General features: G+C 44.4%; 2 protein-coding genes across 3 annotated transcripts; one reads left to right on the top strand and one right to left on the bottom strand.

The window, feature by feature from the left end:
* Window positions 1-51,185: 51,185 nt before the first annotated feature.
* ATRN (attractin) lies at window positions 51,186-206,125 on the top strand. 2 transcript variants are annotated; one of them, XM_030041414.2, is made up of 29 exons: window positions 51,187-51,659; window positions 86,196-86,279; window positions 90,266-90,379; window positions 99,632-99,760; window positions 101,802-102,007; window positions 103,833-104,001; window positions 105,361-105,451; window positions 107,533-107,776; window positions 109,296-109,479; window positions 111,484-111,638; window positions 116,217-116,301; window positions 117,928-118,148; window positions 119,311-119,432; window positions 119,962-120,100; window positions 121,505-121,686; window positions 123,932-124,148; window positions 125,425-125,610; window positions 127,444-127,677; window positions 128,404-128,541; window positions 134,182-134,275; window positions 135,184-135,236; window positions 136,816-136,910; window positions 137,448-137,526; window positions 137,928-138,085; window positions 162,322-162,383; window positions 173,628-173,706; window positions 185,861-185,968; window positions 199,248-199,362; window positions 200,430-206,125. In XM_030041414.2, exons 1-29 carry the CDS (start codon window positions 51,235-51,237, stop codon window positions 200,552-200,554), a joined length of 4,293 nt encoding a protein of 1,430 aa, XP_029897274.1. In that variant the 5' UTR covers window positions 51,187-51,234; the 3' UTR covers window positions 200,555-206,125. The 2 variants fall into 2 exon arrangements, with proteins under 2 accessions (XP_040981996.1, XP_029897274.1); XM_041126062.1 differs by lacking the exons at window positions 173,628-173,706; window positions 185,861-185,968; window positions 199,248-199,362; window positions 200,430-206,125 and adding an exon at window positions 146,442-146,632 and having other exon boundaries at window positions 51,186-51,659.
* Window positions 206,126-211,042: 4,917 nt separating this feature from the next.
* GFRA4 (GDNF family receptor alpha 4) lies at window positions 211,043-288,144 on the bottom strand. Its single transcript, XM_030023409.1, has 8 exons — window positions 287,589-288,144; window positions 228,919-229,197; window positions 226,134-226,214; window positions 222,301-222,646; window positions 219,073-219,182; window positions 217,982-218,116; window positions 217,571-217,728; window positions 211,043-215,427 (listed from the first exon to the last, which is right to left on the bottom strand). The coding sequence occupies exons 1-8, from the start codon at window positions 287,626-287,628 to the stop codon at window positions 215,281-215,283; spliced, it is 1,296 nt and encodes a 431-aa protein (XP_029879269.1). The 5' UTR covers window positions 287,629-288,144; the 3' UTR covers window positions 211,043-215,280.
* Window positions 288,145-288,358: the final 214 nt, after the last annotated feature.

Below are 288,358 nucleotides of genomic sequence, written 5' to 3'. Positions count from 1 at the left end.
TATGTCTACTTTCAGTGCAAATCACAGCATTTTTTCCCTTCCATTAAAACTATGACAACATCTTGGAAATCTGTGTTGAAATTTTAGCTCACTACAAAACCCCAACAGCTCAAAACTTGCTATGAAACTAAAAGCCCGCAAAATGTACCTTCAGATAATAGCTTGGGAAAGAGGACATTTCATGAAAATATTTTCTTTTTTAACACATCCCTTACACTTACCTCTGCAGCATCTCCACGGGCAGTAAGCGTGCGCTATGTGTCATCCAAAGTCTCCTTGTGACAGCTAGACCCAAGCAGGCTTTACTTAGAATCATAGAATCATTTAGGTTGGAAAAGACCTTTAAGATCGAGTCCAACCATCAACCCAACACCACCGTGCCCACTAAACCATGTCCTGAAGTGCCTTGTCTATGCTTTTGGTTTTTTAACACTTCCAGAGATGGTGACACCACCACTTCCCTGGGCAGCCTGTTCCAATGCCTGACAACCCTTTCAGTAAAGAAATTTTTTTCTAATATTCAATCTAAACCTCCCCTGCTGCAACCTGAAGCCATTTCCTCTCGTCCATGTCATTCCTCTCAACCATGTCATTGCAACTGACCTTCTCCATGAAGAAGAAGGCACAGCGTCCATGTCTCCAGGAGAGCTTTAGGACGAGCTAGTTAGAGCAAGTGAGGTCACTTGGTGTAAAAGCATCCACTGACTTAGGAAACCCTTTGAGTTTCTAAAGCCTGGAGCTTTGCCTTTGCTGTGCCATCTGGAAGAAGCCTTTGCCAGAGTTGGTCAAGTTATCTTTGCTATCATGGACTTAAGAGATGAACCAGAAATATAAAATGAATGGTTTCATTGAATCATAGAATCACAGAATAGTTTGGGTTGGAAGGGACCTTTAAAGATGATCCAGTTCAACCCTCCTACAATGAGCAGGGACATCTTCAACTCGATCAGGTTGCTCAGAGCCCCGTCCAGCCTGACCTTGAGTGTTTCCAGGGATGGGGCATCGACCACCTCTCTGGGCAACCTGTGCCAGTGCCTCACCACCCTCACTGTTAAACATTTCTTCCTTTTATCTAGTCTTTCTAGTTTCATATTGGAAGATCTCACTGCTAACATCTTGTTTCAGGGAAAATACCACGAAATCGCCATACCTCACTTATGCCATCATAAAATGCAAAGAAGACGCACCAGCCTTTGTAAAGCTCTTGATGCAGATGAGGTAAAACTGTCGAAGGGCACGTTGCTAGCATTGCAATTGCATTGTAAACCTTCCCACAATCAAACAGCCACAAAGAGCATCCCCCAGTTCCTCCCAGTATTCAAAAGCAGTTAGAGAACTTTCCTTGGATTTGGGGAAAAAAAAAAAAAAAAAGAAGAAAAGAGGAAAAAATGTGTAATACATGTAAAGATTTTTTTAGGAAGAAGTCCCAAGAGAAAACCATGAACCATCTCCTGGCCACAGAGAGGATTACGGCAGTGAGAGGTGAGGACAACCCCGTGGCATGATGGGGCTTTGGAGAGCGGACACAGAGGATGTGAGGGGGCTTCAGGAGCAGATTACACCGGGCTGGCTGTTCCTCCATTTAACAGGAGGCAAAATTTCTTTTCTCTCTGAATTTATATTTTCCATTCTGCAGTGCATTAAGTTTCTCTGTTAACGCTGCTGCAACACGACCCGACGAGTCGGCGCCCGTCCGCAGAGCCACGCGCTGCTCCGCTTGAGCACGGATATAAATGTCAAGCACAAAAACCACACCGCTGGGGATGCGCCTTTTAAATATCAGGAGCTTTGAAGCTGGTGACCGGTCATTTCTTGACCATGTTTGTAATCTGAAGAAGACTCAGCCAAAGCATAGGGAAGGGCAGACGACGAGTCAGCGGGATGAGACTCGAGTGCCCATTGCATGCGCAAAACCCTCACTTGAGCTGGGTATGTTTTCTCCCTAGGTGGGCTACAAAAGGTTTCTGGAATTAACATTCTTACTAACGTAAATATATCACATTGTTATTAACTTAAAGAACACCTCAGCAATATTTACACACTGGAGAGAACTTTGCTTATGTAGGAAATTCTCTGCACCAGGAAGGTTTTTACCTCCCTCTACCTGAATTTATAAAAAAATCCTTTCTCTTTAGGTGTACCCATATGTGCATAGGTGGGTAAGCCCCCACTTAGATAAGAGCATCAACATTGGAGGCTGGCCCAAATGTGCTATCAAAAAGCATAAAATATTTGAGCCTGGATGTGCGTTGGGTCATGAACTGATGTTTCCACATCTCCAGCGGCTTTGTGCCTCTCGCCTTTGCTGCTGTGGTGCCAGAACTGCCTGTGCAGAGAAATCCTGCTCCGGCTCCTTGCTTTGCAGGCACCAGGAGGCAGCAAATACACAATAAAGGTAAAAAGCCAAAGAGAAAATATATCCTGGCTGGTGCTTTGCCTCCTACGACTGTTGCTTTTCATCCTATCGCTGTTGCTTAGCTGGGAAAGTAGCAAAATGTACCACCATGTTCCTGTTTTTAATTGCAGCAGCTTCTTCCTTCTGGGTCTGCAGACTTTTGCTGGCTCACGCCGTCCCTTTCCTTCACCTCCAGGCAAAACCTGACATTTGCTTTCACCCGCAGCGTGGGATGAAGGCAGATCCTGTAAAGAGCCCTACGCCACAGTGCCAGGGCTGGAAACTCTGCAGAAAATAATTGCCCTCCTGGCTTCTGCATGGACACGGAGCTTGCTTCTGGGGGTACAAAATACAGTGGCTCTTGTGTCACTCAGTACCTTAAAATTCAGTTATTTGGTGTAACATGGGATCTGTGATTTACTCTTAGGAAGGCACGAATGGTTGCACTGGACCAGGGGCTGATCCTGTTAGCTGGTGCCGGTCTCTGCAACAGGCACACGCAAAGTGCCTTTTCTCCAAAGCCTCCCATGAGTGGGAGCTTGGAAACTGGCTGAAGAGTTCTTTCTGGACTGAGCAGACAAATATTGATGCCATCCTCAAAAATACCAGAGGGGCCCATCACAGATGGGAAGCTCCCAAATTAAGTCAAGGGATGAGGAGTCTGTGCGAAGGAATCACCACCGCCAGCAAAATACAGGTGCAGCAGGAGAGGCCCCTGGGGTGAAATCACCCTCCCGTGATGGCTGCATCCTCAAAGCAACACATGGTCATTTCTGGAGGACGGCGACATCGGGGCCTCGCAGCAGACGGTGAGCATTCAGTGATTAATTCTTTCTGCTACATGTGAAAAGCATTTTTCCTTCCTCCACCCCATGCCAAAAAATCACCCAGTTGCAGTGAAAAGGCAAAAGGGTGAATCTAACCCCGGATGGCAAAACGGGATTCCTGAGAGATTGCCTTGGAGAAGAGCATGCCCATCTACAGCAGAATGAACTCACATCACCAGATTATTTTCTTCAAACCTTCCTCAGAAGGTATATAAATTTTGGTATGGCAGACATAGCCACTGCAGAAACGCTGCATTGGATTAGACGTACGAATTACCTGTGCAGCAGATCTTTGCTATTACATAGCTCTTCCATATGCCAGAGAAAGATATAACCAACACCCGATAGTCAGAAGCTAACGAAGCAATATTTATATGGGAAATAAAAAGGGCTTTTAACATATTTTTTAAATGGAAAAGGCGATTCACTACCTGAACAGGTTGCTGAGGGGTGGGTGGGGATATTGCAGCACTGGCTCTGTTCATTGAGATGCCTCCAACCATACGTGCTCTGGTTCCACTACAAGTCACTGCACCTGGTGGAGGGCTCTCACCTCCAGGTCTGGTGCAGAAGGTCACCGAGGTAGGCACTGTGCTTCCAGCCTCTTCCCTGTTATCCAAGAAAACCCACTGTGGATATTTTGCGGCTTGGCTGGATTTGAAAGCGATGCAGCAAAGCAGCTGTGACCCCTGAAACCTCGCAATAAATCAGCTTATCTATGTTTTTATCGCTTCTGCAATGTCCCTGTATTGTGTCATACCCTTTTGGACAGACCTCTGAGGTGTTGGGGTTGACAAGGTTGAGACAGATTCTCTAGGGCACTCCTCTGGCACACAGTTAGACTAAGTCCTAAAATTTGGTGCTGGAATAGATATAACTAAGCCATTCCACTTGCACAGCAAAATTCAGCATCACGACATGGTGACCATCCTCTCCAGAAATGGTCACAGTGACTTGGTATGAGTGAGCAGACCATCTAGAGGAATGCAGACATACGCATTTCAGCCAGATGTCTAGAAACATGGTACTGGGTGGACATGATCTCATGCTTGCCGTATTTCTGGGTAGGAAACACCTTGTCATTGGTAAAGCAAAGAAATAAATGTGAAAGCCAATGGCTCACCTCCCTAAATTTGTAGGCAGACATCACCGTAAGGTCAGGTTGACTCTCAAGGTTGTTTCTGAACCACTGGTGAAATCTAGGACTTACAAAAGGAGGTGGCTACACTGAGTTTGGTTCTTGTGTTTATTTTGAGGTGCATATTTAAGGAGGCTTTCTCCTGGGGAAGGGCTGACCGTGCGGCAGAAGCCGTTCAGTGACGCTTTGTGCCACGTCTTGCCGGCAACACGAACTCTCGTGCTCCAGGTCCAGGTGCTGGGCTGGGATCCTTGGGCTCGGATCCCTGGGGAGCGATCACGACATTTGCGACGGGGGTCTCCACCTGCATGGAGAAAAGGCGTTTCCAGCCGAGACGGGGAGTCACGAACCTGGAGGAGAAGCTGCAAGTGCAGTTTCTAGTGAGAAGCAACCATGGTGGCCCGTGGGACCGCTCCTTCACACGGCTCTCAGTACCGACAGGCAGGTCGAATTAAATCACTGGTGATCCACGGAGCATCGACCTGGCCGTTTCTTTTTCCTGCAGGAGGCCCTAGCTCAGGTCCCGGGGCCCCTCTCTGAAACATATACAGAAAATACACACCCGAAATCTCTGGGCATTTGCAGCTCATAGCGCTGGGAGGTTTGCTCTGAGCAGAGGATCAAGCTCTTTCTCCATTTCTCTCTCTCAGGAGGTACCTTAACAGCTATCGACTCGGTAAAGCACAAAATGAACTAAACGGCAGTGCTGTGACATATTGGTTATTCCTCTATTTACTGTTTGGTCTCACTGTGGACCTTGAGCGATGCCAGCTGCAAACAGCAGGATTGAAATAACGTTCGCTCGCTCCCCTAAGCTCCCTGCAGCATGTGCAAAAGCCCTGAGGAGCCAATCCTATTTTTTTTCCTGATTTATATTAGGAAAAAATTATATTTCCTCCTCCCCATGAAAATTATTATCCTTCCAGCCAAGAGCTGAGCACAGCTCTAGGGATGCCTTCAGGATGGCTGAGTCCGTGGCCAGAGTTAAGTGGGATGGAAATGCACAAACTCTTTAGGATTCTGCCTGAATTCTCCCGCCGTGTAATTCAGCTTGTCGGCACAGGGTAATATGAGTTTCACTAACTTGATGAATGTCTTAGATCATCTGCAGACTAAACAGATGCTGTGCTGAATAAATACACCTATAACTTATTCATTTTAGTGTGCTGAATGGCATCCTTAGTGCAGCTAGGGAGGAGGAAAGTGGAGACACTTACTGTAACACACTGCTTGAAGAGGACTGCCCTAATATTGATGCTGGATATTGCATCTAGAAAAAAAAGTTAATATGCACCTAAGCTTCTAGGCCCATTACTTTTTTTTTTTTTAGTATTTCAGCCTTATTTCCAAAGCACAACACCCCCCTGGAATAAATCACTGCAGGAGGCAGGACTGAAAACTAAAGGTGCAGTGAAAAGCAACTCGTATTTATGACTCCTTCTGATATTGCTGAGGTCCTTTTAAGGTGCTAGATTCGTCTTCCCAACACAGATGTGGTAGAGATGCTGTCATCCCCACCTTACAGAGTTGGCTCAAAGGTGTTTGAAACAAATACCAAATTTATTTAAGCTTCAAGCTCTCATGGATTCCCTTAGAAATTAGCGCTGAGTGGCCTGCTGCAGCTGGGTGGGAACTGAGCTTTCATTGCTAGACTGGTTGGAGGCTAAAATCATCTCTGCTGGAGCCATACCTCTGCAGGAGCTTTGCAGGGATTGAAAATCCAATTTCAAGTTATTCAACCATTATGAAGCCTTTAATGCTTGCAAAATTCAAGGTAAAAAAGAAAAAAAGAAAGAAAGAAAAAGAAACAAGGACAACACACCACCAGCTTCTCTACTGCTGTGACAGGATAAACAAACCCAACAAGGTAAAGTAATCAGGTATGTGTCTGCCAGGCCACAGGGCACAGCACATCAAATACAGTCAGCAACTCACTTTTGGCATTGATCTCCTACAACTCCCTCGGGATTAGAGAAGCTTTTCCCCATCCTTGAATCACGAGCAGTGGCACAGACACGCTTGCAGGGTGCAGAGGCGGTGGGAATGCATTTTGCTGCAGGACAGAATAGCCCATGCTGTAAGACTGGACACGGATTTCAGTTTTGCGGGATAGATTTTCAGCTGCAGGAGCAAAGCCGAGCAGTAATGACTCATTGTGCCCAAGAGCCACGGCAAACGCCGTGGGCTGGGCCAGAAGAGACGTGACCCAGGGGAGTCAGTTTGGGCTATCCAGCCAGTAAGTGGTTGGGCTGGTTGGAAATATCATGGGCTTGCTTTTGAAAAACCCTGGTTCACCTGCATGATTTGTTCAGCTTTGCATCTGACACCCATAGTGAGTCTACCTCGAAGCTAAGGATGACGTTTCTGCACGGTGAGACCAGGGTTTTTGGAAGAGTTTATGAGCAGCCGCCAAGTCTAGGGGCTTCTAGCTTTCCCAGGGAGAGGAAGGGGGAAGCGGTTTCTGGTTTGCAATGAAAACTCCAAAAAAAAAAAAGTTCATCTTGCATCTCTTCTTCTCTCTGCCACGTGGGACTGGACCTCCGCGGTGGCTGATCTGAGCCATCCTGGTGACTCCTGCACATCCATCTCCAGTTCACATCAAGAAGGACACCATTCTCTTGAAGCAGGAGAGTCTGAGCTGCATCCCTCCACTTGGGAATGAATTTCTGATGGGTTGTGCCGTACAACAGAATGACAATGTAGAAGACGGTTGTTCTCCGCTTTGGTTCATTCAGTTTGAAGACGATTTGTTACAGCTATTCCTGCAAAACAGCATGCACGCACCTTGTCTGTACCTTCAGGTACCCAGCCAGGAGGGACAACCTGGCTATGCCTTGTGCCACAGCATCCCACAGATCACGATGAACCCTTTCATTCCCACCAAGACTTGTAAAGGCCTTGTACAGCCTGGGAAGATGGGGGAAGTTCCTTTTACATACAGGTTAAGTAATTCAGGATTTGGTTCTGACGCTCTGCTTTTAACAGGACGTTGGATTCTTGCCTCGTTTGCACCGGAGTTAGCAGCGTTGGCATGGATAATTCACAGTCCTGCTGTGTTGGCTGGTTGTCACCTCTACACGTTTCTCATAGACGCTTCGCCTTCCACTCCAGCCCTCTGCACTGCCTGGCTGTGAGGAAAGGGGGATGTTGGTTTGGGGTTCAAATCACCCGATCCTGAGGACATCCCACGAGCATTGAGGTTTATTCTTTCTCCTTGAGTTCAGCTCCCTTTCGGGGCCATCTTTCTGCAGAGATTCGCTGTCTCTCAGCCCTAAACTACTTCCCTACAATGACGGTCCTGCAGAGAGCCCTGGGCTGATTGCAAAGGTGAGGAGAACGCGGAGCAGCTCTGCTTTGAGTGGACAAGTTCAGACCGGAGCTTCTGAGGTTCAGATCTGCTCCTGTCTCTGCTAACCGCACTAACCGAGGCTTTGCCAGGAAGCACGAGCGCCCGAGCGGCAAACGATCCATCACTGCGTGGCAAATGCTTGGCTGGGATCTTCAGTTTGATTTTGGATACCTGAAGGTAGAAACCAAAAACACGATGCAATGTCCGTCGAGCCCATCCTGCACCACCGCGAGCCGGGTCCATGTCCCAACCTGCAAGTCTTTTTAGCCTCGTCACCGTGGTTAATGAAGACAACCATCCTGGCTAGGTTGCCTCTTGTATACTCCTCAGGCATCTCTGATTCCTATCTCACCACCTGGACGTTTGACAAATCCTCATGCGCTCTTTGAAGTTCGATGGTAGGCTTGTGCAGAAATCTCAGCCGTATTTTCAACTTCTGCTGGCGATACCTGGATCCTGAAGAAAGATTTGGTCTCCGTTGGACCTGCAGAGAAGGGATTCACCGTAACCGTTTCATCCTGCAGGCTCAGACAGTTTTTCTGCTTGGCTTTTGTCATCTGTCCATGCATCTCCCTTCTCCTCTGCTGCCAGGATCTGTACACCCAGGCTGCTGTAGGCAGTGTTCATAACTGCCAAAACCAACTCAGGCTTCCTCTAGGAAAACAAAAGTCATTAAAATTAATAATAACCTGCCAGGAACTCATGATACAGTGAATCAGCACTTAAACTCAGATCTCGCTAGGCCTACTGCCTGGCCTCACAGGGCTTGGAAGTTGGAAGAAACAAGTTTCAAATAATTGTGTGTTCATGCCTGGATTTTAATTATATCCACATGCAGACACCATCTGACCTTTTATGAGCACCTCTCTTAAAGGCATGAGTTTGGGATAACAACAAAATCCAAGGGAGGCAGTGAGTGAATTATTTACTTTACTCCATCCATCCATCCATCCATCCATCCGTCCATCCATCCATCCACATACAAATTATGTTCGAATGTGATTTCAAGACCCTGTCTCTATCTTTATTAGAGCCAGCTCACCCCAGCCTAGTAAATCCTATATAAAGGCAACGGGAGGAAAGCCAGCCCTGAACTGCAAGGTCTGTAACAAGCTCCCAGACAGCTGCTCTGTAAATCAGGGGACTTGCATGATCCTATAAATCACGACCGTGATTAGGGTCAGAGGCTGCATGTGCTAGACAAAGTAATGCCCAGGACTGCTCGGATCGCTGGGCTCCCGCGGGAAGAAAGCCAGCGTTTCTCTCCACAGCAAATTGCAAATTACTGGGCTCTGCAAAGTCCTTGTCTCAGAGGAGTCCAGCACCAAACAAAATAAATCCTGGTCTTTTAGGGATTCTGCTCTCACTTGATCGAGATGTCTGTCTCTAGAGGAGGAAGAAAAAGAGTTGAAAAAGAGTTGCGTTGCCAGATTTAATATCGTATAATGGCTCCACTTGGAAGCTGCTCAGGGCTTTGCAATATAACTAGCAATCCTGGTGAAGATGGATTAGAAGTCAGAGTGCAGGTGAAGGGGGTGAGCCATGCAAAAGAAAAGTAGTTTATCCACATTTCTGAGGCCCAATAACTACACAGAGCCATAAATTATAATAGCTTCCACGCTAGTATCAGCCACCCAAGAGTCTCAGCATGCTTGACACGCAGCAAATCACTGACACGTGGCCCTCTTGTCTGTCAGATAAAAATCACTTGGTTCATTTGAAGCCAAGGAAATAGGAATACTACAAGATTAAGCCAACTTCAGTCATGTTCTCATCTGCTCAGCAAATAAACATGGCATCGTTTTCATGTCACTGTTTCTCCTTAAGGCACCGAACTCATCTGTGAACATCACCCACCCGAAGGCGCAGGATGGGTGCCAGGCACAGCCCGAGAGGACACAGACAACCAGAGATGCTGGATATTCCAGAGAAGACGGGAATATGCAGTGGGACTTGATTTATTTGCACAAATACTGAGCAGGCACAGCTGGCCCAGGTGTGTTTCTGGTTATACTCATCTGCAGGGTTATCCTTGGGCCAGGCTTCATAGGCTATATGGAAACCAGAAACGTGCTGCCTGTTTATTATCTTTACTTTCGTGTTTGTTCAACACTCTACCAGGAAGAGCTGCAATTCTCTGCATTTAATGTTGGGCAGGTTACGTCCTCCAGTGTAATTTCATTAGCTTCTCTGGGTACTTGGAGCATGAATTTGATCGGTTCAAAGCTGTACTGGGTTCGCCAACCGGATAAACAAGGAGGGAAAAATTGATCCATAAAGGTAGCAGTGAATTTGCTGCAGCTGAATGCAAACTAACACAAACAGCCTTTTAATTAGCTAGAGAGATAATGAAATCACTCGGTCATGGAAGCATGCACACGTACACACACAGACATATACACAAGTCCTCTTTTGGAAGGTCTACCCAGGGTCACCAGTGAAAAACACGGGGTATCCTGCAGATCTGCTCTATAGGGTGCTAATAATTTTGGAGGAAGGAAGATCCATAGGTGCCCCAGATGGAGTTTAACCCCTTCCAGTGCTTCCTAGGAGCAATCACTGATGCTCTGATCTATACTGAGCATGTGAGACCAAGCTGGAGATTTGCAGAGGACCTGAGAGCAGCAGGAACTTCATCCAGAGTATCAGGACCTGCCTTGCTTGCATGCTACCCTCCCTCCACAGGCTTTCATTTTTTCCTGCTTGTAGTTTAGGATCTGCAGCCTCATGAGGCAGCGCCGTGTCCCTGCACATCTGAGCTGTAACCTGGTCGGTCCCATCTTGCCATCTGTCTCTCCTCTCAACCAGTCTCTCTCTCCCAGCCATGCCCATCTGGCAGCAGTGTAAGCTGTTAGCTGGTGGAGACAGCTCTGGCCCGTACCCTCTAACCACTGCCCAGCAGCTTTTATATTGACATACACGACAGTATATTTACGTGTCAGCTCTAAAATGAAAGCTGAAATCCCCTACAACTGCGTGGGTCAATCCCACAGGTCCAGCTTTCAGCCTTTTCACACCCAACTCTTGTAAAACACACTCCACCACCCCAGCAGCGTGGCTCAATGCAGCGGTGCGTGAACAGTGCAGATGATGACCTGAGCAGATGTTTCGCTTCAGAAAAGCTTTGCAAAGCCAGCAGGCACCTTACACCGCTCCCCATCCGCGGGGCTGGACTGGGAAAGGCTGGGCTGCTCCCTCTGGGAATGGGGACATCCCATGCCAGGTCCTGCTCGCACAGAAGTTGTCCCATACTGATGCACGACTCTTGGGTCTGTTTGTTGGGGGAGGCTGTTGAACCCTACAAATGTAATCAGTCCTGGAGAACAAGCAGAAATTCCTGACGTTTTGCCATGGACAATATATGCATTTTCTAATTAAGGTTAAGCATTGGAAAAAATGGACTCATGGATGGATGTTTGCCTGGCAGATGAGAAGGCAGGGCAGAAGCAGTGATAGGGATGTTATTCTTAATTTAATCTGTTGCATAAAGAGTGACCACACATGACAACATAGTGGCATCACACAGTAGTAATCTCTTGTGACAGACATTGCAGAGTGTTATATTATGGCATTAAGAAGGGACTAGGTGACTGAAAAGAAGAGACAATGGGGCTTTCAGCTCCATTTTGCCACTTCGGAGCTCACTGGTGAGAAAATGAGAAAAGCGATGGCTGCACAAGGCTTTAAAAGCAGGGAAACACCCGGGCGAGCTCATCACACCCCGTAACTCCTGGGGCGAAACTCCTACCATAGCACCAAGCTTGTCCAGTTAGTCCGTCACCTCCTGCATGGCTCACCCTGTACCTGCTCCGTTCTGCCCCATTCGAATGTCCTGTTTAGGGGAGTTAAAATCATCACACTTTTAATTTTCTCCTGCCAATCTCAAGAAACTCTTGATCTGGGCAATGAAGACTCCTCATTTATGATCACAATGAGCTCAGATGTTCCCAGCTGCAACAGGACGTCTGCCTACGGCCAGAAAAAATCAAGGGATAGAGGAGCTGCTGCAGCAGCCCAGGTCCATGGCTGTCGCTGTCAGTACTTCTGTCGGATGCTTCACAAGAACAGACAAGGTGCTTCTGCCGGAAGGTTTGTTTGGTGGTAAGCCAGGAGTTTTTACATCATCCTCCTTCTTGCTCAGCTTTGTGGAGCACCTAATCATCGGACATCTTCGGAAGGGAGACCAAATCCTGGAAGGACAGATCAGTGGTGATGACAAGCTGAGCCTAAGGAAAGCTCCCTATTAAAAGCCCTTCTTGTCTTGAGGAACTTTAGCGATGTCCCTCATGGCATTCCACCAGAAGGGAATCCCAAAGCACAGTAGAAATGACCACCACGTAGGAATCCGCTCCACCACCAGTGTTTTCAAAACTGCCTCCCTAAATCGTGAAAATGCAACCTCCTCCTGGGAAAGGCAGAATTTGATAACCAGCCCAAAAACCTGTTACACTGTCATTCATAGTCACGATGAAGAGAACTGTGTCCAAATGAAGCCACAAATGCAATTCATATCAAAGGTTTTCAGGATCTGAAGTCTAAATTCAACACCTGAAATCAGTAAATTGGAGTCCCTGTGGTTTTCCAGGCCAAGATCTGGTATTTCTCACCAACCTCAGCCAGACTCAGGTTATTCCAACGTGGACAGTGCTAACGACGAGGGCTGTGTTGCCGGGGGTGAGAGGAGGAGGAAGGATGGTGGTACACAAACTGCTTCCCAGGAGGACGAGGCATCACTCATTGCAAATGCTTCGCTACAGATGTTGATAGCACAGTCAAGCGGATGGGTGGGTTTACAAGACGAGAATTGCACGACAGGAAAAAACAGCATAAATGAGCAATTTTTAAGGAGAAGGTTTTTAGCGGGGTTTGTGGATGAAGCAGGAGTGGGTGCATGCACAATCTATGTGATCCAAGCAGAGAAAGGACGGTGTGCGGTCCAGAACCCTTGGAGGTAGCCAGCTATTAAAAACATCAGTAGTCCCCAAGGTTTCAGGTGATGGGATGCCTTCAGATCCCTCTGATATTACTCACAGCCCGGGTTTTGGCATCCCACAGCTACTTGCTTCTTTAGGCAGAAAGGGAACAAACTGTGATGGGCTGCTCTTCATCCCTGCCGGTGGGAACAGTTGTTAGACCTGATCTAAAAGGGGATGGAGGAAAAGAACAGACGAGGGAGGCGGTTTTGGAGGACCTGCCTCTTTCCCAAAAGCACCACAGGACTATAGAAGAAATAAAAGAAATCAAATGTCCCTGCAAGGCTGGAGAAGTTTTTTCAAACTTACTGTTTGGAGAGGGGAAAAACATATATTGTTTGGTTTGACTCACGCCAGGACCATCTGGGATCTGAGCACGCCGCCCCGAACCACCACGCACGTCGCATCGCCAGTGCCTACGGCTTTGCGAGATGCTCCGGTAACTTTGGAGACAGGTTGTTCCCGTGAGGCTCAAAGCGCTGGTAAACTGGGACAGCAGCTGAGCAGCCTGCACCTATGCTTCAGAGCAAAAAATAATCCAAAACAGGCACAGTCCTAGCAGGGGATGGGAGAGGGAGACAAAAAGGGAAAAAGACTTTTCCAGGCACAGAAAGCAAATGGAGGTGGGCAGCACACTGCTTTCCCAAAGGATGCTTGAAAAGATCTTGCGCACGACACCTACTCTCCTGCAGGGTTATTTCTCATCAATTTAAAATAAAAACTCCTCCTCGACACCTTTTTTCCTCCCTTTGCTCCTTCCCATCCCTCAAAGCCCCTGTGCAATTTTGCTGGATTTGCAGCATCTTGTTCACTGCGGTCCAAGGAGGTTTGAGTGAGCGTGCAGTTCCTGGGCAGATTTAGTAAAGACCAGCTATTTATCATTCTCCTGGCTCTTAGGAAATGCAGACAAATCCACCCTCCAGTCAGGCTTATTTGTGGCCTTTTATGTTGCATTTTGGAACATGTTATTCTGTGTATTTTTGCAGGAACAAGAACAATCTTAAAGAAGCATCAAATAATGAATTGCCCTAAATAACAGCTTTGCTGATACTACTAATGACTAGAAATCCCATCATCTTTGGTTAGAAGTACAATAATACATAGTTTACTTGTGGATGTTTTAAGTACGCATCAGCAAAACATCTGGCAGTTTAAGTTAGTGATTAAATAAACTGCTGTGCATCTTTTAGGGTGATAGTTTTAAAGAGTTACTGTTTTGGTAAATAACCCACAGACACAAAATAACGTTACATAAATAAACATACTTAATCTTTCATCTTCCATTTTTTTATGCCTCTTCACTAGCTGGCATCTGCAAAAGCAAAAGTGCATTTTTTTATTCTCCCATTAATAACAGAGCATAAAACATAAAGGAAAAATAGCTCCAGTACCAGCTGGGTACAGAGGGACTGATGCCAGTGTGGAATCTGGGTTGATTTACGTATACTGAGACTTTTCAAGTGACAGATTAATTAGCTTGATAATAATTCACTGAAAGCAGGGAGAGCTGGAGATGTCACACTCCCCATACTCCTCCCTCTACACGTGAGAGCCAAGGGTTATTCTGCTTACTTTGCTCGGATGCTTTCTGGGGTTGTCCCACCAGCTTTGGAAAAATGAGGGGGGGGTTTATCACCTTCTGAGCACAGACCGCCTGGTTTCTCCCCAAGCCGGTTAGATTCAGGAGTGCTGGTGCCTTCAACAGCAAGGCCCCTTCCAAATTTCAGAGAATAAATGATGGTTGCAATTACAAAAAGAAAACAGCACAAGAAGCCAGTGAAGGAACTGTGAAATGAAAGTCAGTTTTATTTTTTTGATTTACATTTGCACAGGCCAAAAAAGGATCGTGTCTGGTTAAGAACGTGTAAGCGAAGATCCATCACGGAGCTACCGTCATTAACTTGTGATGTTGAAATGCAGTTCGGATGATGACGGTAGCAAGATAAGTGGAACATAAATAATGATGTGCCCTATAAATAATCCACAGGAAGCCCTGCTTCCCCACCTCCACGGGAGCTGCAGAGAGGAGATCTGCGCCGTAAGCATTAATCAAACCAAAGAACCAGGGAGGCTGGTCTGGCTGGTGGAGACATTGGCTTGTGGTCCAGCGGATGCCAACCCTAGCCATGGTCCAAAGCAGATTTGGATGGAAGGTGGATTTGGGCGAGCAGGGCATGGACGGGAGGTACGGGGGTGAGGTCTACAGCCCCCATGGCTCCTCTTCCCCATCCTGAGTAAATCACGGGGTGTCCCTTGCAGACAGTCTGGTGGCTTTTATGGAAAACAAGTGCTGACAGCTTCCCAATGTAGCGTGACTTGCAACCACATTGATGGGGAACCACAGGAAAAATAAAAGAAATCAAGAGTTTCTGGACTTCCAAGTTAGTGTCTGGGATCTTCAGTTAGTTCAAGCGAAATGGGGTGGGGTTTTCTTCAGGTCCCTTGGTTTTGGCTGAGTCTCTGATTTCTTTTTATGGTGGAGCTCTACCGCATTTGCCTTCTGCTTCTCCGAGGGTGCTGGAGGAAAGGGGTGAGAGGACTGGTCCCAGTAGAGCTTAGGGGTGAGCCCTTAGCTGGGCCCTCCAAGGACCTCCGAGGACCTTCGAGGACCTCCAAGGAGGGGAGGCAGAAAGGCGCACACAAGTCATGGGCAATTCTGCTGCTGCAATGCCTGTAGATATTAACCCTTAAGCACCACTTAGCTGAAAATTTCCAGTCTTCATTGCATTGTCTCCAATGTATTCAGTCTTTACTGCATGGGGTTTTTTAGTCCATGTGGAGCAACATCTTCTTCAATTCCTTTCTTTGACCTTTAGATACCGGAGAACCCTGACAACCTTCCCAGCCCCATTTCTGAGATGCCTCCCCACAACTGATTTTCCCATGACCATCATGATGAGAGATCCCTGGCCTTCTGTCGTGGTTTAACCCCAGCCAGCAACTGAGCACCACGCAGCCGCTCACTCATTCCCCCCACCCAGTGGGATCAGGGAGAGAACCGGGAAGGAAAAAAAAAAGTAAAACTCATGGATTGAGATAAGAAGAGTTTAATAGGACAGAAAGGAAAAAAATAATAACGGTAATGATAAAAATAATAAAATGACAGTAATAATAATAAAAGAATTGGAATATACAAAACAAGTGATGCACAATGCAATTGCTCACCGCTTGCCGACCGATGCCCAGTTAGTTCCCGAGCAGCGATCCCCTCTGGCCAACTCCCCCCAGTTTATATACTGGGCATGACATCACTTGGTATGGAATACCCCTTTGGCCAGTTTGGGTCAGCTGCCCTGGCTGTGTCTCCTCCCAACTTCTTGTGCCCCTCCAGCCTTCTCGCTGGCTGGGCATGAGAAGCTAAAAAATCCTTGACTTGGTATAAACACGACTTAGCAACAACTGAAAACTTCCGTGTGTTATCAATGTTCTTCTCGTACTAAATCCAAGACATAACACTATACCAGCTACTAGAAAGAAAATTAACTCTGTCCCAGCCAAAACCAGGACACCTTCTTCCCCATGCAATCATGCCTCCAAAAAAATCAACCCATTTTTTTAATTTCCTTTGGCACCAGCTCCACAGATTTCATTTTCTCTGAGAGATCAATATCCAAATGTCTTTGTGATTATTGCAGCTTCATGAGTCTACAGCTGGAGGTCACCTCCAGGCTTGTTCATAAATAAATCATAAAATGATATTATTTGTATAGTGTCAACAGTGTGACAAGTGCAACATAAGGCAAATTCGCTGTGGCAGCCAACTTCCAATCTGTTTTCTTCCTGCAGATTTCTGATCCAGCTAAACGGAGTGCTCTCTGTGCAATTGCTCAGCTCCTCCGAGAAGCGAGATTTAACCTCCTTGCAGTCAGTGGGGTCTCGCCATTGATTTCCAGCCCATCCGAGATTCACCCCTTGTGTCTCATCTCCCATGTGAACGTGTCGGGAACACCTTTGCAATCTCATTTTCCCCGCTTCAACCATCCAGCCTGAGGACTGACGTCTACGATCGTGGCATCGGCTGATGGTCAATTTGCCTGGCTGATAAACAACCATGCCGCAGCCGTGAAGATGTGTCAGTGATGGGAATGAGGGTTAGAAATAGCTTGAGGTTTTCCATTTCTCACCAATCTGCCAAGAAACGAAGGCTGCAGCTTCTTGCCTCTAGCATCGTATGGGAGTGCCCAGACCCTCTGAGCCTGCACAGGCAAGGGAGCAACCCTGGAGAGCCAGGATTCAAAAGAGCATTTTGCTCCCACTGCATCACAAATGGCAGGGCAAATAGAGGCTCCAATTAGGCAGAGCCTCAGCTGGCCAATTAGACAGACACTTCCAAGGAGTTTTTCCCACTGAATAAGTTATTTCTGCTGCTAGGACAGTCTCCTGTGAGAGAGAACAGCGGCAGATTGCTTATTTTAATTGCTTCATTTAGTCCGTGTAAATATTATCACAAAGTGACCTTTAGCATCTACCAGCATGGTGTGAAATCCTTCCCTGCCCAAAAAACTGTTTCACAGAGCATCTGAACCGTTTACCTTATATTTAAATCACCCAGGAGCTATTTCACTCTGAAAGGGCAAGCTGGGCACTTTGAAATAACTCGTAAGCAAACATGCAATTTAGCTAGAGAGCCGGCCGTGCTTCTCCTCCGTGACGGGTTTGCACCAAGAACGGATGAACCCAAAAAAGGGCTGTAGCCCGAATTTCACAACTCCGGCATCCCCCACAAGCAGATTTCTCAAATAGCCCAGCCGACCACATGCTTCAGCTCCCAGTCGACTAATATTAATTGAGAGCCGCTCCTCCTCCGTGGCTGCTGGCGTACGGCTCCGCTTGTCCCCTTATATTTGAAGGCAGCAAGCTCTGATCTGAAGGCACCCGGACTTGTAAGCTCCAGCCAGATGAGAGCATCTCCGGAGCAGAACTTGCTTTGGTCCTGTTGGCTTTGGAGGAAGGACGGGTCTGTGCAGAGAAACTCTGTCTGCAGTGGCCTTGCCTTCAATTTGGGGGAATAAAAAAGCAGGCTATATCTGCAGGATACGAGGCAAATCCTTCAGATCCATATTTTCTCCAGGTAGTAGTTCTTAGTGGACCAGGTTGAAAAACTGGCTGAGGCAAATCAAAGAGGTACATTTCCCTGAGACTGAAGATTTAATTAAAATCCAGCTTGTAAAAAAAATCTAAAAAGCTCACAGTGTTTTAAAGGTATCAAAACAGAACATTTTAACATTTGAGAGTGAAGCCTTTTCATTTTTCGTTTCAGAAGGGCTTTCTATTTCAGTGTCTTACGCACTGAAAAAGAAAACAGTCAAAATAGAAACAGAACATTTTGATTGACCAGAAGGTTTGGGGGATTTTCAGTGGTACTCTCCAGGAGAGGTTGCAATGTTTTCTCTGACTCAGAGCAAGAACCTGATTTGGAAGTGTGGCATTTTTTCATGCTGAAATTGTGTCCTCTCTGTAACCCACCGGCGATTAGAGATGATTTACATACTGGGCTTGAGTGAAACGCAGTGGAGGAACACCACCCAGTCATTTAGGGCAGGAAAAAAAGAATATTTTATCTAATCAAGACAATGATGGGCTGGGAAGTGGCCTGGAAAATTGGGCTTCTCATCTCCAGCTTTCGGAAACAATGCAGAGATCTGTCAGCACCGTCACGCCATCGAGTCCTCAGCTTCATCCAAAAGCAGTGCATCCCGCCACATCCCCCAACGCGACGCCGAAGCGATGTCCTGTACGGGCTCGGGGGACACGGCGCAGAAAATCTGCTGTCCCAGACTGGGTTAATGGGGACACACCTGGAGCAACCAGTTCCCTCCCCTCTTCTCTCCATCCACAGTGTCCCAGGGCTGTTGGCAGCCACGAGATGGTCCCTATGTATTTTCTTCCTATAAGACTGAGCTAGAAAGAAAAACAATTCTACAGCCCTGACTTTTTTTTTTTTTTTTTTTAACAATCTCGATGCTACCTGCATTGCAGTTCTGCAAGTTAATCTTGTGGATGCTTGCACACACACGGAGTCAGTATCGGTACAGTCTGCACATGAAAACAAACCCGCCGCGCTGACGGCCTGACTCACTGCTGGTAGGAAGGGAGGCTCAAGAGAGGGAAAAAAAAAACCGCCAGAGAGATCGATAGGCTTGAGTCGGTGTATCAAAAGCACTGGAGAGAATCCCATCAGTGAGATATAAATCAACCCACAAAACACCTTTACCTCCCTCCCTCCTCAAACATTTGATCAGTCAATATAAAAGTACACAAAGGTGACGGGAAGAAAAGCAGCCGTAAAAGGTGGTGGGCATCTCTGTGGTTGTTAACAGGAAAGAGGAGAAGCAGAGAAAACAGCGGTGTGGGAAGAAAAGAGGGATGTCAAAGGGCCTTCGGATAAAAGAGAACCTCGTCGGCATCCTTGATAACGAAGGACTACAGTTCACGCTTGCAGGGACCTATACCTATGGATGTGAGCAGGCACCTTCATCGCTTGTGCTTCAGCGTTGTGTCTCCCGTTCACTGGGGACGCGATCTTTCCAAAATGTGGGGTGCCACAAAGGGGCCACAAACCTTAGGGTCGTGAACTGCGAGGGGGACAGGGAAGGAGAAAGCAAGAGGTCTGTTTTCTGGGCTAAAGGAGAGTAAGTGAGCATTTGTACAACCTCCTCATCTCCATCACCCAAAAGAGAACGGCTGGGTTGAAATCTGCCCGTCGAATTTGCCCTGCCTCCGGAGATGATTACAGCCGATACGAATTAAAATCCAATTACTTTCCGTTGTTGATGCTGCTCATCTGCTGCTTGGCATGTAGTTCAGCAGGGACAGTGAAAAGACACGAGAGTTTTTGAGCCTTGTTGCCTCTGCATCAGTGCTACCAGGAGGTTTTCAGCTATGGGCATGACTCTGGATTAGATTTAATGTGGAGGAGAGCCCCTGGACATCGCAAACAATATTCATGTTGACCGAGACTGGAAGAGGAATGATCTGAGGAGTGACAGGCAGCAAAGGAGTCCTGAAAGATGAAGAAGAAATATCAAAAGTGATAAACAAAGAAGTAAAAAGCTGATGAGCTGGGTGACATATCTGGGTGAAAACCACAGCAACAATCCCTGTCTCTATGTCAGGCATCAGACACTCTCTAGGTAAGAAAAAAGGGATCGAAATGGAATTTGAACTAATTGCATATTTTATCTCATGTTTTCAGCCTTGTTAGTTCAAAAAGAAAAAAACACCAAAAGGCAACAACAACCTCCTTTGTCTTACCATGCTAAGTATTTTGCCTTCCCAAATCAATGAAAATGAAATTCCTCTTTCTCCCTCAGTTCTCTACGAGTTATTTTGTCTCTTGTGCAAGAAAGGGCTGTGAATACATTAACATATAGATGCACCTGATCACTGCCTGAGTTAAAGACAAGGAGCTTTCTCTGGAGTAGACTGCATGGTGCAGCTGGAGCAATTAGCACATCACCAATCTTGGAGACAGTAAAATTGGTCTGGGACATAAAAAAAGGAGAAGGAAAAAAAGAAATTCGTGTCTTCTATTCAGCTAGGTGATGGCTCTCAATTAACACAGAATAAAGGTTTCTTGCGATTTCAGCTTTATCCTGCACCCCTCTCCAACGCAGAGAGTGAGCAGATCAGAAGAGAGAAATTCAAGACACACACTTCTTGTTGTCCAGATGGTTTTTGTTCCTCTTCGATGCTTGGGACTGGGGTATTTTTTTACCCAGGTAGTTAAACGAGAACATCTCAGGTTTGGTTGCATTTCATACAAAGATGTCTCCTATTTGTGGTAGGTTGCTCTTTTCCCCAGTGGACTGTTATGGTTGGACCATGGTTACATCAGTATCACAGATGCTACACCAAGAAGGAGCGATGCTATGGCTGTTTGGGCACTGCTCCAGCAGCTGGGCCCAAGGTTGGAGCCAGTAGCCCATAAAGCAGATTTAATGACGAGCTAATGATCGCATGTGCAAAGGAACGGACTTGGGCTGCAAAGTCAAGCACACAGGAACGAAACCACCTTTAACATCATCCCCTTGTGCATCCTGCCTGGATGTTGAACGAGGACATTACCAGGTAGAATAGCTCTTTTTGCAAGATCCCTGTGCATTTTCTATTTGTTTGTTCTTTTTTTTTGTTTCGAATGAATATGGGGAGTTGTACTAGGTGAGAAAAACCCACTGCCTTCTTGCAGCCCTTGATGTCTGCAGGCTGCATGGTTGCTTTAGCGTGGGGGCAAGGCTTACCGCAGGGTCTCTGGTCCATCTGAGATGTTCATCCCTAACTCAGGCACCAGCCTGGCTGTTTAAAGGCAGCACAGATGAAGCTCCCTCCCTTCCCCTCTTTGGGGGAATCTGGCAGCCCGGGAGGGATGCTAACAGCAGTATCTGTCACTGACTCATTGTTTATATCACTTAAAAGCCAATAAAGCTGCTACGCGGAGGGAAAGCCACCCCACGCACTGTCGGTGCCACGCGGCTCCTCAGCCGCATCCAGAGCCACAGCTGACGGTGCATCCCTGCTCCTGGGGTCGGGGCCAGAGGAGCTGGGATGCCGTGGGGACCTTGTCCTGTCCCCCTGTCCCTGCTCCATCCCTTCCCCTCCTTGGGCCAGGAGGGCTTCTTCCATGGCCAGTGGTCCTGAGATGCTCCAGCATCCTCCTCGTGTCCTTGCTGGATGGGGGATTCAGCTTGCAGCCCACACTAGGGGTTTTCAAGAGAGGAAAATCAGGAAAACTATGAAAATAAGCAAGCAATGGTATTTTTACCTGTCCTATAGCAGCACAGTTAATGCTAAGGGAGTTTGCAGATCTGGACAAAAAGAGGGAGCTTTAAAGAAAGACTGAGCAGGAACAACCTCTGTTTTAATGAAAAGGCTTCAGAGATGCCGCAGAATTAGACTAATTAATCAAATTAATTAAATGACTGCAAGATAGACTAGTAGCATGGCTCAGTGAAAGGAAGGGGAAGAGAAGAGAGACGGGAAATTGTGTGTCCTCTTTCTAGAAAGATACTGAATTTAGTTTCCCATGCCTTGGTTCAGCCAGGCAGGTTTTAAATGTGACCTGCTCAGACCCGATCAGAAATCCTTGTTGTCGTATAGACAGAGCAGCCTATCTCTATTTACCCAGGAATTTCTGTAATGCACAAAGTCTTTGGGCAAACCCTTCTTTAGGATTTAAGCTTTATTTTTAATGGGCTTTTGAATGCAGGCTGGAGAGATATCACCCTGACTTTTCCCTTCCTTTGTGGAAACAAGCAAGGCCGTGTGTCATAAATTAGTTCATTTTCCTTCACAAAGAGGACATTTACTATTAACTGTCCCTGTTAATATCTTTCACTGCCTGGTAATGAAATATTTAATGCCAAGGTCTTTATGCCGCCCTCCGACTCACCAAGACCGTGAGGATGTGAATGAGGATATTAATTGCAGCAGAAGAAAGAAAAGGCCTGGAGAGGTTAGGGAAGCATCTCAGGAGGAGCCCAAATTGTGTTCATCACAAAACATTTGTGATGAACGTGTTATTTCCATGGAAATGAGGCAGCCCACAGGAACAGTGAGCAGTTTCATTGCCCGGCTTTACCGGCAAGCACCAGCCTTGCCGGGGAGGGGGGATGCGCTGAGACCTGGGGAGCCCATCTGTCCCTGGGGGGTGTGGGGGAGACACCTCCACAATCAGCTCAATGGTGCCAGTTGATGCTCAATGCCAATTTGGCCACTTTTTTTTTTTTTTTCCCAAATCCCTCTACGTGGCAGTGTGGGGCTCCAAGGCAGTTTTTCCTGGCTTAGAAGGTAGAGCAGCCAAGTGAAGGGATGACTTCTCGGTCTTGCTCTGTCTCCCAGCACTTAGAGCATCAGCTTGGACAAGGCTACGCTTAAACCTGTTGATATGTAGGTGCAAAGTATAAGGACTGCTTTTCCTATAGGTTTCTGCCCACGGAAGGAATGCTATTAATTTTTTTTCCATTGATCTAATCCGTCTGGTTTTCCCCTCAGTCAGCTGAGCTCGTGAGTCACTTGTAACTCAGCAAAGGCGGTCATGGCAAGTCATGCCAACCCAAGCCCAGCTTCAAAATGAACCTGACCCAACCCTCCTCCCAGAGCCTTCATCCTCCCTTCATTAAGAGAAGCCTTGCTCTTTGCCTCTTCCACTGTCAAGTGGGATTGGAGAAAAAAAATAATCTTTTCCCTCTAGTTTCATAAATTATTCATATAATTTCTGGCTTCTCTGAGCTGAAGCAGGCTCAATTTAAAGCAGTTATTATTCTCTGTGGGCCAGATCTTCAACAGATAAAAGAATGGTTCTTGTCGGCTTTATTCACAGATTTTGAGGCTGAAAGGGATCATTGTGTTTGTGTAATTGGACCCCCAGAATAATTCAAGCCATGGGATTTGGCTGAACTAATTTGCATTTCAAACGTGGAGGTTTCAGAATGGAAGATCCTGGTTGACGAGAAGCTCAACATGACCCTGCAACGTGTGCTCGCATTCCAGAAAGCCAACTGTATCCTGGGCTGCAACCAAAGCAGTGTGGCCAGCAGGTCGAGGGAGGGGATTCTGCCCCTCTGCTCCATTTTCGTGAGACCCCCCCTGCAGTGCTGCGTCCAGCTCTGGGGTCCTCAGCACAGGAGAGACAGGGACCTGTTGGAGCGGGTCCAGAAGAGGGACACGAAGATGATCAGAGGGCTGGAACACCTCTGCTGTGAGGACAGGCTGAGAGAGTTGGGGTTGTTCAGCCTGGAGAAGAGAAGGCTCTGGGGAGACCTTACAGCAGCCTTCCAGTACCTAAAGGGGGTCTACAGGAAAGTTGGAGACGGACTTTCTATAAGGGCATGTAGTGATAGGACAAGCGGTAATGGCTTTAAACTGCAAGAGGGTAGATTTACATTAGATATTAGGAAGAAATTCTTCCCTGTGAGGGTGGTCAGGCACTGGACCAGGTTGCGCGGTGAGGTTGTGGCTGCCCCATCCCTGGCAGTGTTCAAGGCCAGGTTGGATGGGGCTTTGACCAACCTGGACTAGTGGAAGGTGTCCCTGCCCATGGCAGGGGGGTTGGAACTAGGTGATCTTTAAGGTCCCTTCCAACCCAAACCATTCTGTGATTCTATGGTTTTATGAAATGGCCATAGTGGATCAACCTAAAGCTTCCCTTAGCCCCAGATCCTGGCTGCCCCTGGCTAATAGCAGAGTATTGCAGCAAGCGCAGAGCGGTCCTTCCCCAGCCTGCAGCTCTCCATGGCTCAGAGGATGACAGGGACAAACCGGATGGTCCTGTGTTTAAAAGAGTTGGCCGGTTGCTTTCTGAACCCATGGAAAGTGGTGGCTTCCACATTAACCTACAGAAACCAGTTGCACTGGTTAACCCTCCTCTGTGCTGGTTTTGAAGCAGCCAACCTATAACCTCCCTTGATGCCCCCAAACTGTTGCACCACAACAGCATGGTTGGCCTTCACACCCCTTCCTGCTTCTCATTAGCTTTAATTTCGTTAATTTTCTCCTAAAAAGAGAAGGGCAAAAGATCCCGTTTCCCTGACCAGCCCCACTCTGCACCTGCTTCTCCCAAGGGCAATCACAGACATCGAACAGGACTTCACCAAACCACTGGTGCCCCAACAAAACCCCGTCTGCAGATCCCCTGTACGATGAGCACCGTTGCAGCATCACCAGCTAAGCCAGGACGACCGCTTACCCCAGGCACATTGGGGCCGAGTTCATTTCTTCACAGCAATATCCTGCTCTCCACTTTATAATCAGGATAATATTTTTGAAGGAAATGCCTCCAAACATAATAAAACACAAAATGCAAATGGAAGGTGCTCTAGGCTTGCTCGGAGGACGCTTCTCTTTTTCTCCCCATATTTTCAACCCAGTGTCTTCCCCTTCCACTCCTCCATCCTTCTAGGAAAGCTTTTCTTGTCTTTTTTGGCTGATCACCAGGTTTATGGCTGTAAGTTAACAGGATCGTATTGAAACCAAGGCAGGATTTGCCTGTAAGGCACTGACATCCAAAGGGATAACCCCAGACAGATGTCCATCCTTCTCAGTGCCAAAGCACGTGGGGCTCTGTAGCAGCACCCTGCAGCGCTGCACCGTGCAGCGTTTTGGGCTCTATTTCAGGAAATCACTTATGTACATGATTAATTTTAAAGACATACTTAACTCCTTCCCCTGAGCAGGTTTTCTTTCCCCAGCGAGAGCCGAGGCCAACACCATCTTCAATTTCCAGGGTATTCCTCTGGAATTTTTCATGAGCCCTGAACTCGGTACAAGTGCTTTTAATTTCTTACCAGCAAACAAGTTTCTTTGGTTAATAAAATATGACTCCACCTAGAAGGATTCAAGGCATCCTTTGATTTGCACTCCTTGAGCGGGAATCGAGTTGCCTTGAGTCGTCCTTGAAGCGGAGCAGTGGAAGGGGACAGAATAACTTTATACAGCTGCTGGCAATAAATTATTAAAACCTTTATGAATACAACATATTATCTGTCTCAGTGCCTTCAGGCATTTTCTGTTCCTTTTGTGCTTTCAAAGCAATTAATCTTGCAACTGCTCATCACTTTCCGAGCCAGTCTTACAAGTCTGGAGAATGTGTGAAAATCGAAGAAATTGCAGACAGCAAGCGGCGGATGAGCTCAGGCGGCCGCCCTGCCCACTAGTGTGGGTTTGCAGGATGGGACCGTCCTCAGCGGGATGTTTTCTGGGGTTGTGCCTATTGGAAACTGTAAGTTCCCCGTGCTGGGACTCTCATTCCTTTCTTGGAGAGCTGCTCCTGGCTGTTAGAAAATGCATCCTCCTCGCCAGCCTGTTCCTCCTTCTTGTATTAATCACGTTACTCCCAGCTCTCTCATCTGTGTGACCCCTGAATCACTTATTTCTTGTTGGCAGTCCTTGTCTACTTCCTAAGTGCCAAACAGAAAATTGCACTGGTTTTTTATTTCTTGTCATAACCCAGAAAAATCAAAATCTTCATTTATTTCTACACTTGTCAGGAATGTTTCACTTGACATAAAACCACATGGGCCCTATAGAGCACACAAAGAAAAAGCTCAGTTCTTTGTAGCCTCCCTGCTTATGCAGTATCTCCCAGTGGGAGACAGGGACCAGGGTGCTGCTCTAGAGCCCCATCCAGGGAGATCCCAGGCTCCCAGGCAGAGGTCGGAGCTGAGGGATGCTCTTCGCCACCTCTCTGCTGACATTGGGCAATTTTGTGTCAGTAATGAAAGAGAAAAGAGAAGGATGTTTCAATTTTCTCTTTCCTGGGAGAATGTCCTGCGCTATCAGCTAGAGCTGTTCCCAGCATCACCTTGGCGAGTACTTAAGTGCTTCACACTCGGCTGAACAGCTCAATCAGGACAGACCACGAGAGAGCCCTGACCCATGTCAAGAAACCAGCTAGCCTTGGTTGTTACGGCAAGGGAGAAGGGGTTTAAATTTAAGCACTGCTGCATGGATTGTAGGGACCCTAAGACTGCCCCTTTAGGCTGTAGCATGGGGTTGAAGGCATCCTATAGACTCGTAGGATCAGTCCCAGGGGCAGGTTGGTGCAGCCGCCACTGACTTTACCAGTAAAACAGGGCTTCACCAGTCTCTCCAGCAACCTCTCTGCCCAGATTCTGCAGGGGTTTTGCCTGCCAAAAATAATTTGGCTTGAATTCGTAAATAGTCAGAGATCCTAATTTTGGCAAATTTATCCTCGCTGGGAAAGCTTCTGCTGGCTACAGTACAGTTTGTGGAAGCTGGTCTTCTCCAAACGCTGTCATGGTAGGTGGCAAAGCCTGCTCTCAGGGGCACGGGAGGAGAGCCCACGGCTCAGGCAGGGCTTCTCCCCAGGGGGAGGTTGGACCTGTCAGCCAAATCCCCTGGAAAGCTGAAGATGGGCTTAGCTGGAAGGTGCTGCAGATCCAACCTGACGGTGAAGTACAGGGTAATTATATCCAGCTCCGAAAGGAAGGTCAGAAGGGGATGAGATGGAGCCGCTCCGTTTGCAACAGGAGCACAAACCCCTGGCAATTGGGATGTGATTCAACAGCTTTTTAGGAAAAGGACAGGCTGGAAAACACGGCTGCATGGAGAAGTGTCCGGGAGGGAGTGGAGAAAGTGGTGGTGGTGGCAGTGCCTGTCTGGCTGGTGCTGTCCTTGCTGGGATCCAGACTGTGCACAGCAGCAGGGCTGGGGGTACTGGGGTTTGCAGAGCAGCCAGGAGATGGAGCCCACATACAAGGCACCAGGGATGGAGCCTGATCTCACCCCTGTTAGACCTGGGTGAATGGAGACCAGCAGCCTGGCGTGGGGATGCTCCGGTGAGAGGTGGCCCTGGGCATCCTCCTACAAGGGGGCTTGCAGGATGGCTTATGCCACCTCCCCATCTTCTCAAGGGTCCCCCCAGGTACAAGCAAAGAGCCACCGATGGCCTCTTCTTGTTGATGGTCTCACGCCAGGTCATGGATGGGCTCAGCCTGTACGTCCCAGTAAAAGGACAGATGCACAGCTCTCGTGTCAAAATAGAGGGTCCCCCACTGCGTGGCCACGTGCCACTCATCTTGTGACAAGAGGGCTGGCATTGGGGTAGACCTTGTCACGAAACCAAGGGAAGAAGGAGGAAGAGCACCGTTCCCCAGAGCCCCGATGGGGTTTGGGGCCTCACCCTGCAAGGTTTGTGGTCCAGCACAGCTGGAAGGTCCCGAGCTGCTGTCATCTCCATCGAATATACCCAGGGTTGGCACTGGCCTGATTTCCCTTCCTGGTAGCCAAGTAGAAGGAGTTTCTCTGCCTCTGCTCTGAGTCTGTCTGCAGCAGCAGAAGTCCTGGCTGTGGCTGCCAGGTAAACCGACCTCCTCCTCCTCCTGAAAGGCTTGTTTGCTCGCACCACTGACAAGGTGATGCGTCATTCTGGTGTGACAAGCACACGGACAGGATTCGGGAGCTTCCACGTCATTACCTCCTGGCTCAACGAGACACTCCGAGATATGGAGACAGAAAAACAGCCCTGACTTTTACACCATCCTTCCTGAGGATTTTCTTGGTCTGAGACATCTGACCAGTGCTGCTCAGATGTCCCGCAGCAGAGCAGCCCAGGACCCAAACTCCTTCACCCCTATTTCAGCCATTTCATGGTCATACCGTGATGGGTTTCAGTGAAACTGTTCACATCGGATGGCCTACATCGATTGCTCAGCTTCACAAACAGCTTCTCCATTGACTGGGAGGATGTTCCGAACAGGGAGGTGGGAGCAATGGTCCCATCGCCAGCACATGGGAGCCTGGGTCCAGACCAGCTCCAGTATAAAACATCTCCTGGAGATTCCTGCTTCCCGCAGCTCCCTCTAGGGAGGACCGCCCCGGCACATCCCTCCCACCCGTGGGGCCCCCCGCTCATAATGCCCTTTTATAAGGCTTCACAAAGCCCTTCTTGGTTCATATCCAGGCTGCTAAGAAAGGTTGCCAAGGGTGTCTCTGCAAACAATAAGGGGCCTCTGTTTGTAAGGCGGCTGTGGTCACAAGTGCTTTTTTTGTGACCTCCAAATGAAAATAGCTTCTTCTTTCCCAGCAGATCTCCTTCTTCTGTGTCTTCAAGTCACATCTGAATGCTGAAGCACACAAGGGCCTTTCTGCTACCAGTGTGGCAGCAACGATGCTGCTCAGGGGAAGCGAGCTCTCGCCCTTTGCTAACACCCTTGCCAGCTGAGTCCTTGCTGCAAGCATTTTTATTGCTTGTGGAGTCCAAGAGCCTCAAAGCACAGTTGGCATCACCTGGCAATGCTCTTCGCAATGTAATTCTGTCAAGCGATTCAGCAAGCTAGACGGAAATCCTGCTAGACTCCTTGTGATGTGTGTCCTCCCCAAGCATGCCACCAGACCGGGCTGCTTGTGTGCCAGGAGACATCCCAGTTAAAGGCTCTCAGAAGGTCCTCGAATAAATCTCCCCGGTGAGGCCACCGCTGCACAGGCACATGGCACGCTGCATTTCTGCTCGGTGCAGCTCCTAAAACCATTAAGGCACTCAACTGCGGCAAATCGATGCCACCAAAAGGATACTGGGTGTCCAAGCTTCTGGCAGTGCTGGGAGGTGTCAGAAGGGCCTTGCAAGGAGAGGATTTACTATGCAAATGAATTCTAATGATATTCAATAAATGAAAGATTTACTATGAAATTCTTCACTATGAGTGTGATGAGGCACTGGACCAGGTTGCCCGGTGAGGTTGTGGCTGCCCCATCCCTGGAAGTGTTCAAGGTCAGGTTGGACGGGGTTTTGAGCAACCTGGTCTAGTGAAGGATGTCCCTGCCCATGGCAGAGGGGTTGGAACTAGATGATCTTTGAAGGTCCCTTCCAACCCAAACCATTCTATGCTTTTATGATTTCATGAGCTCTGTCTCTCAGAGGCCAGTAGAAAAAGGGTCTTATGAAAATCACATTTCTCCTTGCACCTCAAGCAGCTATGTGTGCAGCAAATTCTGAAAACTCACCATTATTTATTTTTTTATCTTAAAAAGCCCAAAGACAGTTTTGGGGTGGGGCAGGAGGAGATTTGATGTTGGAGTAGACTTAAAAACCCTCACCATCACAGGCAGGCCACTTTAAGCGCACAGAGAGCCAGGGCGAAGCCTGCACAGATGCAGATTCCTCTCTAACCACAGCCTGCGCAGAGACTTTTGTGCCTAATCACTGCCCTGTTTAGAAGGTGGTTGTTAGCATCTATTAAGCACCTTCATGAAAGCAGGTCGCTGAAACAATAGCTCTTTCCAAAGCTCAAAGCACGCAGGCATGTGTCCCTTTGAAGTGAAGGTCTACATGTGTCCACCAAGGAGGTGGTAGAGAAGAATTTGCTGGAGCGGTCTGGGGCAGGGGCAGGCAGAAATATGAGGGATATATGTGTCCATCGAGGACCTGAAGGACATGGGGACAGTTTGTGTGCCCCAACATGGTGTCAAGGCTACGCTAATGCCTGCTGAGTATAACCCATCTTGTGCATCCTCAGGCTGGAGGGAGAAGGGCACGGAGCGGTCCAGGCAGAGCATAGGCAGCTCATTCACACAAAGCATGCTCTGGCTTCCCAGACCTGCAGGATCCCAAATAAACCCCACAGCCTGAAGGTGACAGAGCAGAGAAACGGGCCTCAATACATGAAATTAATTTAAATAAAACTAGTTGCAAGATGGTTGCTATAGAATAAAACAATCCCATCAAAGGCTATATAGATGGAGAGCTCCTCAGGACAAACTTGCCCCTCTTCTGTGCTACTTACCAGGAGCCAGCTAAGCTCTGCTCTTTCCCCAGTCATTCCTACACGGCCAGTGCATGAAATCCTTATTTTCAGATCTCCAGATTGAAGATGGTCTTAGGATAACAATGATAGTTTAGAGATGTCTAGAACTGGCCACGTACAAATAAATTTTAATGGGATCCTGTGAATTCTCCTACTATCTTGGCGCTGGGGAGAATGACAGAGAAGACAGACTGAGACAGACTTCCTAGAGATGCACAGCAAAGGGACAAGGTGCAAGTTGCAGGAAAAAGAAATCCAACTGGATGTAAGGAAGAAAAAATGCGCCATGAGGGTGACTAAGCACATGAACAGGAGCACAACAAGGTGCAATCAACCATCTTCATGCTCAAAATCCTAACCCTGAGCAACCTGATATGGCTTGGAAGTTGGCTCTGCTTTGAGCCGGGGTTAGACTGGAGACCTCAGAGGCACCTTCCAGCCTCAGTTATTTTATGATTCTGTGTAACGAGGTGAAACCACTGATCAGTGGTTTCAAGGTAGGTGCATTGAAGGCTCAACCCACCCTAATCAAGAGCTTGTCTTTAGTTGTTCTTTGTACTGCACCGATGGCCTGAATCTGGCCATATTACAACATGTCTGATCATCAGAACAGCAGATAAAAGCTTGACCAGTCTCTATGCAGCCTTCTTGAAGCCACCTGCAGCTAGTGCAGCACTTTTTGTTAATTTGCTAAATGGCTCCCCACAACGTCTCTAGATAAGGCTGTAATTTCCTGGCTGGTTTTAGGGGACTGTCCCATCAGGGTCTCTTCTCTGAGTTGCCCTGTGGTCCATCAGAGGACATTTCAGAGGACAGCACCGCAACCTCTGGTGTGTGGGAAGTGTGGAGATGGCAGATAGTCCCCCGACCCCAACAGATGAATCATGCTGTCAAAATCCCAGCTCTGCAGCAGGGATGTGTTTCCTGGGAAGAGGGAAGAGTTTCACTTGGGCTTTGAGGGAAGGGTATCGAGGCTGCTCAGACATGGAAAAAGTGCGGCTTGGAGCAGGAACATGTGCAGCTTTCTGCTACTCTGCAGCATCAACTTTCTGCCAGCACGCAGACTTACACGGAGGATTTGAGATAAACTCAGGCTTTGGTTTCCTTGGTTGAACTGCTAAAGCCCGGGAGACTTGAGAACACCACTTTGCAGGCAGAGAGATCTGGGGATGTAAAATTATGAGCACATGTTACTGCACACTCATCTGACAGATACTTCTCAACCCGATGTGTGTTTTCCCCGTTTCGCTCCCTTAAGAGCAACATGATCTATTAATTAACCTAAATGGCTGAACACATGCTTTCCCCTTAGTGAATGATAAACAAAACCAGATGACCTGTGAATGAAAAATAAGGTAGTGACACGCTCTGAGCAACACTGTTCCATGAAAAAGAGATACCGTCACGGTAGGATGGATTGTCCTATGATAAAAAAACAGGCCCAGGAGTGATGGACTTGGCTTGCAGACCTAGCTCTTGAGCAACCCTGATATGGCCTTAAATAAATCACTGCAAGAAATCATCAGGGCTGAGAATGGACCAGAATCCACAATGGTTGGGCAGCGACCGAGCATCATTCCCACCAGGTGACCATTAGCTTGGTGTGATGAGTTTAGTGGCCTCCCTAGACTGGACAGGCTGCTTCAGCAAAGCTGTAGTGAGTAACTGTCTCCTTTCCTGGTAATATTGGGAGGGTTTGGTGATAGAGACTGAACCCCTCCCTCCCCATAAAGTGCAGAGCCATGTTAGAAAGGTCAGGTGTGGGACGAACTGCTCGGACAGAGACTTGTTCTGCTGGCAAGTCCTTCAGGGACTCGTCTCTATATAATATAAACTCATTTATCTTGGGAATATTCCTTCCTGACCCACAGTGAGGGGTGAATGGTTTTCGGCATGGAGAAGAGCACTGAGGCACAGCAGCCCCTGGCACTTTGTGCCAACCCTGGGAGCTCAGATGTGCCATGAATTCATAACCCTCTACCTCAAGCTGGCCTGGCATGGAGAACTTGCAGAGGAATTGGAAAGATTTGTCTTCAGATCATGCTGAATCCATCATTTTACTCCCATTACTTTGTTAATTGCTGTACCTGAAGATTGTGGAGGAAAAAGGGGCAACCGCGTAAGGATTTACACTCCAGCACTGCTTGCAGACATGCCAGTCCTTTCCTCTCTGCTCTCCATAGTTACTTGAAATATGAATATTTTGCTTAGGGTTCATGATATGCCTTTGACATATAGTCAGCAGGAGAGAGACCGGGATGATGTGACTGCTGGTGCTAAACTTTGAGCCATCTCTGACTCAGGCGGGGAGGTCGTGGCTGCCCGCAGTGACCCAAAATGTGCAGCTTGCCTTATCAGCCCCCGTGCGACAGCCCCACGGGAGGGACTACCCTCTTCAGAGCCGCACAGCCAGCCCGTCCTCTGTGGTCGTAGCTTTGGATGCTGCTGCAAAGCCAGTTAATGTTATTATTACTATTACTAATAACTAGTAAGTGAGATCAAGCTGCCCTCTCAGAGAGAAATATCTTCTTCCAGGCTAAGTATCCTCCTCCAGGGTAAATTACAACTATTTGCTTTCATGCCGACAGTCCTCTCTGGCCACCTCGCTAGCGGGGGGGGCTTTACCAACCCCCTGAAAATCTCAGCCCCTGACTTCTGCATTATTCTTTGCAGCCTTGTCCTAAATCTGGGCTCATCAGCTAGAGGCCTGACAGTCTGTGCAGCTCAAGTGGGAGGCAGGATAAATACCCCCTCATTTTTATCACATTTCAGAGCCCCCAAGGCTGAGATTGGGCTGTTAGGAGACAATGTCTGGAGATAGGAAGCAAGAGGAAAAATTGCTGCCTCGGGTAATGAGGGAAAATAGTGATACAGCTGAGGTGTCTGCAACACAGGGTCCTGCCGGCATTGTCAGTCTAAACGTAGGCACAGATAACAGCCCTGTACATGCTGGAGATAAATCCACATCTGTGGGCTGCGTGGATGTGAGACTGGATGTGGGACATGGGTGTAAGGGCAGAAGCCAGGAACTGTATCCTTTTAGCTGTGCTGGGACATTGGGCTAAACCTGATGTCAAGAACATTTCCAGTGAGAGGTTGTAGGAGATCCCTCATCAGGGACAATCCCTGGTATCATCTACCACCATCTGCTTTCAAACCAAAAGCCTGGTTTTTGTGCTTTGAAAGGTCTATCAATATTTGTTCCCAGACACCGGGAAGGATGCTTTCTTCTGCGCAGCTCAGCGAGCCATAGGTGCCATCATCACTACGTGGGTCTCCATCACGGGTCACTACACAGAATCACCTTCGGGCATTTCAGGCTCCATCCATCACTGGTGGCCCCCAGAAGGGACACCTTGACACTGCCCCTTGCAAGACCTCCAGAACAACTGTGGGACACCCCATGGTAACTGCTGCTGCTCCGTGGAGAAGAATCTCAGCCTGTGCTGTCATTGGGACAAATATTCCAGAAACCCATGACTTTCCCACCAGTTTTCTTTGGCCAAATGCACGTGAAATACAGGCAACTCTGATGGTCAAGGATGCCAAGGGCGGTGTGGGTGCTGGAGATGGGGAGGAGGATGGAGTCACCAGCACTTGCAGACACTCAGGGTTGGGAGAAATACATAAAGAAGATCTCCAAGAAAAGGAATTAAAAACACAAATGCACAGGTCTTGTATTAATCCTGCAGTTAAGCTTTGGAAATTCCCGACTCTATGGTAGGAGAGGGTTAAAAGAAAGCTCTGAGCCAGGCTTGTGCTCTCTGACTACATGGGATGCTCTGAAGGACGAGCTGAAATCTCCCTGAAAAGCCTCCTACCCTTTTGATCAGGCTTAAGAGAGAATGTCTCTCATCATAAAAGTCAATTCTTCCAGGATGGCAAGGAGGGGCATTTTCATGGCTGATTAGCTGTGTAAAGCTCAGGCCAATTCAGCTGTTATGGGGAGATACATTGTGCTCCTGCTTCGCAGTAGCCAGCCCGTTTGCCGGAGCAGTGCGATGTAGGGAGCAGGAGCCACTGCACCAAAAATACTGCACTGTGGACTGAAGAACATAAGAAAGCTTCAAAGCCAGATTTAAAGCCCTGAATTTCCTTGCTTGTTTTCCTGGCCGCGGTTGCATGTTAGATATCTACGTTCAACTAAATCTGAGGCCAGAGCCGGGGCGAATGAGCGTGGGGCAGAGAAGTGAGGTACTAAGATGCTGTGCTCTGGAAAGCAAATTATGATTTCAGTAAGCTTTTCCTTTTCATTTCCCTTCTTTTCCTCTTCCTTCCGGCTATGCCAGAAGGGAACCAAATCCCATACCACAAATTTCCACCTGCCCCCCCTATAGCATGTCCCATTCAGAAGCAGCTGAACTGCGTTTTGGGAGAGACAACGGCTCTGCCAGATGCTGGGAGGCTGAGAAGGCGATGGGAGCCGATGCCTTCTCGAGGGTATTTCCTGATGCAAAAGGCTTTGTTCCCAGTTACTCATGCACTTGATTTAAATGCTGCACGAAAATCCCCTCCTCTGGCCGATGCAGAGAAACTGCTTGAACTTCTCTGCGGCTGGGGTCAGCTGGGGAAGGTTCAGTGCGAGGCACAGAGGGACAGCCTCCTGTGTGCAAAACGGGGGGATTTCTGGCTACCTGAGATGCTGTACCCTTGCTTTAGGAAGCTGGAAAGGAGAGGCTGTCGCCGGGGCTGTGGGCAGCCAGTGCAACCTGGAGTGGATTTCAGCGTGCTCCCACTGGCATCCGGGAACTGGGATGCATCGAGAGTAATTAGGAGGAGATGGGAAAGCACAGGGCTTTATCCTGTCTCCGCAAGACCTCTTTCATCTTAGAGTCAGACGCCAAAAATAGGTTTATAAGAAATCCCATGGGACTGCAACCCACGAGCCGCTGTACCAACGGCAAGTGAGCTGCGGCATTCCTGGAAAAGCTACTTGTGGGATTGATCCAGGCACTCGGTACAGAAACAGAGCGATGCTGGTGGGATGGACAAGTCCTCTGGGTAATTACAGAAGATGTGAGGGACACAGAAGATGCCAGGGAGTCATTTGTGAATGCTGGGTGCAGGCAGAGCCGCCGGGATGCTCTCCGTGTAACTGCTCACACATAGCTTGGTTTAACTCAGCCGTGAAGAAGCTGGAAAGCAGAGAACTTCACAGGCCAATTTCTGGCCATCTGGATGTTCTTGGTCCCGATTCTGTCACCCTGTAGTGGAGACAGGCCAAAGTGATGGTGACCTGAACTGTGTCTGGGCTGAACTACCCCAGCTCACTGGCCTGTGTACAATGGCTTAAGGTAGCAAAAACACAAGTCAGGGCATCCCAGGCTGAGGATCTCAAGACTCACGTATTAGAAACAGGTCCTCTACTCTCCACAGAGAAACAGGTCCACAGGCACTGTGAAGAGCTTTTCCAGTCCACACTTTGAGCCTTCCCAACAAGCAGTTGTCAACCCTGCGCCTGGTCATCTCCAGTGACGTTGCTTTGGTGGCTTCTCCACCCATTTGATATCAGATCTTCATTATCCTGACCATGCCCTAAGAAATACTCCTCCACTGACTAACTTGAGTCTCATTTGTTTTGATTAAAGTCTGCGTTTGTCCTGCTGACAGGGGCATGGAGGACAGTTTCTCTCTCGGGACAAGAGGTGGCCAATGATCCATGAAATCCCATGGCTTCTCACCCCAGGGACCTTGTCTCCTAAGCAGAGTTTGGGCTCATGTTAACAGAACTAAGTCCTGAATGACAGAGATTAAAGTAAGTTCATTATCTCAGTGCCTACAAAGAGAGTTAATTTCCCTGAGAGCACCTGGCTGTTGAGTCACCCTCAGCCAACCTCCTGCCTTGCCCCTTTATCAGCCATCAGCACTTTCTAGGTAGACCGGTGACTTTTACAGCATCGTCTCATAAAAGGCAAATCCTCTAAAAAGTCAGCGGAGCATTTAATCACCATCTCCAAAGCGATACTCATCCAAACACAAGACGAGCTCCCCTCCCTAACCCTTTTTAATCCTTATGCCTCTAATGTGAGATACCAGGCTGAGGAAAATAACATCAGCAGTCCCAATGCTTGGATAAGGTGTTCCCCAGCAGCTTCTGAAACTTTTCTAACCATCAACCAGGAGTTCGGCATGCTCCGTGGACTTGTGCAGAAAAAGAAGGTATTTTCACACCAGGAGAAAAAGAATATAGAAATGGGAACAATATATTAATGTCCCTCACAGAACAGCTCTCCAGGAACTAACCACTCTCCAGGGCAGAGGACTCCCTAAAACGATGTCAGACATGCATTGATCCCAGTGGTACACGTGGGCAAATTAAGGAGTTTGGGGTGTTAAAGCTATGGCAGAAGATGTGCAAAAGAGGTTTGTACCTGGGTATTTTCTGTAAAATACTTCCCCTTCACCTTTATTCTGACATTTTTATAAGACAATGTAAAAATTTTTATATTCAACAATGCCATTTGCTGTTTGTTTAAGTAATAACAATCGAGCTTGCAGGCATTTCCTGGAGACAACCTTCTGGCAAGGAGCTTTCGTGTTTTAACTGCTCATTAATCCCCCAGTGAATATCCTGGTTTGACACCATTATCGAGACTGCTATATGTTCACTGTTCAGACTATAATGCGATCACTTAATGGTAGGTTGTTATTTTTCAGCACTTAATTATAGCGGGGTGCTTGTTGTATGTCATTAAAATTACTCCACCGTAAAAATCCCCGTTCTTAACCCCACGTTCCTGCTCATAACTCCCTGTGTCACCAGCTGAGTTATTTCCCCCTTGTGCTCCTCACTCCTTAGCTTGAGATCTGAGTACAGGTGAATCATCTATTTTTTTGCTATTTTTGCCCCAAAGGTAATCCATTCATTTCTGAGCAAAGGGAGAGTGAAAAAGATAATAAAAATAAAAATAATTCATGGACCTCATTATGAAAAAGAGCCACTTTACATGGTCATGAGGTTTCTGAGCAAGCTGAAGGGATGAAAGCTGGCCTGAGGGGTAGGGTTATTGATGGCACCTCTCCAGGAGCATGTTGGGACTCCTCCATAAAGCATTGCTGCTGAGATCGTCTTCCCAGCTCATTCCTCAACCACATTGCCCTTGTGACTCCAGCCTTCCACCGCCTCACAGTCCGAGCCTGCACCAAACAACGGCTCCTTCTTTTTGACTTTAACTCCTTTCTCCATGTAGCTGTACCCTTTTGCACCCTCCACACTTTGACATTTTTGTCTGCTTTTTCCTTAAGTCTCTCCCCAATCTTGCCTGTGGAACTCCCCTCCAATGCCTGGAAGGCCACCTCTTGCTGAAGTCTGCAAAACACAGGCTGAAATTCATAGCTTTTCAATTTTATGCCATCATCCTGCTCACCTCCTTTGCTTGGCTCCTCCATTTGCTGAGTCCTGCTTGCCACTCGATTATGAGCTTTCCGCAGAAGAGATGTTTTGCTTTGCTTAACATCCCATGCACCAAACCTCTAATCCTCACCCGAGGTCCTGACGACACATACATTATTTAATTGACACAGGAAAATAATTTAGATTTACCATCAAAATGGAAGTAAAGAGGAAGCAGTGTGAAAATTTTGAAATACCTGTATGGAAATATGGAAAAACCACTAGAAATTCACCACATATTATGTCCTTGGTGCAGGGAACGCTGACGCACGGGAGCATTTTGGCCACCAGGTGTATGCATAAATCATGCTTGATAATGGAAAAAATTGAATACTCTGTTTACCAATACACTCCCACCAGAAACATGTTGATCTTTTTTAAAACTAATGAAAAGTACATATTCTCATTATGAGATGTGACTCAATACTATTTTAAAGAAAACATGTGATCATTAGTCAGTGAAAGTTACACAGGACCATCTGAAGATATGCCAGGCTGGCAGACCCTGGTAGGGCACCTTCCTGTGTGGGTGCTTCAGGCCAGTACCAGGACTGGTCGTAAGCATATGGAGCATGTGGTAGACTATAATATTCACGTATGTAAGCTTGGAACCTGCTGAAGTGCAACGGTAGGCTCCAGGCCTGAGAGACCACCGCCACTGCATGCTGGCATGGCAGCTCTAGGGTCTCCCAGACCTTCTTCTCAAGAGCAGCAGTTGAGCCCCCTTCCCTAGCTCCACACAGGCACGTGCAAGCTCTTACAAGCTACCTTTGGCTTCTGTATGACCAACCTGGGCTCACCTCCAGCTCACAGAGCAGGCAATGTTTGCTTTTGGAGACCAGTAACTGAGCAGACTGATGTGTCCCAGGTTTGTAACAGTGCAACAGCCTTGCTGTGGGACAGAGGATGCGCTAGAGACCTCCCAAGGCCCCTTACAGCCATACGATTTTAAGATTGCGTCTTGGAATTGCTTAGGAGCGTACGTAGATCTACAGCAGTGATGGTGCTTTATAGGTAGAAACCTGTATTGGAGACAGCATGCTCAAGAAAGCGTTCCTCAGAGTCCCCTGTTGCACAGGCAGAAGCTCCCAACGCCGCAGCGGTGGGACGTTGCATGGCTAAAGCACCCGACCAACCTAATCTGAGCCCAAACCCACCGGAGTTTGCAGCAACCGCTTTGAGGACTGCAGAGGGCATGGTCCTCCAGCGAAGAGGACTCGTTACCAGCAGCCCGAGACACTGTAGCGCTGAGACCTGAATCTGGAGCTCTGGAGCTTGGGCTGTGCCGTGGGGCAGATGTTACAGGTTGCCCTCGCGCAGGAATGAGTGTTTCCGTACGAAAGCAAAACTCTGCCATGCTTCGGGCTGCAGATGACTGTGAGCGGGATCCAGGTATCTGTCATGTTTAGACAGTCCTTACAGTCCCAGGAGAGAGTACATGCCACAGGGCTGCAATGTAGACATCCGTGTAATGCGGCTCGAGAAAATCCCATGCTGAAATGTCTACAGTTCTCTACTGACTACAGAGAAAACCTCTGGGACTAGCTCGGATGGAGACATCTGTGCTGTCAATGTCTTGGGCCAGCTGAGATGAGTCCCACCCTTTGAGACAGAGGCAGTGCTATTGAAAAAATATCAAATAACCTGGAGCCGATGCAGCACTTCTGGGCTGGAGCAAGCACAGCGTTCATGGCTTTGCAAAGGCCATCCCCGCCTACTCATCGCTGGAACACACTTCAGCCAAGGAATGCATTTTCTTGGCTCTCCCTGACTGTTCAGGGCTTAACCACAACTTCTTAACGCTGATCTCTGTATGCCGCTAGCAAACGTGCTGGTCATATCGATTGCCTGAGTCTCAAAGCTGTTCCTTCGAGATGGGTATTATTCTATGTGCTTAAATAGCATATTTATCTCCCAGTACCAAACATAAGCTGACTCACAGATCCCCAGATAACGCCTCTATCGAATGTTGTTTCTAAAACAATACTGCTATAAAGACAAACTCTTGGGAGCGTCTTGTTGCTGAAGAGCCCGCTCTGTTTTCCACCTGCATTCTCAAACACAACCTCAGCTGCAGCTACCTTTGTGTGCGCAGAGCAGATCCTTTTAGCAAACAGCTGCTGCACAAGACAGTTCCACTCTTTCCAAACCAACATTTCTTCTTTTGGCAGGTGTCTCTTCACCTCCCAATAGTCTTGAACCTGCACTTGTACTTCGGGGGAATGGGGTGGCCATAAGCCACATCCGAGCCTGCTGCATTTGCTGGCAGAGCATCTCTGCAGCATCCCTGTGCAGGGATGTGCAACAAGTAATGTGCTGAACGGGGGTTGTTTTTATCCCATTCCTCTGGCCCCTACCTTTCCTCCTCTGCTGCCTTTGCTCAGACTGGACACTCACACAATAATGATGCCGAGGAGAGCTCAAAGCAGTGGAAGAAAAGCTGAAAAGCCTTTTTATATTTCTTTTATAAATCACAGCACATTGTATATTTTAGTACTATTAACTTAAAGTTGAAAAAAAATAAAACCAAACCCAGCCCCCTAGACCTTTTTGGATTATAATGAGACACTGCTTCCTCCCAAGAAGCCCAAGGGATTACATAGCAATATTCTTCTTGAGCCAAACGTTACGCTTCCTTGAACAGCTGCAGAGGGCTCAAATTGCAGTGGCAATCACCCTGAATTGTGCCACAGAGCTGAGCTTTTGCAGCAGCACCTGGGAGCACAGAGATGCGAGACCCTCTGGGGCTGCAGATGGAGCGGGAGTACAATTTGGACCTCGGGCAGGGGCAACAGGATGGAACCAAATAGCCGTGGATGCGGGAAGCCAGCCTCGATGATCTAAAGGTCCCTCCTTGCCTCCGATTCCATGAACTGTATTCCATAAATCCTACACAAAACAGAGCCCTGCGGTTCCATCTGTTTCCTTTTCTTTTCGCCTTCCCTCTCCCTTCCCGTGCAACCCCTCCACCCTCGCACCCCAGGTCTTATGACGACTCACCCGGCTGAGCAAAAGGTGTTTCAGGTCTGCTCCCAGCAGCTTATTCCTCCTCCCCATGCCTCCCAAAAACCATGCCCTGGTGATACTCCTCTTGATGGAATTATACCGATTTAAACAGGTGAGGAGCGAGCATTCTTCCTTCCCAGTTTCTTTCACTCCTAAAATTGGTTTAATCCTTCGTTAAGCCCTATAATACGTAGGTATCTGCAGCTGTACTGGAGTTAAGTAGCATGAAACTATTAATCTTGCTTTAGTGGTCAGAGGTGTTGACTAGCCATTTATTTTCAAGCCCCAAACGTTGCTCCGAGGTGGTTTGAGCTGCTTAGAGGAAGGGGGGAGGGTTGGACCAGGAAATTTCTTCCAACCTAAACTTTTCTGTGATTCCACATTTCTCCTTGCTCTGTCCATAAGACAATTCATGTGTCCTGAGTTAAGCTGGGCTTAAAGCACGACATCATCCCTGTATTTTGTGTGTGCTCTGTATGTAATTGTGCATCCTCCTCTTTTAGGCATTTCCTACTCTCTAGTGCTGTTCATGCAACCTCTAGCAAAATACCTGCTCCAATGCTGTTATTATCCTGGGCTTTATTATCCTGGGCTTTATTATCCCAATTATACTTTGCACAACTACTTTGCGCTGAGGTGCAAGAAGCATTTGGAGAACTGGTTTCAATTTAAAATCAGTAACTCCTTGCTGGTTTGGCCTGTCACGATAGGAGGAAGCAAAACATGTTGATGTAATCTAGAAACCAAGTCCCTTATGTGCTGTTTCAACAGGGCATGGGCAAGCCCATGGGGAAGTTTCACTCTCGTTAAGCTGCAGGCACAAGTTTAACTACACGTCCAGCCACTCCCACGGAAGTCAGCCGGACCATTCACCCTCTTAATTACAAGTCCATATGTAAAAGTTTGGATAAAGTAGTTTAATAACCTTTGTATAAATGCTAGGCTCCGGATCCCAGAGGACCTATGTTTGCTGAAACCAAATTAGCCTGAGGTGGCTGAACAACAGGGTTTACATCTGTTCTGCAAACACAGTCCCCAGCCAATTATTAAGTTGATTTAAACCAGCATAATTTCACCCAGGGAAGCCAGCAGCCTAGCCCATGTCATACTTAGCACTGAATGCCGCAGCCTCAGTTCTCTTTTTGTTTATACTATGAAAATGGAGAAGCTCTCCCATAGCTGATGGTGTTAGACTGGTGTGAAACAGGAGCTGCCTTCAGGCAGGCTCTTCCAAAGCTGGGCAGGCAATGCTCTCACGCCTGGAGCCTCACCTGTGCTGGTGTGCTGTGCAGTTTGCAAGGCTTCTCAAGGATGGGACCTATGAAACCCAAGACAACATAATTTAACACATCATTTAACTCCATTCCTCAGCCATGAACATATAGATCCAGTGCACTTCTGCTACAACAGCCTCCAGTGTAAATCTGGCTGAGAGTAAGCAAGGTGTAAGAAAATTCAGGGGCATTACCACCAAGGGGGTAGTATTAAAAAAAGATAATAAAGCTTTGAGAAGAAAGGTGCTACTGATGGAGAAGAGCCCAAATGCTAGACTCATGAGTTTCTCTTCTCGTAAAAGTCAGGATGAGGGCGTTTGTGCTTTCAGAGACTTTATTTTTTTAATGGTCTCCCCTTTCTCCAGCATGAAGCCAAGTTCCTAATAGCTACTACCAGCCCTGTGTGAGAGCTAACGGAGAGCTTGTGGACCAGCAGCCCAGCGCGGCACAGAAAGGTCACTGGACCGAACGTGGCAGAGCCGGAGATGTGGAGCCCTGGAGCTGTTTTTGTCAGGAATACCGAAGAGTCAGCTGTGGGAAGGACTTTGCACTGGCTGGCTTTTTAGCAGCATGTTTTCTTGTACAGCCACATCAGGTCTTCAGCAGGAGTGGCTCTCCTGAGAGCTGCTAATGAACATGCGGGATCGTTAGCCTCAGCCAAAGGGCAGGTGCTTAAACAACTGCAGACAGCCCTGCTCTGTCCCCTGGGGAGCTCTGGCAAGGAGAAGTGAGTGTGCGAGAGATGTACACTCCAGCTGTGATTTTGGTCAGGGGGTCCCCAAAACAGCCCTGAAGCCCAAGGCTGGTGTCTCCTGCCACTGCTGCTTTCCCGGTCATAGCCAGGGAAGGTGGTTAAGGCTTCAAGCAGCTGAGAAAATGGAGATTAGCATCTTCTCCCAGATGGTGAATAACATAAGTCGTCTTTCCCAAGATCTAGAAGGAGTCAGCTTGATGTGTGAGCCAGAGGGAGGAAGAGGGAGAACTGATAGCAGAGCTACAAGACAGAAATAAAGCTAACTGGTGTCTATGAGTATGTTTATCATAGAATCACAGAATGGTGTGGTTTGGAAGCGACCTTAAAGATCATCTAGTTCCAACCCCCCTGCCACGGGCAGGGACACCTTCCACTAGTCCAGGTTGGTCAAAGCCCCATCCAACCTGGCCTTGAACACTGCCAGGGATGGGGCAGCCACAACCTCTCCGGGCAACCTGGTCCAGTGCCTGACCACCCCCATTGTGAAGAATTTCTTCCTAATATCTAATGTAAATCTATCCTCTTTCAGTTTAAAGCCATTACTCGTTGTCCTATCGCTACATGCCCTTGTAGAAAGTCCCTCTCCAGCTTTCTTGTAGGCCCTCTTTATGCTTCAATCCCTCGGTTAACTACTGCCCGTTGGTGGAATTGCACCCAGCAGAGGTTGGGTACCGCACAGGGTCTGTCCGTGCAGCAGCCAGAAACGCACCTGCATCCCTGGAGCGGTGCCTGACCTCCCCGTAATCCCTGTGACAGGGTGACTCCGGTTCCCGGGTGGTAAAAGCTGCCATGGGGACGGCAGTGCCGGGGGCTGATTAGGAAAGGTGTTTCCATCCCAGGTACATGAGTCAGCCAGAGCCAGGCTGCACGTCAAAGGGCAGCAGTCGCGTTTCCTTGTAGCAGGGTCGACGAGGGTTGGGCAGCACCGTTCGACTCCTTCCAGAAAGGGCAAAAGCAAGGAAGCGGTGCGCTTGCAAGAGCCTCTACAAACGCGCTGGGGAAGAGGAGAGGATGGGGATGCACGCAAGCGATCGCATCTCCTTCCCTCCCTCCTCTTCCTCGCCGATCTGATCTCTGTACAGGAGGCGAGACCTCCTCAAACACTCCCAGCACCATCTGCCTGCCTATCTGCCGATGCGCCCTTGAGATGGTGTTTCTAGCAGGGTACGAGTCTGGCACCCATCGCAGGGCTGCCGAGGCACTCGCTCTACCAAGCCACCAACGGGCACCAGCTGCTCCGGCGTTCAGAGGCGAGAGTCGCCGAGGTCAGACATAACAGAGATGCTTCTCTGCGAGAAATGCGGAGCGTCTGGCGCGGCCCCGAACAATATGCAGCCTGTCTTTGCTGTTTTGTTCGGGTTTTTGTTTTGGACACACAAGACTGCCTTGCCTCCCTTTATTCCTCCCAAGAATACCCCGCATAATGACGGCAGCTCCTCTCTTTTCAGCCCCTTCCCTCCAGCTGAATGTGCGGAGGGGTCACATTATACCGGGCTTCGGCGGCGGCTCTGAATGCCTTTCGTTATCTTCCTCTCGCTGGGCTCCATTTCGGAAGGAAGGAGGGAAGACAGAGCTATTTTTACAGCATCTAGGCTCTCCCCAGACTGCATCTAACTTGCTATTGTTGGTCAATGATCTTTCAGTTACTTGCTACGCTTGGGACTTTGCTCTGTTCTTGCAAAAAAGGGCTGATGTATTCAACACGCTCTTTCCAAAGAGCAGGCTAGAATCGGACGATTAGGCTACACAGAAGAGTTGCTCGCAAATAAAGCCTTTCCTTTTATAAATATCAGAGTTCGAAAGTGCAGTAGGTTTTTTTTTTTCTGCAGCAAATTTACCATTCTAGGGTAGTTTTCAAAAAATATCTGTCAGAGATGGCACGCTGAAGTGATTTTTCTGTCCCAAGAAGCGCAAGTTACTTTCTTTTGACTTTTTTTTCCTTTTTCCTCCTTACTCTTTATACAATACTCTGATTTTCGTTATGAAGCTGGAGGTTATCTCAAAATACGCCAGGATTTCAGAGGAGTGGCTTTGCAGAGATTATGGCTCTGGGCTGCGAGCCACACTTTCCGGGTTTGGACCTAACTTTAGTCCCTTGTCAATACAAATTGACATTTTCCCAAACAGACACTCTGTTTTCATAGTTACCCAACTTGAGGCAAACAGATGCCGGTCTTCAGAGCCTGCACATCTTCCCGCTAAAATCAGATGGAGATACACGGGTCAAATCTTTCCATAAAGCTCTTTCAAGACACGACCTGAAAATAGAAAAATCTACAAGAAAAACAGAAGCAGAGCAGATATACTGCGAGTAACTCCGCCACTGCGATGCTTTTTGCTGAACCTGGATCGATCCAGCAGCCTTTGTGGTGCTACAGAATTGTACAGTATGAAATACTGTTTCTTTTGAATGAGATACAAAACCAAGGTCCTAACATTTGTGATCACTAGACTTCTTACGGGGCTCTGCACAGAGACGGGTGATATAACTCAGGTCCATGTAGGGCTGTTACCGTCTCGCTAACCACCATTTCCACAACAGCTTTGGAAAGGTTCAATGTTCTTCATTTTCTCTCCTAATTTCTGCAGTTCAGTAAAGTTTTATTACTAGTTTGCCCCTACCCTTAAAAACTGAAAGATCTAAAGCAAGTGTGCAGATGGTATTTTTCAGCTATTCATCATTACTGTGCCTGCAAATCTATCAGACCTTTGTTCCCGGCAGCACTTTAGTTACTATATTTCATTCCATATTAAGTGTATTTTCAAAGGACCTTTGGTCATTACATCCACATCTAAATGAAGAAAAAAAGAGAGGTCAAACTAGACCTCTAGCAAACTCTGAGTTTATGCCTAAATGTGCTTAATAATTGGATGCCTGTTGTCAAACTTGCTCACAGCAGGATTTCCAGGTGGGTGGGTAGAAAATAGAGGGTTTCTGTGCTTACTCTTGCTGTTCGACACCTGTATCAGCTGGGGAACTTCGATGGAAAAGCTCCTGATTTGCTTGAGAGAAGGAGGACTTGTGCCAGTGTGAGGTCTGGGCCACGATCACAGAAACCAAAAGAATACAAGAGTTGTTTGGAGGAAGTCTGAATTGTGGAGAGGAAAAAAAAAAATCAAAACCTGAAGCAAGCCCTGCAAACAACACAGAGAGTGTTCTGAAGGAAGATCATGTGGGAGTTGCTAAGTGTAGGGTTGGCCCACACACCTCCCCAGACAGTGACGGAGCATCTCAAGCGAATATATTTTGGTCTGGGCCCGATCCTGTTCAGACTTAGACTTCACCGGCGCTGCAGAGGTGAAGCACCAAGGGGAGAGGAGCTTTGGGGAGAATGGGGTTTTGTTTTGAGTCATCTCGGTTGCTTGGCCTGAAGTTGCATTTAATGAGACAGGCTTTAGAGCTACGTGTGAGCTGCTTCTTGCAATAGCAGGAATTTCTTTCTTGCTGTTTTCTTCAGCCTGGGAAGGCGAGGAATTTCTGGTGGGGTGCAAGGGATGATCTCAGTGCTGGATGGCAGGACATCCTTTTCCTTTCTCCCGCTGTTTGCAGAGCAATGAGGATGTTTTGGATAGGGAGAAAGGACACGCTGCTGGAGCCAGGCTGCCTTGTGTCACCTGGATACAAGCAAGGCAGCTGGAAGGACCTTCAACAGAAGGGACAGGGCTGGGAGATGCTGAGGACTTGGGAACGTGGGCAGAGGCTGCAATGGGTGGAAACAGCAGGTTGGGTGAGGAACAGAAAAACTGGCGACGCTGGGTTATGAGCTAATTGGAAATAGCTGGTTCCAGGCCCTTGGGAAGGGAGTTATTTCTGGAGTTTAGGGCTCCTGTGAAACAGCTCATCTCAACAGAAGTAAAAAAGCATGCACAATGCAACATTATGGTTATGGCTTCATGTGATTTTTGACCCCAGATATCACCATGACTTGATCAATTTTTGAGTTGCGCAGATAAACAGACCAAGCAACCAGCTTCCCAGGGCAGCGCCATTGTTTACACATCCGTGATATCCAGCTCAGCCGTGACTCAGCCATCAGCAATGATGTTCTGACCTTATTAATATCAATGGGAGTCTTCTTAACGAGGACATAATTTCACCCCAGAGGCCAATTCATTAATTAGCATCTCCGGCTATCCTGTCATTGGGCATATAAAGAGGGTAGTAAATTGACTTATATACAGAGCAAGTATGTGCTGAGTAAATACGCATTCAATCGCACGTATAACGACGACATACAGGGTCATAAAAGTTTGGCAGCAAGAGTGAACATAGGCAAGTGTAGCTCCTCACTCCAAACATAATTCAGTGCTGGTGGTACTTGCTCGTTGTAGTCTTGTCTAAAATCAATGTCCAAGGAAATGCTTGGTTAATTAGCTGTTAATTTCACATGTTGCATGGAGTTGTGCAAGAGTCACTCAAGTGCTGGTCTGATTATTTTTTTTTAGCCATGATACCCGGGACTTTTCCATCCCTCAGTGCAATACCCTCACTATGTGTGGTTTGCAAAAACACCATTGTCCTGCTGCACCCGTTGCCAGGAAAGGGTGTTTTAATCATTCTAGTACGTCTATTATGAAATATTTCTGTTTTCCGAAATAAAAATAGCCTAGCCTGCACTCTGGGCTAACCTAACTCCTCCCCTTCCAAACCGTGTTTTCATGTTGGAAAGTTGCCTGCCAATAAAAAAAAAAAAAAAAAAAAAAAAAAAAAAAGCAGCATTTTTGAACATTGTTTGCATGTTAAAATTGAACGGCTTAAACTTAATTTAACAATAATGGTCTCCCACAGTTAATGTTTCAGGCAGACGGCAACAGGGCACAGTGTGACCACTAACAAGGTCAGGAAAGGACTTCTTCTATTGTGCAACATTCACGGATGTTAGTCTTCTCTGAAGTATTTGAGATTGGCCACTGGCAGCTGATGAATGCTCTATTAGCTGGACTATTGGCTTGTCATGATGTGAGAACTCTCTCTCCCTACTTTCATTTGCTGGATGATCTCTCTTAACTCTTCATTTAAGAGAGTTAAAGTTTGCTTGATAAAAAACAACCATCAACCACTGCACAAATCTGATTATTTTAGTTATTTGGTAGAAAACCTTTTGGTTTACCAATTTTAAGGAACTACTGTCGGAAAAAGGGTGTGGAGAGATATAAGGAGAGATGGCATCTTGTGTTTTTCTACCTAGCTGGAAAAAAAAAAACAAACCACAAATTGTTGAGCACATAAGCAGTTCTTCAAGTCTGACACCGATGCAGAGAAGTTCGACTGAAGTCCAAGATGGCAACAATTCCTCCAAGTTTATTCTCACCATGTTAACCAATGTTTTTCCTTTCAATCTCTCGTGCAACAGCTAGCTATGTTTGGCAAGAAAGCGGGGAGCAGGTGCTGTGAAAATATAAGTATTGTTATCTCTGGTAACTGCAAGCGAATACAAACAGACGTGGGGAGAGACAAAGTAGAGGATGGAAGCGATATCTGACAGCAGATGCCAACCCCAGGCCTGAGCTGGTAATATCTAACTAACGCACGCGGTGCCAGATAACTTTCCACTGGTGGGAACCCTTTGGCTTCAGTTGGTGGGAGCAATTTGCGCTGGCAGCACCTGTGTGACTGTATTGGGTTTGCGTGGCAAGGTTTTGGTAGCGGGGGGGCTACGGGGGTGGATTCTGTGAGAAGCTGCTAGAAGCTTCCCCCATGTCCAACAGAGCCGATGCCAGCCGGCTCCAAGACGGACCTGCCGCTGGCCAAGGCCAAGCCCATCAGTGATGGTGGTAGTGCCTCTGGGAGAACAGATTTAAGAAGGGGGAAAAAACAACTGTGCAACAGTAACAGCGGCTGGAGAGAGGAGTGAGAATACGTGAGAGGAACAGCCCTGCAGCCCCCCAGGTCAGTGCAGAAGGAGGGGAGGAGATGCTCCAGGCGCCGGAGCAGAGATTCCCCTGCAGCCCGTGGGGAAGACCCTGGTGAGGCAGGCTGTCCCCCTGCAGCCCAGGGAGGTCCACAGGGGAGCAGATCTCCACCTGCAGCCCGGGGAGGAGCCCACGCCGGAGCAGGGGGATGCCCGAAGGAGGCCGGGACCCCGTGGGAAGCCCGCGCTGGAGCAGGCTCCCGGCAGGACCTGTGGCCCCGTGGAGAGAGGAGCCCACGCTGGAGCAGGTTTGCTGGCCAGGACTTGTGACCCTGCGGGGGACCCACGCTGGAGCAGGCTGTGCCTGAAGGACTGCAGCCCGTGGAAGGGCCCCACGCAGGAGCAGTTCGTGGAGGACTGCAGCCCGTGGGAAGGACCCCACGCTGGAGCAAGGGACGAATGAGGACTCCTGCCCCTGAGGAGGAAGGAGCAGCAGAGACAACGTGTGATGAACTGACCACAACCCCCATTCCCCGTCCCCCTGCGCCGCTGTGGGGGAGGAGGTGGAGAAAATGGGGAGTGAAGCTGTGCCCGGGAAGAAGGGAGGGGTGGGGGGAAGGTGTTTTAAGATTTAGTTTTATTTCTCATTACCATACTCTGATTTGATTGATAGTAAATTAATTTTCCCCAAGTCAAGCCTGTTTTGCCCGTGACCGTAATTGCTGAGTGATCTCTCCTTGTCCTTATCTCGACCCACGAGCCTTTCATTATATTTTCTCTCCCCTGTCCAGTTGAGGAAGGGAGTCATGGATCGGCTTTGGTGGGCACCTGGCATCCAGCCAGGGTCAACCCACCACAGTGACACAGAGAGGACAATTCAGAGAGCAGCGTCATGCGCTGGCTATATCCTGAGCTGGGTGAGTCTCGGAGTCAGACTGGCTTTTGCTGGCAGCACCTTGGCAGAGGATGGTATCTGAATCTGCAGATTCAGGGCATGCTGGCACTCGTTTGTGTCCCAGAAACATATATGTATATAGAAATACCCTCTCTGTGCCTCCACCTCTGTATAGCCTAGAAGGTATTCGTAACCTATTTCTCATCCCTCACATCTTTTTGGTTTTCCCAGCACAGCATGTTTAAACCGAACCCAAATTTCATTCTCCTTCCTGGGGCCTCAAGCAGAAAAGCCAAAATATATGAACAGTGGTTTTGTTAGACAGATGCTTGACTGACAAGAAGACACAAACTGGTCTTTAGACTGTTTTCTTTCCTATCTGCTCAACACCCTTCATTATCCCTGGTAACTCACTCAGAAATCACTGACGCTCCCACTGAGGAACCTCCTTCAGCTCAGACAGGTAACTAATATTTTGATTTCTAAATACAAATTAACTATTTAAATATGGCAAGTGAGTTGGCTATTTCCATCCAGTCTGTTGTCTGTCTTTGCACTGCTGTACCTAAACCCCGGCCATCCTTTCTTACGGGGAAAAATGTGAATAGTATCTTTGCCTTTCATTTAGAAAAAAAAAAAATTCTCAGCTGTTGACATCTTTCCACATTTGAAACAAGGTATTAAATTGACTACTTGAGTAACTCCGGACACAAGCAGATTAATGGAAGCAGACCAAAGGCAACCTTTACCAAAGAACTCCAATTGTCAACTTTCTCACTCCTTCACCAGCTCGCTGAAAACGAAAGGTCTGAAAATTTCGAATAGCATCTGTGTTTCTGCTCCACCCTTCCTGCTGCAAATGGCATCCCTGCTAGCGTGTACAGAAAAGAGTCTGCTGCTTTGCCCATGAACTCGGAAGAGGATCAGAGATTTTAACTGCTTTACTTCTTCCTCAGTCCTTCGCTGTTACGAATTGAGGCCTAGAAGTCCTTGAAGAGCATTAGCTTAGCTTGTTTTCCAGGGTAGGAACGTATCCCTTTTTGTATCCCTATAAGTCCCTGCGTAGAACGTATCCCTGTTTTCTTGCTTACACAATTAAATGGTAAGACAGATGCACCTCCCCAGTTTTAAACGGGAAACCTTTACTACCGAGCGAAGACGAACTTGAGCTTGTTTTTTTTTGCGCCGCTGTAATTCTTGCGTGAACAGCGGACTGCTGACTGTGCTTAAGCCGGACCTGCCGATGGCGGCCGTCAGCGCTAACCAAACGCGTCGCTTGGAAAACCCCAAAGCATAACCCGAACGTGAACGACTCCAGCTTTTAACTGCTCCCGCTCCCCACCGCCCCAATCCCCGCGGCAAACCAAGCCTCGCCGCCCCGTAAATTTGGCGGCCCCCTCTCCCGGGCGGGGGGCAGCCGCCGCCTCAGCCGTCCGTGGAGATCCCGGTGGATGGCGAACCCCTCTCCTCACGGAAAACCCCCCCAGGTGTGAGGAGCTGGCAGCGCTTGCAGACACCCCCACGGCTACAGGTGGAAGACCCTGCAGCAAACGAAGCGAGAGCGAGAATTTAAACTAAAACTCGGCTTTTTGTTTTGGGTTTTTTCCCTTCCTTCCCCTTCAGCCTCGAGGCCTCCCACACGCCTCAATGCCACCCTCACCGGGGTCTCCCCGCTCCCCACGGCTGATTTAGAATTTTTTTTTTTTTTTGGGGGGGGGGGGATAGCAGGCCCTGGGGGTTGGGGTTCAACCCCCCCTCTGTGGACCCCATTGCCCCGTGGGGGGGGGGGGGGGTGTGTAATTAAAAAAAAACAAAAAAACCCCAAAAAACAAACAACCTCCCCACTCTATGCTCCTGGGGTGCTAGAGTCGCCCGCCGTGGGGCCGCTCTACCCCTCCCCTCCCCCCAACTCGTTGGCAGGAGGGAAGAGGGGAAAACCCCGCCGCCAGTGGCTGGGCTTGCGGGTGACGTCACGGCCCGCCCCGCCCTCCTCCCCGTTCTCCCCGCCGCTCCGCCACCTTCGCGGCCACCGTAGCGGGAGCAGCGGAAACCGCCCGCCCCTCCTCTCCCTCCCTCCCTCCGCCTCGCCGGCCATCGTTCCCGGGAGGCGGCCGCGGCGGATGGTCCGCGTTGTCCCGCCGCTGCTCCTGCTGCCGCCGCCGCCGCCGCCCCCCGCCCGCCCCTCACGGAGTCGTCGTCGTCGTCGGCGGCGTCGGCGGCAGATGGCGCGGCGGGGAGCGGGTTGGCGGGGTGGAAGGCCGTCACCGCCGACACCACCACCGCCACCGCCGCCGCCATCATCACCGCCGCCGCCGCGGCGGTTACTTTTGGCTTTATTGCTGTTGTTGATGCCGGCTTTACCGGGGTTGGGGCCCGCAGCCGCCGCTGCCGCCGCCGCCGCCGCCGCCGCCGCCGAGGAGGTGGCGGCGAAGGAATGCGACAAGCCGTGCGCTAACGGCGGGCGGTGCCAGCCGGCCAGCGGGCAGTGCGAGTGCCAGCCCGGCTGGGTGGGCGACCAGTGCCAGCACTGCGGGGGGCGATTCCGGTAAGTCCTCCTCCCGGGGGCGGGGGGGACACACACACGGGGGCTGTGGGTGTCCCCGGTCGGGGCTGGGGGGGGGGGGACACACACGTTTAGGGACAATATGGCCGCGGGGGTGAGGGGCCAGGCCGGGGGGGGGGGGGGGACATAGGACAAGAGGGGTTTGGTGGCCCTGGTTCAAGGTGCCCAAAGGGATATTTTGGGGGTAATTGGGGGGGGGGGACGTGGGTGCGAGGGGTAGAGGCAGGTGAGGGGTGTTAAGGGGGGGGGTTGGAGCGTCTCGGGCGGGTAAAAGGGGGGTTTGGGTGTCACTGTGTAGCGGCAAGTTTGAGGGCAAAGAGGGGTGTGAGGGGCTGATCCCGGAGGGGGGGGGGGTGTCTGGGTGGGAGCCGGGTTGGGGGGGACAGCAGGGGTTTGGGTGCAGGGGGGGGGGAGGTCTAGGGGATTGTGGTTTTAAGGGCGGTGGGCTTGAGGGGTGACAGAAGGGGACAGGAGCGTGGGTGTGATGGGCTGAGAGCCCCCAAGGGCAGGTCTGGGGGGGGGGGGGGGGGGGGTCCGCAGGGGATGTAAGGGGGTTGGGGGGGGGGGGGGGGCTGCGTGGGAATAACGGGACGTGGGTGCCCCGGCGAGCAGCGGTTGGCGTGGAAGGAGCGGTGGGTGAGTACGGGGTGTTGACGCTGCCAAGAGGTGCCTCTGAGGGGACAGCTTTTGGGTTGCTGGGGTCGTGCAGGGGGTAACTGGGGGCCGCTGGTGGCTCTTAAGGGGCCGTGGCTGCGTAGGAGCGGAGGGGGGGGTCGGGGGGGTGCGTGGGGCGCTGGGTAAATGCGGGTGCAAGGGACTGTGCAGGGCAGAGCCTGGGAGGTGATGGGGTGTGAAGGCGAGTAACTGGGTTTACGTCGTAGTAGGTCTGGAGAGAAAGGAAAGCTTTGGGGGGGGGGGGGGTAGGAGAACGTATTGGGGGCAGCAGGGGTGGGTTTGGGGGCTGTACAAGTAGAAGTCAGAAGGACGGCGGGTGAACGGGGGCTGGTTTTGTGCGTGGAGGCGGCTGGCACCGGAGGCAGGTGGGAGCTGTGAGAAAGCGGGTTCCGCGGGCTGGAGGACAGCGTGGGTGGGGGGCCAAGCTCGTGGGTGGGGGGCAGACACGGGAGAAGGTCTGACGTGCAGATGGGGGACTGGGTCTGGCTGGGAGCAGGTTGGAGTGGAAGAGGGAGGGCGGGCAAGCAGGTGTTAGGGCTGGGTGGAGGCAGTAGGGGTGTTTGGGGGGGTTTAAGCAAGCTCATCTTGGCAGGTAGCGTAAGCAGGTGTTGGTTTTGGTGGAGGGTGAATTCGGGAGAGGTGTGCGTGGGGTTGAGAAGCAGCGTCTTAAAGGGGTTAGCTGGCACGTGGGGAGGCTCAGCTTTTGGGGCGCAGGAGTGCGTGCAGGAGTGGTTGCTGGCTCTTGGGGAGGGATGGTGGGAATAACAGCCTGGTCGAAGGAAGCTCTGGGTTTGCTGGGGGACAAGGCCAGACAGAGCTGGGCAGCTGGAGGGGCAGGGTCTTTTTTTTCAAAAAAAAAAAAAAGGGGGGGGGGGGGTAAAGGGTGGTTCTGGGGGGGGGGATGGAGACCCCCCAGCTTTGCACTTGTCCAGGCCATGCGCTTATGTGCGGGGATGACGGGTGTCTGCATAGGGGGAAGGTCATCTTTGGGCTGTGCGATACTGGAAAGCGCATTGCCTGGAGTGCCCAGGCCAGTTCTGGTGGCGATGGGAGACTCAGTTGGGTTGTGCATCTAAAGTCTATCCCATAGGATGAGAAATTGGAAATCTTCGTAGGAATAGGCCGGAAAATGCACCGCGGCTTCTCTGTATGTATGTACGTGTTCAGTGGAAGGGGTTTCTGTAAGATGGTTATCTGCTTTGGTTTTATCAGCTGTGGCAGTGAGAGAGCTAGCGTGTGTGTCTGTGTGTGTTAGGTGAATTCCCTGGGCAGAGCTGATTCTTGGAAAAGAAGGAAGTGAAAAAAAGAATGATTATTCTAGGCAGCGATTGCATTCTTGGGGAGCTCGTTACGGAGGGTACCAACCACCCTTTGATGGTGCTTGCCGTAGATTTGGGGGAAGGGGAGCTGTCTGTATAAGCCAAACTCATGGAGGAACAGCACTTTGTGTGGTTTAGGAGTTGAGGTTTCTATTTTCTTGTTTGTATTTTTTGACAGTCTGTAGATGGGTGTGTGTTACAGCTAATTTGAAAGGGGTTTTGTGTGGTAATGATGCCAGGCTAGGCAAGCCCTGGAAGTCGAAAGCTTCCTTTTTTATGTTTTTTGCCACTGTCATGGTAAGAATTTTCTTCTAGTTGAGAAAGGGCATTGTGAAATAACTCACTTACCTGTTACTTTCCTCAAGCGGTTTAGGATATTGGTCATTTTAAGGGGGCTAAATTTGAATAAAGCCAGAGCCTTCTTTTCTAAATGGCAAAACTGGTGCTGCTGAGTGAAAAAAGAATTGGTATATATCCACTGCTAATGGCTGCTTTTTTTTTTTTTTTTAAGCCCCTTATCTGTTTTGATAAGGCTTCATGTTTCTTTTTCACGTATAGTTCCAGTCTAAAATTTTAACTGAAAATATAATGCATGTTTTTCCTCTTTAGGTGTTTTATTTAGCTGTTTGTTTCCTTATTTGTTAGTGAGTTGAAGTTTCCAGTAATGTTTTTAAACTTTGAGCTCTGAGAAAAGTGCAAACAAGTGTTTTTAGCAGTGTTTAGAGCTTTGCAGTCACAGCTTTAACATGCCTTGAGTTTATGCGTGTCTACTGTCAGAAATGGCACTGCAGGGTTGTTTTTTTGTTTTTTTTTTTTTTTTTTTTTTGGTGCATGGCTGTCAAGAGCTTGTCTTTAAAAGACTTGACGTGTTATTAGATGCTGTAGGTACAAATGGAAAGTAGAAGGGCAGGGGAAAATTATTTTGTAAGTGTGGTATATTCCACATGCTTATCGGCCTGACTGAGAGATGTAATTAAATTTGGCATGTTAATCTTCCTGTCCTTATCTAGATGTATATGATGACTATATTTGTGGCCTTGACGTTTTTGTTTACGTTGAGCACTGGGGTTGTCATGATACAACTTGTGCTTCACTGACCTACTAATCCCTCGCGCCTTCCTGTGTTAGCAGCACAGAACAAACGTCGCAGCTTCGTGTTGCAGTCCGCTAATATTCTATTTGCCTTCTTCATTGGGAAAGTCTGTTTATTTAGACTGCAGTTAGACATATAGGTAACAAACCTGGGGTGGACCATTTTCTTTCTTGTTTCACCCAAACCTCAAAAGGGAGATTGTGTGCAGCGTGTTACTGTTCTAATGCGGATGTGTGGTTTTTGTTTTTTTTTTTTTTTTTTTTTAAGCATGTGTGCTGTGACCTCTTAAAAAGAAAAAGGCGTAGCAGAAGTGTACCTGCATGTGATTTTGTTAGTGATTGTTCCTGGTTGTGGGAATGGCTTCTGAGAAAACAGGGATCTCTGCACAGATCTGTCACGCTCTTGGTGGGGGGGAGGTCGTAGAAGATTGAGTTACGAAGGACTTCAGGTGACTTCCTTTTTTTAAGATGTGGAACCAGCCACTTGAGTTCTTCAAAGACCAAGATCTTGGTTTTAAAGGAAGCTGAAATAGAAAATATAGGACGTGCCTGATGCGCTTGTGTTTTCTATTTCTGTACAAACCTCTAGCGGGCTTCTGTGCTGGCTGGAGTCTGCTGCAGGCCAGTGGCTTCGAGCTGCCTTAATCCGGGCAGGAGAGGACTACTGCTCTCAGGCTGTCTGCTGGGGAGGGTGAGAAATCTCCCGGTTGCAGAACGGCAGCAGCATGCTGGAGGTAACGTTTTCGAGCGGCGGGAGCTCAGGAGCGCCAAACTCGAGAGCCAACTTGCCAGCGTTGGGTGTTGTACGACCAAAAGGGTGCTGCAAGCTTTGAGACCACAGACTCTTTAAAGCGCTTTCCGTAGCTTGGTGACACAACCTCTTGTCCTGCTTGAACTGAATTGTTTCAGCTGGCTGCCTGACAAGGGCTGCCGAGGTAAAGCACAGGTTAAGAAATGACCGCTGTTTTACATAGATTTATTCGTCAGAGATGGTAGAGGAGTGGACTAACAAATTCAGGATAGCGCTTGGCTTCTGGGACAGTAATTGTATGTGAATTGTGTATATAGGCACACTGATGGGCAGTCTGATGTGTGATTGTAGCTGAAAATATGAACAGACTATTTTTTTGACTGTATAATGAAATACCAAATGATTACAGAAAACTGGTTTTTGTGTGTAAAGGCACTGGTTCTCCTATCATGGTAATACTTTTTTTTTTTTTTTTTTTAGAGGTGGGAGATTGAAAATGCTAAGCAGTGCTTAACAATGCAACGTGACAGTTGGAGGGGAAAAAAAAAGATTAGAGTGTATCTTTTAAACTACCTTTTTATTAATTTAATGGAGGCACTTATGGGCTGCTGATTGAACGTTATTAAGGAGTCAGTGGTAATACAGTGTCCTTGGCCAAAGAATATTACGGTGAAGAGGAATTTTATCTCTAGAAGATTTGGGTAAATCATAACCTGAGAGAGTTGCTAGCTGGCAAAGAACTATCACAGTTCCTGTTCTTAAATAACCGGGAACTTTTGGTCAAAAGCTAGTATACAAAACCATTGTCTTTAAAAAGCTACCTCGGGCAGTTAAAAGCTTTAGGAAAGTCAGGAAACTACTTAATGTATCTAAGGATGTTGGCCATTTGAATCAAATCAGTTTAAGTGCTCAAATTAGATTTGGGTGCTGCATTTGTGCCTGATCCCCATTCTGCTTCTCTCTTTTCATTAGTACATTATCGTGCTTTAAAATGATTTTCTCTTCCATGTTGCTGTGTGAAAGGCTTGTTCAAGTGTTGTGCCCTGGTAATGAAAGAATAAGCTATTCAAGTAGGAAATACTTAAGCATTATCAATTTTGAAGAAGACACTGGGGAAAAAGAACCTTTGTATGCTTTTATTTAGTTCTTGGAGGCATTATTTCCAACTCTGGATTTACAATTTTGCTAGGAGGTGTGTGTGTATATCTCTCTAGATATGCATATCTGTGTTTCTATGTGTGTTTAAATGGTCTGTTAATTAAGAGTGAATCTCACAGCTAATATTTCACCTGGATTCTCGCTATTTTATTGTTACTCTCGCTGTTTTATTTGACAGTCTGATATTTTACTAGGGCTCTCAAGAACAAAAATTAATCTGGGAAATAATTCAACATTTTTGAAATATCTGAGATGTTCTACACCTTTTCCCTTGCACTGAACGGCCAGCATAAATATTTGACTTGAGTGAGGTTTTGTTACTGTTTGCAATAAGCTCACTTCTTATCATTACTTTTCAGTCTGCTTTATAGCAAGGAGTCAATAGCTGAAAATTCAGAACAGTAAGACAATGCAGTGCTCGCTAGATCCTTCCTGTCGTGTCTGCTTCATGCACTTCAAATGTCTTCACCGTTGGAGCATTAGTTATTGGAATTATTGAACAGCTCACGGCTTCAACCTGTGAGAGAGAGGAGTAAGTAGCGTGTAGCTGCTGTCTTCCCGCTAAGCACGTCTGAGCGTCGAGACCTCCGGGAACGGTGCAGGCAGAGGACAACGTTCCTCTGCCTGCCGATTCCAGGAACATACCACTGCCTCAGACTTGATTGCAATCGCCTCCTTTTCTGCAGTGGTCAACATGAAAGACATTCCTGTTTCATTTCTCTATGTCTGTTTGAATATTGGGGAGTAGCTGCCTGAGTCAGCTTAGCAGAAGTTGTCTGACACTGCTCTAGATTTTTCCGTTATTTCACAGCCTCAATTGCTTCTTCCGTTAGGGATCCGAAATAAGCTCATGTCCAACCGGGTGTTCGTTACCATCTTAGTCAATTTACATTTAACATAAATGGCTTCTATTGAAATATCAACAAATGACTGAGGTTAGCACTGTTTTCACAGAAACAGCTGCTTTTTTTTTTAAGCTTTCAAAAGAACTAGGACCAGCAATGCTTTTATCGTGTGTCCTGATAAAGTTAAATAACATTTGGAATGCATGTGACGGATTTCACTTTCCTGGCTTGTTCCTCTGAAGCTTTCGTGAGCAATCAGATTTAAAACCATGAGCTTACTGTGCCTAATGTAAGTGTCTATGAAGATCCATGCTGAAAATCCTCTCTATATTGAGATAATGCTGCTGCTGACCAAACTGTTGTATTATTGCATTAATTTATGATACCCTTGGGTGCTCTTTGCTTAAACAGCCGGTTTCCTTGAAGAATTTTTTTCCAATTTAAAGTTCCAAGCACAGCGCTTGGAATTAGCTTCTTGATCTGGTAGAGCTTTGCTTTTTTGCCTGCACTCAAAATGTTCTCAGCAAGTAGTTCTTTAGGAGCTCTTAAGTCACATCTTCTAAAGCATAGTGAAAAGATGTAGTAAAAAATGCAGAAGATGGGACTGAGAATTATGGGATTTTGTAGGTAAAGTGGTTTTGGTGGAGGAGTGGGCTGCTACAAACTGGAATTCACCCTAAGAAGGACCTCAACAATTTTACTACAGTACTTTGTTCTTGTATAGCCATGTGCTAACATCTGCCTGTGTAACCACTGCAGTGTCTTGAAAGCAGGGCTGGAAAATTTGATAATCAATTTTACAGCACAGAACAGAGATGATAATTTGCTTTTGTGCATGGCTTCGAATGAAATACTCATTTAGTCACTGAAACACTGAACAGTAATGATGTTTGCTTTTTGTTTCCTGCTTTTGTTCCCTTGCTTTGTTTGTGGCTGATCCACATGGAATTCCTTTGGAGTCTACTTGAGACTGTCACTAATGCCCTTCCCTCCCTTTGCTTAAAATAAATATTTATTTCATAGAGGCGCAGGTTGCTGCGAAGGTTTTGGTGGATGTGCTGCGTGCATACAGTTCAGGGCACGGTTTTGGCTTGTAGAACCTGAAATCCTTGGGATTCTTTCTCGAAATGGAAGGGCTCTGTCCTGATTGCGGACTCGTGAAGTTGTTAGGGTTGGTAAGAGACCTTAATTGCACACAGAACAGTCTTCATGTGAAAATCTGATAGGCTAAATTTGGTACATCAGAATAGTGGGGGATATTTAGAATAATGTTTTAAAGAAAACGGAGTCAGTGTTTTGGGCTGAGAATAGCCTCAGTGCATCTTGCATGATGAAGAAGAGCTTAAATGTTTTACTGATTGGCTGAGCAATATTCCTGCTATAGAAGGGCAGGTAATCTCTAAATCATGTTGTATGAAATATTTCTAGGATACCCCAGGATCTAGTTAAGGTTCCTGTTGCTGGTTGTGGCTTAATTTGGTAAAACAGGTTTCTTGCAGTATAATCAGATACAGAATTTTCAGTTCTCTGAAAATGCAGAAGCCCACTTAAGCTGGTTTAAGGGAGGTCATGCTAGCGGAGGTGGTCTGGTCATTTGAACCAAGGGTTTTCCAACGTGTAAACTACCTTTTTTTCCCTGCCGTGCCTGCAGAGCTTGTAGCTGCAGAAGAAATAGCATTGTTGTACACAGCACTTATCTCGGGCGTGCTTATTGCGTGTCGCAAAAACTCAAATAGGGGTTGTTGCTTTGTGTGGTTACAGAGTGTTACGTGTCCTGTTTTGGGTGAAAATTATCTGTAATGTCTTTTACCATTAGCTAGTGCCACTCAGCTTTCCGTAGAGATTAATGCAGGATGAACGAACACAGCTGTGAAGATCCCAATTTTCTGTTATTTGTCTTCTCTTTCTATTTCCTGTTTTTCAGAAACCTTGGTTTTTTTCTTTGCTAGTTTCTGTAATCTGAAAGGATGCAAAATAAGGAAGGCTACATTAGGAAAACTCTGTTTTGAAGACTTTCGTATTAGTCAGTGTTTGTATTGCATGAAAATTTAATACCCATCTCCGAGGTGGTGCTTGTCTGCTCAAAGTATAAGAAGCTTGGCACAGATCAATTAGCATGTTTTTGTAAACTCCTTTTATGAACTCAAATACAGAAGATGAGAACTATTTTTCCGTTCAGAAAATTTACATTGGGTTTAATATTATTTCATTGTGAAGTGAAAGAACAACTGTGTCTTCAATTACTCTGCTTTTAAAGCTGTGGTAGTTTTCATCCCAGCTGTTTTTCCATTATTAGTATTGCTGTGAAAAAAGAAATTACACCTTCAGTGGATTTAGCTTTGGTGAGTTGCTGCTGGTATAATGTATAGCTGTGTATTGAGTGGGTTTTGGTTTTTTTTTCCCCAGTGTCTTTGTGCATGTGTCATTATATCCTTCCTTTCACAGTTTTGTAATGGTCTAAGTGTTGATAATGTAGCACTGTTGTGAGATATTTCTCATGTAATTGCCTTATCTGGAGAAAATCTATGATTGAGGTTCACCCTGTGCACAATTTTTGAATTGCGTTGCTTGTTACGATTGAGAATATGTTTGAGTTCTTAAAAAATAAACTTTTCAAGATGGCTTTGTGAAGGTTTTTTATAGCCATGTGCAGCATGTTTCCTGCCAAAGTTGTGCACCTGCCTGTTTAATGATTAATTTGCACGACCGATACCCTATTAATGCAGAGTGGAGAGCGTCACATGAATTTTATAGCTATTTCAGAGCTTAGTATCTCCAACGTCTGCTTTTGTTGCATACTTTGATCTTGTGTGGAATCAGCAAAGGTGATGCCAAGAAAAAAATTTCTGGCCATTGCAGGACCTGAGATGCAAAGTTGTGTGGGACTGAAATGCTGACTGGGCAGGTCAGTGTTACAAGAAAAAAAAAATCAGGGAGAACTCCTGTGTTATTTCCCATCAATGACTTCTGTGCTGCTAGAAGAAAATATTCTACTGTATCCAAATTGTGAGCAGACATCAAAGTTGCTGGTCCACTGGAACAAAAGTATTGAATTCCAAGTAATATACTGGGAAATAAGTACTGTTGAGGTCACTGGTCCTGTGATCCCCCCCCCCCCCCCCAAATGAAGATTAGGAACAGGCATAATTGTACAGTCAGTTGCTTTTATTTTTGTTGAAAAATTTGGGACTAAATCTGTTGTTATACAAGATACACTCTGTATTTCCAGATGCATTTATTTATAGTTGCTGCCTGCTTGCTTGAAGGTATGTTAGTGCACTTTTGTTAACTGATTGATTTATTGCATTCAAACACACAACAGGCAGATCTTTAAATTTGGGTCAGTCGGTGTCTGTTTCTCACAAGCACAGGTTGCAGCGATTCTTTAAAGTCAGTGTTTTTCATTTCAGGAATGGTAATGGGTGTTTAAATATGCCCTTGTTCAACTTTTGGAGTATGAATCATTTTGAGGAGGTGTTGAAGTGGTTCAAAGTCAAAAACAGAACTTGACTTCCCGCCTATGCACATTTTTTCTAAAACATCCATTCTAATGTTGTTGGAAATATATATATATATATTTTTTTTTTTCTGGTGTATATTGCTGATATTTGATTAACTTGTGTTATATGAATTTATATGCTGAGCCCAAAGAAAACTGAGAGCTATGTAAAACATAATGATGTTAAAATAGTAATTCTTGGATCATTTGCAGCTATTCACAGTAACCTGAACTGTTGAAGATTTCTGGGACAGCAGGCAAATGTTGTCTCAATATGCGCATAATTCCCTAATGCGAATGGCATAATAATTGTTTCGGTGCAGGTTTGGTGTTTGAATGTGAAAGGATGGGGATTTGGATTTCTGGTGGTAAACAGGAATGTGTGATCCAGCTGGAAAAGCTGTAGTGACTTTATAGCCTGTACCTTTTCTAATGGCACTGAAGAATAGGAAGGGGATAAGGGCACTTCAGTCCCGAAAAGGCGAAGGGAATGAACAAATGAAGAACTGCCCAAGGTTGGCACGCTGGTTGGTTTTATAAAGCGTGCAAGTCATTTCTTCTGAAACGTTCCTGAAGTTGAGACCGAGGCGGGTTGGTTTCTGTTCTCCGGTTCTATTTTTGAGACCCGTCGCTGGGTGGCTGCGTGCATCCTCGGCTGGCAGACACGGCACATCGGGACTTAGGGTTTGAACCAGAGCTAAATGGGAGAGGGAGATCTGTAAGGGTGTGCTTGTGCCAGCCTGGGGGTTGAGGGATGGTGGATGGCTGCACAAATTGAAAATCTCTGCAGGGCTTTGGTTACCGTGAACTGTAACAAGGCTTATGGCTAAGAAAATGTGGGTTTGCCTTGCTTAATGCTAGCTGGAAGGGAGTTGTGATGTGTTCTGGTAGCATGGAGGTAGAGAGCAGCTTTTCTTTTTTGTCCACGTTTCCCGTTAATGTCTTTTTAAGCAAAGATACTCAGGTTTTATATTGCTATAAGTTGTGGGAGTGTCTCCACTGCAAGAAAAGGATGGTATCACAGCCAGCGTTGCTTCCCCCCCCCCCACTTCAGTTCTGCCAAAACTCTTAAGTGCCACCATATCGGTTTATTTTGTGTTTTACTTTGAAAAAGTTTGGGGTGTAGCTTTAGCATTCATCGGGCGTGATTCCCTTGAGAATAAATAACCACACAACTTCAGGAATCAAATGGAAGTACAGTTCATCATCTCATCTTCTTGGTTCAGTTTCCTTATCTATGAAACAAGGACAAGTTATTTATGTGTTTTAAAGAAGTTCTGATGATGACACTCTTTACATAGGAATTTGGAGGTTTAGAAGTATATTTTAATGCCAGTTTTGCGAGGCAACTGGTATCCAGCTTGACTATTCTGAGAATAATACTGTCCTACAGAAGAAATGTGGTTAATGTTACTATAAATATGCCTAAATCATCTTCAGTGAGGCTTATGAAAAACGATATTGTGTGTTAAAAGTGATGAAGTTTAAATGTGATCTTAATTTCTCTATTCAGTGCTGACAGGAGCTTGTCACGTGGAATTGAAAGGAAAAAAAAATCTCTATGTGAAAATTGTGTTGTCTGATCAAAGCTGGTCAAGGCATCAGAATATCTTTTGTACCTGAGGTTTGCTCATTTTCAATACGAGATGGGTATGTATGGGAGTATGCATGAGATGAGACATCGTGCTGAAGAAGACATCCTTTGTTGTACTCCCGGCCTCCTAAAACCCACTGATCTTTCAGCATCTCAAGGCAGCTAGGACAGAAACGTGGTGAAACGTGAGTGCAGACATGGAGATGTAGTGGCTTACCCTATAAAATTATACACTTGGTCTCCTCAAGCAGTGAACCATGGTAAGCCGTATTTTACCACGAGGTTCACCAGAGCTGGTGAGATCTTGCAGGAGGCGGACTGCTGGTGATGCTGGCCAGCAGACCTGCTGTGCTGGAGAACAAGCAGCGTCTTCCAGAGCAAGTCATTATGTCTGGGCTGGAGGTTCTCCCAGGGAAGGTGGAGGGAGGTTTTCCCTTTTTTTTGTAGGTTGATGTAACTTCATGCGTCTTGTTCTGGGGCAAAAACACAGGCTGTGCGGTGGGACTAGGGGCATACACAACTGCTGTGATCCAAATACTTTTGCTGTTCCCATCTTCTTCTTTGTGTTCCTTCTCAGTCCCTAGATCTTTCTCCACGTGCAGGCTTTATGCAGCCTTCCAGGAAGGAGCTGTGTTCCTGTAGTCTCCTGAAGAAGGATTTGAGATCTTCTCTTCACACCATGTGTGAGGAGGAGGGAAGGATGCTCTGCCCTGTTGCTTTGCAGACTCACTGCAGTTTGGAAATGGTAGTTTGGAGTGAGCTTCCCCCTCTTCTCCACAGACCCTGATTCTGTGGCATTACCTGAAAAAGAGATTTATTTTTTTCCTCTATTGAGGCTGGAGAACAGGAGAAGGTAGCTCTTGGAAAGGGATTCCTCGCTTTTACCTGTGGATTTGAAGAAGAAATTCTGTAGGAGACAACTGTTACGTGTCCACTGACTCCTGTTTACGCTTTAATTTTTTATATGTTTTCTATTGATTTAAATTTATGATGGACTCATGGACATCAGCAAATTTGCAAAAGCCTGAGCACTTCACGGCTAGGCTTTGTGGGGTCCTCTTTGGGCATCAAGGCTGTCTTGCTTTTCTGTAGCAAAATCAAATAATAGGTGAACTCCTGTCATGCACTGAAGGAAACCTAACTACTCAGGTTTAGGAAGACTTATAGGATGCTGTAGACACAACTGGAATTGCCGATTCCTGTAGTGTCTTACAGCGTAACTATTTTGTGAGTGGTGTGGCCAGAAGCAACAAATTCACACTGAAAATTTAAGAGTAGGTGGATTAAGGCCACTATGCATCAATATGGGAGGAGATAAACCACTATGAGTGGTTTCTGTGGTATCTTTATCATATCTGACGAAGAAAACCCACTCATTTCGAGATGAGAAAGTATTGTGGAAAATTTTTAAGTTCTCCTAATTTACACATGCGATAAGAGTAGTACAAGGTTCCCTGCCTAATGAATAGCCTGAGTGTCAGACACCCTTTGGGAGTCTGGGCTGTTGATGGGCTAAAGATTAACTGCAGGTCAGGACTGTGATTTGGCACGAGATGCTTTCCCTATAATCTCCAATTAAATAAACCCCCCCTGATAGCTATAATTTTAATGGGGTTAAATACATGTACACAAACATATATATCTTTCTCTACAGTGACTGTCTGGCATTTTGACAGAGGTTCTCCTTTCTGCTAATGACATAGAGTGGAAATCACTCTGTAGCTAAGAGCGTTCTTGTACAACCAAGGAAAAAGCTTACATGTTCATCGTTAGCTCTTGAATATACAGACAAAATCTTTAAAAACAAGCTCTGGAAAAAATTGGCCCTAATTAGTTTTGTGTTGCTGTAACTTCTGTGTGCAGTGAAAATAGTAGGAGTGGTAAGTTTCTAAGTTTTCTTGTTGGGGTGTTCTTATGGCAGTTACATCTGTGCTTCTCATGTGTAAAACACTTGTTGTGTAGGTAAAGCTGTACAATTACCTAGGTGTGGAATTAAAATAATTATTGTGCAGGTCACTTGGTGTTCGTTAATATGTAACATCCTGCTTAAGTGACGGAGCTAAGGAGGAAGGAAGACCAGGTCAGCCATGTGAAATAGTTGTCCAAAGTAGTTTTGATATATATTATGTGAGGTATATTATGTATTATCTCATCCTAATCTTGTTAGCAAAGGTCTTACTGATTATACAATAAAATATCTTGCAGACACATTTTCTGGCACTGATACTGTTTGAAACATTCACTTACATGTAAACTAAACCCAAATTGTGTGGTATTTTGAAATTAAACCCTGCTTGGCATCTAAAAATGTAAGTAAAATGTTGTTATGAGTTGTCTTTTGAGGAACACTATCCATAGACTGCATGGGAGATAACTATGCTAACATAGGCACCGAGTATTTTAGGTGACTAGAATTAGGTACAGAGTATTTTAGGTGACTAGAGTTAGGTGATGTCAATATGGCACCTTCAGCCTTATTCCAGGTCGTCTCCAGAAATATTTCTGCAGGAGCTTAGCACGTGCAGATGAATCCAAAGAGAGTACAGCATGCTTCTCTGCCATCTTTGCTTCCCGGTGATATCAATAGCAAACTCATGGCAGCAAATTGCAACAGGATTTAAAATTGGGAAAGGAAATCGCTGTGGATCACTTGGTCTGTTTGGGTTGGTGTTTTTTTGTTGTTTTGTTTTTTGTTTGTTTGTTTTCACAGTCGTGGTTTATACCTTGATTTCTTCCTTGTGTTTTCGGTGAAGTTTCAGTTCAGAAGGGTGTACCACTCTTCCCTCTCCAAGTGAATTAACGCAGGATAGAATTACAGGATTGATTCATGAACTGGTTAAGTGCTTTGATGCCTAATTGGTTCAGTACAAGTAGGTACTTTGCAGCCCTTGTAGGCTGAGGCTGGGGTGTTGTCAGACTTCTGATGCCAATCAGAGTCTCGGCTGTCAATCTAAAACTGGTCTTAGAGAGCTGTTTTCCACACCGGTGTTCTGGAGAATGGAGAGTCCTTTCCCAAGCTGACTGTTAAACTGCAGAGCTCATCATGAGCGCTGGAAATGAGAGCATGGTACATATGGATACATATCGTATTACTTATTTGTACTGAGGGAGTATGTAGGAGTCCTAGTCATAACATTTGGATTGTGTTCCCCTTAAAATAGTCCATGTTGTACGTTGTCTTGATTATTTGTACCGATGGGATTCATGTTCACTGGTTCAAATAAAATTTTCTGCCTTTTTCATTGCTGCTCTTTTTATCTTAACGCTTTGGTTAGGTTTTTGGAAGTTGTGTTATATCCTTTATATCCTTAATTCACTTTTAAAATCTCTTCTCCATGTAATTATAATTGAATTCTGCCCTTGGGCAGGTGTACTCATAATCTTTTAAGAGCAGTTTTAAAAATAGTGAGGGTGAAGAGCTGGTCATAGAAAGTAACATTAGTTGAGTCTTTGGACTGTGGAATAGTGATGTGCAGTGTCTATTTCAAAAAAAAAAAAAAAAAAAAAGTCGTGGGAAAGATGATCTGTATAGCTACAGACCCATCAATCTGACCTTGAGAGCAAATGAGGCTTTAGAGCATGTTAAAGGAAATAATCATTGGAGACAGACAGAAATTGCCAGGTAGGTTTGCCGTTTGTAAGTGATGCTATTTTAAACAAAATGCATCTTTGGCAAGAGTGCTAATTACATATGTGTGTGGGGGGATGTCTTTAAGCATCGTTTAGGATGAAGGCATCTGTAACAGATAGTATTTATCTGGACTTTGGAAGCCCGTTTGATCCAATGTCACCCGGAATAGTATTGAAATAGAGAAGCTGGGCTACACTACGTGATATATGAAGAACTTTTCACCTTTGGTGTGGTAGCCAGGAAAACCGGACTAAGCTGACAACCAAGTTGATCTTCCGTTCTGTCATTTCTATTGACATAAAATTAATTGGGCTCCTCAAATGATAGGTATCAAAGGGCAGTAGTTGAGGAGGTGTTAAACAGGTAGGGGTTTAAGAGGGGAGTATTTGGTAAGAAGTTGGAGCTGGAACCTGATTTAATATTTTCATTCATGACCTGGGTAGAGTGCACAGATGTGCACTGGTTACATCACTTACGATGTCACTGGGGAGCCTGGATACAGAGATCACACTATCATCCTGGAAAAGCAGGGTGAGTAAAATGACAGAATGGGGATGAAACAGCATTGTGCAATGTGGCGGTATGCTCGAGGTGATTTACAGAAAAAGCCTGTTAAGATGAAGTTCTACAAAAAAGACCCAGAAACAGTAATTGGTCTTTGAATGGTTGTTATTTGTCAGCATGATGCGTTTCAAAAGACAAAGTAAAAAGGCAGTGAGGAGAAGGAGGGAAAATGATATTATGGTTCAAAGCACTGATAAGAGCATCTCCTGGGTAATATCATCACCCTGTGATCAGATGTTTTTTCTTTTAATCACCTGTTAGTGAAGAGGATTCTTCTGCTCTTATTTTTAGGGGCTCTGGTTGTCATTTATGCTTAAGTTCTTTATGTCTATTGATTAGCAAACGCTCTTGCCTGCAGCTATTTCTTATCAGCATAAGAAATGGGTAGTTTTCATTCAACAATGCTTCACGGGTGCTAAACATAAACTATTATTTCAATTACCAAAGGTGCACTTTGCCAGGCGTCTTAACGCTCCTCCCGCAATTTGGAAAAATGGAACAAATAATGTTTTTTGAAACGAAACAAGTCCAGATGTTTAATCCGGAGGGTTTGATCGTTCACTTCAGCACCAGTCATTCGATGATCCTGTGCATCGCTCGCTGTACAACCCAGTGATATCTACTCGGATGCATTACAAACTGGAAGCCAATAATTGCAGAACACTTCGTCGTGCAGTCTTCCCTTTTAAAACCTATTAAACTGTATTAAAAGTCTTTTTTTTTTTTTTCTTTTTATTCTCCCCCCCCCTTCCCCTGCCTTGCTCCCCAGCCTACAGCTTCCACTGGGAACAGATACAGATACTTTGTTTCCTGATCGTTACTATGTCAGTGTTTTCCCAAATGGAAAAAATATTTGTATATTAAAATTTAACTATGTGAAAAGTTGTGTGAAGGCCTGTAACACTCTTAATATAGAACAACAGCCTTGAATGGAAACAATGAAAGCAAAATAACATGTTTATGTTATCGCTCAGCATTGTTCGGCATGGTGAACTTCTGACAGTAGAGCAGGCTGGGTGTTCTCACCCTGTGCTTTTTGTCCGGAGCTGAAGCTAACCCCAAAACCACTGTTTGAGGAAGCCTGACCTTTCGGGGGCTCACGAGAGGTCTCAGGTGCTCTTCTCTGTATAAAATTCATTTGCAGGAAGTCCAGTTTTTTCATTGCTTGCAACATTGTTATGTTTAGGCTTGTTGTGTGGGTTTTTTTTGTTTGTTTTGTGTTTGTTTTTGTTTTGAAGTGCAAGGTTTTGTTTACAGCTTTCTGCTGGAAATCATGTTCTCCCAGTTTTAGTTGCTTGTGTCATGGACCCAACGGTACATGGAGTCACTGTTCATGTGATAAAGTTTATGTGCTTAAGTGCTCATAGGATTGAAACATTAACTTCATTTTAGCTTTTAATGATTTGGAAAATTCAACTAAAACCTCATGTGGGAAGTTATATTATTGGTGAGGAATGGTGGAACCTGTGCAACAGCAATTATATATGTTTTTATGTAAAACTTCAGCAAGGCATATTTGGAAATTAATTTTTTTTTTTTCCTCCCTAGATTTGTTTACATAAATGATTTTTCATTTGTTGCAACCTTCCTCATTGGGTCAAAAAAGTGATTATTTATAATAGAAATCTGTAATGATATTGTTAGTAACCTTGCAAAGGTTTTGCACTAGCACGTAATTTTTATGTAACTCTTCACTACGCCAAGACTTTCATAAAAAACTCCTCTTGCCAATGCACCCGTGTTTGGCAAATGTGGAAATGTGACCAGGGTAGGCAGTATACTAAATGCTGTGGAGCAAATTAGTGGCTGGATGAGGTTTTTGGAGTATTAAGGCTCGTTTGGCAGAGCAGTATATGCTTGTTGACAAGTCCCTGCACTGCTCATGTAGAAATAATTCTGTCTCCAGAGAAAAGAGGACAAAGAGCCATGGGAAAAGGTCTGCTTTTCAGTTCAGTATAGAGCGGTGAGGATCACAGGCAAAAGACAGCTCTGAACCAAACCTGTAATAAATGAATCAGCTGTGACTTTCATTACTCGCTCTCTGTGCATGAATTACTTATTGATCATTATGTCAAACAACCTTAACCGTGTGAAATCCTCTGTCTCACTGAGGTAATAAACCGGTCATGCAAATAGTAACTAAATTCATTTGGGTTTGGAAGCAACAGCAAACTCTGCTACGTTTAAGTCACAAATTTTGTATGAGCTCTGTAAAAAATGTCCTGTTTGCTCTCTGATGTTAAAACGAGCTGTTGTGAAAGGTCCCATCCCGCGTTGGATAGTTTAGTTTAATGATTGTCTTTGGCCGAAGAGCCCTGTCTGCCTTCAAGGATTTTGTATGTTTGCTGTTCATGAAACACTTTTGGGTTCTGCATTAAAACTGTTGACCACACATAGCAGAAAATGGTGGCTCAAGTTAAGCTTTTAAATTAATGGCGCAGCTCATAAAATTGCTGAGCGTTCAATATTTACCAGTTTTTGCGTTTTCTGCCTTTAAAATAGCTGCCCTTTCAGACAGTCGTTTAGGAGAGGGGGGAAGAAAAAGAAAATCATTATGTAATTTGTTATGTAGTTGATGGCAGGGGTTTAAATGCTGCTGATCCTTACTGGTTTTGTGGTGTTATTGCCCATTAACCTTCATTTGAAATGGGTGGCAGTGCTAGGGCATGCTGTACCTAGGGCAGCTGTTGCTTTCTCACCTGTAATATTTAACTAATGGTGAGCAGTTAATGTGCTTTAATTTTACAGCTAAAATTTAAGTCGACTTGTTTCCTGGGGAATGCCATTTCATGGTTTGAGAATTGTCGGATGCTTCAAACTCTGCTCGTTAAGCTTGCTGAGATGAAAAATGCAACCCCTAAGCAAAGAGGTATGCAGCTGGAGAGTCTAACTGAATACTTCCACTTTCTCTAAAATAGGGATTGTAATTAGTGGAACAATTTGACTACGAGCCAGTTTGAGCAGCCTGGCTTAATCTAAATAAAACCCAAATGCTTTGAGCAAGTTTTGTCTCCCTTTTCCCGAACTAGGCGTTAATAAGTAAATTAAATAACGAGATGAAAAAAGCTCAAAATAGTACCGCAGAGCTCTTGGCAGGCAAGAAAGCATCTGTTTCTGCAGGCGGGATGAAGGGGAAAAACAAGTTGGGTCTCCATCCTTGTCTGCCATGACAGCTCTCCTTCATCCCAGAGCTCATCCCGGCCGGTGATGCTCCTGAGAGCTGGGTACCACCTTTCTCTCTGCTTTCCTGTGAATCACGTTCGCTTTTTGAGATTGCAGCCGTGTGTATTCAAGTAGAAAAGGGCTCTGACATAACCTGGGCTGTGGGAACCCCACACACTCAAGTGCTCTGTGGTTTTGGTACTTGGGATGCTTGAACGGGCTCTGAAATTGGATGTGTGTTTTAAGATTTCTGAGGAAACATTGTACAACTGTCATTTTTACGTTTTTTTTGTCTTTGAAACTGCTGCATGCGAATCTTTTGAAGCTCAGAGTTAAAAGAAGTCCGTAGAGTCCACTATGAAACTTCTCCACTGTGTCAGCAGTGGCTGAAAGTCTATTCAATGTGTCTGGCTGCCTTTAAACTGAAAAAGACACCAGCAGCACGAGTTTTTATTTATACCTTTGCATAGAGAATTTTAGCATAAGAACAAAATGGTTCCTGAAAACTGTTGTCCAGTGACTGGTACCTTTGTATTTTTCATGTGTCAAAGAGGAATTTATTACCATCATTGCTTCACTTCTTATTCCTTGTTCTATAAATTTTCTCTGACAGATTAATTTAAAGCACAGGAGATGAGAGGAAGTTACTGACCTTGTGATGCATTGATAAGTCTGTGGTTAGGTCTGGGAAGCATTCGGCTTGAAATTTCCTCCTATTAATAACCTGAAGTTTGGTATTTATTGTGTTAAATAGCAGAAATGAGTACTAAGACACTAAGATTGCCCTCAATGCTGTGGCCGTGCGCATTCATCAGCCCGACGGCATGGCAGAGAGCTGCTTTGGGCCGGGAATAAAAGTACAGTCAAGAGGAAAACAGCCTTGTTAGATGCACAAGTCACATCAACACCTTCAAATCCTTCCCACGAAGGCAGAGCGCGGCTGGGCGGACAATGCAGCAGTGTTTGAACGTGCTGGAGGGAAGCACTCGACGTTGAAGTGGGTTATTGCTTTCTGCTCAGGAGGACTCCGCATAAGTGGTTCTGCTAATCCTTCCTGATAGGGTGCATCGAAGTATCACATCTTAGTTTCAGCAATTTTAAAGCAGGAATGAACTTCTTATAGGGCTTAAGGGTGCTTACCGTAGGTGGTCGGTGTTTCTCTTGTAAGTAATGTTTTAAGAGATCTCGTTTATGAATAGAGATAACTAAATGAAAGCGTAAGAAGTGAACTGGGAAACTGGAACGAAGCAAAATATTTTCCTTTCCTCCTTTTCTTAATAAACTAATGTGAATTTTGTGCAAAATTCCTTTAGTGCAAACATGCTTTTCCTATGGATGTTACTGGAGTGAGGAAGGAATTCATGATGACTGAATCCTGAATAAGAAGGTGGGATTTTTTTTTAGAGACGGTTAGTTGAGAGGTGGCCTGTAAATCATGCTCATATTGGTAGTGAAGTGAGGGGTTATATCAAAACTTTGCATAAGTAATGTTGAGCCTCTGTCTTTGTTTTTGTTGTTAGAAATCTGTTGGGAGCAGATGGAATTTCGTTTTTTTCCCTGCTACTGTCCAAGAATAACTCCTTTCTAAGTCATTTCGGAGGCAATGGGAAAGGTGCATATGGCAAACGTGGAGATGGAAGCGATGATTTTTGCAGCTACGCCTTCTCTCGTGGAGTTTGGCCCTTTGCTGGATGGCTGCAAGCTCTGCAGACGTGCCCCTCTGGAGTGCCCACCCCAACTCCACCCCACTGTTGGTTAAATAGTTTCTGTTGGATTTCTGTTGTGGTTTTGGGTTTTGGTTTGTTGGTTGTTTTTTTAAGGGAGGATTTCTTTGCTCTGCAGTGATTATCAAGGGAGCTGTGCGTTAGATGCTGCCTTACTACAAGAAAAGAGAAAAAACCAACATGTATGCATACCCACTTCTGCAACTGAGAAATCAGTAGGCTGGCGGTTGTGACCTTCCCTGCACTGCCGAGCTATTTCATAGACAAACACTCAAGAGCTACTTATTGTATAAAGAAATGTTAACAGATCTTGGATTATAAAGATATTGTAGCGAGTCTGTTGCTACGGCTGCTTTGACACAAACCATAGATTCTGTATTATGTGCCAATGAATGCATTGTTTCCAAATTTTCAACACTTATTCCAAAAATAAAATGGTTTCTCATAGTCTTTGCTTGATTAAAATGCACTTAAGTCTATTGTTTGCAAGCATTTATTTTTTTTTAAAGTGAGTTTTCTTGCTGCTTCTTCCATCCCAGTAAGGAATCAAGGCTTGGTGTTTTAATAGCCAAGAATCGGTCTTGGTGGGTTAGGAAATATGTGATACGGATTGTAAATTTTATTATACAGATGCATTTAATAAAGCATAGCAGTTTATAGTGTCTAAAACCACTCCTTTTCCTAAGGGATTTATACTTGCTGGTTGCAGCGAGGCTGACAAACACGCTCCGGTATTTGAAAATCACTGCAACTCTTCACCTCCTTGACTTCAGAGCTGTTGAGTTACTGGATGTCTTTCACATTTGGTTTATTTTCTCAGGCTCTTAAGTAAACATTGTGGTGGTTGGAATGGCGTGTGTTTATTTCATTCTTGCAAGAAGCTGGTGGAAAAGCTTAGGCTAGCTAGTGGAGTAAGCTGAGTGTAGTTGAACTGATCTGTGCCAGCAGTAGAAAGTTTTCATTTAGAGGATTAAGATGATTTAATCAAATCTATGTGAAGTCTGGCTTTTTTTCCATTCGCTAAGCTAGGATAATGGCTGCGTATGTGGGTGTAAACTGGTACAGGTGATTTCTCATCTCATAGGCGCGAACAGCATTGTATCAAAAACTGTATTTCTTTATGGCGGCAACTAAATGAGGGATTTGCAGAGCATTCATGGAGTTAACCAAATTTGTTGACTCTTTCAGAGGAATTTTCACCAGCCCTTTAACTTCCCCTAATAGAAGTCTGTGCACTGGAGGGTTTGCATAGGTGGATTTTTATGCTCACCAAACATATGGCTGTATTGCAATGACCTTCTTAAGCATCAGCATTTCTGGTGCTGACTCGAACATACAGGTTGGTGTTAATATATAGATGTGCTAGAGTTGTGTTTGATAGCAAATTAATTCTTGAGGAACCTTAGAGTTCAATATACTTCTTCCCCCCCCCCCCCCGATTACCATCTTAATGCTAGATACTTTCATGTTGGTACGTAACCTATTTCGGTAGCAGTGTGACTGTGTTTGGGGGCGTATCGAGTAGATGAACCCAACATACTGCTGCAGCAGAAGCACAAGAGGAGTGAGAACACGTAGCCGTACGAGCGCTCGGTATTTGCATTTTTAGTATGTAAATGTAGTCCTGCTTAAATTCGAGTCATCTGGATTATTCTTTATTTTTGAGTTTTGTTCTGCTTAACAAAGGGACACTTCTCAAGGAAGCTAACTGTGTACATCTGCCTTGATTAAATACTTGAAGTATTCAATATTTAGCTCCTTTTTTTTTTCCTACTTGGTGTGAAATTGCTTTCATTAAAAATGAGTCATTTGGGGAAAATACCACTCGTGCTTTTCTGTAAGGGTTACAAATCATTCTTTTTCTCACTGCGATTAAGAATTTAGCACAACAGTCCATGGGATAGAGGAACAGCTGGCTTGAACTGGAAAATGTAAGGGGGGGGGGAAGAAGGACTGATATACTAAATGTTTATGGAAGGTGATGACAATTCTGTACCAGTATGTATGTGGAAATGAGAAGTCCCTGTAAAACGAGAAATTAGAAGAGAGTGCTTTTTGTTCCCATCTTTCTTTCTCTTGGATATTGGCAATCTTAAGATAAGTGTTGCTTATTGGTGTTATGGAGGTAGGTGTTCATCTCCAGTTGCTTCTGCAGGTGCTGAAAGATGTTCGGTGGGAAGGGAATAGAACTGGAAACAAAACTAGGCTCTGCGGTCAAGAATCAATGATGAGCTGGGTTCATCTCCGTAAGCCAGCGGTCGTAGTCCCCGGTTGAATGACTGTTCATAATCTTTTAGGTGTACATGCTGGAGTGGCTATTAGGGAAGGGAGCTCATGTGGCTGGAGAAAAATATGTCTGGGAGCAGAATTCACTGAAATGAGGCAAAAAATGGAATATTTTAATCAGATTTTAGAAGACTGTACTGATGGAAAAGATTGGGTTATTTTTATTATTGGTGCTCTGTGGACTTCTCCATCTCCCCTCAGTTGATTTCTTCTCTGTCCCCTGCTTAAAGCCAAGTAATATTTACATGCCTTTCATTCTTTACAGTAATACACGTGAGGAGAAGGACTTTTTTTGGGGCAGACAGGATATTCTTGTATGATATAAACATACATACTTTATTTCTAGGGGACCACACTTTCTTCATTCTCTCAAGTTTAATATTCGATGCTTACAAGGGCTGCTATGGATGTTGTATTAATTGTACTACTTGTGGCATCCTTGAGAACAGTTTCCTTATTAGCATGTTTATCAAGGTATAATTAATTACTATCATGTCTGAAAATTTGTTTCATTAATAAATATAATATTTTCTTCCAAGTTGTTTTTTGGGTGCTTAGTTGTCACATGCTACAGGGGTATGTCACTCGTGTCAAGAAGCAGAAGAAAAAAACTGTGCCACATGTTGCATTTTATTGGGTGCAGGAGCTCTTGTGAATATTCAGTAAAAACTGTTGCAGCAACAGATCGATGTAAACAAACCCAGGCTGCCCCAAACACATGTTCCAGCCTGGATTCCTCTTTGACTATTGATTCCCTGCTCTTTGCATGACCTTCTCCGTGTCGCTTCAGCTAGAAACCTGCTTTAAAATGTTAGAGACTGTCATTCTGTAGGTTCACAAAACCCTATCTGGATCTTAGGACGTATTTTTACTGTTTTAGTGATCTACATCTGAGGATCTGCGTCAAAATCCTTTTTTCAGGACAGAACCAAATCGAAGTTAACCTTCACACTAAGCTGTTTTCTAACTTGTTTTTTTTTTTTTCTTTCTTTTTTTTTTTTTTAAGGGAACAATTTTCCCAGCAGGTAACACTGATACGTAGTAGCTTAGAAATTTTTGAATGTCAGACAGGAAATAAAAGAAATTATTTCTATCCCTGTTAGGAAAGTGGGTCAAGCTGTGATATTTATTTATAGGATGTCTCAATATTTTGATTTTCCTTTTTTTGCTTCAAAACTGATTGATCTTGGGCTTGAGCTTTTCTGTAAATGCTGCTACCAGGTACTATGCTCTGCATTTGGCCTAGAAATCAGCAGTGGTGGAGGGGGCCAGGCTTGCAGCTAGAACAGGCTTTAAACTTGCTTCTTGAGCGTTCAGATGGAGTATTTTGGGGTGCATTGGTTAGGAAGAACTGGGCAGCGGCTTCATGCGTAGCTTTGGAAAGGGGAAAGGATTGCTGCTGCTGATTTTATTTTTGTTGTAGAGACTTGGGGTTTTGCATATGTCCTAGTAAAGTGCAGCAGGATGATTGTCCTCCACTCCATGGGGATGACCTTCAACTCCATTTATTTCTGATTTCTGCTGGCTGGAAGGTTAAGTCAGCGGCTCAGCTCCATTTCATTTGCAATACAACACACGTCCCACCAACGAATGCTTTTTGCCTGGGTTTAAATGTAGGACTGGTAACTTGAAAGCTTATCAAAGTAAAGTGCTCTTCAACTGGAGGAGAGTATTGACGTGTCTGTCAATTCTGAGCATGTGCTTTAAAAATTTTGATTATGACGCCTTATTTACAAGGTACACAGGTGTGGTGTACTGCGGTTTAAATGCTTGTACATGTACTTAAGATACATTTTTGACTAATTGAATATTTCTAATTTTGGGAAGGTGCTGAAAAATCATCTGACAAACCTTGTGTGCTATTTGCAACTGAGTGTGAATCACAATTAACTTTTGAAACAAAAGGGAGGGCAGAATAACGAGTGAAAAGATGTTGACTGCTAGAAAAATGGATTCAAATTGGTAGAATCAGAAGTGCCTCTTGAAATGGTCTAAAATAGCTCATTTGTAAAAAAAATATTTCTTTGGTAGATTATTAAGCCTTTGAGCTAGCAAGATCTTGAAGAAATTTGTCTAGCTATGTGTTAAGTTCTGCTTAGACCAAATATGTGTAGACTCTTTTCTGTTAAAATTACACTGATTGTATTTTACCCTAATATGAGTTGGGAAATCTTGCATGTATGAATACAGATGATACAAGCAGGAATTGTTAAACTAGAATCTTGCATAGAATTTGTTATATTTTTAATTCCTAACCAGAATTTAAGTAGTGCAACACATTATTTTTTAAAAAGGGAATCTGTAACCTTCCAGAGTGGGATGATGAATTTAGATAATAAAGGATTCTGCCCTCACCCCTTCTAGAAAACTAAACAAAAACATAATGATTGGAGATAAAGTTTGATAAATGCAAACTGGAATTTGGACACGGATTAAGGAAAAAAAATTAAATGACATAGTTTTTTTTTTTTTTTTAATCCTTATGCATATATTTAGAACCATCATCTTTTTTTCTAGAAGATATACTTTATTTAAACATAGGTTATAGTGTTTGTTTTATATATTACCTGAAGTCAGGCTGGATCATCTAATGCAATGAATTTTTTTTTGCTTTTCCAGTGGTAGTCCTTGATGGGACCTGTCTGGCTCTGGAGATCTTTCATCATTAGCCTTTAATGATTCTCTTTGACGATCACAATGATGTGTTTTCTCCTTACTTTCATCTTGCAGGTTGTTGAGTTTTGGGTGATGCTGAGGCAATTTGCGCGGGGTAAGACTGTTTGCAAGGGCTCTTGGCCAAAAGTTGTAAGGATTCATTGTGTGCGAGGGAAAGAGAGGGTTTGATATATTCCTTTTTCTGCTGCAAAGTTAGATGGTTTATGATGTGCGAGCTTTATTTGCTTCTGCTCTGCGCTGTTGTCTCCTCCTGCCTGGCGTGAAGCAGACGACTTACTGCTATAAACTCCAGGAGCATTTCAGGACCACCAGCAAAGGATGAGAGTCGAGTTTTTTCTAGACGTTACAAACACTTGCAGCTAAATTATCTTTATTTCAGAGAACTAGGCCAAGATCCAATAAATGGATTTGTGAACAGATGGGGAAAGCATAGTGCAACTGTTATATCAGCTTAATAGACAACTGCTGTAGCGTCCACCATCTGCGTGGCCGTTGTCTCAGGTACGAGTGTTGGATAAAGGTGGGCTTGAAGGGGATGTCGTGAAGTGGCCTTTTATCATGGTAACACTTCTGCATGTAATACAGGCATTGGGGAATGTGTTTTGAAGGAAAAAAAAAAAAGACTGATAATCAAGATTGGAGTTGTTGCGGTATGGAGGCGGAGATCAATGGTAATACAGAGATAGTAGAGCAAAGCCACAGAAATCTGCGCTTACAAAATACTGTTTCTGTGAATACCGCTCTTGTGGTGTATTGATAATAATATCTTCTATTCTTTGTTTTCCCCAGTAAATTTGAATGGGGGGGAAGAATTTGCAGTAGTCAAGGTACACAATCATGTTTACATTTACACCGCAGCTTGGATGTTTAGTTTGACAGAGATAAAGCTGAGGTTATGCATTGAACGATGCTGTTTTGTAGTCTCTGAGATGGGGTTGGAAATAAAGCAAGAGTAGGATAGACAGGGATCTAAATTTGAGATATTTTCAGTTTGAATTGAATAGCTGGAGAAACTTAGAAGCAAGAACGTCAGGTGGAGCTACAGCATGTTTCTGGTGGGTTCAGATGCAGATGTTTTGATTACAAGGCAGGGTCTCTAACTGGTGGCTGTGAAACTGGTGAAATGTCTGTGTCTTTTGGGATCCAGCACGCATATTTTTTTTTTTTTTTTTTTTTTTTTTCCCCAGTGCCTCTGACATGAGGAAATGGGGTTGGAGGAGGGAGACAGCTTTTCCGTTATTGTTTCTGTTGTCCGAGTGTTGAGGTTGGGTAACTTAGTGTCTTGTCGAATGATTTCTCCCTGGATATAATTTGCTTACATATTATTACAACTTTTGGGTTTGTAGGGTAAGAGAGAAGGCAAGCTTCTTCCATAAAGAGGAGCTGAAGTGCATTCTTAGATTAAATGTCTTCGAAATTCCTCTCCTTCCCCAGCAGGAGAGCTGGTTGGGCAAGCAAAACTTTAAAGGAATGACTAGACAACTGGGACAAGCTCCAGGTGTGGCTCAGTTTATTTAAGCCGAGGAGGGGATGCGTTTCAAGGTCGGCGCTGCTGATGATGCTGAAAGCAGCTGGCAGCGCCGGTGGGATAATGGCAGAGGCACCAGCCAGCCCCGAAAGAGATGACTTCGATGGCATTCATTTTCAGTGACAGCAGAAGAGCAGGAGCTGGGATGGTGTGTCAAGATTGGGAGTGTGACGGAGATACTGGTGGCCAACTGGAGAGGAGCAGTGTTAAAAAATAGTTGGTTTCTAGCTTGTTGACTTAATGATTTTTAAGACTGTAGCAGCATTTGTTCCTTCTGATCTCTCTCAGGCTGTCCACAGTCATTCAGTCGTCTTTGGAGTGCAGCAGCTTGTCAGATCAAGGCATATCTTTCAGGAGCAAAGAGGGATTTAGCAGGTTTGCAAGTATCAGTGCTGCACGTTGTGACTCAGACGGGAGAGGCTGTGTTGATAGGTTTTACCTGCTGCAGTTTCTCTGAGCATCCTTTCTCAGACCTCGAAGGGCTTTCCAGGCTCTGCCCTTATCTCTGATCAGCAGCCAGGAAATCACTTTCCATATTTTTACATATCTCACACAGAAGAGCAAAGCTAATCTCTTCCTTTGAAGAAACAGTGTTTCCCATATCAAATTAACTGTGTCAGTCATTCAATTTTTTTTTTTTCTTTTCCCCTGAAGCAAGACAGCTCTTAAGCATCAATTCAACTGTCCCATGGAAAGTGGGATGAAAACAGAAGCTACTAAACATAGAGGGTGATCATCACTCCCCTCTGACCTCTTTCCCATGGTGAGATTGGCAGAATGGTGCAGAGTGACCTTGAAATACCTGATCCTCTTTGGGAGGAAAATCCTGATGAAGGCAATGCAGAGAATGGTTTTGTAAGCATTGGAATAGCAGCTTGTTGCTGTGAGAATGGTTGAAGATGCTCTTTGCTTGCAAAGCCATCAGATTTTGTAGGGATTTCATGGCGGTGTGCCTCTCAGTCACAGAGTATAGCAGTTAATGGCATTATGGTGGGAGTTTTGAGCTCTCACTTTTCAAATTGAGTGTTCAGGTCGGCCGGGGTTGTAGCAAACTACTGGGAGGCACCTTCACTCCCACTTTGTGCAGCTTGTGGCTTGATGGGAATTGCTTGAGTACTCTTTGCTGGAACCGTTGAGGAACGTCCCCCTTGAGGTTGGGATCTTTCTTCAGATCCCGTGTCAACCCGCCAGCACCCGAGGAGGAGGAGGAGATGAGTTGGGGGGTAGCACCATCCACAAGCTCTTACTTCAGAGTTTTGGAAATGACAGGGTAGAGCTGTCTCCAAGCCGATGCAGAAACTGGTGCGATAGCTCCATGGAGGAGTAACTGAAAAAGCGTTAGGGTGAACAAGCAGTGACTTTGCACCCTTAATTGTGGAGTTAAGGTGATCAGATATGACATTTCAGGGGTTACGGTGACAGCAGTGACTTTTGCGTGAGTTTACACATCTTAAAGAGGACTCAGTTATTATGGTTGCAGTGGGGTGGGGGCTTTGGATGTGGGAGGGAGTCTCTATGTACACCCAGAGTAGTTCGTAGTCTTTGGTTAGGTACCTATTGCTGCATAGCCTAAATCCTTATCAAATTTGATTTTGCAGTAATGTCATTAGCTTCATCGGTGTGAGACCTGGCATGTAATTAATTGTATCTTCCTAGCTGTACCTGTGGTGTGGCACCTAGCTGACAGAAGAGGGGATTTAGCTGTTACACGTTAGAAATTCATGAAATAGATGCATAGATTTTGTTTATCTGCTTCTGTCATCCCCTATGTGGCTGATCACTATTCCATGCCTATAAATCAGGGCATTTGCTTATAGCAAACCCTAGAAGGATATATTTTTTAACCTCAGTGCGTTTATTGAGAAAAGGAACAAAGCTAAATTGTTAATCGATTTAGGGTAGTATGCCATTGTTCTGGTAATAGGCTGTAACAGCCCTTTCTTTATTGGCTTCAACTGCAAATTTACCCGAAACAATGCCTTTTAATTGTGGTGTGCTTGAGGCAGCACAGCAACACTTGGGAAGGAAAGGGGAGAGAGAAGGAAGACTCATTGTTTGCATCAGTCTCTAGATTTAGCAACTTCAAAATTAGGCTGAGCAACTGGGTTTTGGGTTTGTTTGGGTTTTTTTTTCTTTCCTTTTTTGTATTTTTTTTTAGTGGAAAGGCTGTCTCTAGACAATATGCTGATAAGTTTTCTGTGGCGTTAAAAGTGTCACTGCAGTCTTACCGAGGGCAAAACAAACCAATTTTGAGACCCGTTGATGACCTCTTGGAGGTTAAGGTTTAATGTATTTTATAAACCAAACCAGCCTGCTCACCTTTTCTGGTGAGTAATGAAGAAAAGGCAATCTGGATTTTCTCTTTTGTACTTCTTCTGATGAAAATAAACATATTCAATACCCCATTGCCAGCATGTAGTGTACCTTTAATTTTGCAGTGCTTTGGAAGTAATTGCTGCAAAATGATTTAGTCCTAAGTTATAAGCTACTCTCGACTTTGTGACTTTTTTGTACTCTGCTATTGGCAAGAGGATTGCTTTAGATTTATTAGATGGTAATTAGATAACAGCTTTGAGTCTTTGCCTAGTTGTGCAGTTCATGTCTCTGTAGGAACTTTGTCAGTGTATACTAATTTGTATTTGAAAAATATACACTGCTAGTATTACTCGTGTTGTTATTAAAAACACATGGATTTATCTGGTAGTTTCCAGTACTCGGATTTTGCTTTTTACCCAGGAGATACCATTGCTTGCTGTCTGATTTTCTTGCATTAGCGTTGTGCTTTTCAGGGGCTCCCAGAACTAGCAGGGAGTAGCTAAATACACAGAATTCTTTTACATAAAATATTTCTCTTTGAAGCTCTCTGTTGTGAGATCTTCATCCTTTTCATTGCTTCCCTTTCGTCTTTGTCTTAGAAAAAGCTGAAATAGGCAGCACTCAGAGTTTGAGCCCTTTGAATACGTGTGCTGTAGATTCAGCTCCCTAACTCTCTTTTTTCCCTTTTGATTCTTAAATATTGCAGTCCACTTGAAAATCAGTGAAAAATTTACACCAGCTGTACATAACATTGTTGCCACCTGGTAATGTTTGAAACAAGGCCTAAGTAGGGTGTGTATGCACATAAGTATATATAATCAATGTGTAAGTATATATTTTTAAATCTGAGTTTTGTAAACAGATCCTTGAAATAGTTTTTCCACCCTGGAGGTTTTAAAGTCATTACTGTAGCTTTGTAGGTGCTAAATGCGTTACCTATGCTTTGTGTATGTTTTTCCACCTGTGTGTATGTGTGTTTATTCATCAGAGATAATAACTAAATGACCTTGCTTTTTTATTTTCTTAGGGTGTAGCAACTGCTCCTTGCAGAGTAGTAGCTGTAACACCCAAGTAGTACAGAAGTGCTTCTTGTAGAGTAGCATCAGGTACTACCAATTTAACAAAGACAAATGGGAATCGATACCTTTCCATACTTTCTGGTGTCTGATTTTTTGCATCTGAGTGATAAAATTATCAGTATGCACAAAGCATGAGGGCAAAAGACCTCAGAGCCTGGTGGCATTGGTAGCAGGTTACCTGGAGGTCGGAGATTTTTGGTGTACCTCGTGAGAGCAGTCCTGAATTATAGCCCCGTGTATGTTAGGAAAATGTCCCGTGTTGAAGTACTTCGTTCCTGGAGTGTTTTTCCTCCTCGAGTTTCTCATGTATTCCCTTCCTGAGCCTTTGCTCACAGACAAAGCCAAAAGATTGTGTAGAAGTTGTCCTAGTTATCAGCGCCCACCAGTCCCACTGTCACGTATAGCGCAAACAGAACCGAGTCGGAAGGGACAAGGGCTTTTGTTTGCTTCTTTTACTAGAGCTGGGAGATCAGTTTAGCTTTCTGTATTGAATGTAAGGATAAAATTCCAGCTTCAGTTTGCTTTTAGTGCTTAGTATTTATTTCTGTCTGTCTTGGAGCATGTCTCTGGGAGAGCGTGTATAGAGTAACGCGGACCTGCTAATGCCCTGCTCGTGCCAGGCAGGACGTGGGATACAAACTTAGTTCCTATTTCTTTTGCTTTCAGAGACATCAACTCTGATTTTTTTTTTTTTTTTTTTTTTAATATCCTGTATTTGTTCGTAATGGCAGCACCTTCTAAAGCTTAGTAAGGAATCTGAGTAACTTATCTCTAAGTACTTAACTAATAGCATATCAAAGAAATTTGACTTTGGTTATTTTTTTAAACCTAAATCCCATGTTTTGTTTTTGCATTGCTGAAATATGATTAAATTATGTTGATGTTGAAATGCCTCCCCCCCCCCCCCCCCCCCCCCCCCCCCCCCAAGATGTGGCATGGCTGGGGCTACAGTACTAAGGGGATTAATTTCCACCCCCTCCCCGTCATTCTTGGTAGCATTTCTGTGGTGAATGATTTAGTAATTTTTTTCCAACGAAAATTGTTCAGAGAGTTTTATGAGCAGAGGCTCTTTGAGAGCTTGACAGATTGCATAAGTTTGTTTTTAGCTTGTGAGACTTGCTCAGGTTTCCAGAGTCTGCTTACTCTTGGTTGCATGCAAAGTGCTGTCAGTGTTGAAGTGTTGATACAGTTTGATTCCTAGCTTTTCCATAGCTATTATTTTCAAAAGGATGAATTTTTAGACAAAACGTCTAGATGTTCTTGCCTACCACTTGGAATTTGCATCTGTTTTTGCAAGGTTCTGGTCAGTAGATGAGTAATTTGAATTTTCAAAGATGTTGAAGCCTTAAAATATATAAATATATATGTGTGTGTGTGTTTATTTATCTACATCTATATTTACATCTACATCTATCTGTATCTCCAGAGAAAATACAAATGCTTCCTGTGCTTCTGAAAATTGGAGTTGTTTCTTTGCTTGCTTAAGTATAGATCTCCCACAGAACTTTAGTAACTGGCTTTTAAAAATGTCAAGCTACATTTCTGAGGTTGAAAAGTATTATAATAAATTAATATGGAGGAAGAGGAAGGGGGTTTCCAAAATCTGTGGCGTTTGCCTTTTTTAATTTGGATCAGAGATGAACCTTAAAAGTGTTCTGTGGAAAAGATTCTGGAAAAGCATTTTGAGTCAGTCAAAATATTTAAAAGGGATTAGATGATAACATTAACAGATCACTAGGAAAAGACACAGCAAAAGGTTCCAAGATACTGTTTTTGGGAACTTCTGATCTTGCTTCCTTCTCTTTTCTGCCAAATTTGATTTTGCAGAGTGTTTTTGTTTTACTAAAACTGTGTTTAAAGTAGGACGATTTAATTTTGCCAGAAGGCTGTGATTTGCTCCAGCCATGTGCTGAAGATGGAGTTTATAACCTCTCTAGGTAGGAATCCTGTTTCAGATGCCAGTATGTGTTCTGCCAGAACGTGGTGTTTGGGCATTTCAGATACTGCTTCCATTTGATGTCATCCTTCCCTGGTAATTTATTTTCAACTGTTTCTGCTATGCTTCAGGTATTTGTTAAAACCAATCTGGAATATTTTGACTAATGCATATGAGATGGGAGTGTGCATCCGAACGGTCCGGCTCTTGGTTTTGTCTTCAGCCCATGCGTGCTTCTACCAGTCTCTATGCTAAAGCAGAGGATGCAGAATCTCAATATCGGGTTATTTTTTGGGAGCCAAAGTGATGTATCAGATCTGCTGCCCCAAACTCCTGCTAGATCTGTCTCCCTCAGCCTTGATGAAGTGAGTTTGTCTTCTCTGTTGTCCATGGTCTTTGAAGAAAACATACCTTGTTAAAATCTATGGAAGGAGGAGTTACAGCTGCAGCCAGTAGATTGCTACCTTCATTTTGTCTTATAGCGTGAATGTGTTTGGTTGTCACATTTTGTGTAGGAGTAATAGAAATGTGAAAGTAGGTTTTGCACAGCTTTGCTCACTCTTTCCAGTACCTGTATTCATGCTCATTACAAGTAATGAGCATTGCAGGTAATGAGCATGAATATCAATTTCCTTCGTACCACAACAAAGGGTTAAGCATAGTTCTGAAATCTGTTCTGAACTTTTCATCAAAACACCCTTCTGAGCTCCAGACTGGGTTTCACAGAATCATAGAATCACAGAATGGTTTGCGTTGGAAGGGACCTTTTAAAGGTCATCTTGTTCCAACTCCCCTGCTGTGGGCAGGGACATGTTCAGCTAGACCAGGTTGCTCAAAGCCCCATCCAACCTGGCCTTGAACACTGCCAGGGATGGGGCAGCCACAACCTCTCTGGGCAACCTGGTCCAGTGCCTCACCACCCTCACAGGGAAGAATTTCTTCCTAATATCTAATGTAAATCTACCCTCTTGCAGTTTAAAGCCATTACCGCTTGTCCTATCACTACATGCCCTTATAGAAAGTCCGTCTCCAACTTTCCTGTAGGCCACCTTTAGGTACTGGCAGGCTGCTGTAAGGTCTCCCCAGAGCCTTCTCTTCTCCAGGCTGAACAACCCCAACTCTCTCAGCCTGTCCTCACAGCAGAGGTGTTCCAGCCCTCTGATCATCTTCGTGTCCCTCCTCTGGACCCGCTCCAACAGGTCCCTGTCTCTCCTGTGCTGAGGACCCCAGAGCTGGAGGCAGTACTGCAGGGGGGGTCTCACGAAAATGGAGCAGAGGGGCAGAATCCTCTCCCTCGACCTGCTGGCCACCCTGCTTTGGTTGCAGCCCAGGATACGGTTGGCTTTCTGGGATGCAAGCGCATGTTGCCAGCTCATGTCCAGTTTTTCATCCACCAGTAACCAAGTCCTTCTCCACAGGGCTGCTCTCAATCCACTCATCGCCCAGCCTGTATTTGTGCTTGGGATTGCCCCGACCCACGCGCAGGACCTTGCGCTTTAGCCTTGTTGAACTTCATGAGGTTTGCACTGGCCCACCTCTAAAGCCTGTCGAGGTCCCTCAGGATGGCATCCCTTCCCTCCAGCATGTCGGACCACACCACACGGGTTGGTGTCTTCAGCAAATTTGCTGAAGGTACACTCCACCTCCCTGTCTACTGTTTGCTGTTGCTTGTTTGGACATCCCTGCAAGCAGTGTCTAGACAAATGCAGTTGTCTAGAATTTGCGCCGTACAATGTTTTGCAGATGTTGACAATAATAAGTCCTTCGCTGGCTTTTTTCCCTTCTCTCTTTCAGTGGCATCTTGAAATTTTAATGGTTTTAAATACTGGCGTTCATTGAGTGTCGTGGGATGAACGATTCCAGCTGTACTTTCTGCTTTTAGATCCTTCTCCAAAGTCTTTTGCTACCGTCAAGTTGTCACCTCCTGTTCATAGGCGCAGAGGGGAAGGGATGTTCGTAGGGTAGTCCTGGCACTGTCCTGGCGGTGGGGACCACTCGGCTTTTTGACTTCAGTGACTTAATATGGGATGACGTGGGGATGGGAACATGCTACCGAAGGTCGGGGATGCCTGGAACTGCCATGCTCTGACATTGTTCTGAGTTATGCAGCCCTTGATGCCTGAGGAATTAAGGTCTTATTTTGCACTAGAGGGTTATGGGGATCAGTCCTCCGTTTGGGAGGTCATCAAGGACCTTGTGAAGAGTCAAATGCAGAATGGGCAAGAGGTTGTGCCATGGACTTCATCTGAACTTCTTGCAAGAATTGCGTAGTTTGTCTAAATAAATGTGTTAGGAGTAACTTTAGCTTTTCTGTTGGGGAATTCCTTTTGCTGGCTGGCTGGTATTTGTCTGTGTATTAGTCTTTGTTTGTGGAGGAAGGTCTTTTTTTTTCCCCTAGGGTGCTGATTTGAAACAATACCATCAGTCTGATGAGAAACCATCACTCTCGACTGTCATTCTTTAAGGACAATCATCAGAAAGCATGTACAGAGAGTTTTAACAGGAGAATCCCAATTGCCCCATTGTTTTGTGTTGCATTGTTGTTGGTTTGTTTGTAGTGCCTCTTAAGTAAATGAAGATCTAATGATGGATCTTCTAAATTTAGGAAATCATTTATGAATATTTAATATCATTGGAGACTAATGCTTGTCTGTGGTTTGTTTTTTTTTTTTTTTTTTTACAGACTCACTGGCCCTTCAGGGTATGTAACGGATGGGCCTGGAAATTACAAATACAAAACAAAATGCACCTGGCTCATTGAAGGAAGGTAAGTGTAGTAAACATCTTGGTTTTTAGTGTTGCTTATTGTAACTTTTAGGTGACGTTTATCTGCATTGAGTATTTTTTGATCTCATGGTTCTTTTTTTGCTATTCTTAAAACTAGATAGGGCAGCACTTAGGTATTTTTGGTAAATAAGAGGTTGTTTTTTTTTTTTTTTCTGCAACTAAGCCTTCCAAACTGACTTCTGAATTTGAGGTTTGCTGTGTAAAATACCCTTCACATTGAAACTGCACATGGAAAATGAGAATAAATGCAGTTGTGTAAATAAATAAAGAAATAAAAATATTTAATTGTTATCGTAGTGGGCTATTCAATGTTTGGGATTCATTATGTATGGGACTTTTGGCAGTATGAAAAAAGTAGAGGAAGCTCTATTATAGCCCTTATTCATGAAGAATCACTTTCTGTAATGATGCTCTTCAGATACGTATTTGCTCGCTAGGCCATGAGGACATCAGAGGGACCATTGACCTTTTTTGGCAAAGGTCTTCTGAGCTGCGAGAAGTCCCTTAGACATCTTCCTCTCATTTCCCTATTCTTCCTGTATTTGATCTTTATATTGCTTATAGTGATTTCTTGCAGAGATTTTAGGAGTAGCCCATTTAGTACATGTCTTCTGACTGTCACCTCGTTGATGCTACAGCAGTTCAGAGACTCTGACTTGTTGAAATACGTTTTCATAGTACCAAGCTGTTGCCAGGACTGTAAAATGAATTTGTTTAGTCTCTAAAACTTTGTGTGGTCAGTTATGATGCTGTGTGTTAACAGCTGTGCATTAAGCCACATTCTATACTGTTCCCTGAATCTGGAAGTATAGAGGTTTGTGGATAGGAACAAGTCATGTGAGAGCATGCATGATTTCACTTGCATTGAACGCTTTTAAGCTTGAGGTCTCTTGGCATCTTGGAGGATCAGAACTTACTAAAAGGCCAGGGTATACTTTCTTCTTTAGTCTTCTCTCTATGTTTGGGAGGTCTGATGGGTGGGGGGAATTGGTATTCACTTCATCTACTTCAGATGTTTATTTTGGATGAGTAATTCAAATACCTAAGCTCCCAAGATGTTCAAAGGTGAGGACTAAGCTGTTCCAGAGAGCCATGTAGATCGCTGAAATTGGGAGCCTACCACTCACTATTAACTATATAAGGAGCCCAGTTCTTTAATGTGGTTAAGATCAAAAGTTAGATGCTGTAAGTAGCAACACCTCTTAATTTTTGTGGGTAATAAAAATACAACTGCAGCCAGTTCAGAACTACAAATAATTAAAAAAATGTTTTGCAAGGATGTCATTACAGACAAACCACCCTCAGCAATTCTAGTACAGTCAGCTTAACCTTCATAGCTTTTTTTCCTAAAGGATAACGTGACTCATGTTTTTATCAGAAGTGAAGTGCTGCTCATGGGTCCCCGATAACGTCACCGTGACTGCTCTTTCAGCCTTTGCTAGTACTGAGAGGCTTCCTAGGGAACTACCACTTCATGGGGTTTGAAGTGAGATCTTACTTGCTGTAAAGAGGTGTACAAAAATGTTCCTACTTTCATAGCCAGGCACTTAAGTTGATGTCTTTTTCCTGCTTCTGATTGTTTGTACCCTGCTGTCAGAGGATGGTGGTAAACAGAAAGGAGAGAATCATGCTGATTAAAACAGCTGAAATATGCACCCTTGTGAAAATAGCCCAAGCTCTCTGCCAAATGTGAAATTCCCAGAGAGATCTGGACTTGGCAAACAGCGTCTGCAAAGCTGTTAAATTCTGCTGAGTGCCCTCACCTCGTTGCTAGCATATCGGTATGTGGACGGCTTTTGAGGTTAGCAAGTAAAGGTACAATCCAAATGTGCAGTTGAAGACGCTAGATAAATTCAGATGTAAAATAAGCCGTGTGTTCCCTACTGTGCTCATTTCCTTTTTGCATCGTTCCTGACTCTTCTTGGCTGGTGTCTGTTCTGTGTCCTCATCATGGGGGTGTCCTTTTTACTTTTCCCCAGGAACATGAGACAAGGCAGATGAGATCCATCCAGCCTGGGGATGCCCATGTGAGGCAGAACCTGTAACCATGTGCCTTGCAATTCTGCAAATGAGTGCTGTCTGTTAATGAATTGTTAGCTGTAGCAAAGATAGTATCTTTCTTTTTGTTCTTGGTCTAAAGCTTTTATTGATTAAGTGTTTCTTTCTGCTCTACAGCTGTCAGTCAGTTAAAATAGAAGCAAGCCCCCTACAAATTAATAGGCTGCTCAGTTTTGAAACAATGAGTGCTCTTTGTACCTTTTCTTTAAGCAAGACATTATCCTTGAGTTACACCTGCTGCTCTTTTTGCAAAGGTCTGGAGTAGATCATTCTGCCTATCAAAAATTATTCTTTTGCAGAATAACTCCCTAAAGAATTCCCCTTCTGTGGGAAGGAAGGAAGGAAGGACTCTATGGCAAGCTGACATTTTATTAATTTATTTGATTAGGATGAACAAGGATTTCATCTGAACCCAAGGGCAATGCTGTTGAAGAGATCCTAATCACTTGCATCTCTTATTTCAACAGCTAAAGCTGTGGGTAGGAAAAAGCAGTGCTACTATAGATTCACTTTCTTTTTATCTCGGGTCCAAGCATAATGTTAGTGGTGTTTTCACCCTCGTTGAGCTGAGCCCTAAATTAGGTGTCTGCTGTGGCTTCTGTGTGATTCTCTTTAGATGCATCTTTGCATATTAGCCATGAAACTAATGGTATCTAAATGCATGTTATTTGGTTATGGCTTAGTGGGCATCTTTTGTGTATGGAGGGGAAGAAATACTGATGTGTTTTGGTGTCTGAACTACTGTTTCCATCCCCACATGAATGAAATAAAACCTTTTTCCTGCTGATACATCTCAGAAGATCAGACCCCTTGCTGGTCTTCTCTTGACTTAGTAAGTCAACAGAGTAGACTCTTCTTGACCGGCAGTGTTAACATGGGGCTATGCTGGTCCCGCTACATCCAGGGGGAAGGCAGCAAGTCTCTTCACAGGATTTCAGCTCTTTCATTCTCAACTGGTACCGGTATTGTTTGTAACACATCTCCAGTAGAAAGTCAAGCAACCTGGTTAGCATTTGTAAGAAATGAGGAATAGCGAGTGGTTACTACATCTTGAGAGTCCAAATAATAACCAAAGACCTGCCTTCTGGCAAAAAGTAAAGCCCCGGGGCCTCCCGTCCTGTAGAAGATGGGTCTCTTCTGCATTCTCTTGACCTGTTTTCTCCAGCTCCCAGAAGGTGGTGAGCAAGGCTGAGAATTTCTTTAGTTAGCATCCACTGAGGCATAATCCCAGTTTCCAGTTTGGAGGGGCTTCCCGCAGGAGGGCCATCCTGCAGTACTGCGCAAGTCATAAAGTAACAGAAGAAGGATTTCTGCCAGCTTTTGGGCAAGTCAATAATCTCAGGCCATCGCAATCAAATCAATGTGCAGAAAATCCCTTGAACAAGAAAAATAGCTCTGGTTAGTTCCCTGATGGTGGCTGTGATTCTTCATAAAATCGTAGAATCATTTTGGTTGGAAAAGACCTTTAAGATCATGGAGTCCAACTGTAAACCTGATGGCTGCCAAGTCCACCACTAAACCATGTCCCAAAGTGCCACATCTGCATGTGAATGTATTGTCCATGTAGATTTTCCATGCTTACCCCTGCAAAGCCCTGTCATTAGGGGAGTCAGTACTGGTAAAGAGCAGAGGGCTGACAGTGCTTGCTCTTCAATTTCTGCCATTGGTGGTGGGGAAAGGTTTAAGGACACAGTTTTTCTGACCATAAAGAATCTGTTGCTTAATACCAGGGGAACGTGCACACCAAAAAAGAAAGCCACAGCATGTTGGATGCATCTCCGGTTACAGTGAGTTGCTCAGTTTCAGTCTTGTGAGGAGCTTCGCGCTGGAGGAGTGAGTTGGAGGGACTTTGCCATGCGTGTCGAGTGGCTAATTACAAATCTTTTATTTATTGTAATTTTTTTACAGGCCAAACACAATCCTCAGGCTTCGATTCAATCACTTTGCGACAGAGTGCAGTTGGGACCACTTGTATGTGTATGATGGAGATTCAATTTACGCTCCCTTACTGGCAGCTTTTAGGTAAGTTCCCCTTGGTAAGAGTCTAACTGTACACAATGATGTTTCTTCAGCTTGGACCCCGAATCAAATGTGGCTTCTAGCAGTATAAATATGTTCCAGTAGTCTAAAGATGTAATACTGCCAATACAGCACATATAGCAAGTGTCCTTTTGTGCAGTCATCGTCAGCATAAACAATTAAGGAGTTGTTTTTGCTTTTACAATGAACAGATCATGTTACTACACTGTAGCATGTAAGTATTATGTTTTCATTTCCAAATCCTGATTATCTGAGAGACAAAAAAATTATTGTCATCTGGTTGAGCTTGAGATGATTTGGTATGCAGGCTCTTTCTAAAGTAGAATACTGCCCCATTTATCAGGTTTGAACATGACTTAAGTTTAACTCATAGCATGTCAATGCTGACAGAAGGCAAAAGCCAATTAATCAACATTGCAGACATACAGGTCTCGTAGAACTATGTATATCCTGAAACTTTAAAATTTTAAACTTTGGAACGCATTCAGAAACAACAACGATGGGTCAGACAACCTTGTAAAAACATGTGTAAAAATATCTGTTCTTCTGATGGATGACTGGTATTTGGCTCATCTGTCTGTGGTGAGAGACTAATTTGTGGATGCTGGTTAACAGTCGACATTTCACGAAGAGACATAAATATAACTTGTGCATTTATGTACTTTAGTCTTGCAGTGACAAGCACCACCTTATGTTTTCTATTCTTTTAGCTGAAATTAGAAAAATAATCCCAAGTTGGGTGTGAAAAAAATAATGGTTCCCTTTGGACTCTGCTTGTTCCAAGTGGCTGATTAACTATTTCCAGAATTAACCTTCTGCTGTGCTTCATTTCATTTGTGAAATGAAGTTCTAAAAATACTTCATGTTTGTTCTAAAAAATCCTTGTAATCTCTGTGAGAGGAGATCGGCATAGGAACAAAAAGTTGATGATAAAAATTAAAAACATCACAAGTTTTCTTTGGTCTTCAGCTGAAAAAGCAGACTTGTTTTGTAGTGAAAGAATGCTTCCTGTAAACCTTCAGACTAACCTGAGGTCAAAACAGGACACACAAATGAATAATTATGTTATTCTCACCACATCTGAGGAAGAAGAAGAAACCTCTCTTCTAAAAACCTCCAAAACCTGGAAGTGCTCTCGTGAATTGATATGCAGGAAGAGGAAGAAGTGTCATCTTGACTCATAGTCATTTTGCTCTAATCGAGCTAATTTTTAGTATGCTGTTGAAAAGGTGAAATGATCATGATTTGTGCCTGCAGTTTCTTGTGTGTTTTCCAAAAATTAATAGGCTTTTTAAATTGAGGTTATAAGTAGTTCACAGCATTAACAATTATGGTTCAGACTTTAAAATCATCTGTAAATCACTAGGAAGTCTGTGCCTGAGGACAAGCAAGCGTGAGCTTAATACAATAACATTTTTGAGGTAGGAAAAAATTCAATTATTTTTTTAATTGCTTCTTTAGATGACATTTGAATTTCATCTTCATTAGTAATGAGCTGTGTTGTTCAGTAAACCAAGTTCAGGAAATAGCAGATGCTTCTAATTTTGATGAAGTGCAAAAAAGCATCTGTTGAAAAATACCTTTCCATGACACCAAAATAAATGCACTAGAATTTTTCAAGAGCAGTGTTCATATTTTATCTCTTTTCTTGGGTTATGTTAAATTTTAATATTAACCGTAACCCTATTGCACTCTTCACTATTTTTGCACTGTGCCAGTGGATTTGCAAGATTGAGCTTTGTACAGTTGGAGACTGTAAACTTTCAGAGTTTGTTGATAAACACTGTAAATTCCTCCCTCTCTAAAGCTGTTTTTTTGTTACCTCCCTGACTTTTTACATCAGTTGCCTGAGCCCTCACTTCCTTCCCTGCTCTCATCTTGTTTTCTTGACCTTCTGATGCTCGCTTATGTTTGTTCACAATACGGTATTTACTCTGAATATAAGATGATCTTGGAAACCCTCAGCACTGGACTTTAAATTGAACTTTAAATTGGTTTTATCAATTTTTAACTGCAATAAATATTTGCATAATGCAAACATTTACACAGTGCAAGTTTCTGCATAAACAGTTTACTAAACTTCTCATAGCCTGAGTGCCCTCTGGGCAGTCTGGTCCTGTACATTAAGCTTTTTTTCTAATGAGCAGGTTTACAAATATTTTTGCCGGTTTCTATTTGTGATCATAGGCAACATGAGACTGTGTAAATGTGCTGCTTGAAAAATGCAATAAAAGAACATGGAGGAAACAGAAACCCAGAGTGTCTGTCTGCAGAGAATTAAGAAATCTGAAGCAGATAAATACACTCATCATCTGTGAACTTTGTTGGCTTTGTTTTTAACTTTACTCCACGTTAAACATTTACTGGAGCTGCTTTTGCACCTTTATTTTCATTTTCCGCCGGCCGGCGGGGGCTGTTTTCCTCTTCAAAACCAATCGTTCTTGCGCAAGACCTTTGGCCGCGGCTCTGCTCTCGGCGTTGGGAGGGTGAGAGGGCTCAAACAACCTCCCAGTTGCTATCAGGTGCCAGATGGATGGTTGCACTGGTATTGCTGACAGATGTCAGCGGCTGCCCCACGGCCACTCGCTGAGCTGGTGCCTCCACGTGAGCTCTCGTACCCTCGGAAAACAAGAGCAGCTCACCTTCCTTTCGTTACCCGCGGGCGAGTACGGCGCTTGTACACCCAAATTTGAGTCTAGGCACAGAACGTGGGGTGAGGTGGGTTGGAAGGGACCCTGGTGTGATCCATCGCTCAAAGTAGGGCCAGATTCAGGGTGGGATCAGGCCCTTGCTCAAGACTTTGCCCAGTCAAGTTGTGAGTTTCTCTTAAGGGTAGAGATCTTGTTGATCCTCTGGGCCAGTGGTCAAGTGTTTGGCCACCCTCGTGTTAAATAATAATAATAATAAAAAGTGAATCTTGTATCTAATCAGAATTTCCTTTGCTGCAACGTGTGTCTGTTGCCTCATGTCCTTCTTCTGTGAACTTCTGGTGCTATCTCCTCTGTAATCTCTCCTTAGGTAGTCGAAGGCGGCGATTAGATTTCACCCCATTTTCTGCCGTCTCTCCTCCAGGCTAAACAAACCTCGCTGCTTCTGCCTCTCCTCGTATGTCGTATGGTTGTCCCCTTCTATTTTTTTCCTTCTATTCCCTCATTTTTTTTGCCAGAAATCGTAACCCACGTTGCTGCCGTGGACACACGCAAAAGCTCGCTCTTTTTCTTCTGCGTTGTCCTCAGTGCCCTTCCTGAACTAACCTGCAAACCCTGCTTTTACCCCTCATCATTGACTTGTCTTATATTGCTTAGAGGAAATGATCAGCTGATAACAGCAGGGGGCTTGCTAATGAGGATTAATTATACTGGGAAAGGTACAAACCATGTTGAGTCGGTACTATTTGTGCTACGAGAGTATCCAGAGGAGCTAATCAACTTAGAGCTGATGTTACACGGACTTAGAGGAAGAAGCGGTACTCGCCATAGGCAGAGAATAAACTGCGGGTGTACGTGCTCTGCGTAAAGACGACGAAGGGACTGTTAATACTTAAGTTTTATTGCTCTGTTTGCTTCAAAGCATGAGTTGGATGTCCTTTGCTCGTGTGCGTAACCAGGTTTTTCCTTATCGATGTTCTCGCCCTCCTCTGATGGAGCTGGCACTCGGCACATCATCAACCATCACCTCCCAAATCAGTTTTTATTCTGCTTCCTAAGATAGGGGATATATTATATTACAACCCTGTGCTGGACTGTGTTGCAATACAGTCATCATGCACACGCTCAGTTCATAGAGCAGACCAGTTGACTTTTTGTCCTAGCAGCCTGTCCTCTAAGTATTTATTATTTTTCTGTATTTGTTTTCTTTGCATCCACAGTAACTTCTAGAGTATTGATTGGAAAAAAAGAAAAAAAAAATTGGCGTAAAGTGAGGAGCAAATATATTTGGGATTTTGCTAGAAATGTATCTGCTGAATGATGTTCCCTTGTTCACATTTACTCTGTGAGCCCATCAGCGAGCCAGCTGATCCTTGGGTTGCGTGAGAATTGATTAATCAAAATGTCTTTGTGGTAGAAAGTCAAATTTCTTAGAGAAATGTAAATGCATTGTATCAAAATTGCTTTTGTTCACTAAACCTGTAAACTCCTTCAAAAACACCAAATCAATTTGACAAGATGGACAAAGAGTTTCTATTTTAGGGTTTTGAAAAGTGTAATCCTCTGAGTTAAATCAAGGTCTATAAAGGAAGTTTAGAGCAGAAAGTTTCTTCAGTTCATCGCTTTCTTGGTTCTTTTTCCTTAAACTGTTTCTGATGGACTGAAGAATGTAATTTTTTTTCTTTCCATGAATTCAAGTATCCTTTAAAACTCACTTACTTAAGCTGAACAACTAATATTTCTCAACATCCTGTCCCCGAGCTTCATGGGTGTTGAATGATAACAACAGTGTTGAGGTTTTAAAAAAGGGAAAGGCATTTGCACCATGGCTGATAGCATGGTCTGTCTTTCCAGGACTAGATACTAAAATAATTTTTTAACTTTTAAAGTACTTCTTCACTGTAACGGCAAAAAAGGTGTTATTTCTGTTGAGGCTTCTCAGTCTGTGTTCTCTCGAAATATGGCTTTTAGAGTCACACTCACCGCTGACATAATCATTAAAAATTACTGAATGGCTCGTGAGACACATTTTAATATGCTTGTGGTTTGTCCTTAAGTTCTGCCGTCTCCAGAAGGAAGAGCTGAGGAGGTTTTGGGGCAAGTCCCCTTGATCCGGAGGGCTCTGCGGGCAGGCAGGCTTGCCCCGTCCTGGTGCTGCAGCAGCTGGGTCTGTCTGTAGTGCAAGATGGTTTCAAGAAAAATTGTACTTTGGGGTGTTGCCAGCTCTCAGTAATAAGTTTTTTTGTTTTTTTTTTGTTTTTTTTTTTTAACTGTCATTGTAATTGCTTTTTCTTCAAAAGCCCATGTTTGGGATTCATCTTGTTGTACAAGAGTTGTAGCTTTTCCTTCAAGTAAAGAAATCGGAGATGTCTCCTTATTTTCTCTCCCCCTTTTTTTATTTTTTGGCACAGATTCATTTTTAGTCTTTTGTAATTTCTGGTTTTGGTTTGTTTGTTTCTACTCTTGTAGTTGTGAGTATAGGTGAGGTGCATGGACTGTTTTTTAATAAGGGAGAAATGGTGTCATTTTGCATACATGTGTGTCCAGGTGGATCAAAGCATTTAAAAATTAGAAGAGAATTGTTTTGCATTGCATTTCGATACATTGAGAAGCCAACGTACTACTGATTTTTCAGTATCACCTTTGTCCTTTCACTTCTCTGTGATCTGTACTCTCTCTTTTCACCCTTTCGTGGCTCCTGTCTTCTTCCTTTTTGTCTTGTTTTCTGCTCAGTAGAGCTTCTTACGCTTTTGATCTCTGCCACGCTGGCAGGTTGTGTCTCAGGAGAAAAGCATCACCATGATGCTTGCACAGCAAATCAAGGAAAAGTAATAGAGGAGATGCCCTCTGTTTTGAACAATTCCCATTTTTCTGTGGTGTAGGGGAGAGAGCAAGGCAGGCGGTGTGTGCAGGGCAATAGAGAAGTTGGGTCTCCTGGATATTGTTTTTCACTCTGCCACTGACTCTACAAATCCAGCGCACAGAAAATAGAAGTTCTTTCAGGGCAAAACAGAGGGTTGCCTTTCAAGGTCTAAGAAACAGTGTCATTGGACAGCTTAGCTGAGTAGGAGTATTTATTTGCTTTGGAGTAGTGATGATTGTGAAATGTTTTGAAACCTTATTTAAAAAAAAAAAATAGAAACGGCACATTGTAAAATAGGCTAATCTTGGCCAGAGTTGAGTCTCTGAGAGATTTTGGATTGTAGTTTATAGGAAGTTTTGCACAATCCTTTATCATTCTCATTCTATTGGATTTTTTTTTTTTTTTTCATGGCAGGTAATGTAAATTCTGGTTGTGGTGGTTTATTCAAAATGATGCTGTGCACACAGTAATTTATTCTCGGCTTTCAAGGTTCAACCTTTCAAGGACCTGATTGTTTTTGTTCTGTTGTGTTCTCTTCGTGGCTTTCTCTGAAAGAAATGACTATCTATTAAGTTTCATCAGGCTGTTTTAAACTTCTGTAGGTGGGATAATGTCCTCTTTAGTGTATTTACATAAGAGTCTTCAGAAAAAGATGGAAAGAAAGGAGCAAACGGGAGATGTGGTGAGAGCATCCGCTATGGAGGTGCCAGCGTTCTTCCCAAACAAATCCCCAAATCAAGATTTCTAAGCGAAAACAAATAATTGTCCTGTGCTAGTCCTTTTATTAGGAAAGGCTATTGGGGGGGATTTTTGTCTTCTCTCACTACCACTATTCACTCTGTACTTTTATTCTTTGCTGCTGTTATTCTCCCCTCTAAAGGGTCTTCCTGTTAGGTTGCCTTGTAATACTAATGTTAAGTGCTGCAAGAATAAGACTGAAGAAGAATAAACCAGAGCAAAGGAATTTTCTCTTGTCCCTGGGCTGTAGTTTGCCTTACCCTGAATTACATTCAGATGCCTGTTTTCCTGTGGCAGAGACATACTGTCCTACAGTTTGCATTACAAAGGAGAACTATGAACCAAATATCAAGGAGAAGTTTATTAGACCTTTTTGTTCTTTGGTGTTGTGGGAGACGGTCTTTTGGGAGAGATGATCTTCAGATCAGAAGTCTCAAATTTTGGAATGAAACAGGCACCTCTTAGACATGGAGAAAAAGGCAGCGAATTTTGTCTTTTGATCCCATATCCTTGAGATCGGAAAGAGGAAAAAATAATTGGCTTTCTCACAAGGAACTATTTATCGAGCTAGATATCTGCAAATGTGCTGGAGCTGTTTAGCCAAAACATGGGATCAGGTTACTGCCTTATTATGGCATGTTGCTAAAATGAACGATAGCTTTTTATCCACAATAAGACCTGTTGTGCAAGAAGGGCCATTGTACGGTTCCCAGACTTACTCCGCTGTAGGTAACATGTTCATCTGTTACTTCTAGTGTAAACAGCCCCAACTTCTATAGCAAAAGTTTTTGGAAAGACTCACTGGGTGTCTGTGTTCTTCTTCGACCACACCAGTGTCTTGTATTGCGGGGACAGAAAAATTCAGGTCACAAAAAAGTGCTTTACAGTCGATGTGAATAGGTTGCTGTGGATAGCTGTGAGTGTTTTCCTTGGGTCTAGAAGCTCATTTATGCTGTCCTAGGGAACTCTCTTCAACTGCATTTGCTTTCTGTTCTGCATAGATCTGAAAAGAGGAAAAGTAAGTTCTTTTCAGGGGGAAAAATTCTTTTCATTGTTGCTTTTTAGTCGATGGTGCCCTTGGATATTCAGAAGTCGCAGGGCACGAAATCAGGCTCGGCTGCTTTCCCAGGAGAGCTGCCGCCTGCCTGCAGCCCCGGAGCGGCCGGAGCTGCCTTCGGTTCCCTTCCCGACACGCTCTGCTCTGGGCTTTGGAGTCTCTCCTCATCAAAAAGCTGCGACTTAGCCTTTGAAAATAGGGCTGAGGCTGGGGGAAAGATGGTTCTGTACAAGAAAATAACAGCTGCCTATGAATAGGTGGTGGCAGACAATGCGCTTTGGTTAGATAGAGGCTTTTAAAAAAATAAATTCAATAGACTTCAAATTTATGCTTGCTCTTATGTCTTTTGTATGAGGGAGGAATTGACTTTTGTTTTGTTGTTGTCAGGCTTCTGTTAAAAGAACAATAAACATTCTCTTTCAGATACAAACTATTTTGTGCAATAGGTAAATAGGTAGTAGTTACTCTTTTCGCGAGACATTTAGTCTCCTCATCAGCTTACTCCAATTATTTTGGCAAACCATTCTATAAATCTATACTGTGTCCAGTCTCGAATACTGTAAATAGTCTTGTCCACCATCCTCGCTTCTCTCTGCTAACCCTAGAAAACTAAAAGGCTGGAGGATCTTGCAGAACATGGAAGGGTGTAGAGAAACAGCCAGAGGCGACCAGAAGTGCAAACCAATGAATGAGGTGGGAATAGTGAGTGTGACAGCCTTTTAGGACAAAAAAGACGACAAATGCGGATGTGGTAAGTCAGGTGGAATTTTATAAAAGAGTGGATGGCAGGAAGACGGTGAGTAAGGGTGATTGTACTTATTTCTCAAAGAGGAAAAGCCCAGCAGGCAGCGGTGGATGATCAGGCAGCAGATGTAAAGCGAGCGTACAAAGTCCTTTCTCTACCATTGCAGAGTTAAATTGTTGTCCTCCCTGCTGCGGATTTTCCAGGTGAAAAGGGTATAAATGGTTGAGAAAGGAATTGGATAGGATAGAAGCATGGATGAATGGTTTATTTAAATGTGCTGACTTGGGTGCGTTCTCCAGGTCAAAGCACCTGAACCGTGGGCTTCTGGAAGCAGGATAATACGTCGCCAAGATGCTCTGTACTTGCTTTAGTTGTCACAGTCTTTCCCAAGCATTTGCTGTCGCCCATAGTCAGGAGGAGATACGGGGCTTGGCAGACCTTTAGTTTGGCTTGGTACAGCAGGTTTTACGCTTTTTGGGACACACTAATTTCTGTTTTCAAATATGCCACCTCCTTTTAGGAATGGGTCCTGTTTAAATCATGGCAGAATTATAAGAGAGGAAAAGTAGGTTTTTGGTAATAATAACTGGAATTCTAGACAGCATCAGGTTTACTCGGGTTAAACACTTATAATATACATTTATCTTTCCAAAGAGCCAAGTTGATTACTTCAGGATTTTCTATTTGCCTTCCTTTCTGCCACCGTTCCTTCTTGTAGACAGAAGTCATGCATATTGAGGGCAGCGGTAACGCTACTCTCGATAGACTCAGTATCCTGATTTGTCTGCACTTCTTGGTCAGTAACATGGACAGTGTATGCAGATAATTAAGCCAAGCAAGAGGGCTTAATAAACTGGTCCCTGAAGAGTGTGGTTTTATATTTCTGAGAGGGTCTTGAGGGTTCTTACGCCTTTGAGAATGGGGTTGTTCTGAGGTTTGGTTGAGTGTGCATACTCACCATGTTGAGACATTTTCTTTTGAATATTTAAGGAGTTCTGTTGAAGAAAAACAATCTGATAACGTTGCTCTGTGAATATTGTTACTTTATGCAAATTCATTATACTTCAAATAAATGCAAATGAATGCCTTGATTTTCAATTGTTTTATTAATACTGATGCATTTACTGTTATTGTTTTACTCCCTTTTAACTGCTAACAATGTTTTGGTTTTTTTCTTTTCCAGTGGTCTTATTGTTCCTGAGAAAGATAGCAATGAAACTGTACCAGAAGTTGTAGCTACTTCTGGATATGCCCTTCTGCATTTCTTCAGCGATGCTGCCTATAATTTAACAGGGTTTAACATCACATATAAGTAAGTAGTACCACTCCAAAGTGATGTTGCAGGTTGAGCAAAAGGAGGTTTCCTCTTTTCTCAGTTTTGTCTTGAAAAAAGCAATTGCCATTAAGCATGTAATTATGAGTAGATACTTGAATTTAGATTTTTATCTTTATTATACCCTTGCAACAGCTAATAACTGTAATGTGCTCAACATTTAACTTCAGTTGTCAATTGTAAGCGTGGGCAAATATTTGCTCAAAAAGACATCATGTTATTTATTTTTATGTTACTAGATTTATTTGATCATATTCAGTCAACCAGAATTGATGTATTTTGTGCATGTGTGTGCTCTTATGCATTCTGTAGAGATACTTCTGCACAAACACACTTTTGCATAAGCACACTCGTTTCACTTTGGACACTGGCCTGTACCTACTGTTGAGGATCCTCAAGCAGTTTTCTTTGGGATGCTCGCTCTTATTCAGTCCTGGGATTGAATTGCTTAATCTGGGTCCTTTATACTCTGGAATGGTTTTATTGTGTTCTTTCATTTGTATTTTAAATATTATAAGCGGGTGCTTTCTGTTCACTAACGGATATTTAGCCCTCATTGGTAAGATTTTAAAAATAATTCTAGGGTACTCCCTAATTCATCGACTGTTTTTTAGAAAGGTTTTGTTTTGATGTAAACGATCTCAATGTGGACGTACTAGCAGATATGAAATTTCTTGCTTCTGGTAGGGATCATGGGCTTTGAATTTTTTGCTCCTACAGATAGAAATTATGTTTGTGCTGCACTGGGAGATTTTAATTTGGGTGTACCTTGCAGAAGTTTTCATCTCTCTCAAAAAAAAATCAGCTGAAAATCCTTTGTCACAACTGACTTTTTGCAAAAATCGAATTTTCCTTAAAATGAGGTGCTTAGTTTTTGAATACCAGTCTTGGTGCTTTCATCCTTATTAAGCACTTAAATATGCAGTGGATTCTTTGAAAAACGCGGAAAATGCAGCACTCCTTGAAAGCTCCAGAAGAAAATGAGGAGCCTTTGCGAAGTTACTTGAAACATAGCAGCTGAGGCAGTAGCATTTTGAAAGTCTGGCTGATACCATAAACCATGACACCATCTACCGCCAGCTGTCTGTATTGCACCATTGCAATACAACGGAGACCCGCTCTTAAAGAATAACCTGCTGTTTTTAAGTTCCTTTGAGATATTTTAATATTTCTGTAACTCTTCACTTTCTTGATCATTTCAAACGGTTTTCAAGTACTGGTTTGTGTTTTGTTTCTTCTGTGTGTTCTGGTCTTTAGGTTTCCTCCTAACATTTTTGCAGAGAGTAGATAAAAGGGTGTATTTATTTCTTTTCAGTTTATCAGTCTTTATAGTTACTACTGGACATAGATACTCGACAAACCCTTGAGAAATTACGGTCTCGGAGGCAGTGACTCCTCCTGTCGCATGACAGGGAGAATATTGGGTAGTAATGCCCATCTGTGAGTTATACTGGTTGATACACTGGCAAAAACTGGAATTTGGAAATGAATAGGGTCTCCGAATTAGGATCTTCACCAAGGATGTATCTGGTTTTGCCTCAGCTATGTTGCAGATATTATAAAATCAGAACTTATTCAAAACAGGCACATCTTTGGCTTGGGATTCATCTCAAGTGTGTTCCTTTGGTAAGCAGATCCCAGAATAGCCCATAATTGTGAGTAGTTTAAGTATAAATTGCACAGACACCACAAAAGCTTTAAGCACTGATTAAATTCTTCACTTACTGTTGGGCGTTTAAAGGCAATTCATTTGCATTACAAATGGCTAAAAACCATACTGATAATTTTTCAGAGGAGTTCTAAGTTTAACTCATTAAGTGAGGCAGCTCTGTAGATAGTAGGCAACAAATCTCTACAGGTCTGTCACATCAGATTCTAGATGAGCAGCTCTTGTTGGTTTGTATGTTAACAAACAGCTGTATTAACTTTTGTTCAAAATTACTCTTGAATTCCTTAGTAAGAGGTATGGCTTGAGAATCTGTTTCATGACTGACGAACATTCTTTCCCTGATGTTTGCAGTTTCAATATGTGTCCCAATAATTGCTCCGGCCGAGGAGAGTGCAAACTCAATAACAGCAGCAATGCTCTTGAATGTGAATGTGCCAAATATTGGAAGGGAGAAGCCTGTGATATTCCGTACTGCACAGATGATTGTGGGGCACCCGAGAGAGGACACTGCAACTTTAATGATACTAAGGCATGTGTGTGCTCTGCAGGCTGGCAAGGTAAGTCTCCTGATTAATACAGAGAAGCTCTTGGATGCCTTTTCTATGTATGGCTCTTGCAGTTTAATTGGGAGTATTTGAGAATGTTCTCCATGACAAGCATTGGCATTTTGACTAGGAACGGAATATCTGCCTTTTTATATCAAAAGATCACACTGCATTTGTAACAAATGCTTTTAAAAGCAACTATGCTACCATACAAAGCAGTACCCATCTCTTGTCTGCAGGCATCAGATAAAAACTTTAAGCATCGTTCCCGTGCACTTAAAGCAAATTTGAGCCTCGTGGCAGTCGTTAACCTGTTTGAACACACACAATGCCTTGTTCTCCTGTCCAGCTGTGCTGGTCAGCCATGTCAGGCTTAGCAACAGTTTGGACCAAACATACCTGTTTCCTTTACAAAGATACACTGGCGTGGAAGAATGAGTCTCATGAAATACAGCCAGCTACAGCACTGGCAGCACTTGCTACCACTACTTAGCTATGCTGCAAAACCAGACGGTATGTTAGGCACTGTGGAAAGAATCCAAAATGAGTATCCCAAGGAGAACGCACCCAGTACTGAGGTTAGCACGTCTGCTTCTCGGATAGAAAACCAGCCACAGGTAATATGCTTCAGGGCTGGAAGACCATATCCCCTTATGCAGCGCAGTCTGGTTGTACACTGACAGCAAAGGTGGGCTTATGGTTGCTCAATTTTTAGCCTACCCCTGTTTTTTCCCCGTCTTTCATTTCTGTAGCAGGTTAGTGTGTAAGGGGAAGAAAAAAACCCAAACCAAAACAACCCAGCAAAAAAAAAAAAGCCCTAAAACAAACCATAGCAGAATGAGATGCAAGCTGCTCTCCCCTTTCTTATTCTGAAGCTTTTTTACATCTGGAAATGGTCACTCTACCTCAGAAACCAGGAGTTTTTCAAGGGCAGTAAGTCTGCTTTCCTGAACTGGAGATTATTACTGGTAGAAACTCGGCAAGAATGAGCAGATGCTGTCTCTTACAGTCAAAACCACAACTCTGTTACATGGTGATTCACTTCTGTGAGTGCCTAAAGGCTGTCCTGCTAAACCCCTTCCATTTTCAAGGCCTGAGCCTTTCAGGAGGTTCTGTGCTCTCTGCTGTCTGTAGTAACTGTGTGCGGGGTGGATGGCTGTCACTGAGAAGAAGGGAGAGCATCCATGCGGCGGCTGACTTTGCTGAGACCTTGCTGCTCCTCTTCTGCCATGCCATGGGGAACTGCAAAGAGAAGGCTGGCAGTGAAGAAGTTGGTTTAAGAGCAGCAGAAATATAGAAAAAAAACAAGTGAACAATTGGCAAAAATGTATCGCTGGGAAGGAGAGGACTGAAGAGAGGGAAAGATAGCCATAGACCCTTGATTTTTTTTTTTTTTTTTTTTTTTAAATGGCATGCTGCTGAGCAGGTCTCCTGAAGCTTTCATTGTGTTAGGGCTTCTGTGGGCACATGGTAGCTAGAGAAGTGCTGGAAGACACCCTCTTAGTGTGGAGTGGGAGGGGGTCTGCGCCATGCCCCCCTGTAATCACAGTGGGGGAGAGCAGAGCAGTGTCTGCTTTGCATCACTGATTCGTCTAGTCTAGAACTGCTTTTTAGTTCTGAAAACAATTTTAGATTTGAAGTATGTTGTTACAGTTGGGAGATCACATACCAGGTCCATCACAGATTGCTGGTGTGGGCAAGGAAATGAGGATCACAGCTTTCACCTGTTACCTGGCCGTGCACCATCTTTGTCACCTGTGGTGCAGGGTATTGACCTCTAGCTGAAATACAGGCTTTGGAAACAATTAAGTTAATTTTTAAACCTTATTTTTCCCAGGTCCTGGCTGTTCAATTCCTGCTCCTGCAAACCAGTCGTTTTGGACCCGGGAGGAATACTCTTTTCCAAAACTTCCTAGAGCATCTCACAAAACCGTAATCCATGACAATAAAATGTGGATCATTGGAGGCTATGTCTTCAATCATTCTGACTCTCAGAAGGTTTTAGCGTGAGTATAAACCTAGATAATGAAGTCCAAGTAGAGGAACTTAGTTTTGAGAATTATTTTTAGAAAATGCCATCCGACATGCTGTGCTTTGACCTACGCTCCATCTCCGGGGGAAAACAGCAGTAATAAAAATCTAGACTCATGTTTGAGAGGTGGGAAAACACTGCTAAGGGGTGCTAATTTTTGAGAAGAAAAAGCGAAAGGTTCCTGGTGTTCAGTGAGGTTTTGATTCATCTGCTTCTGACAGCATTTAACTATTCACTATATATTTCTAGGCTAGCTTTGAAGTTATATCTGACCTCGTATTCAAAGAGGGTAGTTTTGCTTCTGTGTTATTAGCCCTTCCTTGTATCTGTGTGACTTCAGAGTGTTTGGCTTCTTAATTAATACGTACTGATCACTGTACATGTTTATGCATAGTGGATGGGATACTAGACAGGGAGTGGCATTTAGGATGATGACATTTATGCAGTTAGTTGAGAAGATATAATAGTAACTAAGATATCAAATAGTAATTGTGTACCTCATGGAAATCCCCCATAAAAAACATGTCAGGCCTCCTTTTGAGCTTGATAGTATTTGGGCAGATTTAGGTAAAAACTGGATTTCTTCCCAGGGATACCTGCATACCTCACTTTCATGGACCTAAGCAAGAGCTGTGTGCTCTGCCTGCACATCCAGAGGTAATAGTTCTTGTAGGGGAAGTTAGAGAGGAGCTGAAAATACACTTAGTTGTCGAATAGTTGCTGATTACATCCACAATTTAGTCTTTCAAAGTCATGCCTGATTTTTCAACAGATACCCTGTGGCTTCATGGAACACTTTCTCAGAGATTGTTTTATCTTAGAAGGCTGTAAGCCTGGCAAGTATAGTTCATTCTTTTATCTAAAAAGCTACAGGCCATCTTCAGGGCTAAGGGTTTATTTTGTTTCAAGTTCACAGAAAAAACATGCTTGAATGACAAAGACATAATTAAAAAATGCCTTTTAAACACTGGCAGGTTTTGGGGTTTTTTTTCATCAAGTAGTTGGAACTTAGCGTAAAGTTTTTCTGCTCTTTTGGGTGGATCGTGTGGTGTAAGTTGTCATAGCTTAATAGACAATGCATTAGCTCTTGGTTTTGCATGGAAAAGATGACTCATGGTAAAGCAAATCAATATGTGGACATTAAGTAACAGAGCAGGCTTGACTGGATTTTTTTAATCCATAAGTAGTCTGAGAGTGCTTTGTGCATGCTCAAATCTTGGTAGGACTTTTGTTAAATAAAGTAATTTCCCACAAATCCTGGAAAGGATGAGCAATAATTTTCTTGACTGTATTATCTACTTCTCAGATAATTAATTCAATTTTTGTTATACAGGTATGATCTTATTTCTGAAGAGTGGCTTCCACTGGACAACACTGTGAACTCCGTAGAGATGAGATATGGTCATTCGTTGGCATTACATAAGGTAAGTTCAGTGCTGCAGACTCACCTCCTGCTGATTTCCCCTTCTCACCCACCCCCCCACGCCTTTTCACAGATCGGTCTTGTTTTGGGAGAAGCATTTCTCCTTCAAAGGCTTGTCCATGGTTAGCCGAGTCTGTGTACTTGTGCTCCAGGGAGTTCTTGGACTGGTATCCTAGGAAGTCTGTAGTGTTCCTTCTTTGCCCTTTTCTCAGAGAGTTTTAAGGCTGACTGAGGTCAGTGAGTCCATTATTTCCTTCTTACTGTCTGCGATTGCAAAACGTGCCTGATGGCTAGAGTTTGCTGGAGTTCAGCTGGTTCCCCAGCTGCCTTTTGTGTAGACCACATAAATATTTTCATGACCTCTGTTGTCCAAGACTGGAAAGCAGAGCTGGTGAATTAGGGATTTTTGGAGCCTGCTCTGCTTCTGCAGTAGACCCATGATTCTATTCTTCCAGCATCTGAAACGGCAAGCAGATTTGACTTTTTCTGAACTCATTTCTCACCTGGATGCCTTGCTGTGGGTGCAGGCCACGTTAGAGCAGAATGGCAAAGTCTTTGAAAAGGAAATGAGCTAATCCTTTACTGACCTTTGGTTTTGGAATGTTAATTAGCTCATCACAGTGCAAGCCTGTATAAAGCATAATTATAAACACTCAAAAAACTCCACACAGCACTGTTCACAAACAGAACACTTGAAGAACCTGAGAAGGATGGAAGTTCCTGCCCATGAGGGCTCCATGCACATTCTGCAAATAACTGTTCAGAAGTAGGGTGTGATCCAAAAGAAGGATCGCATCCAGAGAAGGGCAACGAAGCTGATGAAGGGTCTAGAGCACATGTCTCATGAGGAGCAGCTGAGGGAACTCAACTGAGGGGTTGTTTAGTCTGGAGAAAAAAAGGAGGCTGAGGGGAGACCTTATCGCTCTCTACAACTACCTGAAAGGAGGTTGTCGCGAGGTGGGGGTCGGTCTCTTCTCCCAAGTAACAAGTGATAGGACGAGAGGAAAAGGCCTCAAGTTGCACCAGGGGAGGCTTACATTGGATATTAAGAAAAATTTCTTCACTGAAAGGGTTGTTAAGCATTGGAACAGGCTGCCCAGGGAAGTGGTGGAGTCACCATCCCTGGAGGTATTTAAAAGACATGTAGATGTGGTGCTTAGGGACAGGGTTTAGTGGTGGGCTTGGCATTGTTAGGTTAATGGTTGGACTTGATGATCTTAAGGGTCTTTTCCAACCTAAACGATTCTCTGATTCTGTGATAAATGGGTTTACATCAGTGATGGGCAGTGGTTCTGCCCGAGAAGCACCAGCTATAGTAGAGAATTTCCCTTTCCAAGGTTACCACCTTGTCAGTAGGGAAACAGGGCTCCACTGCACACTTTGGTCAATTCATGACTGACTCCGAGGTCCTCATTTTTTGTCAGTACATTAACTTGGAAGACAAAGCTTTTGGTGTACAGACACAGAGGAGTTTCCATCATAGCTGCCTTTCTTCCCAGCTATCTTTTGCTGATTGCATTTGTAAGCTATGGGAGGGATTCAGCTTGCTTATTAAGTCACCTGACTTCAGGTGCCTAACTTTGGGTGCTTTTGGGAGCCTCTCAGCTTTGTTTATAGTGAAAACAGACCTAGTCAGTACAGGTAGTGAAATCTCGAGAGCAAGTCAGCTCACCCAAAAGTAGGCACAAATTCTCTCCTTTTGATCAGTTGAATTATTCTCCAGGCTCTGCTATATTTTGCGTATATATACTTAGACACTCAGCTAGCATACAGGCACCTAAATTTTGATGTCTGTCATCTGAAGGTCAGTCCTGCCCCACGCACCCCTTCCCCTCTGTACCTTGGTGTAGGATGAACTGTGTGTGTTGAAGGTATTCTGACATTACAGGCTTGGGTACAAACCTTGCCAGTCGTGTTTGCTTTCATATCAAATGTGACTGGTGAAGGAGATATGTTTCTCCTTGAGAGAGGAGAAAAACTTAGGCTGCGAGAAGATAAAATATAACAACTTCGTCGCTTACATATTGGCTGTTTCCTAAATGCCAAACTCGTTAGCGTCATTTTAAATCTAACTTCTTTCAGGACGATATATACATGTATGGTGGAAAAATAGATGCGACGGGGAACGTGACCAGCCAGCTGTGGGTGTTCCACATTCCCACCCAGACCTGGGCTCAAGTGACGCCGAAAGCCAAGGAGCAGTACGCTGTTGTTGGCCACTCGGCACACATCGTCACCCTGCAAGACGACAGTGCCGTCATGCTCGTCATCTTTGGGCACTGCCCTCTTTATGGGTACATCAGCAACGTCCAGGAATACAACCTGGGTGAGTGGGGCCCTACCTACCATTTGCTTCAATTTTAACAGTTGGTTGGAAAATTATTTAAGTGATTCATATTCAGATAGCAAAATCAAGACGGATCTATTCTCCTTCTGTTTGTATTTATGAGAAGTTCAATCTAACTTCCAGTGTTTGTGTAACACAAACAGTGAGCAGGCAGCCACGTGCCTCCAGCTTTGTACAGCTTGTTAGGTCCCAAAGACAAAAAAGCTGTAATTGAGAGACAAAGCGTGATAACTGTGGGACAATTTAGATTAATTTTCCTCTCTCCCTCTGACAAAGGAAACACTTTTGAAATTATTTTTGTATCCTGCAAATACGAGAATGGCTGTAACAATTCAGACCAAGTATCTGCTTAACCTGATAGCGATGTTTGCAGTAGCGAATGCTTAGGGGAACAGGCAGTGACTTTCTGGACTCCTGTATCTCTGATATGATCTGATCCCCATATCTCCGGGAATAGTCCAAACTCTGATTTTAGGATCCAGAGATATCTAGTATCACCAGTGGAGAAGCGTAGGAAGCTCTCCAGATGAACCGAACTTCTACCTCAGTTAGCTGCTCTGAAACGGCTCTCTGGAGGCATGTCCCTTGCTCCGCTGACAAGGTAGAGAACGTAGTTAAGCACAGGAAGTTCACAACGTGAATGTGCTGGTTATTGTCAGAAATAGTGATCCTGTCTGCACGTTCAACCTGTTATCCTCGTGCTTCAGTCGTCCTGATCCAGAGGACCTACTGGAGCCTGCCCTGGTTTGCTGGTGTCCACAGGAGCGAGCTTTCTTCCTCTAGGAGAAAGCTAAAGAAAACCGGGATGTGTGGGGCAGTGATTTGTTTTCCTGCTGTTCTATTTCTCTCACGTGTGATCTGGCAGACTATACAGTTCCTTTGCCTTTTGTGTACCTGATTTGCCCTGGAGTTAGGAAGCCTGTGTAGGGTTTCATTCTGCACTTGCTACAGGGAATTGGTGTGTAATTTGGCATTTTTGTTTCAGTTGCCATTATATTATGTCTAGAGTGCTTCAAACCAATGTTTTTTTAGCGAGTGAGATATAGGACCATTAATCGCATATTATTTTTTAACTGCAATGTTCTTCACAGTCGTACTTAACTTGGCTTCAGTGCTGTCTGATTTGAGATAGAGATATATATATATATAAAATAAAAGTGCTCTTGGGTACCATTCCAAATCAAGTCATGGTGCTGGCATTTTCATGTCATTGAAATGCAATATATTATTTCTGTACTTTTTTATCTTTCACTTAGCTTGTCTGCAAAATGTAATAAATGACTGTAGAAGGGATATTTCTGGTCTAATTAAAAATACTTGACAATACTTCTTGACAATAAACTCCTTGAAGGAGAATATTTTTGAATATGAAGTCATAGAGACAGTGTCTAGATCTGAGTCAAGGCAAACCCAATTTGTTTCACCACCAGATTTATTGATAAGTTATTAATGGAGATAAATTAACCATGTTCTCTCACTCACATTTTTCATTTCTCAGCCACAAATACATGGAACATTTTACAGACGAGTGGAGCTTTGGTGCAAGGAGGGTATGGTCACAGTAGTGTTTATGATCCAAATACAAGATCAATTTATATCCATGGAGGTTATAAAGCATTCAGTGCCAACAAATACAGGCTAGCAGATGACTTGTACAAATATGAAGTTAATTCCCGTATGTGGTAAGTAGTCTTCTTCCTCTATAACACCCCGTCATTTTTGTTTGTATTGGACAAGGGGATGGGGTATTTTGTAAGGCTACAGTAGGACATAGTTACCTGCGTTCAGGATAGATAGTATGCTCTTGTATCTGTTATTTTTATGTCCATTTATGAATGGAGAATCATATAATCACAGATAATCAAGCCTGTGAACGAGCCAAGAAATCCATTTTAATCTATTGTTGTATTAAAGCTGAAAAGAAAAATATTTGATGGGTTTTTCTTGCCAGCAGTACAGACTGTGCATATGAGTGCAGTTACTGCAGTCAAGTGAGTGATAATTCATTCTGCAGTTAAGACTGCAAAAGAATTTCTATTACAACCCCATTTTCTTCTGGCTCTGTAACTGCTTGAAACGTTCATTTCTGAAGCTGAAATCTTCTGTGATTTGTTTCTGCCCAAAGGTGACTTTTATTAAAAAGCTATAGCAAAACTTCACAACTTTGAGCTATAGAGCTGAAACACATTTTCCTCAATTTTTTGTTTCTTAAAGTTGTTTTTAAAGGCTCCTGACAAAAAAGACTGATCTTTTGAATTAACACATGTAAATTTGAGTCACCGTATCTCTTTTTTTGAGAGTTTAAAATAGCTTGTATTTCTGCAACAACTGTTTATGAGTCTATATTCACGAGTAACGTTAACTCGTGACTAATTTCCAAAAACCTTCCTTCCTGCTCTGTTGTACATGCAGTCATAACCACGCTTCCTTTCTCAGTTTATTTGATCCTCCACTTCAGCCATGGAGTGGGCAAATCCGGCTGAATAGGCAGAAAATGTCACCAATGTGACAATATTCTTCCAAACTGCTGCAGCACCAACTTCCTTGCGTCGCGTTTATTTTGTCAGTCTCAAGAGGACTCTCAGAACAGGCGAGCAGTCACCTTGCTGCGAGGCGTGTAGGAGTGTCTGCGCCTCTTTATCTAGACTTTTTTTTGGTGTCATTGACTCCTTTTTTTAATTCTTCAGTAATTTAGGCCCTCTCTCCCTCTTGTGACTTCATGGAGGGGCAAAAGAGCAGTCCCCTGGTCTTTATTTTTGGCAAGTGTGTTTCTCCCCATGTTCCCTCCGGTGTTTCGACTGGCAGCTTCAGTCTGACCCTGTAGCTGTGGCAGGGACAGAGAAATGCTCAGAAAACCCGTGTGCTGCGATACCACTGCTCGGGCATTAGGAGCAGGTCCCTGGTCCAGGTCCTTGATATACCATTTGCTGAATATTTCCTTGTGAAAGTCTGGGCTTCGGCGCAAAGCTGCGTTCGGGATGCTGCCGTTCGCGCAGATGTGGCTTCATCGGGATTTTCCTGCCATCCCATCCTCTCAAAATAGGGGAATTCTACAAAGGGTGGCCCTTTGTGTTCAGTGCCGTTAATCGTGCTGATTAAAGGTGAGGTCAGTGGCGAGTTTGATTAATGCTTCCCATGATTTAGTCATGGATGAGGCATTGGGTTTGGCAGGCATTAAGCTGCAGAGCAGCTGCATGGATTTCTTTAAAATAGATTTGTTAGTTTTGAGCAAGAGGTGATGCCCACTTTGAAAGAATTCTTTAGGTTACTCAAAGTTACTATAAAAGCAGAGTTACTATAAAATATTGGAGTCCTCCCAGGCAGTGTCCATATAAGCAGGTTTAGCTGACTATGCTCAAAAGACCGGTTAGTGTGAAAATTTGATAATCCCTAGGGAAGGAATTGATGATTTTAAGATCCATAGCTTTGGAAAGAGGCTTTAATAGATATATTTCTCCTATAAATTGGCAAGCAGATGGGAAGATGAGAGGATGAAATTACAGGAGGAATTGAACAGTCTGGAAAGGAAGTTGTTAAATATCTCATTAGGAAAAGTAGTTAAACTAAATACTATCCCCCCCTCCTCCCTGCACCCCCTAAAGCTCCTTCCACTTGGATTTATGGATTGTTTTGTCTTTGTCAGGTGCTAATCGGTTTCATTAATACATATATTTTTATTTCTGAAGGACTATTCTTAAAGACAGTAAATTTTTTCGCTATTTGCACACGGCTGTGATAATGAGTGGAACCATGCTGGTGTTTGGAGGAAACACGCACAATGACACCTCCATGAGCCACGGCGCAAAGTGCTTTTCTTCAGATTTCATGGCGTATGATATTGGTAAGTTCTTGCAGAAATAATAATAAATTCTTGGATGTTCAAAAAGAGCTGTCTTCAAGAAGACTAATTTACATGCTGGGTGTATTATACCAAATGCTACTAAGCATACTGCAGAAGAATGTGTAATCAGGAGAGGCTCATTTAGCTTGCTACACATTACCAAGCAAATGAGCTGGTGCAGTGATTTCTAGGCAAATACAGCAGCAGTTATTTGGTCAACAGCTTACATGCAACCTTGGGTGTTAAAAATTATTTCTTAAACAGAAAGCATTTTGTTCTACCATCTCAGCCATAAAGCTATCCTGATATTTTGAGTGTGTTTTAATGTATGATTTATCAAAAATGCAGGCTGTTGGGACAGTTACAAGCACTGGACCCTGCTGAAGCTCAACTTGTACATTGCATGCTCTTGTTTTAACTGCAGGCTGGCTGACTTGTTTGGCTGTGCTGTTTGTAATGTCAGTTTGTTTATATGTATGCTTTATAAGCATAAATATCCCCATAAGCACTATTTAACAATGAAGCCAAATGATTCGATTTTATTTGGAAGGATTGGATTTTGATGAGTTTGAGTAGCCAGAAGAGGGCAGCATTTATTTGTGAATTCGGAGTCGAGAGACATGCATTTAAGAAGAAGAAAAGAAAAAGAGATGAAATTATATAAAAGAAGGTGCTTGCACATCCAGATAATTCACACTGGCGAAAAACACCATTTTGTACTCATATCACATTCTGCCTTCTGCTCTCGGAATTCCTTCAATGTGGGCTTTTGTGATTGATTCCCTGGAATAATCATGTAAACCTGAATTCTCGGAGTGACTGTCCGCTGAGATGTCACTCCTGGTTTGTGAAAGGAATATGCAAGCAAATGAATTACTTTCAGCAGCAGGGTTTGGTATCCTTGTGCCATTTTGCAGTCTGTTACAGGGATCGTTCCCTTTTGCTTCCTGCAATTTCAAGTCTTATCCCTGTGGAATTTATTGTGTATTCCTAACTTTATTTTGAGTTTTTTCTTGAAGAATTAAAATGAGGTATTTCAACAGTCACAAACAGAGTAAATTTTTTTTAAACTTTGATAGCAATAATGACAGATTTTTCTTGCTACATTTTGCTATCTTCTTGACCCGTTGAACTATTAGGCATAAAACACAAATTTCATTACTTTGACAAAACATGCCAATAATTATATTCATTTTGATTCAGTTTAGTTAACAGGCAGGTTCCTGCTACGTGAAATAAGTGTTTTAGTCAACTTGCCCAGTCCTTACCCATTTTACACTGAAAATTAGAGCTTGCATTGATTGTCCTTCACATGACAGGGCTGAGAGGTGTTCTGGTGCTCTTGGGTACCCTCATTCCTTAGGGCAGAGACTCTAAGCCTGGAAAGAGCAGGCTTTTTTTTTTTTTTTTTTTTTTTTCTCCCAGAAAAAAGACCACTTTTTCCATTCTTTTCATGGCAGGACACCTTATGCACAATTTGCCTTATCCGGTTGGACCAGGAGCACTACCAGGAATACATTAGGGTGCTGGCTGATCATTAGTGTCACAGCAGAAACACCTACTTGCTGGTTCTTCATGCATGATCTCTGCAGTAATTATATTGATCATGTTCATGTAGGTCTCCATGGGAGTAAGCCCTTATACTGTGGGGAAGCATTATAAGTGTCAAAGACCATTGTGGCTGTGCCACCATAGATGGATATGGCTATCACATCTTTAATATTTACACACTTATCTTGTTATCTACCCCTGGATGCTCCCAAGGCTCAAGCTATCCAGGAGAAAACCAAGCAGCAAGGTCAATTGATACTGAGTGCCTTTGGAGGAGAGGCTTAGTAGTTGGCTGTCTTACTCCCTACTTTTATAGTATGGGGTCAGGCTGATTTGCTCTTTTTTAATATGTTGTTGTTGAAGGCAATATCTTGGTGATCATAGTGATGGTTGGAAGACTGGAGAAAACTGAAATTAAAATGCAGTCTAAAATAAAGGCTTCAAAAACAGGTCTTCTCTTTAACCTTTGCCATTAAAACTTATTTCTGCAGTAACTCATTTTATTTACCTTGTCAAATTTTTCTGGTTTTCTCCTCAAATTTCTAAGTAATCAGACCACATGCATTGAGTGTTGTGAGGACGTATTATCTTATTTGTGTTTGTGTGTGTGTGTGATGCAAACAGGTGTCACTGAGGTGTGTGCTGAGATTTAACAGATAAGGTAGATCTGAGAATGCATTAATGCTTCTTATCCTTTTATCCTCCGCTTGACCAGGTTGGGGCATATTCAATCCAAATTGTCCAGGTAATGGCCAGTTTTGGAAGGTTTTGGGATAGCAATCCAGCTGTCTGTGTGCATGTGCATTTCTTATTGCTTCTCAGGACGAGCTTTCAGATTGTGTTGACGTTCAGGTTGGGTGAGCACTTGGGTAGAGCAGTCTCACAGTATTTTTCCGATGTTCTGCACACCGCGACGGCTGGTTAGCACTTCCTATCCCCAAAATTGGTGTCTCTGGCTTCTGTGGAAGAGTCTCCTGCTCTGCAGCAGTTTTGTCTCTGGGTGGACAAATGCCTTGCTTAATCCTCTACCTTCTCCTGTCGACAATTCATAGCGGCAAAGGAGCCGAGACAGAGTTGCAGCCCTTCCATCGCTGCACGTTCATCTCCAGGAGGGAAAAAGCAAGGGTTGTGCTTTCCGAAGGGTCACCTCCCTTGCATATGGGATATGTCTAAAACAAGAATAGAAACTTCGCAGGCAGATTGTCTCAAAATGCGGTAACTGTCGGTTAACTAACTGTTCTTTTTCATTTCTATATCAGCTTTAACTTTACTTTTTTTTAAAAGCATGAAATATTCATATAAAGGCTGTACTCGTGTAATGATCTTTTCTCCCCACAGAAAAGAAATTAAAACTCTTCTGTTTACCCCATCAAAAATTCAGTTCTGATAACAGACATAGAAGGGGACTGGATGTTTTCATAGCATTTGTGTTCTATTTGAATCGTATATTTAATAAATCTTTTGCATTGTAAGTTTTAGGCTTGGCTTAACTCATAAGTCAAGGAGAGGATTCTTTGTAGTTTCAGAATTATTCGTTTTTTCCAATACTTGATCTTCAGTTAAAGATGGGGAAGAAGCTTAGAAAGCAAAACATTCCAGGCCTTCTATTAATCTAGAAAAATATATTTCTTGGCCTCACATAACTCACAACTTGATGGATAAAAAAATTGCAAATTGCTGCCCAATTTTGCTGAAGTCTCCTGGTAAAAATTGGAACCATGCATGCTTGTTTCAGCAGTGATGCTGAGCTAGGTTAAATTCTTTGAAAATCAAGCAAATGACATTTAAAAATAAACTTCAGAATCACAATTTATCAAAGTATTAAATCCAACCAGCTGGATCCTATGTCTTTTATATATCGGCACTCTTGAGCAAAAATTTCAGCTCAAGCAGACATTAAGGTCAATTGTTTTACGCAACAACTCTCCAAATTTAGTAAAAAATTAATAAGGTTGTTTTTCTTTGCCCTCTCAGTTGATCTACATCCTAGTTTGGGTTTGTGGGCTTTTTTTTTTTGGTTGGTTTTTTTTTTGTTTGTTTCTTTGTTTTTCAGAGGTTCAGTCCATGGCACAACAGTTTTATCTTGTTATTAAAGAATCTTCGAGTATTTGAGGGCCCTGTAGATCTTTACAGCAGATTGACTTTTCTGTCTTAATTGCATAAATTGCCTACAACTGCCTCTGGGACGTTAGCCCCCATGGTGATCCCATTCACTTTATGAAGTTTAAGTGATATGAGTTGGACTGACTTTTCCTGGTTTTGTTCCTTTGACTGCTCAGTGGGTTATATGTTTCTTAGGTTGTTTTTTTTCATGCTGCCTAAAGGAAGAAATTACCTGAGAAACAGAGTAAAAAATGAAGCAGAACTTAAAAATGTTATGCTAATAGAAAAAGATGGAATAATCTCACATTATATTAGAAGTGAAAAACAACCACAAATCCTTAAGCTACGATGAGTGAAAAATATTTTTACAAACATGGATATCTACCCTCTAGGAACATAATTGCAATGGGGAAGAAGAAAAAAAAAGATAAGTGTCTGTTCTCAGTGATACTGGTTTGGGGCAAAACTGCAAATAATTCACATATAAACAGATAAAAACTGAACTTCTTACACAGTGAAAAATTCCACTAGTAAAGGAGAAAAAGCAACTCAAGCCACCGCCGTTTAATTACATGTGATTGCCAAAAAGCTAATAACACCTTTCACACAAGGCTGTGAAACTTTCCTTTTTCATGAGCTGTTTAGGTGATGGAGCAGAGCCATTACATCCGTCCTTTCCCTTTCTGTCATACCTTGGCAGCTGGGGGGTGAAAACTAAGTCTTAAATCTCGCGAAAGAAGATAACGCAGCCTTTTTGTAAACTGTCCTGTTTCACTCAAGAGATTTGCATTTTGGTGGTGGGTGGAACGCTATCTCTATAGTTATTGAACTACTTTGGGATCTTTCAGGAAACTGTGTGCTACGTAAGCTGAGTTATTAATTATATTGAGAAACTTTTCTGAAATGAGCTTTCTTTAATCCTAGCTTGCGATCGGTGGTCTGTTCTTCCTCGCCCGGGTCTCCATCACGATGTGAACAGGTTTGGACATTCTGCCGTGCTGTACAACAGGTAAGGTTACAAACAAGCTGGGGGGTGTTGACGTTTTTCATACCTCAATAAACGCATACATGTAGATCAGTAATACTGGGACCAGAGGGTCGAGGATCTGTTGCAGACCTCTCAAACTTCGTAGATCTTCACTCTGTAATGTCTGCAGTATCCACCTGTCCCTATCAGCCCTTCTTCTTCATGGGACTAAACTGTTTTGGCTCACTTAATTCTTTCAAAAATTTGGTTTTTTTCATATTTCTATTCCTTTTTCATATATATATTTTTTTTCTATTTATCTTATTTCATAATTTTGTAGTTTCATTTATTTTATATTTCTATTTCTTCTTTAGCTGAAGTGACAACTTTTATCTCCAAGTCATACTTTCCCTCATGGTTTCTAAATTTGTCCATGTTTCAGTTTATATAGCTTATCCTGTGTGGCTCTTCTTTACCAGTCACATGATGTATGGTATTTAAGTGAAGTCATAGGTGAGATTTCTGCTGTTAAACATTGTATCACTATAATGATATCTGTGCTCTCAGGTGAACATCTGTTATTGTATTTGAGTCTGTGGATCCAAGTTTGAGAAATGGTATTTCTTAGGAGTCTTTCATTCTGGTTCCTTTATCCTTTGAGATACTTTCTGTAAATCAGTAATGTTATTTAAAGCTCAGTTTAAGCCAGGCAGATAACTGTCACTGCCTTGAAAAGAAAGGTGTGCTTCTAGATACTCTTTTTGTCTCTAAAATCTCACTCACTATCTGTTTCAGCATATAGTGAATACCAGGGGTGCATTTGCTCCCATGAAGGACAGTTAAGCCTATGCTGTAGTTCTTTCCTAAGATAGGATGAAAATCATATTGAAAATACTTACTATTCAACCAAAACGTTTATTCGGTTGCATTGACTCTTCTGCGCTGTTTTTTTAAATGTGCATTTACAAACATGGATGCGCAGGGGTGGGTTGGGTGACATTTTTGGGTAACTAGTGAAATTTGATCTTTTGCCTGAAGCAGATGCGATACTAAGCACAGTTTAAAACCCCCACCTTTTTCTCTTCTCCCCGCCCCCAATATTACTTTGTTTTGGGTTGGGTTTTTTTGTTTGTTTGTTTTTCTAGTTGACACAATGACTCCTTGCTCAGTTGCCAACAGCCATGAAAATAACTATGGTTTTGTCACAGCGGTGTAGCAAGATGTGACAGGGCTGAATTGTTTTGTCACAGTTTCCGAGTGCTGGTTTAATGCTGTGATGCCATCTCCCCGGTTTCTAGCCTTCCTTCCTCTCTTGCCGCTGTCCTTTACGGGAGAATCCTGCATTTCTGCGGCATTTCACGTATAGGCGCGTTGATCAGGTGTCACCCAGAGATTTGGCTGAAGGGGAAGGTCAGTCCAAGACCGTGGATAGGTTTGGCTCTGTCTCAACACCCATGTGTTGGGATTCTCTGGCTTCTCTGAAACAGTGGAGCTTGACCGACCTTTTTCTTTAGCGCCTTCCTTAACCAAGAGCTCTTTATTTGGATTTATATACGCTGGAATGAAATACAGCAATTTGCTCGCACCTTGAATCACATTGACTTGCAGCAGTTCGTGGTTTATAAACACCGGCACAAATGTTTCTCTCTTTACTTCCATTTTGTCTAGCACCATGTATGTATTTGGAGGCTTCAACAGCCTCCTCCTGAGTGACATCCTGAAGTACACACCCGAGAGATGTGAAGCTTTTGACAACGAAACGGCCTGCTTGCGAGCAGGTCCTGGCATCAGATGCGTGTGGGCTACCAGCCCTCCTCGCTGCGTGCCCTGGGAAATGGCGACGGTAGAGCAGCAGCAAAAAGTCTTCGAAGACTGTCCTCCCAAGCCAGGTACGTGTCACGTTCTTTCCGTTTCCCTTTCCAAAAGGCACGTAGGGTCTTTTGCTTTTCCAAAGTCTGTCTTGCGTTAGTTGTATGCCGTTATCAGAACAAGGTTAAGATGGGGGGGCTGTACTTGTGCTTCCATACATGCCCTGGGAGACCTTCCTCCGAGCAAGTGGCTGCAGCGATGTGGAGATGTTTCCATCTCTCACTCCCCCTGAAGCTGCTTGCTCGCGAGATTTTTTCATTTTTAGTTTTCCTACCGCACTGCTTGTACTTACTTTCCCATCCTAAACAGACGGCATCAGTCAGGAATCAGGCCTGGACCATTGCTCTGTAGGTGTTTGCTCCAAGAACTGACCTTGTGAGAGCCGGCAATTCGCTGATGAGCACCACAGGGCAAGGGAGGGTCCTGCGGTGTCATCCTGTGCTCTTCAAGAGAGACAACAGGAATAGTCTTTTAAGAAAAGTTACTGTATTTTTCCTTCTACAGTATTCTATGGCTAGGGGTGTACAAAAAGAACATTTGTTTTAAGGTCCGATTCCTGTGTTGTCTCTTAGGATAATTTTTAAACAACTTTTCAACGCTTTATCCTGATGCATTCATTGCTCTGAATCTAATTACACGAGCCTTGATTCTGTAATAGGTGGCAGCCTTTAATTATTTAAAAGAAATTGATGTAAAGGGACATTGCTTTGACGGGCTCTCAATGTACAATAAATTTTCACAAAACACAGGCCATAAGCAATTGGAAAGATGAAGTGGAAAGTTCAAGCTTTGCATGAAAATGCTCCACGTAACTAAAGGCCAGACTTGCAGCAAAATGGGCCTGTGGTGGGAGATGTTCACCGTCCTTGTGAAATGTCCTCTGGCATCATTTGCATGAGCGTTGACTGACCACGCATGCCCTTTCATGCGCTTTCATGTCTTGGCACGTTTTCTGGTGGTGTGTTTTACAGCTCCTTGGGCGCGAAAAATGATCGATGCTGCAAATGAATGCAATTTTCTATCAGTTCAATCGCATGAAAGTATCTGATTTACTAAGTAGTCGATAACGGAAAATCTACAGGCACTACTGTTTGGTTATATCTTTTGCTATATATAATCAAGTTCTTAGAGCTCTGTCAGGAAATGCCTGTTTTTGGTCATGCAGGTTTTTTTCTTTAATAGCTGTAGACAATGAAAAATGTGATCAGATTACAGACTGCTATAGCTGTACAGCAAATACAAACCACTGTCAATGGTGCACTGACCAGTGTATCTCAATGCATAACAACTGCACAGAGGAACAGGTAAAGTCTCTCTAATACTTCTGTAGTTTAAATTTAGCCTTTGAAATATCAAATGTCCAGATGCCTTCATCTGTCAGTATTATGACCCCTGTTGTTTTCGTTATTTCCAGTGCATGTCTAGCTCTTAACTGCTAACATGCTTGAATTTTTTTCAAGTTGGTCCAAGGGCTTTTCATGGGACTCTCCACTTAAGTTAGGAGGATGGCTCTGGGCCGGGGAAGAAGTGGAGGTTTCACGATGGTGTGATTATTCAGTAAGGCACATAGCCACTTGGGTTTGCCATCAATAGAGCCTTCCCTAGGAAAAAAACCCTAACCCTTTTGTAAAAGCTCTAGTAAGGAACGTGTGTCAGATGGTGGCTTGGGGGAATATCTTGAATAGACAGTACAGGCTGTGTCCGGTGTCACAGCTTTTGAATATGTAGGTCGCTTTGTAGGTCTGAACTGTGAAGTTTTGTGTGGTAGTCACGGCTGCTATAAACCAACATTGGTTGGATGGGAGCGAGCCTCATCTGTGCTATTTATTTTAGGTTCCTATTACTCTGTATGACAGTTGTCCTAAAGATAACCCTGCCTATTACTGTAACAAAAAGACAAGTTGTAAAAGCTGTGCCATGGATCAAAACTGTCAGTGGGAACCTAGGAACCAGGAGTGCATCGCTTTACCAGGTAGGTATTGGTTGTATTTGTGGAAGAAAAAAACCCCCAAATTCACACAGTCCAAAAGTTGTAGGGGTTCTTTCGTTTGGTTTTGGTTTTTTTACCCCCAAACCTGTAATCTTTTAGTGTTAAGCTGGAGTAAATAATGTTGTTTAATCATACCAGTTTTGGTAAGAAATTTTTTTTCTAGTAAATTCAGAAAGTCTGATGGAATATTTTTCAGTCCCAATTGTCTGGAGTATGATCATTTGTATAATTATTAGGCTGTATTTCATCTCTCTTTTCATTTGATAAAAGCAGTACTGTTGATATAATAGGCTTCTGCAAGATATTAGATTTAATAATGCATGCTATTTAATTTTAGAAACTAGAATTGTGCAAAAGCGTAATGGCACATACTGGACGAATTAGGCAAATAACACCTAAAGTGTATAAGGAAAATTCTTTTAGAGTTTCCAGTGGGGGCTTGCAGGAGTTGATTATAAGTCCCCCTGTAGTAACATATATATTTTTTTTCCCCAGTGACTGGGAGAGAAATATAGCATCTTCAGTGATTAACATTTGCAGTTAATAAAATACAGAGAAAGGGGAAAAAAACCCAACCCAGACAGGACCTTTTAATGGGCATGGAAAGCCTTTCCCTAGTAACTCTGATAGGTGTGCACGTGTCCAGGTCTGGTGTTTGCTAGTCTTGGAGAATGAAATATGAAGAGACTTAGGAGAAAAGCAATGAGAAGGAGAAAAACATCTTTTAATGAGATAGATAAAGAGCTTGGTCTGTTTAATTTGTTGTTAAAAAGGGGGTGACTTGATCATATGTGTAAAAAGCCCATCTGAAAGATTGACACTTGAGAGCTTTTCAATCTGTTAGATAAACCCAGACCAAGATGTTGGAGCTAGATGTCAGCTCTGCAGAAATTCACACTGAAAATGTCCATCAGGTTTTTTTATAAGGGAAATAATTAACCACAAAGTATAGGGAGTTCTTCAGTAGTGGGCATGGCTTTGCTCAAGATGAAGCAGGGATTGATCCTGGAAGTTCGGTGCTGTTGACAGGATTAGCACAGCAACCACCTTCTGTCGAAAGGTATCCTAACAACTGTGGCTTTAAGCCATCACCAAAATACTTACTTGCTCTTTCTTCTACAATGATTTTACTATTCGATGTTGTAGTAAGTGCTTTGACTACCTCCTGCAGGTAACTAAATGCTGATGTTGCACTTCAGTTCCCCTAAACAGCTTTCCTTTTCCTCCCGAATTATTATACATTGGTACTTCCGAACACGCTGATAAGTCATGCTAGTTTGGGATGGGGCTGTAGGTTTTATTTTGGTGGAAGGGCTCTTTCACTACTTTGAATGTTGTGAAGGTCACTTGCATCTCTGGGTTTACTTTCTTCCCCCCCCCCCCCAGAAAATATTTGCGGAACAAACTGGCATTTGGTCGGCAACTCTTGCTTGAAAATTACAAACGCCAAGGAGAACTATGATCATGCCAAACTGTCCTGCAGATCCAACGGTGCTTTGCTGGCTTCTCTCACGACCCAGAAAAAGGTAGAATTTGTTCTAAAGGAGCTGCAGAAGATGCAGTCTTCGGTGAGTGCTTCTCTTTTATGTCCCCTGAGTAATTAAGCTCTGACTGTGGAAGAGTCCTTGCTGTGGTATTGTATGCTCTGTACAGAATAGACATGCCTCTTAACTGAAAAGGACTGATTTTTCTTTTGAAATTCAACATACCCTATGGGTGCTTTTGAACTGAAATTGTAGAGAATGTAAATGGGAAAGATAAATATAAACATACATGGTGCCTCAAAGGTATCGCTTTCTATAATGAAATCACACGCGCATTTCTCTTGTGGGATACATGACTGCAGCAGGAGTCCTCTCGTGACTTGTACACAATATTTTATAAATAAAGGTCCCTTTGGGGCACCGGAGGTGTTTAATGTAAAGCATTTAAAGTTATTTATTCTGCTCAGAAAAGCGGCTGTTTAAAATGTCAGCTTCTTACTCAGCAGAGCTGCTTGGCTTATTTGGAGTTATTTATGTTTGATTTAGTGGCAGGTGCTTTTCTGTCGGAGCCAGTGAGAAGTGAATTGGAATCTGTCCCTCTTCATGCATCAATAAAATAAATACATATTTTTTTCCACTCCCTGGCAGAAGCGCGGAGGTATTCAGGGCAGGTTGTGTAGGTGGTGCTAAAGCCCTAACAAAGAACAATGCTGTGCAGCTTTGCTGAAATCCTGGTTTAGGCTGCAGAGCTGCTGTGGCTTGACGGCACATCAGAGTAACTCCTCTTGGGTCCCAGAGGCCACTGTGGGCAGGGCTGGCAACCGGGAAGAGTTTTATATAGGAAAAATGAGACTGGAGGCAGTAGGATTGCTGCTTTTCAGAGGAGAATGTACTTCAGTACTGAAGTGAAATATTCCCGTGTTGAAATGAGAATATTTCCTGCTTTGATTCCCTTTGTAATTTTAAAATGGCATTTCAACAATTATAGGGTTTTAGAGAGGATTCAATTTGGCCAAGAAAAAGGTAAGATGCAATTCAAGCAAGATTGTTTGTTAAGTCTTTTGTGAAGAGGGGAAGCCAAGCCTGGGATGTTGCAGAAGTACGTGGTTCTAACAGCTGCAGGTGTTCTGGATATCCCAGTGGTTAAGTGTCGGGTAAATTCCTGAAGACACATGGCAACCCTTCCCTAAGAGTGTTTGAACCCTTACACCGGGCAGAAAAAAATTGTTAATTTATGGGGTTTTTTTTTCATCTACAGTATCATTTAAAAAATGAACCTTAGAAATCTAAAGAGACTATTACCCTTTTAGTGGATATTAGTATTGAGTGCTTCTAATGTGGGAAAATACCTTTGCTAAAAAGCCAACCTGTATCTGGTAATTGAACTTCTACCATTCGATGGCATGCTGCTGCTGTGCTGGAGGAGGCTGTATTTTGCAGTTACTCCATTTTCAAGTAAGCTGCTTATAGATGCTTTGTAATAATAAGAAAACGTGTCGGTGTTGGCACATAGTGCTCTGTAACCCTGTTGCTGTTAGGAGTTGCAGCTCTAAGGTTTAAGACTGCATAAAATCAGTTTAAAGTAGGTGGTGGTTATGCATAGCAGTAAGGGAAGACGTATGGTCTAAAGCCTTCCTAGGACAGCTGTCCCACCGAAGCGCTTTGATGGAGAAAAGATTTTAACAGTAAAATAACATATTGTACCAATACGGTTAAAATGCTTCTCCCCAAAATAAAAGTGTGCCAAAAATTAAACTGCCAGTAGAAATAATGGTATTATGGGTTCTTCATATTGAGAATTTTATTGCCAGCAATACTAATTTAGATTTGACCTGCTCTGTCTCTCTACCCATCCATATAAACACAGTCGTAAACAGCAGAGGTCTGCTAGTCAGGCTGTAGAGTAGGTAGATTGTATCATTTAAATTGTGTAGGGGACTGCTAGTTTTCTTCCTCACGTCAAAGTGAAGCTCCAGAAATTTTTCTCCTGTGTCTCGCCATTCATAGGAGTCACAAACATATAAAGAGCAACTTCAGTTAATTTCATAGTGAGCCAGTGTGAACGTTTGACTTGTTCTCCTCCTGGCTTAGATAACTAGAAATGTAGTTTGAAAAAAAAAAAAAAAAAATTGGCATTTCCTGAAGGATTTCTCTATCTCTGTGGCATTTAATTCTGATAGCACAGAGAAACAAATATTTCCCTTATTACATTTTTGGAACACCTAACCTGGCAAAGTTGTTATGAGCGTTATATGGCGATGTGTATTTTCTTTTAATACCTAAAGTAATAAAACTGGGTATTATGTCTACCGTTTTCTTTTATTTCTAGCCCAAAACTTTGACTCCATGGGTTGGACTGAGGAAAATCAACGTGTCGTATTGGTGCTGGGAAGACATGTCTCCCTTCACCAACACCCTGCTCCAGTGGCTCCCCGATGAACCAAGCGATGCTGGATTTTGTGGTTATTTAGCCGAGCCTTTCCAGCAGGGACTGAAGGCAGCAACGTGTATCAACGAAGTCAACGGCAGTGTCTGCGAAAGGCCAGGTAACAATATCTAACTTGTGCGTCTCATGGGGAGCAGGTTCACTAATATGTATTTATATATCCTAGAGAGTAAAGAGGATCCCATTCCTTACGTTTAAAACTAGCCGCATCATGACTTTACCAAAGAAAAGTAGTTCTGAAAAAGTGCCTTGTGTAGGTATTTCATACAGGAATTGGAGATTTTAAAAACAGGTCTACATTTATGCTGTTAACTGTAAAATGCTTGAATTGCATTATGGTTTAATTATTTTGCTCTAAATTGCATACCTGAATGTGACATTTAGGTTAATTATGGTAGGGAGCAATCTCCCCTTTGAAAAAAATAAAAAATAAAAGCTACTTTGCAATTGAACTCCTCTTTCTCCCCTCCTCTGCTCCGTAGCCAGAGGAGAATTTTATCAAAGTTTGAAATTAATTGGGCAAGACACTTTGGAGATATGAGAACTTTGAAAAAGAACCTATTTGCTTTTGGGAAAAGTCTTCTAGCTTTGTTGGAACTGCGTATCTTTTAAAATGGCTTGGTCTGTTAACTCTCCATTATAGCTGATTATTTCTGAATACCAATTAGTGCCTCTTCAAGTTTTAAGAAAGTTGGCTGATTACATAAAATTTCTAAGTAAGCTACACTATATCGTTCTTTGCGGAAGTGCAGGATGCAAGTCATGCACGTGGAACCCGAACTCAAAATTTTGTATATTTTAACTTGCAGCACTTTGAATTGGTTTAAGCTTTAACTTGGTTTTTATGGTCTGAGAACAGCCACTTGAAACAGATGATAAAGCATTTGCTCACACCAGAAACTCCTGAGTTAATTCTGCTTTCAATACTCATTTTATGTGTGGAACTGATCAAATAACTTAAAACACGTCCCAGTGTGCTCACATAAAACGTGGGGTTTCTTCCCAGCGCTTCGTTTGGGAGAATAGCTAAGGAGCACATCAACAGACCTGCAGAGAGAGAAAGATCTCATTCATAACACTGTTTAAAGAGTTTTTAAGGTGAATACCTTAAAAAGCATTAGCGCTCATGAAGGCTACGTAATAAGAGAAATTATTTTGGAGTACTTGCTGCATTTCTCCTGTTCACCGTGAGAGCGGCTATCGCCAGCTCCGTCCAGCCACACCGCACCACAAACGAAGTGTTCCAAGTCCGTGACACCCAACTATTTCTCAGCCTGAATAATAGACGGGGCTTTTTATCCTCGTGTCTTTCCATCTCGGGGCTCGTGACCTGTTTCTTTCCGCAAGAAATCTGACCGTGGTCCTCCCTCCCGCAGCGAACCACAGCGCCAAGCAGTGCCGCACGCCCTGCGCCCTGCGGACGGTGTGCGGGGAGTGCACGAGCGGCAGCTCCGAGTGCATGTGGTGCAGCAACATGAAGCAGTGCGTGGACTCCAACGCCTACGTGGCCTCTTTCCCCTACGGGCAGTGCATGGAGTGGTACACCATGAGCAGTTGTCCGCGTGAGTAACTTGCTTCTGCGTCTCGGGTGGGCTGGAGTCGCGTATTTGGTGACGTTGGCTAGCGCGAGTCATCGAACGCTGCGCGTCGGTCGTGCCGAAAAATCCTCCGGACGAAGGTAACGAGTACCCGAGCCCGGGAGCTTTTAGCGTGCGCGGTTCGGTCCCGCGTCGTGTAAAGCGTTCAGCGGAATTAGGTCCCGGTTACGGGAACCGTCAGTTAAACTCAGTGGCAGATAGTGAAGGCTTTCAAGTGAGATGATGAAATCGCCGCTTCTGTTTCCGATGGAGAAGTACTTGTTTCATCATTTGAATTCCTATCCTTCAAATTAATTGTTACATAATTTCATGTGATGAACTTCTTTTTGTGTCTCTCCTGTATCACTTTTATTCATATGTGGGGCCATGTAATTTAATGTTAGATTATCTGTATCAAATCCCAATTAGGGTTTACGTGACTGTTTTATTCTGAAGTATTGTCTGCGTATAGCCCACAGTAGGAATTTCTAACTTACTTTAAATAAATGATTTAATTTTTTTCCCCTTTTAGGTAGATGTGAGCAAACTGCAGAAGATTTATGATGCTAGGGAATATTGCTTTCTGTTTTCAAAATTGTGGGGAGATAGTCCAGAAATTTAAAAAGGGGTCAAACAGTTTTAGGAATTATTTTTATTTATGCTGAATTCTTTAGGAGCTGAGCATGAGCAGGGGAGTCAGGAAAGCCGGGGCTCTTGGGGTAGCAGAGGGAGAGGAGTGCCTGTGTTCCCCAGGAGGGAAATTGGGCAGTTTGAGTTGCTGCAATTGCTCCAGGAACTTTTGGAAGTTGACGAGAATAAGCTGGGTAGCTTATGGCTAAAAATATGCTGGGTAGCTCATTCTTGCAAAATAAGAGATCGAGAAAATTAGTTTCAGGTAACTGTCAAACATGAGAGTGTGAACTTCCCCTATTGCCAGAGGTCAAAATTTGGAGGAGGCATCAGGCAGGAGATGAGTAGGCTGAAATAATGGAAAAAACATGTTTTTCTACTACTTTTTGGGGTTTTTTGAAAGGCAAATATTATCAATTTAAACATCAAGATAGAAAGTCTGCTCATCTTAGAACTCGAAGAATCTACAAAATATTTTTTGAGACGGTGTGGGGAAAGGAATAGAAAAACTTTACTATATGAAACGAGTTTGTCGGCCCTGAAATACAATCCCACTTGAGAAAGGAACAGTTAAAGGGTGGCCATGGTTTTTCCCTGATTTATTTGATTGATGGGCCCAGGGCATCTGCATGTGGCACTCTGAGCATCCGAAGAAGACAAATTCTATTCTGTATTTGTATTCTGTGCTTTTTGGCTCAGATAAATATTTGAAATAGTAGTGTATGATATTAACATGTGTGGTAAGAAGAGACGCAAAGCAATTAAACAAACTGGGTTTTAGCCTTTGCTTCCAGATGGCTCATTTTATCATCTGATCCATTGTAAATCAATCGGAGATCTTTTGTAGTTGGGAACATTAATCTCTGGTTTTAGTGGGTGGCGTGTAATGGTTAGAAAAACCTTATGTGTGTATTGCGTTGTTTCATCACTCAATGATTAATGTTAATAGTCATCTTAGCTTCTAGAATAAATATGCTGATAGGAATGAACATATGTATGCGTGTTACTGTGAATATCAGAAGAAATATTTACAGATTTGGTGAGATAAAAACTTAAGGTCACAGAAGACATACAAGAGTTTCTGTGTTCATTGTCATCTGTGTTTTGAGACAGGGATTGATTCCACAATCTGATGTTTGTTTTTTTGGTTTTTTTTGTTTGGGGTTTTTTTTTTTTTTTTTTTTATAGCTGAAAACTGTTCAGGCTACTGCACGTGTGCTCACTGTTTGGAGCAGCCCGGCTGCGGGTGGTGCACCGATCCGAGCAACACCGGCAAGGGCAAGTGCATCGAAGGCTCTTACAGAGGTCCGGTCAAGATGCCAGCCCCATCCGCAACAGGGAAACACAGCTTGGAGCCCGTCCTTAATGTCAGCATGTGTCCTGTGGAGAACAACTATAATTGGTCTTTTATTCAGTGTCCAGGTAAATGAGCAGCGTTTAATTGTTGAAACATTTCAGCCATAGCAACAATTAAATGCAAGGGGAGAGACTTCTTAAGGCTGTAGTGATGTCTGTGTTCCCTCCTGTTAATGGAGGGAGGAAAAGAACTTGGAAGACAAACAAGAAATAACACATTTTGAGATGGAAGGAGCCGTGCAGCTATCTGCAGGTGAGCTGCAGAGGTTTGCTATGTGAAGACTTATCTATGCATTACTCCAGTGAAATTTTTCTTTTCCCTACAAGCCTTTACCAAGTTTTTTAACTTTTGTTTGTTTATTCGCTTTAGGGTTGTTTGAAAGAAAGGCAATTCTTTCTCTGAAGGTTGATTTAACTCTTAGTAATGCTCAGGGTGATTCTGAAATAATATTTTTGACACCAAACTTATAGAATAAAATTACCTGGACTGCTGCTACACCCTTTCTTCTCCATTCCTCCTTGTAAATCCATCCCACCAGCTGCTTCCAGTCCCATCTGTCCAATATGCACATAGTGTTTTGGAGTTCAGTTTTCTATGTGTTGTTTTAAATTTCAGGTTTTCAATACACACTTTTCTCTTTTGAGTTCACATATCGCTAGCAAGACTGCAAGAGCCTCTTTGGAAGGTGCATGAAATGCTTTCATTCAGCCTCTGTGGAACACAGACTTCTGAGGCTCTATGTGAAGCGCTGTATTTGAGCATAAATACTCACCTTTTTCTGTTTTCTTCAGCCTGCCAGTGTAATGGGCACAGTAAGTGTGTAAATGAAAGCATCTGTGAGAAGTGTGAAAATCTGACAACTGGCAAACACTGTGAAACTTGTATCTCAGGCTACTACGGCGATCCTACTAACGGAGGAACATGTCAGCGTAAGTGATGCCTTAAGTCGTCTTGTGCTCAAGCCTTTGATGTTTTTCGCTCTTTACTCATTCCTTTGGTATCTTAACCGAAATTATATCCTGCTAATACACTTTTTCTTTCCTGCAAGCAAGGCACAATCCTTGTTTCTTCAAATCAAAGATATGGAAACTGCTTGATGAAATTCTTTGACTTTCATTGCACAAGATAAAGATGATTTTTTTTCCCTCTTTTGTAAACTTTAAATGACCATAGTGAAAAATGTGTGCATTTTAGTGTTTGACGATCCTGTTTTGAAAAGAAACAGTGTTAATCCCGATGTCTTGCACAAATTTCTGCTTATCTAAATTCCACCTTCTATTATATTCGGTTAGTGTGTTGTGCATTTATTGTTGTAATTGTCTGCTTCATAAAAGGCTTGCTATATTTCACTGAGGTGAGGAGTTGGCTGGATTTCAGTTGAGGATTAGGTGATCCCTGTTAAAGTTGCATTTTAAGTTTGTAAAGTGCTTTGGAACTCTTTGGCACAAAGAACTTTTTTCAGTTGTAGAAGATCCAGTTAACAAACTGGGGAAAAAATCTTTCTTGAAGGACCAATACGGGTAATACTGAGAAATGAACATGTAAGATTTGAGGTTTTGCACTAGAACCTTGCAACATTATTCTGAATTACTGTGAATTTTGTAGCGTTGTAGCATGGGGAGACCAGTTGTAAACTAGAATCCAGCCGTGGTAAGTGATATGCAGATGTAAGGGAAGGCGCTTCTTGCTCTGAGGAGCTTTAATGGAGTTTAGTTAGGTGGAGTGATATAATTAGATACAGTTATGGAAAAGCTAGAACAGAAATAACATTGTATGGTGTCAGAGTGGTCTCGGTACTTCCATTGAATGAGTGTGGGTGGTTTGGAGGCATCCCAGAAGAAATAAGTGAAGGTAATTAATGAGGGGACATTGAAGACTTTGAGTTGCTCTTTCCAAGTGTAGAGACAATCCAGTAGAAAATACTTGGAAATACATTTAGTATGCTTACTGGAAGTAGCGTCGACCTTTTGGATGAAGATGAGAGTCAGTAGCTGGAGCGTGAACGTCCTGTTTCCTAAAGCAAGAGCAAGTTGGTGATGTTTGAGGCTATGAGGAAGAACCTCCCAGCGGACAGATTTGAGGAGGAGGTGACAAGATCACAGACAGGGTCAAGGCCGCCTTGCTTAGAGAAAAGGGTGTTGCGGTAGCCAGGATATGAAATTACGATAGACAGCACAATGGCACGGGTACAAAGGAGAAGGAGCATCTCTGACATTTCAGAACATTATCTGCGAGATTAAATACTGCTGATATTTGTAAACTCATTTCATGTGAAGATAATTGAAGTGCAGGAAAGAATAAATTGAGACTGAGTTGGTGTCCTGGTTTTAGCTGGGATAGAGTTAATTTTCTTCCTAGTAGCTGGTATAGTGCTGTGTTTTGGATTTAGTATGAGATGAAGGTTGATAACACACTGATGTCTGCAGTTGTTGCTAAGTCGTGTTTATACTAAGTCAAGGATTTTTCAGCTTCTCATGCCCAGCCAGCAAGAAGGCTGGAGGAGCACAAGAAGTTGGGAGGGGACACAGCCAGGGCAGCTGACCCAAACTGGCCAATGGGGTATTCCATAAACTGTGACGTCATGCCCAGTATACAAACTGGGGGGAGTTGGCCTGGGGGGATCGCTGCTCGGGAACTAACTGAGCATCGGTCAGCGAGTGGTGAGCAATTGCATTGTGCATCACTTGTTTTGTATATTCCAATTATTTCATTATTATTGTCATTTTATTATTATTTTCATTTTTATTATTTTCTTCCTTTCTGTCCTATTAAACTGTTCTTAGCTCAACCCACGAGTTTTACTTTTTTCCGATTCTCTCCCCCATCCCACTGGGTGGGGGGTGTAAGTGGGTGGCTGCGTGGTGCTTAGTTGCCAGCTGGGGTTAAACCGCAACAGTTGGCTTGAGAAAATATTTAATTTAACTCTGAGCGTTCAGGTTTAATCATTGGATCACAAACATGCCTTTTGATATTTGTTGCTTTTCTATGCGTGTGGAAATTGAGAGTAAGTTACTTTGGACTCTTTTCGCATGAGGATTGTCCAAAAATAGTTTGTTGTTGAGATAATGAATGATAGACTGAAGTCATCCACGTGCCTGAAAAAGAAATTAGAAAATGTGTTGGGAGACTGTGGAGCAGCATTCATTCGTTATCTGATGAAACTAGTAGCTCATGTCAAAAGTGCTTTGCTCTCAAGTGCTTTGGGCCCAGGTTTTTAATTTGCTGTGATTTAATGCTCTTTACTGTGAAAGCGAAAGAATAAGGGAAGCAGGAAACTGGGCAGAAAGACCGAGGTGGATCAAAAGAGGGAAAGGGAGAGGAAATCATCTGATGTGGTACAGCCAGAGCAACTGCTGGCCATTAGTAATTTTTGCTCGGTGAAAAGGTTTCCAGAGGGGACTTCTTCAGATCAGGAATGGCTGATGGGCAACAGAGCCAACTCCTGCTTTTTCCCTCCTCTGAGCCGTGGTTCCTCCTTCCTTTCCCATTGATGATGTGCTGATGCCACTCTTTTTGTGCATTTCTGTGCCGTGTTGTGTGCCGCTCCGTTTTTAGAGCCCGCGGTGACATCCGTGCTGGAGATGGTTGTTGGTACACTCCATCCTGATGCACAAGCATCCGTGCGTTTGCACACTTAGTGTGAGTCCTTGTACTTTGAGGTGCAGATCTGCAGCGTTAGCCCAATGCTCCCAGCAGCATGGGGACCATAAATATCCTCAAAACGGTAAATATTCAGTGCTGGAAAAAGTGTTGGTGCTTGGTATTTCCCATTCTGCTGAGCCATCAGGAATTTGAGCGACACTGTTGGGATAGCAATATCCTTTCAAACAGGTATGGCTCTGCAGAGCTGGAACTGGTAGCGATGGGATTCAAAAGCCAGGGTGGAATAAGAAGAGTGGACGGAATAAGGCGCCTTTTCCTGCTGCTCTGTGCCACCAGGGCAGGTGAACACTGCTATATTGCTTGTGTTGTCAAATTTTTTTCAAACTGCAGTTATTTCTCTGAAAGAGTTGTTTGCATATCATCATAGGTATTGGTGTTTGCGGAGCTGGGCAGATAATAACTAAATGGTAGGTAAATCACTCCTCAGCGGTTGCTTTTAGGAAGTGTCCAATGTAGAGAAGTGTTAATCGTGAAGGGCAGTAAATGCAGCACATCAAATGTAAAAATAGCTGCAAGGTGCTTTCTCTGCATTCAGGGTTTTTTGAATTTTCTGATTAAAGTTTCACATGAAAATATGCTAGCGGTAGATAAGAAAGTTATTTGCAAGAAAACGGAAGGCCCTATTATACCTGAAATCAGATGGCTGCTGCGGCAGCGCTTCTGAACGCCTCCGTGGAGCGTTTGCTGGTGGCCCACGATGAGCTGCTGGTGCCGTGGTCCTGCCCGCTCCCTCCTCCCAGGGCTGCACGGGGGCTTTGGGGGACGGCTAAAGCACGCGGCGTGGAAAAACGGTGTCGGGCAAGTGAGTTGAGGCAGTTGCCGTTGGTACGTTGGACCGTCACAAATGCAGGAAGAGGAGCAGCGATCCCCGTGACCGTTTCTGAATGAGTCTGTGACCCGTGGCTTGCTAAGGAGGTGGAAGGACGCTCGCTGTAATGGTTTCGTCGTCAGACCATTACCACGCCTCACGGTCAAGAAGCCATTTCCATTAATTTTGGCTTTCTGCTCTAGCATCAGACTCGGGAGGGAAATTTTCATTTTTAGACTCCAGCGAGGGTGTCTAGAACCTTTCGTCAATAGTTCATTTCCCAACTTTGTGGTTGTTTGAAAAGCCACGAGAAAATTTCTCTTTGTGCGTATGCCAGTCCTTTAGTGAATGATCTCCAGTTAAGGGCCTCATAGGAAAATGGATAAATAAATAGACTCTGTTTTAAATAGAGATATTTGAGTGTTCAGTCTTCTTGATAAGCTTGTGGCTAAAGAGCAAGGTGAGGAAGCGTTAATGTTAGTGCTCAGGATACTGTGATCTGTGTCTAAACAACATAAAAATTAGGAGAAATTTCAAATTTCATGTATGTTAATGAATATTGATCAAATTTCACTTTGCTTACCATTTGGAAAGCATAAGGAAGGAAGTACAAGACATTCTCAATTGTATTAAGAATTTTTTTTTTAAAGTGCCACTAATGAGAGGTGTGTTTGCTTCACAGATTACAATTATTTTGTCAAATCTTCATACAGTCTACTTCTTCCAACAATAGGCCTTTGTGCTGCTTCATATTTTGTTCCGTGTTGCTGCTAGGATACCACTCATCCACATCTAAGAAGCACAATTAAGTGTCCCAGATACAGTATAGCTTCTGTTACGTGCCAATATAAAGAAGACATCAAAAGGATTCATAAAATAAGGTCCAAGGCTTGCAAGGATGTTCTGGATGGGGACTTCATGTCTAAGAATCTGCTGGTACATTGAGTGGCACATGTCTTCTTAATGAGAAGGCATATGTCTTCCTAACGAGAAGGCACCAGCCGTTAAAGCATACGACTTCCAGCAAGCTCAGGGACCGCAAATGAGGGATCTTCTCTTTGTGTACTTTTTCCTTTCTTACATTGTACACTCTCCCATGCACAGCTCCAGATGAACGCACCTTCCCATTCATTGGTAGAACGACTTCTAAAAGGCACCTACCTTCTGGGGAAAGTTATTATATCCATTCTTCTAGTTATAGTGAACGTTATATCAAAGACAACTGCCTGTGTTGGTTTTGGTTTTGTTTGTTATTTTGGTTTCAGGGTTTTTTTACATTTTCCTTCTCTACTTCGTTATGCGTAAAGGTCTAAAAGTATGTCAACGTTAGCATTTTAATTTGAATCGGGAGCATTCTTTTGAAGCAAACCTCCCGTACATCCCCGCTGTCATACCTCGGTTTGCATCTCGAGCAGGCTCACCGTATATGAGCTGGTCTATTCTGGGCATGCCACAAATCTGATGTAGTCTAGGGGCGCGCTGATTTGGTTCACCACGACTCGGTGGCGTTCAGCTCGTGAGACCAAGCTAAAGCTATTTTAAAATATATTGGGGCATGTGCCCCTGACCACTTACCATCATATTCTTAGCACCAGCCGTTTTCCACTGTGGATGCACTGACATTGTTGATAATGACATTATTTTCTCAAAGGGTATTTATTTCTAGAAGCAGCCCTAAAAGCACCATGAGCTTTGTTTTCCTTGCAAAAAGTCTTCTCTCAGGAGTTTTGAGTTTGACTGGAATGTGTTAGCAAGCCCCGAAGTATCCCAAATACTGTGTTTTTCTTACCAGTTACGATATCCCAATGCTGTCTAACAACAAGAGAGGAAGTTAAATTTTTGAGGCTAAAAAGCACAGTCTGATCATGATTTCATACAAAACACCAGTCCCGGAGCCTGCACTCACTCCATTTCGATGCACGATTCTATTTTTGGCTGCCTTCTGTATCACAAAGAAACCAAAGAGCACCAAATGGGTTTTCATATGCACTTTAATTGTTGATGTATCGCAGTTTGGCAACTAAAGGACTTAATTGCTGTCAAATCTGTTTCTCTTGCTTCATTCAACATTGCATCTTTTTCCCCCTCTGCTCAACAGCTTGCAAGTGCAATGGCCACGCGTCTGTCTGTAACACAAATACAGGGAAATGTTTCTGCACCACCAAGGGAATAAAAGGAGACGAGTGTCAACTGTGAGTTTCTTTCACTTTGTTTTTTGAAATCAAAAGGCTGTGCACATACCGGCATGGAACCCCTACATTTTTTAATGATTGTATTTATGACGTCTCTGCTCATCTCTTCCTGCTGACGGTTGACTAACTTCATTGACGGTGCAGCCAGCCGTGCTTCCCCTGGGGGATAACATGAACAAAATGATTTCCTGAAGATTTCCTTTTTTAAGAATATTTCAACTGGGAATGTCATGCAGAAGGGATGGGATATGAAAAAATAATGCCCCCACCCCCAAACTATACATACCACTTTGTTTTATCCCTCAATAGTTTCTTTTTAATTGGTAGATTTTTACTGTCTGTGCATTCTGATGCTGTTCTGGGGGAGTGTAAATATATCTGAAATAAGACTTTGACATTCAAGCATTTTAATGGAGCATTTTCAGAGCAACAAATTTGCTGGAGGTTTCTCTGTAACATAACAGAAATGCTTTTAGTGTAATGTTAGTGGAAATAATTTCATTCCAAATAATTTCATTGCCAGGTCCATTTTTAAAGTGTTGCTCACATGGGTAAACATTTATAGGACTACATCCTGGAATAGCCGTAAAAGTAAATGGAAACTTTAGGTTTTGACTGTAGTAATCCAGTTCCTTGCATTGTGAAGAGCTAATAAATACATTTCAAGTGAAGTGGATGCAAAGGTTAATATCCAGAATTTTATATTTCATTTTTACTGTGTACTAGTTTGACTTGCAGGGATCGTGGACTTTCTTCAGCAGCCCAGTATAGCTCAGGCATCCATCTGGTTTTTTTTAATTGCGTACCATTATCGGCACAGGTGGTGTTTTCTGATTTTTAGTGGCTGGGAATAAACGGAGCTGAAAAAAACAAATCCATTTATTAAAAAAAATACGTGTTCTTTTTAGGTGTGAAGTCGAAAACAGATATCAGGGAAATCCACTTAAAGGAACGTGTTACTGTGAGTACTCTTGGGATTTTGTTTGGAGATAAAAAATGTGTTTGAAGTTTAAAATACCTTATTTAAAACTAGTTTTGGTTGTCTCAACACCTGTTTAAAACACAGGGGATTAGGGGAAGGACTAAAAAGTTTTAAAAAACTTCAGTTTTCACAAAAGTATTGTTTAAAGAGAATGAAAATACTTTTCTTGATAAGGTCTGTGTGATGATTGGACCTTTCAGAACAAACTTCTGAACGTTTTTTCGCAAGACTGAAATATAATCTGGTCTTCTGGAGAACACTCTAAAATATATACCTAATAAGTCAAAACCAAAGCATCTCTTTAGAATTTTTGTAAGTGCAAAATACTATTTTTCTTAAAATTCTTTTCCATGTTAGAATGGCTCAGGTTTCAAAATTGCCACATTTCCTCTGAAATGAACAGTTGGATTCCCGTGCAATTCAAGAAGATACTTTGCCAAGATTCAGATTACTTAATGGAAACTCTCCAGCTTCTATTTGCAAATATTAGCAATCAGCACACTGGCAGGCACGGATAGATGTAATCTTAAATTACATAAAGATGCGAGTCTCAAATAGTATTTTTGTGCAACACAGAAATTATCAACATGCTGTATTTAGCAAATTTGATTTCTGCTTGCTTAGCCAGCCAAGGGCACTGATGGCTTCTCGTGACAGTCTCTTTGCAAGGATGACCTAATTCATTGCTGCCAATGACAGGAGTGGTCAAGTGGGCAAAAAGGGGAAAAAGACAGAACTTTACAACTCTTACAGAAACAACCTCGTGCTATACAGATTCAGTCTCACTTGGTTTTCTTCCTTGAAAATTTCTGTCTTGCTGCTTCATAGGAGTTGTGGGTAGATGTCAGAAGGTTCTCTAGCTCGTGTCTATCCAACAGGGCATCTCCAGGAGGCAGTAAGAGAAAAACAACACCTGGCGTATAGCTTCATATTTATTCTTGCTTGGAATATCTCTGCGTGGGCTCGGGAATACGTACAAGTCATAATGCTGCGTTTTAATAAAAGGATACTGGGACTGGTGGATGTATGCCCAAAACTGGCTGGGCACTCTTGATTAACAGAGGGGTGATAGCCCAGCCCTAGGCAGACGAGAGCGTAGGAGGGCATACAGGCAGGCCAAAAACTGGTCCTGGCATGCCTGGACATGATGTGACCCAGAGTAGGATGGCAGCTGGGTCCATGAGCAAGTAGCTGCTCCGTAGAAATCCTCCCTGTACAGTCCACTGATGTACAGAAACTTTGCGTGCGTGGAACTGAGTCCCCTCCCAAGTGGGGATTATACAGTCTATTTTGTTTTGCTAGTATTCCCTTAGCATGTGGAGGTATTGCAGTATGGAAACAGTAAATGTCTTGGCATGTTTTTTACAATTTATAGGTATGAACAGTCATTTAGAATAAGGCTGGAGGCTATTGCTTGGAAAATGTAAGCAGACTCTCTTTCCCCTTTAGACTCAAAAAGCGTTTTTTGTCCCTTTTGTGGGGGATCATCGTGCCTTGCTTTGCAGAAGTTTGTTCTGTTCCAAGACATGGGATAACTTTCTCCGTGCATTCCTTACAGATACTCTTCTCATTGACTATCAGTTCACCTTCAGTCTTTCTCAAGAGGATGATCGCTATTACACAGCAATCAACTTTGTAGCAACACCCGAAGAGGTAAGTTTTCTACTTTCCCTTTAAACTTCATCCTTGGGATATACGTTTGTCATGTCTTGACCGTGGAGGTGATGAACTGTTACAGTTCTGCAAGTCTCCAGATGTAGTCTCTTAACATAACATGTACGTCGAGCTCCACAGAGCAACCAGAGCTTTTTGAGCTTGGCTTGGCCATGCAGTTTCAAATCTTCATGGTAAAATTTCATAAGGAACCACAGCTGAGTCTTCACGGTTGTTTGAACTACTTCCGAGCAACTCTAGTTTTGCTTGTTGTTCACCCAATACATTATGTCTCTATTCTTCCTGTTTTATTCTATGCACGTGACTTGTTTTATTCTTTATTATGCTTTCCTTGGGGAAGAGAATGCTGCTTTCAGAAAACGTAAATAGCTTTATGTTTGATGTATTTGTTTCATGTAAATAACAAATTCCAAGATTATTTTATTTTTCAGTGAAGATTTGCTAGGAAAATTTTTACAGTACAGTAAAATTGTTATCGTAAAAATGGGTTTTATTTTTTTTTTTTCCCCCCCCAAGCAAAACAGAGACCTGGACATGTTTATCAATGCATCTAAAAACTTCAACCTCAACATTACTTGGTCCACAAGTTTTGCAGGTAAAATGAGCATGATCTGAGTTTCTTGGTAGCTTGTTTCCGTTAGCAGTTTTCAACAAATGCAAATTTAATTGGGGCAACTTTTTTTTTAGCCTATGAACTTGTTCTGTAATGTTTTTAAATGTGAGGCCTGGGGGGCAGAAGTAAAATATTAAAAAGAACTATGTTTTTCTATCATAATAGTGTATTTTGGAAACATAGAAGGTGCAAATTTGATTCTTAGTAATGCAATATTTTGGCATACAGTGATTTCGATAATGCAATGCTGCTTAAAATAGTAGCGTTCAGATGAATAGTTAATTTTGTAACATAAAAATTCAGAAGGCTTCGCCCTTTTTGTTTGCCACTTAAAATGTGCATTGAAACATCTTTTCTTGCTACTTTTCAACGTTCGAAAACAGCTGGCACGCAGGCTGGGGAGGAAATTCCAGTTGTTTCAAGAACCAATATAAAAGAATACAAGGACAGTTTCTCCAATGAGAAATTTGATTTCCGCAACAATCCAAACATCACTTTCTTCGTTTATGTCAGCAATTTCACCTGGCCGATAAAAATACAGGTAGGAGCTGTTAACGTGTGTATAATTATTTAAAAGTACGTTTTTTGTTTCGCTCAAGCAATGTGGCAGCTGAGTGCTTTGTGTTGTCCAAGCTGAACCGGCTCTCAATATAATCCTGCAGCAGACAAAGGGTTTGAGGTTCCTGATTAAGAGCAAAAAGGTGCGTCATCTTCTGATGTTGCCTCAGCCCAGTGGATCTAAAAATGTGCAGTGAAATAAAGTGGGTTGTTCGCTTATTAACAGGGCTATGTTCTAATGAGGTCTCTGACTTTAAATGCGCAGATAGCGATGTTGAAGAAAACAAACACTCATATAGCCAAAAACCAAGCCCGGAGTGAGAAAACAGAAATGGTCTTTGTGTTTCTTTTTAATGTCTAGTTCTCAAAAGGCACAGCTCGAGGGCCATCCCTCTTTCTCCTTGCGCTGCCCAAGACCGGTGGTACCTGCAGAATAAGATGAAGCTCATTCTTTCCCTTAATTCAGTGCAGTCAGTTAACACACACGTTGCCTCAGGTGTCAGACTGACTATGATGACAAGGCTAGTGCTGAAGAAGCAGTGGATGAAGCTTGGTGGGTCATGAAAACGCTCATAGATCACAGACTGCAATCACAGACACTCTGCAACTGCTGTGGCAGCTAATAATTCAGAGAAGCCTTGGCCACCTTCTGGCTGTGGGCTAAGTCAACTATCAACCCACAGTGTACTCAGAGTGACACAGGTGCCCGTTGAAGGACAAAAGTACTTCTAGGTGTGGAACAGAGATCTCAAACAAGGCTCTGTATATTTGAATTCTGCCTTGTTTAAGAAGCTTGGTCAAATGTGGGAACCCCGATTCTTCCATCTTCACCTTTATTCAACCAATTATTATGTGAAAGCTGACAACTTCACATTAATTTACTTGATATTTGAGACATATCAGTCACACAAACTCACCGTAGGGGTCACTTCCAACAAAGATAACCCGCATGATAATATCGAGCAAGGAAATGAGGTCCACCTGGAAAAAAGGTCCTTAAGGTATAGTGATATTTTTCAAGGTATTTCCTGAACTTGTAAAAAAATATTATGAATAATTGTGAGATGTCTGCATCACCTTTTGGTAAAGATGGTGCGTTTTAAGTACTCGGGGAAACTTTGTCTTGTTGATTGCAGACTGGTAGATTTGATAGGCTGACTTTGGACTGCATTTTGGTTCTTTTTAATATCGCTTACAATATTGGTAATCATTTTCCATCTGGAGAGTTTTTACTTTACAAATTGGTAAAGTCTTAGTTCATTGTGGAGTCCTAACTATTAGATATGGAGGAGTTTGCAAGAGCTGTAAGGTGAAACCTTTTTGTCATTGGATGCTCAAGCAGCAGGTACTAAGCCTCATTGTTTTCATTTAAGAAAAGTACTGCTTTCAGTAGAGAAAGAAACATCCTGCGTACAAAGGTGGGCACTTCTGTAATGGTTTATTTAAATATTCAGGCTTCTCTTTTATCAAATTGGTAATCACGGGAGTCAGGAAAAAAAAAGTATTTTATTTAACTTACAGGTTATGTTGGCTGATAGTTTACTTGCCATAATCAGTGCTGCACTGTACCTTACCTTGATTTATTTATTTGCTATTTCTTGATGTAGAACTGTGTGTTAGGACTTTGTAGATGTTTAAGAACAGTGCCGTCTCCTGTTTCTTAAGCTCTCCTGTGTTTACTCCGGTCTCCACCCTACCTGCACTTGTGGTGAATTTCTGCTAGCTTTCCCTATGCCGATGTTGTCCTTGAGCTTAAATGTCCCCTCCATCTTCTTTGGCAGCTGGTTCTCCTGCTTTCCCTGGATGAATTTGGACAGGTCACATCCTCTTTCAGCCTTTAGTGTTTGTTTGTTGGCTTAAGCAAGACAAACCCTTATCATCTTGTCCTGTGAAACAGGTTATTCAGGTTCAGTTGTCTCATTTGTTTTTCCTCTGCACTCCCTTGTCTTCATCTTACTTGCACAGTTTTGGTCAGCCATGGGTAAGGTCATGGAGATCAGGTCTCACCATTGCTATGTACAGCAGTATCTCTAGGTTCTTTATGGACGTTTCTAGGTCCTTTTATGGCAGTATTTTGCTTTCCTCATTCTCATGGCTGCAGCAATTAATAGTCCTTATTCATTTTAATATGGACTAATACACCCTGTTCTTTCACAGCATTGGTTTCCAACTGATGAGCTCCCAGTCTTGATAACAAACATTCTTCTCGGTCCCTAATAGCATCGTGAAATGTTATCCCGCTGCTGTTACTGGATAACGTTGCCGGTCCTGAAGATCATCTAGTTGTTCTTCTGTGTGGTTCTTTTCCATATTTTTATTGATGATCCCCTTCAACTTTGTCAGCAGATTGTGACATTAGCACACTTTCTTTTTGGGTCTGTGTCACTAATGAATATATCAGTCAAAGTCTGTCCAAATGCCATCCTTGAACTAACTTCTGTCCTCTTTAACCACTATGATGTTTGAAATAATCTTCACCACCTTTATCTCGCCCAGGAATTTCCAGTGTATTGATATCCATAATGAAATTTGGATTAGCTCAGCTGTACTGCTTAGGTCTATACAACTAATTGTTTTTACAGACAGAAAATAGTGGGCTGGCATAGCACAGATTACTTTTGTCAGCTCTACTGCTTGTTGATTTCAGTTTTTCATTTACTACTTAAGTTCTTTTATTCAAAACTTGTCCTGAAACTTTGCATGCTATTGAGGTTTTGGAAGCGTGAATGTCTAGATTGTCCCTCCTCCTCTAAATCCATTTTAAATTTTCCATAGTGCCATGCTCGGCTGGTAGATTGCTTTAACAGCCTTGCTACCAGAGGTGTTATTTCATGTGCCATTTCTTTTGGAGTGCTGGAATGCACGCTGTCTGCTTTCAGTGACTTTGAACACGTTGAAACATTGGAGTTTTTCTCCACCTTGGTTGTGTATCTTTTTAGAACCTTGTTCCCATTAGACACCTTGCCTTGCACCTATGTTCAGTGTCCTTGTCCTTAATGAAAACTCTAATTTAGTTTTAGGGATGTAGCTGATTGGTTTTAATCTCTTGCCTATCCTTAAGCATACCCTCTTCCCTTTCCCTTTCTGGTCTCCGTTACTTGTATGGCTGAAACATCTCTTGCTATTGTGTTTAATGTTTGCTGGGGTCTAGCACAGCTTGACATTTGGCAGTTCTTATTTTATCTCTGTACTACTTGCTGGCTTCTAAGATGTTGCTAATGAATCCTTTCCTCTCCATAATATGTAGACTCTTTAATTGTTCCTAATGTCCTTTTTGAGGTTAGTTCTGAGGATACGGCTTTCAAATAGTTTTGCATCTTTGACCTGAGAGAAATACTTAGATGGCTGCTTTCCCATTCCTTACTTCCTTAGTCCACTTGATTTTACTGTCTTACTCAATTTCTCATCGTTAAAAAGAGTGAACTTTGATTCTCCTACACTTGCCTCGTTTTATCCTTAATTTAATATGAATGTGCTTGTGTGCACTCAATCCAAGGTAATTATATATCACCAACTCTTCTTAATGTCCTTGTTACTCACCAAAACAAAGTCTAAAATAGCATCAGCTCTTATTGGTTGAGAGACTTTTGTGAAGAAGTCTGGCAGCGATACTGCATCCAGGAATATGTGGTCCTTACTATTTCAATTAGCATGTTCTTCAGTTCATATCTACGGAACTTTTTTCCCCAAACTGATGTTTTTCTGTCACCTTTCTCCGAATACCTATTGGTGTTGAACGTCTCAGTCCTTTCTCATGCTTGCAATAGCAGTTCTTCGTTACTTTGTCGTGGCTTTGTCATCGTTCTCCAATAAGCCCACCTGCACCTCCTTTTGCTGGAGTTCTCATCGTAGCTCAACACAGCATTCCTCCCTCCTTTCTCCCAGCAACCCAGCAGCATTGCTCATCTGAGTGTGAGATAAAACCAGTTTTCTTCTGCATCCTTTAACAACCGTTGGAGAGTCAAGTCTGCATTTTGCATTTTTTTAATTTGACAAAGAGCATGGTCTTCTTCACCGAATCCCAGAGTGGTTGAGATTGCAAGGAACCTCTGGAGGCCATCTGGTCCAACCTCCTGCTCAAACAGGGTCACCTAGAGCTGGCTGCCAAGGTCCATGTCCAGGCAGCTTTTGAATATCTCCAAGGATGAAGACTCCACAACCTCCCTGGACAGCCTGTGCCAGTGCTCAGTCACCCTCACACTCAAAATCTGTTTCCTGAGGTTCAGAGGGACCCTCCTGTGTTTCAGTGTGTGCCCACTGCCCCTTGTCCCGTCACTGGGCACACTGGGAAGAGCCTGGCTCTGTCCTCTTTGCATCCTCCCTTCAGGTATTTATAGACATTGATGAGACCCCCCTGAGCCTTCTCTTCTCCACGCTGAACAGTCCCAGCTCTCTCAGCCTTTCCTCCCAGCAGAGATGTTCCAGTCCCTTTGCTGGACTTTCTCCAGTATGTCCACATCTCTCTTGTACTGGGGAGCCCAGCGCTGCACACAGTGCTCCAAGTATGGCCTCACCAGTGCTGAGTAGATGGGGAAGGATCACCTTTCTCGACCTGCTGGCAATATTTTGTCTAACGCAGCCGTTGCATGGTAAGCAAATACCATTGGTGGTCTTTGTGGCAAGGGCACGTTTCTGGCTCACGTTCAGTTTGGTGTCCACCAGGACCCCCAGGGCCTTTCCTGCCAAGCTGTTTTCCAGCTGACTGGCCCCCAGTACATACTGGTGCCTGGGGTTGTTCCTCCCCAGGGGCAGGACTTTGCACTTCTCCCTGTTGAACTTCATGAGGTTCCTGTTGGCCCATTTCTCCAGCGTGGTGAGGTCCCTCTGGATGGCAGCACGACCCTCTGGAGTATCAGCCACTCCTCCCTGTTTGACATTGCCTGCAAACTTGCTGGGGGTACACTCTGCTGCATCATCCAGATCATTAATGAAAATAGGATCAGACCCAATATTGACCCCTGGGATATACCACTAGTTACTGGCTTCCAACTAGACGTCATGCCACTGGTCACCACTCCCTGGGCCCAACCATTTGACCGGTTTTCAATCCACCTCACTCTGTCCTCGTCTTAGCCCATATTTGCTAGGTTTAGCCTTGTGAGGGATGTCATGTCTCCTTCATAAAGAGCCTGTAGCCATGTAGATCTGCTTTTGCCTGGTATCACACTGTACTTTCAGTCCATTCACCATCTGGTGTGACTGTGCTGTCAAATTTGATGCCACATGAAAGCTTTTCCACACTGGATGCTAAGACACTCGTACGGTTTGACACTACGCTTCTAACATTACTCAGGGGTACTGCTTTACTCTAACTAATTTATTTTCCCTCCTCACCATCCTGATAATTTTTTTCAGAGCAGTTGTTGAGTAGGAGATGGTATTATGAAAAGTAATGGTTCCTTAGAGGAAAAACTAGAGAAAAGTCAGTAAAAAAGTATGATTTGTCTCCGGGACTCACTGTGTCCTTTCAGGTCTTGTGCAATCTTCCACGGTGGATTGAGCTGCCCTCAATTGCCCTTAATTGCAGTCTGTGTTTCTACCTGTCTTTTCTGTACCTCTTTCCTATTTGCTTTGCCTATTTTTTTCCTTTTTTTGTAAAGTCTTGGCTCTCTGTAGAAGTTTATCTTCAATAAGATAAAATACAAGATAACTCAAGGTATGGATTTTTGTGACAAAGACTTCCTACCAGTCAGTCCTTGACTGGGGTTCACTACAAGATTTAAAATGGAGCCATGGGGTAACTTCTCACTTCTTGACCTCTCTGCTTTCCTGACCGCTCCTTCAGCACTCACCCCCGACTCCTTTCGTCTCGACTCATTAATTAAAACTACGTGTTGCAGTATGGCCAGGATGCAAACTGTTTTTCTTATCTCAGAGACTGCCTCCTACAGTTCTGCTCATTGCAGTTCCACTATTAAACTTTTTGTAGCTACAGAATATGTTTCAATTTCCCTTTTGAAATTGGAGTGTTTTTAATGTAGGAAGTATGATGAAGTCAGTGAAACTCCGCTACTGCCAGACTGCTGGAAAACATTCTCTCTTTGTGTGTGTGTGTGTGTCACCTTGCAGCTTATGCGTGTGTTTGGTCGGTTCCTGTGCAGTGCAGCATGTCCAGCCAGGATTTTGAGGGTTTTTTTATTTGTTTGGATATCATAATAAACAGTCATTGTATGTACGCTCTTTTATCCTGGCTTATTTTCAATTTAGATACAGTAGGTGTATTAAACAAAGTGTTTATGTGTATATAAAATCTTGAAACAGAGAACTTCAGAAATGTACAGTCTCTACTGCAGAGCAAGTCATCTACAATCCCTGTTATTATTTTTTTAAATATTAGAAGCTTTATTCTGAGGTCCTTGATTGAAATCTGTCTCTCTTTCCCTCTCTTCTTGCCTGTTAAAATCTAGACTTGGAGAGTATAAATGCTCTTTTGTGTTAGAGATAGTCGTGTCCCTGCCAATGCTGAATTCTGGCTTTTTTTCCTTCTTGCTCCACCTCTCTTCATAACCACTTCACTTCGGGGGGGTGGGGGGGTTGTGAAGTATATTGGTTTAGGATGTCTTTCCCTGCCTGCTTTAATGACTTGAAAAGATTATTTTGTGAAAGAACTACAGCTGCAAAATGCAGAAAGCCTTCAAACTACAGCAATCTGCTTCCTAATACCTCCTGTCTGAGTGGTTTCCGAGTATGAAAGCTACGTTGCGGCGTTCACTTAAAACCTTAGCTTGCCAAGCTTTCTTGAAAACCCAGGTAAGGTCTTGTCGAAAACATCTCGATATTTCCATTCTCTCTGCTTTGCAGCTCCTCTCTGTTAACAAACTTTGTCTGGCACGGCCACGGTGACTTTATAAGCGCTGTGCAAACCCCAGCTGTTGAGCTTTTTCTCTTTTGCTTGGAAAGCACTGCCCTAAATATTCCTAATCTTCCACCAAACTGAGTGTGCACCCTTTAGAAAAGGACGTTAGTGGATGTTGTTAGGGTTGATGTTTTTCTGTAGTCATGTAAATGCAATATGATCTTTTTCCCCACTGTTTTTTCCTGTTTTCTTAATCTTTGTTGTAAGTTTGCTTTGTTTTTCTTTCAAAATATATCTCACATTAGAAAAGAGCTATAGAATACAAATAATCAGCTATATTAAAGTAAGGAGCAAGGAAATTCAATGCAGAAACTTTCAGAGGACTTCTTTTCATGGGTTCCAATCCAGGCAAAAGTCAGCTCACTCAGAGGTGAAACTTCAGTTCTGGAGCTGACAAGTAGTTAATGGGGAGAATTTGAAACTCTCTTTGATACTTGGGTAAATGTCAGCAGTTTTTAACAACGTTTAAACTACCATGTATTTACCTGGAGCAGATCCCAGCGAGTCCCTCTCCTGAATGCACAGGGGGTGAAAATTAGAGTTGCTAATACAGCTAGCTTCAGCCCCTTCTTTTTAAAGGCTGTAAGCTTTCTGCTCCATTACAGCTTACTGTTGAAGGTGTTTTCTGCCACTCACTAAATATAAACTTGTGTTCTTGTCTTGTTTCATGCCCAAACTATTGTTTTCATTAACGCTCTGTCCCATTTGATTTTAGATTTTATTTTTTTTTTCTCCCAGATTCAGAGCCCTTGCTGTGAAGCCTTTTGCATTGATCTCTACTTTCTGGGTGTATGTAAGACGCCTAGGAGCTGATTAAGGAAAAAACACAGTTTGTAATTGTATCATTAACTGGCAATTGCCTCCTCTCTTTCCCTCGTGTTGGTTGAAGTATTTTAATTTGAATGCGCTTAAACGTTAATTATGAGCCAAATGCTTCAAGGAACAAAGAGAGGCGAACGGATTTTGCAGCCTTTTGCATACAAAATATACCATTTGCAAAATCTCGCTAGATAGTCACTATATATTGTTTGCTCGGCAATTCATCGTCATGTCGGGCTTCAAAAGAGTGCTGCCGTGACTACGTAGCATTGCTGCACGTGCTGCTTGGTGGAGTGCTGCAACAGCATTAGACAGCTTACGCTGCTTGAGGACTGCAAGTATTTGATAACTGGTGGGAAATTTTCAAGTCACTTAAATTGCGGCCTTCCACTCTGATTTCATAAAGGCTATAGTGGAAAAATAGCTAAAATTGCCTCTGCCGTTTACATTTTTTAGTTTCTCAAACTTCTGCAGGGGCTCTTGAAGCTTTTTTCTGGGTTCCTCCAGTTCATTTATTTCAGGACTGTGGGTCTATATAGCCCCTTCTAAAGCTTTATTCCTTTCTACACAGAAAGTTAATGCACTGTGGGTAGCTTAATTCAGTCACATAATGTATTGTCATAATTATCCTCGATGTTCCAAAATAGGCTTTTTGCTGTGATAGGAAAATATTTGTGAACCCACTCAAAATGTTGAATTGCTGTTTACTTCATCGGCTGAAATTGTGAATGGTGAACCAAAAGGTGGAAACAATTTATCTCCCTTAAATCGATCGCTGCTTTCCGAGGAGCTGCTAGAAGTTCAAGCGCAGAAACTGTAATAGATGGGAGACCTGAGAATTGAGGAAAGCCTCAGGTATGCTTTAATTAAATCAGCCTTTCATTTGCAGCGCTTGCTTTCGGTGATGGACCGGGTGACTGTCACTAACCTGGGTGTAAACACTCGCACATCCACGGGTTACACAGCGTGCCTGCTGCTGCGCGTACAGAAACCATAGCGTGCGCTGTCCCACGGAATGAAATCTAAACCGTTACGTGCAAACCTCTTGGATGATGTACTCTTTAATGAAGTACCTTCCTCTGGGGCCCTGCCGTCACTGCCTTGTGTTGCTTTTGTTAACTTCCCGTTGGCGCAGATGTTGCCAGGATGGCTGCATCCAAATTTGGAAGCAAAATACACATTTTAGTGCTCCGGTTAAGAGCTGCACTGCTGCGATTGAGTAAGATTTCAAATAGATGTGGGAATAGATTTTGCTCTGAATAAGCTTCCAGAAATGACACTTTCTTGGATTCGAGTGCTTTGTACATTAGACCTTTGACTACTAATTTCAGTACATTTTTATGACTTTTTCTTCTTGCCTTAGTTGTTAGTCTAAGGGAACAGCAGAAGCTCTGTTTATTCCTCGGTATCAGAAGACTTTTGCTCTGCCTCTCCTAGCAGCCGAAGGGTTTGCTCTGGGATCGTATTATTTTCACTAATGGGCTCCTTTGACCTGTCAAACAGTTCCCACTGGTTTACAGTGATATGCTGAAAATGTATGTAGGAATGTAAGAGAGCAGATTCCCTTCACATCTCTTTGGCTTTGCAGAGCTGGCAATAACATTGTAAATGTGTCTTTTTCTTAAGCCAGTAGATGTTTCCTGTGTTAGTGTGTAGGCAAAGTTCACGTGGAGCCTTATGCTGCTGGTGTCAGCTGGATTTCAGAGTAGAGATGAATTATAAACTAGACTGAGAGTCTTCTAAGGAATGGCTCTCTGGCTGATTAAAGCAGGCTCATTTTCTCTTATGCTGAACGTGGCTATTTAAGTTGGAAATAGTAGCCAATGTTTCATAAAGTGCCAGGAATTACATTCCTTAAAAGTCTTCACAATCCTCAGACAAAGCTCTTACTCTGATCTTTATCATCATTATATTAATGTTTCATGGTTCTTGTGTCCAGCAGTATGCAAATACGGAAATCTTCTCAAGTTCTCATTTTTCAAAGGAAATCTCCTTCATTAAAGCAGTTTTGGATTAAATTTCTTCTTCTGATACTCTTTCCCCATCCTGCTATTTCTATTGGCAATGTTACCCATAAAACAGGTGGTCTCCATTAGCATGCATCTTAATACCAGTTTCAGCTAAGCTTTAATTTTACTTGCCGTTCGGTGTTAATGTGGTTTGGGAAGCATTTGTTTTTGTGCAGCGCTAAATGATGGATGACACTTTGGTACAGCCAAGGAAAGCTTTGGGGTACCCTTACCTCCTGCCAGGTGAGGAAGCCAGTACCCCTCGGCTTAAAAACGGAGCTGGAGGAATGTTGGATCCCACGCTTCCACCTTCCTTTTATTTTTAGGCTTTCGACCTCTTTAAGGTGACAAGAATATTGCCAGCCGTGATGCTCTCTAGGGTTACCTCTTTGAGGTTTACAGCCTGACGAAAGGCTTTGATAATGCACATAATAAGATAGAGCGAAGAAAGCATACCGCAGTTAAAAAGCAGAGTCTGTAACTGACTCTAATACCCTGATTCGTCTCTGGAGGAAACATTAGGTATTTGATACAGAGCATAAATATCCCTGAGGACTGGACATGGCCCGTGGAGGTTTCCACCCTTTCTCTAAATTAATGTCGTTCTGTAATCAAAAGCCACAGGCTAATCAAATGAAAGCTCTCAGTAAGGGTAAAGGGAAAGAAAAAATCTCTTTGTTGTTGGCCAAAGAGAATAAAATACATATGGATAGGTAGTGATTGCTTTGATAAAATAATTATGTAGGCTTGAAACCGCGTGGAGGATGGTGATCTTGATAGCTTTTCTGCTAGGTCCTCAGTGTGCCTCATGCACCTTTAATGAGGAATAGATGTAGGTAGGGAGATAGAATCATCCTTAGCTCTCTGCGCCCCTTCTGTTCCAAAAATGTTCTTTTTCTTTTGCTTCTGAAAGCACTGGAATGCCAAAGTTGTTTGCTAATGATGTCCCTTGCCTTTATTTAGCTATAACTGCAGGTGTTTTTGAGCCTCTTTCACTGCATCTCTCTCGCGGTGGTGAGAAGTTTGCTTTAAACCGAACAATGAAACGTAAATCAATTTGTTAATCTGATGAAATTTGCTGTTGAATGTAATTACTTTTGGAGACATGCAATTACATGCTGATTTTTCAGAACAGGCAAACTGACATCTTCTGCTGGGGACAGAAAGATTTAAAACAGAACAGTTGAATGATACTTTAAAACATGAAACAGCTGCTTCCTTTTTATCTGCTCCTGCCTTCTTATTTTTGGCATCAACCGATGACATTTTTCTCCTTTTAGAAGTTGTTCCCTTTCATATTAAGCTGTATTTTTGTTAGCAGCTTCTTAAATCCTTAAATACTAGGGTTTCTTTCAAAGGCAGTTAACCCTTGCTAGGATGTGTTGCAACTTCAGTGCTTTTTACTGGAGGTGGTGGCTTCAGCAGCCTTGAATATTGCTCATGCTAAACTTTCCCCAAGTGCTGTATTGTTGCATGGGATTTTTATCCTTTTACCCAAGCATTGAAATCTTGGGGTTTTATATCTACAACTTGAGCTATACTTGGGATGAACTGTAGTAATTCATGTTGTTTGCGAGGTTTATTGTAATATCTACATATAGCATTGGCAGTCTGCTCATGTGGCTGTTGCAAAACTTTAGCTGCATAAGTAAGAAAAGTTATAGGAGAACAGAGAGACATAGACTGAGATGCAGATTTAATAATACCGGGAGGATTTCTTAGGATGCGGGCTTTTTTGGATATGAGAGTAAGATATGTATGGATTGTCTTACTTCTAAGGAAGCTGATCTCTTTTTTTTTTTTTTTTTTTTTTTTCCCCTTTTAAGATGCAGGGGTGGAAATCATAATATCAAAAAAATGCAGAATTAATTTTCTCTGGAAGCAAAGTCCGCATTAGGCAATTAATTTCTCCTGGGTGAGGCCCAGGGTGATGATGTGCTGGTTGCTTGCAGTTGCTGTACTTCTGTGCTGAATAGCTCTTGAAAATGCAGAATGCCACTGCTGAATGTAAATGTAAACCTCAAGTTCAAATATATTTCAGAAAATGAGCAATGTGGGCCATTGCTGGGAAGTTTTTACAGCTACCAAAAGAGGTAGATATATTTCCTTATACAAAAGCTTATTTAAAGAGTCAAAGAATAGTAAGCAGAGTTAATGAAGAGGAGAGAAGTGCACTGCCAATAAAATATAAGAAGCCAGCATACTCAAATGCAACAGTAGATATAGCTTGGGTAAACCACTGGGGAAAAATATATCCCGTGCTAACACAGGGTGACAAAACCAAAAAGCCTCTGGCTTGTTTAGCTAACCGGCACGAAGTCGGAGCCACCAGCACTCAAATAACGGCTCTCAGATGGCTCTGTGGGTCTGCTTTTGTTAAAAACAAACCATTTCTGGAATGTTGCTAAAACTACTTTTTCTCTCATTTAGTTCCCTGACTTCATGTTATTAAGTTTTTTTACTTAATAACACAGCTCACAGCAGCGTTGGCAAGTAGTGTGGAGAGTTGGGGTCAGGGCGGTGTAGTGCTATCACAGCCCTGTGTTACAATAAATTTCTGGGACGATTGGCATTTTTGGTTTCTGTTTTTTTGTCTAAATTGGTTTCTTTTTTTCTTTCTTTTCTTTTTTTGCTTAATTATGAGTGTCATGTATAGTTATTTCTTAAAACAGTCTGGTTTGCATACAAGACTAGCACTGTGCTGGTTCCTACACCTGGACCCAAAGTCTCTTTAAATTATATGAATATTTTGACCACAGGGATTGAAATAAATCACGATAGATTGAGTTGTCAGTTCAGTTTTTTACTGGGAAGTTCTTCATGACAAAATGGTAAAACACATGTTCTAGAAAGCCTTTAGCAATAGATAGTGACTACCTGTCCTTTTTTAATGCTAATATATGAGCTTATGTATAGGTTGCTCATTTTTCCCTCTCCAGCAGTGTTATTTTTTCATGTTAATATTTCTGTAACACAAAATCATAGCTGAGGCTCTCAACAAATAAAACCTTGATGAGTAAAACAGCCCAGCCTATGATTTCTGACTTCACAGCTTTCAAAACTGTTATTGATACTGCATAATGAGGCAGCCCTTTGATCAGCCCTTACATGAGCTCGCATACCCTGTGCTCCACAGCATAAAGTTTCCTTCCAAAGTACCTGATGTTTTTCCTCTGGTTTTATGTTGGAAACACAGATCAGGCTGCCAGTTCTCCAGCTCATGAGTATGCAGTGGAGAAAAATATATTTGTTAACCTTCCCTGCATTTTATTTCATAACTATGCAAGTGCATCATTTAAAAATCCTAAAATGGCTTGAACTTTCAATTATTGCACGAGTTTTTGGTTATTCTATTTTCTTTTTTTTTTTTTCCCTGCAAATAGGTAGTTTGTTGAAAGTAAGTTTGTTTTTTGTTTTTGTTGTTTTTATTACTGCCATTTCACATAGTAAAGTGACACCAGGTTTGAAACAGCGTGTGGCTTTGGTATTGTGTAATAATGTGAGAAATGTTGCTGTCACTAAAGGTATTTTTATTTGGTTATTTATATAAATATATACTTCTTTTACTTTGAACGGTATATATAGTTTATATATATAATACATAAATATATATACATATTTTTCTACTTTATTTTACTAAGGATGTAAAATCCTCAGAATTTCTGTAGAGACTTCCACGGCTGGCATATTGCAAACCTTTTGTGATACAGATCAATAAATGTTTTAAATGTCTCATCCCATATGATCCTTAGAAATCACTGCTTCCTTGGAGAGGGAGACAGAGCTTTTTCTCCACTAATAACCACTGCAACACCAAGCTCTGTCTTGCACATATTTCCAGTGTTTTGTCTGGTCAGAATTGACATGAGACATAAGGTTTTGCCGATTTCCATCTGTCAGCTATTTTGCAGCCTAAGGAAAAAAAAATATTGCTAATACGTATTTAGCTACTTTATTCTTTTTTATTCTTGATTCCTGCCTGTGTACTTACATTGCAAACTTTTTAGGAAAACAACTTTTATTCTTTTTAAGCTTTTGGCACGCAAGCGGTTGTAGACTGTAACGCTCATCTTTTTGCTGGATTTTCAGGGTCCGAGAGAGTGTTTGAGCTGTTGTGTGCTAAAGTTTTAATATTTTCCACGTTGAAACTCTCTAGAAATAGTTGGTATGCTGACGAACGTAACTTATCCTGCACGCAGATGGTGTCAGAGCTCTGCTCGGCACGAAGCCAAGGAACGGGATCCTTCACAAATGCATCCACGCAGCAGCGGCTGATGCTGGAGGGAGGTATTTGAGGACTTGCAACTGGGAAGAGTGGAGAGTTTTAAAGCTAGCGGCTCGCTTTCTGTGTCTAGTTTTGGCTTTTTTATTTTTTAACAATTTTTTTTTTTTCCCAAAGTAGCTCAAAACTGCCTTGTCTCCAGAATAACGGTTGCAGTCGCGTATAAATCCAAATCCATTCAAAAGAAGGAACACATCAGCGTTTTTTTCTCTTAAAAGACTCATACGGTGGCAAGAAAACTCACTCTGTAACCAAACTGTTATTCTCAGCTGCAGACTGTAACCTCTTTTCTCCTTTCTGTGGCACGAGCGAGCCGAGCTTTGCTGCTGGGAGTCGTTTTGGGGTGCCGGGCTCTGCCAGCGGTACCCGATTCCCCTGGAAGCCGCCTGCCAGCCGTCAGGCGTTCAGGCTAACACACGAGCGCAGTATCCCTGCTGCCAAGTTCAAGATAACTCGAAACAGCTTTGCAGCATAAACACATCTGAGGTCCAGTATAAGGGTTGGTATTTTATATAGGTTTTCAAGAAGTCTCCTATTTTTGAACTTGCTGCCTTTAAACCGAGCAGTGGAAAATGTGCATTTATGTTTTTTTTTGAGGGATTTTATTGCATTGTTTTTCTCAGCTGAATTCTTCTTAAAGGAGTGAATTCCTTACCTGCATTTCATTCACTAAGCAAGACCTTCTAGCAAAGAGGTTTTTTTCCTCTAGTTAAACGTTTAAAGTAGAAATGGCATAAAGTTTTTGTGCTGTGCTTGAGAAGGTACTATTGCTTAGAGGTTGTAGAATTAAAACAGGCGACATACAGGATTGCTCCAAGAATCCCTTTTCAGGTGACTTCTTCCAAACCTGTAGGTCGGTGTTCAAGGTAGACATGGACAAGAGTCTGTAAGCAACAAGAAATCCCTTCTTGAACAAAAAGAAGCACTTTGGAAGTGAGTTGGTTGGGGTCAGGAGCAATATGGCAACATCTCTTCTATCTTTCTTTTTTCTTAATCCTTTTCCTTTTGAATTCCAAGCATAAAATTTGAATTCACAAGTCTTCAGCTGCACACCTTACGAATACCTAGATTTTGAGAGGCTACCAGTATGTAAAGATTTTTGCCTGCAAGCAGTATGCAAGGTTGGGAGATTCTTGACCGTTCAATTCTGTTTCAAAACCCTTAAAATAGTTTAAAGGAGTTTCTTTTCTATAACTGAAGTCTGTGGTGCTGTTTACTGCTAGAAGCAATTAATGTTGTTAGTCTTTGTCTGCAGTTGATGATAGTAATTTGCCTGAACTTAATTGCCGTTATTGTGAAATACACTATTTTTAACTTTAGTCTTAAGAGTGAGTTATGTACAAATTCACCAGAATTCAACAACAACAAGTAGAAACAAGTGAACAGCCGGTTCAGTTGTTTGCAAGAACCCAAATGAGGCAGAAGTATTTGTGTACTGTGCTCTCTGCTTTGGGGAGGGATCGTACCTGAAGCTTGGGGGAGTTGAAATGCAGCTTAGAGGTCCTCTTCCCCATGGAAATCCACCGTACGGAGGTTTTCATGATAACTTGGCCATCTCGGCTTGTTGGATCTACTCCTCATCCTCCTGAACGCTGCCTCTGTGCTGAGCGTTCTCTCAAACTTTACAAAGCCAACGGGGGTTTTTGCTGAGGTTATTTTAGAAATTGCTACCTGAATTTTCAGTTTCATCTTGGCTGCTGTGCCTACGGAGTCATCTGCAAGGATGGCCTCGCTGCTGCAGTGCAAAACACGGGACTTGGGTGGAAAGCCACCGTCTCGTAGATCGGCCTGAGAAGTTGCACTTTACGTTTCTGGGGCAGAATTATAGGTGTGAATTCCTTCTCTAATCCTCCTTGGAGGCTGCTTAGCTCCTGGTTGAGAGAAGACTTGGGACTTCTAAAATTTTTGTTCTTTTTTAAAAAAAAAAAAGTTCATTTTTTAAAAAATTGTTCATTTTTAAATTTTTGGGTTTTTATTTATTGTTTGTCCTGCAAAATTGGTACAACAGCCTCCAGTTACCGTACCAATCTTCTCTTGCATGACCATTGCCACCTTCAGCATCCCGACAGGATAGAGAGTGGATGCGGCAGAGGTCTGTGGGAACGGACGAGCTTTAGTTTTAAGGTATTTGCCTGACGTTCAGAAGAACTGAGTTTTTTCTGGCCCTGCCTCAGGTTTCTTGTGGCATTTGGTGGTGTTGTTACTGTAATGAGTAGGTGTGCGGGGTCCGATCTGAGATTGCCGTTCCAATTACGGGACTTTCCAGAACATTGCTACTGCACTTTAAACTTAGATGAGCATCACTATTCAACACCTGGCTGTTTATTGAACAAATACTTCCCGTTTGTCAGATTTGTGTGGTAATTTTTCTGATGCAGAGAAATGGGGGACTAAATTTTAAGCACTATTTTTAATTTAGAGGCAGCTATGCCCGTGTTTGCTCTGCACAGCAATCCGCGAGTTCGCATGGGGAGACAAAGCATATATAATTGGCATTTCTGAGCCAACTGCTGACTGCAGCCAATTAGCTGAAAAGTGACAATTTGTGACTACTGCAGTAAGGCAGCACAGTATTGGAATATAAATCGATTTCCGTCTCGGTATAAGTTCAGAAGTGAACTAGTTTTTATATTTGCACAGTATCAAGTGTTTGTGCCATAAAGCTCAATGGCTTAGTTAATATTGCAGCAAGTGAGGAGTAAGTCATTTATCTCTTTCATTGGTCCTTCACACAGGAGCAACGTGGCTCGTAGTAGTAGGTGTGAAAATCAAATTTTAGTGGAGATTTTATTTTTACTTGTTGTAGAATGTAAATCTGAGCATGTGAACCTCTTCAGCTGCACCAAGTTGGCCAGAAGTTTTTCTTCTACAAAATATCAAGCAGCAGTCTGTTGAATGTGCTTGGATGCAAATTGGGTTTTTTTAGATTCTGATGGGCAATGTGTAATTCTTTTAATGCAAGCAGGAACAGATCAATCTGGACTAACGTCTGCGACTTCTCTGCTTTCTGTGATCCACCTCTCCTGGACCTTTAGCTGTCAGATCAGCTGGTGTTGCAGCTATGGATGGTTATCCCTTACTCAAATTTGTCAGCTTTCTGTTGAGCATCACAACTCCTCCTTCTGATGGCCACACCTACCCCATCAGGTGTATTAAAAACTCTCTGGGATCTCCCACCTCTGAATCATGCTCCACTTCATACTTGGTGTGTGTCAGAGTTTTTCAAGTTAGAATTAATTGCTGTAAGACCCTTCCTTCTCTCAAACTTAGGGTTTCACTTTTCCATCTAGAGAATCTTTCCCTGTGGAACAGGTTGTTCTTGCAGCTTTTGAAGACTTACAGGGGTCAAGTCAGCTTAAATTTTCTTCCTAACCTCAACACTTGGATGGACTTTTGCTGTTCATTTAAAAGAGATCCGTGGTGCCTCTGAAGGGGAATGTCCTCCTGCCTCCGTGGTGTGGCATCACATCGCACAGTGGTGCAGTGACCGTGACCGCCGTATGGATCCACCTTGAAAGCTGGCTCAGCAAAGATTAGTTTTCAGCTGCAGTGGGCTGTGGGGTCTGATTTACTGTACAGCTGCAAATACACTGTACGTTCTTGCTGGGTAATGGGAAATACAGGAAAAAGTGGTTAAAGGGAGGGAATGGATGCACACTTGGGCACCAGCTGCAGGTATGGGAGAGTTAAAATGGTGGTGAAATGATGGTCTAAAACAAGCTTCCCTTGGTTCCCTTAGGGATGCAAATATCTTTTTTTTTCTTTTTTTTTTTTTTTTTTTTTTTTTTTTTCAGAATAGGTGTCTTGTTCTGTGCTTAACTGAACATTAACCCTGCACAGAGGCAAGGAGTTGTAATGCTTCTCTTCCCTTTTGGAGATTCAGCATCCACATTTCACTCTCAAATGTCTTCATTCACTGAAGTTTGTATTCCATTATCCATTTGTTAAATTGCCAAACTGTAGTTGGTATATCTGAATGCAAATAGTTTGGGTCTTGACTGAGACAGGGCGTAATGCTAATCAACCCTTTTCCAGGTGAAGATGGATGGAGCGCAACTGATCCCCTTGCACACAAAAAGAAACTGGTTTTTAGGATACTGGGACACAAGGCTCCTGAAACAAAGCTGGTATATGTTCTCCTTCTAGAGCACCAACAATTAGAACGGGATTTGTTAGGTTATTTTAAAGAAGATCGTGGTTTCTTTCAGCAATCGATCATCCTACTGCATTTGCCTATTACCTTTTATACCTAGAGTACAAATACAATGTTTTTGTTCTCTAACATTTTGTGAGGTGGTAGCCCACGTTCATTGTCTCCAAGATCTACCATAATGCAAAGAAGTAAAGAAAGAGCAGGTATTAATGAGCTTATTCTTTCCCGGTGTGATACACAATGTTAACGCAGAGGACGGGTGGTCTTGACTTAGCCTGCTCTTCTGTACTTTGTGGTTTACGCCATGGCCCGATCTGAAAGGTAGAAATAATTATAATAATGAGACATGCCCTCTGTACCGATATCCTAATGTTGGGACACGTTCGTCAGGTTTCTGACTGGATTTAGTTGTCTTTCAAGGCTCCTACAGCCTGAATTTATCTGATTCATCCTAGTCAAGTTTGCGGATTTGTATTTTAGGGTAGGGAGAACAGGGTTGCAGGCTGTTTAACCTGCTTATCAGGCTTATAGCGTGATCTTTTCCTACGCTTTGCCACTCTGGCTCAGACTTAGAAAAATTAAGGTCTACTTTTAAGCTTACTACCACATCAGAGAGTTTTGCAAGTGGGAGGCTAAGTGGTTCTTGTAAGCTCGAATCCTGGATTTGAGTTTTTCCATCATTTTCACTGAATCATCTAAGCTTTTAGCACTGGGGCATGCTGACCCAGTTTCCAGTCTCTCTGTGCTTCTTGACACTGAAAGTAGATTTAATAAATCAGTAGCCACTTCTTTTTTGTTGCTCAACATCTGGTCCAATGTGTGTGTGCCTTACCACAAACTTAGCTGCGTTCAGTCCAGCAGTGTGGTGTGATAGCCGATGCCCGAACGTGGCCGTGTAGTGCCATGAGGACGGCGGATAGGATGTAGGACCTCTCGGAGGCTCATGTCCTTCTGGAGCAGCAGCTGGAGGCCGGGGGAGATGTTTTAGGGCAAAAGAATGGCGATAGGTTACCCCTATTTAGGCAACGAGTGGAGCTTCTAGTACATCCCTGAAACCGAGGGCAAAGGTGCAGCGTGGAAATTGAAACCGTCTAAATGTAGGAGTCTACAAACAGATGTCTTCGTGTGCCTCGGGTGTTTAAGGTCCCCTTGTAGATGGAGACCTAGATATGGAACTGTTCAGGTAATCCTCTACTAGACACCTACACTGGCCGACCGAATCGCAGATGAGGTTTCCATTGAGCGTAAAGGGGCGATAGGCAAATACCTCTGTGTTCCTATATTTAGATGTCTTAATCTGTGTCTGAATCCCATAAATCTCATCCGCAGAAGAAGTTCACAGAACACGTGCACCAGCAGCAGCGGCATGTGGCAGAGCCGAGACCTCCTTTTAGGTGGTGGAGCTGGATTGCTCGATGGGCGCGGTTTTTCCTGAAACCTCGCCGCTGAGGCTGTTGGAGTTGGCTCGCTGCTCCTGTTGAGTGGAGAGCACCAAGAACAATATGTGTTTTCTGCCATGTGCTTCACTGGAGCATGTTGTATTTGTGTTTAAAGGAGAACTGAAACGGGGAACGATGTTTCTCTTGAGCAGAAGAGCAGTCTTTCCCCCCCATCACTATCACAGAGGGCAAAATTAATGTTTTGATGACTTTGGCGTCGCTCAGGAATACTTAAAAACCATTTGTTTTTCAGCTGGTCCTTTGACAGAAGTGCAGGCACTCAGCATTCAGGCCACGGCATCCTGTTACTGTTGTCTGTGTTCTTCAAGGTCAGATTGAATCCTTGCTTCTAACCATATAAAAAAATAAAAAAAAAATAAAAAAGAGACACTGGAGGTGCTGAGGTGGCAGTAGAGGAAGATGTACATAAATGTCATCTGCTGCTTGTTTGGCTGTTGGCTTTATCTCTGTGGAAGCCCTTGGAGCTTCTAGCCTTTGTCTTACGTGGTGCTTTTTTGTTCGTTAACTTTGGTGCTGGAGCTGTATTTAAATAAGAAGCAAAGCAGCCTGAAATCTCTTAATTTCTGTGGTTTTCAGTGCTGTGTGATCCCGTAGACTTTCAAAACACTGTAGTGTTTGTAGTGCTGTAGTGTTCTCCCACCTGCTAGGTGAGGTTAATGGATCTAGCAGTAGGGACCTTTTGATTTCTTCTGAAATCACAGCAAGCACCAGACTCCAGTAGGCTTCTTCACGGTGCGCCTTCTCTGTTGTACTTCTTCGGTTTCATAAGTTAATTAGACTTTTATTTTTCTCTCCTTTACAATTCTATTCTAGGAGTGTGTCCTGTTCAAAATATCATTTCCAATTTCCCTTTTTCTCATCCCTAATATATGAAGTAGGGTTGGAAAGAAGAGGCAGCACTGACGGGAATTGAGTCACTTTATACAGTAGTGGAGAAAGGCAAAAATACGGCATGTAATAATCCTGAATTGTTAGCAAGGAAAGAAGAGTTGTAGAAACGATGTCTTCTGTGTTTGTGTTTTGTCAAGCATTTAGATGCCCCAAATGTATTGAATTATGTTATGAAAATGCCATACTTGAAATGTTCTTCAGTACATTAGCAGTTCTTCAGTTAACAAGTTTAGATTAGGAGTACTAATATTATGTATAACATTAGAAATTATTTGGGTTTGGAGAGAGATTTGTCCCATCCCCATTGTGGCTAATAGTTTGGTTTCTATATCTCCAAAATAACAGTGACTTCCAGCACAGATGGAAGGAGTTATGTTGTGGTGATTTGTCTGTAAATCTGTTTATTACACGTAAGTGAGAGGAGTTACTAAATTTGTTTTTTGCTGTATTTAATGAAAAAAAAAAATACTTCTATAGATTTTCTTATTGGGTTGGTGATACTAATTTTTCTTAGTGGTATGTGAAATTCAAGTACTTTTTAATGAGTTCAAAGCACTTGTAAATCAAAAGAATGGAGGCTTAAATAACTTAAGATATGGTTGCATTTACAGGCTTAAGGTGAACTTGTTTCAAACTAAGAAGTTGAGGGAGAGTCAGCTGGACCCATTTTTGTACAAAATTATTCTCTTGAAATTATTTTCAAGTTTCTTTTCTCTTGAAGCACAAACTCGGGTACTAATGCAAACCAATTCCTGGTATGTAGTCGTCCCAATTTGTTTGTCAAAATTTATATCAGTCACAGGCTGTAGTTTAACTCCAGAAGTATGTTGGGTTTGAAATACCAACTGTTACTGAAATGTCAATTGAGTTCAAATTGCTTTTCCTTTACTTCAGAATATTTTGTGGCTAAGTACTTTGCCGTTAACTTCTTGGAAATGTGTGTGTGTACTGATTTCACAACTGGTGCACTTTTGAGATGTTTCTGGCTGGTTAGAGGTAGCCATATTTTGTTCTTGGCTTAATATTTTATGCTAATCAAATGATAAAGAAAGTAAAGCTCTTAATTATACATTTTTATCAGTCCAATATAGCTAGCTATTTTTGTTTATCTGGAAAGCAGCCAAATTTTTTGGATACTTCAAACGGTGTGGCATTAGGAAAAGCGTGATTGGTGTGCTTTTTCAGGTACCTTTTCAGATCAGATAAACACAAGCTTTATAATAATCTCTGGAATGAATGTTATTAATTTTCTGATCTGTTTTAATCTTAACTACTTAAGGATACTGCATTATTCATAAGAACATAATATAAAACATCTCTGAAGGACACGTATGTTATGGAAGTGGCAGTTTGATTTTGCAGCTGAGCTGAAGTTCTGCTCTGTACCCGGAGGAGGCTCTCCCAGTCCCCAGCACGAGATACACAGTGGTTTACTGCAGTTACACTGCTTATTCCTTTGGTACAAAATTAGTTTTTTGGGAATGGATAAATGAATCTTCTACTGTCATTTAAACTTAATTAAAAATCTATACTGCTAAGAAATTTGTGTCATATTTTTCCTATATCCAGAATGAACAGTCTACTTTTAACAGCTATTTCTAACCAAACTTTCTGTGGAACTGAATTAATTAAGTCCTAGGAAGAGATTATATTAGGGGAAATTAAGCTCTAAGTAAGCAAACCATTAACAATTATGATACTAAATTGCCTGTGACACAGATTGGTCAGGTTTAATAGCATAAAGTGTTTTCAGCTTGTGAGAAGTAAATTGCAGAAACCAACCTAGGCTTTTTTTTTAATCTGTGTATGAGGTACAGATCCCCAGTTGGTCTTTGCAAGAGAAGAGCTCCAGCAGGTAGGCAAAAGAACCACCACTGGTAAAGCATTTCTAGTGCTTTTGTGTGAAACAAACCCAAATTTTCCTTCTCTGTTTTATTTTTTTCCTACACTTTTATTATCAGAAAATGAGAAGCCCTTCTCTGGTAACAGTTCAGAGATTAGTTTGCGGTCTCATTCATCTTTCGTAGAATCTGTCCGTTTTTAAAATTAGCAGATAGTTGTTTCTTCTTCTACTTGGAGCAAGCTTTGGTTTCCATCACAGAAACTGGTCCTAATGATCGTCTGCAGAGGACTGGCCCGTTGACGATTCCTTTGTGCTTTTAATTTTGTTTTTCTGCAGAAGGATTTTTAAATGTAAGCTGTTGATACATAATAAGGTCTTTGCTTTGAAATGCATCTTTTATAGTTAGTCAGCATCTTAGTTATTCTCAGATCATATTTCTATATACTGGATGTATTACACGTTTGTATTTTGGGATGTGATATTTTAGTAAGAAAATTCTTTGCCTTGAAGAAATGCCAGAATAGTTATGCAAATATAAAACCACCCCAGTTGCCATGGACCGAGTTTTAAAATAAAAAGTGAAATCATACTCACTCTCTTTTTCTAATCAGAAACTTATTGGGACGCACATTATAAGGAAAAAATCAGCAAGAAACTGTGTGTTTTCTTGTCTTTTGTAGGCAGTAATACTGAGGTCACAAGCATCTGGTCTGCAGGTTTCGAGTTAGCTTTCCAGCGAAAGAGAAGTTATGCACCGTAAAGGAGCTTTCAACTTAAGAACATTTCAACATATTTATAAGAAAATTATTTTGGTCAGCTTCTGTACCAAGTTACAGTGGATATTTAAAGCAAATATGATAACAGAAGGTATTCTAGAGCAACAGAAAACCAAGCAATACCTCATTTTGCATATATTCATGGTTTTTGGAATGCGACTATTGCTGGGAGGAGACATTTGTGTTTATGCTAATGGTACCATAACATGGAGTTTATTAAGGAAAAAAAAACAACAGATGACGCCTTAAGTGAATTTAATATCCATGGAAAGCTTTTGCAAGTGCAGATTGCAGTTGAGTTTTGAAATAAATTCAGTTGCTTCATGAAAGAGTTAATATCCTGTTGTGGTGCTGCGATTGATAGTCAGAGGAAATAGGAGGTACCTGGGAAGAACTTCGGATCCCGAACATTGCCGAAGTTGCCTTGCTGTTGGCTTGCCTCCCCTCTGCTTTGTTATTTTTAACCAGGCTCCCTAATCTTTCCTTTTGCCTCTAACCACCTCCCAATTTCCTGTTCGCTTCTTCCCTCTGTTTTTTGTCCAAAATACTCGGTTGTTTTTCACTTTTCTTTGCAGTTTGAGTGGATTGCAGGAAAGTGAGTTCAGATGAATGCCATAGCTGTTTTTACAGTATCTATTATCTTCTGTGTTTCATGCCTTTTTGCTGCTCTTGGTGTAAGTTACTTATTCAAGGAGATTTTGATGTATGAATATTGCTTGAATAGGAGCATGCATTTTGAGCTTTTAAATGTTGTCCTTTGGGTTGCTGTGTATACAATAATTAAAGATGCTCTATTTTTAGCTTTGTGAAACTTCTGTGTTCTGACTTTTTGAACTAGCGTTTTCTCCAAGGTAGTTAATGTGCACTGAAGACTATTCCTTGAATATTGTTGGGAGAGATGTTACCTGTTTAGATTCATTTTTCGGATATATGATTTCAAAATCATGTGAAGTTAATAGTTTGTTTTCTTTTGCCTCAGAATATTTCAGTGCTTTTTCAAAACAGTGTTCAAAAATGTTAATTGACTGAAGACGTATTTCATTGTAATTTGTTGATCCCAGCAGCAATGCATCTTAAACATGAATTTTCTTTTCAGTAAGTAATAGAAAGCATTTGCTTTTCTTTTGCAGATTGCATTCTCACAACACAGCAACTTTATGGACCTGGTACAGTTCTTTGTGACATTTTTCAGGTACTTTTCATTTAAGACACCTAAATGTTTCTTCTTTAGGAAAGATCTTTGGGTTTTGTTTTTCAGTATAGTGTTTGGGTTTTTGTTGTTTGTTTTTTTTTTTAATTGAACATGCTGCTTAACATCACAGCCTAAAAAATGGAAATCTCTGCTATGTTTGAAGTATTTAATTAGGACATATGTCAAGAAAACTGTCTGCCCATCTTTGCAAATCCCTCTTGTCCTGTGCATGCAGGGAAAGGGAGACTGGGGGTGGGGGAGGCTTTTTGAAATGGAGAAGTTACTTTTAAAATGGCATAGAAGACATCATCTGAGTTACTACATCACACAAATAATGTATGACTTACAGAAATTGCAGACATTCACACATAGTCAGACATGAATCATAAATTAAGGAAGTGATTTTGCAAAGAGTTAAGCATGGACTAATTTCAAACTCTTTAAGGTGGCACCTTTTGGTTTTAAACTGAACTCTGAAAATCTGTCAAGTTAAGTGCAAACATACGTTTCAACACAATTGAAGCCAAATAGCCTTCTGTCCTTCGTGAACTGCTTGGCAGAGTTCATTTCTTAGTGTGAAGTGAATTAATGATTCCCTAGGAGTTGGAAACAACAGAAGCCATTTCAATACTCGTTTCTTCTTTCATCCTCCAAAAAAGTCTCACCCTAACAAAGAGGTTAAATGTTTCCCAAAGCATAGCAGGCCATCTCTTTTAAGGTTTCAAAATCTAATGTGTTACCCTCTATTTTAGGAACTGTTAATATTCCACAAATATAAACCAATACTTGATCAATAAGGAGAACTCCCCCAGGAGGGATATACATGGAGTAAACAGTACTCCAGATCTTACAACCTGTTTTAAAGTAGGCAATATTATGCCCACTTTAAAATGAGCAGTGGGAATAATATCTTGCTTTAGATTTCATGCTAAATTTAATTAAAGCAAGGAGCTCCAGATGGGTCCTTCAGACAAGTGGTTTATATCATTATTTTTTTTTAGTACATAGCTTTTACAGAGTGGAGTGTGCTTTAATGCAATCCCAGGTAAAAAAGCAGGCTTAAAGCACCACCTTGCTTCCATTGGTGTGGAGTAAGTGTTTACTCCTGGATCAGACTTCAGCATTTGTTCTGCTGAATCCATCACAGTCAAGGTCTTCCATAAAAATCTTTGTGGCAGGCTAATTACTTATAAGGAGAATGAAGAGAGGAGCAGTTGGTTCCTTAGTTTTAATGGCATGAGATCAATCCTCGCTTTAAAAACTATCCGTTAGTTCTTTACAGACCCAGACCCACCTGCGGATGAGAGTTCAAAACTCTTCAATATGAGTGATTTCTCTAGTTCCATTACTGGGAGAGAATCACAGTTTGAAGCAGAAGATAGGTGCATTATGTATCTCAGTGAGCACATGTAGCCGAAAATACATGTCCAGAAGTTAGGCAGATGGAAGATAGTCAACAGTGATTTTCCTTCCCTCCCTCCCTGCTATCGCATGCATCTCCTGGAGAAGTAATGTTGCAATATTATTTAACATCCTAATGTGCCAGAGGAATAAGAACATGTGTATTTGGGAGAAGACAGTTTATTGGTGTTTTCCAACTAAGCATTTATAATGCATTAAAAATTCTTCAATTCTTTAACTGTAACTACTGCTAAGTTCCTCTCCCAGTATATTTTACAGTCACTATAACTCGCTAAATAACCAGTGTATTAGAACAGCATGATTCATCTCTTCTCTTTGTAGGGGAAGCTATTGAAACACTTGCATTTTTAATGCTCGAGGGTGCATTTCATAATTACAGTTGAATCCAAGTTAGACCATAAATAAGTAATATCTGATAGCCCCCTGTGATGTTAATGAGATACAGTTGGCTGAAAATTTGCACACTAAGTAGAAGCAATGAAAATGCTTTCTGCAAAGCCTAAAGACAGTTGGTAAAACCACCTTTGAGATACAGGCCACCTCCGACTCGAAAACTGAGATACTTATCGATTCTTTGAGCGTGCTGGACACAAAAAGAGACCTTGTTCTGGCAAATGGATGTTTAGAATGGCTTTCTGCTAGCACGTTCAAGGGTCTTGTTTCATTTTGCCATTCTGCAGGCAATTTTGGAAATTTTTGTGTGCTGGTGACGTTGTGGCACGTTTCCATCTTCTAGAAGGCACCTTCTCCATTTCATTGTAACCCCATCCTCAACATGGGCTTCTGCCCTGCTGCTGGAAGACACAGCTGTGCCTTGAGCTGCACGCAGAACCGTACAGGGAAACGGGCTTTAGATTTTCAGTTTCCCTGCTGACGCTGGTGATGATTTAGGTCAAGTCAGTCCCTCCAACGGGCACTGGAGTGCAAGCTGGGTTGCCAGACTCCAGCACTGCTGAATTTATGGGGTATCACAGGCTGGACTGACTATATGAGGCGCACGACGTTCCAGAGAAGCCAGGAACCTGGCCGTGCATTTAAACAACCTCAGGCAGCGCGGAGCAGTACGAGACGTGACTGCTGGATTTGATTTCCATTTCATTTAAGAGCTGGGCTACTGTGGGTCAGAGGGGGGTGCGCCTCACATTTCGAGGTGCTGTTAGACTTTCGGAGCTCTTTCTGGAGTCGGTGTTCAGCATGAAGTCAGGTGCGTGGCTGTATGTTACCTTTATTTTATTTTGCAACGCGTTAACGTTTTATTTTAAGCTAAGAAAATGTCAGTGGGTAAAGGTTGGGTAGAACAGTGAAGTTACGGGGTCATTAATATTGAATTATAATTGGAGCCATGGGAGAAATGATATTCTAACCGTTGTTAACCTTTGCAAAGCTAAATGAATTGCAAGCAAACTGCGGTTTTTTTTCTGTTTCCTCCTCTGCTTTTCATAACATAGCTCTTCAATTTACAGATCTTGCTGTTGTCTTTCAGCAGGTAGTTTGAGCTATTTTGACAGTATCTAGTAAACATCTTTATTAGCATCTGTGCTTCCTTGTCTTCCAAAAAATCTATGCATGCCACCACACCTATCTGTAATATGTATTTCTCACCAGTGTACTTTTGCATACAGATGATGTGGAAATAATAAATATTTTGAATATTTGGCCTTCTAAACTCATAGTGCTCACCAATAATCCTTTTCCTTTCTTCTATTTTTTAAAAAAAAGTGCACCTGTATTTCTTCTGTGCTTCTCTGCTTTATTGGCCAGTTCTGTAGAGATTTATAAGAGGCCTATTAAGAATGGTTCGAATGAAATAAGGATGTGTAAGAAACAGCAGAGCAAGAGTTGAAAGCATGGCTTGTATTCAAACTGGTGACACAGTTGGCTGTAAAGCAGTCGAGGATCATGCTGGTAGCCCTGCAACTAGTCAGGAGGAGACCTCTTGCTCCAAAACTAGGAAGCTGGCAGCAAGGTCACAGCACGTCACCGCTGCCGTTCCTTTTCCGAGTGCAGCAGCCCTAAGAAACTCAAAATGAGGAGATGGAGGTATTGACCAACAGACTTGCCTAAAAGATCAGAAGCGTGAAGTGGACAAAACTGAAGCCAAATGGTCCTGCCAAGGATGCTGTTGAGCCTTACAGGGTATAAAAGACCTATAAACCCTATAAACCAGGTTTGCTGTCTTTAGGAAAGAGACTAGGAGGTGTGGTGAGGACCTGACAACCAGCATCCCTTGTCCTCTGTGCGGGCTGCAAGTGATGTTGGCCAAACCAGCTGGCCAATACATTTGGCATTTGTGGGTGTGAGAGTGTGAATGGGTATAATCCATTTTTCTCTGAGGCTTTGTTAACTATAATCACCTTCAGCCTGGAGAAGGTTCCGGGGAAACCTTATTGCGGCCTTCCAGTACTTAAAGGGGGCTTACAAGAAAGATGGAGACAGACTTTTTAGTAGGGCCTGTAGCAATAGGACAAGGGGTAATGGTTTTAAACTAAAACAGGGTAGATTTGGACTAGATATAAGGAAGAAATGTTTTACGATGAGGGTGGTGAGGCACTGGCACATGTTGTCCAGAGAGGTGGTCGATGCCCCATCCCTGGAAACATCCAAGGTCAGGCTGGACGGGGCTCGGAGCAACCTGATCGAGTTGAAGATGTCCCTGCCCATGGCAGGGGGGTTGGACTAGATGACCTTAAAAGATCCCTTCCAACCCAAACCATTCTATGATTCTACAATTCTGTTCTATAAGCTTTGTTACACTGATTTACCATAGACCTCTAATGTCTTCTACTGCACTTCTGTGACCTCACGTGCACAGTTCACCCCATTTCTTGACTGCTGTATGTCTCATCTTATATATCTGCCCTCGAAACATCCTTCTAGCGGTGTTCAACGCTGACTCTCTCTAGTCCCGTCGTAATCTTACAGTGATTGTTAGAGAAATGGGTGTATTTCACAAACAGAACAAAAGTTGCCGGTTTTGTGTTTTCATGGTGGCATATGAAACCTCATGTGCCTCTACTATGGTCTGAATATCAGAGAGTGTAATTTTAGTTTGGTGCAAATAATTGGACTTGTTCCTCAGGAAGACTTTAGAGGGAGTGGTATTTGTCTCTGTACAACAGTCAGGCAGATGGTTTAATGTGCTGTATATTATTTTTCCTGGCTGTAAGCATTTGCCCAGTGTTTTCAGTAAATGGGAATGGCCTGTTGCAATAATTCAAATCTGGAGCTGTGCTGCAGATATTTTATTTACTCTTTTTGCTTATTAAATAATTTCTTACTGCAGCATAAATGGCAGTACTAAATATGTGCCTAAAATACAGTCTGAATTGCCTCCTTGACCCCCCCCCTTATTTTTTTTTGAGGAAAAGGAAGAGCTTGGGAATATCTTCACACTAGTTCTAACAAGATGAAGTTTTGACAGTTTCAGCATCCATGACTTCCTTCTTTCCATGTTGTCCTCATCACTCCTTACTTCACCCTCCACAATGGTCACATGTGGACCAGAGCAGTGAGGCCATTTGGTCTCTCCTCCATTAATTAGTCCCATCGTTATCTCTGCTCATTTATGCTTTTGGCCTCTAAAGTCTCCTGTGACAACATAGTGGTTTGGGGTGTGATACAAGCACTTTGGGTTTTTAAACCTTTTTTGAGTGGGATTTAGTTTATAGCTTTGATACCTTAATTTAGGTTTCTGTGTGTGTTGTCGGATTTCTTCTCCTAGTCAGTGGAGGTGATGGACACCAAAGAGCGGTTCAGTTACCAGACGTAGGTGTCCACTTTAGGGTGAGCCATATAGCTCTTCACGGATCACCCGCTGTAACTCATTTGAGTATTTCTCATGAGTTGACTTGACAAGATGACCAGGTTAGTGCAGAGACTACAGAAGAGGAGAACTGGCAATGGAAGGAGTCTACTGGGCCAACGCCATGCTTGGTCCCTGGGCCCGCTCACAGCTACAGCCTGCTCGGATGTCCCTGCCTTCGGAGTAGCTTGTTCTCCTGCCTGAAAATAGTATGAGGGAAAAACCTTCAAATTACAGGTCAAAATAATGCTGATTTCCATTCCAGTTTCATCACGTGTCCCATGATTTTTGCTGTGTTTACTTAAAGCTCTATCTTCTAGACCTGCAAGACGACTTCTTCCCTTTATTTGATGTTACGCCTTTTGTGATAGCACAGAAGGACTTGCAAATCTGAACCCTAAAAAGCAAAATAAAAACAAATAAAAAAAACCCCAAACACACACACACATTAATAGCTGCTTTCCCAAAAGACCTCAAACCTCTAGTTAGACTGATCTTGTGTTTATGGAAGCTGCCACCGTTTTACAGGGTGTCAGATTGGTTGTGCTAGCCAGTAGGTAGATTTTTAAAACGGACACAAAAGAAAAATAGTACCACCTGCCGCAAACAAGATGGGTTGTGGCTTGTTAAACCTCGGTGCCATCTTCAGTGGAAAGATAAGGTCATTAATCTGTAGATCAGATCTGTTGGTTTGCTGTTGGCTGCAGATAGCTCTTTGGCAAAGGCCAACTGTGCAAACCCAGTGCACTGCTTCAGCATTATGTCCTTGTTCCAATTATTTTGAGGTTTAATGCATCGAGTACTTAAAAATGTGTCCTATAACTCTCCAGCATATTAAAATGTACTTTTAAATAGCACTTAAATAGCTTCCAATTCATCAAAATAATTTGGGATGTGTTTCTAGTAATCATTGCAGTGCTTTCTGAAATTATTAAGTGACCTATATATGTTAAAGCATATTAGTATTGAAGCTGCTGTATATTTTGGCATTTAAAACTGCCATTTTTTACTAGCAATTCTGATGTTGATAAACATTGTAGGAGAGTTTAATAATTGGGCCCTAATACGCCAGATGGATTTTCTTCTCTCCTCGTGAGAATGCATCATATCAAAGTGCTGATGAAGTTTTCCAGCCATTTAAAAATGAAAGTGTACTTGCTTGAAGAGCTTTAAGGATACCTCGAGCGGAGAGGATATCCTTTCTGCTATGAAAAGGAGCTTAGAGTACAGAATAAAACCAGACAAGGTGTTTTAAGTTCAGATTTTTGTGTCAGGGTGGGAATACCCTGTGGTATAAAGAGCGCCGAAGGCTTATGAGCTAACTGTTAATGCATGTGTTAAGGCCAGCTGAGGGGAGATTACTTACAACCGTGTTGCTCATTTATTGTACTTAGATAATCTAGTAAATAATTAAGAATTACTTAATTAAGCTATTTATCAAATAGAATATTGTCCATAAAATGTAAATGTAACTTCTCCCTGTTTTGCAAGATTTATGCTGCATAAGTATAAACTTTTATAACTTGTATAGGCCAACGAAAGCTGTGCTTGGTAGAACCTGACCCCAGTGAGGAGTCGTGTTCAAATTTCCCTGGGGTGAAAAACTCTCCAGGGGTGTTAGAAGTCTCCAGGTGGCTCTTTTTCCTTCACGTCTGGTTTCACGTCTGAGTCGTCTGGTTTCCTCTTTTTCTCTTGGAAAAATTGAACTGCTCTCAAACTGGACTCATCGCTGGCCTTAGGAAAATGGAGATCCAGCAGCTGATAGTTCATGTACAGCTACTGGATGTGCTGCTTCGCCTGTACGTGACATTTGCAAGACTGCGCTGGGATGTTACAAGCCCGAGAACATTTCTGTCCCCTCTACCTTCTTTTCAGAGAGCTAAATGAGGAAAAATGATACAAAAGCGTTGTTTGAGATGGGGGGAGGTGTAGAGGGGAGACTTGAATGAACAGTGTGGATTTTGAGGATGAAGGAGGCTCTTGGTGGGCTATTATTTTTGGAGGAGAAAAAAACAGAAGGAGAAGGTAAAGCAAGTCCTGCACCGAAGGTTTATTTTTAAAGCCATTTGGAAACGGGTGGATATTCATAGCTGGCAGAAAGATCGCTGAGGCTGTTCGGGAGAAAGCAGGGCAGAGCGTGACATTTGACCAGGACTCTGCTAACCGCAGACATTTACTCCAAATCATTTTCCAACACGGCTCTCGTTCCACGCAGCTGTTTCTTTCCACTGCTTCCATATTTACACAGTTGCTTTCCAAGAGAAGGTATGGAAAAAAAAAAAGCTTCTTTAAAGCTACTGATGTGAGGATAGGTCTTTTTAACTTATTTCAGGATGGTTTAGGCTGAGTAAACCCAGCAGATAGATCTTGACTTCGCTCTACCCCCAGGGCTCTTCCAGCAGGTGATGGACTGCAGCCCAGCAAGCAAGCGCTGCCTTTTATTCCTCCCCGAGTGCTGCCAAGGGAAGGTAGTGCAAGGGGGAAAATATATTTCCTTAGTGATTTTATAGCTTTTGTGGGTATTTGCTGCCTCCTTGTGACGGTACAAAGATGTATGGTGCTGTTGCTCTGAAATACAGGGTACTGTGGTGAGTGTTTTAGAAGGAGTTTTTATTAGCCCTTAATTGTTAATTCCTCTCTGTGCTTTCTTCAGAAAGTCTTGGCTGCGGTGCCAGAAGTGAGACAGGCAAGAGAAACCCGTGAAAGACTGTGGCACATACAATCTTGTGCAATGTTGCATTTTGGAAAGGGGATTTAATATAAGGATCAAGGTGAACCACTCTAGCTTTCTTCTCCAAGGGAGTAAATGAATACGTAGGGAGATGCCGTGTTCAAATCAACCGAAAATAAGAGGTCCATCCCTGGCGTTCACAACTCGCTGAGGTCACATTTTTCCTAAAAAGGAGCCATCCTCATAGGAGTTTGGCATGTTTTGACATGTATCTTTGGTTCGGGGTGTATGTTTCTGGTGCTGTCTGTTCAGACACATGTGAATTAAGGGTCACCTACAGAAAGGTGGAGATCTCATTCACTTTGCTGGTTGTCCATGGCACAAAACAGCTTCATCTGTATGCCTGACCTCTCGAGAAACACCTCCTGAAGGTAAATTTCTCTGAAATGGGTCTTTATAACACAGAGGTGCTGGAGATTGAAGAAGCACCTGACCTTTTTCCTCTGCCCTTTGGACGTCCATCTTCTTTCCCCAAATAAAGGGGTATCGAGGAGGTAGACTCGGACAAGCCGTGGCAGTAGGCATTGCCCCTAAGCTGCATCGAAAATGCTTTATCCTGAGATGAGACTTCTCGCTGGAGTCACGACGTGAACACGATTGCCTGGCAGGCGTTGTGCTTTGGCAGCCTGTCCTAGGGACTCCTGCAGATGTTTTGAATATTGTTGTTTTCATGGTTGAATTATATGTGGAGCCAGGAACAGTTTTCCCTGCTGCCTTGAAGATTTTGTTTTATTTCCACCCTCCGTTTGTACATTGATGTTAAAATGTTACTGAAAACAAAGCAGACCAAAGATTTAGCTCATGGTCTTAGCTGTGCTGGTTTTGCATGAATACGTTTTGGATTTTTTTTTTCTCTTCAGGGAGCGCTGTCCTCCTTGGGCCTCAGAGATAAAGCAAACGTTGCACCTTAGAAAGACTTTAGGTTTCTTTGAGGAAAAGGGAGCTTAAAGAAGAAAAAAAAGCTTACCAAAGCCAATGAGTAAGTGTGGTGGCATTCATGCCGTGGGGAGCTAACAGGAGTCCCAAGATAAATGTGGGCACTCGAAAATTTTGCTAGTCCATCATTCACTTGCGCCTGTTCAGGTGTGGCAAAAGTGAAAATCCATCTAGTCCAAACGTGACCTTGTCCAGGAGAGAAATACTGTTCCCAGGTGGTACGAACCGTCTGCTATTGTGCTTAATACAGTGGCAGGGAGCTTCGGGAAAGAAAGGGAAAGCTGAAGGTATGAAATCCTTAATCATCAATAATGCATGTTAGCTTCTTTACCAAAATAGCAATTGAAGTTTTAATGTATACGCTTTACTAGTTAATGGGGGCACATTGTTTTTTACTGCGAAAGTCAGTAATAAACCAGTACCTCTCAAAAAGGAAAATGAAATAGCCGTTAAAAGGGCTTGTCTAAACTGTTTGTGTTTGCAGAAAAATGGCCAGGCTTTTACAGTGAAATGATGTCAGATTTTAACATTTAGAGAAAATGTGGGGGAAGTGATTTGGAATACATACCTCTTAAAATGAAAAAGGCCAAACAAATCTTTCCATGATCCTGCTTAAATTTATAAAAAAATAGGCACCGTAGGAGTCTTTAAAAGCTGTGCAGACGTTTTAATGCTGAAGTCACACAAGTGCCAATTTTTTAATATCGTATACTATATGATAGTAGAACATATTTCTGTACATATCTAAGCTTGAAAAATATAATCACATTGCCTAATGGCTGCTCCTTGACTGTTTGGTGCTCGATCACACCAGTTTTCATAATATATAGGCTATGGATAGTGATATGTAATCAGGAACAGGCTCTCGTCCTTCTGCATCTCGGGGAATGGTTCCTGCTGTCTGTCCTTTTCTTAACGATAAATATTTCCACGTCTTTGCATTACTCTCTGCTAAAGAATTTGCCGCTGTAAAGTAGGATTCCCAGTTGCTGAAGTAGTGCTTGAAGGACAAAATCTGCGGCCCCTCGCAGCTCGTATAAGGCAAACGGCACGGCATTTACGAAGAGAGGGAACAGCGGGGAACCGGTGGGGTGAGATGAGATGCTATCCATCATCATAAGCTGGGTTTTTTCGGTCGGCAGTGCAACAGTGGCTTCACGTCCAAGTAGATGAGGTCATCATCGGTGTCGTGGACGTTTGTATGAGTAGGATGGGAGAGCACGGTGGAAACCACAGCATTGTTTGGAAATAAGAAATTTGGGCATCTGCAGAAAGGATTGATTTTTGGAAGCAGGGCTGGATTTGTTTTCGAAGGGAGGGAGTATTGAGCGGTCACGGTCTTTCTCCCACCGTGGTCTTTCCTGTGTGGCTGTGGGTCTCCATTGGGAGCCCCAGAACGGCGAGAACCGAGCCGTGCCCAGAGGCAGGGAGAGGGGCACGCCAGTTCCCCCTTCAACAGAAATCCCTGTTCAAGCATACAGAGCACAGCGGTCGGCGTAAATAGTGCACTTTAGGAAAAGTCATCTATTCTGGTTAATCTTCCTTTAAGTGCTCACTTTAAATATACGCTAGAGCATGGGGAAGGAGGTTTGGCGACATTTTCTCTTCCCCATCAGTGCGGTGCTTGATAAGAGAGGCTTTCACTGGGGTTCAGATGTACAAACGGAAAAATTTTAATCTTAGGAAGCTTGCTTGCCTTGAAGTTGCTTATTAAGTATTCAGTGTGATAAGATCGTAACTGTCAGTAAAGTCGGCTTTTATTATTATTATTATTATTATTGTAACTACTTTTTGTTAAATCTGCTTCTTTGCATTTTCCCTAGCAGCTGATAAATCTATTCATCCTTTTCTCCTCTTTAGATTTAGGGAAAGCAATATAGATTTGAGGAAATCAAGAAATGCCTATAGTTCTGCAACAACCAGTTAAAAAGGATCCAACTACTATACACTTAATCAATTTTCTCTGCTTTTTTCAAGGCTTTTCTTTTTTGGGTTATCCTCTCACTTTAAGTATCGCCAAAGATAGTCAATACTAGCTTTTCCAATTTGATTAAATCTTTTGGCCTTAGTGTTCCGATTTCCTGGTGAAAATCGGTGGATGTCGTGTAAGGAGGTCAAATAGGTAACTTTGGAACAAGTTTTCTGTGAAAATAGATGTACATCATTCCTTACCAGGTGTCATGAGCACTGAACTGTGGAAAACACTTTGCACTGCTGTATTATCTTCCGTCAAAGTACCTCTAAGTATTATATGACCATTTAGTCTAGTTTTTTTTGATTTGCTAGAGTTTTTCAGCTGCCGTTATGTTATGAACAAGGACAATAAACTATTTTTATTTTTTTTCCTTTACAGTTGTTTCCTGTCTTTGCTCCTGGTGGCAGCTGTGGTTTGGAAGATTAAACAAAGTTGCTGGGCATCACGACGAAGAGAGGTTGAAATGACAAAATTGAATGCTATCTCTTAAATGACTTTTTTTATAGTTGTTCTCTCTTGTATTTATTCACATATGCATAGCATTAACCTTCAGTTAAGGATAAGCTCCACTAATCTATAAATGCTTCTGTTTGGGGATTTATAATAGTGTACTTTCGATTACAGTTTCAGTGACAAATGATGCTATTTTAGTATCCTGATGCTGCAGTTTCTGTGAAGCACAAAAAAATAGGGGTGAATGTCCTGCGTTCCCAGAACTCGGTTTCTAGAAGCGTAAATACAAACCGCAAATTAGGAGATTCTTTACATCTGTTTCAAAAGAGGAAGTTTCTGCGCTGAACCTCTGAACCACATTAGCTCCTGCTTTAATCTGTTAAAAACCAGGCTAATACCCATTTTCAAATTAAAAGCTTATCTAAATGTTTTGGGGTGGTTGGTTTTGGTTGGTTTTTTTTTTCTCCTCTGGAACATAGTAGTATAAGAGAAGGGTGGGAGAAGCCACCCACGATTTGGAAAGCTGTAGTGTGCTACTTAAAAAGGCAACTTCTAGTGCCAGAGCTTTCTCCTCTTCACATAGCCATGGACCATACCAGCGTCCCAACTTTTTCGTGTTTGCAGCATGTAAAAAAAATGTGTGCTTTATACTCCCCAGACTATAGTTCCTCCTTGTTTATTATACTTGCTGCATTTGGTGATTATTTTTTTTTCACCACCCTTTTTTCCTGCTTCTCTATTGAAGCTAATTTCATGTTATACCCAAAGCACGCAGGGTGACCGAGGTAGGATGGCCAATGTGCTGCCTCTCAATAACATAAAGTATGTGTCCTTATTTCTCATTTTTAAGCACAAATGCAGAAACGTATAGTAGAGCCGTGTAGAGAAGCAAGTCCTGTGTGCTGCAAGGCAGACTACCACGTGTTCCTGCGGTTTTCTTGCTGTGGAAAGCACTAAAACCGTGGAAAGCAGAGCCCTGTATAATGTACAAATATAGCAGAGGTTAAGCTGGCCTGCACCTGGGATTATTTTTAGGAGCTTTGTCTTGTGCAATTTGTTTACTTGTATGCAAAATGAGAGAAGCCAGACTTTATTCAAGTGAGTTTCTATATGTAAGTGTCTATATGTCATCACCCGAGACCAGATTTCTTTTCCTAAAGAGTGAGGTGTGTTGCTCCCCGCTTTTGGATTTTAGGGTGAAATCTGCCCATTCCCATAGATTTTCCTCCCAGCTGTCCTGCTGGGATGAAGCTCTCGGCAGTTGCAGGCACCCAGCCGTGTAACTGTTCTATTCAAGGGTATTTTATTCATATGTAGTAGTTGATCAAGAGTATTCTGGGGATTAATTTTTACAGTGCTGAAATTCTGTGCAAGTGCCTGTTTCTTGCATATCTTTGGAATATCTGTATCTGGTTGTACTCCAGTGCAGTAGTGGGAATAGTATAAATTTATTTAATCTGAAGGATCTCCTTTCTAATAATAAAGCAGGATGATGTCGGATAACTCTTCTCCTCTTCTTCCTCTTTCTGCTTCAGATGTTTTTACTCTTAGTAGTGAACTCAAATGCATAATATACTCAGTGGTTTTCAAACAGATAACCCTTAATCTTTGAAATAATTTAAGTCTTTGAGGTTTTTCCATATTCTCTAAAGGTAGATAAATTTTGACTAGGGTGGCTGGTTTTTTCCTTCTCATTTTCTTGGCAAGAAAGTAAGCTGGAGTCAGCGTAACGTTCCCTGTTGGCTCCTGGGGTTAAATGTTATCTAGGAATGTATGAGGAATATAGACTGAGCAGTAAATACCGTGCTTTGGAGCTCAGTTAAAATATTTTAGCAGTGGCCTTAATGAAAAATGTCTCTATAAATTAAGTTACTTTCAGTCTGACGCATATTTTAAGGAAAAAAGCTGGAGTACTAGCAACATACTGCCATGTTTTAGTCTAAACTCAGTTTACATGTGTGGCTATTTGACGGGCAGTTCATCGGTGTGTTCTTTTCCTGGCAGATTCCTGTCTTTTGCTGTTACTTGTTTTGCTCCTTCTTGGCATCTAGTGACTCTATCTTGTAGTTCATAGATCTCTGCTATTCCATTCCTCTTTTGTTAGAAATACTTGTAAAACTTGAGGAAACGCTTTTAAATATTTGTCATGCCATTATTAGATACAGTAATAAAGACAGTCTCCGGAAACAAAAGGCTGCCCAAAAGGTTTTTTGACTTTTTGATATTATCTAAGATGATTTTATAGTTTGCAGGGTTTTTTTTTATTCGGACTCTCAGTAAATCCTATCAAGGCTCCCTTTAAACATTAGTAGTTAAAATAATGATTGATACAATACTGCAAGTTTTAAGTGTACTCAAGTTTATCCATCTGTTGTTCTGAAGATGGCTTTGAAGCGTGTGACTTTTAGATTTGCCATTCTTCCTTTGGAAGTGGCTGTTCTCTTTGGTTTTCTCCATTACCCTTACAGGAGTCTTGGGTGACAGAGTTTGCAAGCTGGACTGGGAAAAACAGATTTTGTTTTATCGCTCCCCCCCCTCTATAAATGCTGACGCAGTTGATGGAGACCACCTCCTCCCACCGTATTACAACTTAGAGGCAGGACAGAAGGAAAGGTGATTAAGCAGCAGTGGCAGGACACCCGATTCAGGCAGCATATTGTAAGGTTTAAGTTAATGTATGCTGCAGCCTTGGAGGAAGATACTCCTCTGGTTTGGGCTATATTTTTAGAAGGAGTCAAGTTACAGTCGCCTGTCTCCTGTGGGTTGTGCTGTAGTAATTCTGCGCTTGTTCTCTAATCTCAGCCCAAAAGTAAGTAAAATATAATGCAATCTGCAGGTAATTCCCAGCTATCAATCACTTCTGCTTCCAATATAAGCATTGCAAGCGCCTAACTTCTTATCGCACTGCGGAGTGAAAAGTAGATAGCTGACGCTTAATCTGAGATATGTATAGGACAGAAAAGGGAGCGCGTTGAAAGGTCTAGTAGTCAAAATTATGCAGACAGTATTGCTTGGAAAATGTGCTGGGAGAAGTTGTACAGCTGTGCTTGGTGTATCACGTTAATGGAACAGAGCAGCAGCATTTGGTTGAAACTAAATTTGCATTACTCCTTACTAAGAAAGCAGTGTACTACAAATCCAGAGTCTACATCAGGATCTTGTAAAATATGTACGATTCTCCTGATTTTTTTTTTTTTCCATTTCTACAGCTACTCCTCTCTGACCAGCTGCTTGCACATGTCAGTGCTGATGTTCCTCAGCCTTCTGGCTAAAGGGCCTTTTGGGTGTGCAAACACGGCGTAGCAAATGTATAATTGTAGGAAAATGAGTCTGGAGCACTGAGCAAAAGTTCAGGACTTGCGGAGTATAAAACTTGACCTGAAGTAAAAATGGGAACAATTTGTGTCATATCAGGCATGGAGGAGATGGGGTTGTAAATTGTGTGTTTATTCCCTCTCCAGTGAGCACCAAGTTTAAGTATCTTCAGACATCTTAAAGAGGGAAAATGGAAATAAAAAGGCAGCTTTTATAGGAGGCTTAGGATGAGGTGAATGACATTAGGAAATAGGCATAGGAAACCTTTCTGTCTTGTCTCTAGAAAATGACACGTTAAATGTATCAAGGTGGTAATAGAGAATAATGCACAAAATACGAGAGTGGCATTAGAAATTTAATATGCTCATCTGCTGTCGTGAATTTTCTGTCCAATTTTTTTATTTTAGCATCCAAATCCTATTCTCTTCATCTTCAGTCTGCTTCATCTTCTACACTTTGAGGGAGAAATAGCTCCTCTTAACGTTTCCAGCAAATGGAGCGTGGATAGTGGTTTGGCCGACCCAGTGTGACTGTCTGCATGAGGGTCAGCTGGATCACTCTCCATGCCCCATCGGGATGTGTTCGGAGCATCAACACCAAGCACGTACAGAGATAACTAAATTTGGGTGTCTAGAGCTCAACTGCACCCTTAACATACATAAAATTGTCTACGTTTTGCATCCTTTCTTGCCAAGACTATCCAGGACTGAACGTTTTTACTCTTGTGCACTGCCCAACTTATTCAGGACGGGTTTTTTTGTATTGATTTACTGCAGGGATTATCCTTCTCCTCCCTGACCTCATTGCTGAAACCTTTTTCTCTCCCAAGTGTATTCAAAATGTAGCAGCGCTTCTTTTTTCACTGGCATCCTCCGCTATAAGATCCGTGAACACTGAATACCATTTAGGCAGGTGGATTTCTGGGTTCATTTTTACAGCAAAGACTTTCCAAGGGATGCGTGCTGTGTATTATTTATTGCCCTGCCTTCGTTTTCTTCCCCTTCCTGCTCTCACTTGTTAGTATTTCATTCATCTCATATCTTCTCTCTCAGACCATGATTTAGGGCATCCTTTGTCAAAGAACAGGATTCAGGATTGGAATATTTTCGAACTGTAACTGTAAATCAGGGTCTTCATCGCTGTCTAGAGTCTCCAGTGGTGGTTTGGAAGGATCTGGTATCAGCCTTATGTGGGAACATTAAAAGGTCAGGCTACAAATGTCCCTAGATTTGAGCAGTCCCAGGTGCATTGGAGGGCTTGTAAGAAATGAGATGTGCTGGTGCCGAAATTTGCTGCTGTATTCTCTGAGCTCCCAGCAGTCATTTGACATGTAGACCTTCTTGTTCGATAGCACCAACAGCCCTATTCGGTGTCTGTCAGCTGAGAAAAAAATACGAACTTGTTGGTGTAGTTTGTAGAGGAAACACGAATTGGAGGAGTGAGAAATCGTGGCAAGCAGATAACTTCTAAGGAGGTCTAGATTCCATGGTTAGCATACTCAGTGGTCTCATTACAGTGTGAAACGTAAGCCTGTGTATGTATTTTTTTAAACAGGTAAGGTGGGTTTACTTCCCAGAATACCTGTTCCCTGGACAATAGACTGAAATGATGGTGGCTGTCGTGATTTAATAACCGTACGTAAATTCCCAGTTTCTGCATTTATAAGGAGAGTAATAAAATAAGAGCATAGTGTTAGTATTATGTGTAGCCGGTTATTGGAGTACTGTGTCCACTCATCTCAGCAATGTCTTGGGTGTTACAGATGGTACAGAACAACACTGCAAGATTAATTTGTTATCTGGAAGATAAGCGAGAGACTAAAGCGTCACAAATTACTCATTTTATCCAAGGAAGAACATATTGAGATTTGATGATGTGAGTCAGTGTCTGTGAAAAGGAATCATAGAAGATTCATGATGGGATGAGGGTCTTCTAAACGATCAGCCAAAGGCATAACACCCAGTGTCTGCAACTGGGGGTAAAAAAAGTCAAAAGCTGTTTTGTTTTTCTCCTCTTTTTAATGGCAAGAGTAGCAATGCCAACTTTTTTTTTTTTTTTTTGGAAGCTTGGCTCTCAGATTTTGAGTGCTTTTGGAATGATCTTTTCTAGGTCAATCACACGGTGCCATTTGGTAGCTCGTACTATGCAAGAGGTCAGATGAAATAATCGTAACTTTCCGCTATCCCTAAATTTAAAATCTATGAATGGGAACCAACTCATAGTGCCTGCAGGCTTTTTCCAAAATACAGACGCTGCGTGCTCTCTACAGTGATCTGTGTGGCTTTGGTCACCAATTGAAGGAAATTGTAGCAGAAATAAGAGATGCCCTGAAAAGGAAAAATATCCCAAAATAGTAACGTTGACAAGAGATTCCAGCTTAGGGGGAGATTGATGGTCCATTTTTGTTTGAACATGCTACTGTCACTTCTGTGCCTGATTGAGCTCATCTCAGGTTGAACTTGCAGATGGACAGTTACAGCTGACCATTTGTAGCTTTAATATGTCCGTGCGGGACACCATCATATCAGGTTGGCCATCGCATCCGCAGTGTTGGCATCCAACTGAGCTCTTCTCACGTAGTCTTTAGTGGTGTTGCCGCTAGGGAGTTAAGTGGGTTTTAGTGTATCCCAAAAAAAAGAACCGTTGGCCAGCGTTTGCGATGGTGAAGCTAGGCTATCAAGTCTAGCTCTAGGAGAGGTCAGCCTCATTTAAAAAACCCCACAAGTGCATGTATATTGAAGCTGTTGTCATTTCAGACTCCTAGGTCTCTCTCTGATGATAGGAATCAGTGGCACAGGTATCTAATTTAGCTATTTGGAAAAATCAGGGAGAAAAGCAGTGTTGTGTAATTATGCTAGAAGAGCTCTAGTCAATCAAAGGTGCACTCTGCTATTGTGTAATTATCTGGTATTGGTATATATTTTGGTCTGCATGGACTACATGCTTCTGGTCTTTTAAAAAATGATACCTTATTCTTATTAAAGGTCAGGTTTTCTGTGCCCCCCTACTGGGCATGATTATGATGAATAACTTACTTATCTTAATCAGCCCTGAATTAAATATCTTCTGTCATTTCAGCATGAGGCAGCTTCCCAGCAGCTTTGCTTTCTGGTTTGTTATAGTTTTGAAGTGTGGAAATGCCTGTTGAGAAACATTTGAACATTAATTCTCTTCTCCTCTCTCTTTCAACATAGCCTGCAAAGTCAGTTACAAAACTAATTAGCTAACATTAATATGTGCACTGCTCTAGGGGCTTCAAAACTTAATTTTCAGTGATGATGGAAGCGTCAGAGAAAATTGTTTGTTTGTTGACTTACATGGTAGTTAATGTAATTGTAGCTAAATGCTTTAAATCACTTATTTCTGAGACAATGTGGCTCATCTTCGTGCAATATTTTTATCTTGTACGTTTATTTCTTGGCTGATGCCCCTCTTTATTTTGTAGGTAACTCCATTGTCTTGTCCCCTTTCCCCCAAGGTCACAGAGTAACTATAACGTAAAGCAAAGGTTCCCACACCAGGATGTATATGTTACTTCAGAGTAACGCACAGTGATGCCTGAGCACCCGTCAACGCTGGCCACGCGGACACGCAGCTCCGTCTTGCTGCCATTGCCACCGCCACGGGGAAGGACACCTTCTCCCAAGGTCCTTGGGAACCCCGGGAGGGTGATGTCCCCTTCCCACGCCGGCTGTCAGCAGCCTGAGAGCTGCAGTTTTGGCAGATGTCATTACAGCAGAGCTCTGGGACAAGTTCTCCGGACAAGGTTTTCTAAGTTAGTCGTGCCTGGAAATAGGTAGTTGATAGTTTATGTGCATACGCAAATATGTATTTGGGCACAAATGGGACGAGCCACCTTCTGAATTCAAATGAAGCTCTTGCAGCAATTTAGGATGTGCAGGGATAAGCTCGAAATGCCACTATACCAGTGCAACCACTCTACCCAGTATGTTCTGGGAGGACAGGAGGTCCTCTGACCTCAACAAAATCGCTGTGACTTTGGTTAGCAAGCAGCCAAGTCAGAGCTAATGAGTCTTGCTGGGAGAATTTTGTTACCCGTTGTTCAATGCATGCAGTGGGACCTTTAGATATTTGTTTGGGTTGTGTGTTCTATATGTTGTGCAGAGCCTCGGAGGGAACATGTAAGAGGACTGACAGACTTGAATAACTTTGCAGAATTAATGCTATTTAAAAGACAGGTCAGGAAGGAGGAGACAACTTTGTTCTGTTTGTTTAGCTTCAGGGGGATGAACAGCAAGCGGAGTTGCTGAATCCACATCAGAGACGAACATCTTTATGCTCTGCATGGTAGAGCTCCACGTTTCGGCTTGATACAGGAAAACCCCAAATATTCTGTTCTGCCCCAAAATCTTTGTTTTTCCTAAAAGTCTTAAACAACAAGGGTACAAATTGGTTTGTTTCCTTATCTTCTTTATCTTTCTCTTTCCGTGACACTGGAGCTGTTACTCTTAGGACTCTCAGTTGTTTGTGAGGTCTCTGGCTTTTGGCCCATTGGACCAGTTTATCTTTGCAATACAGACAGGGTGGTGGTTCAAAACACACAGCTGATTTCAGAGTCTCCTGGTTTTTAAAGTTGGCTATGGACAGCATGGAGAACGCAGCTGGTGATTTTGCTTGTTCATAACAAGAGTGAAGCTTGATTTTTTTTCCATGGTGGTACAGAAATACAGCAGCAGAGACCCAGTTCAGCAGGAGGTTGATCATAGTCTTAGCTTTGGAGCACCATCTCAAATTCATTGCAGCCTCGAAGGTTGTAATACGAATCCTCAAAGGGTGACCTTTAATTGTACTTGTCTCATCAAAGTAAAGGAATGTGGAGCTTGCTCTGTTGAAATATCTTCAGGAAAAGTTCCTCTAAAGCTGAAATGTTATCTCCTGAGGATGCCCAGAGTAGCTATACTTCTAAAAACAACAACCTATGGGTCCAGAAAGATCTGCATTTCAGAAATACCTTGAGGGATTAGATCTACAAATTTCCTGGAGAAATAACCCGTTGAGAAGACTACTGCTCTTTTCTGGCTCCCCTTGTTAAAGTTTACCTCCTTTGACCATAGACTGGTGTAATGGTACCAGACATTTCTGCAGATTCCCTGCCTGAATACGTCCGGTCTGCTGGAAATAACTTTGCTCCCTTTCTTGTGGGGTCCTGCTTGCTTTGCTTTTACTTTACCTTAAGATGAAAGCTCATCCGTGCCCGTTGTTCCCTTAGCACACCCATGGTTTTTGACTTTCTACTTTTTTCCTTCTCATCTCTGTTGAAAACTGAAGTGAAATACTCATGTAAAAACTTGAGTTCATTACAGATTCTAGATAGCTGTTTTTGCTTAGCTTTTTTTTTAAAGCCCTTCTTTATAAGGAGCAAATAAAATCCAAAATGCGTGGCTTTCTTCTGGAAAAATCAGCATCCTTTCATGGCTGAAAATATCAGAGCCCCATCCCGAAAGGTACCGTAGCCCTGTGCTCATAAAGAGAGAGACTCTGCAGGGGGCAATTGCTGAGATGGATGGTAGCAGGATGGTTATACAGAGGCTGGTGACTGCTTTATTATCGTGAATAAAATGTTCAGCCTTTTCTTGTCAGAAAACACAGCATAGGTTATATTAGTCAATTAACCTGGTAACCTGAATAGCTGTTTTTCTTTTGCGTGAGAGCCTGTGCTACTGCATGAAAAGGTTTTCCTCAGTTCGTCTGGCGGTTCTTCTCCCATCAGTAACACACTATTCATTTTGGATTATCCATTACTCAACGTGTATGAATTTCAAGAATTACTGTTATGAAACACTGCATTTCTGCACCGTTCGCTCCTGGATCTGCACCTCTAGTCCTGGGCACTAGGAGATGAGCAACCTCGGTGGTCTTCCCGCCTCCTTGCTCTTTTTGTCTTCCGCTGTAGACTGTTGAGTTTGTTTATTGTCAGATTCTCTTAGCATCTGGTTGACACCAAAACTTTCAGGCGTTGTTTCAACACTTCCCGTTCTGCAATTGTTTCAACTTGCGGTTTTCTTGGACGGAGTTTTTCTACCGATAGTGGGGAAGAAAAACCCAAAAAATCAATGCAAATTGAAGTTGTGAAGGTTCTCACAGTTTGCTGTTACTTAAATATTAAAGGCCAGTGGTGTGTTCCAATACACGCTTTTTGATGTGTTTTTATTGTAAGCCTGTCAAACACTTTTGCCTTTGAAATCCTCTTCAGACCTAAGTGATTTAAAATATTCCCAGGTTGTCCTATTAATTGTGTGATCTAGAAACCAAAGGTTTGCTTGAAAGAGTATTGAGGTTCATTATTTTAAATCTCAGAAAGCCAATCATTAGGAATGAGGGTAAGCCTGGTTCTGGGGTATCTTGATGTTAACTGCTGCTGATTTCTAATGACATGCTCAACATCTTGGCTAGGGAAATGCCACGATTTGTCCCTTACAACATAATAAAATCTTTTAATTAAAATTTTGACACACCAAACAAATATCGAAGGATATATACATGCACAGATTAAACAGGCACAGTGCGTGCCCTGGGGAAAAGAGTGACATTCTGGTTACAGAACAATTATTTCTCAAATTTATTCTTAATTTTGCGGGGTGGGGGTGGGGGGGAATTTGTAACATGACTTGTGCTACACCAGAAACTGATGTTAGGAAAAGGACGTTCTCCCTTAGGCATTTGCTGCTTTGGTTGCAGCTTGGACCTTTGGTTTTACCTGTTTGGCCACTGTTATGCTGAGAGTCAGCTGGCTTTGGGACAACCCTGAAGGCGATGGCTTTTCTTGGCCAGTTCAGAAAACGAAGACAATAACGCTGCTGTCAGCATTCCTTTTCCCACCGCTCCTGTTGTAGCACATCTCTGCCTTTCCAGCGCTGCTCGGGGTTTTATTTCTTGAAGCTACTATTGACTTCAATAGGAGTCATGTTGCCAAATTGCATATTTTCTTTAGTAAACTAAACTTCCTTCAAAGAGCTAATAGCTTTTAGTTTGTAAGTCTCTTGGACGTCTTCATCAGGACAGCTTGTTCTTTGATTTTATAGCCATTAAACAAAGCGCTTTATGATAGCTGAAGGGGACAATTGCAGGAACAACAACCCAGCAATCTGTTTCACACTTGCTTTAGTCTGCAATCTGCTGGTGTGCTTTAAATATTCGAAAACTCCTCGCATTCTTTCACCCAAGTGTGAGTTAGACACAAGTTTGCTTGCAAATGCTTAGTACAGCTCTGTTGGTATGAATTCGTTGGGGTTTTTTGCTTTGTGACTATCTACAATCTGCTCGAAAATGCTTCCCCCCCACCCTTTCAGAGAGTAAGCAAAACTTTACCACTTGCCTTTTATGGCAGTGAAATTTTACATTAATTTTATTAAACTGAGAGCCGTAGAGGCTTATATACCCCCCAAGCTTGGTTGCATCGATCCCATCGTGCCTTCCTGCTACCTTGCCTGAACCCCAAGCTCACAGAGACAATCTTCCAGTTTTCTACGCAAAAAAAAAAAACCCAAACTAAAAGATAACTTGGCAAAGAAAAGACCAGAGAAGGTTTATGAGTTCAAGAAAATGGTTATGTGATTAGCGTTGTCCAAACGAGTTGCACGCTGGATAGTAGCATCTTCCTTTTGCCTGTGTGCTGTGTCCTCCTCTGCTGTGCTAGATGGGGGTTATTTGGGGCACGCTGCATTTTGTGCTGTTTTCTTTAGCACTTTTTGAGTGCTGTAAATGGTCAGTTAGGGCTTGGAGTGTCAAATTGCCCAAACTTAATGGGGAAATGTGGGTGGCGATGGTGGGAACTATACACGGCATTTGGTAGTGGCTCAATCTTACATAAAATAAGAGTATAACTAGTATTGCTGCAGCTAAGTAGTAATGCTAAATGCGTAAAGCTGCATACAACAAGTGGTTTAAGGCAGTTGCTGCACTTAAGGGTAAGACTGCTGGTTTTCTACACGCTTTACAAAGTGTATGCCTCTTCCCTTATTAAATAGGGGCACCGAGTCACATCAGACCCATTGCTTCTGGGAATTAGGGTTATGGCTTCTGCATCCACATATAGGTTGTGTAGCTTGCTGTTAGGATTAGAGATTAGCTGCTGAAGCCAAAAAGAAGCGTGTCCGTAGCTCAGCTGAAATTGAAATGCTCTTTCCAGCCCAGCCGTATAGGAAGTGTCTTTTTTTGTGTTAAAAAAAGGGAGCTGCATCGTAATGCTTAAAAGCGCTTAAGAGGACAATAAAGAGATGTCTTGTGTCATGAAGGCTTGCAGAGATTTACCCAGGAAAAGGTTTTCTGTTTTAATAAAACATATTGCAGCAAGGACATGCTTGCCATTTGATACATTTGCTGCATTCAGAAAAGAAACAAACAATAAAAAAAGATGATTATTCAATAGGTGCCTGACAGCATTTTGCTAGTGCTGTTATAAAAAAATATCTAATTCTTTCTTACAGTAGTTATGTACTGCTGCTAGTTTAATTTTAAAATGGTTCCCACAAATCCTACGGAGTCCTGTCATGCCCTGGACAGGTGATGACAAACAACTAGGGTAACACAGCTTAAAAAGTAAATAACTGCTTTATGGAGACTTAAGCACATGTGTTTTCCCTCACAAACGAGTCAGGCTAAGACTGGGCGTGTAGCTTTACTTGCAATAACTCGTTAAATTGTAGTAGCATGAATATTTACAATAGTCTGTCTGTACTCTTAAGCCTGTTAAAACACCAGGAGGTTATTTTTCCATATTCATTGATACCCCTTTGTATTGGGTAAAACCTCTCAGATACATGTTTTTTTCATCTTTGTGTTGGAACAATATGATGATAATATTTTTCTGTTTATTAAATTAGCAACTACTCCGTGAGATGCAACAGATGGCAAGTCGCCCCTTCGCCTCCATCAACGTTGCCTTAGAAACAGATGAAGAGCCGCCAGATCTCATTGGGGGAAGCATAAAGGTGAGAGCTGGTGCTTTAGGATGATCCTTACCGCAATTAATCATGGATGCTTGTTTTAAACTGTGGTTAACGCAATAATCCCAAATTCTTTATTTGTTATATACCTGCAAGAAACCGTAAGTCCGGGATGGCCAACAGATACCGTTTTCGTTTGCTTTTATCCCTCCAGGTATGCATTTACAACTTTTGGGCTGGTTTAGATAAAAGTTATACTGTGTGTAGGGTATGAGATTTTGTTTGCCTTGTTAGTTTTTATGCCTTGTAAATAGAGAAGAACGCGGCTTTACACAGTAGAACATTTGGCTAGAAATGGCTATAGGTGCTGCAAATAGAAACCATTTTTCTGTGATATCTCAAAGCAAACAGGAATATAGTCATGTCTGTGTACTGTAATAGTGTTAACATATTTCTGATTATAAATATACGTTCAAATACGTCTTGTGATGCGCAAATAGGAGTGTGGAGAAATCATTGTCTTAAACCAGGCTGGCATGTTCTTAGACACAACATGTTGTATTTTTAGGAAAAACATTTAAAAGGAGACTAATGAATTAAAGGATCTTTTTGATGTGATGCTTTGGTTAGCAGACCTGTATACAAAAAGAAAAAATCAAGAACATGAGAACACTGATTATTTTTGTTTCCTAAGGTAGCTGTTTTGTTTTATTTAGACTTCAGTTTTTTGGAAGTCGTCTTCATTAGTGCAGGCACAAAGTTTGTCACCTTCTGTTACTGTGACAAGAAAGTAAGTTATGCTTTTCTATAAAAAAATGTGTATTTAAATTATTGTAAAGCACATGAAAACAATCTAACCCCCGAACTTCCGTTTGGGGAGTCATAATATTTAAGTCTTGGCCTTAGTATCAGGAAATGCCACAATTAAGGTTGCCTGTATAGCTTTAGCTCTTCCTTATTTATCTGTGTATATAGTCTTTCACGGCAAGTTGTAACACTTTTTCCACCTGATTGGTGTCCTGCAGCATTTTCTGGGTGGACACTGCATAGAAGAAGCTTTTCAATATATTGTCTTAGTTCCATTATTTGTTCTGGTTATTTACCCTGTTCTTGGTGACTTTGAAATACACGCCTGTAAAACTGGATTGTTGCTCAACAATTTAGAATGAGCCTTTTTTCTTTTCTTTTCTTTTCTTTTTTTTTTTTTTTTTTTTTTGTTGCTTCTTCGAAGAGGTCATGCGATGTGTGTTGATGTTCCCATTGGGCTGGAGGCAGATTTGTGAGGCTGTAGCCTGGCTGCTGATAGTTTTGTGTTGCAGTCTGTCTGTCTGGGGGCATTTCCCTTCCCCTTTTTCTATTTTCTGGAAATAAGCTAACTAAAAGCACCTCTCCTGTAGGATCAGGCCAGAACAAAGCTGTCCTGAACTTTTTGATCTCTCCGAGAAGTTTGTCTGCACTCAAAAACTACAGAGAAGATAGTAAACTTTGGATCTCTTATGTTCTGATTAGTGTGTCATTTCTCCTCTTGTTCAGCCAGCAGTGCTTTTTTCTTCTTCATTTGGGCTTTGTTGTTCGCTTTCTCCTCCATACCTCTCTGCTTTTTGTTTTCTTCTCCGTCTCTTCTTTGATTATAGGAATGTTGAACTCTTCTCTTTTGAAGTGCTTCCATAGACAGCACCACAGACAGGATTTCATCTTTTTCTCACTCGCAGCTAAGCTTCCTTGCCTTCCCATGTCTGCCGTCATCTTCCATATCTCACTTGTCTGACCTCCTTGAGTTGCTCAAGAACGGATGGAGAAGCCGGTTTTAAGCATAATAAATAAGACTGCGGACAGATGTCCTTTCTTAGACCCAGAAATTCTTACCAACTGCTAATTGTCCCCTGTGCCGATAACTCATACAAATGTTTCTTAATCAACTTCAAGCATAAATGAGACTGTGTGATTCAGGCAAATGGTGCAAACCTTGTACAGTAACCTAAAGCCAAGCAGGGAACGTGGACATAGACCGTTGTGCCAGCAGGTAACTTCATCTGCTGGAAGATCTGGGTGCAGAACGAGGATGCTTTTCCATGACGAGAAGAGTCACTAGATTTTGAGGGGGGTTTTTTTTGTTGTTTTGTTTTTTTTTTTATCATCATGGAGAATTTGGATAGTGGATAAAAGTAGGCCTAAAAGTCTGGAGTGTTTCAGCAAAGTTGAAATCACATGGAGAGGAGGCTCAGGAAGCTTGTGGGTTGTGAGCAATTTGGGAAATGACCCTTCTGAGATAGTCTGGCCTGCTGGATGCTGCATATAAATGAATTTAAATAGAAGTGGAAAAGCAGTCTCAATATCTGTGGGGTCAGCTTCAGTTTTTTTCCTCATCCGTTTTGCACCTGCATGGGAAAAAAGCTCTCAGCAGGAGAGAGCTGCAGGAAGATGGGCTGGGCCAATACGGAATTGTAAAACTGCATTTTTCTTTGTATTTCGTCTGTTCTTTAATTATTAGCCAAGAAAAGAGTTGCTATGTTGTTGGACCGTAAGCCATTCTCCAGTTACTTTGCCATTCGCTGTGTCAAAATTTGAGAGCCTTCGTTTTAATGCAAGAAATCCAGACTTGTGTTACCATAAATGCATTGATTTTTTTCTTTCCCCACGTGAATCAAAGCCTTTGGTTAATAACGAGTTTATTTGAGGGTTACAAAGGAGAAGTGGAAAATGGGATGTCTTGTCTGCAAGAGATTAATTTCCTTTTCCATTGTGCATAGCCCATTGGCAGCCAGTGTCAAGCTAGTTCCATCCTAAGCTAATGTTTTCCAGCTGGACAGTATTAGAACCGTGTTTTCAATTAGTATTTTTCCTGGGGTACTTAGAAGTAATAGAAAGTGATTTACCTGCAGGGAAACTATTCATATTACAGTCTGCAGCTAGGCAACGCGGAACTAGCTGCTTTGGTTTATTTCCTACTCAACAAATACCCACTGGATCGCAAATCTGCCACTAAATTTGCTTGGTTATTACAAAATCCATTGGCTTTTCTCTGCAGCTTTTTGTGCATTTGGAGGTGCTGCATATCACAATTTTTTTCAATTTTTTCCCCTGGATATCTGGGACTCATCCAAGTGTCTGAACTGGTATTACTGTAACTCCAGCTTTTTTAGGTCTTGTTATCTAATTAATCTAAGTCCTGTAGTTCTCTGCAGCCATTTTTAGAAGAAGCTTTCCTGAAGAATCTGAAAGTTTATAATTTTGACATTGATTTCCAGGTGTCTTGAAGTTGGTAAAGGCATGAAGTGAATGCTTGTAGATTCTTCGGAAAAACACATACACAACATAGCAAGCAAATGCTTGGCTTGAGCAAAACACCTACGGGATCAACAAGAAAATTGTTGCCTTAGAAAAAAATTATCCTTAAGTTGGAAAAAAATTGGTTTGGAAGCTTTTAGAGGATTTGAAAAACACTCTTGTAAAACGGAGCATTTGCCTAGTAGAGCTGGTCCATAGAGCAGCCTTTGCTGTGCTGTGTTTAGGGATCCAACGTGCGAAGCCAGTGCTAAGAGGTGATTATTTTTGCATCTGTGATTGACAGGCTGTCCACATCTATAGTTGCCTAAATGGAGTGAGAGAAGTATTTGGTGAGCAAAATCCTTCTGAAGTTCATTTAGCATGTTCTGTACCTTCATGCCGACGTGCATTTAATTCTGCTGCGTTAAGCTTCTGAGGGCAAAATAGCTTCACTGCAAATCCTTAATCAGACATCAGCTCACCAAGCTGGCTGATTCCTTAAAAATAGCAGGAAAATTGATGGAAAATAGCATCTCACTCTAGTAATTAGTTTGCTTTGTTATGGAGGAAAGTGCTGTTGAGTGGTTTAAAGACTGCCAGAAGGTCCCATCTGTTCAAGAAGCACAGAGATGAAGTGGTGGGCTGATTTAGGAGTGGGCAAGGGATACCACAGATTTATATTTTCAGTCTATTTGTATTTCGCATCCAAGTGGTGCCCTTGTGAAATTCCTTTTACGTTGCAGTGAAGTTGCAACCGGCAGAAAGGAGCAGAGAAGCGAGAAGTTAGAAGTCCTGTGCCACAGGGCGATGGGTTTGGGGAAGCCGCAGGGGTACCGCTGCGGTGAGGAATGATTTGAAATGAGGCATCGTCGAGCTCCAGCGCTTCCACAGGGCGACTTCGTCTTAATTTTTACGTGTAGCTCTGTGTTGGGCTGTTTCATGCAGTGAGACAAGTTCAGTGAAGAACAGCCAAGGGCCAAGGAATTGATGGATTTTATAGCTTTTATCCTGTTCTGGTTGTTGCTCTTGATGACTCACTTTCCCCCTTTACATCCCATGTTATTGACCCGCTATTAGTCCATCAAATTCGCTGATGGACCAGCTTCTGTGACCCCCTCCCACCCAGCTTCACTTAAAACGAGCTGGGTTAGCGTAAGCGAACACAAAGTTTCCCACTTGGCCGTGCCACCGAGCTGAGATTGGGGGTCCTCGTGCAAGCAGGGAGATTCGGAAGGCTGGCAGTTTGAGCTGTGATACATAAATGTAGTCTTAAGTAGAAATGACCAGGCTGTCGAGATGCATTAGAGGGGAACAGAGCACATTAGGGTTTTTTGGAGGTGGTATGAATAAGCTGAAAGGGAGAGTCATTCGTTATCCTCAAAAGGATAATAGTTGGAGGAAGGGGATGAAATTGAGGGGGGAGAACACAAACTGAATGTTCTTAATCTGATGTGGCATTTGCTAGAGATGGTTCGCGCGCAGCCTTCGAGGCCAGAGAGGCTGGTTTTATTTCGCCTGACCTGTCTAATGCAGGCTGCTCAGGCTTGTTAGCTTGCCTTTTGAAATGCAATTTAATTTCTAATGCATTATTTCTGGGGTTTCTAGCATTTGCTGGTTCTAGGAGGTTTTCCTTGCATTAATGCTAAGGCATTCAAAGCATGTCAGTGTGTAGCTGTCTCCTTGTCTTTAGCAAAAGCACTTCCACTCATTAGACTTGGTCCGTGTGCGCGAGCGGATGGCAGGAGCCCTCCTGTTCCGTCACGGTGATGAGGGACATGCCACAAAAAGCAACATCCCAGCTTGTACTCTATAGTCGGTGTTAATTCTGCTTATGCTGGCCCACTTTCTAATCCATGGAAAAGTGCGTGATCCCCTTTGAAGGAGCGCCGTGCTAGATGGAGTTGCCAGTGGTAAGAAGGGAGCGTTATCTGGGCAGCCGAGGTGTGTAAAACAGATTAGCTGCACTAAAATTGCATATAGTCTGGCTGTGATCCGTACTGTGAAAGCAACAACAAAAATACCTGATAAAACCTTCACCTAATGAATTATTTCCAGTTAACTAGGGCCAGGTATCTTGGTTTGCTTTCTGTCGCAAAATTAGGGACTTGGGGGCAAACTTTTGCCGCTTCCATAATTTAATGTGGAATATAAATGTTTGGAAGGGAGCTATTATGAGATCAGTAGAGACATCTGTTAAGCCTGCCTTGTATTTAGGGACTGTTTGGCCAATAATTGAGATTTAACTAGTTTAAGGTTTGAAGACTGTAAAGTTTTCAGCAGAATGGGCCCTGATTTTAGCTGATAAGGAGGAATTTGCTGGAGGAAGAGGAAGGAGCGCGAAGCTTCCCACAGGAGAGGGTTTTTCTAAGCTCTTTTTTCCCTCTAGTGCAAACGAGTGTCTCTTCTGATTGAAGTACTAATAACACCAGCAGCTTCTCAAAAACATTATCAGGGACCTATTTGCATTTCTTTATGCCAGGTAGCTGTTTTGTGTGTCTTGTGTTTGCAGTCTTCATCCAACTGTCCTATTTCGTTGGGGTTTTTACTCATACGTTTTCATGTGCAAAAAACAGCCAACTTGTCAAAAAGAACCAGAAAAATCCTGCCTCTTCACCCATACAAAATCAAAATAAATATCTACCGTTGGCCATGTATATTTTGCCCAGATTTGCTACCCATGGCCTCATCCATCCCATCCCCTCCCCGGGGCATCAGCAGGGAATTGAAGAAGAAGGGCGAGCGTTGACTTTACGTGAGTGGCAATGCTCAAAGCTGTGACATGAGATTTTGTCATTTCAGGGTGACTGCTTTTGAAATACAAACTTGCCTAGCGAAATCCTTTCCTTCACCAAGAGCTTGTGTCTGTGTTTTGCTGGATTGACAATGTGCACTTTAAAAGAGAAAGCGGTTGTTAAATGCAGTGGGAGCAAACTCGCTGCCCTGTGGAGGCTGGTTTGCGTATACACTCCCAGTTATTGGTAACTCAGGATGCTCGGATCTGTATTTTCAATTTCAGACCGTTAGCATTCATCTAAAGGCTTGAATATGATTTTTATTTAGTTCCTCACATGCAGGAACCCAGTGTTAGGGCTGAGTTGTGAGCAATTCATTCCCCAGCCCCTCTGTCACTTCCAAAGTAGATATCAGGGGCAAGGTAAATATTTAATCTAGACTCATTTACTGCAAATTATTGCTGGGAGTTCATTCATCTCTACCTTGGAGGACATACATATTACCCTGAGAATATGATTTTTAAAACTTAATACTCTATTTTTTTATAGAAAATTGCTTGTAACATTTTACAAATGTTCACTCAGCTTTTAATGGCACAATTTAAAAACTTGCAAATGGAATTTGACCCTTTTTCTACAGAGTGAAATCATCTGAAGAAGTGGAAGCAAATAATAAAGTTGAACTGTTTCAGTAATGGTCCTCTTCTCTTCCCCCACCATAAGATTTTTCCTTTATTTTAATTTCCTTACTGGAAATTGAAAACCATGTAAGAGTTATTTGATCAAACCACAGAAATATGTTTTCTTGTTAAGGAAAAAAAATTCTCTACACTATTTTTTTTGATACATTTTGAGAAGCAATATGCTGGCAGTGTATTACAGAACCTAAATAAAATTGATGCTGTGTTTTTTAAATTACACAGAATATTTATTGTTCTAGCCATTAGGTTTATGTGACACATTATTAACCTTTCGAATTTGTCGAATATAAGCAGCGTAAATAGAAATAATGAGACGAAATAAAAAAGAAATGTTTAGGTTGAACATCACGCAATTCAACTTGATTGCAGAAAGCATTTGGCTGTGAAATTGTCTCCCAAGGGAACTGGTGGTGCACTCCACACCTGGGTCACCTAGAAATAGCCCAGACAAAGTCCTGGAAAATGCCCTGTTTGTGTAGAAAATCCTGTTGGAGAAGGTGGACTAATTAGATGACCTAATAGGTCTCTTACTGCTTTTAACTTCTATAGTTGCTTAAGCTTTACGCATGTTAAGTACATATCAAAACTCATAAACAACTGAAATTGCTTGGCTTTTTAGTGCTGGTTTTGGCCAGTAAAATCATCTCTGGAAAACAGCTGAGAACAGATTTCGCTGCCTCCAGGAACAATGGGGTTGTGTCACCGCTTCGTAAAATACCATTAATTTTATTTTTTCATTCAAAAAAGGGTAGTCACCGTTTGCAAGTGCGTTTCCAAAACGCGTGATAGCGCTTCCCAGTTAAAAACCAAACGCTGCAGGTCACCTTCCTGATGGTGTGCATTGCCCGGGAAAGCGTGTTTAAATCTGTGTGCCGGGCTGAGAGGTCTTGGCTGGTTTGTTGGTCTTTGTTTGACATTTGCGCTATCCTGATTCCTAGCTGTTGGGGTTTTTTCCCCACCGTCTCCGTGGATCATAGCTTTGCTGGTGTGGAGGAGCCGTCAGAGTCTATTGCAGGAGAAAGGTTCAGGTATTTATGGCCAGCAGGTCGAGGGAGGGGATTCTGCCCCTCTGCTCCATTTTTGTGAGACCCCCCCTGCAGTGCTGCGTCCAGCTCTGGGGTCCTCAGCACAGGAGAGACAGGGACCTGTTGGAGCGGGTCCAGAGGAGGGACACGAAGATGATCAGAGGGCTGGAACACCTCTGCTATGAGAACAGGCTGAGAGAGTTGGGGTTGTTCAGCCTGGAGAAGAGAAGGCTCCGGGGAGACCTTATTGCAGCCTTTCCATACTTAAAGGGGGCTTATGAGAAAGATGGGGACAGACTTTTTAGTAGGGCCTGTAGCAACAGAAGGGACAATGGTTTAAAACTAAAAGAGGGTAGACTCAGAGTAGATATAAGGAAGAAATGGTTTACAAAGAGGATGGTGAAACCCTGGCACAGGTTGCCCAGAGAGGTGGTCGATGCCCCATCCCTGGAAACATCCAAGGTCAGGCTGGACGGGGCTCGGAGCAACCTGATCAAGTTGAAAATGTCCCTGCCCATGGCAGGGGGGTTGGACTAGGTGACCTTTAAAGGTCCCTTCCAACCCAAATTATTCTATCATTGTATGATCAGCTGTGTGAAATTGTCCCTCCAGCACACTCACAATATTTCTTTGATGACAAAAAATAGCTTTAGGGAAGCGTGCCTGACGGGTAGACCAGCTGCAGTTGTCTGTTCATAGCACAGATACATCCCTGGCAGCAGAGCATCCCCTTCGCTGACCTCCATCCTGGTTGCAACCAGAAGGGAGATAGTCTTCTGGCTACACCTTTCTTACTGCGTCCCTACGTGTTGGCTGGGTGCACGCGTGCGCTGTGTTTCGTGAGTCGAGCGCACGGCTCGTTTCTGACGGGCTGTTGGATGGTAATTTGATGTGTGTGGATTGACCCACCGCCAAAGGTGAGATCTTCTTATCCCATTGACCGTGGTCTTTGTCCACCTGCTCCAGCAGCTGGGCTCTGCTCTCCTCTCTGTGCCCCCCTCCCCGTGAGGGACTCTGCTGTTCAGGCACCGCTCAAAGCAGTCATCGTGTGCCAAGTGTCTGAGGGATGCACCTTATTTGCATAGATTTGAATAATGTCTACTTTATTGTGCCATTAAGCCTTCAATAAAAAGGAATTGCTTCTATAATTCAACAATGGGTTTATCAAAACACTCTAAATAAAAGTCTCTGGCAGAGTCTCGTTTTAACCATCTGATGAAAGGTGTTACAAAGTTTGGAGATCTACGAATTTTATGGGTTTGGTTTTTTTTAAGTGGGCTGCTAAAAGCCACCTGTCAGACTGAAGCACAAGCATTTAGAATGACCCGATCTCTGGTTCCCAAGTCCACTCCAAACCTTCCTGCAGAAAAACAGCTTGGATCTGCAACAAGAGCATTCAGAAACCACGCAGGAGGCAGATGCGCTGCAGAGGTGGGGAAGGAGAGGAGACGTGAGCTCTTCTTGGGTCTCCCCACGAAAATTCAACTTGATGAAGGCAGCCAGCTCCTCCTTAGCTGCTTTGCGCCGTGGTAGCACCTACGTAGGTCACGTCAAAACACGAGCAGGCTCACGGCGAGGTCAGCCGTGGGTGAGATCCGCAATCAAGATAGCCATTAAGTTGCTGGTTGAATTACCCACATGTTTTTCTCCGTGTCTGCAGAATACGGTCCCCGGGCTCCACCGCTGGGTTGCTCTATATCTCGCAGAGGGCACAGTATGCCCTTCACTCCCGGCCGACCTCTTGCTTGCATCAAATTCAACATTCCCGTCACTCGGCGTGTGAGTCATTTCATCAGGCTGCGCTTTGTCTCTTGGCCTGGCGAGCACACGCTTGGAGATGAGATGCTGTATGAGTCACAGTTCAAAAAGCAGGTGCCTGAACTGGTGCTGTCAAAAATAAATTTGCAGGACTTGATTCTTTATGCTGGTTTTTGCTGTTATTAACTGCAGCTTTGTCTCAGGAAAATGGCTGGTTTTGATGGACAGCAGACCATTTTTTCCCCTTTTCGATTTAAGATTGAGATTAGGTGCAGCGAGATGATCTTGTGCTTAATTCCTTCCAAATTAGCTTGCAACTGCCTGACAGATTTTGCAGCCATCATTATAGAAAGTATACTTCCTTGCTTTGCGTGGTTAACAGAAACAAAGTTCCCTATGCGATGAAATATTAACAATTTTTTACTAACGCTCAGCTTTTCTGAGCAGGTTGACGAGGGAAGGAAGGAGGCTCAGAGGTATGTCCCCTGCTCTCAGCTATCCGTGGCACATCAGGTAGATTAAAAATTCACTGCAGCATGGGGGTCAGACTCATCCCCGTGAAGTAATACTGGATTTTAGGTATCGGCATGGCCGGGGTCTGCTGTCGCTCGCGGGGGGACAGCACCGGCTGCCTGTTTTGGGCTCTTTCAGCACCAGTGATGCCTGCGTAGGAGCTCCTCGTGGTTCGGAGTGGGAGCAGGAGAGCAGAGAGGAGGAAGACGTGTGACCTTGAGGAACAAAATAAAAATCCCATGGAAAGGGAAAGATTGTGCCCAAAGGGACTCGTAATGAGAATTTCTGCTGCACGCTCAGGGTTCATTAGTTGGAAAGGGCAGAGGAGGAGAAAGGGTCCTGCTTGGGGCTGAGAGATGAGCTGAAATACCCGCAGGGTCCCTTCAGCTCTGTGACTGAGAGCTGTATAATGAACTTTTCTTCCGTACCATTTTATGATGTGCAGGACAATCAGGGTGGGTTTGATACCGTTATGGAGCCTAAAATGCCTCGCAGGTCACCCACCCGTGGTCCAGAGCAGCAGACGAGGTGCAGAGAAGGACTTTTGGGAGAGCTGGAGAGGGGAGTGTTGGTGTTCAGAGAAGAAATTCAGAGCACTGCTCGTTCAGATGAGCCAAACGAAGGCAGAGCTGTACAGTAGGGTAAAGCCCAGGGAGAGGGTTAAGGCACAGAACAATGTGAGATGGATGAATAAATTCAGGTGGGAAAGAATTGAGGTTAGAAGAAAGTTTCTGGTGTCAGAGGGGTGAGATCCAGGAGCAGGGAGCCTCTGGAGAGGTCTTACGGAGGCGATGGCACAGGCTGAAAGTGTAACTGCTTTTAAAGCAGAGCATTGCACTTTTATGTGCAGTCACCTGCATTAGTGAAGGGCTGGATTCGGTGACCGTGAGAAGTATTTTCCAGCCTCCTGTTTCTGCATATTGGCTGGAGGATGATGAGCGTGCTGCTGAGCATCCCCGTGACATTACAAAGCATGTTAGAGTAGAGTTGTACTGAACGATTTATATATTGGGGAAGGAACAGAGTTGCAGAAGCGTTTTGAGTAGAATCATAGGGTGGTTTGGGTTGGAAGGGACCTTTAAAGGTCACCTAGTCCAACCCCCCTGCAATAAGCAGGGACATCTTCAACTCGATCAGGTTGCTCAGAGCCCCGTCCAGCCTGACCTTGGATGTTTCCAGGGATGGGGCATCGACCACCTCTCTGGGCAACCTGTGCCAGTGCCTCACCATCCTCTTTGTAAACCATTTCTTCCTTATACCTACTCTGAGTCTACCCTCTTTTAGTTTAAAACCATCACCCCTTGTCCTATCGCAACAGGCCCTGCTAAAAAGTCTGTCCTCATCCTTCTCTTCCTCCCGCTACTTCGTCTTTGCTGCCCGCTCTGCTCAACGCCGAGGATGAGTGTGAGTTCTCGCTGTAACACCCGAGCACCGTGCTCCAACCTCCGGGATTCAGCAGGGCTGTTTTATTAGCAGTGGAGTAAGGTACTCGGCTCGCTCCAAAAGAAAATAAACTTTGTGTTCGGTGCGTGCTCCCATTCATACGCCAGACGTCTGCGGGCTGTATTTCTGCAGTTGCCTTCTCTGTGCTCTCTCCATTACCTCTGGTAATTGAGTCGCCTCTGGGATATAGCACCACGGTATGCTTGGTTGCTTTGTGGGAAAAGCATTATTTTGAGTTTGATCCCTTTGTTGGGGGTGGGGAGAAGATGAAGAAATCTGCAGTCATAAACCAGGCAGACAGCAGCTTACGTCGTTATAGCCTGTAGAATACGTATTTATCTACCTTGCACAGACTAACAAATTGTTGTTGCAATCATTACAGTAAATATGAGATATGAAAACAGTTTTAAGTTTCATTTTGCTTGCTGTCATCTCTTTTTTTCTTTTTTATTGAGCAGCAATAATTCAATAGCATTGTTTGACTCCTGTTCAGTTTTTTCAGTGTCTTGCGTTGTATTGAGTTTCTGTTGAACATCTAAGTACAGTGGTACAATTTTATGCCTAATGGAAAAAGCAATAATTATTTCATTAATACCAGGGTAGAATTTATCCATACTAAACAAAAGATCAGAAAGCACTGAGCGTACCAGGTAAAATAGTGTTTCTCAGCTTTTGTTGCTTATGTGGAACAAAAGAAGGCACTCTCTTGTACCTGTACTCATAGGTGTAAACTTGCATCCTCATCTTACTGTTGTGCCATCCCACAATAACACTGATCGCGTGTAATTGTGTGTGGGATCGGGGCCCGGCTCAGATAAGAACCTATTTTAGTTTCTGGGCTGTGCTGTTGCATCTTTTCTTTCTAATGACATATTGAAATTAGCTGTTGGCCATTCAAATAAAATCTTTACAAGAGTACAGTGGGAGGGTGATGTTCAAAGACACTGAGGGTCAGCGAGGGATCCAGTCCCCTGCTCCTCTAGGGCGGGAGAAAGCTGGCTGCCCATTGTATCTTTGTAATTATCAATTCACTTTTTATCTGAAAACTTTATTTCATGTCCATGTTTGTAATGTAAGTATGAAATACCTGTATTCAAAGTAAACGGGCTTCAGTAAAGCACGTTAAGCGTCTTAGGATACGACAGGTCACTGAAACCAGATCCAGAGCCAGGATCGCAAACCGGTCCTCTGCTCTACTGAATCCTCTGCTTTTCAGTTTAAAAAAGGACAATACAATCCAGCAGGCTTTCTAAAGCACTTTCAGCTCCCAGAGCAGCCAGCTACCTAAGAACATAGTCCAGAGTGGTCTAGAAGACCACTCAGAAATGAACACGACCCCTTGGGAAAGAACAGAAATGAAAGACATAATTGGGGGAACACAGTTTAAAGCAAGCAGCAGTGAAATCGAGTGTGGTTTGGGGGTAAATGTTCTTTACTGTGTTAAAGCTACAGTGCTGCAAAGGTGTTATGTGGAGTTAAACTCTGGAAATAGAAGTTGAACTGCCAAATTGCAGTGGTCAGACGTGCCGATATTCGTGATACGCTGCTGATGGGTTCGAAGGGAAAAAACCCTCAATCCTGTTGTTTCGCGTAAGCTGCTCCTTTGTTACTGAATTTAGGCAGAAATATAAGCCTTGTGCAGTGCTCGACTTTTTAATAGCTAGATTTTTATTAAGTAAATGTGTTTTTTTGCCATGACTAGGGTTTTGATTGCTACTAACGTTGGTTTTAGCTTTGCTAGCTACATGCTGGAAATTTGCCAAGTGCAGAAACATGGTTGGTGCCCTGAAGCTTGTACGATCTGAAAAAGACGACGCTGGGGGAAGAGGGAGGGTGTAACACACCGTATAACATTTGTTTTCTCCTCTTCCTTCCCTCGCTGCAGACTGTACCAAAGCCAATAGCGCTGGAGCCCTGCTTTGGGAACAAAGCAGCCGTTCTCTCTGTATTCGTGAGGTTGCCTCGAGGACTTGGGGGTATACCACCACCAGGACAGTCAGGTGAGGAATATCGTTGTCTCCACTGGCTTGGTATTAACTCTGTGCTCCTTCCCCAGCCTTACAGAGTCACCTTACGGTTTCAGGCTTGATCCCGTAGTAACTGCTGTATCCACACCGCAGCTGAGGATGTGCTCGGGTTATTTTAAGCTAGCTAGCTTGGGCCCTGCTAGCTTCCGACTTGAGGTTTGATTCAATTTCTTGGGTCAGATGATGGATGAACATTTGATAATGTGGATTACATTTTAATTTATGGCTGGGGAAAAAAGGGGGATCTGGTACAGACAGGTTTGCAGTAGTTACTTGCGAAAGCAACTTGTCTCCCAGCCTATTCCCCTTCTTTCCTAGCTCTATTTGTAGAGAGGCATCAAGTCCTTTCAAAGTATCCATGCTCTCCTCTTAGCAGCTCTGGAGAAAGATGTTTTCTCCATCCAGCTTAACGTTTCCTTGTTCTCAGCCCCTTCTCACTTAAACCTGATGTCAGGGCACCGAGGCATAATCCCCTGGGCAGTTTGCGATTTAACTGGGGTTTCTCCAGTGCCTCGTGAGCATGGTGAAGCAGAGGATTAATAAAAAACTATTAGCTGGGTTTGAGATGGGGTGGTTTGGTTGTGAGCTGTGTTGAACTAAATCCCAGATGGCCAATAGTGGTTTGTCTGTGGATTTGCCGGGAGGAGGTTGCAGAGATGATGGGTGTCCGGGAAGTGCAGTGAGACATCCATGCACGCGTGCTTTGAGGATTTAGTCTAGCACATCTACTGGTGCAGAGAAAGACACTTCCCTTCAATATTATGGGTTTCACATCCATTAATACCCACACTTCTTATTTCCAGCTTTTTCTGCTGCAGTTGCTTTCAATAAAACATGCCGTATTTAAAAGCTTATTTTAGAATAGCCGCTAGAGTTTAATCTCTTAAGCCAAAATGCTTTTCTAGTTGGCTTTTTTTAAGAAGAACTCAAAAAATTATATTCACTTTATGGCTTGGAGGGTTTTTTTCGGCTGTGGCGGAAGGATTTGTTTCTGTGACTGTTTTGTTCCGTGACTGGGGTTTTTTTTTTTGTTGCCTCAGGTCTTGCAGTGGCCAGTGCACTGGTGGACATTTCACAACAGATGCCAATTGCCTACAAAGAGAAATCGGGTGCAATACGAAATCGGAAACAGCAGCCCCCTGCACAGCCAGGAACCTGTATTTGATGCATGGACATCAGAAACTGTTTAGGGTTTTAAACAAAATGGAGAAGTAATTCCTAGGAGGAGGAGGAGAAGGATTTCCAAGTTGTGTCACAAGAGACTAGAAGCACTCAGAAAAACACAACTTCCTTGAACCCAACTTTTTCTCTCATCTACGTGATAGTTGGCTTTGTTTGACAACTGCTCCACTTAAGTTTTACTGACACGTGGCTTCAGATTGCTCCTTTGTTTTCTTGAAGTTTAAAGTAAAATAATTTTATTGCAGGTCCAGTAACATCCGATCACCACCATTCATGGTCAGTGTAAATAGAACAGTAGTCCAATATGAATGACACTCAGGTTTATACATGGAAAGTGCTTTGTAGTTCATGTATTTATCAAACTGTACAAAAAGAAAAAGATGCAGTGTTTACAGGTGTCAGCTCTCAACACATAAACACTACTATTAATCTTCAAAGCATCTTCATCCTTTGTTTTCATTTAATACTATATGTTTATTCCCTCATTATTTAAGTGGAACTCTCTTCCAGATACAGCGTTTTTGTAGTCATCATGGTCCAGAACATCAGGAACGCAAAAGCCGGAGTGGTTTAAAGGTTGATGTTGCGTGTTGCTCAGACCACATGCAATACCTGGAGAAGTTGAATGTTGCTTTTGAAGGACTCAGTGTTTACATAGTCTTAACCTGCTTGGCGTACACCACACACAAGTGCCTAGACTTGAACAGATCTAGGGAGTGAGGAGACTGCTACACATATTTCTTTTCAACATAATTATATTCCTTTTAAATATATATATACACACAGATATATATATATAGTCACCCAAGGCAATCTGTGTTCTTTGTAATATATCACGTGCAGTCAGGGGAAAATGGCATTTTCCTGACCAAAAAACTACTCAACCAGATGGGAAATATCTGGAGGGAAAGCAGAGTTTCAGTATCTCATAAGACAACTCCTGGTTTCACCAGCTCTTTTAATAGAAGCAGTTTGTGTTCCAGGTCAGATACGTTATATTTCTTCTGATTTTTCTCTGCCCTTTTGGCTTCTTTCCCTGCCCCTTCCATCCTGCCACTCTTCTGGATGAGAGCTGAGCTGTGCCAGGGCTCAGAGCCATCGCTCCTCAGCAGAAGGGTTTGCTCTGTCTCCTTACAAGGTGCAAAAAGCAACACTCCAGGTGCCAGATCATTTGAGGATGGAGTAAAAAAGAACTTTAAATAAAAAGCAAGGAGAGCAGCTTCGTTTGGCCACAGGTTTGAGTTCTACACGATCAGTTACTGATATTTCCCATTGGGGTTGAACTCTCGTAGATGTTGAAGAAGGTTTCCCGTTGGGGTTGAACTCTCGTAGACGTTGAAGAAGGTTTCCCGTTGGGGTTGAACTCTCGTAGACGTTGAAGAAGGTTTCCCGTTGGGGTTGAACTCTCGTAGACGTTGAAGAAGGTGGCTTGTTGGTGAAAAGGAAGGGACTTGCAAACAGCAAAGTTAAGGCTTGGCTTTTGGGGGACGTATCAAACCGTCTCAAGTACTCTGACTAGTTGGAATTATGTTTTGAGGTTCAAGGTTGGACTTAACCCATCAAGTCTGCACGTGCTGGTGCCCAACGTCTCCCTCGATTCTGGAACGTGGCGCAGTGCCGGGGCCGCGCAAAGTTGTGGTGTTGAAGCCGGTAGGAAGATGTTACGTGAAGGTGCCAAACGAGGCGTGTAATTGTTGCTTAATCACAGTAAGTGCAGTTTCATTCAGGTCGCTGAGTTGCTGGTTTCTGATGAGGACATCTAGTATTTATGAAATGGAGAACTAACAAATCGAGGGCAGCGAAGGAAAGTACTCTTGAGTCTTCTGGCCAGGTAGCACCCTCTTCCAAAATGAAACCCAAGTAACTGCGTCTTTTTTTGTGCATGTTTTGGTGATCGATCACATATCAGCCACTCATTTTTGGTTTTGTTTTTTTTTTTTTAACCATGTATTTTAAAGAAGCTCTTTGGAGCGCAGTGGCATCGCAATAAAGACATGAATTGCTGTGCGTGTCTGGACAGCAGTGATGGGGGACAGCCTGCTGGTTTAAAGACAGTGGTGGATTATAATTCTGATTTAATGTGTCATTTAATAAATACAATGGGACTGCAGAAAAAATATTGTCGAAAAAATGCATTTTATATATATACACGTGTGTGTGTGTATTTATATATATATATATATATATATATATATATATATATATATATATAAAAAAATGCATCTGTTTCTAAACTGGAAGTTAACTGCCCCCTGGGGAGAAGAAATTATGGGACGGAAAGGGGTGAGCTTTGTCCTTTAGAATTGAAAGGGTTTAGGCAATTTAAGTTTTAACTGATGCACAGATTACCTCAGACAGATTCATCTCCTGAAAATATTTTCTAACTTCCTATGTGTATAAGGCTAACCTGAACTAGAGAAATAATACTGGACTAAAATCCCTCCCCTGTTATTACTTTTCATGTTTTCAGTCGTGATGCACATCCTCATGTTCAGAGATGTCATCTTCTTGTTTCTCCAACACTTTTTTGGGGAGGAGAACTGCCAACCCAAATTGAGAAAGCTCTTGTGCTTAAGTCTCCATATTTAGGACAGCACTTAAGCAGGTGCTTAAAAGTTGTTGCTTAGGTTTTCCTGAACAGAAACAACTTTCAGAACAATAGGCCTGGAGGAGTGATGTAGTTTTACGTTAACAAAAAGATGTAAATGTGGTTTGTTGGTTGGTTGGTTTTTTTTTTTTTCCCCCCCCTGGAGAGCTGGGTTGTCTGGTCTCAAAAGCTTATGGTGGAGCGTGCCCAGAAGTGTAGCCACAAAGTGAGGTGTCAGATCTTGGAAAGACGAGCAAAAATGATCAAACTTTGAGGTTTAGCAGAACCAAAAAATGTAAATAGAGGAACAAGACTTATTTATATAAATAAAATGAAACAGCTCCTTTAGGATGTAGCTCTGCTCTGCATCTTATCTCCATATTGATGAGGGGAAAAGAGAACTCTCATACATATTTCTGCTGCAAACAGTTTCATCCCAGCTTAAAGGTAAAACAGAGACGAAGGTGGGAATGGATGGGGGGAAGAAGAATTGCCGGTGGTTTATCACCAGGCCAATATCAAAAGTGAAGGATTTGTGGGTTTATTTCTTTTGGAGGTGAGGGTGGGGGAAGAGCAACCTTATTTCATGGGAGAATCTGTAAATAAATGAAAAATAACACACCGATTTTGCACTTGTACATAAACTATACAGTAGCGTGCAGAACATTGAAAGATTTAAAGTGTATATAAACCAGAAAAATATTGAATGTATTTTTGATGCATTTTAAATGATGTATGAGTTTTGTCTTAATAACTTCTTCATATGATGAGTATTAGATAACTTTCCAGAGCTTTAAAGAAACATCAAATTATATTCGTGATATCTTGCAGTATAAAGCAGGGAGGCATAACTTGACTTTTATGTATTCAAATGCATTTCACTTAAATGTATAAGCGCAGTAAAATACGGCTCTTCCATTTGAAAGGGGGGAAAAAAAAACGCTTGAAGACAAGTAATAAATGTACTTAAAGTAGTCATTACTTGGAGGATTAAGTCAGCAGTTTAAGCCTCTACCATTAAGATTGTGCCAGTGATTTCCATTCAAAATCACTATTTTTCAAGCGTTTATAACTGGCTGAAATTCAGCATTCAAGGTCTCAACCCTCAGAACAATTCTATTCATTGAGAGTAGCCTTTAAAAAAAAAAATAAAAATCAGAAATGTTGTAGCCCTTTTATTCTAGAAAGCAACAGTGCCATTGGATCTCCAAATCACATACGTTTTTTTGGTGCACCGTTTTCCATTCTTTTTAGCCCAGGATTTTCTCTGGACTGTTGTAGCATGAGCGACAGGAGACCCTGCCACAGCATGGGTCAAGATGTTGGATACAAGAAGATTTATGGGACACAACTTTTGAGTTATTGCCACTCTCCCTGGGCTTAAAATGCGCTGTATCGAAATTGCCAAAATAAAGCTATACACGATGGGGTAATGCCTGTGATTAGCATAAAGTCATAGTGTATAACGTACCAAAATTTGATGGTATGGTACCATAAAAGCATGGCAGGCCCTGTTGGCAGATACACGCTTCTTAGGGGTAGTTTGTATACTAAATATTGCTCAGAAACATCATTTTCCCTGCAGTAAGTGTTTACCAAAATACATAGTCGCTGGGTTTATAGTATGGTTTTAAAATGGCAGCTCAGCTTGCTTGGCCCTAAATAAGCTGAAATGAGCTTTTGATGAAATACCCTCACTCAAGAGGCTGAAATAAAAATTGAGGCTTTCCCCATAACCCGCTGAAGGTCCAGTGCCGCAAAGATGAGGCTGATTCTCTGTCCTTAACTGCTCCCGATGTTAGCAGCTGCTTTTTCTTTTCCACGAGACCCCGAGTTAGGGTCGGAGCATCAGCTCCATCTCTGAACCCGCAAAACCCCTTTTCCCAGCAAACAGGGATTTGCCGGCACTGAGCTTGCGAGAAAGCAAAGAACGGACCCTACGTGCCAGGAGCGACTTTTAAACTCATCCATCCAGCTCGCAGTAAGCTGCCGATGTCTCTTCTTTTCCCGTTTCCTTTTTCTCTTCATTTGGGAATACCACATGGGAAAGGGAGGGAGGGGGTTCGGGGTTTTCGGAGCCGCCGGAGCGAAGCTGCGAAAGCGGGTTGGGAGAGTCGTGCGTGTTTTAAATGGAAAAGTACCGCTGGCAGATGCGCGCCGGAGCGTTCAGGGATGCGGGAGCAAAGGGAAGGGAGGGATAGGTGTGCGTTTCTCATTTTCGGACGTGTTGTTGGCAATTTTAGTCAAATTCACGCTCTTTCTGTTGATAGCTGCTTAAATTAAATTAGTTTCTATTGCTAGGAATACTACAATAATGTGTATATGCTGGGTTTTTCTGCTTCTGCGTCAGGGCAGGTTTTGTTCAGTTTATTATTTCGTTCTAACACTACGCGTGGACTATTTTTGTGCGTCTTCCAGGTACTATAGTTCTTTACATATTTCCTCTACATTTATCATTGATTCCACAAACATCACCAGAAGAAAGAAGAAGAAAAAAAAAAAAAATTGTGGAGGAGTGTAACATATGTCAGTCCATTATTATTTTTTTTTTAAAAAAAGCAAAAAGAAAATAAAAATAAAGAGTTTTATATTACTCTGAAATTTGTGCACAATAAATGTTCTTTACACTAAGATCCTTGAATTAATTGTATTCTGGATTTTTTTCTTTGTTCTGTAATTATTTACGATTCTTATCTGTGTTCAGACTTGAGCTTAGTTTGTTAATATGTATAATTTAGCATTTATTGCATTCATATGTAAATATGAGCAAGTATTGTAAACTATTTCATTGCCGGGGGTTGTGGGTGTTATACATACACACATTTAGGACTGCAGTTTTTGGTATAATTTTTTGTATTGTAAAATAACAGCTAATTTAAAGCAGGAACGAGAAAATTATTGGGAGGTCTGTGCATTTTAAATACAAATGTGAAGTACATGTATATAAATAAAAGTAAATAATGCAAATCTTTCCTCTGAAATAAAAAGTAGATGATCTGGTTAAATTGGTTTTCCCCGGCTTTTTCTTCTTCTTTTTTTCCCCGCCTCTTTCTTAAAATGGGGGGGAGAAATAACTCAAGATGTGTTTGAAGACTCCTGCCTGGGGTGAGGGTGAGTTTCTACCACGACGGCGGTGGATCTCGAGGCGTTCGCGTGTCCGTGAGCGGGCTGTGCCCGTCCTGTGCCAGGTTCCGAATTCGGGAGGAGGAGAAAGAGGTCGTGTCCTCCACCGAAGGACGGGGGGTACCTGCTGTGTCCGCTCGCCGCCTTGAAATCCCCCAAACCCATCACCCTCGCCTGCGTCTTCCCTAAGGTGCCTCAGGGAAGCTCCGCTCCCTCCTCTTCTCCACGGCTGTCTCTGAAGGGTGGCGGAAGGGAAAAGCATCCTAAAAAAGGGTCAAAGTCCTCAGTGTAGAGAAAAAGGGTCTCGTCCTCTGTACAGGTCATCTGGGATGGTCAGGGCTGGAGAGGGAATTTATTTGCTCCAACCTCCTCGACGCTGGGGTCGTGAGTCCTTGCTGTCGTGATACGGCAGGTCTTTATTTTGTTCAGCGACTGTATTCCTGCCCCAAAGCTCAGAGCGTCTGCGTTCAGGGTTTAAATAAGCCCAAGAGAAGTAGAAAATCTCAGTCTCTTCCCTTTCTTACTGCTAATTTTTCCACTAAACCGCTCCTTCCTTTGAATCAGAGGAGAAAAATCTGACATCCCTGGAGACTGCATCATCCAAAGAGTTTTGCTAATAATTTTGCAACCTTATCAAATGTTGGTGCCAGCTGGTGTTTCAGATGCACGCAAAAGCTAGGAGAGCAAAGTCGGAGGTGACCTCTCCTCTCCCACCCCTTGGAAGCCCGCGTGCAGCGCACCCGGCATCCAAAAACAGATTCCTGCCGAGACGCAATCCGTTGTTCTCCATTTATTTTTATGTCGCTCTTCAGCTTTGAAATTAAGCACTGCTGAGATGAAGCAGAGTTGAACCTGGCATTTATGAGCCATGAAGGTTTCAGTCATCGCCGTCTCCCAAGACACTTGTGCTACTTCATCCCATGGCATTAAACTCGGATGCCAAAGCCCAATTCTCAGAAATTGCTGCCGAGCTGAGCGAGCGTGCCAGTCTGAAAGCACAGCGTGGTGTGTCCAGACTTGAAATGAAGTGGGCAGGGGGTAGCGGTTCGAAAGCTAGTTTAAGCTCATTTCGGACAGCGGGATAAAATGTAGAGGTTTGGGGCCATGTTTCATCCCTCCTCTGATTTTTCTTCTTCTGTAGCAAAGAAAAGAGGTTTGCAGGGAAGGAATGGAAGAGAGCGTGGAGGCTCTCCGAGGCTCTGCGTACGTCCAGGACAACGCTCTTCGCTGTCAACTATCATTAATGAACGCCGTTGGGTAAGGAGCCAGAGAGGTATTTGCCACGCAACTTTTCTTTTGACAAGGCTTAAGTATCAATCAGCTACAGAGAGAGGGGAGGCAATTTTAAGTCTTTTTACAGAGCATTCAATTTAACTCAACCACCCTACAGAAAGCCTGGACTGGAGGCTGGGAGATGGTTCTCCTTACCCAAGTGGGGCAACTTCTGGATGGGTTACACATCGCTGGTTGGTAGTAAAATCGTCTATTGGTCTGGTGAAAACACCAACATTTGCTTTTTTTCACCCTTAATGGGAAGAGAGGAGAAAAGAGAGCTGTGCAAATGAGCCAGAGCTCCACAGCTAACACCTAGCCTGCCATTTGGGCAAAAACAATTTGCAGAGGTTCTTGTGTTTCTTCTTGGGGTTTTTGGATTCTGAACTCATTAAGTAGCAACGAGGCAGGGGATGGAGTGACAAAATGAACACTCAGGAGACATTTGCAAAGGTATAAGCTAAAGTAGGTGGGGGGATATCTTTTAATAAGATGACTGATGGGACCTGCTGATGAGTTTACTGGCTGGCGGTGCTTCAGGCCCCAGGTATCACCATCAGTTAGAATTGGGCTGAGCTCCCAGCGTTCCCCATTGCAGGGGTGGCTGGGAACAGCAACACCTCCCCGAACCGCATCTGCAACACGGATAGCCCCAACGCCCTCGGTCACACGATTCTGGGACACCACTCATCGCTCTATGGCCAACACCGAGGTCAGGTCACGATGGCCTTGGAGGGCTGTTTTCTCCTCGGTGACTCCGGCGACTCAGGGACAAGCTCTGCACTAGGGACGTCTTAGGGCAAGTAAGATCTGCCCCCAAACAAAAGAGCAAGATCCGACACCGAGATTCACGACCAGACCCTTCCTTCCCCCTCTGCTTCTCTGTGTTCCTGGGTCCCCCCTCAGACCTTCCCGTGCATCTCCCAGAAGCCACATCTGCAGGGAACTAAGCCAAAAGACGCTGCCAAAAGTGCTTCTGGCCCCTCTGGCTCTAACGGAGAGGATAACGACCTGCTCCCCTGCTTTTATCGCCCTGCCGCTGGCGAGAAGCCCAGGGTGCAGCTCTGCGTGCACGCAGCCTGCAGGACCAGGGCTGTTTCTGATCTCGCCCCACCGGTGGTGACCAGCGATGCCACGGCAGGATGGGATTTAATCTCTCCTGGTCCTCCTGCTGAGCCCCGAATTTAGTTTGGAAGCAGAGTTTTAAGCGGGGAGGTCTGGATTGTGACAGCTGATCAAAAAGCATCGTTGTGATGGGGAATTAAAAGCAGAGCGTGGAGATAACTCTGGTGTCTACGTTTCTCCATCCGTCCCACCGGCAGCTCGCTGAGTGTTTTATCAGGTCTGCTTTCCAGTCTGCAGCCACAATGTGCCTCTGACAGTGTGACTGGCAGTATTTCCATTGACATGTTCCCTGGGATCCCTGCTCCCACCAGAAATAATTTCCACTTCTCCTTAGGAAAAAAAAAAAAAAAAAAGAAAAAGAAACGCTTTGAACATTTTTCATGTCAGAGCTAATTCTGCAGCGCTTCCCTTTGGCTAACATCCGTCGTTTCCACACTCGGCGTGGAAAGACAACATTTTAATAACCGAGGCGAGATGCATCCACCCCTATCAGCACATTAGCACCGTTTGCATGGAGATAACGGATGGTAAATTGTTGTTTCGGCTTTAAACGTTCCCTCGCAGCGGTTGTACATCAGCTGCAGGATTTTGCTTGTGCTGCGTCTGCAGTCGCAGCACGACGAGGATCCTTGGTCTCCATCGGATCCTGCCTGCGGGTCTCTCCTCCGAGCCTCCAGAGATGCCCGGGCTCTTCTCTGCCCTGGGGGCTCCAGAGGTTGTAGGACTTTTTCTCTGGGAATTGGGGAAAATCGCTTCACCTGCTCTTGCTTCAGCGTTTGTCCTTATCTGATGTCCCTGGTTGGAGGAGGGAGTGGGGCTCAGTTTTGTTGTGGGCTCAGCCAGTGCCCCCCTAAAACCATGCCCAGTCCCAGAGATGTGATAGAAGTGAGGGTCCACCAAAGCCCCCTCTAGCTATTAGTGGTGCTCCCGCTCCAAAATCTCTTCACCCTGAACTTAGGGTGATTTCCAGGCTTGCTTGAAGCAAGTTGCTATGACCCAGAGCAAGGGTGTCCTAACCAGTCCCACGTGTCACCCAGTATCAATCAAACCACCACGTGCTGTCCCATCTGGAGTCCTGTGGTCTCCTTCACAGGACACAGTTTAGCAGGCATGGTGGTGTTGGGTTGACGGTTGGACTCGATGATCTTAAAGGTCTTTTCCAACCTAAATGATTCCACGATTCTATGATTCAACACCACTGACACTGGCCCTGGTGGCTCTGGCGGTTGTCCCCCTGTCCCCAGACCAACCCCACCAGCTTTTCAGGTGTCGACCTTGGTCACGCGACCGCCTGCCAAGAAGCTGGGAAAATACGTCAAACCTGCAATGTTTTTACAGCACATTTCAGGTTCAACCGGCTGGAACTTTCGCAGGAAATTTTCTTCGGGTCGGCAAAACCCCAGCGGACGAAACGGCCCACGTGTTGTGGGGAAGGAAACGGCTTTGACGAGAGTCCCAAGTCTGGCCCAAACCCTCAGGCTTCGCTCCCCCTCTGCATCCTCAGCTGCTTCGTGCACACATGAAAACAAACATGATTTTCGGGAAGAAAAGGTGCTACGTTTCTGGGTTCCACCTTGAACTCCCTTTGTGTTTAGGAACCGACTTGAATTTCACTCGGTATTTTTGTATGAATTTAATATATATTTGTTTTCCAGAATTTTTTTTTTCCACCCAAAATTGGCAAGAAAACATTCAATTTGCTTCTAATCAATTTCCCTGTGATTTCTTTTTTTTTTTTTTTTTAAGTTGCCGAAAATAACTCACAGATGTTCGTGGCATGAACAGAAGTGTCCCCGGCTGGCATGAACCACCACCCTCCCTCCTCCTCCATCTCCCCTCCTCCTGTGCCCTGCGGGAGGGTGCAGCACCAGCCGCCCCTGGTTATTTCCACCCACCCGGGTTACGCGGTGGCATCGCAGCATTAGTGGCTCCACGTGCCACTAATTGCGGGTGCAATTATTCCCATCCTTGCTACATCTTGCAATGCCTCCCTCCTCCTGCGCTGGCACCAGCTTTGAGCTCGACCTTCCCCAAATTATTCCCAAAGCTTTGCGTGCGTCACCCCCGCGTGCAGCACAAGCAGCCCCAGGACTCGCCTGGGTCCGTGTCCCCTTCCCGGGTGGCACTGATGTCTTTCCATCTCAGCAGAGATGGTTTTTCACCTCCTGCCCCTTCTTGCTGGGAGGCAGCAGATCAGAGCTGGGTTTCCAGCCAAGCACGGGGCATCTGAGCCCCACCGCTCTGCCAACACCCCCCCCCCAAAACATCCCCCCCATTTCTTCCAGCTGCCCATATGGCACGGGACCGGTGAGCTGGACGTGCGGGCACAGACAACCCGGCATCGCAGACGGGAGCAAGGAGGGGTCAGGAAAATGCATGTGTGCTTTATTCATGGATATGTTTGAATATTGGCACGTACAGAAGAGATAAGCACAGGTTATACCCCAGTAGTACAGGCAGACGTCAACCCTCCTCCCCTACGTGCACGCACACACGCACGCAGCCTTTACCATCACCCTGCTACCTACAGGGTTATTGCTCCAGCACCGGCTCCCCGCCGCGGTGTCTCCCTCCCTGCTCACGTTCTTGCTTTGATGACGATGTGGTATTTGTACATGCACAATATTTCACGGGCTTTCGGGACTGCCAAACCACTGGGAACGGTGCTGAGCAGCCGAAAAAATAGAGTTCAGTGGCTACAGAAAGTTTGACTGGTTCTTTTTTTCTTTTTTTTTTTTTTTTTTTTTCCTTTTTTTTTTTTTTTCCCATGACTCTTCTTTGTGCTTATGAAAGTCCCCAGGTATGAAGTAATTCCAAATAAAATTGTCTCCCTTTCTCTCTCTTGGCTCGGTCAGTCCTTTGCCTTTACAAGCAGCTGCTATGACTTTGGTGGTTGGTCAAGAGGCTTAAAAATGAAGATCCGTGGTTCGCTTCGCAGAGTTCAACAGAAATGAAATTCCATTTAAAAAAATTACTGACTTCTCACAAGGGAAAAGAAATGGTCTGTGCACGCATGTGTTTGTGGGTGGGGAGGAACGTCATCGGGTTTTCTTCCTCCAAAAGAACTACTCAAAAGCCATCCTTTTTTTGCAAAGTTTGATTCATGAACAGGCTTGGAGGGAGAATTGACATATTAAATATTGGCAAAAAGGATTAAATGATCAGGAAAAAGTCATGCAGGTTTGGGGATATTTTTTTTTTCTTTTAATTCTGTGTAATATGACTGCCCATCCCAACGCCCTGGCTCTTTCCTGCTGGGCGAGAGGCTCCTTGCTCCGTGCCTTACTCACTTCATTCCGAAGCATCCCCAGACCGCGGGGAACCCCCAGGAGCGCAGACCTGGCGTGGGACAGTACCTGAAGGATGCTGTATCCAAACTCACGGCACGGGACAAAGGCTGGGGACAGGGAGTGCATCTTCAGACCTGCAACCTCAACTCCGCTGATGCTTTTGAGGTCCCTCAATCAAGGGCATGGGGAGGAAGCCCCTCTAGCAGACACCCATTTACACTAACTCACTGCAGTTTTCACAGGGATCCCGGCAGACCGCTGCCATGGTTTTTGAGCTTCTCACGCAATGCCTCTGTGATATGATCCATGGGAGCTGGCTGTCACCTCCCACAGCCTCCCTTTTGGCTGTTGGTCTGCCATCCTTCCAAAACTGAGGACTTGAGAAGACACCGCAATGGGAATTCAGGGTCTCGTTGACCTGTGATGCTTAGCGACAACTAACAACCTAAGCAAGATATAAATCCAGGGGAACATGATGATGTCTCTCTCTGAAATTGCTAAAAATCCTTTAAGATAAATCTGCCAGAAAGTGTAATCAGACCATTGGTCCTGCTGTGGGGCATGGTAATGGACTAGGTAACCTCTGGAGGTCTCCTCCATCCCCTCTAGTCTATGAGTAGGGTTCTCCACGTCTATTTTTCACAGCATACCAGTCCTAAGGGAGAGCTGAAGTGGGGTTGCCAGTCATCCTGACCACCTAGAAAAAGTCTAACTCTGCTGGCCGTCAATCAGGGAAGGAAACGGCAAAGTGGCATTTCAACGTCACCGCCGGTGAGTTATAAGAGACACAGGAGTGGAGCCACGAGAGACTGCAGGAGTGGGTACTCCTGGAAAGCAGCTGACACTCGCATGCCCATCCTACGCAGAGACTCAGCCTGTGCAAGATTAAAGGCTGGTGGAGACAGCCTTGCCGGGGCGGGATGTGTAGAAGAGGAGGGCATGACTACAGGACTCGAAAGGAAAGCGGCAGAAGAAGGCAATTCACAGCATGACCTCATGATGTTGAGGTAGTTCCTTGCCTTTGAAGGGCTGAGCGTCAGGGTTTAATCCCTTTTCTCACCTATGGCTCAGAGAAGACAAGTTTTGCAGAGTTGCAGCTAGTAGTTGTGTCACTTGGTGCACCGATGGCTCCACGGTCTCTCAGAGGACACCAGTGGCCTGGATGAAGGGGAGATGTTCACGGCAACTCAGTGCACGGCCATGGCACTTTGAAGGGAGGTAAGAGACTTTCCTGCCTGTCGCGCTACCTCCCTGCCTGCTTTTCTGATCTGGGTGAGCCTCTTGGCAGTGAAGACCTCACATGCAAGTTTTGGTTCAGGGTGTGACCTGGCACCCTGCACGCAAGACTTGGATCCTGACGTGTTCCTTTGCACGGCCCTGGATTAGGACAACCAGGTGCTACAGCCCTGAGGACCTCAAGGAGCAGAACTTTGGATAGGATGCAGCCAGGAGGATTTCTGTGCATGTTTCACACATCCACGGGTGTTCAACTGAAAACAAGAGTGGTTTCATATTGGACCAAACCCCAAGAAAGGTGCTGCAGTTTCTCAGCAAAATCTGGGGCAATAAACAATGGAAGGTGTTCTGCAGGGAGTGCGAATAAAAAGTGCTGGACTTTGCTGCGTCGGCTGCTGCTAAGCCTTTCTATGGTTCCAAACACTAAGGAACTAATGATACTGCTTGGTGGAGCACAAACCAAGGAATAAATGGGCTGTTGCAAATACTCAGAGAGAATCTGGAGCTATTCCTGTGCCTCCTGTGGCGGCCAGCCTGGGTAAGCATTTATCCTGGGAAACCTCACCCTTCCTTACCTTGACTTGATCTAGCGAGGAGTTCAGCCCCCCAGGAAGGCACTGCGAGTCCTCAGCTCACATCCTCGAGGGAAGACCCCCAAACGCTCAGGTAGCCCAAGGTCACGCATCTGCCTCCCTGTGCCCCGAGAGACCACAGAGACATTTGTCCTCACCCTCCAGCTGGGCTCTGGTTGCAGCTCAGCTGAATGGGTCACTTCACCAGCCTTTGCTTAAATGACCTCTCGGCTGAGTAAATAGGACTTGGCAGGAGGCAACGTCCTTCACGTGCTAACCTGGACACAAGTGATTGTCTCTGCCAGCTCTTCAAGGAGGGATACCGTAGCAATCCACTCTACGCGTGACATGATTCATGACTTGGCCTTTCCACAAATTGGCTGGATATTTCTGTCCCCAGGGTGGTATCTAGCAAACCTTTTCTATCCTATCTCTTCCTAGGAAAACTAATGAAATCGCCTGATTGAAGACCCTCTGCCTCTCTACGAGACCAGCAGATGCACAGGTGGCACGTGAGAATGGGTTGCGTTGGGCTCACGTCGAGTCCTGCCCATGGGCTCACACATTCATCCCTCATGGAGAAAGGTTAGCTTGGAGTGGGACGATATTGGCCTCTGGTCATTTGGATGTGACAAAAAAATACCTACCCCAAACATTTTACAGGACCAGTGAACAGAGATGCTAGGGTTGGGACACGAAGAAAGCCAGCTGTAAACAAAACGCAACACACGTGTTTCTTCCTGAACACCATCAATACGTGACATACGTTTCTCTAAAAAGGAGGGCCCAAGGGGTAGGTGACAGCTTGGAGATGCATGCTGTTTGCACGCTGGCCATGGTTTCAAGCGGGTGGATAATCCCCGCCAGCCAGTTCGTAGCGTGGTTACTTGGTCCACCCCAGAGGTGCTTCGGGATCCTCTCCGGTGAACTAAACCAACCACCTTCTCACCAGTGCTCTGGTTTCTTCAGTCTGAACCAGGTGGGCTGCCCTTCAGGTCCCGAGCAGCCCTGGAGACAGTCCGAACTCCACATCGCTTGACATGTCCTGTCAAGAGCCCCCCAACATGAGTCAGGGCTTCAGGAAACGTCCTGACAGCTCATCCATCAAAAGTCTTTCACCTCTTGGCTGGGGCAGGCAAAAGCATTTCCTTTGCAGCTCTCATTTCTTGGCTCAGCTCTCTCCTTCACCTTTTCCAAGGAAATTGTCCATGGCTCTGACCCCATCCGCAGAGAGCTGGAGAGACAACAACCAAGCTGTGGGGTGGAAAGGTGGCCAGGACCAAGAATGAGCTGGTTGTCGACAATGCTGATTGTATAAAATCAAATAAATTGGCGGACGGATGAGGAGGAGGAAGGCATGCCCACGTGTTCACCTCTCCTTCCCATCCCCTCCCTCCTTCCCCCCCTCCTTCCCCCCCCCCCCCCCAAAAAAGTTACTGGTCTGGTTGTTTTGTAAAGAAACCAACACAAAGAGAGTCTCTGCCTGGCGTGCGCCCACCCTGCTTCACATCACGAAGACGCTCAGCACGGCAAGAGCGGGGAGAAGCCACATCTGCAGCGGAGAGGCTGCCCAGCGGGAGGGAGCTGCTGGGCTGGAGGTCCCTGATGACAGACGAGTGGAGCCCCGCAGGAGCCTCTCCTCTCCAGCCACCTGCAAGAGAAAGGAGGTAGCATGGGGTGAACCACCAGGGTTGTTCCCCACCTTGGTCCCTCGGAGGATTTTAGGGCTTGGGGACTGCGCAGCCTTCCTACGCGTGCGTGGGTACAGAGGGAGCCAGGGTTAGTCTCAACAGCCCAGGTCTAGTCCGGAGGTCAGCTCAGCTTTGTTGGAGATGGTGGTGAAGGTGGGGGGTAGCACCGTGGCGTACAGCAGGGTCACCTCGTGGGCACAGCACTGGGCGTGCAGCCCACAGGTTTGGACACTGGTTGGAGGTGTCTTTGCGTGGGGGTGGGTGCCTGGATGTCCACTCTGGTCAATGGAGATCCATGCAGCTTATGGAGCCACTGCTGGCCAGCAGCTTGACCTGGTGGGGTCTTCAGGTGGAGATGTCCCCTGGGTGTTGGATACATCTCCATGGGGCTGGTAGATGTTTCGCCAAGAAGCAGCTGGGAGCCAGGTGGCTTACTCCAAAATACAGTGCATGTGTTTACGTGACTGACTCCCACCCTAGGTGCCTACCCCCTGCAGACAAACTGCACCCTTCTCCTTTTCCAGTGCATTGAAACTGTGGCCGAAACTTAGCTTTGCTAGAGACCTCTATTTGCGTTAGTTGATAACTGAGCTAATTTAGAGCCAAGGCTCTGCACTGCTATGAAGACTGGAAGCAGCTGGACTAATCAGTCCATCGTAGAATTCCTCGTCGGGTCTAGGGGCACCAACCTCTTTAAACATTGAACAGGATCTGGATTCGAAGTTGAGTCCGAAGTCAAGACCCAACTGCCTGGTTTCTCCTGCAGTGTCAGCAGGGACCGTGCTCCAGTAGCACTCACACCTCAGCAGGGGGATGTGCTGCTGTCACGTGGAGGTTGGCGACGTGGCAGGGCCACCCCTTACTGCAGTTGCTTTCTCCAGCTTCCCACGTGCTGGTGGCAGCCGCAGTTGGCTCTCTGGGCTGGACTGTAAGTGACGAGGGAGGTTCACAGCTTCTCCGTCACTTCCAGGATAAAAGTTCTCAGTGCAAGGTCTGGACCTCAGGCCACTACTTGGATTGCACTAAGGTCTGGGGAGCACCAGCTGGAAGCAAATCCTCCAAATCCCCTGGGTGCAAAGTTTATGCACTTTGGAAGATGGAAGTGTGTCCGTGCTGTGCCTGGCCACCAATGCCCTGAAAAGCGGTGAGGGAAGCTGAGGCAACATTTCTGTACCTCCCACCTGCTGCTCTGTGAAAACAGAGTGGAGGGCGGTGAATCGGGTGTTTTCCCAGCAAAAGAAACAGAGAAGAGGTATAAAAAAAGCCCACGTGTGGAAGTTCTCTGAAGGTATCAGCTAGCCCAGTGCAAAGCCCACGCTCAGTCCTTGGAGTCTAGTTAACTGACAGCTTCTGTTACCTGAATGTTCAGCAAATCAAGGTCACTGTCAATTATTCAATAGTAAAATAATTCAATCTGAAAACTACTCTGGTGGGTGGCAAACCAAGGTCATTGGTTTTTATTTAAAAATAAAATATTTAATGCCTACTACTGCCATCATCAGTAAATTAGTCTGTTATTTGTTTTAAAATAACTTCAATTTAATATTATTTTGATACTAACAATTTGCTGATGACTAGAACCTTTCATCTGAAATTTTCCAATTTTTAGCAACCCTTAGTCAGTTAAGCCTCTACGTTATGACCTCCAGGATCCTCATCTAACAAGGGAGGAACGTGTGTCCCAGGCAGCCGAAACGCTCATCTGAAGCCGTGCGGCTGCCTTGCGGGAGGGTAAGGAGCCAAACCAGTGGTCCTGGCTGCCCTTCTACACTCCTGAAAAGCCCACGGATTTCCCAGTACTTCTAAAAAAACCCATATCCCTCTGTAGCACCCATGAAAGAAAAGAGAAGGTGACCAACAGGCAGGAGCTCAGAGTCAGGGATAGGAGAATGTGGCCCTGTGCTTGACGTTGGGGAAGAATATGTCGGGGCACGACAAAGAGGGTGAATCGGGAGCTCCAAGAGGTGGAGGAGAGGTTGGATGTCTGCACGTAGCTGAACTGACACAGGTGGAAGAGGGAGCTGAGGTGAGGAGGGCTGGAGGGCACGGAGGAGGTATAGACACGGCCAAGCATCTCTTAGGGCCAGGTCAGCCCTCTCCTACCTTGGTGGGCTGGAGGTGCTCGAAGATGTTCTCTCTGAGGGTTGCCACGGCTCTGTTGGCATTTCGCTCCTGCTTGTACATCTGTGTGGTGGGGGGGATGGATGGGGCCACAGCCGCATTCAGGTAGGTCCCATTGCCAAAGGCCAGAATGGCATTTTCTTTGTGTGGGACAGAGATGAAGAAAAGTGTCGTCAGGGCAACGTTTCCAAGGGAAAGCACACGCACCCCTTCTCCTGCCTCCTTTGAAGGCATCACCCAAATGCAAGCCCGAGGGTCTTCAGAGCTCCTTTGCTGAAAGCACAGGGAGCTGGACACCTACAGACTCTTGAGGACCAGGGCATCTTCATACCCTCATTCCCAAGAAGCCTCACCAGCTTGCGGGGGAGAAGCAATGTGCCGGGCGATACTTACGGAGACAGATATTGTCGGTGAAGAGGTGCAGAAAGCTCTCACACTCTTCCTGCCTGTTGCCGCTGGCATTGCACGTGCACCAGGGAGCTATGCTGGAAGTTGAGTTGTCAATGTAGTTGGGTGTGATGGGGCTGCCTGCCGGGAAGGATGGAGAAGTGTTATCGCAAGGCTGGTACGTCAAGAAGGGACAATGATTTCCCTCCTTGCTGCTCTCTTGGGTTGCTCTGCTTACAGCCTCAGCTGAACCCCGCTGTGACGGCAGCATGAGAAAAATCTTCAAGTGCTGGTGTCACGGGTGTGTTTTGCTGCCGGGGAGGAGAAGAGGGGCAGTCGTAGCCCTTTTGTTCACCCCGCCACCAGCAAAGCCTTCAGTCAATTAAAACGTGCTGTCAGTCCAAGGAATGGGTAGCTCCCGGGAAATCAGATTCCCTAATAACATTCAAAAGCAGTATGTGAATGTGCGTAAAGGTTTCCGCGCTGTCGTTGAAAAAGCCAAACTCAATCTCCAGAATGGTCAGAGACCAAAGGAAGGATTAAACCAGAATGAAATCTTGACCCCAAAAGCTGTCAATCTATTCCATCCGTCAGGATAGACTAAGTTCAATGGCCATTGGCTCTTCTCTGTGAACTCTGTATGTGCTTGTGCTAACTGCTGCCAGCTGGGTCTCTGCAGCATCTGAAAACCCAATTTGACGTCCTCTGAAATCAGCAAGATGGCAGTGGAAAGTCGATTTCCAGTGGCATCACTGGTGATGGCATCAGGGAACCCCTGACAGAGCAGATGCCCTGGGACAGCCCATCTATTTCCACCTGAGAGAGAAGCTGGGATCTTGCAGCAGCCCATGGTGCATGTTTCTTGTCCCTCCGCTGCAGCTATCCTAAAGTTATCCCATGCTCATGGCTTAGGCTCCTTTTCTAGTCACTGCCGAGAGAAAGCCCAGCATCTCCCTGAGATCCCAGTCCCAGCTCTCCACCTTACTGTCCTCATAGCTTTTAGCTGGCCAGTGTACGAGGAGATGTTTCCCACCCAGAGGAGATATTTCCCACCCAGAAAGTGGGAGAGAGACCAGCCGATGGATGCAGCCTCTTACCTATGATCCCTGTATACGCCAGCAGACAGGCAGCGTAGCTGTCCCTCTGGCAGCCGCTCGCAGCCTGCAGGGACGGCTGGCAATTAAACTGGAACTCTGCGTAGCGTGACCTGATGGAGAGAGAGCACAAAATGGGGCGTATTAGCACAGATATTCGGGGCAAAAAGGGACATAATAGCACACTGGTGGTGTTTACGGAAGGGAACACGTTTGCCAAATCCTTTGCTGCTGTAGGTGTTGCTAAATCAGTTTGAACGAATGTCATTTTATACTCTCCTGCTGCCCCCAACAAACCCAGAAGTGGGTTTTATCCCTTTGAGGTGAGACATGAATAGGTGCTCTGGTTAATGTTTTACAGCTTCCTCTGGGACTGCAAGAAAAGTGCGGTCTTGGAAGAAATGTTTGTTTTCTGATGTGTGAAGCTGGCTTTCGCAGGAAGAGCTGTTGCAGATAGCAAGGGAATTCATTCTGTATTGCCGTTATCTGACTCTTGGGTAATAACTTCCCCTAGACACCTAAGCCTTCATTTTGGGGCTGATTTGCTGGAGTAGGGAATCACTCTGGTCCAGTTCCTCTCTCTTCAAAGGTTATGCTCTAAATGTAGATGAGGTCAACTTCAGATTGAGGGAAATGCCCAAAGGCTCAGATATGAAATTCTCAAGCCATCACCAGGGCTGCTGCCACATCCTCTGCTGCAGGCACCCATTCTCAGGAGAAGGGTGGACTCCTGGAGCCTGTGGAGCAAGAGGTGTATGACATACAGCTCTGACCACAGACCGCTGTGCCTCGGTTTTCACACTGTCTCGGTCAAAGCACCAAACCACTTAGCACAAAGCAGCTTTGAGTCACGCACTGGGCTTGTTGGGACTGTTTGGGCCATGCAGGGAAGTTGGGGCAGCATTCAGACGGATTGGCAGATTTCTCCTGGCATGGGGCTCCCCTGCTAGCTTGGTCAGATAAACACTGTAAATCATGCTGCCAACCAGATATTTGCCACCTAATTCTTTAGGGATGAGTCCGTTTTTGGCACATAGGCATCTAGTGGTGTTTGGACATTGTAGGATATCTAAGAGGTCCACGTGGGGCTTTCAGGTAGGACATAGGACCTGCTGGACATTCAGATCCATCTAAACAGGCATCCCATGAGCAGGTAAGAAGGCATCTCACATGACATTTGAGCTGCTTAGGAAACCGAAGCAAGCACTAGCACTGCCGACACTTGAAGACAGGGCCCTTTAGGTGACATCCTGCAGCGTCTGAACTGTGAACTGCGTACCTCAAATGTTTACTCTGCCTGGGCAATCTCAGAAAAACTGAGCATGTTACTCCTCCCAGACAGCCTCTCTCTTCCAGACATTTTGTCGGTGCTCCTGGTCAGTGTCAGCACTCCGACTTGCGCTTTCCTGCCCACTTCTCTCCTCCTCCCCAGTCTTCTCCTTTTTTTCCTCTTCTTCGTTCCCATGTTTGCCCCGTATCAACCCCTTTCTCCCATGCAAAGCACAGGCAAACTCTTCTTCCCCAATTTTTTGTGGCATTATTTAGGGGAGGGAGGTACTGATTGCAGGTTTTGCATTATTCATGTTCGTAGAGCCCACCCCTGCGAGCTGGGAAATTCAAGGGGTTACAGCTGTGGAGAAGCTGCAAGAGGACTAAGCAGCGCAGGCAGGGTTAGCCCTGGAGTATTTTACTCTATTTCTTTAAAGTGCCATGATTTGTTCTCGGCTCTGCTTATGGTTTCTGCACTGCTAGCTTTGACCGGGTCACACGTCAGCCCCTTGCTCCCGCCATGTCTCTAGAGGATGTTTTATATTATATATTCAGAGACCAAGGAACCAGATAATTAACAGCTGTGCTGCTTGCAGGAAACGGTTTCCAGTCTCCTGGGAAGCAACACTCTCCCCTTTGAACCTCTTCTTCCCTGCTGGGCCCGCTTGTCTTGTTAGGGAGAGGGCAGTACCCCTCCATTTCAGATTCCCTGGGTAGCTGGGAGAAATCTGAGCAAGAGCTGGTGTGGCTCAAGGGCTTTGCATCTTTCAGAGTCAGCTTCAGATGTATAGCTCTGTTGTTCTCCTTCATCCACGTTTCTGGGGTGCGGAGGGGTGAGGGTATTAGTACCAGCCCATCCTTCCAGGAGGATGCTGCTGCTCTCACCTCCCTTTGTGAAAAGACATAATTTTTCTATTGTCATTTAAAGATGATGTGCTGATAGGGGGTGGCCGCTGGAAGTTCAGCTCAGGAAGTCCCAAAACCCACAATAATTAGAGACTGGGACAATATTGGGAGATGTGTCCTACACTTGCTCTTGTGCTCTTCTCCAGGTGTCTCCTCGTGGCCACAGCTGCACATAGGACACCGGGCTGCGACCGCCACGTTTGGTGCAGTACGGTTGCTCTTATGGTCTTACATCTCTTACTGACAGATGGGCTCCACGCCTGAGAGCTGTATGTGGATTAACCTTCTGGAATATGAAAGACTTTTTGAGAAATAGAGGGGTGAAAATAGTACAGCTGAGGGAAAAACACTTCAGGGGTATGCCTGTGAGTGTGCACATTGGGATGGGTCTGTGCGTGCATGGGGCTTAAATGGAAGCCGAGGAGAAAACCACCCTGGCCACTTACTATGTGGTAGACTGGAGTGACAGCTGTGACTCTGAGACTCCTATTGCAATCGCTAGAACATCCAGCCTTGCAGCAGAAGGGTATATTTTTTATACATATGATTAATTTTGCTAATAAAATAAGCAAGCCATGGGTTTAAGGTATCTACAAGTGCCTGTGACTGTTAGGATAGCTTGGGTGCTCCTGTAGGATGCTTGGGCTAGGGGAGATAGACAGTGAAGAGACAGATTGGTGAAAGTGGCTGCAAGCACCCCACCCCACATCCCCGCTTAGCTTGCACCTTCCTGGAACTATTTCCATAGCGGGTCTGCCTTTAGGACCAAAGCCAAAAACCCATAGAAAAGGTCTAAAAAAACTCCAGCACAAACTTCTCACATCTTCTGTCTGTTAACACCTGCTGTCTAGAGTATGAGCCAAGGACACGGGTCATGGGAAGGAGCCGCTCAGGCAATGGCCTATGTCGGTGGGTTGTGGTGGGACAGGTGCCTCCGGACAGGATCCTTCAGGTGGGTGCATTGGCTCTGGTCACTGGGCTGTCACCGGTGGATGAACCCCTGGCTTGTCCAAGGGACAGCTTTCTATGTCGGCCACCCCGGTGTGAGAACGTTACCTGCAGACGTAGTTTTCCCGGCAGGAGTCCAGAGGCGCCAGGCAGTTGGGCTTCTCCTTGGACTCGTAGGAGCAGGCAGGAACGATGGTCTGCCGCCGGCGTTCGGCACAGGCTGTGTCGTCGCAGGGGCAGAAGAGGAGCTCGTGGGTGTACTCGGGTGGCACGCGGTCGAAGAACTTGCGCAGAGCCTTGTGGCACTTGGAGCGGTTGCAGGTGTCGGCCCGGGCCAGACGTCGGATGCAGAAGGAGACGTACTCCGTCCGCAGCCGCTGGCACATCTCGTCCACGTTGCAGGCTTTGGCAGCGTCCAGACACCGGTTCACTTGGGTCACCTCGTTCTCAGACCCTGTGGGGTGGTGGGAGATGGTGATGGGGCTTTGCATTGACCTCCCTGCCAGCAGCACCACCCTATGCTGAGACCTTCATCCCCATCCTGCTCCCATCCATGGCCACCTCGGGGACACCACCGCCCGCTCCGAGAAGGCAGTGGCCAGGGTGAAGTTCACATTTGCTCTCTGTGTCCTGGCAGGACCAAATCCCCTTTCCCTACTTACCTTTCCCAAGAGGTGTCACGGCCACACAACAAATTTCACACCCCATAGCCTGGTCCACCAAGATCTTACACTTAATAAAATGAAGCTTTCTTCTACCCTGGGCATCTCATATCACTTTACCAATGTGAATGAACCAACTTGAGGCCTGGGAAGACAGCAGTCATTAGAAAGTGCCTCTATTTATGGCCATGACTGAACCCACCAGAGTGATGGGATCTCTTCTAATGGACCTTCTTTTTCCAAAAAGTGTTCAAGATCAAGCACTGAGTCAGTGGCAAAGCTGGGTCTCCTGATACATGGGTGGTCTGCGCTAATCCTTGCTCCCCAGGCCCTCTACCCTGTGCAATGAGTTTCCTCAGGCCTCCGGCAAGTCAAGCCTGGCTTTGGCAGCAGCAGCGTTATGTTCATCCCAGGACCTGCTCAGCTAAGTGAGAGCTGTCTGGGTCTTAAAGCCCCAAAACAGTGCTCTGGCTTCCCCCATCCAGACCAGTCCTGCCCAGTATGCCCACGTCCTAAGCAGCGACAGTCCCTTCACGGGACGGGGTTCAGAGCTGTCGTCCAACCTGATGCCCCTGGGACCTTGATGCTGCCTGCAGGTGAGCACACGCGGGTCTCTTCCCACAGCCTTTGCAAGGTCACCCCTTTGCTGGCTTCAGCGAAATCGCTCTGCATTTCCACCTTCTTAAAAGAAAGTCCCAGATGAGCAGTCTGGGTAGGAGAGCAAGGGTGTGCGGTGGGGATGCAGGGAAGGTGGAGGAAAACTTGCGGCGGGGGGAACAATCAGGAAAATAAAGCAAAAACTGTGGTGACGGATGAGAAATACACTGTCTTCGGTAGGCAAATACGGGGTGTCACGGGTTTATGTGCCAACGACCTCCTCTGCAAATGTGGGGAAAGGTGTTTGTATAACACTGGTTTTAGGGCTCCTTCAGATGGATGGGGCTCTGTTTTATAGGGCAGGGAAATGCTACAGAATCCCTGGTAGGAGCCGGTCGAGACATTAGGCTCTGTCTGATCGGACAGATAAGATGAGGGTCCTCGAAGCGTGAGAGAGAAAATGAATTTGAAGCCGTTTTTCACCTCTCTGAATTAAGCCCATGACCTGAAGCACACTAGAAGGACTTCGTCCCCAGCAGAGAAGGATTTTTTTCACAGAGGAAAAATCCCCAGAATGATAAATTTCCAATGCAGAGTCGAGCCCTATCTTTGGCCGGGAGTTAAAACCAGCCAGTCACTGCTGACAAGTGTTAAAACATTGACAGCCTCTCTGAGCAATTCAGAACTGGCTGTCCTCCTTCATTTTCACTGACATTATCAGATGCTCCTTCTCCGAGTATTTATTTTTCCCTTCCTGTTGTCCCCGCTGCTTACAGTGAGCTGGAAGTCAAATTGCAAGTTTTGCACTTATTTTATGATGGGTGAAACTTTGGCTTGGTGTGTTCCCACCACGTAGGTATTTTCCTTTAAAAATGCCCAGAGATAATATTGTTAGAGCATCGGTTTACACTGGGGAGCTGTCAGCAAACATGAAGGAAACAGTTACTTGGAAGGGTTTCATTACCCATTCAGCTAATGAATCACAGGGAACACGCTAGCTTTTCTCCTCTTCCCACGCAACAACAGAAGATGTGCTTTTTTAAATCACCGCTACAATTAGAGCGGAGGGATATAATTCTGTTTGTACAGTTTTAATAGTGGCCATATATTGCTTACATAAAATTGGGTTAAAAATACCTGTTGCTCTGACTTGGCACATGGTCATGGGGATGTCTTATGTTTCAACAAGTTCTTGGGAATTTTTTTTTTTAGCAGATTTGAAAGAAGGTCCTTTGGCAGTGCTGACCGTATGATCCTGGGCACTGTATAGGCACAGGGTGGCAGGTCCTAAGTTATGTTATAGAAGGTGTTGATGAGTATAAATAGGGAAAAAAAGGTTAAACCAAGAAACTTCATGTCCCTAGATGGATGCTGAGTCCTTTGGTACATATCCCTGCTGCTCTGGGCCCATTCGCTTTGCTGCCCAGCCGGTTTCAGTCTGCTTTAAAAACCTGACAACGCGTTAACCATGCATAAAAATCCCCATCCTCCCCATCCCTAGATTTTGCCGTGCTCTGAAGAGCCCTGTAGGACTTTCAGCAAAAGGGGAAAAACTCCAGTAAAGAAGGCCATGACCCGGCAAACAGCTTTGTGCATGCTTCACTTTCCATGCTCAAATCAGTCAAGTGGAGTCAATAAGAAGATGTGAGGTGTGAGGTCAGGGAGCAACCCCCTTCCTCTCGATGCTCAGATTGTCGAGGGCTGATGGGTTAATTTGCTCCTGGACATTTTCATCTAAGAAGTGCCTCGCCATCGCAGGGACTGCCAACATCCATTGGCTGCAGGGACATGCTGCTCCTTACTTGCTTGGGTGCACTCCAGCTGTGGATGCCACCCCAGAGTCAGGTGCATATTTGGGAAGAAGAGCTGCAACAGGATTGCTGTTTTGGCACATCTGCCAGAGACACACGAGGAGTACATTACCTGCTCCCAGACAGGTAGTTTGGTAACAATAATCAGCGTCGGTAAAGCTTCCCCATGGCTGTGGTGCATAAGCAGCGTCAAACGCTGGTTGTGGTGGCAGCTGTGGCATTGGTGATGGATGGCTTAATAGCTACCGCACTGACCTTTTAACTGCTGAGCCCGGGGTTCATGCCCTCAAGAGGGTTAAAAGGTGTCGGGCAGCTCTGCTTACATTATTAAGTGGCTTACATGATGCGGAGCAGAACACGGGTCTGAGTCCTGAGGTTGCCCTCAGGGCACGGGGTTAAAGGCTGTGGCTGGGATCAACCGGTACGTTGGGTTATTGACCTTTTTGCCTGCAGAGTTTGACCCTGTGACTGATGTGGAAGTACGTTCTCATACCTAACGATACCCAGGCAGCCCCTGCTCGGCAGGGTGTCTGCACGGCACAGGTCATCCACCTGCTACGGAGAATCAGCCCACCTGTGATGGCTCATTGGAAGAGGCTTTCCTGCTACGTCCCTCAGTCCCAGCCCTTCACAGTATGGACATGAAAAAGCCAAAGACTGAAAATCACAAGTGCTTCTTCCTAGGACATGTTCTTCTACCAACAGTATAGCCCAGGAATCACAAGCAGCTCCTTGCAAAAATGATTGCAAGATCTCATCAATGCTTTGTGAAAAGACCACAAAGGACTGCCTTGTCCATAGCGCTCGATCCCACAGCCAGTTCCCCCCTGTTTGAACCAGTCTCTGTAAGAGCATTTTCCCACCCACCTACCTGCGGTAATGGATGCCAGCCGGACGTAATCAAAGCCTCTGATGAACGGCTCGTAAGGGGAACTCTCCAGTACATTCATGCCTGGGTTGAAAAGAGAAGTTAGTGAGCAGAGAGCTGAGGCTCCTGAGGGATGTCCAAGATGTCCGAGGTTCAACAGATGCAGTGCAGGTTTGCTTGGTGGGTCCAAGGGGACGCGTGCTCTAAAGGCCATAAGTAAATGGATACTCAGAGTCACAGGAACTGATGTATGGCCATATCCTTAGAGAAGGGAATAGAATGTAACTGGCTTTTTAAAATATATCACAGTTTTGGAGTAGGACAGCCTCTCAGGGAAATGTTGAGTTGAAACCCTCTATAGGTCAAAACTTGGGCCCCTTGACAGGGATTGCCACTGATGACACCAGGCATGATGTAGCACAGGCTCTTGCTCGTGGGCAGAGTTCAAACCACCAGCTCCCTACATACATGGAGTTTCCATCACCATTCTTGCTATTTTCTATATGTCCCTCCCTGGTTCAATGGTCCTCACCTGTTTCTAGGACACAGCCAGGGCTCTGCACCGGGCTCTGTGTGTAGCAACGCACACGCCTTAATATTTATTAACAGCTCTCCCCTTCTCCTTGCCAACAGCCCTTTCTTACTCGGCGTAGAGCTAATGACCCACAGCTCCCGCAGAAACTTCCCCTCTTCATTTTTAAGTTGCTGGGAAGCTAATTTTATTCAATTGGTGCTTCCCTTTCACGCGCTCAATGGTCTGTAATGCCCCGTCATCCTGACGGATACCACAGAATATTATTGAAGCAAACAGCTCAGTATCATTTTTTTTTTTTATTAGACATTTAGATGGATATGGACAGCAGCAGCAGATGTACTGGCTGGGATAAAAGGACTATCAAACCTCATGCTCCGGGCATATGCTGATCACCAGCTGCGGTCAGGAAGAAATGGCTCCCAGGGTACACAGCCCTGTGCAATTACCACAGGTGCATTACAAGGCAGCTTTACACCTTCATTGAAATATCTTGCATCGTTACTGACTGGAGAGGGGCCCATTTGTATGTTCCAGCATAGCAGTTTTATGTCCTGATGATATAGCACCTTATCAGAGAATTGTTATCAGGTTGTCATCATGTTATTGTGTCTCCAAATGGGAAGGTGGCTAAACACAGGCGCGCTCAAGAGAAGCTGAGTAAATAGTATGCTTTGTAAATTCCCTGAGCACACGCTTCCACAATTGATTTTATAAGAGGGCTTCTAGGAAGCTTTTTACAGCCTCCTGGGTATGTACGACTGAGAGACAAAGCTCTACACGGAGCATGTGGATTGGCTTCCTTTCTCAGTCAATTAAACATGTTTAAGGACTCTGAAACATGTGACTGTTATGAAATATATTTCCCCAGGGAAATTAAGGCAAGGAAATCAAAGGTTTGGCAGTGTGAATCTGCATTGCAAGTGAACTCAGTGCTTGAAAAAATGTGGGGCTCAGAACGTGACAGCAGAGGAGAAGTAGGGCAGAGTCTTGGCAGTCTCCGACAACAGCCCTCTCACAGTCATGCCCAAGATAGAGTTCCCAAACCGCTGGACAGGGAGCCTATCCATCCCGGCCATCCAGCACCCATCTCCTGCTCTGCATCTGGAGACCCACGCCTGGCCCCTGCCTGCTCCCAGCACTCCCTGCCATCCCCTCACTGCTCTTCCAGCCGTGGTGGAGGAGCTGGAAGTCCTCCTGACGCCACTGTCCTGCACAGCCACGTCGCAGATGAACTGCGTCCAAAGCTTCACGCCACGAAGGTCCGCGGGGAAGGAGCTGCAATGCAGCCTGTTAAGATGAGCGGAGAGGTTGGGTTGCTACCTCTTCCCCAGGCTTCACTTCAATGCAAACAAATTCACCTGGCACGTAATTATGGCAAAGATTGGATCCTGGAAGGTGCTGAGGTCTCCTATTTCCCCAGTTGGCTCACACCACCACGCTCTGCACCCTCCAAGCTGAGGCACCTGAAAGCTTTCTGGGAACTTGATCAAGCAGTTCCCATTCTGGCAAGCCTGTGCATTATAGTCTCCATCCTCTTTGTTTTGCTTGGCCTTTTGGCCTGTGTTATCACCCCTGCACCTTTCCTTTCAGCTTTCAGCCAGCAGTGTTTTATTAATCTATTTTGCAGCCCATGGCTGGAAGGTTCTGTTTTATTCCCCTTTTTAATTTTCATGGTGCATAAAATACTCACCAGCCTGACAAGGAAGAGTTATGGCCACTGAGGTGCACTTTTATGATGACTCCTAAAAAACGTCAAAATCCAAACTTACTAAATACTGGTTCTGGGAACACTTTAAATTCCAACTTGATGTCACCAGCCCCAAATCTTCACTAACCCAAAGACACTGGTACATTTGAGAGCCTCCAAGAGAGTGATTTTTCTTAAGTTCATGCTGTTTTTTCCCCAACGTCCATGCTTTGTATAGTGTTTCTGTAAAATCCATGGCTTTCATGGTCTTGGCTAACATACTTAGATGCAAAACATACCATGCATTTCCCCGGCAAAAGGTCTCAAGGGAACATCACAAGAAAGAGGCCACGTTAAAAAAAAAGGAAGGAGGTGTCTTAGGCTTTCAGGATTGCTTTCCCCAAAATGTCATTACTGTGGGGGTCAGTAGGTCTTGAGAGGGAATGGGATACTACAGGGGTGACCTTTTTTTGCAGCCACTTTGGTGCTGGGGAGCTCTGTAGAAAGCCCCAGCAGTAATTCCCTTTTAGGAAGATCATCAGAAATGAGTACTCTGTTCAACTGACCTTCCATCAACGTGTGGTGGATGCTCCAGTAGACACTCAAGCAGTGCTTCTCCTTTTTCATGCCTCTCTTGCACTTGCAGCCGTATAGCTGGCTGGAGAGCAGCGCCGTCACGGTGCTCCGGCACTGGTTCTTGGCATCGGGGCCCAGCTTGTTGGCTCCATTGCCTGCGATGCATTGCCGGAGGGTCCTGAATTTGGCGCTGCAGATGGGGTCATTGGTACAGGACTCACCGGCTTGGAGGCAGTCCCTGCTAGAGCTGACAGCTTCCGCCATACCTTCTGCAAGAAAACCAGAGAAGTGGTGTGAGGGTGATGGAGCAACCCCAGGTGGGAAATGAATTTTGTCTCCCATGAGCTGGACCAGGCTGGGATGTCCATCTTCACGTGCAGAGATGGAAATCTCTCTTATCACCACCCACTCGACAAGGAACGACCCTGCTTCTGAAGTCTTAAGTGGGCAGATCCCTCCCCAACAGGTCAACTGAAGGGTTCAAATCCCCAGGCTTGCCACTACTACTCATGGATTGCCCCCATGATGGGGAACATTGGCTGCTCGAGTGTGCTGCAGCATTGCTCAGCAGTGTCGCAGAGGAGCAGGAATGGGTGAAAGGAAGTTGAAGGGATGTTAAAGAGACAAGACACAACCTGAGATTCAACACCTCAACCCAACACTCTCTCTCCCATGTTTCTGGGCCACCAGCAGCAGTGAGATGCATGTGGCGTCAAGCTGAGGAGCCAGAAGGAGAGGTCACCTCTTTCCTGGAGACCGGGTTCTTCCTGACTTCAGAGAGTGACCCTGGATGGGGTCAGCCTGGAAGAAGGATTATATGTGGCAGAAACTTGACCAGTTCCTGGTGCTTGCTCTTTCCAGCTTGGAGCACAAAAAGCTCTCCAAGCCCTTTGCTCCCCCAGTTCTTTATCTTATTTCTCCCATCTGATGTTAAGAGCAGACCAATGCTATGGAGACCCCCAGATTTTCTTCCTTGCACACAATTTAACTCTGTGTACACCTCCCTGAAGCTATGAATGGCTCTGTGTGGGGTGTTTTGAGACATGGAGTCAGCCCACATGTGTCCCAGGAGCTGGCCCTTGTTCACTGCCACCACCTCCCCAGGACTCCCATCGTTTTGCCTTGGCTTTTTCCAAGCTTCTGTAAATTCTCCTCAATTACTTGTAAAAATACCAGAAGTGCTCCGTTCCCCACGCTGAAAGAATAGAGGATAGCATGGGAGGAAGATATTATTGCTACGTGTACACCAATAAATTACACATGGTCAGGGGGGCTCTGTGGTGCTGTGCCCCCGTGACCTGGAGCAGACCGTTTCCATGCTATTAAATGCTCTTCCTTTCTAAAACAGGCTGGCCACATCCAGAGTGACTGCTGGGGATGTGCTCAAGCCAAGGGTCACGGCTGCATCGCCGCACCCCGACGATGGCAGGGCCGGAGGCTCAGCCAGGCATGGTGACACCCAGGTGATGGAGAGGAGACCGGGGTCAGGACAAGGCGAATCGCACTCTTTGCAGTTGGTGTGATGCTCTGGAGCATGTTGACATAGGTCAGGCATGGCTGCAGCATGGCTTGGGGGAGTGATGAAGAGGGAAACCTGGTTTATGGAAGGGAAGAATCAGCCCCTGTGCCTATAACGTAATTTCGGATCTTGCTGTACTACAAAAACAGAAACTGCTGTCATGACCTTGAAGGAGGACTTCTCAAATACTTCCCAAATGAGCTCCTTGTCCCTCGCATAACTTGTCTTCCCTTTGGATAGGAACCAGAAGGGTAAAGACACCTTACCCTTCACAGGATAGATAAGGTGGGGGCACCTTCTGGTTTCTGAGCCCCTCCAGGGTCTGTTTCTGGTGAGACCCAACTCGGACAATATTAGAAAATCCTCTCTCCTGTGAAAAATGTGGGGCCCCGATTTCCATCTCTGAGGGCTTCATGAGTTCTCCCCTCTCTCCAGGAGTCTATTGATCTCTCCAAAAAGTCCCTTTTTCCTCCTTCCACCTGTTACCTCTCCTGTCCTGAATTTCTGCATCTGCCTCTGCTGCCTTCCCAGTTCAGTGCTCGAGCCCAGTATATTCATTTCTCTTCCCTCAGCAGTCACAGCATGTTTGCTAAGAAGAAGCTGCTTCTGTTGCTCTTGATTAGAGTAGAAGGTAGCAGCTGGAGTTCAGATATTTCAATTATGTTTATTACAAACTTTGGGTGAACCCACCAGGAGGTTTCCTCCTGAAATATCCCAATGGCATCTCAAATGCAAAACCTTTCATCAAACTCCAGACTATTTTGAAGTGCCTCGTGGCCAACGTCAAGCTTTCAGTCATTTCAAATCTCACAACACCTCAAATTTGAGTTCTCCTACCCCTGATTCATTCACAGACCTGGTTTATTTAGCACTCAAGGCTTGTTTGGATCTGCCAAATGTGGAGAGAGAAATTATTTCCAACACGCAGGAAACTCTGCCTTGGGCTGTCATATCTTGAAGAACTCCGAACACAAGGAACCAGTTTCCTTGAAATATCATTTGGTCTGCAATTTCACTGCGATCCATAAAATGAGCCAGAGCTGCTCATAGTCCTTGCTTTCAGACACCACCGAATTTTTCCATGCACATATCTGAGCAGAATCCGTAGGGGAAAAAAAAAGTGCTTGACTTATTTTGCCCTGGCTGTCTCCAAAGGATCTCCTCTGGTCGAGGATAAAGCATGGCAGGTTTTATTCTAGAAGAGATGACTTTGTCAGTGTCATGTCAGCTGCTAGAAAAGTAGGTTAAAATAGAAATTATGACTCTCCTTCCCCCTCTCTGCTACATGAATTGCAGGAGATACTCCCCAGGATGGTTATAAACACAGCCAGCCTGTAAAAGCTGTAAAACACTTTGGGATCCCACTTTAAATAAATCAAGCAGATTGACCATTTGAGAAATTTTCCTGCAAAATTTTAAGTAAATATATCCTCAAGCTGAGACTTGCTTCATAGAACAAAGGCCAGGGGTGAATATTTACAGCCCAAGCCCAAAGCATAAAACATCCTCATTCAGACTTTATGACAGAGGTGCTTGAAGCAACTTGAAGTGGAGCGTCACGAATGACCTGTTCCATAATCATGTCCCTTAAAAACCAAATCATTCAGGGGCTTTTATTGTTAGCATTGTCTTTGCAACTGAGACAACATAACACCACGTTTTTCCTCCTCACACTACCCCTGAGAGAGTAATTTTATGCAACATTAAGAGAGCGGCTCTTAGGGAAAAAAAAAATAAATCTCTGTGACTTATAAAATAGATGGTGCTTCCTAGTAGGCAGGGACAAAAGCAAAATCAGGTCTTCTCTCCCAAAGATGGAGTGCCCTTTCTGGTTTTGCCTTCAAAAATAGCATCTTGCGGACTCTCCGCCACAGGATTTTCCTCCATCTCTGCCCCTGGCTGACCAGGGGGCTCGGGATATGCACCGGGTTGTGCACGGCTTGGGATTTCCATGCCTCTGCTTTTCTAATAGCAGACCTTCCAGCTCCCTCTGCTCTCTTTAAAAGGCCATTTGTCTGGATTTTTATTCCTCGCTTGCTGCTAATTTCATGCTGTTTACGGTGGGCAGATGGAGTAATGAGTTTATTTTCACATCCTGTTTGTAGCTATGCTCCACATCTGTTTCTGCTCTTGCTTACCTCAGTGACACTTGCATAAAGTTACTCCTAACGTGCAGGAAAAATCTGGCTCTTCCCATTGCTCTAACAGACCCTCGGATCTTCTTATACAGGTATCTCAAAGCGCGTTTGGTTGAACAACGAGGTCTGGCTCTCCTCCAGGGAGACCGTTTTCTTCACCAAGGACATGCAGCTGTGCCTGGGGTACAGAAGTGTGGAGATGACCCCATGGGCTCTGGAAACGGTGAACAAAATGCCTGGGGAGGACCAAGACGGGGCCCTGCCACTCGGCCTTCCTGATCCAACCAACCCTTGGGCTTCAGATGTTGTAGGAGGAACCACACCGTTTCTCATGGTGCTGCTCAACCTGGGGCTTTGGGATACATCCCCCTCCCCTCCAGTTTTTGTATGGATTAGGTGTGAATCCTTCTACCTCCCTGATTCACGCACGGTCCTAGGGAGTGATGAACACTGTTTTTATTGCCATGACAAGCTGTTGACTCCAGAATATTTGGTGTTTGCTTTTACAATAGAGAGGAGAATAACCACCCAAATTCTCCAACAAAGCAACAGGAGTGGTTTATTACCCCTTTAGGTTAGTTGGACATCTTTTACTTAATTCTTCCTAAACCAGGCCTGCCAAATCTTGCACAATGAGTACAAGTATGACGCAGAAGGCTCCTGCCTCTCACTCCCCTCGTGCTCAGGCTGGATCTCCTGTGTTCATGCATTCTCCATGCTGTGGGATCCCTTCTGCTCTGCCACCTCATGTGCCTGCTGCACTTCAGAGGTCTTCTGCTGACCAGACATATCACATGCAACACGTCATGGTGTGTGAGAGGCTGTCCCTCTACAAGCCTTGTTTTGCCTGCAAAGGTGGATGGCTCTCTTCATGCCAGAGTCAGTCTTCCACCCACGTGAATGGCTGGGAGAGGACATTGCAAAGGGTTCTTGCATCCTGTGCTAACGTGACAGACACCTACAGAACCAGGGTCTAAACCTGAGGTGGGGACCAGACCATGCCTCTGTGTTCAGCTGGGAGAAATGGCCATCACTGGGCAATCCTAATAGGCTGGGTCAAATTAGGTCGTCTGTAGGACAGATGTTGGTGCTTGCTAATGGGCAACTGCCTGATATCCAGAAACTTTCAACTTACCCAGAGCTGTCAGAAATAAGTTGTTACACACAGCTGTCCTGGAGTGAAAAACAATGGGAAAGAGAGTCTGGAAGAAATATTCCCAGTATTTCCCGAATATTCATAAACCAATAGTGATGCATGAATGGGGCCAGGTGGCTAATGCAGGCGGTCACTGCTAAACCTTGGTTAGACTATGTTTTCACACCATGATTTTACAGCCAAGTGCTCAGGATCACCTAAGGAACAAGCTCTTGTATAGAGCTCAAGCTTCATTTCCCATTTACTGTCGAAATAGCTGCAGAGTGTGCAGAGCTGCCCCAGTAAATACCTCCGCCATACCAATGGTCCTTCCCCCAAACCTGCTTGAGAACAGCCCTCCCAGATCCCACACACCTTGTCCAGAACTCAGAGCTGTCATCTGGATGTCGTGGTGCCCAGCAATCCTCTTCGGGATGCTGTTCTCCAGGCAAGGGAAAGTTTCCTTCCCTTCCGTCTGTCTTGCCCTGAGCTTGGTGCACGCTCAGTCCTCCAACACCATGAACACTTTGAGGGCTGGCTCACTGTTTGCTGGATTAGATCAGAGCAGCTCACGCGAGGAGGATGACACCATTCATTGCTATCATCAGCCCTCTGTGAACTTAGATGGTTTTACAAACATAACACACACATAATGAAATCCCACGGTGCAAACTGATCTTCTTTTGCTAGTGATTCTTCCCACTCAGCACTGAGGGGGGTGGGATTTGCTGAGAACAGCTCAGGAATGTTATGCCTGAGGGTGTCAAAGCAATACTGGAAAGTTCAGACCAACAACATGCTGCGTGTCTCGAGCAGGCATTAAAAATGTACTGCCTGACTCTTTGTACCTACAGCTCTGACCTTTCTTCCCTTACTTTCAGGTTATAAGCAATCTCTTGTCTGTATTTGCTCGGTGCCTTCAATCAGGACTTTACAGGCACTGGGGAAATACAAATAAATACAATAACATTCACTGTTTCCTTCTCCTCCAATATAATAATGTAGAAGATAATTTACTCATTATATGGAATCGAACCCCAAAGAAACCACATTCCTCTGATCTGTCTTTCTGCTTATCATAGACTAATACATGACACCTAAATACATTCAGAGAAGCCTGAAAACTTGAGATGTCCTGTAGGTCAAGACCCCTGTGGTGGCAGGAATTTTATTAAGCAAGCCGTTCCAGTTGTCCTTTGGCATGATGGACCTGTGTAAGTCAGATGATGAACAAACGTTTTTCGTGGGCTATTCTCTGCCCTGTGAGGACTTACAATGCAAAGTGAGAGTGAAATGTGATGGCCACAAGTGTTAAATGAAAGCCAAAGAGGGTTCAGTGAGTCGGATTTTAGACATCTGCTGAGACGAACTCAATAATCCCCTATTTGTCTTTGACAGCCCTTCTCATCTGTAGCTCTCTTAGCCATTTGCCAAGGAGGCAAGTGTCGCTCTGACTTTGATGAAGCCTGAAAAGATGAAGCCATTTATTTGTTCCCCACCAGATCAATGACTAGAACCTGGCTAGGGAAAAAAAAAAAAAAAAAATCACGGGCTGGGGCATTAGTTGTTGGATTATGTCTGCAAACTTTCAAGTTGGAAAAAAATCTGGAGCCTGCTGGGTGTCTGTGGTTTGGTGAAGTTACATCATGCCTCCATTACCCTTAAGGAGAAAAAAATTCTTCATTTATTCTTCATTTATTACCTCATGGTAACTTGGTGTGAAGTCTCCCTAGATATCACTACTCTCCTACACTAACACATCCTTTTTGACAAGGCTTTAGCCTTTGTTTTCTAAAAATGCCTCTGGAATGCCCCATCCTGCTGGACTGACTCAGCCAGACTAACCACCGAATCAGCTATAAAAAATATTCCTATGAAAGGAAGATGCAAATCAGACCGTCACACTCAGTGCATGACCTGGTTGCAAATAGTTGCGTACCTATTCCAAGTAAGATTAATCCATCTGAGTAGAAAGAAGGCTTAAAACTTTTGAGCGTCCATGAAGTCTCAGACTGGGTACCTGCTATTCTGAAGTGTGTACCCTGACACCCATATTGTACAACAGGATACAAGTTTTGCCAGTGAACACGATCCATGTCACATTTGTTGCTTGCTAAAATTGGGGGACACCATGATATTGATATATTGGGGGGCTTCAGTCCCTGATTTCTGGTGTAACAGAGGTGCTTCCCCCATTCCAAAGCTAACCAGTTATACCACCAACAGGAGACAGTGGTTACTGGGGCTTGTGATCACTAGGATCTTAACACTGGTGCCTAAAAATAAGCATCCCATCCTGTGGGATAACTGAGGGTCTCTGGATATCAGCTCCTTGTCTGTGAAGATAAGAGCACATCTAGCAGAGAGCTGTAAGGACAACTATTATTAAAGACTGTGAAGTCTCAAGGGCTAGAGGAGATCTCTAAATACTTAAAGCAGATACATATAAGACCACAAGTTCCACCTAAGTTCGACTTTAAAATGTCCTGGCCACATGGTAGAGACATAAAGATTCTCTGCTGAGGCACAGCAAAGCAAATTTAGACCCAAGACGGCTCCTTTTTAGGTCTAGCTCTGGCTGGGTCTGCTCAATCATACTACCTTGTCTTCTTTCCCCTTTCTGACCTCTCATGTTCCTCATCCAGAGACGTCCTTATGTGCTGGGCAGGGCTCTGACATACCCCCATTCACCCAAGAGATGATGGTGAGCAAGAGCTTTGATTGTGTGACTCCTTATGGCTTCACGACTGGTATTTGACCTTCGTATGCTGCAGAAAGTGCATCCCAAGGAAGGTGACTCAATAAGAATATCGAGGATTCTTGATATTCAGAATCATCTTTACTCTTTCGATTAGGCTGATCCCAAGAAGACATTGTGGGCATCCTGTCCCTAAGAGAGGAATCCATTATGCATTTTTTTGGAGTGGCATGGTACACTAAGGCAGCGTAACTGGCCATGGCTGCAAAGTGAGAAGCATACAGGTTGCCTGCATCTCTTGGAAAACCTCAGTCTGATCTCCCCAGAAAGCAGGGAAGAGAGAATGTATGCGTGCACGGGCATGTGCGAGTGTGTGTGTGTGTGTGTGTGTGTGGAGGGAGGGTTGTGGAAAATGCAGTGAGTATTGTTCATGCCTAGCATTTATTCAGTCAAAAACACAGCTGATGGGAACATATATGGACTTTACAGCCGAGGCACTAAGTGTATTGCTTTGAATGTGTATTTATTGCTGGCATTTTAAAGCAACTCTTACTGGCATATCAAAATACTTCGAATGAAAGCTGCCATTGAAAGAGGAGTCATTATCACTTCAATTGGTGCTGCATTCAGATGAACTGAGAGCAATCTAGAAAGGATAGCAATCGTCAGTAATGCTTCACACGCGGGTGACTGCCATTCACCCTGTCCAGCGCTGTGACATTTTCTTTTCCTCTTTGATATCCTTGAGAAGAGTGTGCGACATGTCAGAGCTCTCCATTGCAACGGTGAAAGAAACAGTCCTGATGAGGTCTTTTTCTAAGCAAGATCTGGCTATAGGAGCCCCAAATATAGAAGTCCATCCCCCACTGGAGAGGGGAAGGGTGTTTTTCAGTGTGTTGCCACCCTGAATTGTGGCAAAAAGGGGCAAGTTTAGATGGAAGCTGGAGACTTCAAAAAAATCATGGAGTCATAAAATCATAGAATGGTTTGGGTTGGAAGGGACCTTTAAGGGTCATCTAGTCCAACTCCCCTGCCATGAGCAGGGACATTTTCAACTCGATCAGGTTGTTCAGAGCCCCGTCCAACCTGGCCTTGGATGTTTCCAGGGATGGGGCATCGACCACCTCTCTGGGCAACCAATTACAATTGCAATGTGGATGACTTGCTTTGTGCCACCATCAAGAAGCCTATGACCTTGGTTTCAGCTGGGTTTGACACCCAGAAAGGAAATAAAATGTCCCAGTCCCAGAGACAGGTCTAAGGTACAGAACAAACAGAGCATTCTGCAAGCAGATGCAGGAAGCATGGGGCAAGGGTGGCACAATCCTATGTAGAGACATGCAAAGACAAATGGAGTTCTATATAGGGGGGAATTGGGAGAACTAAAGAATAATTTAATCAAAGCAGTAGTCATGACATCAGCAACATGCTAGCTGTTTACTATGGTTTCCCCTACTTGGATTACATGCTCAAGTTCATTATCAGTAATTGCCATGGGGCTGATTTTCCAGTCTTTAGAGGAAAGAAGGTGCTACGTGCTCCAACTATTAGTACAGGCATTTTTCTGGTGCTTCTAACGGCTACATTTACTCTGCTCAAGGCAGAGCAGTGATAAGTGTATATTCCTTAACTACAGTCACTGAGCTGTGAGATCCCCAAAAGAGCTTAGTACTGTGGTGTTTGGGGTTCCTCAAAAGTCCACACTTGTACCAAGATTTATATTTAAAAGAAATGTTTCACAGGACTATACTGAGATTGGAGATTGGAGAACATGCTGTTAAAATGGTCTCTATTTCCTAGATTAACCTGGGTGTAAGCCCTTTACATCTCCCCCTTTTGCAAATGGAAATTCTTTTCGCATTGCAGCTTATGCTCAACTGCCACTAAAACAGCATTCAGGGGTCATCAGCCACAGAGCCTGTAGTAACTGAGCTCCTCAGCTATCATTTGGTTTTGTACATGTATTTTTATCTACCTATCTATCTATCTGTGCCTCAAGATCAGCTCAGCGTCCCAGTCCAGATTTGAATAAGCAAGGCAGTCTAATTCTCAGCTTTCTGAGCAAAATTTCAGCTAGCAATGATCAGTGCCTTAAAGGCAGTCTTCTTAAGTCCAGCAGAGTGAGATACAGATCTTTTTCAGAGCCTGTAATGGTTTTATACATATATATAAATATATATATATCTAATTTTTTAACTCCCTTAACTCCACTTTGCTTCAAATCATTTGACTGAAGAATTCTGGCATTCACCAACTCTTCAAAATCCTGCAAAGTCCTGTCAATTAAGTATGGACTGATGTAAAACATGACCATTTCTGGAAGCTGCCAAATAAAGCTTTACTGTTTCCTATAAGATACCTTAATAGAAGAGTCTCTAATAATGCAGTCTCAGGGTACCCTGGATAATCCAACAGGTCCACCATATCTGATCCATCGTCATTGTTTTTTCTCTCTAAGGTAGAAATTATTTCATGCACATTTCATGCATATCCATTTAGCCATTTTCTTCATCTCTTTGTTCATTTGTGACCGCTGCAATACATTTTTCAAGATCTCACAGATTCTATAGAATACCTCAGGGCTGTATTATTTTTGGCAACTACTAATTTTTGCATCTGTACGCTATACTATCAATTACAGAAAGTTCTGATCTGAATTGATATGTAATTCCCAAGCCTTCTTTCAGTGACATTGTTAATAGCTTTCTGCAAGTCTTGTCGTTCACCATGGCCTCCAGAAGTTTATTCCCTACTGCATTTGAGATGAGAGAAATCTCTTCCAACAGATTTGCATGTGTTATGCCATTCTCCACACAGTCTTCAAGAACAGACTCTTTCAACACTCTCAGGACTGTGCCTGCTCTCAGCTCTTGTTTTGCTGGTTTGCACACTGCTCAAACTTCACGGATGCCGCTGAAAAATGAAAACTAAACACCTTCCTGCTTTCTGGTAGGTGAATGAGCTTTTTGCTTTGGGAACAATTAATTTGAGGTCCATTTTTTGTTGGGATCCATCTTCCCTACCTGAATATTTTTCTTTAACGTCTTCTGTAGGAAAGACATCCCTCTATACATTAAGATGCTGTTTCCAGAGTATTTCTGAAAACCAATGTCACCAGTCTGCAAAGTGCACAAGAGTTTTGTTACACTGTCCTGAATAATTTATAGAGGGATTTACTGGTCAGGTGGTTCATCTTTGGGTGACACAGCTTGCCAAAACTCAGGTGCTTGCTTTCTTCTCTCTTAGGCTTTCAAAACTCCCTGTCCAGGTTGGCAGTCCTGTTTCATTTTGAGCCCTTCTGCATAACATCCCAGAAAGAAGAATTGTCATCTCGTTTTATTCCAGGAACCAAACTCTGCAAATCTTTCTTATCTGTCAAAGCAGCATTTCTGTAATCACCTGGCTTTGGCCAGGGTCTGTGTCTATGTCGATTCTCTTATCCTTTCTCCAAAATATCTCACGTTTCTGATTTTAAATTAGATTTCTCTTGCCATGCCCCATTTCCTGACCCACTTCTGCAGCCTTTTGTTGTCTTGCCCTTTTGTTGTGTCCCCCTCTCAATCTTTCAGGATATCATCTATGTGTATTGCAATGCTCTTATTTCCTTCAAATAATTCTTGCACTTTCCTGTCGGAAGTCTCAGGAGCAAGTTAAAACCCAGAGGGAAATTTGTACAAGCAACATCTCCCATCAGGAGCATTGAAAATGCAGACTTTCAAAGTCTTCTCAGTCAGAGCAATCTGCAAGGACCCAAGAGGGGCAGCTAACAGCATAAAAGAAAACACATCTCCAGCCATTGTCTCGAAAACATCTCCCTTGGCAGGCAAAGGAAAATATTTTCTCTGAATATTCCTATTGAGTTCTTTGGGATCTAATCTCAGTCCAAGGGACTTGTCCTTTTTTTCCTGCTGTTCCCGGGGGCAGGCACATTGCAGTGGCTTCTATTTTTAAAAATTATTTTCAGTGTTAGTAGATAGTCTGAACCCTTCCCTTAATTTCTGCCTCATGAACAGAGGTGCTTTTCTGGAGGCTGGAGCACTTAGGATTTGACAGCACAGATTTCTGTGCCTTGTTCACCAATGCCATTAAAGACATCTTAACACTGTTTTATTTTTCTTTTTTCCTTTTTTTTTTTTTTTAACCAGATTCCTTCTTTTAATGACCTTACTTATAAGTCAGAACCTCACCTATCTCTTGACTGTGATCCACCCGCGCTGCTGATGAATTTTATTTTTCAGTTTGTTAAAGTTTTAGCTTAACTTAACCCTCCTTAATCCCAGCACTCGTCTTTCCTGGTCTACGCTTCTTTGCAGTGTATCGCTTTCCTGCTCCTGATACCATCCAGTGTTTCAGATTCTTTAAAGATGTAAACCTGAAAAAGGATTTACACTGGGGAAAAAATGAAAACAGTGAAAAAGCTTTCCATCTGCCTTGGTCTCAGTTCCTATGGGGGAGTTGTTACCCAAGCAGCAGTTGATGGAGCGAGGCTGAGGGAGGCAGAGGGATGTTAGTGCTGGTGATCCATTGACGGACAGGTGCATACTCGTACATCGGGAACAGAAATGGAGCTGGCACGCATGTCACGGGCTTCTCCTTCTCTGAGAAAATGAAGTGCAAGACCCTGAACTTCTGCTGTTGCCCAAGCCAGGACATGTGGTGGGTGATGAGATGGGCAGCAGTTCCAAGGAGATAAATCACTTTGAGGACCCTTTTTGGGCAAGACCTTCGGAATGACATCCAGGCTGCCTTCTGTCATGTCCCACCACATTCTCCACAGAGTAAGAGATTTTCCCTTCAAATATTATTTTAAAATGCAACACACACCCCCTTGCTACACAACTGCTTATACAGAAATATGTTTTCCCAGGGGTTGCTGGTACCTGTCAGAGAGTCTGTGTATATCAGCTACAAAATACAGTAGAAAAGCAACATCTTCATCTTCCCAATCCTCATCAAGAATGAGATCCCAAAGGAGTGGACAAAGACAAAGAAGTGCCCTTGTTAAAGAAGCAGAAGAAGGAACCAGATGAATTATAGACAAATTATGTGGATAAGACTGGCCAGGAATGTAAGGGGGTGACATGATATGATTTTACATTGCAAGCTATTTGGCACGAGTCCATACGATGCGCCATAAGAATGGCCTCTGAGCAATCATGGCAAACTGGGTGCTCATGAATACTGTGCTCCAAGAAGAGTAGCAATGGCACATTTTCAGACTAAGGAGGTCTCCAAGAGTCTGTCCTGAGTCTGGTACCATTCAATATTCTCATAATGACTCAGATGATGGAATAGAGAATAGATTTATGTAATTTGGGACTGACAGAAGACAAGGAGGGGGCCACAAGCAATGTGCAGGACAAGACTGGAATTCAAAATTATCCTGCCCTGTTGAAGGCAGTGTCTGAAATCAGGAGGATGACACCGAACAGAAGCAAAAGTGGTACTGGGCGACGCGAGTGTGAGAAGACACGAGGGAGAAGTAAACCTAGGAAATGGGTGGCTTGCCAGCAGTATGGGAGACATGACCGTGGGCTGGGAGGTGGTCACAGGCTGAACAAGAAAAAGCAACAGCATGCAAACCAGAAAACACGAGGTCTGGGACATGAGCGGTACATATTTATCACAGGAAGCAATTATCTTGCACTTCTCAGCTCCAGAGAGGCTTTAGCTGGAGTCTGGCTCCACCGTTTTGATGGGACAACACGTGCTAAGGAAGATGGCAAGATCGCAGAGGAATTTCATTAAAATTACATGGTTTTTCAGGGTGAGGAAAGGCTGGAAGAACTGTGTTTGTTTTGTTTAGGAAGAAGGCTGTGAAGAAACACAATCAGAGCACTCAAATAAGTAAACAAGACGGTTCAGAAGCGGACAGTGATGGATAGCCCTCCACTGCCATGGGATGTAAGATGAGAAGTAATTTTGAGTAAATGTGCAGCAAGGGAGATTTAGTTAGATATTAAGAAAAATGTTATACAGGAAGTTAAAAAGTGGAACAGATTATGGAGGGTCTGTTTAATCCCCAGCAGTGGAATCATTTACATAAGCATCTGTCAGAAGTGGGTCTCGCATCCTCCCTTCTCTGCTGGAGCAGCAGGCTGTGTACGTGTGGTCCCTTCCCGCTCTCCACCCCTGCGACACTGTCCGGTTGTGATTATTGAAGACCTTGTGGCTGGTGTGGACTCCTAAAGTGAGAACAACCGCCTCAAAATCAAAGAGACCACGCTGGAGTCAGACCCAAATGAAAGGTGAATAAAGTCTGTGTGAAGTCTGGCTCTTCCAGAACAAGGCATCTCCCTCTTCTCGCAGTTAAGCTAGTGTTGATCAGCAGTGACTTCACTGCAATATTCAAGATGAAGGTGTGTGGGAACATATTTAGCTAACGGTCACAAGAGCATTCCAGACGCCTTTAGAAGGCCTTGAACAGAATAAACAAGAAGACAAAAATAAGAAAGATACCAATTAGAAGAACACAGGTGCGCATTCCACGATAAAGGGAACTTGGCACAAAGAACCTCAATTCGGCAGTTTATCTTGACCAATTAGACTGAGACAAGTTTCACATGTTTTAGTTAGTATAACCAATTATGTCTTATGTTTATGCGCGTGTACAGTGTTGATATAACCAATCATTAAGTGTAACTACGTGCATGGACAGTGCATGAATAATGTGTGTAACCAATAGTAAAATAGCTGAACGCATGTACGGATGTAACCAATGTATAAAATGATGCCTGATGCTCTAGTAAAGGGTCTTCAACTATGATCATATTGATCTGTCGTTGAGTCCATGATTATGCTCCCGCAAAGGTGTGTAAGACCAAAGCTGAGAAGAAGGAAACCTGGTAAGACTGTTGTGAAAAAAAGAAGCAGCATTTCCTCCTCTGAGGATAATTACGTGGGCTGGCGGTTAGGGACTCTCTTGGGAAGCAAAAGAAATGGGTTTGGAAGCCCTCCCATCAGGGAAGAGCTGTAACCACCACACTAACCCACGAAAGACAAGCTGTTCGAGACTGAATGCAGGGTTGAGCATGGCGGTGGGATCTCTCAGGAAATGTAGCCATTTGAATTATCCTGGAAATGAAACACAGAGAAAGTAGGTGCCTACTGGCTCAGCACAGGGCTCTGCTGGGGATGGTGGACAGCCCAGCATTAGGCAGGTTGACCAAGCCCCAGAGAACATCCAGATCCCGGGAGAGGTGGCAGGATGTTTTCCCATTTGTACTTCACTTTCAGGTCCATGAGTGCCTCTGCCTTGCTCGGCAAGCAGATCTGGCCAACACCAAGTAGCTCTTCCCTGCTTCACCAGGCTCCATCACAGCTACTGAAGCTCTGTAGCTACCCTTCGGCTACCAAACTCTGACACTCTGCCACCAAAGCAGCAGAAAGGAGGCTTGTTTTTTCAAGAACATTTCAGCACCCGCAGGAGGTCTGTGTTCTCCTTTGCCGTCCTTGCCAGAGAGCTGGGGGAAATGCTGTTCAAGGGCAAGCTGAGCCCATTTGTTCACTCTGCACCCTCCTTTGTCTCAACACCATCTCTGCAGGCTTGATCGTAAGGCAGAGCACGTAGCATCCCCTTGCCCACTCCTGCCAATAACAAAATAAGTGCAATGCCTTCAAAGACAGAGGGCTCAGTACATGAAGTTCGGCAAGCTCTCTGAGGGAACCGTGATGCCCACTACATCAAACAGTCCTAAGAGCACGTCGGCATTGTTGGTTCAGCAGGGTCCAGGATTCATTTTCAGGTTACCATTCCCACTGTAGAGAAGCAAGGAGAAAATAACATTTTCTTTGTTTGATCTCTGGCACCTTCTGGATCAGGAAAGTCTACGGGTGTTGAGTTTGAACTACTGCCAGACTAACAATTGTTAGCAAAAATGGACAGCATTTGGATCATGTCTTCAGCGGTTTCAACACACTCTCATTTATCCTATATATCATTACATATAACTAAGCACTGAAAAACCTTCCAGCTCTGCCTGCAAAACACAAGAGCATCCAAGACAGGCTAAGACAACTGTGCAGACCTTGAGCATTCATTGGTAAGGAGAGAATCTCACCCATTTTTAAAGGGTCATTTATCAATGAACTCTCTTCTTAATGTACCTCTTTAAAACACTTAAATGACAGTGCATTCTGCACTGCACTGTTATGATAGAGAACCCAGCCATATGTCAAGCAGGAACTGTGACCCCTTTTTCTGTGATTAAGTTCATTTTTGTTCCATCCACTTTTTTTTGTACATGATTAACTGGTGAATAAAAAGGCTCTTTTTTATTTTTCTTTGCAAGGGCTGAAGCAGTTTTAATCATATATAATTCAACACTTGCTATGCGATTTGCATTCCCTGCTTTAAGATGAATTTGGCACTAAACAAGCTCTCAATTATACTCCCCCGCCTCTGTTTTCTCTGGAAGTCACAAAATTCATTCAAACAAAGGCTAAACCCCCCTGAAGTTTTATGAAGATGAATGATGATTAAAATCAAAGAACAGAGATCCTTCTCCTGACTTTACAAAACCACAGGGTTCCAATATATGTTCTCCAGTGGCACTTTTCCAGGCAACCTTGGGTTCAAAGACAAAATTGTGTACATGTCTGTACCAGCCCAGGTCATTGCATCTATCTATCATCCCTTCTTCTTATGCCAACCTTTTTTTGCTTCTGACATTAGGTATTAAATATGAAGGCTGGAGTCTGCAAGCCCAAAGCATAAGTGAGGATGAATAAGGCAGAAACTGAGAGTAGAGGAGGAAGCCAAGCTGGAAAAATCGGAGAAGCTTCTAGTTGAAGAAGAGAGGAAGAGAAAAGGCAGTGAGAAATGAGTACTGATGCAAGACAGCTGGAATTTAGGTATGTACCTATGTAAGAGTCGGTCAGAAAATCAGCATTGTCTCAACATTGTCATCAGGAACATGAACAGTACATTACCTGACAACGGCCTGTGTGGAGCGCAGCGGCCGATCCCAAGGACAGAACGTGCGGTACAAGGCTCCTGGAAGGTACCTGGCCAGAGCCGTTAGAGGTAACCGCATAGCTACTGTCAAAAAGGATGGATTGCAACTGTTGCCATAACATCGATGAAGAAATCATGAACTCTAGACGAACTTTGCTTCATTATAATACCAAAACACACCTCCTGGTCGAAGGCTACCCGCCTCCAAGACTTACCACGCCTCAGACACTGACCCTGCGCCTGCGTGATAGCCTTGCTCAAGAAGGGCGGAGATATGATAATTGTATTCTGAGAAGGGCGGAGACTCCTGAGGCAGAGGTGGAGCAAGGTGTGTTACTAAGCATAAAAGATGACTTCTGAACAATGGGAATTTGAAGCTTCCCCACCAAGGACCACGACGATCGACGACGCAGCATTAGCTGGACCCGGGACCGTTAGGACGTCTTGAGATCAGCGGTGGTAGCTATAACCTCTTTTCCTGCTCTTTCTAAACTTAACTTTACTTTTCTCCTTTCTCTCACCCATCTCTAACTATCGCGTGCCTCTTCACAGGCAATACAATAAAGTTTTACTGTGTGATTACTGCTATCCCCTTTGGTGTTGGTCACCTTAATTTTGCACTTTCGAGATCGTAGCAAACGAACCATCACGAGTCCACCGAGTGGACCGTGACAACCTATATATATGTATTTACATACATGTAAGTACGTATTTAAATGTGAGTGTGTATATAGGTAGATAATATATATTACAGCATCACTGCAGAGAGGTAGTCAACACAGCTGATTGATTGAGAGTTAGACAATCCACAGAGAAACCTAAATTAAGTGCTTGCAGTTGCTCTCTGGAAACACTTCCATGCCTTCAGCAACAACAGGAGAGACTAGGGAGCCTCACTTAGCTGTGATGACCCCCATAGCCAACGAGGCCGATGGGGAGAGACAGACAACAAACACGGGGTGGGAGGTCATGGAACGGAAAAGGCAGGCTGTGTTGGAAGAGCAAAAAGGCAAAGTCATGAGAACTTATACTGAAATAAACAAAACTCTACATTAATAGGACATTGAGGCTGTAAATGCAAGGATTCACACGTTGGGACATGCTATGAGTAATCCAGAAGGAGCTGAAATCCACCCTTCTCACCCCAAACCAGCATGATGGTATAGCCTATACCAATACAGTCACATAATAACTCCAATCTATGCATTAATACAACTTTACACACAGGTATGTTTCTTATTATGTATATCTACATTGCCCAGAACATCAGGGGCTGACTGCAAGTTAGACCCAGAGGTGCTATTTTAGTTATCAAACTCGGGTTAAAAATCTACCCTTGGAAGCAATGCAAGCCTCTTATTTGTACCTTGTGTAATATTTAGTGCTGCGCAGAGCAATAAGAAGCAGCATTGCAAGATCTAAGCAGCTTTGGCAAGTCTTTTCAAATACATCTCATAAAAGGGAGAGCGAAAGAGATATTTCATCCAGCTAACTGTTATTTATAAAAGGCATAAAACCAATGTGGAGGCCACAGAACAGGAAAACACAGTGGAAACAATATGAGAGAGAAAGAGAGAGAGAAAGAAGAAAAACTGACCATGTCTTGGTGTTGTTCCAAAACCAGGATGACAGACTGGTTTCCCCTAGAGATGCTGAGCTGAGGACTGGGCAGGAGGCAGGCAGAGGTGGGCAGCTAATTAACGATGAGGGCAGTGTGTTAAAAAAATAAAGTAGAAAATATAGAATAAAAAGCAAATATTTAATTATTTGTCATAGGAGGGCTGTACAGAGGAAGGAGGATGGGAATTGTCTTGCATTCATCTAGCTGATCCCATCTGAGCTAGGTATCTACGTTGCTACATCACTAGAGGATCCGATTGCCCACCTGCAGGTGCTTAGTGCCATTCGAGATGTTCTAGGGTATCTGAGACATGACCAGGACCGCAGATGTGACACAGTCCCATGGGAATTCTGCACATTTCTGGAGCAGCAACTGGAAACCAAGCAGAACATTAAGCAGGGCAACCAACTCAGCTGTAGGTAGACCCTTACATGAAATGAGAGGGATACAACCCTTGGAGTTTAATCCTGGTTACATAGGACCAAGATGTTTGCTGAAGGTGCACTGAAACAGAGAGATGATAGTGAAAATGTAAGTCCCAGGTATCAAATGTGGCCACAGCAGGGATCATTAACTTCATTGTCAAGGGAAGCAGCAAGCTGATTAAAGGGAAGACCTCCGGCTTGTGTCAGGGATTAAATAAAGCATCTGGAGCCAGCCAGCTAGAGTCAGAGCTTGCTTAAGGTGGGATGGGCTTTCACAGTGCAAGGCAGCAGCAAAGGGCCAGCAGTGTCATCTGCTATAAACACTGGGTCCCCTGGAAAGCAACACTTCTGAAACACCAAGGAAAGATACAGCACCCTAAAGTCACGATGTCTTCACCTGAGTTAGACCTGCATTTATGGCAATTATGTGTTCCTTCCATCCTAGAGATCCCAGGGGATGGGAGGAAATTAAATAATAATAAGTTATTAAGCAAGGTTTGAACCTTCACGCTGAACTTTCTCCTTATGCCCTCCCTATTTCTGTCCTGGAAATCTGTTTTTGCTCTCAGCTCAAATAACCGAAGAAGAATTGTGCTGTAAGAAATGATCTTGTAATCCAAGACAACTTGATCCATACAAAGGTCTACTAACTTGCTTGAAGGCTTCTCCTACCCTCGTAAAGCAAGACTCCACGCAGGAACAGGAGCAGAATCCTAATATTTAATTACTGACTGCAGTCCACTTGCAATTATTTATAATGCACTTTCAATGATTATTCATAGGTTTCATACTGGGGGGAGGGAGGAGGTCACCAGGTTGCAAACAAGCCTGAAATTCAGAATTGCTTGCTGAGGAGAGCTGGGGGAAGATGATTATGATGGATAATACAAGAGAAGAGCATAAGGGAAATTGATTATGAAGGGTTACCAGGAACATGTGGACTATTAAAAACTCTATTGCACATCACTGAATTTCAAACACTTAAATCGACAGGACCTTTGAAGGGAAATCACGTTTTCTATCATCTAATCAGTGTAGGTAACAGTGTGGTTGGTCTCTCTTCCCTGCTCTCTCTTGACTTCAGTTTCCCAGTTTAGAGAAGTTTAATGTTTAATCTGATATTAAGTGTCATGAAGTTTGAATATACCAGAGGCAGCTGAAAAAGCCAGAAGTAATAAAGTTCAGCTTTCCTCCTAACCATCTATATAAAGTCCAGCTAATCATAGCTCTCCTTGAACGGCATTTGTTATTTCAATAACTCTTTTTTCCCCCACACGGCACATTGAGGCTGCTCTCAGCCCTGTGCTGCTCTGCTGAAGACAACACAAAATTGTGCCAGCAACCGACTGTGAGGACCCCTTCCTCCATCACATGATGAAAAGTAATTCAGAGCTGTTTGGGACCTGGCCAGGGACAATACTACCAGTCAAGTCCAGTTCCCCTGCTGCCTTTCACCTTATAGAGTCATACTTCTGTTTGCAAGTGCTATTGCAGTCAGGGCCCAGCGTTCCTGGCTGTGTGCGGGGATAAACAATAAGGCAAAGGGCTGCGGCAGCTGCTTTTCATCTTCAAAGTGTTTTTTCAGCTGTGGATAAACTCGAGGTTCCCAGTGTCCAAGGAAGAACTATACTCCTACAGTATTTCCCCATGACACCCCACTCAATAGCAGAAAGGTCTCAATGAAGAAGAAGGTTGGGAATCACCAAAAGAGGTAGTGACCACAGTGCCCTTGGGAAAAGAAGATTGCTACACCCATTTGAAACCACAGAAACCACGAGGGAGAAATGACAGCCAGGAGGGAACGGGCATGAGCCTGCCTCCAGACCAGACCCACCCATAAAGAGTTGGCACAATCTCAGAGGAAGATCCTGCTGGAAATGCAGAAGATGGGCACTTTTAGGATGTCAGTGTGAGTGAAAGCTCCCTTGCTTGTGTGGTCTCATATTGAGTTGTTAGCAGCTGTTATGGAGTAAACGAGGTCAAAGAGAGGCAGCAAATTAGGGTAGGCATTATGATTGTAGGAATGAGGGGTCTGTGTCGGATGAACAGAGGGTGGATGTGGTCATTGATCGGAACAGAGCTCATATGCATAGTCTAGAAGTGGGTCAGTGTAAGGTTATTTGGAGCAAAAAACACCCATGGGTGGAAGAGGGGAAAGGTCTGAAGCACTTGGCTGCTCCCCTATCAGGATCGGCATTACAGCCAGGATGCGCGACCATCACCGTTCTGCTGTGGTCAGCAAGTAGTTGATTAAATCCCCCAGCGCTGCTGGCGTGAGCGAGGCAGGGGCCCTTCAGAAAGCAAAAGGACTATTTGATTTACAAGTTCAGAGGCCAGGAGGTCAGAGCTGACCTCCTCCCTCACACAGCCCAAAGGATTGCATCTACTTACAGTGCTAGCGGCCCCTGTAATTTGTCTTTGGCTCAAGTGTATTTTCCAGAGAAGAGCCCCCATCGATTAGAAGACCTCAAGAAAGAAATCTGTTATCATCCTGGGTAGTTTGTTCCAATGGTTAATCACCCTTCTTGCCAAAATGTGCTTCTATTGGCTCCTTGGATTGTATCTGGCCCAACTTCTTCCCCCACCTCTTGTTACTGCTTTCCCTGTGGGGTTGAAATTTTTTTTCCCCTCCTCTTGAAAACACTTTGATAACAGAATCACTGCACCACTCATCTCCCTTCTGCAACAACTTCATTCCTTAAAATCTCTGTCCCTGGAAGGTCTTCGCAGAATTACAAATTATTTCTGCAGTTCTTTAATCCACTGGTCCAATGGTTCAAAATCTGCCCTCCCAGGCATGGGGAGGGGGCCTGTCCCCACTTTTTTGGCATCCACCCCAGCTGTGCTGGTTTGCTCCAGTGTGGAGTTTTCATTTCTGTGTCCATGAAAGATTTGAGTCCTGCATACAACATCTTCTCAGCAAATCATCAGGACTGCCCGTCTGCCATAGCCCCTAACTCCTCTCTCCTCCAAAACATCATCATTCTGTGACAAGGGATTGTGTTTTTTCTCCCATCCCAGAAACCTGGACCATGCATTCAGATAAAGAAAAAGCTCATTGCATCTGCCTCACTTATGTACCAGTGATGAGGATTTGTGTCTTCAGTTACTCAATACCTCCGCACTACAGATTATTATCTTGTCCAAGAACAGTATCAATATTTTTAAACATGCAATTAAAGACCCTATCAGAATGGATATGCACCAGGGGAAAGGAATTAAATCGCACAGACAGCCTTGGATCTGTCATCGCCTGTCTTTTGACTGCTTGGCTTTTCTACCTTAACCTTCTCTAATAAGATCAGACCATTCTCCCTCTCCTCCCCCACAAGATATTAGCAGGTGTAATGTACCTGTGCTGACCTCCCACTGTCCTCAGTATCTCCAAAATAAACACTTCACAGCTTTGCAAATTACCTTAGAGAAGGGCACAGGCATCTCATCTCTAGGCATTGCTGAATGCCCTCACCCCCCGCCAAATCCTCTACATCTAAAGAGCACACGTGGGATCGGTAGTGAACACCATGTGGTATGCTTTATGCCTCATGAGAGGACACGTAGCCTGTTTCGGAGAGGTGGCACGTATGTCTAGTGGGATGGTGTGGTCTGCACACAACACATGAGGGCTCCTGGTCAACTTCCTAACAATGACACTGGAAGTCCCTCAACCTTTCCATGCCTTACTTTCCCCAGCTGGGAGGTGGGTTTGGAGATGTTGCCTTCTGCACACGGAGCTTTGAGACCCCAGGTTTACTGCCAGGTAAGTGACAGTCATGAGGTGTTTATTTCTAGTAGTTTTGGAGTGAACCTGGAGCACTCCAGAGCTAGGTCCAGGCACGGTACAGAGGTGTCTATGCGTGCCCGGCTTACCTGGCCAAGGTGATTTGCTCATATGGCCTGACTGTGCCCAGGAGCAGATCCCAAAGCGCAGTACCGTTGATGGCACAGAGGCCTCCATTGTTGGAGAAGGAGCCAGTTCAGAAGTGTCTGATTAAATAAGGATGAAGTTCCTAAATCCTTGAGAGGGTTTTGGTCATTTCAGCCTGGCTTTGACTCTGTTCTGGAGCTGGATCCACTTTCAAGGTGCCTTTGTGTCACTAGTGACCACAGCCATCCCCTCTGAAGCATTCACGTCATACTTTACCCAATCCTAGTTTTCTTGCAGCTCTTGTGGGGCACTTTTTAGGGGCAGACTTAATGGGAACAGATCTGAGGTGGGTTGGACTTCTCCCTGGCCTGTGAAGCTCACCTGAGTTCAGCAAGCATTGTGCCCTTAAGATTCCTGTATCTTCTGCAAGTCTAGGCTGATGGTTGGGGGCCAGGTATTGAACTAGATGATCCTCTTGCTAGTGATGCTGGTTGCAAACTCAGGTGTCTACTGGCTCTAAGTCATGAACCAGGCCCCATTCCTCTCCATCCACCCCACACTTCAGACAGTTCCTCTTAGGTTGCTTTTGTGAGCTCGGAATTTCGTACTACACTTGTTCTGCATATTCCCAGCTCGTTGCAATGCCATTCTCTACGGAGAAATCCCCAATTTCATGAAATTAGAAGCTGGCACAACTGAGTGAAGACACAGCTGACTCAGATGACTGTACTGAAGCTATGCTGATTTACACCAGCCTGGGGGAAAGCCACAATAATTTTCCTCTCCTTTGACTGAGTAGCCACGGTGACAAGAGACTGAATAGATGACAAAATAAAACAGATCATGAATCTAGAACATGCAGCTGGAATTTCCCCAGTGGACTCACAATGTGAAACATCCAAAAAAAGGCCTGTGAAATATGAATTAATGTAAGGACAAGGTTTTAATCACAGTTACACAACTTTAAAGCCACAGTAATTCCACGGAGCTCAGTCTGGTGACTCTGGGTTTTTGCTAATATCACAGATGGCTCTAGTGCACAAGGAACAGACCCTGGTCTTATTTTTGGTGGTGTTAATTCTGCAGTGAAGTCAGAGGTGTATAAAAGCATGAGATTAAAGGTAAGTCTCATGAACTGGATGATTTGCTGGTGTGACTGGTCATCTCTGCTTCCTCTTCTGGACACACAAACATCCATACAGGGGAAGCTCTCGCCCTGCGAGTGGTCAGGAAGGTTGTTGCAAAGTCTCTGCTCTGAATATTCAGTGATGTCCTCTTTGTGGTGCAAATCAGGAGTGAAGGATATGAAAATGAAAATCAGGACACTTGGTTTTCATTTGCTGCTTGCTTATGTAGGACTGTATCAAATGGAGCACCACGGACTGATCTCCTGCTGAGCACTGTAGGTATTTGGCTGCTCTGAGAGCAGAGCGAAGCCAGCCAAGCCACGTTCAGCAGCAGAAAATCATGTGATGAATGCATCTGTCACATCCCTTGCCTTGTGGCACAATTTCCAGAACCAGCACGCGTACCAGTTACATGGGACTCGCACGCTACAGGCCAGACTCTTCCCTGGTGTCACCACAATAAAGCCACCGGGTCGCATGTGGGATCATGAGTTTTGGCTGGGGAGTAGAGGAAGCAGCAGCTTGAGCTTGATCTGCCCTGCTTCTCTCTGGGTGATAATGTAGGGACATCTCATGTCCATGTTGCCTCTTGCACCAGGAGTGACTTTGTACCATGGTTGCTCACACCCATGACCAGTCCCAGCAGCCACCACTCAAGGCAGCCCCGGTAAAGACAGACTCATACACCTCTACACCGCTAACTCATACTTCATCCAGAGAGGAGAGGAAGAGTCACAGAAATGAGCAGTCCTGGCCTCAATGCTCCCCGGCTCCTTCCAGGCTGTACATCCAGGTTTCCTTCCTATGGAGACCAAAGCGAAGGTCAAAGTAGAGCCTGATGTGTGCTGAACCCTTGATGCAGTGTTGGACCAGGGCCAAGGCACAGCAATGGGCACAGGAATGAGAGATTTCTCCTGATCTTGTAGTCTGGGAGACACGCTCCTAAACTTGTAAAATACTTCTGGAAATGAGGTTCCCACATCGCATAAGTGCTTTTGAATACAGAGCTCATTATGTGAAAAGCACAGTGGTGCTCAGGTCCAGAAGAATGATAGATCAAGTGGGAAATCAATGTCACTTTTAGTAAATTAAGGAAAATACTGTATTGCCATTATATGTGCATGGCTGGGTAAAGGCACTGTCTCACGGCTATGGATGGAGAGGATAAGAGACCCCCTGTTAGCAGGAGAAAGCTGGTTGCTCATGCTATAGAGAGAGTGGTGAGTTTGGAGGCTTAGTCCCAAGTTTAGCTGCAGAGTCACTCTACAAAGCAGAATTGGTTAGAAACCTCATTTAAACCAAAAAGGAAGTGTTTTCCTCAAATTATATAACCAACCCTCTCCCAAATGAAACAACCTCTTCCCTACATTTTACTTTGGGCAAGGCCTCTTTTGAGGGGGAAAAGTTGTCCCAAATGGCATTTTTTAAAGAAAATCTATTATCATTAATAACAAGTTAATCCGCATATTGACAGCAGCTCTGACCACTGAATTCATTCCTAAACATGTATTGGGATAGTCAAAAAAAAGGCATCTTTCAATGGAAAAGGGAGGTTCTCTGGAGATAACAGGACTCATTCAGCTGGTGATTTAAGGAAAACTGGAGATAGTGGGACACCAAGAGAAACAGCCAGCTGTAGCATTCCTGGGGAGCGAGGGCTGCCCGTCACTTAAAAGGTGTCCCCTTTTCGTCAGCCCAGCCTCATTGCGCAAACTCAAACCCAAGGGCAGCACAGGGATTTTGGCAGAGGGAGTCCCTGAGCTCGAGGGATGCAGAAGCAGCAGTGGGACACGTATGACCCTCAGTCTCCACATCAGCCTTGCTGTGGCACGTGGGAAACTCAGTGGCTTTTGCTGCTTGTTTGCAACAAAGTTTTTTGTCCGGGTAATTTAAACTGGTTCCTTTTCCAGTTTGGGGGAGATGCCCCAAAATAATCTCTCCAAGCACTGTCTCCCAAACTGCTGTGGGATCAAGCATTTCTTTTTACCCACCCAAAGCCCTGGCCTTGCACAGAGCAAATGGAGATGCACGGACAAAAAAAAGATGATAGATACTTTTGCCTTTAAATTGAAAACCCAAATGTCCCCAAACTAAGAGAAACGTGGCCTCTGAACTGTGGCCACAGTAAGTCCTGCAATCTGGCTCACTTCTGCTCTGTTTTGCAGCTGGAGTTCATCTCCCAGCATGCACTACAGATGCAGCTCAGGATCCAAATCACCTCCTTTTCGGCCAAAAACATTTTCTCTTTTGCCAAAAATTCAGCTGGCTGCTGGGATTGTCTTTCTTGCCTCTGGTTTTATCAATATTTCCCACAGAGAAGAAACAAACTCCAAAGGTTTTGCAACCTGCTCTGCTCGGTTACAATAACCGCCTGCTCAGTGGGTTTTGTTTTAAGGCTGAGGCTGCCCTGTGGCCGGGGTCTGGACCGCCCTCACAGCAAGCTCTTGCCTCGTTTTTGAAGTGACTCATAAGCTGCCCGGGTGGTCTTTGGATGCAGCCTACAAAGGGCTTTTTTATCAGACCGACCACACAGGGCCACAGCCAAAGTGCTCTTTGGTCATGCATATGCAATAATGCAAATGCATTATACAGCACACGCAATACCCATCTGCAATACAACGTATGCAGTACAGCATATGCAACATAGCATATGCCATATAGCCCTTGGTGTGTTCAGTGGCTGCAGTGTCTGGTCACAAGCTCTAACCAGATGCCATTTATTTATCGAATCCCCGGTATGTTGGAAGGATATTTCTATCAATCCTTTCTTATGCAGGCAAACTTGGTTTTGTGGTCACCGAGATTCAGGTGGGGGGACTTTTGGGTTTTGCAAGGACAAGAGAAGGTTGAAAAATTTACTGGAGTCTGGACAGTTTTGAAACCTTGTACCTGGGTCAAAAACAAGGGGTTTGACTTACAGTTGCACTCATCCCTGACAGATGTGCACCCAACTTGCACTTTACACACCTTCATGATATCTATGGCTCCAGTGTTTCTCTTTCCCAGTGCTCAGAAAGTGCTTCCTAACTCCTGATCTTGCCTCATATTAAGCCCATGATTTCTTGCCCTTTATAAAAGGATGCAAGGGATGGATTATCTCCTCTGCTGCTCCAGGCTGTATCCCCCTGCACTTCTTCTTCAGACTAAATGAACCCCACTTCTCCAATATTTACACTCTGCCTTTGACAAGAGCTGGGGCCCAATGATAGGCAGGGATGTCCAAGCATACTGAAAACATGCATTTCTTCTTGCAGGCCCAGACATTTTCAATTATTACCCCATTTTACTGGTGCCACCTAAGACCCATTGCCAGTTACAAATCAGCGCCAGAGGAAGGAAAACCCAGGAGCTGTAACTTTGATTTTTGGTGGGTCTATCCAGTATAAGAAAAACAAAGCCAATGCAAGGCACGGCAAGGTTTAACAAGGCATCAGAATAGCTACAGCTTCTCACTTTTCACCATCATTTTAGCTAGCCCAGGGCAGATCTAGGGAAGAGTCCATATCTAGACAAACCATCCTACAATAGCTAGCAAAGAGTTGCTTGCCTTCAAAGGAAAATCCCCCTTTTCACAACAGATCCCCGGTTCTCCTCTGCTCCCCAGCTAACCTGCAAAAAGCCAAGTACAGAGAGGACACGTTACGTAGAGAATTCGGTAAGGCAGAGCTTGCTGAAAACAACTTTGTGCTCCCTTCCCCCTTTGGTCATGTACACTTAGTAAATGTGCTTTTAATCTCATTAATGTTGTTTGAAAGAAGCAGTAGTGGATGAATCATCTGATGCAAATGGAATAGTTTAGGGAATACATGCATTTTCATTAGCCTAACTTCTCCTCCAGCACTATGTATTAGCATGGAATTAACCCATTAATTCTATTGATTTCTATTAATATTGTGCATTCCATCAGTGCTCGAATCCCCATGGACTCCCAAGCCCTCTCCAACCATCTATAGGAACTGGCTTGTTTAATCAACATTGCAAAACTAATCGAGGCAACTGTTTGGGTCATGAAGTGAAGAAGAAAATTGTTTCTAATTGAGAGTACAGGAGGAATTTGGGGAGGCAGGATATAATTATTACTGCTGGAACAGGGCCAGGATGCCAGCAATCACACTCTACTGATCTCGCCAAAAGTGCCATGGGATTTGTTGTAAGCACAACCGACGGAGGCAAGAGCAGATGATTTCACCTGTTCTCCTGTCCCAAAATCCAGCCAACACCATACTGGTGGGAAACTTGTACCCTAAAATCCACCGGGATCTTATCAAATATCTCCTGTCTACCTGTCACAGGCATTCATCAACCTCTATCACAGCAGGGTACCTTTTTGTAACCCCATAGCTACCTTCACAACACACTCTTTGCCCTGTGCAGATCTGCTGTGCCATTTCTGGCCACACTTTTCCTATCACGGTGGCATTGATGGACGTTGTCTGGGATGGAGTCACCGAAGATAGTGGTCTCTCCTACACCGTGGTGAGAGGAGGTGGTCAAAGTGCCACGTCCCCATGTAGAACAAGGAAAACTACCCATATCTCTGCAATGCCAAACATCTCCCTGCGAGTTTAGTGCAGTTACACGAAGGGATGGCATCGCTCAGAGAAGTGCAGTAATCAAGGGATGGGGAGGATCTCTGGAGACTGTCAAAGTCAAAGCAGGGTCACAAAGATGGTCTTTCATGTTTCTAGCTCAAAGCCACTGGGTTTTCCCTACTGCTCAGGTAGCAGGATGGCTCTGCCTCTTGTAGCCTTTTGCTTGGAGGAGAGGATAAACAAGGCCTTTGATGTAAAAACCCAAACGAAAACAAACACGACAAAGTTGCTCTTTAAACTTAACTTGTTCACCAACATCTAGTTCTGGCTGTCTCCTCCCTGGGCAATAAGTGCAGCAAGCTCGCCCTCCCGTTGACTATGCATGCTGAGACCATATCCATGACATTTTTTACAGCACTCTTCCAGCAATATTTCGTCCTAAATTGCCTTTGCAAAAGGCTCTCTTTATTCCCCTCATCATAAGCCCTGCCTCATTTTCAGCAGCAAGCTGAATCCTATCTCTTGCATCCTGGCCTAATTATTAAACAACCCTGTCAAAGTATTCAGTCGTTTGCTGATATTTTACTCACAATTAGAAGTATGAATGTGCTCCATTAGGCTTCTAATATCCTTTATGCTCAGCCTGACATTTGGGGAGCTGTTTTATTACAGCTGACACTCCGGGAAATGGGGCTGCCATAGTTAGCATCAGTAATGGTGTTATTGACCCCAATTTTATGAATGCAGGAGGATGTCTGAATGTTACACACTCAGGTATCCAGAGGGTTCTCACCGTCTCACACCAATGTCTGCTCCGGGAGCTCACACCCCTACCTTTTTGTGAAAGTGTGGGGTTTTTTTCTCACTCCCCTAAAGCTCAGAGACATTTTTCTGATCAAATGTTTGGCAACCAGTTAACACAAAAAAAAGCCCATCAAAATAGTGAGGATTAAGGTCAAACTTCTCATTGAAAAGCCTGCTGGCATGTTGATAAGCATCAAACACAACTGGGAATCCTCAGGGTTGTTCCCACTTCTGAAATAGACTGGTGGCACCGTCCTGGGCAAGGTACTTCTCTGTTATTTCACTCTGGGTCTGACGGTGATGGCATGGCAATTTTTGTAGCATGGGAGGCTATGCAGTCCCCCTCCGTGTCACCACCTCTCACTAAAGCATAGGGAGAGATGGTCCCTTCAGTGAAGGTCTTCAGGACCAAGGCAGAAAGCCCTGATCCTAACAAAAAGGATAATTTGAAAGCTGAGATTAGGGCACGGGTATTCTGAGCCACAGCTCATGGTTGCAAACCACTTATACCTCATTCTTGCCTTAGAGATTTGGCTGACTCTACTGTTGTTTTTCTGGCAACTCATTAAATGGTTCTCAGTCAACAGTAGGTGATCATGGGACCTTTCTGGTGCCCATCATGGAACAATCCCAGAGCAATCCCAACCAGAATAAACCTGGGGAAAGAGAAGCAGAAGTGAGCTACTGTACCAACATCTGACTGCTGAGCATCAGCAAACCAGTCCTCCATCCCCACCTGCCCTGACTAACACTTGGGTCCTTCTCTCTGACCACCGACAGGCGTCTGGAGTAGCTCTTCGAAGAGGTTCTGGATGGGGCTACATGGGCATAACCCAAACCGCCACATTTCTGAGACTGCATCTGGGGTGAGTTACAAAAGGAGGGCCTGAACTTACCCCTGCTAGGTCTTTAAGCAGTGACTACAAGAGCAGGCTCAGTGGCAAATCCAGCTGGAATTTGCAAAAAACGTGCCTGACTGATGCTTTTCCCCTTTCTTCCTTAGCAGTCATGATGCACAGACTCTTATAATTTCATATAACAACAAAATTCTCCCCTTTTCTCTCCCCTCTTTTCCCAGCACCACATGAGCACCTCGGGACAAAAACTGGGCATTTTGGAACACAGGGAAACACCCAGTCCTCATCAAGCTGAGGCTATTGCTGAAATTTTGCTCCATTTCCATGCTAAAAAGTGGAATTCCTTGCGTCGAGGGTAATTATTGTACTCTAAAGCCTTTTTAAAATAATAAAAAGAAGGAGCCATTCATCCATCACTGTGGGGATTTTAATGCAAGGAGACAGGGCAGGCATGGACCTGACAGGGTGAGATGGCTTCCCCGGGGAACACAAAAAGTCAGTGGCAGAGATGGGACAGCCCAAACTCCCCTGAGCCCCAGACCAGTTCTGTGGCTTCAAGTTTTCACACACTCCTGAGCTGAGAAATTCAGCTGAGCCCTGGGCTTGGATCCAGTCTGCCTCTGCTTTGTGGCTGCTGCTCTGCCTTCAGATAAATACCTGTTGGGAGGAGTAAGGAAGACAGAGACAGACTCTTCCCAGTGGTGCCCAGTGAGAGGACTGGAGGCAATGGGCAGAAACTGAAACCAAGGAATTTCCACTAAACAGAGGAAAAACATTTTTTACTGTGAGGGTGACTGAAGACTGGAACAGGTTGCCCAGAGAGGCTGTAGAGTCTCCATCCTTGTAGATATTTAAAACTCAGTTGGACGCAGTCCTGGGCAATTGGCTCTAGCCACCCTGCTTGAGGATGGGGGTTGGACTAGATGATCTCCAGAGGTCCTTTCCAACCTCAATGATTCCATGCAATGCCATATCATTATCTGTAATGATAATGGATGATTTCCCAGAATGGGCTGGAAAATGCAGGCTCTGAGCAGAGGCTGAAAGGATGGAGATCGTGAAGGAGCTACACAGGTTCTCTTGCAACTCCAGGATATTTGGCACCCTGAAGGTGGCTGCCTGCAACTACTCCTGGCGTAACAGTGGTCTGCCTGTCAGAGGTGCCAAGCATTGTGTTCCTCCAAAATCAAGGCATCGAAGGGGGGAAGTCAGCACCTCTCCAAATCAGGCTGCTTATTTGGTGTCCAGGGATTCAATCTGGGCTGCTATGTCTGGAAAAGTTGGGCTTGCACTGCATTGCGTATCTCCAGCCTTCCTCCCAAACTGGCTAACCGGCCAAATGTCCTTGAGCATTTCATCCGTGGCAGAAGGTCCTTCCAGCCACCACCAGCCACAGGGACCAGGAGAGGGAAATGCCGGTGTCACAAGCAAGAAGGGACTTCTTTAGCCAGTTTGGGGTTGGAGCATGGAGCTCAGTGTCACAGAGCAGATCTGTAAGGCAGTAACATGTCGCTGGCAGCTGTTTCAGCTCCCATTATAACCAGTAGAGAGAGTGGGCAGGATCCACATGCCCATACAGAGGTGCTCCACGCCCTTTGGATGCCTTGGGATGCCACAAAGGGTGCAGGGGCTCTCTCCTTAGGAGCTCCTACCTCTTCCCAAGAAGAAAAAGAAGCTTTCAGACCAAATCACCATTCAAAAAAACACAGAAGTAGTTCTCTTTTTTTCCAGCTGGGTCTGCCTCTGGCTGACCACACTGATCCAGCCCCATAGCATCCCACGCTGACACTGAGTGAAGTTTAAACGTCTCTTCTGCTTGCCATAGCTTTCCCCCAACACACACACATACCCTTCTGCAACAACAAAGCTCCAGCTTCTGCTTCTGAAAATTAAATCTTATCTCCTCAAACCACTCCAGCTCCGCACACCTAGGATCCCATCTCTCCCTCTCATCTGACTTTAATAACAACACCATTCCCCTCAGAAGGAGGAGAATGGAGCCAAGATTAAAAGGAGCTGTTTAGCTGGCAGCAATATTACCTTCCTTTGCCCTTTGATTTTTGATTTTTTTTGTTGTTGTCGCTCTTGCATTTTTTATTGAGCACCCGGGCTGAATGGCTGAATAAAATCGAACTTCCCAGCTGAGACCGCAGATGCTCAGCTGTGCATACCTTAGGGAAAAACGTGTGCTATTTCCATTTTGGCCAATTATTATGCAGGGGAATCTTTTATCCTGGTGGGAAGGTGGATAGGAGGAAGAAAAGCCTTTGGAGGTGCTGTTTATCTTTTAAAGGAATGCTGGCCATTTAAAATTGTTGAGCCAAAACTTCAGCAGTTGGGAATCAGCAGAGATCCTTCATAAATACGGGGATGAAGAGCTAAGAATTTAGCTGGGAATTCGGGCGTTTGGGTGTGGATATGCCTATGTTTATTTATATATCACTGCAGTTCTCTTTAGTGGAGGTATTTGGGGGTTGTACTTCTTTGCCTTTTTATTTTTTCTTTTCCCCTGGACATTGGAAATCAACTGGTTTGCTTGGGATCACATTTCCATGATTTAAATTAATCCCACTACAGCAAGCACTCCTTCCTTCCACCCTTGCCAAGTGTGCATAGGTCCTGCACTGCTGCTCTTTGTACAAGCACAAACTCCAGACTCGCAGAGCTAAGCTTTACTTTTCTTGTTTGTGCTCAGTTAGACTTTCCAGACCACCTCCCTTTCCTGCTCTCCCTCTTAGTCTTCCTTATTCTCTTATCTCACAACTGGGTCTCAGCCTCAGGGCCTGTTTGAGGTCCGTGGTCTCACCCTGAGATGGGTTACTTCCCTGCATATTCAGTGATTAAAGGAAAATTTGTTGTCAAACATAAACCATTACATTAGGCAACTTTACAACGTTGGAGTCTTATGAAGTTGCTACGATTTCCCCTGTGTCAGTCAGCAAATGAAGGTGACATTTGAGTCCTGAGAAAATCAGTTATCTGGGGGTAGGAGCTGGTGCTCTTCATCACCTGCAAGACCTAGAATCATTTTGAGCACTGTAGAAGAAACTGGGAGTAACTTGTCACGATGCACTTGCTCCCTGTTGGATTTCAAAAGCTTCAGAGATAAGTTGACAAAGCTTTTTTGGGAATGAAGTAGTAATCTTCCCCCATCTGGGACCAAAATTAAACCAGTCCACTAACAAAATAATTCTACAGGAGTTTATAAAAGCCCTTTTAAATCCACCCCAGTCTCAACCATTCAAGCACTATTGTATCCATCCCTGCACACACATGCTGGGAAAAGTCCTTCCCGGTGCTGCCATGAGTCCTGCAGCATGTCTCCACCCTGAGCATGTCCACAGAGATGGACTCCTCCACCTTTTCTCCTCCATCCTTGCATAGACCTGAGACAGCCCAGCAAGGACCAGTCCACCCACCTCAGCGGGGACTGAGCAGCGGGACTAGGGTGGGAGAGGAAGAGCATGGGGCTGGTGGATTCAGAGACGAGTCATTAGCTTTGCCCCAGAGGGATGGGTGAAAAGCTTGTCCTTAACTTTGATCAGAGCGAGTAAGAAGTATTTTCACTCCAAGCATATAAATGAGCTCTTCAGAGCCTGCCCCTCCATCCCTCCTGCCCCAAGTCACTCACTCAGGGCTCCATGCTGTGAACGCTGCCATGGACTTTAGGTAGCAGTGCTTTTTCTCCCTCCTCACTTAGAAAAGATATCACATCCCTTCTTACCCTAGGAGAGAGTTTTATATCTTCCTTCTGCCCTCGCCCGCCTGATTAGCCTCAGAAAGCACCCTGGGCATGAATAACCCCAAGGACTAATCCTGGCAAACGATGTCGTCTTCTAATATGCTGACACGCTCCCCCTTGTTTGCATTTGTCCTCTCCCTTCCTCCCCCCTCTTCTCAAAACATTTTCTCCTCCTGCTGGGTTCATCTCTCCATCTGTTGTCCGTCCGTTTTCCCTCCCTGCCGGGCTGGGAAGACGCTGCGGGGTTGCGGCACAAGGCTGGGCTTGTGCTCAAACCGAGCCTATCCTGCCAGCATCACCGAGCCCCTCTTCCCCCAGCATCTGCTCGGGGGAGCGTGGGTGCATTCGCTGCTGCTTGCAATTAATTTCTTATGAAGTCAGAGTGGTGGCCGCAGAGGAAGTATGAGTCTGGGGAGGCTGATGCTTTCCGTTCAGTGGTTTGGGGTTTGCTCTTCCAGCTCCCCTGTAACCGAATTGCAGCTTTAACTCTGTCCATCCGCGGAGCTTGGACTGGAAATGCACAGCAAGAGAGCAGCAAAGCAGGAGTCCTGGATTGAGGATGCCTGTCCAGGTGGGATGAAGCTGCAGCATCCCCTGGGGCTATTAAACAGAAGGGACTGGGTACAACCTCTGAGTTAGTTAGGAAGTTTTTAAGCTGCTGGTAATGTTAAGCTGGGAGCCCAGGGAAGGATCGTGCTGGACAGACCTTTGCTCTACAGTCCTTAAATCACACATTGACCCCACAAAGTGGCGTTTAACCTCCTCTGACCCAGATTTACATAGCAGCAGCCATTCAAAGGAGCATCTCACCCAGCAGCCTGTGTGCAGCAGTGACCAACAGAAGATGGCTGGGCAAGACTACGAAAATGGAATCAGTGCATGATACTATCCTCTGATACCCCTCCAGCCTTCAGCTATTTTCATCCTATGGACACCCTGAGCAAAAAGTGGTTTCTATGCAAGGCAGCAAATCTCAGCAGATTTCTCTTTGGGGAACCTGTCCAGTTTCCCCACAGACGCATGTAAACATCCACAATATCTTGCCATGAGCAGTTCCACAGGTTGTCTACCTGGCATCTGCACGATGCCATCTTGTACCATTCCAGAAGACCCAGCGAGCCTTGAAACATTTAGAAAGGGATCCTCAATTGAGGAACAAGGAGGATAAGCACCAATTAAAGACACAGGAGGGGGATCCCATCCCTACAACTTTACTTTTGACAGGTGTTTTCTACTGAAATTCACATCAGGGAACTTCCACCCTGGGTCCCTGGGGGCCCTGTTATTGCGGCAGGGTTTCAGCTACCATGTCCCTCCTCTGTCTGTCCTGTGCCACCCAGCACCCCAAGGGTTGGCTTACCAGCCTGCAAACCTTCTCCCTGGGCAGGGCTTAAATAAAGAGTTTTTTTCAGGCACAGGGTCAGTCTTGCAAAAGCCACGTTGCAAGAGCCTCTGCCCCTCTCTCCATGGGTATTGCAGAGGTATCTGCAATCTGAGATACCTTCTGATAGCGTGCTTCACCTCTAGCTAAAAGCAAGGTCTTCAGAAGACAATGAAGACTGTGGGACAAACGTCGCCAAACCAGGACAAATATTGTTGCATGACACGGAAAAACACAAGCATAAAGCAGGACTATGACTGGAAAACATGCTCAGCCTCATCAACACCACTGACACTTTCAAATACACAACACACTGTTCATATTAAACTCAAAATCATCTGACCCCAGGGCTGTCCCTGTTGAAAGGTTGTTCAGGAGGATAAAGGTTCCCCTGACTTTTTAAGTAATATAAATAGGATACTGATGGGCGTTTGATACAATGTGCAAAACAAATGCTGTGTAATGGAGAGTGTAAAAGCCTCCTTAAAAGATTTTAAATAAAGAAAAAAAATATGGAAAGGATGAAAAAGGAAATAATGTTTTGTGATGCCAACAGAGACTTGTCCTGTGCAAACAAGAGGAAAAGGAGGGGGGGGAAGAGTTGGATGATTTAACTACTTGGCTTTGGTTACTGGATCTTGTCTGCAAAATTTTGGAAAAAATTAACTCAGAGGGGAAAAAAGCAAGAGATATTTGGAGTGGCCATATAACAACATCCCTGGGCCACAGGAAAACTGCAACCATGAGTAAAATTTTCAGTATCACTCTCTCTGCCATAAGATCAGACCTTTGAGGGGAAAAAGAGTGAAAATGAGAGGGCACATATGAGGGAATACATTGTAAATATGTAAAACACATAATGGTTTTTCAGCTGCTTGTTTTTGGATTTGAGGAGAGGCCGGCCCAGAGCGATCTCTGCTTCCCATCGGGACGTGGAGATTTGGGGACAAACGGATGAGAAAACAACCTGGAGAGCAAGACCCCAAACTCAAAGAGCCCTGAGGAAAACTGCCAGCAGTCACATTTATACACTGGCACAAGAGACATCAGAGCCAGACCCTTAAAGGGGGAACCGTGAAAGTCCTTTGCCCATCCCACCCCCTCATCTGTGCCTTCACCGAGGTTAGAAATCCCAGTGACTGCTGACTACCACCGCCCTGGTCCCCAGTGCAGAGGGACTAGCAATATTAAAAAGGGTTTCCCTGTTGCTGGAGCATAGCAATGTTCCTTTTCCTTTCAAAAATCATTAAGTTTCTAGTCTCAGGATGGCTGAGAAAATCTGCATTAAATACACTCTGACAGGCCTCCCGGGTATAACCTTGAAAACAGTGGCTTCTCCTCAGCATTTACTTGCTATTAAAGGAGTGTGAAGAGTTCATTTTTTTTAAACCAAGGGGGTGATGCTTTCCCAAATGCTAAGAAATGGGTGGAAGATGAGGGGTCTCCGAGATGTCCCCCAAGAACCACAGGTGTTCGCACAGCCTGTGCCCATTTTTGCCCATTAACTGCTGCATACTAGCTTGACTTGGGTTTTCAGTTTAGTTTAGTTTAGTTGCTGAGCTTAAAATCCCTGCTTTCAACTCATTTGTTTGTTCCTCTGCCCAACCCAAACCTCCCAGAGTGAATAGCTGCTCCTGCTACGGTCCTGGAATAGCTATAACTGTTATTATAACTCAGTTTGCAAACACAGCACTTGGGTTTTGCACGGATTGCCTCTGCTAACCAAAGTTCCTATCTTTGCTTACAGAGCAGATAAAAACCTCCTTTAGCAGTAGCTTACAAGGAATTGTGCATGACAGCATTTCTCAAACAAAGTATTTTGGGGTCAGACGAACAATATCGCAAACTATTCCAAACCCAAAGAATAATATATTTGCACATTAAGGTCTAAATAGAAGCAAAGAAAACCCATAAAGCCAGAGGCCACCTGCCTTGGATCCTGCATTAAGAGATACAGTTCTTACAAACATGCACTGGTGTTTGTATCAGGTGAGTCAGGAGTGTGCAAGGTTTCCTCTGCTATTTGGGGCTTTGGTGGGAAGGAGCTGTGTGTTTTAAAGGAAAACTTATGACTGTCAAATCTCATGCTGATAATTTACACGGTCATTTTAATTGATTTGGAATAATTCATCTTTACTGTGATAGCGACACCAGAAGCACTTCTGAGTATTAATAAACTTAAAACGAAAATGCTTCTAAAACGAAAAATCCTTTGTTTTCTTTCAGATTGATGAAGAAGAGGGATCTTATACAGACTGTGTGAGCACTGATGTTCCAAAGCAGGTTTTGTGGGTTCTCTCCAAGCAACACATGGGTTTAGTAGCAAGCGGGCCGGGGAAAGTTAAAGGCTTTCTGTAACACCCCTGATTTGTGCCAAGTCATGTTCGTCCTCTCCTCCCACCTTGGTATCACCTTTGCTGAATGCTTCTGCAAACTCTGTGGCTGAGCTCTTACCTCCATGTGAGGGATGTGATGTTTTGGGGTGGTTCGAGAGGGACCTGCCTGTTTGGGTGGGTATGGGGAGGTGCAGGTGCCGGTGGTCCAGGGTGGGAGTTGTGCTGGTAGTGGGGAGCAGAGTGGGACAGGATGGGGGGGCAAGAAGCAGATCAGCTGGGGGGTGATGAGAGGCATACATCTGGCTACTTCTGGAAATCAGACAAATTGCTTGTTGAGAAAAACCGAAGACAGTGACTAAAGAGCTTAGGCTGTGGTGAGGGTCTGAAAAATTGCCAGCCAAACCACAGTCGCACTGGAGAGGAGCGGTAAAGCCCTCCTCCGCTTCTCCCCACAGCACTGTCAACATCTCCGCACCCAGGCACATCAACAACAGTTTGGCCAAGCCCTTCCAATGCCCATTTCCCCTCCAGTTCAAATCCAAAAGTAGGGCTTGAGACACAAGCAAACATCATCAATCCCTGGGTAAACTCCTGGTGATTAGCGAGCAGAGCCTGCGCTTTGCTGTCTTCATCCATCGTAAGCCTTGTGGCAGCCGCCAGGATCTGGCCGCAGGTCCCCTCTCTCCAAGCCTGGCTGCGGGGGCTTGGCAGGGGGTTGCTTTCCCCAGAGCCCAGTGCAACCAAATGGTTGTTACAGAATCACAGAACAGTTTGGGTTGGAGGGGATCTTTAAAGGTCACCTAGTCCAAGCCCCCTGCAATGAGCAGGGACATCTTCAACTCGATCAGGTTGCTCAGAGCCCCGTCCAGCCTGACCTGGAATGTTTCCAGGGATGGGGCATCGACCACCTCTCTGGGCAACCTGTGCCAGTGCCTCACCACCCTCATCATAAACCATTTCTCCCTTATATCTAGTCCAAATCTACCCTGGTTTAGTTTAAAAACATTATCCCTTGTCCTATCGCTACAGGCCCTACTAAAAAGTCTGTCCCCATCTTTCTTATAAGCCCCTTTTAAGTATTGAAAGTTGTAGGTATTGAATGTTGCAGTGGTTCAAGTTGAAAGAGTTTAACCTCAGGAGACTGCTCTTTCTTCCTCTGTGACTTCTGCTTGCTTTTTCATATACAGCCGGTTTTACAGCTCCCAGCCTTGCTTTTAAAAGGCTGGCAATCTGTCATCCCATTCACATTTCCCCACTCCCAACCGGTGTACTAAGAAAATTTCATCTGTAAACATGTGCTCTGAACCTCTCCAAAGATGCCTTTGCTTTCCGACACCCTAAAACCTCCTCTGTGCAACAACATCTTTGATTTGAAAGGGGTCACCAGAAATGGCCCTCTGTCCCTCCAGGGACCAGGAGGGTTCACAGCCTCCAGGAGGCAGGTATGGTTCTGCAAAGGCTGATAATAAGCCAGTGCAGCCAAAGTTACTTCAGCTATAAAATATCACTGCATCATCAAATGTAAAGCTTGGTTTGAGCTTTCTACAGCTTTCATGGCTGTATGAGTAACAAAACGGCGACTGTGGTGTTTTAATTAGCGCCTCAGACTTCCTTCATTTCTTTTGCCAGTTCAGTCTGTAATTTTTGGAGCACTTATCCTTCATTAAAATAAAAAGTCTCAAAGACTTGGGAGCCTGCAACTCCTCTTTTATATACCTGAAGATCAAGGCTCAGGCATTTTAGACATACTGCTGCTAAAATATACTTAAAACTGCCTCTCCCTGCACATCAGCCAGCACAGTCTTCTCCATCCACATCTGAAGCAATAGTTTTGATCCTCTCTCAACACCTTTGAGCCAGTTCGTGTGCTGTGTCTTCTGCTCAAATCCTTAACACGTTTTTTTTGCCTGGTCTTGAAATGCAGCAAGGCCAGGGGTGGCTGGTCACGACTTGCCCTTCCTCAAAATTGCCTCTTCAACTCCATTTTCTTACAATATATTGAAAAATCTCTCAGCTGAGCTCCCCAGCCTCAAAGGACATGTAGAAACCACCTCTCCGTGCTTCACTTATTTAGGAAATATATTGAGTTGTCCCACATTTTAAGGGTTTTGAGGGAGGTCTTCCCAATGGTATGCGGCTGAGAGGAGAAGGATCTTCTTATAGGACAGCGGAGATGCAGTGGGAGAAGCAAACCCAGCCTGGACATACCTTGAAAGGGATCAGCACCAGGGAAGGACTGTTTGCATCCCAAAAGGAATGGGAGGGCACAATCTTCTACATTTTTGCTTTCTAGCATCTCTCCCTGTGCATCACAGATGGCTGCTCAGGGAAAAGAAATTAAATTCTCCTATAAGCACCTGATTCTAGGAGCTGAGGCTTTCAAGGAGAACTGCTGAGTCTCAAGGCCAGGTTCGAGAAGGCAGGACACATTGAGACACTGGGACAGCCCAAGAAATGGTACAGTGGGCACAGGTGAGGCTTGCAGTGGTCTCTGACCATGAGGTACATGGCAGAGTGATGCACATCCCTTATTTGATAATATTTTGAAGGAAAAGGTGCGTAAAATTCCTGGGAAATGGAATGGCATATACCAAGGCTCAAAGAAACAGCCTGATGCATTTATGAAAATAAACAGACAAATCAAGACCTTTAAGTAATAAAAGAATTTTTCTGTTGTTAGTCAATTTATTTTGTTTTAAGTTTGATCAGCTTTAATAATGACCCTGCAGCACTTTTCTTGTTTCCCTCCTGTTCAATCAAGAAGCAGCAAAATGGGGAAGATAGGAATTTCTTCTTCCCACACACAGAGAGGAGGCGGCGTTGCCCCACTTCTCTTTTCAACTCAAACCCACTAAAACCCAGGACGGGACTCAGTTTTTGCCTGTATCGCCATGATATAGCACTGACTTACTCTGGGTGTAAGTGGCACTGACTCTGGCAGGTATCCGCCCTGTTATTTAGTGACTGCAAGGAAGAAGAACAATTGCTATTATCTTTTGGATATTTTTTTAATCCTACCCTGAACCTGTTTTTCCATCATGAGATGGAGTTAGAGGAATTCAGACTCTGCAATGAACACGGACAAGGATGTCGGTACTTAACAAGAATTGTGAGGCTCTGAGTGATGCTCTGGGTCGTTAATGAAGCCACCTAGAAAGGCTGACATATTTGTATTCACGTTAAAAGAAAATAATAATAATAATTTGAGGCTGTTGAAAAGTGCTGCTCTGACAGCCCTGGAGAATGGCTCTCATTTACCCACAGACACAAAACAGCTTCTGCTCCTGCTGTGCCACCACTGTTTTGAGAGGGATCAGCCTGGTTGTGGACACGGTTGTTCCCTGCTGAGGATGAACCCCAGACCACCCTCCAGCCCACGTCTCTGCCTCCTGCAGCCTCATTTCCCAGGCTCAGGGACAGCCGGGGTCTCTTGCAAGCTGTGTGCCCAGACATCGCTACACCACCAGCTCATGGCCATGGCCCGTGCATGGGGCAGCTGGAGGGTGGGACCTGAGGCAAGGGGACCTTCCTGGTCTTGGGGTATCCCAGGCCATTCCTCTTAAGCCAGGGATCAAACCCCAGCCCCAGCACGTGCTTTCAATTAAGCAGCATCTCTCGACAGGCAGAGCGAGCAGGGGATCTTGCTGCCTCCATCTTCACAGCATTGCTCCAGCCCTTCCTCCCTCAGCATCACGTACTGCCTCTAAGGTCTATACCCTGTCCTGCCTGCACTTTAGTATTTTCCAAAGTCTCAAAAAAATCAGGTGAGGAATTCTGCAGCAGCTGTGGTTGGTGATTGAGACAAAACCAAACACCGTTTCTATTCGCTGATGTGTGCTTTGGTCTTGAGTGTGCTGGGTTTGGGGTTCGCCCTTCTTTCCTTCCTTCCTTCCTCCCTCTTTCCTTCCTTCCTTCCTCCCTCTTTCCTTCCTTCCTCCTTTCTTTCCTTCTTTCCTTCCTTTCTTCCTTCCTTCCTTCTTTCCTTCCTCCCTTGTCTAGGAGCCTCAGAGGCTCCCAGGTCAAACCTCAATCTGCCTGGAGGGCTTTCGGCACTTCCAGGATTCAGTGGCCCCCCAACACGGAGGCTTTCTGGGTCACTTTCTCACTTGTCTCACAGAAATAGCTCACTGCTGTTCCACCAACATCAAGTTTGAGGTGACAGAAGAGCCCCTGGGACCCCGACTGCTGCAACCTGCTGCTGCCCAGCCTCGGCTGACTGCACGGTTTCTGGCCAGGCTGTGCTCGGATCTGCTCAGGATCCTCGACTGAAGCAGGGCTTTGGGCTAGGAGGAGGGTTGAACTTCCACCGCACACTAAAGAAGCTCCCAGTCTACATCAGACTTTGCCAGGACATGCTTCGCTGGAGAGAAAGGCAGCGGGGAGGAAAGCAACAGTGAGGAACAACAAGGAGAAAAGCAAAGAGAACTCAGGACTGGGTAATTTCTGGCCAACGATTGTCTCTAATAAGGTTTGACTGTATTAATTAATTGAGATGTGCCTTGGAGAGCTGGAGCTGCTGCTGCTGGAAGTCAGCCAGGAAGAAAAAAAATCTCATTTTCTCTGCAAACCTGCTGATTAGACCAGATCTCTGAGGTTCACTGTAGCAGGCTTTGGGGAGACGGGCAGCGTTTCAGGGCCTGTGACACAGCCATAGGTAGAAATTAGTTGTCATGAACTGCCAAGGGAGGTGGCCAGGGTTGGAAGAGGACAAAGCTTTGCAGTGGGACCGAGTTGGGTTGTTCCTTTGCATAAGCTTTTGATTAACTTCCTACATGAAGCCAAAATGCATGCATTTTCCCTGTCTGTGTAGGAAGAAAAACATAAATAAAGATATGTGTCATTCAACAGAGGTTCAGGTCATTGGTAGGACTAAGACTACTCTTGAGTCCTTACACACCCATCGTCCGTGCTCTCAGTCCCAGTAACAACTCCCACATGGACCTCTCTGGGAGGCAGAGACATCGGTGGACCGGATGGACCAGGATCACAAAAGGTAACCTCCCGGTCCCAAATAAGCAATTCCAAAACACTGCGTAGATATTGTGGACCTGTGCTCCCGCTGGGTGCCAGGCACCACCGTGGACAACGTGGGTGCAAGGTCCCCAGGGAAGAAAATGCTTCAGTCTATTCTTCTGTGGCTGTGTCCTTGAAGGACACAGAGCATTGGTGCGCATCGTTGGGTGTGTGTGGCCGAGCTCATATCCCAGGGGACACGCGGGGTGCGCAGGAATAGTCACCATGTATCGGGGGGTGCAGGGAGCATGTGTTTATAGTTTGCACTACGGAGTTTTCCTAGGTCTTGGGAAATGTCCTGGAAAAGATGGTCTGTGCATCTTTCCAATATAAATGCAACTTACGAACTGACAGGGAGAGGACAGAACAGTCCTTTCCAACTTTGCTTTTCTGCAATGCAGAGAAACTTTGCTCCTTGCTTTGAACACCGTGTGGAGGAATCAGCAGGTAGTCTTTGTGCCCTTGGTCCCTCCGTGAATCTGGACTCCTGTACGTCTCCAAGAACAACCCTCCCACTGCTGCTACGAGAAGTGATGGAGGTCGAGGAACATCCTGCAGCCCTGTTGACCTGAAAGCAGTAGCATGATCTGAGGTTTAAACACAGTAATATTGACCCAAATGAAAAAAAATTACTAGAATAAAGACATGTCTCTGTTAGGCTCAGTGACTCCCGGTTGCTTTTTCATGTAATTTTTTCTCTCAGGAGTTTTTACACGGAAGCAGGAGGAATCCCTTATATAGCTGTTCACTTTTCCTCTTTTTTTCTAAAAAATATAATTCCTATGGCTCAGATATTAGGGGGCTGGGTTTAGACCAGATAGAGTAAAAATGCTGCTAACAACTCTTGTAACTCTTCCTGTAGTTTCTATAGCCAGGACTTGAGAAGATGCTGGATAGAAGTGGGTACTGGATGGCATGGGGTTCAGACGTTCAGGAGTAAGGAGATGTTGGGCCAGTGCTGGGATTCCCTCAGTTTCCCTTTGCCTTTTGGATATGATTTCAACACACTTGGAAAGAAACTGTCCCAGTTTTCCACAGATTCTTTTTCTGCCATAAGAGGGAAATAATCGAGACTGAAACTACTTCCACTAATTGTCTCATTATTTTAAATCTGAAATGTTGCCAAGTTGCTGCTTGGGAATTGTTCAAACAGCTTTAGTTACCCTTCTCTCCTGAAGGCCAGGCTCCCCAGTAGGAATTCTGCACACCAGGTGGTCATCGCACACCTCAGGAGATATAGTCTGGTCACACAGCCCAGGCCAGCTACAGCCTCAAGTCATCAAACTGATGTTCCCAAGTGCTGCTGTGCTAATCTCCTCATTGAAAATTTTGAGGTCAGTAAGGGCTATTACATTGTTTTAAACCTCAAAATGAAAACAAAGCAGAAGGCAGATACTTTCCCCCAAAAGACAAATTATTCTAAGAGATTGGAAGACATATCTTTCCAGAGGAAGAAGTGAAATGAAATGTTTTCAAGGACCTTTGTTAAACTCGAGAGAAAGACAGCTCACAAGCCCTTTGCTTGCTTCAGCCATAGGTGGTTCCTACATTGTTGTCTGGAGCCATTTGCCTTCTGTCTACACTGATGTCTCAAACAGGTAAGGTCACAAACCTTAGAGGGACCAAGCTGCAGAGAAATCATGGTTATGGGCTCAACTCAAGCAAACTCACCCAAGATCTAGAAGTATACTAGACAGCTAGCTCCAGACCCATAGGCTTTCATGACCTACCTCCCTCTAAGGTACCTAACTCCCCCAGAAACCTATGGGAAGCTCAATGTCCTAATATGATGAAGGCATCTCAATATTTTGGAAGATATTGCCAAAATATTTTGGAAGATATTGTCCAAGCCCTGATGGGTAAGTCAACCCCAGCATCTGACAATAGTCTCATGTAACATCAAAGTGATTGGTTTACCTCTGAATGCTTTGCGATTAGAAATGGAGCACTTTCAGTTAGTCACCCAGAATGACATCTCCATTGTCCCTCCTGGCCCCCGCATATCAGTCTTGGTCATCAGTGCTCTCCCTATCCTTCCATATGGCAATCACTTGCTTTTCCAGCAATCCCTTTCACAAGCATTGGGCTTATTGGATAGTTGGGTTAATGGGGGTATGTATGGGTAAAAACTATAGAAGTTCATCCAGAAGAAAGGAAGAGAAAGTCCCTGTCCTTGTCAATGCTTGTGAAGAAGCAGGAGGTCAAACATGGACTTACCCAAGCAAAGCTCTGTGCCCTGTATATTTCCTATTCACATTTTTTGACTGCTGACCCAGTTGTAACTTGGCCTCAGAGTGTCCACATTGCACTCAGGAATAGCTGAGAAATGGCTAACTCCTGGTGGGAAGTGTTTTGTGGGAAACCGAGGCCAGACCCTTGCTTCTGACGCCATCTTGGGTTTTATCTGTACTACTGTATAAAACAAGCCTGGACAAAATCTTTGACCCTGGGGTCAAAAGGTACATTCTGGCTTGCCTGTGCCCACATGCTTAAATCTTCCCCCACCAGCACAGACACCTTTGCCCATGTGTCCTGGGTCTACGACACCTCCTAAGTATGCCAAGGCACTGTTTGGTCAGGAGGAGCCAAAACCATGCCAGTGAGCTGATAGATAACCAGATTGGACAACAGTAGGACAGGGCTTAAGGATGCTTAGAATCACAGAATGGTTTGGGTTGGAAGGGACCTTCAAAGATCATCTAGTCCACCCCCCCTGCAATGAGCAAGGACATCTTCAACTCGATCAGGTTGCTCAGAGCCCCGTCCAGCCTGACCTTGGATGTTTCCAGGGATGGGGCATCGACCACCTCTCTGGGCAACCTGTTCCAACCTGTTCCTGGCTCTGTTGACTATTTCACATCGACAGATGTGGCTCTTGCCTCATTTCGTGTGTACATGTGCTTGTGGGAGTGGTGTGGGAACATGTTTGAATGTAACTATGGCCATGCATTCATGCGTATGTGCTCACTGCGATCTGCCGTCCCCACAGGGAACCTGTTTTATACTAAAAATGTTTTTGCACTAATGCGTAAATTAAGTATGACTGCAAAAATAGTCAAAAGGGAGCCCAAAAGAGAACAGAGAAGATTGATTATGTGCATATTTTAAGTGCTTTATGTCTGTGAATGTTTATTTGAAAAATAAGAGTGAAAGAGAAGCACTGACACTACAAATAAAAATAATATAGGGAAATACATCTCTTTTATTATTAAATTATAGATTAAAATACGAAACTTAGGGGAATATAGAAACATATATCTCTTTGTGGAGGCTTTCTATAACAATCAGCATAAAATAACGTAGCAGTACCTGACAGCTTAAATAAAGATAGGAGCCTCAGCTCCTATCTACGCATTTATCTCCTCTGATCCAGACAGGGTAAAGAGGCATAAAAGGCTCAGATAATAGCATCTTTTCTGCACACCAGATCCCAAACGATAGGCAGATTTTATACTTGGTTACTCCGCATAATGTCAACATTGTTAGAAAACAAAAGCACCATGAAGGAACATTTTCCCCCCCCTCCCTCTATTTCACCGTATTTTCCTTCTGATCTTTTACTTTGTGATTTCTGTATAAAATACTATGGGGCAGATATGAAACTCTGCGCCTCTGGACCAGCCCCTGAATTTGTGGGGCAGCAGGACATGGGACGACGGGAACAAGCAGCGAGGTTCAGATGGGTACACACAAATCATACGCACAGAAGCGGAGAAAGCACCAGCCAATTCACTTAAACCCCATCCTTTCCTTCCTGCAAGCTGTCACAACATCTATTGTAGTCGACAGCTATCGACCATTGCATGCCATGCCATTAGCCTTTGCCACCCAACACGTCGGATGATGGAGATCGAGGAAGCTGTCTGTCACATCGGAGCCGAGCAGCACATGGGAGGTGGGAGCAGAGGCGCAGCACACGCTGAACCGGGCGGTGAAGCTGATGGAAAAGTCTTACTACAACCAGGTGTTCCCTGTTGTCCGTGCTTTGTCCAACGAGGTGGACTTCATCTTGGGAGGCTCTACCCTTGCACCATGGACCCTCTGAAGACCAGCCTATGCGTTCCCCAATTCCCTTTATCACCAACAGTTACCTGTTGCCCCCTGAGCAATTCTCCCATGTCCTTGGCATGGTCAAGGTGACACCACAGCAAGCCATCCCAACCTGGGGGAGTTCCTGCAAATTTCCATGCTAATATCCATCCCTCTGGAAAATGTAGCCCTCCTTGGAAGGTGCAGCTGGCACAGGACCAAGGTCCTGGGCATCGCCTGGGAGATGGCACGTCGCCTTAGCATCCACAGCTATGCTGCTTTGCGATGGTTAACATCCACAGGACCATACTTCCCCTTTGACATTGCTCAGCTGCTTTTACCTCCAAGGAGCAGTCCTGAACCTGCATAAAGTTCTCACTTCGCCTTTTCTCCCTGGACTTCCAGGGTGTACGGACTGCCTTTGTGGTCCCAGGAAGCCGTTTCTTTGGCTCTAGGCAGATTTACATCAGGCACTTTACTGCTTAGCTCAGAAAAAAATAAGTAGCACTATGAAACGAGCCTGCATTTCCACATGTCCTTTCACATGCACCTTTTCTGCTATGGACTTCACTAACTTTTCCCCCAGTGGGCAACACTAGGAGCTCATTCCCTTTCCCACAGCCATTTTCACATCAACCTGTGGGATCTGAACATCTGAGACTTCCATCAAACTGATCTAACCTGGTCAAGGGGCTCAAAAATTATTTAGGGTGGACAGACTGACACACATACACAAGATTCGTTTTCTCAAGAAACCACAGGCTGAACAGAATAATTAGCTTGTTTACCTTTAGTTGAATCAACTTGTTAATTCTTACTAGCCTGAAGGGTTTTCTCCAGGGACACCTATATTTGGCTAGTTGATTTGTTATGAGAAGAAAGAGTTCTTGGCACTTGCTTGAGGAGACAGGGAAAAATATTGGCAGCAGCTACCCACATTTTTTGGAAAACATTTACTTTTGAGTCCCAGCGTAATGGATGGTGACAATAAGAATGATTGTCCAAGCCTGACTTGGAGCCAGTCCCTCAGGGAGGTTGTATCAAAGACCCTGCCTTCCTCACCTCCATTTCCAGGGAGGATGGGGCCAGGTCTGAGGGCAGGAGGCCTCGTGTCCTGAGAGAAGGGAGGGTCTGGGAGGTAGAGAGGTTGAGCCCAGGTCTAAGGCACCAAGAGCAAGGCTGTTTTACTGGAGAGGAGAAGGAGCCGCCTCGTCACCTATTAACAACAGGCAGGGCCCAGGGCTAGCCAAGCCTCTTGGCTGACCCAGACTCATCATCCATCACTAAGCCACCTCCTGGCTCTACCATCAAATGACCATTAAGACCCTTAGTTGAGCGGCACCATCTTTCCATGGTACCTTCAACAACCTTGTAGTGATAGTTGTCCTATCACTACAAGGGCATGTAGTGATAGGACAAGGGGTAACAGCTTTAAACTGCAAGAGGGTAGATTTACATTAGATGTAAGGAAGAAGTTCTTCACTCTGAGGGTGGTGAGGCACTGGACCAGGTTGCCCAGAGAGGTTGTGGCTGCCCCATCCCTGGAAGTGCTCAAGGCCAGGTTGGATGGGGCTCTGAGCAACCTGATGGAGTTGAAAATGTCCCTGCCCATGGCAGGGGGGTTGGACTAGATGATCTTTAAGGTCCCTTCCAACCTAAACCATTCTGTGATTCTATGATTCTATGAGTGTGGGATATATGGGGTGCAGGGAAAAGGGGAGGTGAAAGAACTTTGGCCAACCCTCAATTCCAAGTGTAGCAGGCAGCAGGGTGACCCTCTGCCTGGTGACACTGTTGGTGTCTTGGAGGCTACACAAGCCCCTTGTTTAGCTCATGGATGCACCTAGGACCTGCAGAACCTACACATCGATGCACCATTTAATCCTCATGCCCATGACCCACAACTCTCCTGAAAAAACTCATCAAGCCTCAAGCCTAGCCCAAACTGAGGCCCTGCAATTTCTTTTTCCAGTAAAAATGAGAAAGAAAAATAGCCTAAACATTTTGCTCCTAATATTCAAATTAAAACTTTTTCGTTCTCCGCTTCATGCTGTTGCTCTCTCTCCTCCCCTCTCTGTCTTACAGAAGTGTGACTAATCCTCTTCCTTCCCTTGCACTGTTACCTTGAAGGTATTTATAGAGTGTGATCATGTTCTCTCCTGTGTCTTTCTTCCCTTTTCAACTCTGGATAAATCAAGCTTCCTCAGACTTCTCTCAGTGTCTTATCTTTCACGAGGTCATGCTAACTGCAATGGCAAGCCAAGAAAGGTTTTGCCTGTTGGAGGGGACACTTCAGAGCTGATACAGCCGCTGCACAGGCTCTGCAAGAAACTTCTGATGGACTCGCTCTGCATATGCACATCCCCAGGCTCTTGCCAGGCCTGCGTGCATGTGGGTTTGCACGCACCTGCGTGCATTAGAAACAGGAGGATTTATCTGTTCCCAAACAAATTAGCCAGCGCTACCATATATTTTATATTATCTCATGTCATTGTTAGTGTTCTGCCTTCTGAGCTGGAAGCAGCAGAAAGGAAGATGAATGTAGGGGGTTGAAAGAGATTAAGCTGAAAGGTTTGTCCAACAACATCTGCAGGCTGTCTGAGAAATGGACGGTGTCTGGGAGGGAAAGGCTGGTCTCATGCTGTGCCTAGGTTAGTTAATCAAGGAGACTCAAGGTGCTGGTCCAAATGACCCAGAACTGCCTCATTCATACTATTAAACTCTCTCCCCCTTCAAAACAGAGCAATCGCTTGCAGACTGACTGGGAATGGTCCTTGGCTTGTGCTAGCTCCTGACCAATGCCCAGGAGATGGCTAGCTGGCCATGGCCAAAAGCACTTCAGGGATTTTACTAGGTGTGACAATAAATTCCCATGGCTCCAAAGGCTCCTGGGCACTGTGTGATTTATGAGTGGCCTCCGTGACCCCCAGGAGAGTCACCAACTGCAGGTACTTCCAATCATCACCGTGACCGGAGCCGTCAGGTCTGTGAAACAGTTGGAAATTTCTGACTGGATTTCTTTCTTTCTCTTTTCTCATGGGAAAGTGCGTTACCTGGGAAAATTTGGGGTTTGCAAGTAGAAAAACAAAGTGCTAGATAATATTTTAATATTACTTTCTTCATCTTTCTTTTTTTTTTCAGTTGAGTACATTGAAACCATGGCCTCTTGACTGCTCCCTCCATCACCACCTCTTGGAGGACAAGAAAACTTGGTGGCTTCGGTGGGGTTCATCTCATTGAACTTAAAGCAAAATCAAGGAAAGGTCTAAAATTGTCACCTTAATTTGCTTCATAGTCCCTGGAGATAACACTGCTCTGTAGAGAGGGTAAATGTCCCTCTGGACCTGTCAACCTCTCTGCTGATTTAAAGGAAAAGTTCAGAAGATCAGGTGAAAACCAGGTGGGGTGGAACACGTCTCCTGCAGCCTGCTGGGACCATCCCTGTCTGGTGGGCAGGCAGGGGACAAGTGAGAAACAGGGTCCATTTCTCTTCCTGTCCAGGGTCCCTCTGGGAAGACCATTTTCTGTTTTCTTAATAAAAGCAGGTAAAACAGAACAGAAACATCTGGGGCTTTATTTTAGTCCTCATTTTTCTTCCCCTGGAATTATCCTCAATAAGCATTTTATTTTCCACTCGCTATCTTTTATTGCAATTTTTACTATTCCTGATTTGTCACTGTTGTTCAGAAGCCAAATTGTACCAAAAGCCCAGTATTTTTCTGGGGGAATGACTTTCTGTTTTCCAGCCTGCTCTTCCATCGGAGGCTTTTATTTTTTGCAACTCACGGCTGCTCCCATCTCAGTGGCACATCACTGAATTCAGCCCCTTCTCTTTAGCAGTGCACATCTCTAATCCCAGTGCAAAGCAGGATCACCGATCCCTGTGTAGGGGATATGGGAAGATTTTCAGAGCAGATTAGCCAGCTACTGCACTTGGAATTCAGTTCCTGCCTGAGCACCAAAATAAGAGCTCGGTAGATTGTGCGCACAGCAGGTGCTGCTAAAAGTCACATTGTTCCTGATACGCTGATGAGAAATTTTGATCCCAGCTTGTAGTTAGCTGCTTCACACAAGCACAAATATCCCAGGTCAAACGCACTGTCACCTGGTTCTGCCTCACAATAATTTCCCTACCTTAAAAACATCCTTATTTCATACTGTGATGCAGTGAGTTTGCATCGTTTTCCAAAACCTGAGAGACACCCAGAAACAGAGGCCGTAATTCCTCATCCCATGGGACAACGTTCAAACTGCAGCTTAGGCATTTTGGGGGAGTTCACTGGATTTCTGTTTGTTATTTGGTTTCGGGTTTTTTTCATTTGTTTGTTTGTTTGTTTTTTGCTCTAGCCATTCCAATTATAATTAAAACTTATTGGTAATGTGATAGCATATAATGAACTCAACTAGAGATCTGGACCCCCTCGAGTCAGGTACTTAATTACTAACAGGCTTTCCAGCACACATTAAGGATTGGCCTGGCTGGGTCTGTAGGGAGGAAGAATGAAGCAATATCAGGAGAGGGAGATAAATTTCCTTGCATTAGTCCCAGGAGGGTGGTAACTCTGAAGCTGCTTTACCCAGTGTGTACGCTTCCACACTCCGCGCTGACGGATGGGTCCCTGAGCTGTCACTTCACATGCACTTCTCCTGCGGAGACTCACATTACCTTTTGCAGACAGGGGAATCCAACCCTTAGGGCTTCCCCAGCTCCAGAATGGCTCTCAGACTGTTATGGTCCTACACTTTCCTCCTCCCAGCTCCTGGATTCCCTATTAAGCTTCATCTGCATCTTCTGTCCAACCTCTCGGGAGCCCTTTCTCCTCTGCTTCCCACCTCCAGACCAGAATCAGCTCAGGACCTTGTCTGCTCTTCCCCTCCCACACCTTCTGGCCCTGATGGAGAAGTCTCGCTTTGCAAGTTTAACGCAGTTCCTCATCTTTTTACCAAAACATCAGGAGAACCCCTAAGGCTGGATCCTAGGGGAGGTTCCTCATCCAGGTCTCAGGACATTTCCTGTAGTTTTTCCCTCCAGTTAACATCCTAAATCATCACAAAAAGGAGATGAGCTTTCCAATGGAATAGGGAAACCCAGAAAATTCTTTGGGAATGGAGCACCCGACCACATTTCAGGAGTTCCTTGGGCCAGCACAGCTTATGGCGTTAAGGTTTGCTAAAGCCTGCAAAGCCTGACAAGCCCCCAAGTGATCCCATCATCTTCCCAAAGGGAAACCTGCTCTTCTCCCTTCCTTTAAGTAATCAGATGTTGTCCTGGTTGAAAGCAAAGCTTTTATTCCTGACGCACAGCTTGAGTTCCTCCTCATTCCAGCTCTTTGCGAGGCAGAGAACAACTCCTTCACGTTACCTTGGAGGTATTTATAGGCTGTGAGCATCATGACCCCCTGAGCACTTTTCCCCACACTGGAAGGAAGACTCAGCCGAGATGACTCTGCCCGTGCCCTCTCTCTGAAAGATGACGTGGCTGTGACAGGCAGACCAAGATGTGCAGTTTGTTTCTCAAGCAGCCTGGCTGGGTTACGTTCTCTTACCAAGAGGAAGAAACAAAACGAATGGATTGGAAGGGGGAAAGAAAAAAAAAAAGACCTACCATGAAATTGCTATAACTCATGTGTCAAATCAACTAACCCTTGCAAGGAGGAGTGTAATTCCTCACCGTGCAGAGGAAACACTTAGGCAAACTCAGCCTTGTCTGGGGCTTTACACAAACAGGTCAAATGGCTTTGATTCATTCCAAGCCCTGTCTAATAATTCAGCATGCTGGTTTGCTCTCCTCTCCATTAGTAGATGGCAAACACATCGTCATAACCTGCAGCCTTTATTACAGAAGATTCAGTGTGCATGGATTTATGTCGCCTCATGCCTTGTGACATCTTTTTAAGGTGCCTTCTGCTGTGCATACCGAACATCAAAGGAAAACACAGGCAGCAACAAAGGAAAAAATGCACGGTGCTACAGGAGACATCTGCTACCTATTTCCAGATTGCAGGTAACCGAGTCAGCTGTATAATATCTGAGAGATATTGCCATGAAGGCTGTCATGGAGAGATGCATTTTTCTTCACATGCATGGAAGTTCAAATCTCGGAAGAAATAGCTAGCCTGTCATTAAGACTTGTTTATCCAAAGTCACCGAGACAGGTAGTTCTGAGAAGCTATGACTTTCCTTCTGGCTTTCCTCTCTAGGGCAAGTCTGAAGAAGGGGCCAGGCTGGTTGCAAGCCAAATCATTGCACCTACAGCCAACTCTTTGGGAGCCAGTCTCCAGGTCCTGGACACCAGTTATGGGTGATGCAGATGAGCAATGGACAGAAAGAAATTCAAGTTATAATCATGGTGGAGCTGATACTTATGGAGGGTCCAGTATGGGCAGCAGGAGGAAAAAAACAATAAAGCAAAGCATTCAATAAAGGCTGCCACAGTAGAAGAAGATGAATTGAGAAATTCAAAACACTTTACGATTGATTTGACTGTTTATGTAAAATTCTCACGGACAGGACCACATGAACTCTGTACGAGTGGTGGCCCAGACATCGGGTTTGCTCAACAAAATTCACAGCCATCATCCAAGTGAAGGCTCCCTTCCCATGAGGCTGTAGCTGCCCTGTGTTTCCTTTGCTCTGATTAATCAAGGATGATGGGATTTCCCAGGTGGCTGCTGCAGAGGCATCAGCCGGCGTCACTTGATGCAAAGCTTGAAGCAAAGCTTGATTATTTTGCAGAGATTGTGTTCAATTCGCCATCTCTGAAGGCACCCCAGAGCTCTCCCAAGACCGGTCCTGAGCATTTGCTGGGCCCAGTTCAGCTCTGAGCCTCCAGAGACCTCAAATCATGCAGACAGGGACTCCCGAAGACAATCCCATTGCTGCCTGTCTGAAGAGCCGAGCACTTCCCACAGGCACCTCCACTCCTCGTGGGTTTTTGCAGCCGTTAGCGGCTAAAATCCCGCGAGGCAGAAAAGATCTGCAAGACGTGTGTGCAATGCCTCCTGCGAGGCAGCCTGCAGCACGGACCACTGACAGTTAGAGACCTGCGGCTCGGACAGAGACACTGAAGTTGAGTCTTGACTTGAATTATGTGCTTGGCCTTTTTCTTCAGTGTACAAGTAACAGGAAGAGAGGAGGAAAGCAAAACCCACCAGTTTCTCAGCTCTTAACTCGCAGCCCTTTAGCATCTGGGCCTGTTTAAAATCCCATCCCAAAGTGGACTGCCATCCCCTTGGGGGCAAAGAATAGATGGCTGAGCCTGGCTGTGTATGAAAGATGAGCAATTTGATCCTGCTTTTGGAAGAAACACCAGAAAACCTGCCCCATTCCTTTCTCCTCAATAAACTGGACCCATGAACCTGAAACCAGCTGCCTGCACTTGTGTATCAAAACACCCCCCAACCCATATGTCAGCAGTAGCATGGGGAGGGCTGCCTAATAACTCTGTCAAAGCACTCAGTGAGGACAGGTATTGCAGACAGGATTTTCCAGTTGGATTCAATAAATCAAAACCACAGCACAACTATTTTTAATGCATCTTTCATGCAAACTGCTTTCCAGATGGCTTTGGACAGAAAGAGGAACGTGTGTGCTCAGGAGCTACCTGTGGAGGAAGAAGAGGGATTCGCTCGAAGGGAGGTGAAAAGAGATGAGACTCAAAAGTGACGGGATATGGCCAAGGCAGTTTTGAGCTGGAGAATACATATCTAATCCAATGGGATACCGGGAAACACTTTTGTCCCTGTGAGACGGTCAAGCAGTGGAGCAGGGGCCCAGAAAGGTTTATTCAGTCTCCGTCTCTGGGGGTCATGCATTCCTTCAAGCCACCCCGTGCAGGCAGCTAAATCCCAGTCCCCCCAACAGCTCCAGACAGGTGGACCAGAGACTGCAGGAGATGACCAGGCTCTGAGGACACACCAGAGGTCTGGCCATGCCCCGCACCTTGCATGGATGCCATTCCCAGCGGCAGGGAATGATGGGTCACTGCTGAGTGACTGAAGGACCTCCAAGGCAGAGCTGCAATTGGCGTAGGACTTCTTACCAGCTCAGCTCCAGTAAGAAGCAGGGAGATGCCTGGAAATATTAATGAAGATGACAACCTTTCTTAACACCTATCAAGCTCACTGCAGCTCAACGACAGCCAGCTGTTGCATCGCTTGTTATTAGACCCAAATCCTGGAGGAGTCATGTGTGATTTAAATATGTCGTGACCTTAGAAGATACCGATCCTTCCTGCAAACTCATTTTTCTTCCCTGTGGCAGTCCTAGGTTCTCCTTATTCAGGACAAAGAGTGGCTTCACCTTCTGGAAACCCTTCCTGCTCTCCATAAAAGAGTCCTGGGTCCTTGTCCTCCACCACCTTGACCACCACAACCCCCTCCTGGACACACTCCCCTGCCCAGTCACACCAAACTTGCTTCTCCTCTTCTTCCATCTCCAGGACCTAATGCCCATCCATGGCTCCACGTCCCATCCACCTCCTCAAACTCATCCTCTCAACCACGATTTTTGCACTCTGTTTTCACTAGGTGTCCAGACCCAACATGCCCGTATTTGAACCTTTAAAGATGTGATAGCCAAAAGAGATGAAGGCAGTTCACATAAGGTGGTGGAAATGTCTTCCCAGCCCTACTCCCCCCCCCACTATCACACAGCTCCCACCATCAGTCCATCCAGGCTTGAAGTTCACTGCCAGAAGGTGTTACCAGAGGGGATTTTGACAGATGCATTTGAAACAAGGGAGCTGTACCGAACTGAAGATTGACAGGAACAAGGTTTTTCACTGCTCTGTTCTTTTTTATTTTTTCAGTGAAATGTGCCCTTCTAAAAAAAAATTGTTGTAGCAGGAGAACTACCTTTGCATTTGTCCTCTTCCACTTTGGGGTTGAGAAGAAACAGGTCTTTTTTTTTTTTTTTTTTAAGGAAGCAGAAGGAATATAAAGTCCACTGGAGGGCAAAAGAAATCATGGATATCTTGGTAGCAGAGTATTTTTGTCAAAAGGTGGCAAACTTCAGCGACATTAAGAGTCATGTTTAAAAATGACCAAGTGGAAAGTTATAAAAATGAACAAGTCTTGTGTGAAAATGATGAAGGGAATTTCAGGCACAATAGAAGTCATCTGTGAAAATTGCCAGGAGAGCAGAGAAGACATTTCAGACTCCGAATGCAAAATAAAACAGTATTCACAGTAATTCATACTAATTTTTAGACTTAACTAGCACTAATTTTTACCCAGCAGTAATTACTATTTAAGGCTCCAGAGCTCTGGAAAAAATACTTTCTGGGTGTGGCGAGATCCTTGCAGAGGAATTTGCAGAGTGTTTGAGGACAGCCTGTTGAGGGAGAAGTTTTATTTCTCCGCCACACCAATATGGAGAGACATAAATATCACATTCTTATTGATGCAAATAACGGATTGCTCCTGTCAGAACTGACAAAGGCACTAATTTAAGAAGCGTTTCCCGCTCTCATACACACAGACGCATTTTTCAAGAGATTTTTGCTCTCCCCTGGGACCCGAGTTCCCAAACCAGGTGAAAATCTGCCAGACGATCTCTTGTGTTTGATTGCATCTGTGAAGAGCCTGTGGGAAACATATGCCAGAAATTATGCTAACGACCAAGCGCAGTAAAACTTGCCAGGTAAACGCAGTGGTTGTCAGCAGAAGACAGCCCAGATGCCATTTTGGGATCCTGCCCTCCATCGCAATGGTCCAGAAATGACTCTTGGTCCCATGGGGACTTCGCAGCAAACTGCCTTCAACTCTAGCCCAGATTTTCCTTCTCATCCTTTAATTATTATTTTGTTAGTGCAGGGACCGATGTGTCCTCTGAAACCTGCACAAGGGATGGGCAATGCTTTAGGGGCTGCTTACAGGTGTAACCCAGTGTCCTTGTAAAATTAATTATATTTGTTATATTTAATTATATCAGTGCTTTCTAGAGCATTGATTTTCCATAAAGTCTTCCTGCATGCCTCCCTGCTGTCCTGAGGGTGGGATTTCTAGCCAATACCACACATGCAAGCAAATATCAGGGGACACTAAGGCAGCAACAGACTTCCCCAAAGCCACGTCCCTGTCCCCAGCTGTGTGCTCCTGTTCTGTCCTTGCTGCTGGCACTGGCATTCATGTGGTTGCTGGTGAGACAGGCCGGGGAGGTGATCTGGCTCAAAAGCAGTTGAGGCAAATAAAAAATACGTTCAACTATATAAGTTGCCTGGTCTGGGTCACTCTGCGTGCCTGTGCCACCAGCGAGCTGGGGATGAAGTGGCTGCAGGAGCTCTCCATCCAGGCTGGATGACGCTGATGCTGCCTAGTCCCACCCCAGAGAGCCCTGATTTCTCCAAGCCCTGACTCCTCCACCTGGGATCATCCCAAAAATGGCAGAGGGGGCACACACATACAAAAAAAACCAAGGCTCTCACGCTGCAGCCCACATGGTATGCAGCCAGCGTGGATGAAGCTGGGAATTACCACGTTTGCAGTTGCAGAAACTGCCGTCTCCAGCCCAGCACCCCAGATCTCTGCAGGGGCTCTGGCAGGCACATCTGAATGTGCCTGAAGCTCTCGTCCACCCGTAACACAAACAGCTAGAAAATATCTAAAGAGCAGGCTGAGGGCATTGAATGGCATCTGCTGGGATGGTGCTGAGCCTGCAGGGGTGAAATGCCAGTTCAGAGATGAAAAGGTCCTTCTGGAGACCCCAAGATCAGAAGGCCAAAAGGTGAATACTGGCTGATGGCTTTGCTCAGGACCGGAGATGATGAGTGTATCCTTAACACCTGCCCACTATTCCCAATTGCATTGCTGACAATGGAGAGCTGGCCATTTGCTCTTTTCTTTAAGTCCACTTTCTCTAGAGAAAATCAATCAGTCCACCAGTCAGTCAATCAGGCAGTCAATCAGTGAGTCAGTCAATCTGAACCACTTGGAAAATGGATCCTGCAGAGGCCTGGACTCCCACCCAGAGGCCCTGTGAGCCTTGTAGGAAAAAAAAAAAAAACAGCTCTGAGGGAGGCTGAGACCTTCCCCAGCCCAAGGCGCAGCTCCAGCCCTTGCGAGGCAGCAGCCGTCCCAACCTGGGCCACGTCCAGGTCATGGTGCTCTTCTAAACCCCTGGAGCAAAGCACTCCCTGGCTGGAGATGGCCCCTCTTAGGGGGTCGAATTATTCCCCCCCTTCTCCGCCTCCGCCTTTGGGACTTGCAAGAGTTGCTGCTGCTGACATCTAGTGACAGGGAGAGCCGGCAAGAGGAGTTACCTGAAGCTCTGACAAAACCTTCCCCACCGAGAGAAAAACCTACTCGGGGTCTTCCCCAGGAGGTGGGCTCACAGCAGGGATGCTCGGGGTGCGGAGGAGGCAATCCCGAGCCATGCTCGGGATGTCCCAGCCACTTCGCTACATCCCAAAACCTTTTCCTTTCCCCAGCGACCACCCGAAAAAGACCGCCCCCCCCCCCCCCCCCCCCCCCAGCCTTTCCCGGTCTATGTAAGCACAGACTCATTCTCGGGTTTGCTATCTCAAAGAAACACAGGGAGGGGGGGGAAAAAATACCCTAAGGGGAGCTGGAGGGGTTGCAGCCAAGCAAAGGCAGGCAGCGAGGTGGCTTCCAGCCGTGGGGGGACGTGGGGGGGCCCGGGCATTGCATGCAGAAGAACCCCCCCCCCCTGCTCCGAGCTGGGGAGGAGCGGGATGCGAAGGGGATGCTCAAAGCACGGGTGCTGCAGACCACATCCCCGCGGATACGGCGGCATCCCACGGGGGACGACATCTCCCAGCCACGACACTGGACGGGGGGGGGGGGGCCGCCTTTAGAGCTCACGGAGGGGATGGGGGAGACACCCGGGGTTCTCAGCCCCCCGCTCCTAGTGCAAAAAAAAAAAAAAAAAAAAAAAAAAAAAGCCTTGAGGACAGCCCAGGGGTTTTGAGGATGGGTTGGTTTTTGGTTTTTTTTTGGGGGGGGGGAGGAGAAGAAATCTCAGCGGGAGCCCCTGAACACACACACACACACACACACACTCGCTGGGGTCAGGACACGGTGCACGGCGCTGCACAGCAGAGCGGCGGAGCCGGGGCTGCCAGCCCACTCCCACCGGCCCCGTAACCCCGACATTTTTCCAGCTTCACCATCACCGTGGGGTTTGCCGGCGCCGTGTAAAATCAGGCTCCCCCCAACACATCCCTCCAAGCTCCTCTTCCCCAGCAAGAAGTGCCTTAATTCCGGGGGTCAACTGAGCCAATTTCCACGGCAAACAGGACTATCCGGAGCGACGGGAGGAAAGAGCCCAGCGCTTGGGTCCAGAGCAAACGAGACAACAGAAAGCCGGGGTGCTGCTACCCCAGGGCTTGCTTCTGCGGGTGCTGGGGAGGGGAAACCCGAAAAGCCCCCGCAAGCGAACCCCAGCAGAAAGTTGTCGTGTGTGTGTGTGTGTGTGTGTGTCCCCCAAACCCCCTCCCCGGTGCCTCCCCGCTTACTCACCGAGGAGGATCAGCGTGCAGAAGTAGAGGATGCCCCTCATCCTACCGCTCGGCACGGCTCGGATCACACCGACTCGGCTCGGTACGGCTCGGTACGGTTCGGTACGGCTCTCCGTAGGGCCCGGGCAGGCGGTGCCGGAGGATGCGCGGAGGTTTGGGCAGGGCGGGAGGCGTCCCCGCCGCCCCGGTCCGACCCTCCCGGGGCGAAGGGCTCACACCGCTGCCGGCTCAGCCCCGCTCCGGTCCCGGGTCCCGGGTCATGCCCGCAACCGGGCCGGGCAGCGCGGGCTCCCGCCGGCCGTTCTTCGCCGCATCCCTCCGGGGCAGCTGCGGAGAGGGCGCTTCCTTGCCTTTTTTTTTTTTTTTTTTTTAATATTTTATTCTTATTAATTTTTTTTAATTATTATTATTTTTTTTCCCCTCTTCCTCCTCTTTCAGCAGCAAACTTCTGTCCGCGGGGCGGAGGCTCCGCCGTGCCCGAGCGGCGGGGCAGCCCTCGGCCGCCTTCCCCGGGCTGCCTCCGCCGTCTCCCCCCGCCTCTCCGCGGCCGCGGCCCCGCGGGGAGGGGCTTGGCGGTCCGGCCCCGCTCCTCCCCGCCTCCCCGGCCCCGCATCCCTGTCCCCGAGTAGGGGGGGGGGCACACACACACATCCCCCCCTCTCCCCCAACCCGGAGCAGCTTGTGGATCTGTGTCTTGGGTGAGTCCCAAGAGCCCCGGGCCATGGCCCCTCTCACCCCTTTCAGCCCCAGGATGTCTTCTTTCTCCCCTGC

This window comes from Aquila chrysaetos, chromosome 1 (genome assembly GCF_900496995.4).
Source record: "Aquila chrysaetos chrysaetos chromosome 1, bAquChr1.4, whole genome shotgun sequence".
Taxonomy (NCBI): Eukaryota; Metazoa; Chordata; class Aves; order Accipitriformes; family Accipitridae; genus Aquila; species Aquila chrysaetos.
This window is presented reverse-complemented; position numbering and strand designations above follow the sequence as displayed.

Excerpts from the sequence above, each read along its gene's own strand:
- GFRA4 (XM_030023409.1), bottom strand. The coding sequence starts at position 287,628 with ATGAGGGGCATCCTCTACTTCTGCACGCTGATCCTCCTCG. Across the intron at positions 218,117-219,072 it reads GGCGTATACAGGGATCATAG|GCAGCCCCATCACACCCAAC; the intron begins GTAAGAGGCTGC and ends CCTTCCCGGCAG. Across the intron at positions 215,428-217,570 it reads AGCACCTCCAGCCCACCAAG|GTGGCTGGAGAGGAGAGGCT; the intron begins GTAGGAGAGGGC and ends TTTCTCTTGCAG.
- ATRN (XM_030041414.2), top strand. The coding sequence starts at position 51,235 with ATGGTCCGCGTTGTCCCGCCGCTGCTCCTGCTGCCGCCGCCGCCGCCG. Across the intron at positions 124,149-125,424 it reads CAGTGTCTGCGAAAGGCCAG|CGAACCACAGCGCCAAGCAG; the intron begins GTAACAATATCT and ends TCCCTCCCGCAG. Across the intron at positions 128,542-134,181 it reads TAACGGAGGAACATGTCAGC|CTTGCAAGTGCAATGGCCAC; the intron begins GTAAGTGATGCC and ends TCTGCTCAACAG.